This window comes from Manacus candei, unplaced genomic scaffold, assembly GCF_025592945.1.
Source record: "Manacus candei isolate 608988 ecotype Guabito, Panama unplaced genomic scaffold, ASM2559294v1 h1tg000044l, whole genome shotgun sequence".
Lineage (NCBI taxonomy): Eukaryota > Metazoa > Chordata > Aves > Passeriformes > Pipridae > Manacus > Manacus candei.
Window position 1 is genome coordinate 2,907,642 of NW_026138092.1, and position 255,336 is coordinate 3,162,977.

Consider the following 255,336-nt stretch of genomic DNA (forward strand, 5'->3'; position numbering starts at 1 on the left):
AGGGAGCCTGTTCCAGTGCCTAAACCTCCCTGGCCACAACTTCAGGCCATTCCCTTGGGTCCTGTCACTAATTACCCTTGAATTAGTAATTAGCCAGTTGAAAAGATATTTTTTTTCTTATCCAAATTTCTGCTCCCATTTAAAAGTTTTTACTTTGAAAAAAAATCAATCGGAAGATAATGCCACATAAAAGATAAAGTATATTAAAATCTAAATGTTCAAACCAAATGTTAAAACCAAACCTACAGCAAACCAAACAATAAATGCTTTGCTTTTTTTTTTTTTCAGAAGTGTACTAAATTCCCCTAAACTGTAAAAGAAAACATTTGTTGACTACTTAGCTGACTGATGGCCAAAAAAGGCCAAACTATTTGTAAGTATTCCCCTATTAGCAGCAACGTGAAGATGCATTTTGAAAACCTCAGGTAAACTCCCTGCTTGTTTTATACACATGAGTAGTTGATTAAAATAGGGCTGCTTGAATGAATAAGCAATTAGGATCTGATTACATTCAGGTAAACTGTAGTAGGTTTTATCTTAAAGAATTAATAAATGATTCTCAGCTGATGTCTTAACTGCTCTCAGAAGGTGAATCACCAAGGTCCCTCACTACACAGCCAAGTACCGAGATTCTTTCTTCAGTATCACAGATTTTTAACAGATTTTGACCAAGTAATTTCTTTGCAGAATCATCTTTAACGCAGTGGTCACAGTTCCTTACTCATATAATAAAACTAATGTAAACATGCATTTAGTTTATGCTAAAGACAGCTTCATGTAAATAAGGGAAGTGATGTTCATTTACTCTCGTGTGAATGAAGCCTGCCGCTACCTTTCTAAAGTGGATCTGCTCTTAGTGCAAATCCAGGCAGAGAGCAACATTTTACTTTGTGACAACTGCACTCTAATGGTGTTCTCCATTATGTGTACATTTAGCTGCTCTTAGAGCTGTATTTTTCTTAGCTAGCCTTTGTGATATTGTTTCATGCAGCATGCAAGCACTCCTCAAGGAGCTTTGGGACGAAGCACATATTTTACAACAGTTTTACAGTGAATTGGCAAGTGTTAATTATCTGAAAAACTTTCTCAGGCTTAAAAAAACACCTTGCACATGAACACAACCGAGGCAGAATCCTGATGCTCATTTGGGAGAAACAGTTCATGAAGAAACTTCCATGTAAGTCTGTCCAGCCCAACCACACATCCATGGGCAGCACTTTCATAGCAGTTTTCTATTAACCCAAAGACCTTCTAAATACAAGTTCAGTTTGACTGATGTTCTCCCTTTCAGCTCCTCTTCCCTCAAGGGAGCTATAGGATTTCCCAGGCTGCCCTGTACAATATGTGTGGAACATTCTCCCTAGTTCTGTACATCCTGCATTCTTCAAATCCTGCATTACAATTATTCTATTAGCTTTCCATATATCCAGCCATCCATCTGAACTGAAAAGATGCATATGCAGATGGTGAGAGATTTAGACCACTGGCTTTTGCTACTACAACTCCTTATCCATCCCTGGCCCTTTCCCCTTTTGATTTCATCCCATGCTATATTAGCTTACAACTAATCTTTAACTCCAGAGACAATGAGAAGCCACTTCAAATTATTTGCCTATTATAGCATTGCCTGTAGTTTTCAGACATTTTGGGTATGTCTCCTGCAAGGCATTATACAAATAAATTGAAAATGGGAATATTCATCTCAACAGCTTACAAGAAAGTCACACAAGAAAGGGAGTAGGAAAATACTATGGTTCTCCTTTTCCAAACAGGAAGGTGAGGCATCAAATCATGCAAGAAGTCTGGGACAAAGCCTGTATTTAAATATAGATGTTTATCCAGGATCATAAGCGTGGCCCCAGCCTTTTTCTGACAACCACCATGAATACTTAGAGTACTAAAGTAAACAGCGAAAGCTGAGCTATATTAAAAAATAAAACCAGAAAGCTGCATTTAGAGTAGAAAACACAAGGGGCAACAGAGATGATATCCTGGCATCATGTACCAACAGGAACAAGAAACCAACAGTCAGGAGGAGGAACAGTGGTGAAGAGATTTCCTCCCCATTCTAAGAGCTGCAGCTGCTGATGACAGAATATATATGCGATGAACATATAAAATATAGATTTATATATACAAATATACAATAGGAAATAGTCAGTATACAAATACTTACATGTAAAAATAGCTTTTTACTTTCCCCTTTTCATGATTTACAAAAGCATACAAAGTTTCCTGTTGGTTAATGTTTAAGTAGTGTGAGTAAACCCTGTGTGACATGTTCCACACGTAATTCCTTCAAGTGTTCACAGTATTGGCTATTACAGTGTTGAATCTGACATTCCAGATGTTCAAATATTCATAGGACACTTTCTAAACTTAAAGCATTAGTTTAAATAAAGTTTAAATAAAACTCACATGTGTAGTTGAATTATGGTCATATTACAACTGAGTTTGCTGCAATTGAAAACTTTCCATGACAGTAAGCTTGGAAATACATATTTAAACTAGAGATGAGTATATTTTAAAATTCTTGAACTGCCTCTTGATGTGCAGCTAATGCTGTGAGGTGGGGAGTTCTTTCAACTTCATCTGAAGCAATGCAAGCTGAGACAACTCAGTATTACAAATTATCCTCAGTAGGAAAGCGAATGCACAGAACAATTCGCCATCAGATCCAGACATGCTGTCACTTTCTTCAAATACCCAACAGACAGGAATAAATGACAGGTACCATTGTTTTTGTGTTAAGAATAAATGATCTGTAGCATTCTTCATCAGGAAAGTGCTTTAAATTAAATTAAATTAGTCCTCACACCTCCCTTGTGAGGTAGATAGACACTATCCCTGTTTTTAAAGCTGGAGAAACTGGAGATCTAAAATAAATTATGATGGCTGCATGGGAAATACTGTCAAAATACTATTATTTGGATGTTGGAGCAACTCAAAGGCATAACTAGAGTAAATGGAGATATTCATGAGACAACTTTTCACTCATGGGTTTGGATACTGACAGCAGACTTGGTACAACAGCCAAAGGTTCACCATGGGCTGCAAAACACAGTCTTTTCTGAGTGCCATGCTGCTGGAGCTAAACAGTGGGACAACGGCTTCAAAAAGTACAAACTGCATTGCTCCAGGTGGTACAGCCTGACCAGGGTGGAAGGAAGCTGCATTTCAGAACTTATGAATTAATCAGGAGCCTTGAGCAAGCAGCATCTTCTCATGCAAGAGTTGTGAACAGTTCAAGAACCATGTTTAGCTCATCTCTAATTTTACCATATATGCAAGTGCTCACATGTATCAATGTATTCAGCTGGTTTTTTGTTGTTTTTTTTTTTTTTAATTTACTCACTTATGGACCTTGGAGGTCTATATTTTTCCTCATATATCTCTTGTTGAAAATTTCTGCTAATACTAGAAAGGAAACTAGTGCTGCAGTACTGCCAATGAGCTATAAATACTAATTTTACACATCTGAGATGATGGACAAGTTTCAAAGGATCACCATGTTCTCTGTGTACACCTGTATATACAGGAAATCTCCTCTGTATTTAACTGCTCCTGCCTTGAAGTAAAATCCAGTTAAAGTATAAAGTGCATAGTGTGGAGTAAAACCCTAAGAAGTAAAAAACAATGTGTCTACCTTCCACAGATGATTAATTTTGCTTAGCAGCTGAACCATCACCCTCTTTGCCTTCTGGTTTTTAGTTTAGTGTTACCCAGGCTGAGAAAGGCCAGCCAGATGTAAGCAAAACTACTGTAAACTGAGACATTTTTGTAGTATCCTGTTAAGAGAGAGTTAAGAAAACCAGTATCAAGACACTGTCCAGTTGGGATGTGTAAATATTATTGTTTGCTTCTTGGCCCATTTAGCAAATACTTTCTTCTCTGTGATAAACCTATGGCCTCCATATGGAGCGTTTTCATGGAGAAAGTATTCCTCACACTCATCTCTTCCTGGCTCGTAATAGTGGTAGGGAACTTTACGAAAGCCTTCTGACCTAGGGGAAAAAAAAAAAAGATATACTTAAATATTATTTTCAAGAAATACATAAATATACACTGCACCTGAATACAGGATACAAACATCCTGGATTGTATCAGCAGTAGTGTGGCTAACAGGACTAGGGAAGTGATGGTCTCCCTGCACTCAGCGCTGGTGAGACCACACCTGGAATCCTGTGTTCAGTTCTGGGCCCCTCACCACAAGAAAGACATCGAGGTGCTGGAGCTTGGCCAGAGAAGGGCAATGGAGCTCGGGCAGAGTCTGGAGCATCAGTCCAATGAGGAGTGGCTGAGGGAGCTGGGGTTCTCAGCCTGGAGAAAAGGAGGCTCAGAAGTGACCTTATCACTTCCTACAACTACCTGACAGGAGACTGTAGCAAGGTGGAGGTCGGGCTCTTCTCCCAAGTAACAAGACAAGAGGAAATGGCCTCATGGTTAGACTGGATATTTGGAAAAATTTCTTCATGCAAAAGGTTGTCAAGTGCTGAAAGAGGCTTCCCAGGGAAGTGGTTGGCTCCCCATATGTGGAGGTACTTAAAAGACATGTAGATGTGGCACTTGGGACATGGTTTAGTGCTGGACGTGGCAGAGCTGGGTTAACAACTGGACTCCATGATCTTAAAGGTCTCTTCCAGCCTAAATGATTCTGTGAATTATCTGAAATCCTTCCCATGCATCAGCACTTGAGCTCCTTTGCTAAACTGCGTAAGGGCTTTCATTACATCATGATTTCTATGAATTTTCCTATGGAAAATGTAACTCAGTGTGTCTCTCAGCATGCACTGATCTCAACAGTCAGTAAGAAGCTGATGGGCTGGCTCTCATGGGTACTGCATATTTTGTTTAACCTGGAAGAACTCAGCCCACAAGTCTCCATCCCTAAGCAAAGTCTTCTCACTGGATAGTCCCAACTGTTGAAACTGGTTCTCCAACTGGCTGCATAATCCATTGTAAGTAGGTAATGCAGTTAGAATTTCAGCTTTAAGGAAAGCCATCCTTCCCCACTGCCAACGGACTTAAGTGCTATCATGCTGTTGACTGGTTTTACATCAGGACTGTGCAATGCCAGCCTGGCTTGGCTCTGGGGACAACCCCAGTCCTGCCACCCCTCATCTCGGGGTGCCTACTGCATTTTCATAAACAAAGAACAACATATGTTCACTCCATCTGGATGACTCCATCAGTGAGATCTGCGAGTTCTAAAAAGCCAATCTCTAATGTTAAGATATCCTAATTAAACAGCTGTGACTCAAATTCCATAGTTTGTTTGTTTGTTTGTTTGTTTGTTTGTTTTAGGGTCTGCCAGGAATGAGTCTTCCACCAGAGTAACACAGCTTGTGGAGTGAGGATCTGCACAAAGACTCGACTTGAGGAGCTGAGGACCCACTGGACTGGTTACATGCCAGACTTGAACCAGTTTGGGTACAGAAGAGATGTGTACATACTAGTATCACCCATTATTCCTGCTTTACTGAATAAATGAGGAATAGTTTCATTTTATATTTTTCTACCATACACTGTAGATGAAAGTGTTTAACGTGGACTTCTAAAAATTGTGTTTAGAGTTACACTTCTGACGATGTGATTAATCCATTGTCACTGTAAGGTCACTAACGGGAGCTGGCTGGAATTTATGTCACTTTATGGTGATAAAGCTCACAGGACTTGTTTTATTATCTAATTAGAAACCTCTACTACTCAAAACAAGCCATATATAACCTAGAAAGTTCAAGTAGGTTGCTCAATGGTGGTGAAATGTAATTTCAGGTAACTATCCTGGGCTAATCAGTTTTTTTCACTTCCAGGTGTATTTGGTATTCAGAAAATAATATATTAGTTTTGCCTCTATAGGTTTGTTTTAGCAAGGGAAGCAAGTGCATTTTTATCAGAAGAGTATGAGCATACTTTGTTTCCAGCTAATTCAGAAACTGTGAAAGATCTTTGATTAAAAATAGTTCCTCGTGACATCTGATGTTAGATTTTGTAAATGTTTTTATTTTATCAACAGCAAATGCCATATCAGGAGTGAATATGCTGACAATAGTGTCACATCAATGGAAAACACTGGGAAATGACTGCCTGATCCATTTTTTGGATTTATGATATTAAAATCAATTGTGAAATTTTGACAAGACATCAGAATTGTAGATGCATGAAAATAATTTCCTGTGATCTTACTTGCAGTAGGTGTCATTTATCATCCCATAGACGTGAATTCCATAGCAGGCATCCATAGCCAAAATTAAGGTAAACCAACCCGTACTGAGATATGAACCTGACTGGACTCTGTAAAAATACAACATACACAAAACAAATTGCAATGAGAAATTATCAACACTTTATCAAAGCAATATAATCTATTGCCTGGGACAAAAGGCATTAAGCAATTTGACAATCTGTCAAAACCATACAATTACTTTGAATTATTTATAGATATGCTCTCATTCTTCCCAGTCTGGGGCCTCAAGCTACTGTCCACAGAAAAAATACCACGTTAAATATCCGGAGTCAAATGATGCATCTCCCATAAGACAAAAAAATAATTTATTTTCACATCTGAAAGACAGTAATTAGTAGGGTTTGTAAAATGAGATAAAGTTCACCAAAATGCAAACTTACTGTCAGAATTTGTGTTGTGTGGATGTGGGTATGCACCATCCTCTTCTGCAAGCAAAATCTTCATCTGCAGTGGGCTATCCTCAACTTGACAATTCACACAGCAATGAAACTTTCATGGGTATTTTGATAGAAAACCATCTAATACAAGGTTTTGCAAAACAAAATTCTGTGCATACCCCCTTACATAATTTTCTGTTGTCATTCTTTGAGATAGCATAGCAGAGAGCAAAACACAAGAGGATAGTGCCCAGATTGATAGTCTTGGCTCAAATAACTCTTTATGTTAAATCAGTCCAAAAGTATTACCTGCATGAGTGAGAAAAATTACATGTGTAAGGTTTTGGCTCACAGATTGGCTGTGTGAGCACTGTTAATCACAACACAAATCCTGTTTGCTCTACTCAAGCAAATGTTACCAATTACTGGGAGTCAAAGAGTCACCCATACAACCTGGGCATGCAAGATTCACTGCTTTAAAACCTCATGAACAGTAAGAACACACCTAGCTCTCACTGCTTACAACTTGGTTAAAGCCCAGCTTTGTGCATGTATTGCTTTCAGTTTGACTCAAATCAACGGACATAATTAGCTTAAAATTATAAAAAACTTGCCCAATTTCCAAAGAAAGATATCATCTTAATAGAGTACCATCTTAATAGAGCTGAGTGTGAGGGAGAGGAGGGGATGTATCAGCTTTCTGCCACAACTATAAGCCCTCAGCCTTTGGGTATGGCAGGGAGCAGTCTGTTCTGCATCGTAAATTAAAGTAGCCTAAGGTTTGCACGCCATTAAGTTTTGCTGCCAAAGAACTCCGAGGCAGACCCATGTGCTAATCAGTTATTCCCACCAACAAAATCTTCTGAAAACATTTCCATCTTGGGGGAGGAATAAAACTTTGATGTAGGGGGAAAAAGAAAATCCTGTAGCAACTTATCCAGCCTATAAACCCCAACGTTCCTGTGAGAAAGACGAACCAACCTCAGGTGCTTCTTCCTGGTTCAGAGCAAGAACATGCTATGGTCTCCTGCCTCCCAGGTAAATATGCCAGTCAATGGCTTTTGGCTCAGATTCTGTGTTACTTCCTTGCTCAAGTTGAACTAAAGACTAATTAAGATGATGGGTGAAAAAGTAGTTGTACAACCTTTATGATGACGTTTACCTGGCACATACAGGTCTGAGATTCAAATCCCATCTCTGATGAATACCTTTTAATATTGATAGTAGAAAAACTCCTAGAGCCTTACACTCTTAAAGAATCTCCAGTATGCTTCAGTTTAAATAAACCTCAGTTTTTAAAGTGAAAAACCATTACCTCAACTCCCAGAGCTGAGTACCCTGAAAGGAGTTAAAATATTCTTTTCCTTGCTCATGTCTGTTATCCTACATCAGTGAGCTGGTGTGAACTTCTATCCCTACCTTTCCCAAAACGTCCTTTTGCTCTGGGAACCACTTAAGTATGTTTAGCTGCTTTTGTAAAGGACCATACTGGAAACAATAAATAAAGAGTTAACTTAAACTGAAGAGTGACAAGTGGGAACCAAAGGCAGGGTGTCAAATCCCCATGTTTCCTTAAGTGGATACCAACTATAATTGTGCTTCTTTACTTGACAGCTTTATATCCATGAAACTGTACATCTGTTTATCTGCCCCATTAGGATCTTCATGTTTTTAACCAGAATGTTCTGCTACTGTCCAGCAAAGAGAATTCCCAACCCAATCCATGTTATATCAGAGTAACATTCTGCCATGATAAAAGGCTGCACTGCTTCTAACTTGCTTTCTGCTCTTGCACCAGGAAAGCCTTGAGCTTTTAAAGCCTTTTAGAATCATAATAACCATTTATAAGAACACGATGAAGATCAGGACCCTTCCAATAACGGAGGTTTATTGGAGAGCACTGTATTGACAGTAGCATCTGAAATTTGCTATACTCAGGAGGAAAAAGGAATTTTAAAAAAGAATTAATCAATATTTCACGTCCTGTTTTAACACCATCGGACCTTAGTCCTCTCATCTATATACTGCACTGGCAGGATAAATAAAAACAGCAGAGTGAGTTCCCCGGTACCTTTCCTGGGAGATGAAGTACATGACAGAATACAGATTATATACTTTAAAACAAAGCACTTACATTCATCCCATTTTTTCCTCTGAAGACACACAGGGATACAAGGGAATATACTTGAGCAGTGGGGATTCTGGATGATTTGGTAACACCTTAGAATTCAATCTGATACCATAAACATACTTTCAAAAGTCTAATGAAAGCAGTATTAGAAATGTGAAAACAATTTTAGCTGTCCCTAAAAAGCCATAAATCTCTGAATACCTTTTAAAATATCATCCCATAAAACTGTAGTGCAAAGCAATGTCTCAGCCTTTGCTATTATGCTAACACTGTGCATTCAATTTCTCTCTCTACAGGAGAGTTTTACATGCTTTTTGGCCAGGGATTTTTGAGACTCGTTAGAAAACACTTCCTCTTGTTACTGTAATTGCATTCAAATTTCAAATTTTACACACTGAAAAGAAAAAAAAATCCTCCATTTATGTGTAGCATAAGGCTGTATCACTGTACAAATCTGAGGGAAGGATGACATTAATCCCAAAACAGGGAAAACAGGATTTGGTTAAACATCATCTCTAGAACTACAACAGGCAGATCTATTGTGATATATGTGTGTGCAACAAATCCAAAATGGTTTCCTATTGCTCACTGTGACTTTTTTTTTTAATAGTCTAAAATTAATGGGGCACCAAATCCAGGCAGGAAATTGTCTCAACAGCTCAGGAGAAAATAATGCACTATTTTTCAGGAAATGCATTTTAAAAGATGGCTTTGCTTTCAAGACATGATTTACAGCTGGGTGCAGCAATAAAAAGGCAATGCTCACAAAAAGTTAGTTTGTTTATCTTAAAAATGAAAGCTTATTTAGCATACTTCCTACTTTATTAGGATTCTTAAAGAAATGTCAATTATTGGTTGTAATTCACTCTGCTAAATACCATCCAGCATTTCAGAAAAGTACATAGGCATACGCTTAACATTAAACACATGAAAAGACCAGTGGAATCAACTTAGTGAAGATGCTTGAAACGAAGTATATGCTTGCTTATCTTGCTCTTAGTGAAGGTTTAAATGCTTAAAATGTCATTATTTAATCCTAGAATATAAAAGTAAGCTCCAAGATTAACTTGAAACTTGAAAGTTTCAAGTCTCAAAACACAGAATTTGCATTTTTAGTAATGCCTTCCATAAACTACAGCAGAAAGAACTGACTGCAGTTTCTCACAACATGTTAAAAAAAGAGAGTTGCCTTCTATATTTTAGAAGAAAAGGGTAAAACGCACGTTTAGGATGGGTAGAATCGTAATGTGTGACACATAAAGCTTTAATTAAAAATTAATTTTAAACAGAAGCAGTTAGACAGGGCTCTTCAGCTTTAAATTTCCAATACTCCACAAAAAGCAGAAGAAATTGATATAAAGGACATGGAACAGAGAATGCCCCATAAAAACATTGGCAACCGAAATTCATCTCCTTTGACATCTATAACCATGCTTTGATTTAGGCTAAATGAAGGAAAAACTGGTTCCTTCTGTCATCAGAGGCAAATGGAGGAACATAAAATATTTTCTCAGTGATCAAGGCCAGGTGAGTTCAAATCAGGTAAAAATTTTGTTGTCACTCGTGTTTGGATTTCACCAGGAAGTTCTGACCTGATTACTCCGGGAACTTCTTTTCTTTGTTCAGTTGTTCCAGGATTTTTTATGTGCACAATCAATTTTAGCTCTATGGTTCAATGGACTGTAATTTCCAGTGGGGACTTCAGTGGTAAAAGAATAAAAATGAAAAAAAAAAAAGTTTGTGAAGGCAGAAAAGATCTGTAGACAAGTAAATGCGTGTCAATCTGTTTGCAGAAAAGAATTTAGATATCTATTTTTTAATTCTTTTGGGAGAAACTAGAGATCACAGAAGGTCAATTAAGACTGTTAATTAAGATAAAAACCAAGAAATTTAGTACTTCAAAAAGCTATTAATTAACAGAGAGCTCACCAAAAGCATTAGACAGACACTTTTCCTTTTTCACTTAATTTCAAAATATTGCAGTAAAGTAAAATTCAACAACGACAGATTGAAATGACAAAATTCTTCAGGCCAATTAATTGACAAAAAAATTTATCTTTTCATAAAGGCTGCTTATAGACCCTAATCCTCAGATGACTCTCTTACCAAACTACTGAATCAGCAGCAGCTTTATTTGCAGCAGCTTGTCAGGCCTCTTGATTAATAAATAAGTATATATAAGAGTATTGGTCTAAACAAACTAAGATACCTGAGAAAGCATCTCTGAGTACAGCTGCTGAACAACTCTTCTGCTTTGCCAAATTAAACATCCACATTCCCCAAGTCTCAGTTTTGGTCTATGCCTTCCTCTTCAAATCAGAAGTAGATTTGTAGATGACAGATTAGAATGAGCTGACAGACAAAGGCACCACCATGAAGAGAAGAGCAAGGCTCTCACTGCTCCTTTGAGGAGCACACGCACTTCTCTTGCCAGAGAGCTGTTTTTTGAGAGGAGAAAAGGAAGTACATTTGGTAGAGAGGAAGGGTAAGACTCTAAATGCTGAAGAATATTGGCACTAGTCTAGATTTATTTCTGTTTTCTCTAAGACTCAGTGCTTTGTTGCTAATTATTTCATTACATACTTTCTGCAGAAAAAAAAACAGCACAAGAACAGCAATGAAAATGCAAGCACAGAGAATTGATTTCACCTGGTAAAAATGGTTGCTATTTCTGCCTTATAAAGATACCTGTTAGGCAGCTGTTTATCATAATTATTTTCCCTCCTTTGTATGTGTGTGTATGTGTGTGTGTACACGCATGGGCTTGCTTTGCATTCCACAATGATGCAGGACATCTAATAATAAACAGCCGTGCCCCTCTAGCACTGAGCAGCCTGTCTCACACATTCAAAAGCCCCCATCGTGCTTCAGGTCATTTCTGAAGAGTGAAACATTTATAAATGGACAGATGTTTTATTATCCATCCTCTCCAGTTTTTTATGGAAAGCTTAAAACAAGTGGAATGCATTATGAACAGCACAGACCACATTCCAGATTCAGACAGACTGTGCCCGGCAAGATGTACCTGGGCATGGAGCAGTGATGCACTCCTGCCAGCCCAGACTCAGGGTACATCAACCCTACTGTGAATCCTGAAAATAAACTGCAGTTGGGTGGCATACTGTTCAATTAATCTCCAGAAATATTGGCTTTCTGGTTATATTAATGCTGCATCAATGGAACACAGGGGACAAGAGTTCATTTCAGTCCATTGAATTTGCTACAAACCCGCAGTAAAGGCCACAGGCCAGCCCGTGACAACCTCCATTCACAATCAGATTTAAAAAGAAATGTAACAAGTAATAAATCCCATGTCAAAATGGCACGGAAAACAAGACAGGAAGGACATTGAATAATCACAAAAGGGAGCACAGAAATGATGGCTTTGTATTTAACTGCATCTAATTAAAAAACCACTGAAACTATTTGACTTACTATTAACAATTTTTGGTAAGACAGGCAAAAGCAACATTAGAAATAAGGAATAACCTGTTACTACAAGTACTGAAAGATCTGTGGCATCTGCTTGGGTATTTAATTTATGCACATAGTTCCAATCTTTGTGTTGTGTACATTTTTTTTAAATTACTTTTTTCCTCCCTTTTCAAAATAAGCATGGAAACCTGAAACCAAGGGGGGGGGGGGGGGAAGGCAGCAGCTTAAAAAAAAAATTGACTTCTTCTGCCCAGGCTTCTGTAGCTTCCTTATTTCTGATTCCTCGACCTGACTTTGATGCATCTCAGCTCTGTTGTGAACTCAGGCAACCAGAGAAGGAAGTTATTTCACCCTGGCAGAGAGAGCTCCTTCAGCCTGTGCTGCTGAGCACAGAGAAGAAAAGGGGAATTCCTGGTTATCAAGGGGGATCACAGAGATCCAGCTTGCTGCAAAGCCCACAGAAGAGAAACAAGAAGAAAGAATTATAATTGTAAACTCCGCCCTCCAGCCTATATATTGCACTTGTATCATTTTGAGGTGATTCTCATGCAGGAAAACCTGTGCTAATCTTTTCAAGATGAATGGCATTCCCTGTAGAGAACATGAGTTGGCAGCTAAATTTCTTACAGCTTCTACAGGTCACACTGACTCTTCAGATACAAATTGTGGTCCTGGTGCAAACTGTTTACGGAGCAGTAAATCCCAGTTCCAATCTTTTTTTCTTCCCCACTCTCTTCCCTATTCTTATTCTTTCCAGAAATACATATTCTCTTGATTTCCCTTGAATCAAGAGTTCCTTATTTCCCTTTCTTAGGTACAAACTGTGGTCTGATATTATGTGCACTCAAGTTATTAGAAAAAGATGCCTTTTGTGAGTGCCCAGGTTGCATTTGCTCCCTGGGATCTGAGGTCAAGTAGTTTATGCACGATTACAAACAACCTCGACCCACTGCAGGTGCACCATGCAGAAAGAGAAGTGTGTGGTTCCACACATTTCCATTTGCACTGCACTTTGTTGATGGGCAAATGAGTGTTTAAATCAGAAGAGGATCCAGGGGAGTCTCGACCACTACAACCATGCAGTTACGCTTGGAGCGAAGGAAAACTAAATTCCCATCAGCATATCTGAGGGCTAAGCTGTTGGCATCTTTGCACAGCCATTTTCTCCTCAAAAATCACCTCAGTAAAATTCACTCCACACTTAGGAAGACTGAAATTATCACTAAATGCAACTCTTCTGGTCTGCATCCTGCACAGCACTCGCTCCACAACACAATTCCTTCTGCTTGCAGTGGTTGAAGCAAATGGAAGGTAATGCCAAAATTTCCCTGGGCACTACTCGAGCCTGCAAGTTAGTTGTGGCACCATGATGTACCCCTATCCCACTGTTCCCCACTTCCCATTGGACTAGGCTAGGCCAAGGACTTTCTGCAATCCCTAGTGGCTGTGACAAAGGGAGTGACACCTGAAACCTTGGCACAGGTTTCAGGGCTGGTGCCACGGTCTCCTGTAGGGCAGCTTTATGTGCTCTGGCCTTCCCCAGTAGCTGCATCCAGTTTGCTGAGTGCTGGTTCAATATTTTCACACAATAGGAAAGGGAGTAGAAAAGGATTTAGATTTTCATCCTTTGTAGCCAAAAGTAAATCAAAACTAAAAACTGTGCCAAGTGGAAGAAAAAAAACCCAAAAGACGACAGTGCCTTTTTCCTGCATCGACATTTAAAACAATATTTGCTGTCTTGGGTCTGCACATTTTTCTGCAGGGAGGACATAAACTAAACAGAGCTGCAGTTAATCCAGGATCCCCGAAGAGATTTAATTAAGGAGGCTTTCCCACCCTTTTCTTCTTGTATTAAAGGGCACTCACTACTCCTAGCTGCATATTTTAGTGAAATGTATTGTAGGTGAATACAAAAGAAATTTCTTGATTAGCTCTTACCTTCTCAATACAAGATGCTGAAGGCAGTCCATATAACCTTGTCTGAAAGCAGCTTCAATTTTTCATAAAAACATTTTCTATTAGATTGGGTCTTTTTTATGTTTAAATCCAAAAATATGACACCACTTTGTAAAGGTGCACATTGTATGTCTGTGACATTGCAGTGTGAGCAGAGGCTTTTAAAAGGATATTTTGGTTTATTGCTATGGCAAAAATGAAAGAACACCTAGCACAAGATTGTACCCTAAGTCTGTTTATTGAAGTGGGAAGAACACTGCACCAGATACTCAGCTGACAGAAATCACACTGATGCACAGCAGCTGATACCCTTTTAAATTTTCCACATTCTGCAGTCTTTGTGGTAGCTCAAGCAACACCTCTTTGATGTCACCACGGAAGGGAGTGCGATGTTACATTGTTCTCCCCACATTTCCCATTTATCTGAGAACTTTGCTTTTCACCAGGATGGATGTCCATCAAAAAAAAAAAAAAAAAAAAGGTTATGGAGGGCCAGAATATTAATGGGAAGTATCATTTCTGAACAGAAGATATTCACTGGAAAAAGAGAACTCAAGCTCTACAGATACAGCCTTCATCAGTGCATCCTCCTCTATCAACAACTTGTCTCACCCCAACTATGGTATTCACCAAAGTGTTGACAGGTATCCTAAAACTAACTCCTAATTTGTTGCTAAATTCCTGATTTTTTACATTACAGCAGCACTGTGAATCCTCAGTCTGCAGGCACTACACACCCACACCTGACAGCCCTTGACCCAAAGAGCTTAACTGTCAAAGAACCAACAGAAACAGATTCCTTGGCGAATGTACATATCCTTATCCCCAACACCACATCGCATTATAAAGCCACATTCTCTGAAATTGCATCTGGAGCCACAGTGCTCTTCTCTCCAATGACTATTTGCACTAACCAAAAGTTCATTTTAGAGTACAGAACATCAATATTTTTAGCAAAAATGAAATCGTAAATCCAGACAAATTATTCTGATATGGAAAAAGGAGGTAAAAATAGAACTTGTGTGGGTCTGAATTTTAATTCAATTGCAAGAGGCCATAATGTAACCCATCAGTCAAGCTTTGAAGATGAACTGCTAATTAACACAGATGTTGCATTCTCTTTTACTACTGTAGCTTTCTCCAGACTAACTTTTCCTTAAAGTATAAAAGGAACAAAATATTTCTTTTTGTTTTCTTTTTTTTTTTAACGTACATTTTAATGAAACACACACACATATAGGTATCATATTTCTGTTTAGTATCAATATTAGAGTCTTGCTTACTCTCTATATTCCATCCAAGTGGATCTAAATTTGCACTGCTTTCTTAATTAGCTAACCTCTGTCCAACTACCAAGGGAGAAGCAAATAATCCCAGCCTCTGAACAGTTCCTTCAACACTGGACAATTTCAGAATATTTTATTCCAGTATTCATTGGAATATTGCAGGAGGGTAATAGTACAAGTGGAAACTTTGAGAAAAATTACCATACTTATTAGAATGGCAGTGAAATGCTCTAAAAGAGAATTTTTATGGCTTCTTTGCTATCAACTGAAGTAGCAAATAAGTTAATTTTCTGAGTCTTTCACAATCCAGCTCTTTGACAATAGTAAATAGTAAACTCAAAAATTATCTGACTAATCATCTACCCAGCTCACCGTCAGTGTAAGCTACTGCCTGGTTACCAAAAGTGGTGAAGAACTCAGTTAGCATCAAGGATATGGTTCCAGTGAACCCAAGTTACCAGAACACATTCATGAATGCTCTGATTTCTCTTCCACATATTATATTGCTCTTAGTGACATCATCTTTTCGGTGATCCCCTGTATCAATCTAGTTAAGACTTGGCTTTGTTGCCACTGAATTCTGCAGGCAGGTTACTCCTTAGAAGGCCACACACCAGGCAGTGTCCATCAGAGGAGGCTGTTGCTGCTCCCCTGGCACCAAAGTTCAGGATTTCACAGTTAACTGAATTTTTCTCCACAAGATTTGCATAAGAAACATTAAACCAAGCTAATTGATTAAAACTAGAAGCTACAACCCATTTGCTACAATGTAGGTGGCTCAAGGCTCCTGTAAAATTCAGAACTGGCAAAGATTTGTTCCATAGTTGCCTTACAGAGAACCTCAGGTTACACTAGTAGCTACACAGCTGCAAGGAATACCAGATTAAAAATTAAGAGTTAAATCACACACAATAGCAGAGATAGCATCACAATTGGGTTTAAAAAACAACATCATTCTTTACAATGCTTTTTCTTTGCCTCTTCATGCTATTTGCCTGATAAGCCCTTGCCAACAAAGACATTTTACTAATTACAATTAGTTATACAAAGTGTGGGACAACTGAAATGATTTATCAATTTTTTTTCCTCACAAAATAAATGTTATTTTGAATTCCAAATATACATGGAGAAAAATAAAATAGAAGGCACAGATGGCATGTTTAATCCAGACATGTATGAATGTGAATATTCTTATAGGGACACTCAATCCATTTAAAACTTTAATCTTACAGTAGTTGTCTAGAAAAATCAGCACAGAGTAGGTTTTATGCAATTAAATTAATTTTCCCCTGAGCAGAGACATTTAAGGTACAAAGCCAAGAACTGAGCTGTTCTCAAAAAAATTTAGAAATAAGAGGATCTTCCAACAATTTTTTTTTAATGTCTCCAGGCCTACAAATAAAAGTATGCACATTTGTCATGTAATATTAATATGGCACTGTGTTTGCATTTGATATAATCTATTATCTACATGCAATCTGAACACATAAAATACAAAGCTCTGTCAAATATCTTTCTGTGTTAACTATCAATCTGTGGTAAACACCACTTCATACTCAGGCTCGGAAATAACAAAGGAATCTTTTCGCTTAAGTTCTTTGGAAACTCTTCCTAAGATTTTCTATGAGACCCTCCTTTGTCCTCCACCTTGCAACATCATGAATGCTCCTCTAGTCATACTAAGAATGTGCTTATCCTGTGAATATTCTCAGTGTTCAAGTGTATTCCCATGAAGGATGTGCAGCACTGAGAGTCTGAGCAGAACACAGCACGTGATCCCTCATGGGGACTCTCTCCTAAGTCTGTATCTTGAATTCCTTTGAAGTTCCAAAAAAATAACTAAACTGGTTGAAAAATGAAGAGCTGATCCAGCTTGATGCCTTCTCCCAGTCCTTTTTACATGCCCCATCACTCGAGCACTTAGATACAAACCTTCTGTAATACAGACAACGAATCTGTACAAGTAAACAGGCTCACATGCAATAGCCATCCTCACGAAGCAGCAGGTTTGCTCCCTGCTCTCTGCAGCACCTTTTGTCATTACACTAGCCATTTTGTCCTCAGTTTTGTCGAGAGAAGGCATAGCACTTAGGCAAAATACATTTCTTCTCTTTTTTTCTGGTCTGCGAGTCAGCATTATCTGATTAGGTCTGCTTCCCACGGCTTGTTCAGCCTTGCTTATCAGACACACTGGAAAATATTTCCAATAATAAGCCACCAGAAATCTGCCTTCATATCTGGTGTCAGGCTACATATAACAGAAATCTTTTCATTTTAGTTTTAAAGTATTGCTTCATTCAACAAGCCGACTGCTGGCTGACACACAATCTAACCTAAAGGCTATGGATCAGCAGGTAAATGCAGAAATTCTATTAGTTTTCAGACCTGAGGTTTACGCCTTTCATTTCAAATGAAATCAAAATCCTACACATGAATAGGTAAAGCACAGAGTAAAGATCCTTTCTGAAAACCATCCATTACATACTACATGAGTGCAAGGAAGAAAGCAGTTTCTGCATCTTGTAGATACTGCATTTCTTGTGCTCAATGACTCTGGCAAGGATGGTAAATAGCAGACATAAAAGAGATCCATTTTGAGGAAAAATTAAAACCATGACGAACATTATATTAGGCAATGTGAAATCCTGCAAAGGTACAAAGACAGGCATATTCAGATATGTTTGGTATTAACAAAACCTCTCCAAGCTTGTATAAATTGGACTTCCTTACCTACATCCAATTTTAAAAGTCAGAAGCAAACTTGTCTATGGCTTTAAAGGTTTTGGAAATCCTCATTTAGGACCAGAGGAAGGAAATAGTGCAAAAGTGCATATTACAAAATATCCAGAATGTTTATGGGAATATTTCTTCTTCCAAACTGAAAGAAACACCATCGACAAAGAAAGATTTCATTCCTTTCCTCTTTCTATAAGTGTTCGTACACTTTATATGTAATCATAGTTCCTATCCAGATTTATATACAAAAACAAGAGATTTATGAATGATTGACACCTGATTTTGTTTTACTGTTTGCTCTAAAGAGATGTGTTCACTGGAAGTTCTCAGAGCACAGGCATCAGCATTTTGATGCAGTATACAGACTGAATCCCCAAATTATTAGCAGTGAGTATAATTCACTTATGGTGTGGTTTTCCTTCATAACAGTGGATGACAACTGTCTTTGAACAAGAAAATTAATTGTGATTACCTAATCACACTAATAATGTTTTGGGGTTTTTTTGCTGTATGCCTCATTCTGTGCAATCAGTTCAGAAAATTGTTCCATGGCTTTGCTATTTATTCAGGAAAAAATACAGAATAAAAACGTGACTTTTTGTTCTTTGAAAACTTAGCTGTAACATTTGTCTTTGGAGTATGGCATTAAACAGTAAGGAAGCTTGCTGGGCTCCCCCTTTCTCATTATATAAACCTACTCACATCTTTCATTTGCACTTTGTGTTTATTTGTATGTAATCCACATTTTCCTCTGGCAATAGGTTTGATAGCCTTTTGTTTCATTCTGTGCTGATCCTATCTTATAGCTTGATGAGCACAAGTGAGTCAGTATTCTCTGTCATAGCTCTCAGCTATTATAATATACAGCTAATATAACATATCTCATGTATAGATATCCCATATATTTTCTCCAAGAGAGGTAGAATTGTAGGTGTTCCACAAATATAAAGAAATGTTATATCAACTGGTTTAGAGTGAAAGCAAACAGAAACCTCAAGATGCAATGTCCAGCTCCAGTTCTCGGTTAAGTTCAATAAGTCAATTAAATCACAGCTTATAAAGGAATTTAAAAAAAAAAAAAAGCCATGATAATTCTGTTTTATCGCATAGATGATAACAGAAATTCTGCTTTATCTTGTCCTTTTGACAGGCATATGCCAGCACTTCTCCTGATTCTGCATAACTATTTTTGACAAGGAAACAGTGCTCTGTACACTTCAATCAAAGGCTGACCTAACTGGTGCTTCAAAATTAACATTCAATTGGGATTTAATAAAGCAGGGCTGCAGAAGGCTAATATAAAACATGAAATACAATATCTGAGCTGGCACCATTGCTTACGTAGTACCTTTCATCACCAAAGGTTCTTGGTAGATTACATACACACTGACAAATGGAGCCACTTGTACCTGGCATTGATAAAGGACAATTTAGGATGAGGATGAAGAACCATGTATCAACCGAACTCCCCAATAATAGGGGAGATGCCTGCTCGGTGCTGGCAAGAGAGGAATACTGATACAGAGCAGTCTCCTAATGCATTCTTGAATTACCTTGGAAATTTCTCACCTAGGTATTGACCGGATCTGACTACATTTAACTTGTTTGATCTGATGAGATCAGGTTGTGTGGCTGCACGCTTGTGATAAGAAGCCAGCGTTAGAAATAAATCGTCGATATCATAAAAGCAAAGCAAGAAAACCCACAACCCTAAATCATTCATATGGAAATTATTCAATATAAACAGGTAGTTCCTTCTTGAACTGCTCATATAATATTCTATATCCATCTATCATTATGAAAACCACATGCATACACAGATTATTACCATATGAAACAACGAAGACATCTTACATCTCCTCACAGGTTTACCAGCATTGCTCAGGGCTTTGTTATTTGAGACTAATGCCATTATCCTTTATCTTCATGCTGTGTAGTATCACCCTCCATTGTGCAGTATTCATTATTACACACTTTGTCATGCACTGCCTCTGCAGATGTATACAATACACATGTATAACTGATTTACAGATACCACAGGCACACACACTGCAATCAGAACTACCACGGGTATTCCTCACACTTACCAGGAAAAGCAGTAAAGTTACTTCTTATACCCTAGAGGATCATTCTTTGTAAATGTTGAATGATTTTAGTGGTGACACTATGACTTTGTTTTCCTTCAATTTGTTCGTAAGAGGATGTAAGAAATAAAAATTTACTGGTAGGGGGTAGGAATATAAATTAAACTATTTTATAGATCACAGCAATTGTTCGAGAGCTTGAGAACAACAATACAGGTGAAAGAAGAAGAAATATCTTCAATTGAGATCATTCAAGTTTGCCATTTACTTGAACAAGCATAACCACAGAGCTGTTCTTCAAACAGGGAGCTGTCACTTCTCTCATCTTGAGTGAAGCTTTGCTCTTTTTTACCTTTGTATTTTTATTTGGTTTCTCTGAGTGCAGGCAAAGGATTAGTTTGAAATGATGCTTTTTTATCCATACTGTGGAACGAGTTGCCCACCCCTAATTTGCATAATACAATGTAGACTAGGCAGACTCTGTAACATTTAAACAGAGTTTACAGAGGCTGTAAGAAGCAACTGGAGTGGAAGTATTTTGTACAAAGCAGTGTTTGAAAAGATGCTAGATATTATCTTCCTCAGCCCTCAAATACCACAGTAAATGAAGACATAAGTCAAACCTCATTTCTCCCAGCAATGTTTTTAAAACTCTCTTTCCCACAGATTTCTGGAGTTTCCCTTTAAGAACAGAGTCTGGGATGAGGGCATTACAAATATAAAATTATCTCCTCTTGATAACTTATTTCACTAGTGCATAAATCATACGAAATGCGATTCTGTATGGCATGAATGCATGAAAATTAACCTTGGGGAAAACACACTGCAATCCAGAGCTAAAATATACATTGGCAACATGTTCCTTTTTAAGCAGTTTAATACTGCAAGTAAATGAGCCCTCACAGAGTTAGTTATTCAAGGTATGTAGGGAAGGGACAAACATTACCAACAAGCAGAAAAGCTAAAACTGGGGTGGGCAAATCCAGGTCCAGGCAGCTCAGCTCAATCTCCACTGAGCTCAGGTACCACCCTCACTCGTGCCCGGCAGCCTGACCTGAACAGAGCTGTGTGGCACAGGATGTCACTGCTCCAGCTCTTTGTCACCACCACACAACTGGAGGTGGCTGATCCCCTGGTTCTGACAGCACATGGAGCAGGTCTCCAACCTGCTGAGAGCAAAATAACCAGACCAAACCAAACCATGGACATTGGAAGCACAACAGGCAGGCATTGCACTGCAGTTAGCAAGTGGCTGTGTCTCCAAGTGGTGCAGCCAGGAATGTGTACGTTGACCTTCCAGAAATGTGCATTCATGAGCCCTGGAAAAGCAGCTTCCTAGAATTTTTTCTGTTAATAGGAAAGTGGGAAAAATAAATGTACCCGAGGAGAGCAAAATATCTGACCTTTACATTAAGGACAAGTAAATAGCTTCAAAAAGGCCTTTGAAGACAACTATTGGAACCATATCTTTTTCAAGCTTGGATTGAAGCATGGCTAATAGTCACATACAAAAATCATTGTTGTAATGGTAATTTCTGTGCCACTCCAGGAGCCTGAGTAGCAGACTCAGCTATGATTAAATATCATTCAATTCACCTCTTTGTATCTTTTACCTGGCACCACAAAGTTATTTACCTGAATAGTGGTTATGAACCCCCACAATTCAAACAGGCAACAGAATATTGCCAATTTGAGACAAGAGCACTAGTAAAGCACTCCTCCCTAAGCAAATAACACTGGGAGCTTTTCAGTACTTTGCCTTAGGTGCTTAATTTTGTTCAAAAATAATCATGAGAAGAGGTAGAAAATATATTTGACAAAGTGGTTAGGTGGAGGCTCACATTAAGATGAATTTTCATTCAATAGCAGCAGGCACATTCTAGAAAATCATATATTTTTTCTTTCCTCCTCTTTGAAAAAGAAAAGTTTTGGTCCAAATTAATTTTTACCAAAATTCCATAAAAACAAAGGTGTAAAATTTTATGTTCTTTGTGATCTCTTTTGGTTTTTGGTCTGACTTTCCACTCTACTGTGCTTATATCCAGATGACTTTGTAGATAGAGGGCCTCGACTGCCCAAGAAATAAGAATCTGAATTTGCATAAAGTCATCCTGAATTATTAAGTTCCTTCACATTTTGGAGTGCTCCAAAATAAACAGCAATCTTCTGGGTTTTGTTCAAAGTACTCCCTGAAAGCACAACTAATTTGACAAAGATAAATCTAACTCTCAGTCCACTCTCAGTCCACTGCACCGACAATGCACTGGACACAGGACAACGGGAAGACAACAGTGCTTGGCAAATACAACCTACACACAAAAGCTGGGGCACATCCTACATGGCACACACAGGCACTGGCAACACAAATACCTATAGAATTTGTCTTTGCAGTTCTTCCATGTCTCCCTTACAGGTGGGCAACGTACCAGTAATATGCAAATGTGATGGAAAAGCAAATCAAGGTCCATCTAAAAAGTGAAAATTTCTGTCTGCTTCTGCTCCTGAATCTCAAGCAGATTTGATAAGCCTGATGTCTCCCTGTTAGGAAAAACATACCTCAAAAATTATCATAAACAATTAAGGGGGGTGTATGCTTAGTTTTTGTACGCAAAGAAAATCCTTCATCCCAGCCTGAATGGTTGGAGAACTTTTCAAAGCACAGAATTTCAGACAAAATTAAATCCCAGTAAATCCTCTTTCGCTTTGCAGACTGTCCTCTCACTGAACACAGGTTTGAAATATGGGGAAAGCTGATTTCCCAGAGTGCCACCCTTCACTGGCTCAAATTCTCACAGAGGTCTGTTTTCTCAGCCAACTCTGCATATTCCTCCCACTAACAAGTACAACTGTACTACAAAACAGACAATAAAAGGACTGCCTCACATGGAATCCAGGCTCCTACAAGCAGAGAATAGAAAAGAGATATTCCTCAACCACACATCCCCAAATGGTGCAAAATTCCTGTCAATAAATTGACCTGATGTTCCCGAGGGTTTTGCTTTTCTTGTTCTCCATCTTTTACAAAATGTTCTTTTCAATAAAGTTTGAATAGATTTTCAAACATGTAAATGAACAGCTCTGGAAGGGGCAAGCAATCAACTTTGAAGGCAAAAAAAATAACCATTTTTCATTACAGAATTTATATATAATTCAGAAACAATATCCTAATTTTAACCTATATGGCACCCACAAATGAGCTTGAGCCTCAGCTGAAGTAGCAATATCTTGCTGAAAGAAAAAGAGTACTGATAGCCTTTTCCTAAATTCTAACAAAAGAAGAGAATTATTTAGAAGAAAAACAATGCAAGTATTGCAAATATTGAAAATACTTCTTTGGTATGAAGCAGAAATTATTTTATAGCTTTCCTGTGAGGAACTCTGAACCCCATTTTCTTTTCCTGCAAAGAGAAGTAAAAATATTCTGAAAACCTATAACTATTATGCTCTAAAATATGTATTAGGCACAGAGAGAAACTCTCCTAAGAAAAAAATCTATTTGTGAAACTGCACATCATTACCCTTCTGGTTTCTTCTGGAACAGAAATTAGTATTACAGTGATTAAAAGGATGAAACCCAGCAATTAATTAATTCATTTGTAAGGGCAGAGGAATAAAATCCCAGATGTATTCCCAAAGGGTTTGCTGAGCCATTTTACACCTTCTGAGTCATCTGCCAAGAAAAGGTCACTTGAACTAATCCATGCCTATACCTTGGCATCTCCATTGAAACATGTCATCTCTCCACTGTGGAGGTATTACTTGTTGCCTATGACACTAAGTCTCAGAAACAGGCTGGACTTGATCCTGAATGGAGGTGTGACTGATGTGTCTTTCATAAGGCAAAAAAATCTATACACTGGGTGTCTCGAGAGACTAATAGTCCAACTTCCTTTGGAGTATTTTCCTCTTCTGTCTGACTCTCAAAGCACTTCTTTTCCTGATACAATAACTACAGGATGGAAGAAGAATCATCAATAAAAATTCAACATCAAACATCTAACTTTGTGGGACAAAACTCAAAGGACAGTCAAATGTGTTTGCATATGTTCATTCTCCTGAAAACCAAGACCTAAACATTCACTGCTAGTTGTGAATTCATCTTCTCTAACTGTGAAACCACAGTTTCCCTGGTTGGTCTCCCAGGCTTTTCCCACACAAAGCCATCTCTTCATAAATTGGGAATCCCAAAATCTCACAGTGAATGCCTGGCAGCAAACAAACAAATGAAACAACACATCACAGAATAAAAGCAGCCATAAAAAAATCCTCATGTATAAAAATTAGCTGTCAGATAGCTGACAACTCCATTCTGTCTTCCTGTAGCTTGTAATACCCAGGAAACAACCCCTTCGCATTTATCACTATTTACCAATACTACTCTCTCAGGTCTCAGAGCTTGGACCAGCTACAATTGCCACCCACTCCATATTCATGGAATTCATCTCCTTCTCATGCCATCTGTTCTTTGTCCTGGACTAATCATGATGTATAGGGCAATATGACTGCTCCCTGCTCTGAGCAGGGAGCACTGCTCCCAACATCTCACCACGGGTTTCAGCAGAATCACAACTGGGAGGCTGTGTGTGTCTCCTCCAAATGCTTAGTGTAAAACCACTGGAGCAGAGAGGCAAGTTTCAGGACCAGTATTACTTCAGATGCTTTATCGCTCCCTGTTAAATGTTGGAGGATAGATTCTTACCACTGCTATGCTTCAAAGCCACATTTGGTGCAAACACATCTAGTTGGTAATGGCCTCTGATGGACAACACAAGATCACGTTTTGAATTTGGACTTTGAAAGGATTCTAAGATCTACCTCTGAAAATTAGGCTTTGATTGGTCTATTTGGGAGTCAGTAAGTGTTATCAGTGATAACAAACCTATTTAGAGTCTTAAAGAAATCTGACAGGTGCCAGACATGGAAATTGTAATTTTCCTCTGTGAGTCTGGCTCCATTACACATATGCTCAGATCCCATTTTTTTTTAAGCCAAAGTCCTGTTTAAAAAATAATTTTACATGTTTTAAGACACCTGTAGTCATTTATTCAGAATTTTTCCTTTTTATTTCAGTCAGATATTAATAGAACAGCAAAGAAAAATCTTCCTGTGGTTTAAAAAACCACATTTTTCTCCATATCTGTCTTTGCTTACATGTGAGGGGGGAAAAGGCTCTGATAATCTACAGTACAAGCAAGAAATGTGACAAGGGAAAACTTATCTTAAAATGCTTTCCCATTTTACTTCAGGTGAAGCAGGCAGTTAATATGCTAGAGGCTGCTTTCTGGAACAGCAAAGAGAAGCAGCATGCTAAATATCACATACAGAGCCTGCCTCATAACACAGCAGCTTAGTACCTATTGGAAAATCTATGACAACTTGAGACGGATAGACAGAAGTAAAAGTTTAACCACTTTTAAAGTCAAAATTAAATACCAGTGAGACTATTTCTTACTATCTGCCCAATATTAAGAACATCAAATCACTTGAAAAACTACAGTGAGGGTAATATATGCAGCAAACCACACAAGACTTTACCCTTGCAAACAAAGTTCGCGAGCACTTTTTCTCACAGGAAAAGCACCGAAGTTTGAATTTGTATGATAAGTAAATATTCCCACTTTCCTGCTGGTTTGGAAGAGAGGTTAATAGAGGTGAAACATTCAACCAACAGCTCTAACACACACATTTTTCTGTGCAGGAAATCGTTATTATTCCTGCCTCATGATTTTATCAGCCCAGATGTAAGATCTGCAAAAATGGAGAAAAGTTTACAAATGAAAAAGTTACTTTGAAAGGAAAATAGAATTATATATTTGTGTTTCTGGTCAGGAAGTAAGCTAGGGTAGTAATGTCACTGAATAAGCAGAGAACAAGTCATCACCTCTCTCTTTACTGTGGCCAAAGCTGAGATTTGCAGATCTCATCCACTGAGACTTGGATCTTCAGACCTATCAAGGGTGGTAAGATTCAATTCAAGCAGTAGTAACATTTAAGTGGACTCTATTTCTGTTCAGCTTGAATTAACAGTCTGAAAGATTTATTACTTACATTGTTCAAGGCTCTGAACAAATCTGAATTAACTTCAGCGGTTTATTTTCATAAGACAGAGGTAGTTGGTACATAAATACAATCTGAACTTTACCAGTGACTCCGGTGGGTTTGATACACATGAGACAAAAACTTCTGTGGAACTTGAGAATGTTAGCACCCGATTTCCTTAATTCACTTTAATACCAAATGTATGGAGTATTGTAGTTCAAAAAAACCCTTTGATGTTAATAGCACCAGTGATAAAATATGGGTCTAATCAAAATGACTCAGTATTGCACATTAAACCCTGCAGTACCCAATTACTCATTGCTGTTTCTGGTGAAAAATGCGATATTCAAGGGTATAACCTAACCTGCAGCCATAAATAACACATATATTAAAAAGAACAGGTTGATGGCAGGGCTTATAAATGCTGTTCTTTTACTGTGTGATCTTAACTTTGAATCCTTTGGTAGCAGGAGCAGTACAGGAGTTACGTGGTACAGTTGTATTCAAAGGCAATTAGGTCCACGGACTTAGCAAAATCATGGTTGTGCTTGTCAGAACACAACATTAATAAGATTGGGCTTGTTATGGGGATGTTCTTCCTTTAAAAAAAAAAAACCCTAACATGTTTTGAACTTGTCATTTTGATTTGTCAGAGAGTCCCTTCTTGATTTTCCTTGTAAAACCTTACAAGGAACAGCAAAAAACTGGTTAGGGATGTCTTGTCCAGGAAAAGGCTTTATCTCACTGTTCATCCAGTTTGCTAAATGAGCAATCTGTAATGCTTGTATTCAATCAGGCCAAAGCTGAAATTCATTTTGAAGCTTGTATTTCAGGGCATTTTTTGTCTTGAACCTATTGAGCTCATTGTATGCAAACACAAAGCTGTCATAGAAAGGGAAAACAACTAAAAAAAAAAGAGAAAGAAGACAAAAAACCCCCCTGTCACGTGTTTTGGGTTACTTTTTCCCCCTTTCAGTTCAAACAAGTGTCTGTTTTGTGCTGCTGAGATTGGTACAACACCCTCATCCATTTCAAATGAGAGACTGCTTTATGAACTCATGGAAAACTGTTATTTTATACAGCAACTTGCAGATTTGATCCTCTGACAAGCAGCGCTCATTAAAAGAGCATCAGCTGGCTCAAGCAGTAGTCTTGGTCATTATTGAAGTAAGTCAGAGCCTTGGGGATTTTAACACCATTTGTTCAACAAACAGTCTCATTCTGCCCAGTCGTAAAAAAAATTTCCAATTTAAAAATAAATCTTTTGTAATGGGCTCAAGGAAATGTATGGTATGGGAGGACTGAGAAGTTATCTATTATACAGGCATTCTGCTCACATCCAGGATGATTCTGCCTTGATAAACGAACAGTGACACTATTGGCAAACCTGGGATTTGAAGTAATGGTTCATTAATGCAACTGCACACTAAGTAATGTACTTGGGTGTCAGCATTCTGCTGGGTTTTCTTCCTCATTGTAATGCTCTTTTTCCTTCTGGATATGCTTAAAAAATATCCTGGCACTCCTGTCGATATATTAGTTTGAAAAATGTCACCATGGGCCTGGAACTGTGGTGTGTATATGTAACTGTGCATTGACACATACGTTGGCTTGATGCATTCTGGTGATGCGAGTTCAGTCTCCTGTAGAGATCCAAATTATGATACGATTGCACTGAGCTTACAGACTTCTCTCATGCTGGGATGGAGATGGTGTGAGGAACTAAATTCACAAAACAGAGCGACGTGCTTGTACTGCAGGGTTTGAATGGCTCTTCCAGCTGCACACAGGGCACATCTTGCTTTTATTTGGAGGAGTGCAGAGATGAGACATGACTGAGCTGGGGATGTGGGGTATTCAGTTCTTCCCTCTCACTAACATAATCCTTCTCCTTCTGATCGGAGCTTCTACCATTCCTTCCTTCTTTCTTCTTTCCTTCAACACATATTCAACAGTTCCCACATCTGCCTGTCACAGACCAAAGTTCTCATGCAATGGTTTGTATAGTCCATGCTCTGCTCCAACAGGGTGAGTGCTCAAAGGCCCTGGCAAGAATATTTTGACGTATCATTTAGGATTTAGGATCTATTTGAATAAAACAATTGGAATTGGTACTGTTAGTATGGCAAGGTTTTAGAGTGCACACAAATTAGCGAAGGCTTCAATATCAAGAGGAATGACATCCAAAAGAGACAATCTTAATTCCTTCCATCTGTAACCCATAGACAACAGAAAGTTGATTAAGCCATCTTTGTGTGATCAGAGGGGAAAAACACATTTTCAGCACAATTATGTACCATCAAGTTTAACTATTATCATATTTGTCAGCCAGAATTGATAGCCTTTAAATGGTTTACATAAATTCATTGTGTGAAGAACTCAGAAAAGGTGTGTGTAATTGTTTCAAAGATGTTTCATTAGTTTTTAATTTGTAGGCTGATGGGACTGGTGCGCAATAAAGGGACCTCATGCTTCCTGCCCCAGGAAATTCTTGGAAATTAGATATTTCAACTCAGTGGGATTCACATTGCAATGTATTTTAAATTACAAGAACCGAGTCTTTTGCTTGCTTCTGTCCATCTGTGTTAGAATCTTTGATTTACTCCTATACACAGAATGTATAGATTGCTTCTTATCTACATAGCTTTAGTGCAGCTTACACAGAAAAATCAGGAAGGAAATCTCAAAGGCAATTATGTTGGAATTAAACAGCTGCAAGGAATCATCAAATGCATTCTGGCCAGACCCAGGGGGAGCATCTGAAATATTTTGGGTTTATGTGAAAACTTGCCTCACATGGACTTTCTGAAGGAAGACACAGGTCTCTGTTCAGGACTCTGTGAAATTTTACAGAATTGCTTAGTTTTCCCCAGTCCTATGAAGACATTACTGACAGTCAGCAGAGCTCTCCTTTGCTAGTGTCTACCGATTGTGATCCCCTTCCCCTGCCCCCACAGGTAGGGAATGTGAACAAATATCCACTGTAGTTAATGGGATCATCTTAAATCCTTCAGAAGTGACTATGCCACTCCATTAACACACTGGGGACTTGCTGTAGCAGAGGCTGGAGTGTGTTTCAGTTGCAAACTTATCTCAATTGCTGCACTATTTCTTAAGGCACCATGTACCAGTGCATCTGTGTACAGACGAGGCTGAATGCACCAAACCAATCAAGATGACCCACTGTTCAAGCTGCTAAGCATCCCAAGGAGCATTCCTAACTAATTCCACCACCAGGCTAGGATCATGCTGTATATTTGACATCTCTTTCCAGTCTTTCCAGTTTGCCCAGGGGAACCTCCATTCTCATCATTTTGGCTTTTGACCTGCAGCACCTTCGGAATAGAAACACTTAGCAGGCTGCAAACATTGAGGGTGCACTTGAAAACTTCTTGTTCCAAGCCCATATATCTGATACTGAAGGTGCCCGTTGGCACATTCCAAGCAGGAGCAATTTTAAAAACTAAACTAAACATACTATTATTGATCTGATTCTGTCTGCTGTGCAAGGTGCAGCCCTTCCCCCTGAGGTACCTATGCAGTTCCACAGCTGAGGGCCACTGAATGAGAGCACAAGTTGATTGATTTCCTATTTGTGTCCAACAGCACTTTAGTGGCAATAGATATTATTTAATGGCACTGATTACATTATAATGACATTACAAAAAAAATCTGAACCAAAAACAACAACAACCACCTCTCCCCTAACCAGTAGCATTGTTCTAGCTCTGAAGCAAGCACACTGTCTGGTTGTATTGCAGGGTCACATCTTGATTAAGCAGAGTGTCAAGAGTATTGATAGCATCTTTTCAGTATTCTGGGGAGCAGCCATCAACAAAACCCTAACAGAGTACAATGACTTCTACTCTCTTTTTATTAATCATGAAAATATATTTACCATTGGAGCAGAAATGCATTGTACAGAAGCATCAGTCCTCTTTGCTCACATCCACACTGCAACCCCCTTTCATTTCACAGGAACTGATGTCTAAAACGGAAGTCAGTTCACATGAATCTTCCTGTTGCAAACAATTACTGTTACCAGAAATCTTCAAGGAAAATCAAAACAAAGCTCAAAGGCAAATAAAAATGACAAGTTCAAACCAAAAGCTCATTAAAGCTTAAAGATAAAAAAAAAAGACTTATTTATTTTACCAACTCCAACTTAATAAAAAAGAGATTCTGACAAGCACAGTCCTGTTATATATAGAGATGCCCGAGTCCATCCTGATTGTTTTATATGAGATGGTGTCAGGAAACTACCCTTTCAATAGTATTAAATGGGAAACATATCAAGTGTATTTACTTTAAAATCAAATGCAGGTGAACATGACACTAATTTCTGTTTCTGTGGTAAAATACCTCTCTCCTTTCTGGGCTGCAGCTGTCCATTTGTTTGCAGATTGTTTGACTTGTCCAGAGGATGCAGAATGTGGACAGAATCTCAAATTGCCAGGGCAGAGCAGAGGGGAGAGATTTTCTGTAGATCAGCAGTATGTGGTGTGGGTCAGATAGGCAAGTTTGCCTGCTCACAAAAACCATGCAAATAAAAATAGTTCCCCTCATAATACAGAGAAAAATCTTTCTGGAAAGAATTCACTGCAACCACTCACTGCCTGATCTCTGAGTTACTTGTTTTACCAATCCCAAGAGGTGTAACTCATCTCCTGGGATACTTCGAACTGCTCATGACTTGCTCGGGTATGCAGCTCCCCATGGGAGGTAGTCAGCATCTCATGTGATTTGGCCCTTTAACATACAGAGGCAAAAGAAGAAGGGGAAAACTAAAATACTTGCATGGTTCATGTCCATGAAAGCAAGAACACTGCAAGAGGCGAGCACTGAGGTGAGGCTCTTACCTAGAAAGGGAAAAATGTTCTATTTCCTATGTCAATCCCATGGCAAATATTTGCAAGGACTAAGCAAGCACACTTAATTGGCTACTCTTTTTGTAAGCAGAAGCCACAGAAGATGTTTATCTTCAAATCTGATTTCATACCTTAGCTGTCACAGAGGAAATTAAACATTCAGCAAGTCACTTTCTCTGTCAAATGTGGAGACAGTTGGCAAACGAGGCCATAAAGCCAGAGATTAATTATCAGTTGTATGAATTGTTGCTGTTTTCCTCTGTCAATTACGTCACTGTTAATCATGGAGCAAAACTCCTGAGAGTTTTGCATCACCCCTCCCTGCCGTTTTCACAAATAAAAAGTAAACAAATGTAACCAGAGGTCAGTCTAAGCTGTCTCGATTCACTGGCAGGAAAAAGTTCTGAGTGTTGCAGAACATCTTTCCTTCAAGATTAACTTAAAAGTTTTACCTTCACGAGATGATTTAAAACTAGCAGATCAAGACATGTCATGATTTATGAATTCGAACAGTATTTATGCACATATTTACATCTGCTAAAAGATTTTCTGGTTACTATTCTTAGGCATTTCTTGCCCTTTTGGGCTCAGAGTTGCTTACATTAGTTTACTTAAGATTTGTTATAAATGGTCTGGAGCAAAGAATGAAATAAAACAAAAGAATGGAAGGAATTTATACAAGGTAGGTCAGTCTCCTTAGTCATAATTATTGAGCTAAGCATTTCTCCATGTGAGGCCACCCTGGACTGGGTTTTCAGCAGAAGGACTATCTATACTAGATAAAAGCTAAATTTCATAAAAAGGTAGAAATATTATTTACAATTAAAAAAAGGTAATATATCCCCCTACTTTGGGCAGCCTGCAGCATATCAGTACTCCTCTAGCACTCTAGAAAAGACAAGCATCCCCGTTTCCTCCACAGTTTTTTTTTAGAAAATGTGTTATTACAGTTGAATTCATTAAATAAGCCTAGATATCAACATTAGCCCATATTCACAGTCACAGTTTCCTGGAGGAGACTAGATGAAAAGAATATTGTGAAGATGTCATTAAGGTGGATTGGTGGATAGGTGAGGAATGAAATCTTTCCAAATATTAGTGTAGGACACTATAGAAGCACAGTTGAGTAAGTTGCCTCGGAGTGCAAGGATGGTCAAATCCAATTCCCATATGAGTTAAGGAGTCTTATTCCACCAACTTTGACACATGGGACTAAAAACACCACAAGAAGATAGAGAAGGACACTATTCACACCTGCATCAGTTCATTCCTCCCTACAGATAGTTATGGTCATACTGTAATTAGCACAATGTCTATGAATACTCATAAAAGGACTCTGCAAGAGTAGAGTTATTCTCACTTCTTCCTCACAGGACCATAAAAATCTTTACAGAGGTATTTTCTTCCTTTCATTTGACACTAAGAAATACTAAGTTAAAAAACCTGCTCTGGATCAAATGAGAACTCTTGCTGACAGAACAAAAGAAAGACCTCAATAATTTTGATTTCAAACACAGGACAGTTCTATGTACTACACTTCACTTTAAAAATCATTAAGACCGAGCATTAACTAAGAAAAAACCATATGAAAAATTGTATTTAATTACTTGACAAAAATTATCTTTAAATGGGAAGTTGGTTATGGTTTGCACTTGGCACTGCTCAGAGATACAGCATGGGAAGAAGAGAGGAGTCTTCACACAGTTCTGTGTCAGAACAAGCCATTTGTATAATTTGAATAATTTCAATTGTCTAAGATAACAGTCTCAGTCTTAAGTCTTATACTGGAAAGACTGGCAATGTGTGAGATAAACAAGACATGCTGAGATAAAGAATAAAAACTAGCAATTATTGAGGGGGTATCATTAGAGTTTGCAAGACATAAAACTGATTAAGGGCAGCACCATCCATCTTTTCTGCATCGTAGGGCCTGCCTGGTGTAAGATGTCTCTTGTTTCTTGCCAGGAATATTTTATTTCCAAACAGTTCATAAAATCATGGAAACATAAAATATGCTGAGTTAGAAGGGAGCCACCGGGGTCATTTAGTTCAACTCCTGGCCCTATGAAGGACACCCCAAGAGTCATACCACGAGCCTGAGAGAGTTGTCCAAATGCTTCTTGAACTCAGGAAAACTTGGTGCCGTGACCACTCCCCTGGGGAGCCCGTTCCAGTGCCTACCCACCCTCTGGGTGAAAAATTTATAGACACATGCATCTCAAAGGCCATAATTCATTTAATTCTTCCCTAGAATTACTAATAACTAAAAAAAAAATTAATGGGTGATAGTGTGTTTGGAATAAAGAGGCTGTACTTCAGGCTGGGAGGGATATCCTGACATCTGGCCACTCCTGTGAAGTGCATTTCTCCAGTTTGGTGTGGCAGAAGGTGTGTGTCATTCAGGCTACAACCAAATGAAGAGTGGAGTATTCCTGTGCATACTGTTATGACTGTAAAAATAATTAATTGCTCATTAACCTACAAAGGATTATCTTGAACCAATACAATTCTGCTAGTTGGACTTGAGCCATTTGATTACTTACTACTTCTGTTTACAGGGAATTGGGGACTACTGCTACTCACTCTATCAGTCATTATGAGAAAATTACTTTTTCCAATCAAGCTATTATGGTTACATGGTTTTAACTTTTCTACTTAGTGATTGTATGAATTACAACAACATTAACATAAAGAGAATACATTTTCTTGGTCTTATTTTAACAATTGGTCAGCTTTCAGGTTTGGCCATGGGGCTCTTAAAATTAACTGCAGCATGAAAATAGATGCCAAGGCATTTCATAAAAAAACCAAAGGAAATACACAGTAATATCAAGTAATAAAGCTGAATTATTGCAGTGGTAAATTAATATAATATACAATCTGAAAGCAATACCTGTCTGGTTACATTCCTGACAGGCTTATGCAAGGCAAATCTTTGGTCCATGGTGGAGAAAGGTACACTGATTATTCCATTTTATGTCAAATTCTCAACTAGATCCATGCAAATATTTGAAAACTGTGTCTGCAATAAGCTGATTGGTTCAGCATCTAATTTTTATATAAAAAAAAGATGGAAAAAAAAAGCAAACAACATAGAAGTGAGAATTTTATGGGATTGCAAGCTTACTCAGCCATCACTAGGATGCCTGAAAGGCCAAGCTTATCTTGGAACAGATTAATTAAATAGCTGTGACTCCTAGATCTCTATTTTTAAATAATGACTTGCATAAATCTCTGAAGACAAGAATTTAACACTGCTACATTACACACAACCATGGATGCAAGATACTACTATCACTGGAAATTGAAGTTTGCAGGAAACTCAGGTAATGTTTTTTGCATGAAGAGTAAGAAAATTAACCTTGACACCTACATAATTCCACTTGGGCTCACCTCGATTTCTGATAAAACACTACAGCAAATTGCACCCTCATACTTCTTACACAACCATGGAGTTAGTAATATTAGATCTGGCAAGGTGCCTGTGTTTTAGCTGGAATTAATACTTGTGAAAAGGGAAACGTTTGGGAAGTGCTGCAGCAAGCAATGGCTGCTGCATTTGTTCCAAGGCTACGTTACAAACATTCACACATGGATACTTATACCTTCAATGAAGGTAAGCAGAACTATTTTGCCATTTTTCAGATTGTTTTTGTTTGCTTGTGCTTATTACCATGGGGCTCACAACTCTCTCTCATTCTGAGCAGATGCACTGGAGTAGGTTTAACTACCTGCAGGTTTCAGATAAGAGTTGTTCCTTTTTCCAACTCAGGTTTGAATTCCCTCAATTCATGTAAAATTTCTGTCTGCAGTCATGGTAAAGACAAAGTGCAGGATGAAAGCAGTAGCTGCCTGCAGAGTAATCCTCGATAACTGCATACCACAGGATATTGTCATCAGCTGGAACTGCATTCGGGATTCAGGTGTCATTCATAAACGTGATTTTTAACAGAATGATAGTCAATAGAATTGCCATAACATTGCAGTGGGGAGAGGAAGGAGACGTGAAACACTCCAGAGCTGATCTATGCTGCAACATTAAGTGAATTACCAACACTTTCCTGTAGGTTTGTCTCAAGGAATACAAAAATAACTCAGCTTTGAAACATCCCAGTAGTTATTTAATAGGCGCAAAAGATCAACAGATAATGACAGTGTATTTTGGTAATTACAGTGGGTATGATTTATGGTGTATTTTAATTACCACAGAGAGCCTAGCATGAAGGATGAACACTTAAAAGTCAAGATAAATATATGAATACATAGCCTATAAAAATAAATTTATTAAGTAACACGTACTTCAATGGTATTTGCAAGGAACTGCAAAGCTACATAAGAACAGTCCTTTTCCATTTCTTATGTAAAGGGCCACTGAGGTACAAGACCATCTCTCATTATTTGCCAGCTTCAGTAAGACAAGTTATGTTCCCCATCATGAGCATATACCTTTAAGAAGTCCAAAGGAAAACAAAACACCTAGTGCTTCAGTTTAAAGAGGTGACATCAAATGCTATTTTCTTAGCATTATTTCAGCCTTATGCTAATGAATTCCAACACTGTTGAGGTGAGCCTCCCCTCAATTATGCAAACTTTGGTTTCCAGTATAGAGGTCATTATGTGACACACAAAATTTGTACAGGTAATGAGGTTATTCACATTCTATTACAGTGCACGAGAATCGAAAACCAAAAGTGAAATTAACTTGCTTTCTCGTTTTTTTTTGTCTTCCAAGATTTGGGCTAATAACGCAGTGGCGTGGTACGACGGGACACGAACATTTCAGAGCACAGCGTCGTACCAATATCACATGGTGGGGAGCATTGCATTAACGCTCCGCTCCCGAGCCCTAGGAAATGAATTTCATATGTCATGCAGCGTGATGTTTACCAGTTCATTACAAGGACCTGGCCTGCTGCTTCCCTGGGAAACTGTGAAAATGGAAATGTCACACCTATCTGCATTCCGGAGCTTCCCGGGTGTCACCGCACGCGCTGTCTAAACACAAGTCTGTGCTCTGCTGTCAGTCCAATGGCTCAGCTCCAACCCTACCTGAACTGCCCGTGGGGGGCATCAGGGGACCCTACCTGCTGGTAGCTCGAGGTATGAAAGAGATGTGGCACTTTGTTCCCTAAAGAAAGAGGAAAAACTACACTCAGCACGACCCATATCCCACAGGAGCTTCTAGAAGTTTTTGAAATACGAGCAAGGAAATGTGGCAGAGGATGGCTGGTGTGGGAAACTGAAACTACCTTGTGCATTAGAAAGGGATTTGAATTGGTGAGAAGAGGATTTCAAATTGGGAAGCTGCTTTAGTTCGAGGTGGTGCAGAATGCATCTTCAAGGATGAATTTGATATATGCATGGATAAGGACATCCACATGCAGGTATCTCAGCTTAAACTGCCTCTGCTCCTGCTCACTATGTTTTTGGATTTTTTTATACTAAAAAATAACCTCATAAACTGTGTGTATAACATACAGTCCTGGTGCCTTTAAAACACATCTTACACTAGCTACCAGAGTTGCTGGATTAAGATTAAAAAAAAGTTTGCTTTTTTCCCTTCCCCAACTGTTCTTTAGGAATCTGATGAAATCTAAAAAGCCAAGGAGAGATAATAACTCTACTTCAGAGTGACATTCCAGCCCGGACAAGGCAAACTGGCCAGCACTCTAATTTTGCGGAATATTAACAGTGATGTAGAACACTCAGTTCCCAGCAGAAAGAGAAGAGCTGTGGTCAGGCCAGCTTATATGACATGAGGTGACTTTCTGGGAGCGATGAGGATGTGCAGGAACAAAAAGGCAGGGCCAGAATATGATTTCCATTTCATGGGAATTATTGACAGTCCAAAATTCAATTTCACTGCAAACTAATAAATATAATTTCCAAAGCAGAACTCTACAAGCTGTGTCATTGGCCATTTCTTAATCCTTAAATTTCAACTTAAAAATGAGGTTTTGATTTATTATTTTTCCAGCAGCAATCTCTGTTATGCACTATTTTGAGTGTATTGCAAACATGACCTATAAGAATCATGCTATATTCAGAAAACTGACATGGTTGCTTAATGCTCAGTGTTCTTCTGCTTTTCTGAATTAAGGATACACTTGTGTAGCACAAAGCAGTGCAATGCAAAATATAGATGTTTAACTTTAGCTAGAGGAGTGAAGGGCAAACAAGCTCCATGTCTCCTGTCTGCACAGTAATAAAACAATGCAAGAAATGTCTATCCAAATGGCCTGACCTTCTAAAGTAATGACTACCCAGGAGCTACCAGTGAAGTTGCTGTACCTCAGAATTAATTTAAACTAAAGCTCTTTATTAAATGGGAAGATTTTCACAAGGAAAACATGCAGTTGTGGGAACAGAAATCCCAGGTCCACCTTGGGAAATCTCATCACTGTCAAACTTGGGAGTGAACAGCTAACTTTTGGTACCTAAGTGTGTAAATCTTAGTTTTATTTTCAATGTGTTTTAAACACAATGGCTGACAATTGAAAAGTAATTATGATTTTGTGGTGACACTTAGTATCTGTTTTGGGCAATGCTAAAGTCCTAAAGATGCTAAAGAACTCTTAACCTAGCATTTATTCTCTCCCCAGTTCTCCCTCTTTTACTCTTGCAGCAGATCTGTGGCCTTGCCAGTACGTGCAGAAACCATCATGACACAATCCTGTTACATAAAGTGTTCTTTAAAAATTAGTTCTTCCAAAACAGTATCTTTTGTGACTTTCTGGGAGTCAGAAGGGGAAGGATCCCATCATGTCTAAACGCACCTTCCAGAGTTTCTCAGCTTTTGAGAGATAATAGCTGTTCTCTGACTCCTTTGTGTGAAACGCCTACATATTTATGTTGAGATCCAGGGTCTGAGGTTGAAGCATTATTACAAAAGCAGCAAAGTAGCAACAAGTTCTAAATGCAATTTTCTGTGAGACAGAAGTACATTCTGTCCCACGTTCACATTCAGTGATCTTTACATGCTGAACGCAATACCATTATCACATCCATTTGAAATCTTTTTCTGCTATGGCACAAAAGAAATCATTTTAATCACACAGCCAACTTAGTCTTGCAAGTCATTAGGAGATCAAAGTTTCCCCAGGAGCTGAAAGGGCTGCATCAGGAGAGATGGGGATGTGAAGGAGATGTATTGTTTGGCTGCAGGACAAATCCTGTACTGCACACACTGCAGACTGGCAGAGTGTCCAGCTCTGCTCACGGGATCAGTTCAACCTGGAGGAATTACTCTGGATCCAGGAAAAGGAACTTCTTGTTAAGACTGTGCCTGTTGTTTAGCATCTTGCCAGTGGTGCTGAATGTGCCACCAGTGAGTACTTGAAGCCTGCAGCAACAGTGTATGGATGAGGATACAAAATTAGTTGTCTCACTTGACTACGTTCTTTACCTTTACTTGGCCCAGGCAGGGAATAGGAGGATTCTACCAGTTGTATTTGAAAGAAAGCTTCAGTTTCCATTAGGAAATAATGTCTGAGATTGCCAAACCTGTTTAACCAAGTGCAGGTGCAGCTGAAATTTGGAAATGAGAGAATGTTCTGTAATTGTATCCAGCACTGAGGGTGGGTCTTCCAGGGAAACCTCTGCCTGTGCTCCTTTTTCTAGGGTGGGAAGCAGCAGTGACATTCTCATCGCTCTCATCCCTGAGGACTCTCAGAAGGGATAGGATCTCTGTCCAGCACAGAGAAGCAAACACAGGTTCACTGGGACAAGATCCTGGTACAAACATGCTCTGCTGTAAAAAGTAACTTGGATCAATGTGGCCTTTTGTACTGTCAAATACCAGCAATACTGCATTGCACCATTTTCTCTGGGTGATCCAACACAGGCCAGATACTATTTCAGTACTACCAGTGGTAAAACTAAAGCTAATGGGCCATACTGGTATTGTGGAGGGCGATGAAATAGTGGGCACAGGGAGGTCCCATAATGCATGTCTTCACAGCTGCTGGACCTAAATGATCCTTTCCCTGAATCCATGAGACTGGGAGGTGCAAAACTCATCCATTCAGAAATTAGGGTACCTTCCTCATCACAGAACTAAGTTATTTATTTTCTGTTTGGTGACTTCTTGGCTGCCCTCCATCTAAGATACTTCCCATTCCCATCCTGTACCTAGAGCTAAATCTTCAGCCTTTAAATCTTTTAATTACAGACCTTTAACATGTGGTTAGTAGCTCCTGAGCCTAAAAAATTCTTAGTTCAAACTATACCCCAAATTTTCCTAACCATTCACTTTCCCATTCAAATATATATAAACCTATATATGTAATCTGAAGCATTTCTTCTGTAAATGACTGTGATGTCATTTCCAGGATCTTCATTACAATTAAAAAAGCTTTAATTTATTCCACCATATCAGAAGGGAAAGACACTGGACTCCAAACATGCATCCTCCTTTTTGAAGATCGTGTTTGTGGGACAGTTTCAGCATGAGATTATTAAGAGTGCAATCTTGAGACCTCTGAGATGAACTCTTTCCCATCAATTCTGAATTCTACTCCACTAGTGGCATTAACATGCAAAAAATCTGCTGGAACATGCAATTTTTATCACAACTATTAATGAAATGCAACATCATAAACAATAAAGCTTAATTAGTAACTAAAGTGTCTATGGCAATTAAACAAGAAGGAAGTGTTCTGGAACACAGCAGGATGGATTATACTTTGAGTCATTTACATTGCAAATGGATTTTAAAGTTGTTATTGACGGAAGTTTGGGGGAAATTAAGATTTTTAGAAAATAAGACACTGACTCTGACACTCAAATGTGTAACTTGGCTTAAAAGAACTTGGTAACTGCAGGTGGAATTAATGGAGGCAACCAGTAATGTGAAGTGCACTGAAGAAACATTAAAAAAAAGCTTAAGAGAACTTAGTGCAATGACATGACTCATTAGTGTCAGGCCAAAATAGCACTTAAAATGAAAGAATACCTGTTCAGTTATACAGTAAGGAAAAATTGTTTGTGCTTGATTATTTAAAACTGAACACAGCTGCTTACTATACTATACAGTCATAACTCAAGCTGGAACACTGCAATCACTTAAGATACAGAGCAAAGGTCCTATTTCAAGGCAGTTTGTGAATAACTTAAGCGGACAAGTGGTGGAACACTGTCCACTTGTTTCAACTCACAGTTCATTCCCCCCTGAATTATTCAACCTACGACAGCAAAGCTGGACAGTCGTCAGGAGAAGGCTGGGTAAGAACAGAAATAAAGAAGAAAAGAGCCAGGCATCTGAGATTTGAGACCAAGATTTCTCATCTGCCACAGGAAGGTAAAGCATTGGTGTTCGCTGTTTATCAGAAAAAGTCAGTGAAGGCTACACGGGGAAAGAATCATCACTGGCTCATTCACTGGGAAAGTGAGGTTTCAGTTTTGCACAGGCTGCTCTGAAAGCAAGGGAATCCTCCTGGGTTTGCAAAAGGACAGGTCACCTCCAGACCAGGCTTGTCCTCAAGCACTGTGTCACCCAGTCTGCACCAAGGCTCACTGTGATGCCCTGGGCATGCTGAAACATTGCTGGGCTTGGGAACGAGACTGTGACTGTGCAAACTGCACCAGAGAGCCTCACAGAGACGTCCACGAGGATATATTCAGGAAGAGGCAAGTTAGGGTTCTTTACCTGCAGGGTACAGGAATTTGAATTGTTCCCACTGACAGTAGCTATAATATGTCCAGTTGAAGATTCATTTTAATGACAGAAAGAATGGAAAAACAATAGCATTTGATTCCTTCATTTCACAGGCTTCCATGAACTTGAAGTGTTTTACTTTTCAGGCCAATCTAAATATGAAAACACTGTCTGCCATCTCTAATTTGCCTTCAGGGCCCCTTCAGGGTTTTTTCTCTTGTTTTTTCATGTCTCCTTCTCTATCCCATGCTCAGCATATCAATCTTAGTGAAATTAAAAAAAAACAACAAACAACAAAATTCTGGGCTTTGGTGCTGTGTTAGAATTTCAGCTGGTTTCATAAAAATCCTTGGCACTATCCACTTCTCCTTAAGGGAAAAGGTGAGTAAACAGAGCAAAAGGCATTTGTGAATAGCTTCATAAATAAAATCCCTTGACACGCCTGCTCCTCTCTCATCCCTCTTTGTTTGCATATTTACAAACATCCTAGCATCAAAAGAAAGGATTTTCAAAAGCACTCAGGAGATTGTTTACTTTGCTGCTAGGGCAACAGGAGGTAAAAGTGTCCCTTTACGTAGTGGGAGTCCTGTAAGTCTTTGCTGACAGTAAACCCATCTCCAGGGTTTTTCTTCCTGGAATGTTTGTGGAATAAGCACCATAAGGAGCTGGTATCTCAGCCACGGGGTTGTCTGCTCTACAGGATAGTTTCTCCCTGGAATGTCTGCTGCTCTCCAGTGAGCCACAAAGGGGTTGTTACCGTCACACAGCCTTGACAGGTGACAAACTTCTCTCTCTTTTGCTCCTCAGTACTATAAGGAGGCACTGCCAGTACCTTTCTTCTGTTCTGAGGTACAGTGGACAAAGGGAACAGCCACACGTACTTCTAAGAGTGCTTTGCACTCCAATGCTCATGTCTGCAAAACATGAAAGCCACGCAAAAGCACAAAAACAGGGAAGGCAAAAACCCCCGAATGTGTTATTTAAGGGTTTGAAGTTTTTGCTTTATGCTCTTCTAATAGCTCTGAAATGAAATGCCACTGTCTCCTTTCAACTGCGTGCAGAAAATCCGACCTTGCAAGCGCTGGCTGCTCCCATCCTGCTGCTGAGCGCTTCTCCTACTGCTTTGGAACTCTGGCACTCAATGCATGTTCTTTATACCTGTGGGACCAATCTCAACGTTTATATTTTTACTATTGCAAGGTGAAAGAAAAAAAGACGCTCTCAGAGTTTGTATTATTGAAGTGTGGAGTAGCAACAGAGCTGAGTTTTAGAGCAAAACTTAGAAACCGGAGGGCACAAACAAATGTCTGCATACCAAGTGGCTGGGAGGTTGTTTTTCTGGAACTCAAACTTTAGTCAAATGACATGACGTGACATGACATATGGAAATGGTTACTTCAGGACTGGCTTATTAGTACTCTCAAGACCTCTGATTCACCTACCATTTTAAATGCAAAAACTTCCACAAGTTTTGTAAATGTTAAACAAAATAATGCCATGTACACAACTGTATGGGCAGGTTTTCAGACAGCTTGAGAAAAAAAGTACTATGGGTTTGTTGCCGCAAAAAAGCACCTTTTTTACCTCTGTGAATGTCAACTTTCATGGGTGGTGATGAATTCTGTCACTCAGAGACCAGTGTGTGCTTATTCAGCCCTACACTTATGAGGAAAGACAGCAACGTATGCGACCTAAACCAAGAAATGTTCACATTTTCCAAAGGGTCTTGAATCTTTAAAATGAGCCAAATCTAAATCCTAACTCTGAAAAATATTTACCTTTGACACATTTGTTAAGGGATAGGCTTAGATCATGGATCTAGAGTCTGAATTTTTTGTTCCCTGATACCTGTGTTTCTTCCCTTGCATATCAGTGCAACAAACAGGGAATAAAAGCTGCCTTCTAATTATAGCACAAGACACAGCATGGGGAGAGAGGATATTCACACAGCTTAATTGAGACACTTTTCCCCAGGCTTTCTACGGCCACCAAAGAGAGACAGCTTCACAAGGCAACTCAGAGCCCCTAAGTTGACCTCTGTGGTTAATCCTCTCCTTCTTGGATGACTCTCAGAAGGACTCCAACGTCTGGGAAAAGAGGCTTTCTCCCCAGTAAATACAGAGAAATCAAGAAAGCCAAGTGTACTAATGCAAGTTTCTGAGTAAGATTTTGAATCTCTTCAGTTCTGTTTTTCATTATTCCACAAGACTCTCTGCCTGACAAAATAAATAAATAAATAATTTTTTTAAAAAATCAGGTGCCTCAGTTTTCTCATCTGCAAAATGGGAGAGCTGGTTCCCCTTTCACCAGCTCCAGGGTGTGAGCCTAATGTTGAAGCCTGTAAAGCACCATGGCTGTGCAATGGGAGTACAAAAGGCAGAAGAGACAAGATGTGATGCTTTACATCCCAGCACACCAGATTCTGTCTTTAACAGCAGATCTCCACAAACAACATAACTAGAAGTAAGGCAGCACTACCAGTCTTTAATTGCTGGGTACAAAAACTGGAATATGAAGAGAGATCCTGATAAAAATGCTGTGCATTGTATCGAGAGGCAGTTTTCCCAACAGTACTGCTTATCCTGGATGTAGTGTACCTATTTCAAAATGTTTTATGATTTTAAAGCATCATAAAGGTCAAAGTTTAATAACTGTGCTGTATAATTCCCTCTGCCTTTTGCTCTACTTCTAGTGTTATTAACTTATCCACAGTCTAGACATTATATGCAGTGCAGCAGCTGGAGCAATGCTCTGCCAAACTGACAGGATCAGCTTCTCAAGGGATGTAAAGGGTAATTCACCCTCCAACTACACCGAATCCTCTTTGGACCATAACCTGCTAGGTAACAGAAGTTGCCACAGCATATGAGATGTGAAATGTGGCAAACATTTCTAACTGAAAACACACAGCTGAGTGCAAGAGGAAGGTGTATTTCAGAAAATGAACGAGATGGTTCCACACGTATAAACAGCAGTTCTAACTCGTGTTACACAGCTCCGAAGAATAAAAAGCTTGCTTTTGCTTCCACTGGAAGTACATTCAGGCTCTAAATTGATTAGGGTGGCCACTTTCCTTGTATTACTGTGAGAGCAAAACAAAGCACAAGTAACCGTGTCACTATGGAGGAATCCACATTTTCACAGCATCAAAACAATCAGTCCCCCAAATTCAATTAAAATAACAATTTACGCAATTAGCTTAGTCTTTTTTCCTAGCTCTGTATTTTCTCAGCTGCATCCATGAGGAGACTGATCTAAAACACACTCAAGACAACAAATAACTACTGCTGGCTTCAATGGTTTTAGATCAGCACCTGCTTAAACCAACCTGGACAGCCTTTTGCTCTATAAATTGATCACAAATATTTAGTAATAAAAAGCCCAGCATTTTTAAGTCATTATGTAACAAAAGTAATTTTTCATATAGGACAGAGAAACTTGTGTCTGGGCCACAACTGGGAGAACAATAATAGGAATTTTTGCACATTCCAAATGAAAACTCTGCTCCTTCAAAAACTCATACATGAAATACAGAAATTTACTTTCTGCAAACGTTTATACCAGATGTGATTACTTGACTGTTTGCAGAGTTAATGTGAGAGTGGGAAGTAAATTAATTTAAAAATTAAAATGAATATTTATAGACATTTTTAGTTCACATTATTCATCCAGCTTTTTTTAATCCAGAGGTCAAGGAACAAACGTGCATGGAGAAAAGAACATGATACCAGTTTCCTTTCTTTTGCCTCAGTCTTTTTACTTTCTGGGCATAGTCTGTTACTCCCCAGTTCTGGCAACCAGAACATCTCTGACAAAAAAAAGAAAAAAAAAATCTTCATTTTGCTCATCCCAGGACACAAATGGGGGAAAAAAGTGGTATTTCTTAGCTGTAGAAACACTGCACTTAGGATAACCTCCCTCCCTGTGCTTGAGCCTATCTTCAGAATTAGTATTAATGCCGTGACACCATGCAACAGACATATGGAAGTGTTATTTGTTTCTCATTTACCAAACAGATAAGAATATGGAAATAGTTTCAGTCCATTTGTTTGATGAGCTTCCTAAGCCAGTAATAAACAAATCAATACAATTAGTTTTGGCTCATCATCATTAGAAACCTTCACTACTGGGATACAATTTAATTATACCTCTTGTTCCACAGCAAAGAAAAGCCTTTGAAAATGGACTGCTTTGCCAACGATCGAACCAGGAGGGAGGAGCAAGAGGATACATCAGTGATGGAGGAGTTATTATCTAAGCAGGGTGTACAACATATAAAGCATATTGTGCAATACAATTTCCCTGATTGCAAGTCTAAAATATTCCTGCCATTAAGTGCTTATGAGCAATCCAATGTGAAATCCAGCTGTAAAATGACTGTGTATATGACATGCTTCATGTGAATGTTGCAATTAATATGGCATGCATCAATCACTCTTGGACTTGATTACAAACTGCACTAATCCTAATTGATTAATTAAGCTGCAAAGTTACATACAGTAATGTAGGTTAAAAAATCCTCACCATATGTGTGCTAATGTCCCAAAATACATTTTCATTGTGAAGATTAATGCTGCTACTTTGCTCTCAGCTGCGCATCTAGGGTCTAACAAGTAGGGCTGCACTAAACATGGATATTGCCCAAAGTAGAGATTATTCAGTACAGGAAAGCAGCAAGCTATAACAGCAGGAAGGGAAAGAAACCTTCACAGTCCAACTCTCCAGATACTTCTGTAAGGAAAGGGCTGAAATCTGGGCTTGACTTTGCTGTCGAACTCCTGAACCACAATTCTGCTGTGGCAAGGCCTGCTACAGAAGAGTCCTCACCTTGGGAAGGATAAGCTCAAGTTTTAGGTGCACTGAATGCACACTGAGAGTGGCAACTCTCCAACACCTCCAGTCAATGCCCCAAGGCTTTAAATGGTATTTGGACTCCATGTCTTTGCACCACATTGCAGTCGCTCTTCTCTAAACCAGGTCTGACAGGCTTGAAAGTGAAGATCACCCCAGAGAGGAGGCACTTGGGTCAGAACTGTGCCAACAAACGTGGGGAGGGGGGCCCAGACAACCTGCAGCTGGAGATGAAAGAACTACATAAGAATAAATCCTCCAGCAACCTCCCCACTGCATCACCTTATCAAAGGCCAGGTTTACCAAGCTTTTATTTGCCATGGTTTCAATCCTCCAGGGAAAATATCTTTGTGAAATCTAAGGTGACTTGATGCATAAATAATGCAATTGGGATCACTCAAAAACCATTACATTCACCACACATCCAGTGCAAAGCTCACTATTGTATTTATAACAATACATCTTTGGATGACACATTTTAGATTGACTTGTAGGAACTTTCTACACAATCAATAAATGTTATCTCCAAATTAATTGCTTGGATATTTAAGAGCACATTTCTGCTCAGTACCCAGCACCAGGCACTGGCAATCAATGCACTCTCCTGTTTATTATCCTAATTTTCATCTTATTTTTGAGTGACAATAAAAGGAAAAAATACCATGTTTTTAAAATACAGGAACTGCTGCATGTATACTTTGAAAAACTGGGGTATATTTTAGGTTTCTACATGAAGACTTAAGGTGTCAACTTCAGACAGCCTTTTTGAGGTATCTTGCTGTTAACAGACACATAAAAATTACAGTAAGTTGCTTTAGCTGAAATTCAAGTAAGCTTCATAAATGACAACAGGAGCCACTGAGATGTAGTCTTTAAAGTATGTGACACTGGTTTTCAGTTTCAACTGGTCTCCAGTGTTATCAGAAAGGACCAATTCATCCTGGAAGGTAGGTATGAAAGGAAAATTACCCCAAGGTTCCCCAGTAATGCCAGAGTGGCAATGCCAATTCAGTATCTCAGCAGTACAGTCCCAGAGTAAGCATCTGAAGATTTCCAGAAAATAATAGGATTTTTTTTAAAGCCTCTTATACAGGCCTCTATATTTTGCTTGGCAAAGTCTGTGAAAAATAATATGGTGTATTTCATGTTTGGTTATGGTTACTTTTGTCTTCAGGATGTGATGCAGTAATGTATTTTTGACTGCATACATGTATGCATTTGCCCTTCCTAAGGTTTAACACTTTAGCTTCTCTTTCATCAGGTGCCTGGATCATAATCCAAGAGGTAATGGTTTAGTATCACTTAAACTGTCATCTGTGTACACAGCTTTCAAACACAGCCGAGCTGATAAAAAGGAAAGAAGCCACTGCTGGTGAAATATATTGATGGCTCAGCACTGGAACAAATTTATCAGTCCCTTCTATAATGTATTATCACTGGTAACTGGTGTGGCAGAGTGGAGGGGGCACTGTCTTGAGGAGCTATTTAAAGTCCATTTTTTTCCAAGGGAGTTTTCCCCATTTGGATTGAAATGTTCTGCTTTGCTGTAGTGTCTTTGTAACACCTTCCTCAGCCTTTACAGGACACGACGCTGGCTGCAAGCCAATAAAGCAAATCCTACAAGAGGCTGCAGTTAAGATGAAAGGGATGTGAGCTTGGGGGAGGAAATGCAAATTTATTTGCATAGTCATGCCTGAAGAGCAAGGGGAGCTGAACCTTTGCATCTGAGCTGAACCTTCAAGGATCTCTCAACAGGCTCGTGCCTGCCTCACTCATTGCCTCTGCCGAGAGTCCAGGGGAAAAGCCAGTAGTAACCTTGACTGAAATGACTCTACAGTGAAAAAAGGAAAGTTAATCAAATCTGGGCTGTTACATTAAAAGCTTAGCAAAACCATTTTCCAGGATGTCTTATCCTCTACAGCACTTCACACAAACACAGAAAACTTCATCCAAATGTGTCTTTTATTCTAATGGCAAGACCCTAGGGCTATGAGGTTACAAAGTTTTATTGTAAATTCTCCAATATCTACCATTTTTTGAGCCCTGCTTTGTGGGATCAGTTGACTAGATGGGAGGTGCCACTTTTGCTGTAACCAAAAAGATTTCCTAGCCATCATGATTTCAGAGAACAGTCAGAAAGCAAACTCTGAAAGCCGAAGATCACAAATTAATAGAATTCTGGTTTTATCCTTCTTAAATCTCACCATTGTGGAAAGCTCAGCTGCAGCCTGGGACACCTGGGTATGATGGCATTAAGACACCTCAAACAAGCTTCTTTTCCTGGCCAAGAATCTACACAGGAACTCAGAGGAGAAGGTCCCCAGCACGTGTCAGTGCAGATGCAATGATGAGCTCATGTGCAATTTCCAGAGACATCTTCTTGCAGCATCTGGTGGGTTTTTTCCCCCCCAACAGTACTGACTGCACCAAATAGCCAAAGTTCAAAAAGCAAGAAAACCAACACACTGTGGGACTTCAAGGTAAGACAGCTGACTGAAGCTGTGACCTTGTGGGCCAGTGAAAAAATGTCAGGCTTGTTACTACAAGTCTAGAAAAGCCTTCAGAAAGGAAAACACAAGTGCATTTCTATCAGTGGGCACCCATTCGAAGGACTGCACATATTTTGCACTTTTATCTCAACATTTGATTATGTACATGCAAAAAAAAAAAAAATTGATTCCGTCATCAAGAGGGCAGTTTTGTTGTTTTATTGTTTCCTTTAAAACAGATGCTAGCTGCAAACAGTGCAAAAAACAGGCTAAAAGCTTTCAATGCACAAAAGATTACCCGTGCTTTTTTTATGGTGTGACTGACAGCTCTTCACTGATGAGCCATTCAGATCCGTGGCTACAATGCCCATTAGGATCTTGTGGTGAATTCTACTACCTGATTGTTCTAACATTCCTAAGAGGATAAAGCAGTGTGGCCACAATCTCTATTTCTAGAATGCAGCTACAATAATAGGCCCAGAACTCGAGCAACCATTTAGCAATATTCAAGTACTGTAAAATACCATAGCTGTGAAATCTAACTGTCATAACTTTGAGACCCCTCAAAATTGCTCTGCTTTCCAAGATTTAGTTAAGCCTATCTGGGAAATTTATGCCAAGGGGACTCATACACATTCATCTGCAGGTGCTTGTTCAAAGGACAAGTCTCGTGATTTCTTCCATTTTAATTGAACCCAGGATGTTGAAAGCATACTGTAAAACTCCTTTTCCAGTATCATAATTTCCTCCAGAACTGAGGTTTGAGTGGTTGATTGTTATGGAAATGAGTGAAAAATGTCAAGAGATTCTGAATTTCAAGTGTTTTGCTTCTGATATCAGATCAGACTGTATTGTAATATGTAATTAATGGTGTATCTGTCTGGTCTACTCAATTAGATTGCTTTTATAAACTGAAATAAATATTTCTTGTATGTATACACCCAGATGGCTAACTTGCATTAGATGTATGACCCATAGTTTTGAATATCTTTATATGCAGTTAAAATCTCAAGTATATTGTTCCATCACCATAGTTTCTTGAATTTAATATGATATTAATTCAGCAAGTCATTTAAAAAGTATTTGAGATGAGATAAAACAAACAGTAAGAATATCACCTAATCTAAAAAATCCAGTAACAAGGGAAAGCTGTGGTTTTATAATCTTGCCTCAGAAGAGTCTTTCACATAATCACTCAAAATTTTAATTTCTCTGCACAGAATGAAATTCCAAATGGTTTTTGACAGTCATAACTCTTATGCAAACCTATTTCATTTTAGTAGCTGAACATCAATTCATACTATAATGAAAAGCAAATCTTCAAAGTTCTCTCTCTCTCTCTCTTCCCTTAGCATTTAATACAAATAGATGACACAACGTGACCGCTATCACAACATCTCTCCTTGCAGATTATTTTCTTAGTTAGCTTCATGCATTTAATCAATGATACTATGATACTAAAATCACTTTGCTGCCTTTTTTCAATTTATCAAGACCCTCCCTCTGACTTTCAGTCAGCATGTAAGTTAGATATTACTGTTTGAATGTGGATTGATTTGAGGGCAGTAGTTATACATAAAATAGCATATATTGTATTTAAATTTAGTGATCTAATTTAGGCAGAAGAACTGTTGAGTACATGTATCACAGATGGTGCAGCAGTTTATGTTTCAATAGGTCTCCTGTTAAAATCTGTAAACTTCACTCAAGAAGCCCAGTAAAACATTTTGTATATATAGACTGATTCCTAATTGTATGCTGACATTTGTAATAGTGCAGCAATCCCATGGATCTTTCTATTTTGTTTGGCAAAGTGCTCTTTGCTGTATCATTCATCCTCTTTCCCTCTGGAGATATATAAAGGTTTAACTGGAGCTCCGGGATACCCTGCACATGGTCAGAGAGTTCTCAACAGCCAGCCAGTCTCTTTGTTATTCCTTCAGTCTCTGGGCTTATGAAAAGGGTGGTTAATTCAGTGAGCAGCACTCTCACCTCTGTCCCAGTGCTGCTAGTCCTGATTCCTCCTGCACTGTTCTAAGTCTGCAATAACTTCAGTGACATCATCAGTAAAACTGGTCTTTGTGGTAGGAAAATGAAGCTCTTTATCTTTCTGAGAGTAAGTGTTCTATTTTACTGTAAAGTAAGTGCTTTTTCTGTATTGAAGCTATTAAAAATGTCAGAGTGCATTTTGCAAGGCCAGAGTCATTTTACTTTTATGATCAAATTCCAGTTTGAATAATTACAAGAGCCAGTTAAAATATGTTTTCAACTAAAAGGGGCAACATTTTCATGAAAATGTTTTCCTTCCATGCTGCATTTTCCCCACTGTGTCAAATGCACATTTGTTCTTTCCTTTCACACTTAAATATCTATATGCTCTTTAGCAGCCATTGCATTTCATCCTGGAGGTGACTGTATTTCACAGTGGATAAAAGAGACTCTTTTATAAATAGTAAAGTTAATTATTTCATCTTATTTCTTCATTTCCACCAAGATTAGCTGTTATAAATAAATACATTTACAGTCATCAAATACTACTGCCTAATTTCCCACTAGATTCATTCTCTGCATTTCTTTTTCATAAAATCAGACTCAGCTTTTTTATACAAAGAGGGCACATGATTTTTAATTCCACTAGGATTATGTCTTTGGGTCAAAGCATAATTGCCTACAATAAATAGAAGCATAAAAGAGTGACTTGGAAATGGAGAGACAATATGCTGGACCCGTGTAAAAGACATCTGGTGCCCCAATTCACTGATAGCAATGCTGAAGGGCATTTGTTTTCCCCTGCTATGTGAAAATTCAATTTCCTTTGAACTAGGGGGAAATCATATTTCTATCGATTAAAGGGAAAGAAAAAAAGCAGACAGATACCAAATTTTGTGGGCATCACACAGAGCATCTCTGGCCTTGCATATGGTATACTACTGCTTTAACTAAAATATTGTTGGTCTTAATTTCTTTAGACAGTGGTCAGATCCAGGGAGCCAAACATGCATCTGTGGGAAGACCAACAGAGAAACAATTCCAAACCTTTACATTTAGTTAGCCTCAGGCTCCAAATATTATTCAGTAGAGCAGCTTGGCAGGAAAGGTATATAATGTTTTGTAAGGTAAGAAAGGGTCTCCATTCCCCACCCTGGCACCAGATGGAACTAATGAACTACGATTAAAGTAACATTTGCTTCGTTCACAGATGAACTGACAGACTGAAAACTACAGGGGATGGATGCTCAGTATTGTTCTGGAAAGGAGGGGCAAAGAGAGCTTTTAAAATCCTAATAGTTGTGTGCTAAGTAACCTCTGCACCCTTTTTCATCAGCCCTAAATTCTCGTGAGCTGCTGTAGCCACCTGCCAGTCCCTAAAACATCACCAAGAAACTCTTCTCAATGTCAGCCTCCTTTGCAGTGGCTCCCAGACACACATCTGGTACTGACTGTAGGTGCTTTGCACAATTGACTTTCTGATCCCTCAGGGTTATTCACATGAGAGCAGTAAATGCCCTTTCAATCAGCTGTAGAGCAGCTGTGAACAGCTGGAACAATGAAAGACAGCCTGCCAGAGCTGGATCCCCTCCATTCAACTATCCTACCACTGTGGCAACACCTGAAGCTCCTTAAAGCATGGGAAGGTGATGGAGATTCAAGTATTCCCAAGCACTGTGGGGCAGCTGCCACTCACTTGGCTGCTACAACCCAGCAATGGCTCTGCTGAGGGGATGGGGATGAGGGGCCCAAGGCAGCGATGCCACAAGGAATTACTGCCTTTCCTGAGGCCCCAGCCTGGCCAGTGGGCACACTCTTGTTAACAGCAGCAGGAAACACTTGGAATAGTAATAGTAATATCCAGAACTAAAATCTGCTCACGATCAATGGGAAAGTTAATTCGCTCCCGGCCGGCAGATGCCACAAAAGGTTAGTCCCAGAGACACAGGTCTGAACAGGCACTGTAAATAAAATCGAGCATCAGCTTAAGGTGTCTTAGTCCTTTGCAAAAGGAGTTTATTTTCTATCACTCCCTCCAGTGGATTCACTGCTCTGCCCTTTATCCCACATCCCACGGGGAAAACAGGTAACAACGCTGTGTTAGGCAGAGTCACACAAGAGTCTATAGGAAAGTCTTACCCAGCTACAGCTCTGTAAGTCCTAGAGGGTAAGATTACAAGGTCAGGAGAGAACTTGCTATACAGAAAGCAAGCTCTGTCCTCACTGGTGTTGCCAAATTACCAACCTATTGGTGTTCCAGAGGCTTAGAATGTGAGTTCCTGAACACACACGCACCTCCCAGTGAAGATACTTCAGTCTACCTGTTAGTAAGAAAAGGCATTCCTCCAAACACAATTAGCTTTTCCCCCTTCTCTTAAAGAAGAAAATGTAAATTTTGAAAAAAGTAGTCTGTGTCCAAACAATGCCCTAAGAACTGGGAAGACCAAATGTTAATGTGCCAGTGGGAGGAACAAATTTCACAAGAAAGGCAGCCAACTAAAACTGCCAACCATACTCACATACTTAAGCCAACAGTGCTGTTGTCTTGACTGTTCCATCTGAGTTTAGTCACCACAGAAATTTAACAAAACAATTTCAGCCATTTCTATACTTAATTTTTGCACTGGAAGGATTCCAGATAACTTTGGACAGTAATCTCACTGCAGTGAGAGATGTCAAGACTTTTCTGTATCCAAGTGAACTCTAATACACCTAGGATGGTTGTAGGACTTCTGTAAAACAATTAAAAGCTTTGCAATATTGTTCACTATAACCACATCCATGGAAAAATACTTCACAGTTACTACTCCTACATTTGCTATCTGGCCAATCTTCTACCTTTTGTTTGGTACCTGTGACACTCACCTTTCCATGTCACCTTTCTTTCCTCTGACCCAGAATGGAATCAAGTTTCAGACCCAGTTTTTTGTTGCCAGAAACAAGTAATTCTTAAGAACCAGGATGGGAATCAGACTGAAAAGAATACAATAGAGCAGTTGAACTTTCTGCTGTGCTAAGAACAAACCACCTCTGTCATGCCTTTACCAAAACCTCGAACTAAGTACAACACCATGCTAAATAACTGCACAAACCTGCTAGAAGATATAACACACAACCACTATTTACCTCACCTTCTTTTGCTAATCAAGAGCTAAGGTGTCGAGGTCAGTCATCTAGACTGTCTTTAGTCGATAAAGAAGGGGTAGAAAATTTGCTTCACCTACCTTTGGATAACTCTTTCAGAAAAATACTTTTCAAAGACACTTCCTGACAACTGCCTGAAGTCTCTAAACCAAATGAGGTATGCTCCACACTGCCAAAGTCTACCTGCATTACATCTCAGCCTTATGTCATTTCAATGAACTGCATATTTATGTTTAATATGTTAAGAATACAAATTCAGTTAACTATGTTTAATGCAAGCCTCTGGTTTTCACTGGGTTGAAAGCTCTTGCCTGCAGTAGCTATCACCTTTTACATCAACATTCTGTGTCAAGAAGCTGCACCCTATGACATTAAGAGTCTAAAAGTTTTATGACAGTATTCTGTAGCGTTAAAATCAAAGAACCCAAATCAATGCTACAGATCACAAGAATGCATCACTGGGAGTTCCTCACCATTAAAAAAACATGTCTTATGATCTATGTTGTAAATACATACCCAATCAATTTTTAAAACATATTTTACTCTGAGTGCATAGTGATGGTAATGGGAATGGCAAGAATGTCACTGAGATATTCCTGCCCAAATGTCTCCCCGGAGTGGAAGATGTTTTATTGAACTGATATGTGAAACTATCAAGGCAGTCGTTACAAATACAGACACACACAGTTTGTTAGTTACAGCCAGACTCATTTGTAGAACTGATGACTAAATTTATTGCCACTAATAATGTTAAAAACTGATTCTGTAAGGCCAGTACTTCTATAATCCATAAGAGTACAGATCACATGATGAGATTCAACTTATCTTCATATAAGCTTCTGTACAGTGGCTTATAAATACATTTTCCTCTGATAGATAAGGTAATGCTTCAGCAGAATCCTAACTTTTTCCTGAAAATTTATTCAAACAATAATGAAAATCAGGCTGTTATATTAGCCTTGATATTACATGGGTGATTACAGGTGATTTTTTTAGAATCAGACAAGAACACAGAAAAGAAAACCCAGCCCATAAGCCAGTCTGAATGAAAGCAAACCATAGCATTTTGAATTCTCCTGCTCTGTTCCCATGCACAGGAATGTAAGAAACGAAAACATCTGTGAAGTAGGGTGGGAAAGGCTGCTGATCCAACTGCTTAGCATTCAAAGGGCATGAAACAAAGAAGTGAAAAGGGTCTAAACTTTCAGCTTGCATCTGTAGCCCACTTGGTACTGCTCAGTGCTAGGCTGATACAACTTAAACTACAACATTTCAAGGTAATGCAGAGTTCAATTGTATTTTAAGTAGTGAGGGCTCCTCTAGGAATTAGAAGAATCAATTACTGCAGATCAAGCACATCAGACATAACTTTTGTGTGAACCTTTAATTTGAAACCAATAGGTTTTGTCCTCAGTAGAAAAGCATTCACTTTGTAACTTTGACTTTAAACAGTATTTTCTCAGGAAGTTTTTCACTGAGATTCTCTATCACATTGCTATCATACCCTCTCCTTTCAATTCACTGCTTCTGCACATTAGAGTCTGAGTCATGCCTTGGAGTCTTTCACTTTTGAAGCAATGACTGAACTGTAGATATTGCTATTGCAGATTTCTTAAAAATGTTTAAAAAAATTACTAAACAATAAACCTCTACATTGCTTAATTATTCCAGTTTTTCATCCCAGAGACAGCCCAGGGCAAATCTAGATTAGACAACCTCATAGTTTCACTAGTCCATGGCAGGGTTTCGTGCACACAATAAAAATCCAATTTAAATGAGTTGGACCAGCAGTCTTTGCTCAGGAGAGAGGCCAAGGCCTGGGACAGCAGTGTTACAGCAAACTCACAGAACTGGAGAGGTTTCACCAGGTTCTGGTGTATGACATTAGTCCATCACTTTTATGGGCACTGAAATTATTTAGGCTATTTACACATAAGCTAAAATTTTCAGAGGAGGAAGGACAGAAGTTGCTGAAGCACATTGGGAATCTAATCTCCATTTACAGGGACAGAAAGCCACTATTATTAGATGGCCAACTGCATGCAAGATGAATTGTTGTCTGTAGTTGCAGACAGCAGGAACTGTTCATATCATAAATTTATCACACCTCCCAAAGTTCACTCTGAGATAGCCTGGAAAGGAACGAATGGGTGGAGAGACCAAGTTATTAGAAACAATGTTCTCTGCTTAAACCACAATATCTAGATATTAAAGGAATAGTTCTGCTGTGATATTACATTACTTTTAGACATAGAGAGAATATACTGCAAAACCTCAGCCTTCAGTATACGCCCAGCACGTTCCTCTTTTATTTATTACTACAAGCATTTTATAATACTAAGATACCTGCAACACCAGCAATGATGCAGAACTTCATAATCATGTTCAGGAAAAAAAGTGGAAGAGATTTAGATGAATGTTACCAGAAAAATTCTGCTTCTTCAACTCATGCAAACATCCTACAGTCGTGTTCCCAATTCTGCTTCCCAGGTAATTCATGGGAATTCCAGATACTTCAGTAGAAAAAAGAAAATTCAAGAGGCCTAAATTACTCAAGGAACTCTTCCATTTTCAGATGTAATACAGGCTATTTGTTCAAGGAGCTGCTTTGGAAAATGTTTTTCCTTATATTTGTGCCATGTCCACTGATTATAAATAGTAGTTACTGACAATCAAGAAACATGAGCAGGAATAAAACACTGGCAAAACTTAGCTGCCAGCTCTCAAATTTCCTAGAATTAATTGAAACATCTTCCTCTCTTAGAAGAGAGCTCCTGATGCAGCAATCCCATGTAGCAATCCCATCTGTGAACAAATGTGCAACACAATGTCTGACCTCTTGACTGTGGTGGGGGCTGAGCACGTTGAAAAACAGATTAACGATCTGCTGTTCAGACCAGGCTTGGATTTACAGGGATTTGGTGGCTGTGAGAAGAGGGGAAGAAGGTGGTAATGGCTGGCAGAGGAAGCTGTAACACTGTTCAATTCACAGTGCAGGTGAAGGAAAAGCTGCAGCACACAGCAAGCATGGTTTTTTTCCACCTTTCCTGAAATGCAAGTCTGCATCAGGTTCTAGTAATGCCACCTGTAAGGCTCCTAAGCTTACAGTTTACTATGCTGAGCAAGAAGAGTAGCAGCATGCTGTGGACTATTTGCATCTGGTTTTCTTCAGCTAATTTCTTTCCTCTCATGCTATAAGATCACTCATAGCAGCTCAGAAATGTCTAATGAAAAGAGAAGTAGTGCATCTGATTCCAGTCATGCTGTTCTAAGGGAACTAATCGGAGTCGTCATTACCTTAAACACTTCCATTCAGAGTGGGTTTTACGAAGAGCTCAAGAAAAGTAAATGCTGTTTCAAATAGGTAACTCTATATATTAAATCAAATAAATGAATGATAAAGTGCTGGCACTTTTTGGCTGTAATCCTGTTATTGCTTAGAGCCATTTCTAATGCAAATGAAGAATGATGTAGCAGAGCTATTTAGCAATTTTCTTTGATGGGCAATGCTGACTGCTGGGAAGTGGTAAGAAAGCAACTGCTTGAATATGGAGTGCTCCAACATGTCTTGTAATATTCCTTCCCAAATCTAATGATCACCCCTCCCTCCTGCAAAGTGCTATATTTAAACAAGGCTCTGCTGAGTAATACAAGCCTATCTTTGCACAGAGGCCAAGACACAAGAGCTGAGTGGAGTCATACAGGATTTTAGGAAACATGCAATTTCTAGTGAATTCTTTTAAGAAATTCCACTTCTGTCTGCCTATAAAAATCCCAGGTGAGCATGAACTTGCACAGGTAAGAATACACACTTATGCCTTCTGAATGTCAGGGTAGCATGTCAGGGACAATTTGGGAACCCTGACTGAAGGATATCTTCATAGCTCTGCCTCAGCCTTGCAGGATGACACCTGTGTGCAACTTGACAAATGACTCCCTGCATGAATTTTACAATCAGGAAAACTGGGAAACTAAAGTTGGTTTAATGTCCTGCAGTGCTTTAATATCTGTGGATTATATGCATTATGAAATGCTAAATAATATTAATGAAATCTAACCAGTGAAAGAACACTGATTTCAATCTTGGAAGGATGAGCTTGAGAACTGTCCCTCTATTTAATAAAACACTACATAGGGCCAGTAGGAGGTTGTCATCAAGTAAGAGTACACATACAAAATGTGGTAAATTATATGTCTACTGTAAATTCAAGCACAGAAAACTTTTTCAGAGACTGCAAACTATCTGGACAACGTGAAATTGTGCATAAACATCAGCTTAAAAATGTAATAGCATGTTCACTCTTCAGGATATATTTGGGGAATGAATAAGCCACATCTAACCCCAATTTCTTGGGCTTCTTTGATGTCTGTGCCTCAAAAATGTGAGATATGGCACTGACTGGAAAGCCCAAGCCACCAAGATGTGACACTGCTGGCTGCAGCCCAGATTCCAGATGTTCAGACCCAGTAACACAACTTCAGAAGGGGCAAAGTGCTACAGAGAGGTAGCAAGAAAGAAAGACCAGGCTCCCCCCATCTGCACAAGCCATCCCCAACATGGAGAAGAGCCAGCAGTTTCCCAGAGTAGGTGTATTCCTTCACAGAGAGTCCACTTAAGGACACTCAGAGAGACCCAAATGTAGCACAGGTTGCTACACACTTAGGGGGAGGAAAGCTATTTGTACTGGTGTGTCCTAGGTAAAAGTGAGACATTCTGAAGGGAACAGAAACATCAATAAACCCACTTCCACTAGGATAACAGGTCTGGAAAACTTGGCAGATCTTACTGAAGAAAATGGCCAGGAAAAAAAAAAAAGAAACAACAACTCAGAAAGAAGTTTTCCAGTCAGATTGAGCAGGTTTGAAGGATGCTAAGCAGCATTATTACAAGAGTATTTCACTAGGTTTTTGCTCAGACTTTTCCCTCTGAAGAATGACTTCGGAAATGGAGAAGCAGGGCTTGCTGAGATCCATATGTTGCGCTGAGAAGAGATGTAACTCTGAGCATTTTCCGCAAGACTGGGCAGGGCAATCTGTCCTCAAAGGGCATATTTACAGGAAATCATCAAAGATAAATTTGTGGTTTCCATGTTCCTGATTGGGGCAGATGATTGCTACTCCAGGTCCTCAGGTTTCCTGCTGTTTTCAATACTTTGCACTTTAAACTGTCTTACAAATGACTTTGGTCTTTTTTTTTTTTATTTATTAAAAAACACTTCCATCCATTTAACTAGTTGATGCTTTCACAGTCCTTTGAAGTTGTAAAGTACTGCAAATTTAGAAACTGTTCTTAATAATCGTTTGGACAAATGGATCCAGAAAATTGCATATTGATGGAAGGAGTTTATGTTCTTTGCAGTCAAATATTTCCTCACTCGTTTCATGCAAAATTGCTTGGCCAAACAGATTTTCCCAAGGCTCTCTCAATAATGAATGTAACTTTCCTTTGTTTCTGGCTCTTCTCCGAACCCATCAGGAAAGGGTAAAGCATAATGACATAGGTCTGTTGCCTCCTGTAACCCTCTGGGACTGTTTTCTCTAATGCGATTGTTTGAAAATCAGCAGTTTTCTGCCAGGAAATAAAATAAGCCATTTTCCTTCCAAGCAACACTGAAAAACTCTGAACGCCACGGAGCCTGCTCACTCATGCAACATTAATTTTTAAAAGAATCAATTTTGTAATCTTTCAATTATGGTTTATTATAATGATAATAATCACTGTGAAATAAGGTTTTTTTTCCACTGCCAGTGCTGGTGGTTGTCATCAAACCACTTTCAGCAATGCTGAAAACACCTGGACTAATAAACCAGGCATTATTTATTTATGCTTTAGTTTTACTTATTTAGAAATGTATTAAACATCAATTCCCCTAGCAGTTGGTGATGTTACAAAAACTAAAAGCTAACATATTATATCTGTAGCACATAAAGACCTAAAAATCACTGCCAGGCTGGTTATCTTGTACTGTTATAATTGAAAAGCGCTTACAAAAAAACCAGACAAAAACACATGGACCTCACACACACCTCACATCTCCAGAGCTACATACCTGTGTGACAGGGAACATGCATTGTTCATACAGCAGGTCATGCCAGGGCTTAACATTTAACAGCAGGAGCACAACGGGTTTATATTATGCTCACATTTTACAATAAAAAGTTTACAGAAAAATCACTTGGTTTCTGATCAAAATCTGAGCTCCCTGCTGTTTTAATTCCTGTAACCAACAATCATCAATAAATAATCATGCACAGCTTCTACGTCCCACTGTGGTATTTTGTTTTTGTTTTAAGAACTGGATGTACTGAGTTGAGATCTGCAATTCCAGACCAGACTTTTAGGTGTTCTGCTCCAGGATTCAAGTGAATGAGGAAGCACAAGGGCAAGGGCAAGGGCACAGAGGGGAGAGCTGTTCTTCATCAGATAACTTGCAGGTTTGTGAGCTGTTTTAAAAGACGCTGTGCTGAAAACAGGATGTGTGTTGGAGGCAATATGTTTCACAATAAAAGGATAAAAGGCTGAAAGAAGAAAGTTATATAGATGACATAGTCACAATGAGACAGGAAATAAAGGGGGAAAAAATATCCAAAAATATCAGTAAAAAATGTCAGAGAAGGAAAAAAATATTTGAAGGAAAGCAAGAAACATGTAAAATGCAAACAAGTATCCCATTGGAAAGAATGTGGCCAGCAGGTCAAGAGAGGGGATCCTCCCCCTCTACTTGGCCCTAGCAAGGCCACATCCAGAGCACAGTGTCCAGTTCTGGGCTCCTCAGTATAAGAAAGACAAGGAACTACTGGAGAGGGTCCACAAAGATGGTGAGGGGTCTGGAGCACTTCTCTTATGAGGAGAGACTGTGGGAGCTGGGCCAGTTTAGTCTGGAAAAGAGAAGACTGAGAGGGGATCTCATTAATGCATATAAATATCTCAAAGGTGGGTGTCAAGGGGATGGTGCCAGAAGCTTTTCAGTGGTGCTCAGTGACAGGACAAGGAGCAATGGCCATAAACTAAAACACAAGAAGTTTCACCTCAGCATGAGTGGAAGAACTTCTTTACATCAAGGGTGGCAGAGCACAGGAACAGCTGCCCAGGGTGGATGTGGAGCCTCCCTCTCTAGAGACCTTCAAAACCCATCCAGACAAGTTCCTGTGTCACCTGCTCCAGGTGCCCCTGCCTTGGCAGGGGGGTTGGACTGGATGATCTCCAGTGGTCCCTTCCAAACCTAACAATTCTGTGACTCTGTGATTAAAGAGAAGCACAAATGAGGAAGAGTTTGTGACCAAAGCACAGTGACAACATTACAGCCTCTGATTTGAGTTAGCTAATCCAAATGGGAGAGTCTGAGATAGGTGTAAGAGAAGGTAAAAAAGTTGAAATGCTTCCAGAATTGCTTGGGGCCAGGCCTCAAGACTCACAGACAGTGTATGCTTTTGTACTGAGCTTTCCTGGAACCCAAAGAAACACTTGGACAGTAACCAGGCTCTGAACAACCTAAAACCATGTACATTGTGGCTCACAAACTCAACCCATCACTTAGGTCACTGGAACAGAAAATTAAACCCCACCTTTGCAAATACACAAGACCTGTCACCTCAAAGGAGACAATCCAGCACCTGGATGCACCAACCAACTCAGCTGGTCTCCAGCTTCACTCTCTTCTACAGCACCCCCACGCCCTGAGCCTGGAGATGCCTCAGCCTTCCCATCAGCTACGGGCAAGAGCAGTTGGGAATGTGGTGGGAAGTCTACAGTCTCCTCCCCTCGAGAGGAAAAGCTGCTCTACCTGCTTGGTGAGGAGGTCAGACTGCCGTGGTGTCCTGGCAGTGGTGAGGCTGTGCCTGTGGCTCTCCTCACCACCTTGACCTCCCAGCCTGGAGCACTGCCTGGCTGTCCAGGGACAGGACACTGGGCAGTGGAGGAATGGCAGAAGGCCAAGTCATTCATTCATTCATTGAATAAAGAAGTCAAGTAATTTGTTTCTGAAATGCAGGCAATTAACATAAACTAATTAAATATCACACTATTAGACCAAAGACATTTTCTATTGATATCATTTGGTGTAATACCTAGAAAAATCAATGCAATTACATTTTTAATGCCTAATTCATTCGCAACTGCTTAATTCATATCTCTTAATTCTGTTCTGGAGTGAAACGGATTAGATTATATAATTCCCACTTCCAAGAGTTTGACATTTAAAGGTAACATTCAACCAAATCATGTTTAGAAAATATGCAAAGTATTAAAAACTGGAGAACAATCTTACTGGATCTTTAAAAATCAGTGTAGTCGGATCTGGATATAAAACCATGAAAATGTCTCAATTCTAATTACTGTTCCTGCCATTAAGATAATTTGGGAGCTCTATCTATGCATTCCTGAACTAAACACTTTTAACTTAGAGTTCATACATCCCACCATACAAAAGGAGACATTTCTTTGTCAAAGCACTGTTTTTCTATTTGTTCTTGCATGTTCCACCTCTGGATACAATAGAAAAGGAATTTTCTCCTGTGCCTGACAATGCTGCTGGCTTGTAGACAACACTAACACAAAATTGCCACAGATGATAGATAATGTATACATTTGACATTTCTCATTCCTATAAAGAGAGACAGTATCCTACTGACTGACTCAGTGTCAAGCTGCCTTCATTCTTCTAACATTTCAAACCTGAGAAATCTAAATTTATTTTAAAATTTTTGTTCAATGCAGCCGTGTTGCAAATTTGACTTGCTCTGAAAACTTAATTTCAAAAATGTTCTTTGTGAAGACTGCATGTACCATTTGATAAAAAGGAACTTGTAACCAATGGTTTTAAAACAGTCATATTTTGAAGCAGACAGAGAGTGGATACAAACTGTACTGAAGCATGCCAATCTACAATTCTGTGCAAAATGTTCTCTTTACAGGAAGTGCAAAAGGACTGTAAAATGTAGTTAGACATAACCTTTCCTTTTCACTAGCTATTAACTTTATTCAAAGATAAACTAAAGCATAATGAGTCTTTTCATTATCATGTAATTATTATTTTAATGGTTACATTACAAGCAACAGAATACTATACATACTTCCACCTCTCATATTAGTGGGCAATTATTTTGAAACTTTATATTAAAATCTACCCACAAAGACTGATGTATTAATGCCACCGTTTTAGTATAATGATGACCATGGTTTTGAAATCAGTATGAAAGCCTCAGGGAAAAATGTAAAGTATTAACGAAGAAAATATTTATAATATATGCCACTCTCAGGCCTGGTACACAGACCTGAGAAAAAGTTTAAGGAAAACATCTGGAGCTGCTCTAGCTACTGCTATCCTGTAACTGGCCAAATTTATATGACACCAGTGGTTATTATTTAAAAAAAAAAAAAGGGAAACTTTCAAGGGATACAAAATTAAAAACTTGGAAGGGAAACTGGAATAAGCCTTCCTTCAATATATCGTCTTCAAGTACCATCCTAAACCATATCCAGTAACAGTGCCTGAAATACTCTTATTTCCCACCAATAAGCACTGAACTGGCTTTAGTTACTCATCCATTCTTTGCCCACCTTCTAACCAAGCAAACCAGTGTAGCTTGGCAGGAAGTGATTAGACAGATCTAAGCAGTACATGAAGCTTGAAGATATCCTGGGGACATCCAATATAAAGTTAAATGAAGTTTCATATCCTCAAGGCACTCCACGAACAAGACTCAAAATACCCCTAGGGGTGAGAAGGCCCCGGGATGTCATTGCAACTGAGAATCCCTGGCACAATCTGTACAGTGAGGCTGAAATCCAACTCTGTCAAATACTGTGCTTTCTTGGCAGAGGAGGTGAAGGCAATTTAAGACCCTGAAATAAGCCCCAAGGAGTTAAGGACCACTGCTTTCTTCTACTCCAAATACAAAACATATTTCAGCAGTGTCATCACTTATATAAAATCAGAGCAGCATAGAGAGAGAGAGAGAGCAAAAACCCACAGCCACTAAGCTCAGGCAAAGACACAATTCTCTCTTGATAAAAGAAAAAGCAACACATGACAAACACCAATCACATTTCTTAATGGACTAGAGGAAGGTGGGGAAAGAGTGCTAAAAGGGATGGACACACAGTAGGAAAACAAATAATACTTGAAAAAATTGAAACTGAAATTCTTCTTTTAGAGGAATACTGCTTTGCAGATACTCTTCAGACTATTTTCTTTTCCTAATATTTTGGTTGATAGTAAAATTTCAAGGGACTACCGCTAATTTCACGTAGAAGGAAATGTTAGAACATCACCATGTTTGGCTGGAAATAGGTTATAAAGCAGCAGAAATTTGTTCCATTTTGCAGTTCCAGACCACTCCACCCCAAAATTAGCACTGTGTGAAGCTGAAATGCCTTCATGGTGAACGTACAGCATCCAAAAAGCCCTATGGGCATGAATTTCTGCACAGCAATAGCTTCTGCTTTCCCCCAGCGTCCTTTTCTCAGGGAAGGCAAGTTGTAAAAAGGGGATGAATATTCTCTGCCTCACAAAGGCATTTTGAGGCTTAAGTGATAACTGCCATATTTTCAGAAGTACTCTCATGGAAAATGTTTGGAACACTCTTTGGAGACAGGAGAACTAGCAACTCTAATGAATTTTCTTCACAAAAAATTCTGAAACAACATATGGAGAGCAAACTGAACACAGAGCACATATTTCTGACATTTATCTTTGTTTTTATTGTTAAGATAAAAGCATGCTGTTTGTTTTTCAGAATTTCATCTGTTGTCACTTTCTTTCCTTTCTCTGACTTCTTCTACGCTAGTGACATCATCTGCAGCAATTTTCAAATCTTTGCAGCAAATCCTGTGCTTTGAATGTTTTAATGAGTCATGTAGAGAATGTTATTATCCAGGGAGTTTGTCTCCTTTTTGTAATCAGTAGGACCAGAGCAGAGAGGATATGTGTGCTGGGATGACTTACTTTTGAAAACAAAAACAGAGAAAAAGAAGTCTCCAAAGATCAGGATGGGGTACTAACAACAAACCTGCAAAGAACAAACACGGGCAGTAAGAAACCTTTTCTTCTATTGCAATTTGCATGTTTACTGAATACTAACTGCTCAGGTTATGAGATGAGTGGTGCCTCTGGTTCACAGTCCCAACTGCACTGAATGCTACCACAATCAGGAATTGCTTACAAAGTCTTGAAAATAGAACAGCTGAATCTTTGAACACCTGCGTGAAAAAAGTATTCCCCTTCACACCCAAACTAAGCCCCACGCTGGTAATATCTGAGATGTCACACAAACTGTTGGAAGACATAAGATTCAAAATTCATAATAAATCCCCACTGCTACAGTTATGTTTTTCCAGACTGTTACAACTTCCAAAACCCGCTGAAGATGTGAATCTCAGAGAAAAATTGTACATGCTGCTCTTGTGCATGTTACTCTCTAAATGCATGGCTGCCTCACAGTGAAGAGCTCAGAGAACCTGAGTGTCACAGGAGCTGCACAGGACGTAGTCAAGGATTGTTTTCTAAAGGCAGGTTGTAGCACATCCCAACAGCACACCATTTCCTCCAGGAGGTACAGCTGTGAATCTTGAGTTACCTTCAAAGACATGTGCTATAAATCCACATGCACACACACATAGAGAGAGAGATAGATAGATAGATAGATAGATAGATAGATTTGTACAGTTTTGCTGTTCTGAAATTGCAGCCTGAATTCTTTACGTGGGATCCATGACAACAGACACAAAAAAACCCCAATGTATAACATCTGCTTTGTCTTCACATGGGTAATAATAGATATTAAAGATGTGCACAAGCAAGCACCTACAGCGAGTTCCAAATTAACTCAGTGAGTCAGAAAGTTCACTGTCCCCTCCCCGTTTTTCTCACATCTATGTCTGTGAGGTCTCACATAGGCTTGATTAATGGAAAATTAAATTTTCCTTTCTGAATTTGTTTACTAATTTTTCTACAGTTTAAGGCACTTTCAAACAGTTATTCTTTTGCTGTGTTGCCTACCTGTAAAAAGCTTTGAGAAGACAATCTTTGCTAAGTATCACTCAGTAAGATAGTCGAGACTAGTTCTCATACACCTTTTCTTATAAAAGCATTTTCTCATAAGTTTGACTAACTAGCAGCTGGACAGATGTGTAGGAACTCATCTCTATCTGAAGCAAGAAATCACTGTAGTGGTTTATTCCCTGAAGTCTCCTAAAGTTGCTATCCTCACTTGAGCAGCAACTCTATATCACAAACCTCCTGGTGCATCTAATGCAGTTTGAATGTAGTACTGTCTTTTACTAAACACTGTAAATACAGTTCAGTGCAGTTCAGGGAGCTTCCATTAGAAACCCCACAGTTACCAGTAACCAACAGGTATCGTACTAAAGCAATAGCAACATTATATTTATTTTCTAATCTATTTAATATATCTCACAAAAGCACTGCCGTGTCACAACTGGTAGTAAATATAAACTTCAATGGTAATCACTCTGTGGTCTTCAAGACAACTGTTTCAGCTGGTAGCAAGGTAGAGTTAAAAAAAATAGATTAATTTCTTGATTTAAAAAAAAGATTAGTTATATTCCTTCAAAATTTTAAGCTCCTTTAGGAAAATCAAGGTCTGTTTTACACACTGTGATCTGAAAAATCAAAAACGTTGAACTACAGTAGATGATCCAGTAAAGGTCCTACAAACACCAAAGGCTTCATTCAAAATCTGTGCTTCTGCTAATTTTTCCCTCTAAGACTTTTGCCTTTGCAACCATGAAATATCCTCAGCAGCAGCAGCAAAACTGGAAGCACTGCAGTACACAGTGGGAGTCACTGACTGACATCACCCTTTCAAAAGGTGTATGTTCATGGGATGCGACAAAATTCGAAGCAGAATCCCATCTACACAGTGCCAGTGCTCCTTCTGAGAGATATCAGCCACGCTCTCAATCATGAAAGCTGCAGAATATTTAAAGGACAGGATGAAAAAGCTGTGCATGTAATTAGGACCGTGCCAAACATTGTATAAAGATTTAACATATGGCTTGTCAGGAGCAGAAAACAGATTCAGGGTCACTTAAAGAATACATGATAAATTAAAAGCAATAGACGTTGGATAAATTCAAAGATCATGTGAAAATGCTCAATGATAGAGTATGGCCTGATTATATATTTCTTGTCTTAAATCATTAAGTGAAAAGAAATAATTCTATGGGTAAAGTCAGCAATCACCACAGAATCAATAGGTCTCTAAGCCCACACCAATCTATATGCAGCCACAGTTTTATTACAAAATAATAGCTAATATTGATATTTTTTAATAAAGTTTCACTTTACTATGTAATTAGTGTAATGTAGTAGGAGCTGTATTTCTTAACAGAAGTGCTGTGCTTTGTACAGCATTTGCTGGCCTGTTAATAAAGAAGAGACTTCTTCTATTGAGTTCCATCTGCCTAATAGAGAAAAATGTTCATCTTAATTAGGAAAATCTTCATAAAGAATATAAATGCAGTTACTAATGGGCTGCAGGGAATCAATGTAGGACGCTCAGGAACAACTGGTGTTTTACCAGGAAATGGAAGAGTGAATATAAACCCCAAAAGAGTTGTTGGCCGTCTGGTGATTGACCACAAATAGCAATAGATGTTGGGCTTTTAAGTGTTTTATAATGAAAAATCTATTTATTTCATTAAGGTTTCATGCTTTAGACCCTTGTTTTTTCAGGTAATAAAGCAGTCTGTGACAATGAAACTATTTAAACCCTCTATGAATTAAGATCGACAAATTCATTAGCATTTTTTGAAGGAATTACTTTATAAAAAGAAAGAATGGAAGTGCCAAGCAATGGTTCAAGAAAGATCCATTATCAAGTACCTGAAAAATGGTCCCTATATGAAACACATATTTTTTGGTTTGCTGTGATGCTCAAGGACAGTTGAGAATATTTTGCTGACTTTATTGGTGCAGCAGTAGATACCACATCACCATGATAAAGACTATAGCAAAATGTAAACTACAATTCATTTTTGTCCTTAAAAATATTTCAACGGGCATTATACATTTCCTCTGTCAGTCTGAAGTTTCCTTCCAAGAGTTCTGTCATTTAAAACCAACGATATTCCTTAGTTCTTCTACTCATCTCCCAGAAATTCTATTTTCTTTTCTGAAAAAGTACATTAATACAAAGCACTGATGGGATGTACTTCCCAAGTGCCACAATCTAACTCTGAGCCAGGCTCAGTGTCAATGTTCACAGCTTCCCAATTAAAAACTGCTTTCTGCAAATTTTAACTAACACTAGCCAAGATTTCATATTTCCTCTGAATAGTTTTGATAGGGAAACCAATATGTATAAGTAAGTGAGTGCACAAGTGAAAATATCATTACTATAATATTTCATTTAAGCCAACAAGCAGAAAGATGGCATAAAACTCTGATGTTCTGGATACTGACAGCTTTACTACCTCAATTCACAGAGAATATCACCAAACAATAGAAGTTGCAGCTACTTGAGCCTCAGAGAATGTAATTTCATTTATTCATTTTACTGACATTTTTGCTAGACTATAGCTTCATGTAGATTAGTCAGACACATGAAAAACCACATATTAGCTAAGGTGAAACTGTGATGACTGCAGTTGTCTTCACAGTGTCAATCCAAAGTTTAGATTAATATAATTTGCTAGCTCTAAATGACAGAGATAAAATATAGATCTCGTATATCACCAAAGCACTAAATAATTAGTGAGCAGATCTGAGTAAAATAGCAGGTTGAGCACACCCCCAAATTTTGAATCTTGACACAGAAGTCAGCGATCAGAATGATCCATCTTTCTGTTTGAATGATAAAACAGCTTCCTCACAACCTAACACAACCCAGCACCATCTGGCATGAACAGAGGAAACTAAGAACAATCTGAAGAGAAGCACAAAAGCAATTTAGTTTCTTCAGAATTGTCCATGATATTTACAAAAGTCTTTCAGAAACAGCCATTTGACTGCAAATGTGGCTCGGAGAACCTGCCTCTTGTAGGCAAGTGTGTGTAGCCAATAATCTCAAAAAAACCATTGTTGAATTGAACTGAATTGTTTGGGTATGGGATGGGTGTTGTCAGAGTTAAGAGTGTGTGGGGAAAGTCAGCTGTCTACCAAACTGGCTGGTTTTCAGAACATTATCTCACATCTCCTAACAGGAACTTTAGGAGCTCAGAACACATCTCCTCAGCAGAGCTCAGCAAGCTGATGCCTTAAGGTCCATCTGGTTTTTTTCTGGTTTTCTAATTTTTATAAGCTTAATAAGTAGTTATATAGTAGAAGTAGATTTAGAAGCAGCAGCATTTATTCCTTTACCCTTAGCATAGTAACTACACACATTTCCCAACCTTATCACCCCATTCCATGCTCCCCATATCAATTATCCCCTGAATTCCAGTAGAAATGTTTAGTCTCTTGTCAAGGTAGGCCTATTTTGTTTAGAGAACACTTGTACCTTGGCCTAAACTGCAAAAGTACAGTCAAGAACTGGGTGAATATATGCCCCCTGTACTCTGAAGAAGATTGTGATTGATGAAAAGGGGGTCTTGAAAAGCCCCTGGCCCCAATTCCCAAGGGGTGGGATGGGGGTGGATCAGGGTAAAAGCCACAGGGTGGAAACATCTGGGATTGGACAGGCGATATCATAAACTGTGACATCTGTGCAAAGGGACATGTAATCTTTATGCCCAGGCACAAATAAAAACCCTTTCCTTATCTCACCGCCAAAACTAATTTGCCTCAGAGTTTTTTTCTCCCTGAATTTTCTTTAGGCAACAAAGCTCTTTTTTGCTAGTTACCTACAAGAAGAGTGACTACAAACACCAAGTTGAGCTGTGCTTTGAGCAGTAACAGAACACTCGGTACTGGCTGGGTTTTTGGGGCTCAGTGTCCTCCACATGCAGCAGGGCAGGAGTGGTCTGATCTCACAGTCAGCCCCGAGAGGGGACGTGGAGCTGAGCCACCAGAGGCCCTGCTCGGAGGCACAGGGCTGAGTGGTCAGCCTGAGACGTCTGTAGTATAAACACAAATGGAGTCTGCAGTCCAGATAACATTAGACTGCTTCACTGATATGAGCACAGATTTATTTTAGCATTGCTTTTTGAAAGTGACTTTTAACGCAGACTGTTTTCTAAATGATCCTTAAAAGAAACTCCTTTCCTTCTCATCACCTTCACCTAAGGCAATAACATCCAGTAGCATTGATCTATTTGCTGCTAGTTTTCATTAATTTTACCCTCCCTAAGGGTGGTGCAGCTTTGGTGCCAGCTAATTAAAACCTATTTAGGGATGCTCAGTGCACTTTATCAGACCAGAATTAGCTTTGCTGCTTTAATGAAGACTACAGTTTTCTCTGTTATTACCAATTAAATGTTATTATACCATATTGAATTATATTTGTAATGCATGGCAAAGATATAGATGGCTTTAGAACCACTTATCTCAATTGAGGTACATACAAAGGTGCCACATTTAGGAATTATCTAATATTTCTTGAAATCCTTTCACTTGAGTCAATATATATAATACAACAAAACATTTGTGAAGAACTGGAAGAAGCTGCCAGCTTTATGCTCCCTCTAGGGAAGTACCAAGTAAAATGCATTAATGAAAAATTTTGAATGTCTGGTAATGAATATTATTTATGTACAACAATTATTCAAAGTGGATGAGCATTCACCACCTTGAACTCAAAAGCTTCACTAACAAAGACTCTCAGAAAGAACATGTGTCCCCCACATTTCTAATGTGCATGCAAGGTTAACTATCCAGCATGGATAGCCCATATCAGAGGGTATTTTGTACTGCTGTAGAATTAAAAAAATGCTTCGTAACAAAATACACAACCTTGTTTGTTGGAAGTTATTTAGAGGCAATTCTTGTTTCTTCCATGCATCAGCAATAAACCATTGGTCAATACCAAAGCTGTGGGATTGTGAACCTGCACCCAGTGAAGTCAGGAATAAACTTCCCTCTGCAGGACCAGAGCTTTTCTGCAGTAGAGAAGCGACCGCAGCACATACCTGTCAGCTGCTTCTCACAACACCCTTTAAAAAGTTCAGCACTACAAGGATGAAACTACTGAGAAGTCCCACTCATTACCTAAAAAGATTGCACTTCAAAGAGTAGAAACAGAAAGCTCATTAAAGCTCGACAGACTAGAAATCTGTTGCAATCTCAATATGCCTTAGTACTATACACTGTATTTAAAGACAGTATTTTAGGATTAAACTAAAATAGATGTGGTTGCAATCCACTCAGTACATTTTAAAATATGAGTTGAAATTGGCTTCCTTCCAGAATTTTTGCTGGGAACATGCTGAAACAGACCTCTGTTCAATCTAATATTCCAAACAAAGGTTGGTGTTTCTCTGAGGAGCCAAAGGAATATTTGGCTGAGGAACCTGAGTTTGCCTCAGCATCACAATAGCCTGGCACAACGCACAAAACTATTTTCATCGCCCACAAATCTCTTGTGTTCTCCATTTACTGCTGCCACAAATGCCACATCCGTCTAATAACCTCATGACCCTCCCTAGAAACAGCAGACAGGTCCTGCAAATTGAAGATGTTACAGAAAATGAAACAGTTTCCAAACTGAGGTCCCCAATTAGCAGGGAACCGCAGGATGTTTTCTTGAGATACAGAAGGTGTTGGCTGGTGACACACCAATCATTTCCCTTGTTTCTGGCTGACGAGAGAACTAAATGATGTTAAAGACATCACTAAGTATTTGATGTGGAAAAGCAGGACTAAAAATGAAAGTTGCAGTAGATACAAGGATTTTATCTGGTTGCCACTGTGAGAACTGGTGGGTTTTTCACAGTGTCAAAGGGATGCACACTCCATGTGATGTGGGCCATGAGGCAGGCTCTTAAAAATTTACCACTGTTCACAAGGTGAAGCTTAAGGAGAAAGGACACGGGCCACTTTGACTTTAGGCTGCTTAAGAACTAAGTTATAAGCACTGGGAGAAGCGAAGTTCAATCTGCTTTTGACATGAAAAGAAGCATTTGTATTGTGTTAATTGCGTAACTATAAAGCCTGAGATGTGTTAATTTGTTGAAGAGGAGTGGATTAGGCTGGAGATGAGGATACTTTGACATTGAATGATGAGATTTTTTTCAAAGGAAAAATAGGAGATTTTTGTCAAGGGCTGGTCTCACAATAAGGATTTTGATAAAGTATTGTAAAGTCGCTGTGACCTGACTGACTCATAAATATAAACAAATTTATTTTTAGCAGTGTAGTAATGTGCCCATGATCATATTTATCTTGATTAATATGTAAACAGGACGACTTGGATTATTAAAGGTCAATTTTGAAGAATGGATCTTGTGTATTTCCTCTATTAGCCTCTTCATCAGTTTGTTCAATTAAACTAAAGAAGCCATGATAACCTTGACAACTTTATGACATATATATGAGCTCCCTCTGACTCCAGAATCACAGCAGTAACACGTGCACATGGTGAAGAAGATGAGGGGCAGGATCTTCCCTATGTTTCAAAGTTTAAAAAATAGGAAAAATCAACTGTAACCAAATTTCGACAGTTTAATAACAAAGTGAAACAAGTTTGAGAGAACAAGTTCTTCTACTTTAAAAGGCGTCAAAAGTTCAGATTGCATTTAACTGTTTGTGAATATCTATATTTTTAATTTGGTCAGAATAGCTGCAGTCCTTTACAACCTCAAATTCATGATGCGCAAATTCAAAAATAAATATTAAGACACAGCAGTGATCTGAAAACTCCTTCCCAGTTAACTCAAGTGAGTGTGTGTGACAGGTGTTCTTCCCTGTCAAAACACAGATAATCTGAATTTTTGCAGCTCGGTTGCAAACTCCTGCTCTTTGTGGTCTTAATTCCACAAATCCAATTTCTACCTTGACCATGCCAGCCAATACAGGGGCCCTCACACTTCCATCCCTTACAGCCTCCACTTGAGCAGCGTAAATGCAAATTCTTGGACATGGAAAATAGAATTTCAGTATAATTCTGGTAAAAACCTAAATCTATTACAGTATCACTGATAATCCATTTTCACCAAGAAAGAGAAATAATGCATGACCCCGAGGTCGGCGTTTGAAGAAAAGCTACAGCGACTCTCAACTGAGAAGAAAATACAATATCCAGAATTATCCCAAGGTTGCGTATTTGGAAATGCTGTTTGTGTCGGATTATCCTCTTCAAATAAAATGTCAACTTAATCAATAGTAAATTGAGCTGAAAACAACGCACAGCTTTGAAAACGTTTCAGGAAGATATCCAATATTTTTGGGACTCAAGCCAACAGAAATGGAACGAACAGAAGGTAGCGTAGGTGGGGTAAATGGGGCCTAGCTGCTGCCTCATCAAGTGCTTATAACAGTCAAAACCATATAACAATCCATTAAAAATGTATCTGGGGACTCACTTAGTAGCTGGCATCCGGCATGGCCTTTTCTCATGTATCTTTTGTCAAACGCTGTAACTGTTCTTCACACTGAGGACTTACCGGTCTTTCCCTGTCTCCCTCTTGAACACCGCGTCGCAGTAACTCATGCGCTTTTCCGTCGTCACGTAGATTTTGGCACTGGGGTAGCTGTCAACAGTTTTCTTCAGCATGTTGTACACGATGCCATTCCCATCCTTCCTCATGTTTCGAAAAGGTCCCCAGATCACATAAACGGTGCTGTTGGTTTCTTTGAAAAAGTACTCGGGGTTCTTGAGCAGGAGAGGCACGCTCGTGTGAGAGACCACTCTGATGGTTGTCCTTTTCCCAACATCTTCCTCGTAGCCCTTTGTGGGAGCGTTGTTCATTCTCCATATGCAGGAGGACTTGTCTATCTCAGTCCCCACCTTCTGGCCAGCCATCTGTCCCGAGTTTGAAACAATGGCACAGAGGTTACAGTCAAGCTGTAGAGGCTGGAAGACAGGAAACAAAAATACATGGCAAGTTTTTCTCTGTGAAACATGAAGACTGAAAATTCAGTTAACAGAAAGGCAGGTACAGTACAACAAATTGATAGCAACGCTCCTCTTTCAAAAAAAAAACAAAAACAAACGCCAAACCCACAATCCCCATGTGGTAGAGCTGCTAGAAAACTCTACCACTACAAAGCTCTGAATGCAAACCTTTCTAGTGAAATAGGCAGATCCAATCTTTGCCTTTGTTCTCCACCTTGAAAAGTCAACTATACAAATAATCATTCCTTTTTCCCTCTAAATGTTACTCTTTCCACTAAAAAACCCGAGGAAATAAAGGAGCAGCAGAAAACAATACTCAGATCAATGTCTTGTCTTTTAACAAGGTGTTGTCAACAATAGGGAAAAAAAGACTGAAAAAGTAATGCTGGAAATTTAACTGTACACTGACTGTGTTTCCGTGTCTGAATGAATAGTTCCAAAATTTGTGACAGAAGTCAAAAGATTTACATGTATATCTAAAAAGCAATCTTGCATTATGGAAATCCTGCAGTTGGAAAGGACATGTAGACAGAGAAATACGCTGCTCTCTCCAGAGTGTGGTTATGACCCATGAAAAATGAGAGGCAGATGGACCGGTGACACATGAACTAGGAACTTAATCCTCGGAAAACTGAAGTCAAAGACAGTATTTCCTGACCATGTTCTAGGGTGCTATTTCTCCAGAATAAATTGAAAATAGGAAAAAATTATCTAATAGAGATATAGGGACTTATCTGATGTTCCATTTGTCAAAGTATAAAGAGTAATTTTTTTTTTTTAGTTCTTTGATACCAGCAGGCTAAAAGGAAATGCCCTGTATTTAAATTGGATTGTATGAAAAGTTCAGTCAGAAATCTAAATCAAATGAAAACTAAATCCATCAAAAAAACCCACAGAAGATCATTCAGGCCAGAGGTCACCTACAATTTTTTGTATGGTCACAGACTTGATCCTCTGTCATACTCGCAGCTGGGAGCCAGTGAATTCAGTTTAATACTTTTTAGGAATAATTCCCTTCACGTTCTTCGAACATTTAGTCTGACAGAATCCTGCGTGCTTTTCTGATCAGACTTGTGGTTATTTCTCTTCACAATCACACCTCATTTAGCTGATGTGGATGAATATCCTGGCTACATTTGACCGCCATAACCTTAGGACGTGGTTGCTGACAAAACATCAAATTCTTTGATAAGGGGACGTAATATAAGGACAGGAGATAAACATCTGAAGTGACTCAAACTGTAACAGTTAAAATATCTTCGGGTGACAAATATTGTACTGAACTAAGATGCATCCTGCAAGACTTCTGCAATAAACCTCACAATTTCAAAGCTTTGATTTCCTTATTGTAATTGATTCGATTTCTCCATGTGAATGCTTCATGAAAACATTCTTTCCTCATTTCATCAACAGCTAAAGATTCCTGATAGCATGCAAAAGGATTGGCAATGTTTCCTTTACAGAACACCATGCAGGTTTTTTTAGCTGTTGTAGTTTTAGAGGGCTGTCCTGCACAGTTCTCTGACAGCAGGGATGAAATCCCAGGAGATGCAGCTGAACACAAGAGTCTTTCTGTTTACTGCTTAGTTACAGACATTCTCTCTAAGATACATTATGAGGACATGGCTGGGTGACCTAAACAAATCCATGAGCATAACTCATATCCTAACATGAAGTGAATTGGTAAAGTCCCAGTAGATTAATTTATAGGTTTCAGGGTGAACTTTCAAACTAACAAATGCTGAATATGAAACTGTTAGATAGGAGAAGCCAATTTGGTCAAGAATCCAGTTCCATTCAAATTTGTCTCAATCTCAGCGCTGGTTTGCTTTTTTTTTTCCAGAAAAATTCTTCCTTCTCCATTACAATGGAGCTGCTCTCTTAAATTTGGAATTATTCGATTTTCTGACCTTAGTTAGAAATGCACTGCACATTTTCTATTCACTGAGTCTAACTGTTCTGCTCGAATAAACTGAGTACACTCACTCCTGCAATTGTCTCCCCTGGTTTTCTAGCTCTTTTGTTGTGATTCATTTATCTTGTTCCAATTTATAAAGTGCTTTCATAATACTGAATGCCTGCACTAGGTCAACATACAGTCTGTTCTTCTTCAACAGAGGCAGAGGCTTACCCCCTTCCAGCCCTATCTCAGAATAAATATCTTTTACAATGTAGAGAGATTTTACATGTCCCAATATGCATATTTCCCAACAGATCCCAGAGAGAGTTAGGAGACTGACTGGCACCCGTGACAGACATTCCACTGACTCCAGAATCACTCACTGACTTCATCATCTTTTTGCATCATCTTCCTCAACATATGAGAAAACACACAACGATATTCTTTCACTGAACTCCTTGTGGACACAGGCCAGCAGCTGGTGGCATTGGTTTGAGTCTCATGGACAAAAGGGGCAGTTCCACTAATCCACAAAAATCCACATACAATAACTTTCTCATTTTCCTCATTTAACACGACATTCCTGTTTGTTACTACAACCCAGCTCAGTTATGGCTGTCATATCACCTTTAAGACTCAAAAACTTCTCAAATGTAGCTACTCTGTCAGGTGGCTCCCCCAGGAGCCATTCAGGCACAGGAATTTTGGTGCCTGAGGGGCTGGATAGGTGAAGTCCCTGGGTAGATGCTGGTGCTGCTTCTGTTACTGAACTAGGACACAGTTGACAGCTCCCTATGATCCTTGAGGAGCTGGAGTGATGTGCTGTTGTTCCCCCTCACCTCATACTCCGGAGTTCTACATACCTCAGACCCTTTTCCCATATGTAAATTTTTGGCAGCCAGGTTGCCCATGATAGCCCTAATCTGCATGAAAAACTACCACTTTTCAATTTAACTTGCTGTATTGTTTGCATTAATGATGAACAGAAGCAGAGAGACAATTCTTACACAGAATGCAGAGAGAAGGAAACTGGAAAAATAGAGAAAATGTGCCTTCTTGGTGATCTGTTCTGCAATTAACAGCAACTGTTTAGAGGTGTCTGCATCACAAACACCAGGGCAGCAATTAAACACTAACTCAGCAGCAGCCTTATCAGATAAACCAAAAATGGGTCTGGCAGACAGTCCAGGCTGCCCTCTCATCTGTAGAGATGGTTTGGCAGCAACAGGATTGATACAGATTGGCAGGACCCCATGGAAACCTGTGCTGTTCTGTTTATGGTCTCTGGGCCGAGAATGTCAATTCAGGGCTTAACTTTCACAAGATCTTTATTCGCTTGCATCACAGATATATGAGTTAAAGAAAAAAAAAACATAGGAAACCATTCACCTTTTGCTCTCTTTTCATGTACTTAGACATTATTTCACCTCTACACACCACAGAGCTATTATTGCTGCTAAAAAATTATACATTTTGTTGCTGACCAGGAGGATGTAGATAGAAGTCCTCGGTAGAGCAGCTGGGCATGATTCTGACAAATTGTCCCATCTTTTGCCTGAATGAGACATTGTAACTGTTGAGGAAAGCTTACATTTTAATCAGTAAAGAAAATGAAATGTCTGACCTTTCCATTTCCTGTGCAAGCTTTTAGACAATAGAAAAGATAATTAAAACTGTGAATTAGAACTTACAAAACAGTGCCATTTTTCTAGCAAAGAGAAATAGCTGTGTAATAAAGGTCACTTATCAAATAGTTCTAGTTATTAAATCTTTGCATTTAGTAATGAAGTGGCTTCACAGAATCAAAGGTCAAATCATTAAATAACAAAATCAGCCAGAATTAGAAAAGGTCACAAGCAAATCTAACTTAAGTAGGTCACAAAACATGATTCTCTTCTACGTAGGATTTCAATATTTGGAAAATTGCTTACTTGCCCAGTTTGAAACAACTCCCCCACCATTTCAAATGTCTCCACCAAGAGATCGAAATTCCAGCTACAGGACCATTTGTTCGGGCGGGTTTCCCCATGGCACAGATCCTGGATCACCAAGTTTCTCCACCACAGACCTGCAGGTCTGCTGAAATCCCACGCTGAAGCCCCTCAGGCCAGGTCTCTCAACCACTTGGCCAAGACTTCACCCAAGTCAGTGGAGTTCAATAAAACAATGTCCTGACAGACCAGCTCCAGTCTCAGCAGAGACTGTCAGATTTACTCTTCAGCTGGACCAAATCCAGCTCAGGACCTATGCAGATGGAGTTCCACCAATAAAAGCTTAATTTCTCCTGTGACTTCTTAGCACTGTAGGCCAGTGGCGCACCAGAGAGCTCACTCCAACCACCAACTCTGTTTCATTCTGAATCCCACAACTAATTACACAGAGAGTTAGGAAACTCAGACTAAACTTTCCCAATTGTTACTTTAACAATATCATTGTAATTTTGTAAATTGGACGCAATGCCCATTCACTACATAATGAGGCAATTATTAGCAGCTTGCCACATATTAATTTGCTCCTTTAATGTTGAAACAAATGAGATCTTTTCTTATAATCATCCTATTTGAGTGAATTCTAACAAAGCCGATTGAACAAAGCTCCAGAGAGACTTTCTTTATTTCAGTGCCATTTATTCTTCCACTCTTCTTGGATGTCTTTGGAGTTTTAGAGGATACAACATTTATAATGATGTCAATAGGGAATAGATTTTGCCTTTATTCTTCTTGATGTTCTTCTGAGGTCTTTGAAATGAAAGGTACAAGAGAGGCATTAACCGTCTGGCGTTGTTTTTATTGCTTTTCTCTACTTTACAAGCAAAAAATGTATTTTAATTTTTCCTGTGTTTCAGTGATTAAACAAGCTGGTTTTATCTACACTTACTCACTTTCTTCAGACCCCTGACTGGGAGAAAAGACTTGCCAGGTTTCTCCAACACAAAATTCAGCACATTTAAAGAAAAGAAAGATAGTGCTTGTATGTTCACCCAGCAAGAGCTATCAATTTAATATGGCACTGTATATAAATCACCTTATATTACTAACATCAAGCAGTAAAAATAAAAATGATAAAAAACCACAGTTTTATGACCCTGAGTTTGTGGTTGTTCCCCTTTCCCTTCTATGGTAGTATTGTGGGGGTTTTTATCTTCAGCGGTTGATTTTGGTCCTAGCCCTCAGCTTCACATCCCAGCAAACATCTCTGTCTTCATAAAATTTAATGTTAAGATTTCATAAAGATTTTAACATTTTGACATTATTTTGAAATAAGCACTACATCAACATGCATCCCATTTCCAAATAAATAGAATATGATGTGTCTCTTCATAAGACTGTTCCTGAGACTCAAGCGCTTGGGATATTTTATTTAGATGAATGTCACTGATATGTACATGACTGCTGGCAGGAAGTTTTTATTTAAACTGAATGAATTGGAAGGGAATGCATAGAAGGCACTTAATGGGACTAATCCTACAGTAAGAGACTGAATAAATAACCATGGTTGAAATTCTTTCTATATACACTGATTCAGTTGTTACAGAACTGCTGTTTCATTTGCAGCTCCTTAAAGGGGCTGTACCAGCCTTTTGCTTGAGCAAGTATCTTATGGATTCCTGATGTCAGTGCTGAAGAGAAAGAAGAACAAAGAAAGCTCAGACTTTGGGCAGAGGTTGAAACTTGCATGCCAGAGTCGCCTACCCCATGTAAACTTTCAAGCAGCAAGTGTATTTTTAAAACAGTTTAGTTCTCCTTCTCATGGAAAGGAAAAAAAAAACAACCCAAACGCCACAAACTCAAACCTTCCAAACACGAATCACAGTGCAAAGTGATGCAGTGTCATCTTTCTCACTCTTAAGACAGCTCCAGACAACTCCATGCCAGCTCCCACCTCTTTCCAGATACAGCAGAGCAAATGCTCACTGCTACTGGGGACAGTACAGGCAGCTTTGAAATAAAGCAAGAATCAAGTACACCTCATGCTATTGAGAGCTGAAAAATGAATGCCTCAAATATAAGTGAGAAAACTCTGAGTAGAAACAGAGTCAAATATATAACCTATAAAGAACAAGCTCTTTTTATGTATTTTCTTCTATTCTAATATAAGGCAAAAATCAAAAAGTTAAAGATAACACCCCTCATGACAATCCCATAAAACAAAATTTGAGTAAAACTAGTTCCACCTTCATCAAAATATTTTAATTTTCTATTTTTCAAAAATAACATTTAAATAATTTTCTAAAATGGAATTAAAATGCTCCTTCAATTGAACACTTTTCTGTATTATGAAAAGGTGAAAGAATGATAGTTCACATTAACAGAACAGTTCCTTTCATTTTTTCAGTCTTCCTAACTTCCAGCTGAAACTTTACAAAACCTGACAACTCTCAAATGAGCCTACACCAGTATTTTCTTCTGGAATAATAAACTGTGGAAAGACTCCTGATAGTCCTATTGGTAAAAAAAAAAAAAAAGACTTAAAAATAGAAAGGTGGCAGGGAGTAAATTAAGAACATGAGAAGTTGCTCTGTCTCTACATGGAGGGTTAACGGAGGAAGGGAGCTGCCAAATTCAGTGCTTCAAGTACAACAGAAGGACCCAGGCAAGGCAGAGCACTGGAGGAGGGATGGTCAACAGGGACTTTGGGCACTGAGAGAGCGGCAGGTGAAGAAAGTTTTGCCCTAAGGCATTTCCTGTCCTGTGTGTGCCCTTTCAGTCAATAGAAGATGCTCTTATTAACAGGAATATGTCACTAAAGGAGGAAGAAATTAACTGAAACAGGATACCAAAAGAGAAGAGAGGGATAGAAAACACTTCAGAAAACCTATGAAAAGGTAGAATCCAGCTTAGTGTTTAAAAGACACACATGTAAGGGGAAGGAGGAGTTGAGAAAAAGTGAAATACTGATATATAGCCAGGAAGATAAACCAAGAGGTTTGGGAAAGAAATCTAGCAAAAGAGAAGAACCAAAACACCTAAACATGCTTGTTAAGTTATAACTGTTGTGAAGAAAGCTTCATCAGACATGTTAATCAGATAACTCAGGATTAGGTAGAGGGAATAGCTTTTTTCATTGACACTGCAACTGCCCAAGCAGAAGACAGATGCAAATGGATACTTCATTCCTGGATTTAATACTATAGTTTGTAGGTAACTGGAAACCCTGACATCTGTGGGCACAGAGATGTCTACAGTTTCAGATCCACTGAATATTCTTTGGCACATAAAAGCAGAGTATTCTTTGGCATATAAAAAAAACCCAGCATAAAAATACAAGTACACCCAGGAACATATGTGGAAATGCTCACATCAAACACTGTTGAGGATTGAATTGTTATGGAAGAGGAGACAAACCCCATCATGCACACCCCATACAGCAAGGTCACAAGGTAGGAACTAAAACAGCATTCACTCTGAAAAACAGTCTGTGAAAAAATTAATTTCACAGCTGTTCAAAATGGGAAACCAAACTAACTACACTAGTTCTAGAGTATTCCTAATTTCATCCCAGAGGTTTAGTTGACGACCATAAATAACCAGAGTGTTTGTGACACTCCATCTATTACCCATTTACAAATATACAGGCTTTAAATATCATGACTGTGTAATAGTTCAAAAGCTGGGAATTCTTCCAACCAAATACTGCTTGCTGAATGCTCAATCCAATAAATCATTTATCTTGACATCCACCACATTGCTCACTTGCCCTCGTTACCACATGATGACTCTTGAATTCTGAGCACAAAAGTTACTGGAAAAACAAAATATAAACCAGACACTGTCCATCAAACATCATACACAACTCAGAGCACAACACAATCACCTGATTGTGGCATCCCTTCTAGCATTCCATTGCAAAACTGTATTTGCAAGAGTATATTTACTACCAGCAAAACACATCCCTTGATTCAGCAAGTTATCAGTATCATAATGTTTAGTTTTACTTTATCTTCTGAAATTCTATGTTTATACTGCATTTCTTTTCTGGTTTTTGCATTTGGCAATAAGATAAAAATAGTTTCTTCTCTATACAGTCATATTTGCTCGGCAAACAATACGAAACGCAAGGAGGTAAAATGTCACTTACAACTCAAGGAGACATAAAAGGGAGGAATGTCCTGTTAACACATGGGCTGAATCTCAGTACAAAAGGGCAAAACCAATTTCTTACATCCAATAACGTGTGTGGCAGCAGAGCAGAGGTAACATGCAACACGTAATCCTTCCTTACAGAGTGGACTTCAGAGTGACATCCTTGAAAGCAACCAAGGCCAAAAGGCCTCTCTCCACAAAAACTGCTTTTAATTTGCAAGTAATAATAAGCATCTGTGCAAAAAAAATTAACAAGAATTCTCACTATGAAGCTGCCTACCATAAGACTATTTCTAAAGAATTCTCTGTCACGTACGCAAAACATCGATTACTCCAACCACTGACTTTAATTTGTATTTATTATAGATACCCACAGATGGCGGTAAAGTATATAATGCATACAGCAGATTTGTTCCAAGTTTGCTTTCTCTAATAACCTCCTATTATCAGCACTCACCATTAATCATGGATCATTATCTAGGAACTTATTGGCTGAATCACAGATGCAGGAATGCCTGTTAGGCCTCTAATCTAAAAACATTTGAAAAAAATTGGACTCACAAATAAATTAAGGGACTTCTAATATGAAGTGCATGTCTTATTTCAGGTCAATTTATTTGGGATTTTAAATGGAGAAATTACATTAAGTTAAGTAGCAAAAACTGTCAGAAAAACTACCTTATTTATCCCCCCCTCTCTTTTTTCCCATGAAAATCCACCTAACAGGCTGGAAGCTTAACCTCTAATTTATTTCAGTTCCATGCTGTCTAGACCTATTATTTAATTTTGTCTCTCTTGGTGGTCTATCTGTCAAATTATTTGTATGCATGGAAGGAAAGTGATAAGCTAAAATGCTAATTATCCATTTTTCTGAAATTAAAAAAAAAATAATATCCATGCCAGGAATAACAATAAGGTTTATTACAATAGCATTAAAAACAGTGGCATTTTTCATTTGACAAAATAAGCCTTAAGAAGCTTTCTAAGTCCGGTGTTTTTAATTGCAGGATGCCTTATGTAAAAGAGAATACATACTTGCTTCTGGACACGTTCATTTATTTTCCCCTCATTGGTATCTTGGGAATATTTGCTCTACCATTTTATGACTGTATAAATGCTTAAACTCTTCTGTAAAAATGTCATTTCAGGTTAAAACTTCACTTACAAGGCCCTAGTCCAAAAATTGAATTGTTTTAAATACCTTTTATTTCAGGATCATAAAATCATTTTTTGTTCCAGAAAGACACAAGGTTAAATCGTAATTTTTTTAGATATCTGAAATTTCAAATGCTATGGCACTGGGTGCTAGGACAGAAATTTAAACTGGATTGGAGAGTTCTGCTTAAATAATTAGGGAGATTTATTTTACGGTCTCTTAAGTCACTAATGAAAGCTGTTGGAGTAGAGCTGCATATTTCAAGACTTTGAAGTTAAAGGTCTGTTTCAAAAGTAAAAATTGCTGTACATATACTCCCTTCTGATTGCTTTTACATCATATTCTTGGTGCATATGTCCACTAACCATATTTTAAGGAGTGCAGATTTCATGCAGACACCAGTTTGTACCACGGACTAACAATACCTGTAATAACTCGGTAAGCACCCTCAAGTGGAAACTACCGGGGTGAAATGATTTGTAAATAATTCAAAGATCATTCTGTATCAGTTTTTCTTAATCATGGAGCTTGACAGAGCAGCTTCTGCTACTGCCACATCCCACACCAGCCCCACTTCCCCTTCACTTCAAAACCTGGGCTGAAGAAAAGCCCCTGAGCACAGCGGCTTCTGCCAAATCTCACTGAAGTCAGCAGGGTCTTGTGCAGGACTGTGCATCTTCATCACAGAGCTCAGAACTAGACCAAGGCCTGAGGTGCTGAATAACACACACATACAAATGAGGTGGTAAGTTATGAGGTGAAACACGCCAGAAGCAATTGCAAAACAAAATCTTATTAAAAGATGAAAATAATAAACCCAATCAATCTTTTTCTCCGCTATAATCTGGCCTGACAATGACAGAGCTGTAAGATATAAACAACATTACCTCCAAAATGTTTACTTATAATCATACAGCTCTTCTACCTATAATTTAAATTTTTAAAAGAGAAATTCATTTTCATACATCTTTAAGAGAAAAATACCACTGTAAGGTACCTGACTTTCTTGGGAAATGTATGGCACATTGATTGCCTCCATTACAGTTAAAAGTAAAACTCCCACTGACATCACCAGAGACTTCAGAGAGACTTCACCTAATGTCTTGAATTTTGTGAAAAGAAATTTGGATTTACAGTTCATAGATGGACAAGTCTTCTGTCTGTAAACACACTCAGCACACCAGTAAGAGAAACACCAAGGAAGTTTCTCATGCCACATGTCAAACTTGGGGTGAGAATCTGTGCAGGGTTGGTCTTAACAACACATACTCTACACCAAAGAATAAATTTAGACATGGGACCATAAAATGAAACAGCTCAAAAAAAATATTCTTTGCAATTACAAGATCATGGTGCTGCTCCTTTCCCTGGGCAGGAGCAGAGGCCCTTCACCTTCAGCCTGTGAAAAGGATGCAGGATATTTTCTTGATGTAAGCTATCTACTCACACAGCCAGAATATAGTGTTTCTTCTTTGCATGTGAGCACAAATACTGATGTTCTGTGCTATATGGACTTTCCTGGTTACTACTAAAACTGTTTCCCACCTCAAGTCTGTTTCTGGGACGGAAACCTAGGGGGCCATGTCAGCTTCCTGTTATTGCTGGCATCAAATGGGTTAAACCAGATCCTACATTTCCACCTGCTTGTGAGTGCAGAGTTTGTGTGGGGTTTTTTGGTTTGTTTTGATTTTTTAAATTGTTGACTTTAATGTAGCTTGTGATTCCAAGGACTGTAATGACAGCAGGATCTTTGAAACTTGAAAAGCAATCTTAAAGGTCAACACCTAAGCTCATCAGTGGCTCTGTAACTCACACTGATCCAGCAGTGACTACCACGGTTCTGACAAAACAGGTTCTTGGGGGCAGCAACAAGGGAGGGAAAATCAGTGCCCTCTGACAGCATCTGCCTGCTGACAGCTGTGCCTTCCTGGCACGATGAATATGGCAAAATACACGTCAGCTGATGGCCTAGAAAGGGAAGAGATAATGGAAGGCTGATAACTGCCTTCTACAGCAAACAGGCTGTGCCTCTCCCTTCCTCCTCCTTCTGGAACAACGCTGCTCCAGGCTCTGCTGCACCTCAAGCTATCAGCAGTTCACAACCACACACTGGGAACCAGATAGGCTAAGTTCCACTTCACTATCACACAGATCTGAGGGACTAGAGTATGCAGCTAAGTCAAAAAAAAATTCCACTGAAGTCAAATAATTATAAAATACTAATCCAAAGGAAATGCCCAGGTTGCAGCTTATGCTGAGGGAAAAGCCAAGAGGACAGCAATGAACCTTGGCTCACATAGAAACAACATTTCTTCATTTCTATAGACAGTATAGGTTGGAAAACTTTTCCACAGTCACATTAGTTCTACATTCTCTTGCCTGCTTAGTGACTTTAAAAAAAGCGCATCTATGTACACATGTACTAACAAAACTAAAAGCAGCGAAAGAGAGATGGAGGGTTTAGATGATGTATTAACTTAATTCTGAGAAAATATTTACAAAGCAAATGTGAAAGTTTTGGCATCTCTCTCTCTGAGTCATACAACTGCAGAATTATAGATGCAGTCTGAAGAAGAGTGTGTGTGTGTGTGTGCGCGTGTTCAGCTACCCCACCATGCACAGTGTCAGACAGTCACGGTGTTCTGGTGGCTAAAAAAGACCAAGGCAGGTGAGCTGAGGAAAAGATAATGATGGGCTACAGATATCCCATTAAAATAATCTCCTTTTTCAAGGAATGCACCTTTGTAACCGAGGGCAATTAAGCTTTGGAACAGGTACCCAAAAGATTCTGTAGTCTCTATCCCTAGAGATTTTCAAAGCTTGAAGAGGCACAGACCTGACCTAACCTTGATGTTAATCTTATTTATAGATGATGTTGGACAAGATGGTCTCCAGAGGTTATTTCCAAAATACTTTTTTCAGTAATTCTACATCTCTACTACTTAGAGAACTAAAAGGAAATTACGTGAATTTTAGTGAAAAAAACAGCACACATTTTTAATAGTGAGGACTATTCAACATGGTGGGGAACCCCCCAAAATAAAAGAACCCAAAACCACAACAAAATATTGAAAATTGAATAATTAGCGAAAAATTACTCTCTTTTTTTTTTCTTGTCTGTTCTTGGTTCTTTCTACTGCCTGCCACACAAAAAGTCACAGAAAATACAGGAGGAGAGAGAAACGTTCCTAAAATGAAAACAGGATAAGATTCGATCTGCATGTCATATGATAATCCTGCACAGAACCTACACCTAATAAATCTTATTCCAGATAAAACATTATTAGGCATGGTTACGAGACTGGAATCCAGAATAACCTGAGACCATCATCACAGGTTCATTCCAGGCAGTGTGACACCAGGTATGGGCAGGCAACAGAGTACAATTTCCCTCCTGGCACGTGTGAACTAACTCCAGGACTGCTGGACTGAGTGTATCAAACAGTTCAGGCTCATTCCTTCGTAGGATATTTGTAGACATTAGGAATTTCAGTTGAGTCCTCCTCATAGGTCTTCTTTCTAAGGCTGTTAGCAGTGAATACAAGATGATAAATAGTAAATTGTGCCTGCAGACCAATGCTGCGAGTTCTTGTTATTTTTAGCTCTACTAACTAGTAGTGGTGCCTTCACCAGCACAGGAACGTGGCTGAGATGCAGAAGTGGCAGTTCTAATGGACTCTGGGGCTGGACAAGAGATAAAAAGAAAGAAAAAAACCCACTGATCCAGCATGAATAGGCCACCGAGCAGTAAACTGTGGCTTCACAGGCTGAGACAGAGGAGAGGGAGAAGGAGAAGAGGTATGTTGCAAGAAATCAAACATTCAGTGCATTCCAGAAAAACGGGAAAAACTGCCATACAATCAGACCTCCACAGCTCCAATTGTAATACAGCAGAATTATTGTGGCTACGAAATGCAGGATGCTGAAAATCAATTCTGAAAAAGCGTATCATAAGTGAACGCCGTATTTATCCCCTCCCCTTGGAATAACCCCACTGCAGCAGCAAAACAATTGCTGGTTCTGCCACAAGACCCTCGCAAAAATCCTGCAGACCCTGTTTTTCAAAAGAGCAATAATTAAAAAATAAAGTCCTGTGGTGCTTTTCCTCTCTCTGCCCTGTTTATGAATTCACAGCACAGCGTGAAGGTTATTAAAATCCCATATGTGAGAACCACACACGGCACAAGGAGATATGAATTGGCATTCCACAGAGATAATGCTATCTAATGGGCAAAACAAGAGCATGGCTTCCTTCCTCTGCAGAGTACATTTGGAAAGGGCAAAGCATCTGGCTGCTGCTCCTGGATAGCTGACCAGACACAAGCCATTTCTGCTTCTTACCTGTTGATTAAGAAGTTCAGTGTGAAGAGCATGGCTGTTATCTTGCCAAGCCTTGATGTTCGCAGGACACCCTTCTGCCCACAAACCATTTGATGTGGGGTGGATTAATCACTGTTTGGGTGACCCAGACACAGGGACTATTAAACACATTGCTGTTTACTTCCTCATAAACACATTTCAAATAAAAATGTAATTAACTGTGGAGATAACCAATGCACCCCACAAATTAATTCCAGAGTCCTGCCTATCTGATAATATAATTATTTTCCAAAATTATTCATTTATTTTCCATTTTATTGTTGAAACAAAACAGTTAATGCTGTGCTTTATTGTAATGTCAAAACTGTTTTGATCCCACACAGCACAGAGGTTATTTTGAACATTATCAGCAGCTGGAAAAACTTCAAGAAAAAAACCAAAATAACTGTTTGAAAAAGGGTTTATGAAAAAAAACAAAACAAAACAAAACCAACAAAGTATAGACATGCACCAAAAATTTTCCCTAGTTTTGAAATACTCTGAAACCAAGAGAAAGCACTCCATGGTTCTAAAATCATTGAGTCAAATTTAATGCCTAAAACATACTTGACTTAAGAACAATGACTAAAGGTTTGTAAGGCTGTTTCTCTGTCTTGCCTGTGTGATCAATCAGCCAGCAGCAGTGAGACCACAGGTGTCTGATGTAGTCATCACTAATGCCAGAGGTGAAAAGCACTCCAAGACAGGAGAGGCAGGATTTGCCTTGAAGCAACACGAGACAAACCCATCTTCTGGCAGGATTAAAATCCATGTGCTTGCTTGGTACTCTGCTATATTGCTGAGGAAGGGTTTCCTTCTCGTTTGTGCCTCTGATCACACACTGCTGTTCAGTAACCCCCACCCCAGCGATCATTGCTGAAATTCAGGACTTGTATGAGAGCTGTGAAGTTTGCACGCAGATCTGAATTTTCTCTTATTTCAGGACTCAAGATTCTCATTTATACCAAATTATACACTCTTTCAGCTGCACCTTCCAATCTTGTCACTATGTGATAGGCCCCATCACAATATTACACTATCCATTTCAGCTGTTGGATACTACTTACACGCTGGATACTACTTACATCAACTGTCAGAAATTATAACCTCTATCAGTATTTTAGAGAGGCAAAGGATGGAAGACAGCGAAAAGAAATTAAGTTTCATAACTAAAACAAAAAATCCTTTCCCTCTAATGACTCCTGCCTTGCAAACTGTCTGTCTTCATGCATGAGACAATTCGACTTGGGATTTGCTCCCTGACTAGGCTTAGCTACATACTTTGGAACAGGAGCTCCACAGTGAGAAATACATAAAACATAACAATAAATTTCTGCAGCGTGCCATGCCAAATAGAGATGGTTATCCCTCCAATCACCCTCACTGCTAAAGCTACAGTCAGGTATTTAATACTGTTCCATAAGCAAGAGCTCTTTGGCTTGCATTCAGCATGTGAATATCAGACTACTGGCTAAATATTTCAAGGCCTCTGTCAGTAGCCAGTTCCTTCTGGGTTTGGGAGGGTTTTTTGCTTGTTTGTTTTTTGTTTCTGGGTTTAGGTTTTGGTTTTTTGGTTGGTTTTTTTTTTTTTTTTTGGGGGGGGAGTTAGTTTTGTGTTGGTTTGGTTTGTTTTTGTGCTTTTGTTTATTTGTTGGTTTGGGGTTTGTTTGTTTTGTTCCAAAGAATGGAGAATAACATATGCCAGGCAAGAGCTAGCTAACATTTTGGCTCACACTGGAATGCCAAGATGAGCCTTGATCTCATGAGCATTGCCTCATCATCCCACATATGCTGATCTACTTATGGCCAAATCTTTTACCAAGAAAGTTAGGTAACCTTTAGGTGACAAATCAAAGAATGTAAACCCTTCCCATCCCCACTATTTAACACACATTCAACCTTCGACTTGCAAGGTGTCTTCCTTTTTAGACTGAAATATTTCTTTGGTAGTTGAAGTTGCATAGAATGCCTATGATAGGATCTTCCTGTGACACCAATCCAAAACCTCCATCCCACTGACATCCAGGAATGAGATTGTTGAAACAAAAAATTGAATCCAGCAGATTAGATCAGAGAAGAGCTGTCAGAGATCCTTTGGGATCTTATTTCTGCCTTTCTGACACCAAGCAAGAATTGACCATTTGTCCTTAGTTCTTATTTCCTATCACATTATCAGCTAATCTGCAGGATAAACTTCTCCATCATGCTGAGATGTTTCATCTTCTTCAGAAAATCTTTAGAATTCTTAAATGAAAAAATTTTTGATTGTGGTGAATATTTATTTTAAATTAATTTTAATTTGTTGGTTTGCTTTAAAAGCCTACTTTCCTTGGAGGGTGGGGTTTTTTTTGATTGAAAAGATTATGACTGTTCTGAGCCTCTGATGCAGGTACTGATTTGTACTTAGAGCACTGTCCAAAGTGTAACTCCTGCCATGCACACACAGGAGACCTGCTGACATTGGAGCTCAGGAACACAGCACCATAGGCATTTCCAAGCCTTACAGAAGTATTCAAGGTGCAAAGTAGATTCCTTGCCATATCACGTGATAAAAGAGACATCTGGTTTGACCTTGCTGCCAAAGGAAAACGTGGTTGCACCTGTAAATATGTCAACTCGAATTTCACTCTTGCTGCATTTTTAATGTGGACATCAGAACTTCCCTGCTCAACACAGAAACTTATGTACACACACCTTTAGGGCATACTTCTTTATTTCATTGCTTTTACTATTCTCAACTTCTAACAGTCTGCATGTCTTTCTTACCACAGAGTATTCTGTGTTTCTCCAGTGACAACTCATTGGCTACCCCCCATACAGGGCAATTCAGAACCCAAATTTCAGGGCTTTGTATTCTTACAAGGTAGTCAGGAACACAGAGCTAAATCTTCAACTGTCTTGAAGGAAGAAGCATAGATGGGAAACCAACTACTCCTAATCCTGGTTGCAGCTGGAGAATGGTTTGGTTTCACCTAGAAATTCAAACAGCTCCAGAGAAGCTTAATTTCTGAAGATTTCTGGTAGAAAAACCAATTAGTGACAGCTGTCTGGAATGCCTGGCCCAGTAATATACCTGCAGTGCATCTATTCCATAGGGTTGCCAAATTTTATTGCCTGAACATGAGGTAAAAGGCCTGGTAAGAGGCCAGATTCATGAAGGAATGATTTGTGGGTTTGAAAAGGTACAGCTATAGTGTAATTGTATTGTACAACAACAGTTGCTGCACTTTGGAGGAGGCGGAAGGTTAGGTCACCTTATAAAACAGTGCAAACAACCCTTTTTAAAGAAATAAATGAAGAAACATGTTCTTCAGGGTCGGGGAGATTTTCTGTGTGCAGTTCAGGTCTGAGTTCAGCTCTGAGGATACTCTGTCTCTCCACAATACTTTTGGGTGATCCAATGGCAAGTCACGTCAGTTTAAGGTTCTGATGCTGCAAAATACTTAAGGTGAGCTATTCTTTTTCTTAGACTACTGGATTATTTTTGCTTTAATCACAAGCTCACAGAGTTTTGATCTATGCTAAAAATAAAAGCCCACACTTTTATCTTTTTCACTGCCACTACTGTTGCAAAACAGGAAGGAAATAATTCCATTTTACTTTTACCTTAGCTCCTCAAAAGAAGCCTTGCAGCATCTCTACCAAATCAGAACAAAACAAAACAAAACAAAAAACCAAACCAAACCAAACCAAACCAAACAAAAAAAAAAAAAAAAAAAAAAAACAACAACAAAAAAAAAAAAAAAAAAAAAAAAAAAAAAAAAAAAAACAAAAGAGAGAGAGGAGAAAACCTGACTTCTGTTTTCCTGACCTTGGGAAATAAAAATTCACGAGAGCTTCCCTTCATCTTCCCACTTCATTTCTGCCAAGTCACAGAACAAAATAAATATCCAACAGAGAAAAAAAAAATCTTCTATCAGTCTTTTGAATACTTTTGGGACAGAAATCACTTAGAAGTGATGTGTCAGGGCACCTTGTCTGCTTCTTTCTCTCCCTTTCTCAGTCTAAGGACGGTATTGAAAAAGCAAAAGCACTTATAAGTGCTGTTTGGGGCATAAAATCCCCTGCCATCCATCTCTCAGTTGGACAAATTTTGAAAAGAAAAGCACTTAGAAGTCTCTTTTTGTCTCCATCTACATTATTCCTTCTCTCAGATGTGTTTTGAAATAAAAATAGAAATGAAATGCTATTTTCACTGTTTTGAAGTTCAAATCAGGCATGTCTCCTCTAATTTCTGCCTTTTGCATTTGCTCTGTAACCAATATCAGTTTTGGTGTATACTGTCTTCCATTTCTCTCTCTTTTTAATCTCAACATCCCCCTCCCAATTCAAGTAATGAGATTATGATGCTATAATCTTATTCTGAGCATGACCTTTGATTTCTATGGATTTCTATTCCAACAAAGATACATCTGTTCTGCTGGCCAGATGTCAGCAACATAAATGTTTAGCTAATTTAATTGATTAATTAACTTTCTAAAGTGGGGCAGCCTTCACTGACAATGGCAGCCACAAGTCCCAAATGTGTGTTCAGTGGCACCAAAATCAGCAATACAGTTTTTAGTAACTAAAAAAGCAAACATAATCCTGAGACACACATAAAGGGTTTTGAAATGATCTTTTCACTCTATTCAGCAGCACTGATAGTAAATTCAGTTTGGGCATTTGACTTGAGCACAGATTTGGATCAGCTGCTGAAAGGCCAGAAAAAGCAAAAAGAATAATCCATGCCCTAGAAAACTTACCCAGTAATGGAAGAACTGGGTTAGTGCAGAGAAGAGAAGAGAAAATGGAGGAGATGCGATAAATGTTTCCAAATATGTAAAACATGCTGCAAAGGATTCTCCACGTCTGTTCTACATGAGCAGGGTGGTAGCAAGATAGATTTGGGTTAGACTTTAAGCAGCTTTCTCTGTGAAAACATAGCTATAAACAATCTTGCCAGGGGCACAATTACAAACTTGCCAACTCCCAAAGTCCTTTCTTATCCTGTTTTCTGTGATTCTCTGAATTTGAGTAGATTGATGTACACACAGTGCTTCCCAGCTCAGCCTTCTTGGGTGACACTAAGGAAAGAATGGGATGCTCTGTACTGCACAGGAATAGCCTCCAGCTCAGCACTGTGCTCCACTCCACATGGAAAAGTAGATATCCAGGTATCCTTCACCAAAAAGGTAGCTGGGCAGATGTGTGTGCACGTGTGGAACTCATGTACTAGCAAAGCAACCTGCAAACTGACAAACTAGACAGAGAAATCAGTAAAACGAGAACAAATTGGATTATCCATAATGCAGTAGCAGTAATAATAATGACTTCCAACATTTTAGGAAGTCAAGAACATTTTTCTGATTATTAACAGTTGTTTTAAAACAGTGTCATCTGCTTCTGATTTTCAAGTTTGAGCTACAGCAAAATAAAACTGAAATGCAGGTATTCACTAGTCTTTTAAGATTTATGCTGAAATTCTGCTTAAATTCAGTGGAAGAACTGCAGTCAACCTTTCTTTCCTGTAGAACTATTCAAATGTTACCCAAAGCATTTCTAGCAACCCCCTGCTTCTTGACAACAGTAGATATGAAGCTGTCTTTGAGTAAAAGCTGTATTTCTTCTTAGTTTATGATAGCTCTAGACTTGTCATCCCTTTTTTTTTTTCCCCAGTAGGAAGAATAAGAGTAATTGTGGAATAAAGTACCACTCACCGTGAGTGAGGATGTCAAATTCTTTTCTATTGTAAGCTCTGTCAAATGATAAGCAATTAGAAGCTGCTTTTAAGGTCGCTTAAATAAATAATATTTTGTATGAGTTACTTTTAAAAAAGTTGCCTGATGTACATATCACAAGTGATATGTCTACACTGACTGCAGGTTTAATGTGTATTTCAAGAGTAAGAATTTCTATCTGCGCAAAAGAATGTTGTTTTTAAAGTCAATCTGAGGGTGTGCATTTTCTCATGTTTCTGATCAGCTCTTCACTGACACTTTTCCAAAATCTTTGCCATATTGTTAGCATCATCTTCATATAGAGCTGCCAGTGGAAAATGAATCAGATGCCACAAATTACTCAAGGGCAATGAAGCCCTGAAGGAACCTTCTGCAGAAAGTTTCTGCATACAGAAGCTAAGCCTGCAGTTTTCTCAAGTTCCTTGGTGGGATTCTCCTGTGAAGGCGAACATATGTTTGTTTACTTCAGAGGCAGCATATACATTCTATGGTAAAGAAATGTTATTTTGTGACTACAAACTTTGACAATGTAGTCAATAAAAATGTACTTATGAATGTTTTAAACTACTGCGAGGTGAATGAGCCTACCGGCCTAGGAAAAAACCCACAGATTAAATTTGCATTTCACGTGTTGTTTAGTTCCAAGCTCTTGCAAGTTTACATGCTAACCAAGTAACTGTATCACTTGTAAAAACAGATATGGGGTTCTAATGGCAATAACCCTTGATACAACATAAGTGTGTTGTGTGGAATCTCTGATGCCCCCTGCATCACAGAGGTACTATGAATCACTGATATTCAGTATATCACCAAACAAACCCCAAGACTAGTGGAAATGCACATGCAGAGATTCTGCTGCAGTAGATTCCCACATCCATCATTACAGCTGAACTTGTCCAGAGAACTACAGACTGGCCTCAACATTTGCAAATGAGTTAAAGCCCTGAAAACTCTCTCTGACAGAGATCTGTCTGTCTACAACATTTCCTGTGTGGGAAGTAAATCCTGCAATCACACTGAGCTCACTGGAAACAGAACCACGTTCACAGCTACACACAAGGGCTCTGCTACAATGGGAAGAAAAGGTTATAAGACAAAACAACAAGTACAGGCTTGAGAAAGATTTTAAGTGCTGATGTGCTTCAATTATTGGCAGCGGGATGTGAAAATCAGATTGCCAGTTTTTTTCTGTGTGATATCTTTGACTTTACACTTGCAAATATGAAATGTAATAGCACAACAAGGTCACTCTACTCTGCACAATGATGTTGAGATTTTCTCTAAGATGCAACCCTTAGACTGCTATTTATTTACTTATTGCTTCAGCAGGATTACTCCTATGCCCAGAATTTATAACACAGTTAACTGAAAAAAAGAAAAAAATCCAAAACTCACACCCAACTTTGTATGAGTCTGCTTATGCACACACAGGAAAAGGAACAGAGTACTTCATTCTCCTTTAATACTAACATAAACCTGAAGTCCTGGGTAAGCTATTTATGCCAGTGGCAGAAATAAGAAATCTGTGCTTTGAATTGTAAACCACTACAGAGAGATCTAAATAGGAAGGTAAGAGACTGCAGAAGTTTCAGCTGAAAACCTGCTGTGCTGAAGGAAGATACTGCTTCTGGTTTACAAAGGCACTTTTTACTTTTATCCTTGTTGCTGAGCACAAAAATACCTGTTCTCCAAAAGCATGATACAGGAAAAATGGTTCTAAATACAGATATCCTTTAAACCAAGATGGACTTTTTAAAAAGACCTCCATTATAAACAGGTGGTATTGTTAAAGGGGTATGCAAGGGTACAGACAAAGGGTAATGAAACAATCCGCATGAAGAAGCAATAAACAGCACAGAGTGGAAAATGTTGAGTCTGTCTGTGGGTTCATTTTCAAATTTAGGAGTCTGAACTTTGGCAGCCATATCCATTTCTGAATTGGTGGAGTTGCCATTGGGGTTACTTCTGATATCAAGTTATCAAGAAATATAAGTTATCAAAGAAACAAAAGTTGTCAAAGAAACATAAATTTTTCTAGTCTTGGAGCAAATGCATAACAAATGGCATATAACTCACACTCCCTTGGACTCTAAGCCTAATAGTTGTCACCTTAAGTAGCACTTCCTTCTGAATAGGCCTCTCACAATCAATAGCATTATTCCTGCAGTGAGCTATTGCTTACGTTCACCAAATCCCAAAGTATTGCAGTTTGAGGAAACATTCCTTTTCGTGCAGTTTTATTTGTGCTGTGTAACATTTGCTCTCTCCAATGGGGAAAGTCCCCAGACAGATGCAGGGAGGAAGAAATGGGAACAGAAGTTTAACAAGGCAGAAGGCAGGCACGGACGGCAGAGCCCATAAGGAGCCAAAGTCTAAAAGAAAGTTAGCAAATGTACCTTGTGGATCCTGGCTCAGGGGAGCAAATCTGAATTGACAGCATTTAATGGCAAGACAAAGACTTTGTCCTGTTCAAAGATCTGGTATAAATACCTGACTGGGGTGGGTGAGAGCTAAGAAGGTGGAAGGAAATTCTTCCCAGTGGTACCCAGTGACATGCAAAGATATAACTGGCATGAACAGAAACACAGGAAATTCCATTCAAACATACAAACCCCTTTTCTATTGTGAAGGTGGCTGAACACTGGAACAGGTTGCCCAGAGATGCTGTGGAGATATTCAAAGGCAACTGGAGAGAGCCTTGAGCAGTCTGCTCTAGCTGACTCTGCTTTGGGAATGAAGGTTGCTCTAGATGATCTCCAGAGTACTCAAACCCACAGGCAAATATAATGATCAACCCTAGCTGAGCTCTGCTCACAGGAAAGATCAGTCAGGAGGGCTTTTCTTTTTTTTTTTTTTTTTTAAAAAAAAGGAAGACCATGTGTAAAAAACCTTGCTTGAAATCCTCTCACCGTTCAGCAAAGAAAAAGATGTAAGGCTAGACATATTTCTTCTGGATCTCAAAAACTGATTTGATACTGCTTCATCTAACAGATTGATTCCTAAAGTGGGAAAGCATGGCATTGAGAAAGACGGAAAACAGAGCTGGTTGTAAATCTTTCCACAGACAAGGAAGCAAGGATGTCTATAAAAAGAACATTTCAAGGTTTTACTGTAGAGTATGTGTAGTGCCATATGTGTACCTACTAGAACCACTTAAGCTTTTTTATACCATTTGTTGCCATTACAAAGAAAATGAATCAGGGCATCTAACAAAAGTCAAACATAAAAATAGAAAAGGATAGTAAAAATTTTCTGCTAAGGAGAAATAAATGAACTGCAACCCTCTATTCTAGCCAGTGGGCCTTCCTCAGACATAATGGGGTAACTTCCAGTCTAACATGTAGTTTCTGTCAATGATGGGCAATATCTGTCTTAGATATGCAAATAGCACATAGATTTAAAAAAAACAAGCCTTCACCATTTTCATCTCTGCAAACTGTATCTTATTGGTTTTTATTGCTTGCATAAAACAAGTATTAAGCTGTGTCTGCACAGAAAGTTGAAGAGGAAGACTCAGGTCCATGAGAGCTGATCTCAGTTGGCTGCTTTTAAATACCAAACTGCTGAAAGCGGAAATCACAGTTTTGGGACAAAATATCAGCAAGCTCTATGCAATCACTACACGAGACTGGTATACAGTGCCAGAACACAAACAGTATCATCTTCTTCATATCCACAGTGCAGGTAATTACACCAAATTGCACCAAAACAGGAAAGAATGAAGGATAACAGTTCATATGGGTCGACTTCCATTATTTTGCTTGGTTGGTACATTTTATTGGGGATTTTTTTGTTAAATTTACAATGTATAAGTATCAGCCTAACCCAGGAATCAAAATTTGTAAATACCACACATATCCGGGTTCATTTTGAAAAATTAAACCCATGTTTTACAAAGGGCTCAGAAAGAACAGTATGGAAAGAACAGTAAGGAAGGAATGAACAGTACAACACCTAGAAGAAGGAAAGGATTTGACGGTTATAATAAATTAAACAATAAGCCACCTGTACAGTATATTTTCAATTGACATCACTTTGTGAAACCATCACACAGTAGGACCATGTTAGAAATACTTTAGTGAGCATCCTGCTATTGGAAAGAAGGAAGCTTACTGTGGATGAAAAGTACAGCAGGAAATCAACCCAAATCATGGATTTCTGTGGTAGAAGCAAACTGTTTAAAAAAAAAAAAGAAAAAAGAAAAAAGAATGAAAGAGAATTTAGGGAATCCTCATGCAGTATAAATGTCTCCTGGCTTCACTGCCTTCAGTGTACATGCATTGACTATCTCCCTTTAAAATTTTATCTATTACAAATTGGAGGTAATTCAGCCAATACAGAATTTAGCACGTGCTTAAATGCTTTGGGATCCAGTCCAAAACACATGAAAAATCAATGTCTTTATCTGGTTTTGGATGAGGCCCCTGTTGAATATATCTGGGGCTAAGCATGAGCTGAAGTGTTTTGATAAACAAGTATGAGAACGAAAGAAGGAGCTCACAGAGGTAATTTCTGTCTGTATAAGCACTTAAATGCTACTAGTCTATCTGAGATAGTAAGTTTTAAACAATGTAAGGTGAAAGCACTTGGACACTTCAAAAACAGCTTCTTGAAGAAGCCCAAATGTAGCAGCAGCTGATATTATGAGTTCTGGACAAGTTGCATGTCCTTTGGTTTGACCTGACATCCTTCTCTGTTATCATCTGACTATCTATGTTCTCTGTGTTTCTGATTTTAATTCACATGAACAGGGTGACAGAAAAAGGTGACTCTACAACTCCTTAACTAGAAAAGTGAAAAAATGGGTCATGAAATTCAGATTTTGAGCTCAAAATAACAAAGGTTCTGAAAAACTTCTGTGGTTTACATATATGCCAAGACTGTCAGAGCCTGTACTAAACCTGTCTTAAAAAAAAAATTCCAAAAGACTTCACAATATGAGGCTATGCTATAATATAATTAATTGCCAAATTATTTCCATACAGGTTCTAAAAGAGAGAGGTTTATAAGAATAGAAAGTTTTGTAAAAGTCTGGTAAAATTGATATGAAAACTGCAATAAAAGAGTCAATATAATTTCAGAGTTAGTCATCTCTTTCTGACACAACTTCAGGTATTTTGTGAAAGGCTTTCACAGCCTTAGAATTAATAAATGCTAAACAATCAAAAGAAAAAGATGCAAGTAAAGACAATACCACTGGAAAACTGAAATAAATATTAAGCACTAAGTGCAAGTAAAAGGTTACTTGCAGCTTATTTTCTGACGTAAAAACAAAGTTATACTATGCCATGACTGTACTAAAATTCATTTCCTCAAAGAGGAAAAAAAAAAATCCCCTAATTCCTGTGAATCAATGTTTAATTATAGCCCATCTCAATCTAAGTCCAAGAACTGGTTCTGGAAAACGTACAAATAGTGCTTTAAAGATGATCTCTGCATGACTTGATACATAATGCAGACACCTCCATTCATGGTTTCTTGTCACCATGATGTCAGGTAAAATCCTAGGAAAGGGAAAGAAACTAATTGAGTTATGAGTATCTAGAGAGGGCAAGACAAAAAAAGGATGAGCTTTTCTGCTTTCTGATTCTGTATCTATCACCTGGGTTTGCATTTTGATGCTATTACTAGCACTGATGATCACCAACACCACCAGTGGTCCCTTTCCACAAGGCCCTTGCTCAACCCTTGGCCAGACTGGTATTCAAGTGAGGGCCTATTTCACAATATTGGAGTTCTACTTCCAGTAGACCACTTACAGAGCAATTGTAGTGGCACAGCTCAGGAGAGCAGCACCACTGAAGCACTGAAATAATTTATTTGCATGCACAACACAAAAAGTCTCAATAAAACTTATCTCCTTTCCTGTCCCTCCTCCTTCTTTCCCAGTCTCTCAGTTTTTCCACTTTTATGTTTCTTGTTCTTCACTGGTATTCCAAAAAGCTCCAAATCATGCAGCCAGTTAATTCCAACTAAAAAGCTGAACTTCAGAACTGAAGTATTAGCTGCAGATAATAAGTCTCCAAAAGAAGAAATGAGTGAAATAAAATTATTGTTTTAAATGAGGGCCATAACCAAAGACCGCTCACACTCAAGGGAGAAGAGTCTTAGAAACACATTCTCATTAAAAGATGTTTCATCCACACCATCAGTCATGTAGAAGAACTAGAAATAATGTAATACAGTGAGTAAGAAAAGAGACTGCACCAAGAACATAACTAACTTCTGAAAAATAATTAAGCAAAGAAGCCAAATTCATCACCACTGATGTAAACCCTTCAGAGCTCTGACAGCCTGCAGTTTCCTGCTCTGCAGCACGATATCCAAGGTTCACTGCAAACCCCTGTTTATCCAACTGCATTTCTCAGTAGTTCTACCCAATTAACAGTTTGGCAATGAAGGAGGCAATGGGGGAGCGTATATATGTAAATACACCAAAAATATGCTAGGGAACATTAAATGTGTAAAATCAAGCATTGAAAATTTAGGGAAGTGTCAGAATTAGGGTTGCTGCACAGCCCTAATTGGCCAACCTTGTGTGCATGCATTATGATACTGTCTTTAATTACCCGACCACCTACTATTTTTTCCACTGGACCCCTGCCTGCACTGACTGACATAATGAGCAGCTACTCAATGCCTTTGTTTTCTTGTTATTAGTCAATGTGTCCCCATGCCTCATTTATTGGGCACTATTCACACCCTGCTCTGAGACTTATTAATTCCTGCCTGGGATGCCATTCAGTACCTAGAATAGCTCCTCACTTCTCAAATACCATTGTATTAGCCCTCTTCAACAGAAGGGGTCTGAGAAATTTAGGTGAAAGTTATAAATTAAATTAAGAAGTATTTACTCACTGACACAGAGAACCTGGAGCAATTAGAATTCTTTGGTAATTTGTATATTCAAATAATTCTCATTGACTTGAGCTATCTCTGTGAAAGATCAGTGCTTCATAAATCAGACCCAAGGGTCTCAAACTAAGCATTCAGAAAGTAAACACACAATTAGTAAAAACATGGCTTGATTAGATTGGAATCACATGGAAGTTCTGCAACAGAGGTAAGAATAGAATTCAGCAGCTAGCATTAATGCTGAACTGTCACAGCCTTGCCTTCCATTCCTGTAGTGTGAATCCCTCACAGCTTTTCATTTCCTCAGTGAATAAGGCAGCAGTCCTAGCAACTTCTTTATGCATTTCCACCTGGCACCAGAAATGGTCAAATCTGGACAATGAATGAGGCTGAAGTTATCCTGTTATGCACACTACGGATACGTCACAGAGGTCTGAATCAAAAGTGGACAAGTGATTTTATTTATGGTGAACCTTGACTCTGCAACCTTACTAGTACTATGTCAGCTTCAAAGGTACATAAGCATATAAAAAAGCCAAGAAATCTGTCCACAGCATGAGAGTGACAGCTGTGCTGTCCACGGCAGGGTTAGAACCTTCCTGTCCCTCCACACGGATTTCAGTCAGTTGAACTAACATAGCAGTAATGGTGGCAGCAGAACACCCACTTTCTACTTCAGTAGCCACAGTATTTTTCTCTTTTAATTATAACTTCATGATTTTTATTGGAAAAATCTTTTTCTAACTAGCTCTAGGGAAAATAATATATTTCACCCTGACCAACTAATACGTCATTAAGAAATAAAATATTAATACTAAAGAAGCATCCAAAATTTGGAGTCTAACAGATGGCCATGTTCCAAAATTCATTATGTAAACTAATTAAGTGGTATTTATCAAGTCTATGTTCTAAATTGCTTTTTGTGCCTTCCACCCACCAGTTAGTTCTCCTTTTGGCAACAGAAATTATTCCCTGGACATACAGGCCCACTGCCCCACAAGAATAGTGAAAGTCTGGAGTCTTGGACTCGGGAGGCCTGAGCTGTGGTCTGCCCTGCTACTGACCTGCTTTATGTCTCGGGTAAATGACAACCTCAAGGTCTCCCTTTCCTAATCTGCAAAATGGGATTGATACCTGATATCAAAAAGAACTGCTCTGCCATATCAGCGTTACTGAAAGAAAAACCTCTCAACCCCAAACCTCTCCACATGTAAAACTGTTTGTGAAAGTAAGGTATTTAGCAGGGTCCATTTAGTTAGAGAACTATCACACATCCTGCAAAAGCTCTATTTGCTCCCTGAGCACGAGGATCACTGGAACTACACCTCCAACCCTCCAGGTGTCACCCGGCAGGGACTCAGTGACAGACAGGCAGGTCAACTCCAGGGAAGCACAGCAGTGGAAATCTGAGGCACTGGCACACACTCCATCCATCAAATTTAAAATTAATTAACATTTCTTTTTGCAAAGTCTTCTTAACTTGATGTGGATTTAGCTACCAGTCAGCTCTAGACACTGTGCAAGTAAATACAAGGTTCCTATAACAGCATGATGGATAATGCCTTTCTCAGGTGCTCACTTTCTGTGCACAGCAGGTGCTGAGAAATTAGAACTGAAAATTTAAAACATTAAAATCTAAAAATCTATGCCAATATATGCTCTAGAGGAATGATTTCAACTCAGTATTCAAAAGTATAAAGAGGCCATCTCGCTGCTAGTAAAACATAATTAGCAGAGTGACATAGCTTTTACTTATTAATTATATATCTTTTGTACCAACACTACAGGAACTGCAGCAAAAAAAAAAAATTATAATCAGCAAAAATCTTTTCTGATGACAGTTTTTTTTTTCCTCCTATTAGCTCTGCAAAAGATATTAATCCTGAAAGAATGATACTTCCTTTCAGTTTTGCCAAGCAGTGTGCATAAATAAAAACGTTAACTGCCAGGACATCATTTTCAGTATGCTTGTCTTACTTCAGATGTGTGTTTTCTGTTTGGAGCACAGCTGTTCATATTTCCCAACATGAGCTTCAGTGCTGTAAATATCTTCTCTGTTGAGGGCTACATTCCCAAACTACTGCACAGGGGCCACATGCACAAATTGTGTTAGTGCTAACGCAAGCTGTGTGCATGCAAATCCATACACAGCACTTAGAAAATGCAGACCAAGGACCTTGACCCCACCACTTTGCCACTGAACCAGAATTGCTCTATTTAAAGCTGTGACGGTGACATAAATCAGGTTTTTTTCAAAAGGCTTTTATCCAGCTAAAAGAACTCATTCTGGGATAAAATTTAAATAGATCACGCTGCATTAATGAAGTAAATCACTCCCAGAAACCTGGAAAAGAAAATAATTTGGAAACTGAAGGTAAGATTGTCTGGGGTCCAGTGCTGCATTTTTTCATCAGTAGAAGTCTGTGTTGTGTTTAGCTCAATTTCTTTACTTCTGGATTCCAAAAACAAGTCCTTTGCCTGTCAGCACAACACGGCTGGCAGCACTATTGCCTGTGCACTAGAAGGTCAGGGATGCACATCTCTGACTGAGACATGGGCTTGTGTCCAATGCTGACACCGCAGCTGAGCGTTTGGGGGATGCCATCACACAGTCAGAGCTGCCTGCATTCAGATGAGCCACTAAATCAAGGTCATTTCTGCCATCAGTGGGGACCACCTGGGTGAAAGGTAACAATCCCACGGCCATTTTCACAGCAGCAGGACAACATAAGCACAATAGTCTTAACAATATTTGCTCCTAACAAATAGCATCGGGTATCTGAGACTCTTTGGAAGCAATTGTTAAGCAAAATAACAGAAATCCATGGGACTATTCAAACCATGTCAATAGTATTTTCCTCCTTACTCTGCAAAGCCTTCTCTTGTTTAGGAGATAGGGTAGCCCACTTCTAAGCACAATGAGAATACAGAGTTCAAATGCATATAAATACATTTTGTACAGAGGTAGCATTTTTAGAAATGTGGATTCATGAGTTTCCAGTTTCCTGATGGAAAATCTGCAGTAATTACCAAATTAGGTATCATTCAGTCAGTCCTCTGCTTTAGGAAGATGGAGAAAATGCGTGAAACATGAGCATGGGAAATAAAAGCTATTTCTGCACCATTTTCCTCTGAGCCCAGCAGTCAGGTTGATTCTAGGGCTGGTGACTAAAGTGGTGGTTGGTGGCCATCTCCATGCTTTGTGACTACAGGGACAGAATCTGATGAACAGACACGGGCATTTTTTATCTCATGCAGGATCAACCTATATTGTAAGATCAAGAGCAGAAAGAAGGAATGGTACAACTACTGATGGATGTAAGGCTGTTGCTCTGAAGGCAGTGAAATATCCCATGTTTTAATAAGAGCTAGAACAATACAGAGATAATGTAACAGAGTGGCAGGGAAGCGAGGTGGGAACTTGGGCAGTCACACTACTACAGCCAAGGATTTCACCTATTCTTCATGGACTATAAACATGCAAGAAGAAGATTTCTCTTTTTTGTTGTTTTGTTTTTAAACCAGACGCTGTCTGAAACAAAGATGAGGTAATCGCAAGCCTATAAAGAAACCTTTGGGTACAATAAGAGATTTGATTAAAAAAAATTAACAACAAAAAAAAAAAGGAATCTGAATTGATTGCAGGCAAGAAATCATAAAATATGTTTTTCTTTCCAAGGAAGCCCTCACAAGGAAACTGAGAGGACTTGCAGCATTTCAGGTATTAATAAAAAAGAGCTCCTCATTGTGTTAATTTAAGAAATCTTAGGGAAGTCTAAAGAAAGGAAATATGTCGCTTTATTGTTGCTTTATTCATTCAGAATGAAGGAACATCAGATAAAAGCCAAATTGGACTACAGTTTTATTTGACCACAGCTGAAAATGAGAAGCAAAGCCTAATATATACATAGTAGATAGTGAAATAAAATTAAGCATACAAATAAAATTGCTGCTTCTATAAAAATAAGAAATACGCATATACTTAACATCCATCATGGGAAAAATTCCAGTGAAGTTACAATTAGATTTTGAGAGTAATTTCAGCAGCAACCTATTTCATTCCTATACCACTGTAATGATTTCATCAGTAACAAATTCTCTAGATAGTATCACACAGGAAAGTTTAAGGATGGCACCATTAAATAGCATCCATAATTGTTACAATCAACTGCATATTACACAAAAGGGTGCATTTGCAGATGACTGTTAAATGTACCAATTTGCCAGATTAGCATTTTGCTGAAAGTAACACTGAGCCTTCAAGAACCTATTACCTATGGTCCAAAGCTCATGTCAAGTCCCTTTTCTGCTGCAAAATGAAACTGGGCATTCTTTCACACTAGAATTTATATTAGAGCCACAAACACTCCTGATTACCATAAACTGTTCAGTTATGATGGGGCAAAACAGGGGGGTTTTAAATGCCACTGAGCATAGGGCTGGGTAAGCTAATAAGCTGAATATATGCAGATGTTTCCTCACCTTGTTTCAGTCTCCTCTGCTCTTAAACTACTGCAGGGAGCTGTGACCTGTGACAGAATTTGGGCTGTGAACCTCACAAAACACCAGATGTATTTAACAGGAAGGGAGTCTTGCAGACTCACACAGAGGTTCCACAAAGCATGAGAACCTGAGGTTTTGCTTGAAGTGATACTGGGAGTAAATCTACACATGCAATCTAGAAGCATATCTGCCCTCCCAAATCACCTCAATCATTAAATTACAGAGTTACCTCTGTGTAGAACACTTTTTAAAGATTATCCTATCTCAAATACAAAACAGTAACAGAAATCTTGGACATCCTTAGGTAGACAAATACTTCATTGCATCCAGAAATAACTAATGGTTGAAGAGAGAGAGAGAGAGAGAGAGAGAGAGAGAGACTCATATTGGAAAGAAATGAAAATGAATCCTCTAGCAATTTAAAAATCCCAACAGATTTTAAGATGCATTATACAATAATACCTACTCACATCTAACATAGAAATAAATGCCTGTTAGTGATATGTAGTAGCTAAAATTGTATTTATGTTTGTAAAGATCTTGCTAGACAAACTAAATTTTTCAAAGAAAAATGACATGCTTAGAGAGTGAAAGGAAATTACTAGAGGCATTTTTGCATTTAGTAAAGACTGATAAAAAGACTGATTTTCGGGAATTCAGAATACAGCTTCCTAGATAGTTGGACAATTAACCTGAATGTACAAAAACTAGAAATGTGTATATAAAGCAGGGGGTTTGAACATAAAACGAACCCCTAATTTCTTAATAGATCCATTCTGTTAATCCATTATGAAAACTCTTCCTCTAATGAACAAGGACATTTAAACTGCAAGAACGCTACTGCACAGTGGGAAAAAACGATGGCTAAAAATCCTATTTTCAAGAATAACTCAAACCACTGTGAGATTTCTCACAGGGACTGAAACAAAGAAAAATCCCAACAAACCACAAACCAATGAAAAAAAAATCACTTTGCCTTTTAGTTCTAAACAGTTTTAACTGGCCTCATCTTTTCCTTGTTAAATCTGACTTATCTTTCCAAACAATTTTCAAGAGAAAATAAATGGTATTTGCAGTAAGAGTGTAAAAGCATGAGGAAAGTAACAAGCTGGGCACATCTTGGGAAACAAGGAAGTGATTCATTTCATCTCATGAACAAAGATCCAAGCCATGTCAGGAAAAAGAAATCCAAGGTAATTTGATGTCTAGAAGCAGAGGTCACATTTTATGTCATCTCCTCTCTTCCATTAGAGCTGAATCCCGTACTGACTTCTAGGAAGCTGAGGCAGCAAGAAGTGAGGAGAAAGTGGGTTCTTGCTGTGGATGAATTAGGAAAAATAAGGAAGGGTTTTGCTTGATAACATGGTGATTAAGGTGAAACTGCAACTGTCTGTGTACACTGGAAGAAAAAAGAGAATAAGAAGTGGAAATATTTTAGGATGTTTAAAGAAGAGGCAAATGAAGAGGTATAAACAGCTGTAATATTTCCCGTATCTCAGTCTGAGGATATACTCAAGTGGTGAACAATTAGTCTGCTACATGATCTTCTGAGGGATGTGGGTAAAGGCCTGAGAATTGTAACTATAAAACCAGGGAGATTAAAACCTGAGTTAATGTGGAATATGGGTCAATCATGTACTAGCAGGGAGATGAGTAGCCAATTGGTTTTCTTCAGATCTAGATTTTATTTTTTGTATATGTCACTACTTAGCACACACTGAAAGTACCAGAAAAATACATGCATTATTCATGCTATTTGTGGTAGACGTGCACTGTAGTTTCAGTGAACAGGACTGGAAGTAATACCAGAGGAAATAGAGGCCTTAAAGGAAGACTCTAATCTCAGAAAACTCAAGAGTGTCACTGTAATTTTTTTTTAAGGGTTCTGTTATGGTAATAGTTATGTTTGCAGAAAATTATTTCTGCGCTATTCAGATAAACGACCTCACAGAGGGCCATTTCTTCCCCAGGAAATGAAGAGTGGATAACACCCACCAGAATGGGAGCAAGCCATTTAAGAGCAAGTGGAGGGAGCTCCACAGTGCTGGTTCCTATGTGATTATCAACAGGCTCTACACAGCAAATGATTTAGATTTCACGACAGAATTTACCTTACGTTGCGGCCAGCAGAGGTGGCAACTCATTTCAAACAGGAAACAATATCACCCCCATCCATTGCTTGAAAATGACATCTCATCTACAATTATCTGTCAGCTTTGCCTTCTCATTTTCAGCTATCATCAGCCTCCATACCTACAAAAGTCCATTTCTCCTTGATGCTTGTGCTCAGCTCCAAAATAATTTATTAGGAGTTACACATGCTTATCAAAGACAGACAGAATTCATGCAGAAATTAATGGCATCTATTGAAGTTGCTATATATCATTATACAATACATGCCAACACTGCTGCCACAGTACCTCGATTCCCTCATCCTTTGTCAATCAGAATAAAGCATTAGTGCAGTGCAAAGATTGGTTTTGCTGTTGTTCTGACAATAAAGTTCTGGCCGTATTACAATGGCAATAAGTGATAATCTATCCGGGATAGTAGATTCCCAATCATTTTATGACAAGCAATCATCCTCATTTTACTTTTTGAACATGGCCAGAAGCAACTTGATCAAAAAATGTTACTTGCTCTTTATAAACATGGCTGCTTTACAAACATGGTGATCCTGAAGCAGTGAAGAGTACTTTGGGCCATGTCAGCAGCAGGACAGAAACTGAGGCTAGCTCATAAAAGTTCCAGCCTGTTCCTCTGCCCACACTCTTCTGAGTAAAAGATCAACACCAATCATCATTATCTGCCTTACAAAAATGTTATCAGCTCCATCAGTTGTCACTGATACTGGTGATGATGACAAGGCACATTCAACACCAAGGACCAACTGGAGCAGAAATAAGTAGGATAGCTCCAGAGAGAACTCATCACCACAGAGGATCCCAGAGGACAATCCCTCTACCTCCAAAGCACTCTCCTGTGGGACACCTTGAAGGTCTGTCATGGAGTTGGTTAATGAAGAAGCACCATCTGCTATGTGTTAGAGAAAATTGTATTTTTCTGGCTTCTAAGAGCTGGTTTAGCTCTGGAAACACTGAAAAGTGCCTGTACTCAGCCTTTGGGAAACACCCACATGGCTTCAAATAAACTTTTTTGGGGCTCACTCATTTGAAAAAGAAGTTATGCTTGGAAAGACATCAGAAAGAAACTTTAAAAAGTACATGAGTTCTGACCTGAGACACAATTTTGCCACAGGTTCTTCTGGTTTGAAGTCTATTTCCAGATGCTTTTACAAAGCCTGCCACCAGAAGACTGGGTCAATATAATGATTCATCTTGGGCCACACCTTGATTCCATTAGGAATCAAGCCTTGTGCAGAACACAGCAATAACCTGGCTTAAGAGCAGTTTCTTATCCTGTAAATCTCCAATCTATGCCTTCAAAGCTGTTCTAAGTAGCAGAATATTTGGGGGGAAGAGGTAATCAATCTCATGATCTAGTGAAAGAAATTTTGGGCAGTTAAGGGCAAGCCAAATCAGAGAGGAAGCTTAAGAAAAATCAGCAGTTTTGGACAAGGCGGATTGGCTCTAAAAAGGAAGAGCTGACAGGAAACAGGACAGACATAACAAAACTTTTACATGCTAGAAATAAGATGACATGAGAAACTGTATTTTAAGCTGGAAAATGTTGATAAATTAATAAAATTAATTACACAATTAATTAAGAGACACCTGAGAACGAAACTGTCATTCACTGATCAATTCCATAAGATACTGTAATGTGATCAAATATACGGTTATTGTTCTTACCTAAGGGCCCAACTTTATCCTTCACCTTGGTACTTAATTTCCATTGTAGGATGTTTGCCAGTGCTGACCTCAGCTTTCAGTGTACTGCCCTGGAACTAGTTTGGGGTGATCCCTGTGCATACAGTCAGGCATCTCAGAGGAGTCTGAAGGCATCTGAAGGAAAGCTTAGAAATATACTTTTTCAACTTGATGCTCTCTAGAAATTGTATTTTTTTCTTTACCAACATGAATCCTAGGCAACAGCATCGAAAAAGGCAGAAGGGAGGGAGGGTGGTAGCATCACTGAACTAGAACTAGGGAAATCAACCCAAACCAACCTGCACTTTGGCTGGTGTAATATTAATACAAGACCCTTAAGGGCTCTTTGCAGTCTCCAACTAGAGCAAAGCAGGTTCTGTCCCCTGGAGAAATATTGATCTAAGACTGGTGTCATTGTCATCAATTTAAAATCCAAAGCTCTGGGTCCTGACTACAAGAAACTCTTAAAGACAAATTCAAGAAGCTGTACTTCAAAAAATGATGCCATTACTTGCAGAAAAGGGGACTTGACTGGTATGAGCAGGGTAAAGGCAGTAATGCTCATCCCTGGGGTTGGAGATAAAAATGGAGGACGAATTGTTGTTATTAAGAGGACAACCCCAAAATCACTCTAGTAATTTCTCTGCACTTGTTTTGGGCTTTTCATTTGGCACTGTATTTATTCATCGAATGGGCATGACAACTGCTTTTCTAAGTGAGAGGAAACAACAGATTACTGTAATCTCTGACTAGCTGAATATGGAAAATACATCAATTGGAGAGAGGGAAAAATAAAGATGGAAGAAAGAAGTATTGCAAATAACACAGAACTTTATTTTTCTCTCTCCCGCCCGTACCCAGACTGAATTGGTTTTCATTTTAGGGTGCAGCCCCATGGCCACAATTTACCATGAACTTTTTGGTGGCAGTATCATTTACTGGTTCAGAGGTAATTCACAAACAATTTATGATGAGTAGACAAAATTTACAGCTACACCCACAGAAAATGTAGCTCCTTGTAACAGATACTGTAAATCTACAAAGTAGAGGTCTAAGATGCACACACTGCCAGCACAGTAATGCCAGTAAGGGGTATGAGATTTTTGATATGACAGTCATACAGGCCCTCTTACAGAGCAAAAACCACATATTTGGTAGAATGGACTAATGTAGTCAGTCAGACAAGAGAGACTACCTCAAGAAAAGCAATTATTGCTGGTACAATCTGCATCTGCTCTAAGAGGGTCTCTAAGCTCATTTCTCTGTGCAGCACTTACACCAGTCCACCTGTTCCAGCCCGGTCTGAGAGCAGATAGTGCAGATTAACAGCTCAAATACGCATTTAAAGTTCACAGTTTAATCTACCAAAAAGCCTAAGAGAAAAGGCTCATGTGGTAGAAACTTTCCCCCCCACTCAGAGAACAATAAAAAAGACAAAACTGTGCAGTCAATCCACAGAGCCTCGCAGCAGAACCCGGAGCTGCCAAACGCAGGCTATGACAGATGGCCACGGGAGCAAACTTGGAAAGCAGAGGCTTTCAAGGAAGATGGCTGTGGCTTTGAAGCTAACTAGTAATTGGCATGACTGTCAGTGTGAGGAGTCTGTCCCTCGAGCGAGTTCCAGCTCTGTGTTTACATGTGCACCCACGCGCGTCCATGTGACTGCGCGTGTGTGGCTGGAGCGCTGCTTCCCTGCAGGGAACTATTAATAGCCTTGGGTCAGCTCAGTGCTGTGCATTTCTGCCAGAACAGCTCTGCTGGGCAAGAGCTCAAAGAGCTGAACTCGCTGATTGCCACAGCCAGCAGAAAGGCCTCGCACAGAAACAATTATAGGAGCAAAATTCCATTTTCACCGGCTCTTTTTACTCTGTGGTGTATTTTACAGACCGGTGCAAAGTGTACCTTAGCTGCCATCATCACATCCAAAAGTAGCAACACCTTGCTGCAAAGGATACCTTGAGTCTCTGTGAGAAAAGGACTCCAGGTATAAGCTCAGGAGGGTGTCACTGGGCTTCTTTTGATGAAGGCATCTTAATTTTTAAACAGCAATAGTGGGAAGATATGTAAATGAGAGGGCACTGGTCTCCCAGTGAATGAACTGGAACACCAAGAAAACACCCTGCCTGCCACTAATACAAATCAGCCCATCCTTTATTTGGCAACTATTATTGACTAAAGCTGAAATCATGTCATGGTAACAGAATTCTCACTCTCATCTGCTCGTTACAAGAGTGAGCCCATCTTTCCTATCTCCCTCAGTGGATTGGTATCATTCAAATGCCATTGCACCAAACTTCTCTGTTCTTTTCTTTACCAGTCCACAGAATACTCAATTCACTTTTTCTGGTCCATCTGCCATTTAACTAAAACAAAATTTTACTAGCTAACTGCAACACTCAGCTTTTTCTCTGTTTTCCAGGTGGTCTCCAGGCAATTTTCCAGGTGGTGTGCCTCTCATTTGGAGAGGCATTGTTCACACTCCTCACATGGAAAACACAACAAGCACCTTCTCTAGGGAGACTAACACTAGCTGATGTAAACCTGCCTTTCAGTAGCAGTAAAAAAATCCTCAAGAAGGTGAGAAATCTCTGCAAATTACCTATAACCAAGGTAGATGGCAAATCTTTGATACCAGGCACCTCTTGCAATATAACCTATAAGCTCCATTCAGCAGATCAATCCAGCCCATGACTGCATCGCAGACATTTATTTCTACCAACACAGATTCTTTAGGGATTGAGTTTTGATGGCACAGCTCACTGGCTGATAGTAATCTCTGCTCAAGTTCCTTAGTCTTTTTTTTTTTTTTTTTAAAAAAAAAAAAGGCAGAGCTGCCACACAGGCAGCACTGCTTGACTCATCACATTGAGGCTCTGTGTGGAGCAGATTTAATTCCTCTGTATAGAATACTCGATATATTTATCCTGGCACTTGACTTTTTCCTTGTGAGATACCAGCAGAGTTGGGGTAGCTTTAAAAACCTAAGCTAATTCCATATATACAGAGGGAAAATGGCTGAGCTGGCAGGATTTACTCCACTGAGGACACACATCATCTGTGCTGCCTTCCCTCCTGTAGGTTCATAACAGCCTGAGTGGTTTCAAGTGGACCTTGTAGCTTATTCTAAACACTCTCTCTTCTTCCAGGCAAAAAGGGGGCTGGAAAGAGGAAGAGAGCAGTGGGGACTCTGGTGATAATTTGTTTATTGAGATCTATTTCTATAATATAAGATATGCTCCTGGAGTTGTTCATTTGGTGGTTAAAGTCTTTGGCAGGAATTTTTTTTCCAAGTGGGTGCCTATGGCTCCCAGAGCCAGGAATGGGAGCTCTGGTACAGTTGGCAAACACAGAGGGGTGGGGGGACAGGAACCAACCACCCACCACATGGATGTCTCTCAGAATGTGATTGTCATTTAAAATGTTATTTAACCAATCCTTCTGCAATACCTACAAGGAGAGCTGCTCCTGAAAACTAAAAAAGCAGAAGCGGAAAAATATCCAGAAGAATATACGGCATGTTTAGTTGTCCTTTCATTATTATTACTGTTATTACATGATTTCTAAGGCTGAAATGATGTAACTGTGCAACTGATATAAAACTGTGTCTCAGAAGAGACATAAATGATAAATCACTATGAAACAAATGACCTTTTCTTAACAAAATATCCTATGAATTCTTAAGCTGTAACAACGAATGGGATCCCAAAGGAAAAGACAGGATAGAAGTCATCCATGTGTCAGAAATTAAATACTAAAGCAACTTTCTGTCACAGTGAATTCATGTAGCTTTTTAGCCTCTCTAGGACCCAGTTTTTCCCAACAAGAGTATGAAAACAGCACCTCTGGAGTCAGTTGAACACACAGTGCAAGTTCACAGTCTGGCACCTTCTGTTCTGACATGAAGCCCAGAGCTATTCTCCAAGTTTCTCTTCACAGTAAGTGTTGTTCTAACCTATTACTAACAGAGGTAAAAACTTAAACCTTCCCAGGATGGTTGTAGCTTTACATATTTTTAGTATGTCACATAAAAATTTCAGTCTTTTTGAAATTTTTTCTTACTTCCCATATCTGGAAAGAAACTAATATTAAAACATTCATCACATTCTTCACTTTCCTTATGCATTGTTTAAGTTAATTGTTCAAGTTTTGTAAGAATGTGCTCTCTCATGGTTGATATGGATCCATCCTATGATTACTTCCAACATGTTGACAACTATGCTTTTGCTAATGTTGAAATGGTATCTACCTCATCTTACAGTCAGAGAGCACATCACATTTCTGCATGTTATGTTAGTTTTCCTCTAAACTTCAAGTGCTGTCATTTTTAAATGCATTTTATTCTGATGGAAAAAAATAATAAAAAGGACTGCACAAATGTGTATAAGGCCTGCAGCCTTCTCCTATTTGTATTCATATCTGGGACATTTCACTTGTGGAAAACTCCATTCATTTCAGCCAAGTTCTACCACAGAACTTCTGGCAAAAAGGAAGAAAAAGGAACCAGATTTAGGTGGTCCATTCAAACATATATGTGGCTGTGTGTGCCACAAGTGGTGAGAAATTAATGCTTGTATACAGGTCTGTTCAGGTTATGGGACAAAATGGTATGTGATCATATGATCCAAATTTATTTCTTCAACATTAATACAGTGTGTTGATGAGTTTTTCAGTTAGGACAGGGGTTTAAAAAATCTGAACTGCTACAATGCATGTTCCTTTTATCTCATGCTCATCACTGTGCTGTGAGATTCTTCGATGTTCATGACACAAGGGCTCTTTGCTCCCTCAGAATTCATTTCAGATGAAGCCATTAGATCTCACAGCTGCAGTTTAATGTAGGGATTTTAGGTCATCTCAGAACTTACCCTTTTCCAAGAATGGTTTTAATCTTTGTTCGGCACTTGAATATACTTCTTATAATTATGTTTCAAGTGATATTGCAGCTATATTTCAGATTTTACGTATGTAGGAAAATGCTATATTATTTTAATACTGATGGTAGAATAAAAATCTATTCAATATTCACCTTTCAGGAAGCACAATCAAATATCCAAGAACACTATTAGACTTGCCTAGCATAAAGTTTCAAACTGCTAATGGATTTTAAATTGATGTCATAATGCTGCAATTTAAATACATGATGTTCATTAATTTTGCCAGAACTCTTTGTAGAGTAGGAGTGGTATGAAAGAAGGAGGAAGGTTATATTTTCTCTCCCTGCTTCTTTTTATCTCCTTGCCCATTTCTGATACACAAAAAGAATCATTACATCAGCTTGCGGTGTGGGGTGAATTTTACTCAAATGGCAATAGGTTTCAATCAGGTAACCACTGTGGAGTTGTATCAAATTAATATTTTCTATGGAAAAAAACCCACCAGGAATAGGATAAAAGTAACTAACACATGATGGGCATGACGTTTCCTAAAGGTGGATTTCATGGGACCTATCACCAAAAATCCATGGGCACAAAGTGGAGGAAATAAGGGACAGAAAGGTCATCTTGCTCATACACCACCTTTTCACTGAAAGGTCAAAATTCCTGTACTGAGCAAGAGAGTAATACTGCAAAACAGGCAGTCATAGTCTCCCACAAATCTCAAGGAAAAGAGATCACATCGTGGAGGGCTGCTGTGGGATCCTCTTCTGCTGAGGGGAGTGAGGACAGGTCCTGGATGCAAACTTTCTAGGTGAAGAATCATCTATTCCAGAAATACCTCAAAAGTGAAACTAGGATTTGTCTAGACATAATGGCCCAGTATAGTACAACACTTCATATCTATTTATATTTCAAATATAGTATGTTTACTGTACATAAAGTCAGTTTTTCCAAAGCTGTTGCTATAGTTACAAATCAAGGAAACCATAGCAACAGCCCTGTATTATGTACAGCCTTAATTATGTCTCTCTTTGCATTTTATATTAAATACTCCCATACAATCTTGTTATAGGAACCTTGGATTTTTTTCAGACTTTTTAATAATAAAAATTCCCCAATATTATACTGTCAAATCAAACATGAAACACCCTTGAAATATGTCTTTATAGCATTATTCTGATCATATCTAATAACAGCCACATCACTATTTTTTACTTGAGATAAACACCATTTACAAACGATTGATCGCTTTAGTTTTAACTGCCAATTAACTGATTTTCCATCATTTCATAAAGTTTTTCAAGTCTCATCCCATTCAGCCTTACCCCAAAAGAAACTAGCTCCTCCTAACTTCGACTTTTTTTCCTACAGAATAAACTTTTGGGTTTTTTCTTTCCTTTGGTTTGGTTTTCCTTTTTCTTCAGAAAGTAAGTATGCAACAGAGGGACAGGAAGGGCAGAGTAGCAGTTCATCTAGATTTTCTAACTTCCCTGTCTCATCAGATGACTGACTGGGTTGGTGGTACATTACCCTATTTACTCTGGTTGTTGACTTGTATATGTAATATTTAAATACAATCACAAGTTGGGATTACAGAGCCCTGGCATGCTGCTTCCAGCCAGACCTCAGACTGCAGCCTGAGAGGAACAGGCAAAGGAGAACAGAGAACAAACATGAAGAAAAGAAGAAGGCTGTTGGACATGGTTGAGGAACAGGAGGAAGTGCTACCACACAGCAGAAGACACACAGGACCCAGAGGGGTGACAGGATTCAAAGGACACTCCAGGAGAATATGAACACATTCAACAGGTGGAGAAGGATTTTGCCATTAAAAGAGAAAAGAAAATGCCAAAATTCATGTCCTTAAAAGCCTTCTCTCCTTATCTTTCCTTCCATCACTTTATTTTCTGATAATTTATTACTGTATCATTTTCTCACCATTTGGTCCTTGCCCACTGATGGGATGGCATTTGTCCCATTTTGCAAAAAACTTGGCCACATTTGTTTGGGGCATTAGCTGCACTCATGGAGTGGACCTTCTGTTACCTTACATACTATAGAAGCACAAAACCCCTAAAAAATATCACGTAATTCTATGAAATGAGCAGACATTCAATGCATTTGACACAATAAAGAAATGAGAAACCTGTGTTTTTAATCTCTATGAACAATTGATACTTGCTAGCCATTTTAATACAAATAATGCACAAATGCTTATTCTACAAAGCAATCTGTGTTTCAAAAACCATAGTCTGAGAAAGCCATGAGTGTGTGTTAGGAACATGAGCTCTGTACAGGGGCAGCACAACAAAACTTCCCTCGCACGGGGAATAATTAAGTCAGAAGTCAGTGCATTCACAATAAGCAAGCCATGTTCAGCTTCTTCATTATCATTTTAATTAGCAAATATTTAATGTAATCTGCAAATACAAGAGGGAAAACAATTAAAATTACCAAGTTTAAGGAGTCCTTCATGACCTAAGCTAAATTGAGACAAATGTCTTACTAATCGATACCGGTCACCAACTTTCAGGACATTCATTTCCATTTACTGTTAGAACTTCCAAGCGTGTTATCATATTTAAGAATGAATTAAGGCTCTCACAAGCTACTTCTAACCTCTGATGAAGGCAATGGTGGATAAAAATGGATTAGCATGCTCCTCTCCTCTCCAGTTATCAGTTCAGACCGATAGGGATCAAGTGACCGTGGCAGCTCTGCCTCATTCAGATTCCATGTGTGCACTGTGGCAATACCCCAGGGACATGCAGAACACACTGCCCTCTCATTTCTACAGGGATGAAGATGCTGGATGAAGCTTTAGCCCTTCTGAACTCAACAGCACCTCCCATTCCTTTCCCTGGGACTACATTTCACACCCAGACAGTTTTCCTTTCAGGTGCTTGTCCGTTCTTCTTGGTAGATAATGTACTTTGGCCTCCAAAATACTCAGTGCTGCATCTCACATGGACAACAAATAAAAGCTACAGAAGTTTAAAAGAAGCTGCCTCCTAAAAACTATACCTCCCTCTCATTCTGATTTTCATATTTAATCCACTAAAGGTAGAATAAGGACTAATTTGCCCAATACACCTATAGGACTAAATATCATGAAGTGGTAAAGTATTTTCATTCTCTATAAAAGCTGTTGTGTGAATGAATTTCATTCATTAATAACTGCAATTTTATAAAGAAAAATAAACAGCAGTAAGTAGAAGTCTGACAGTATTTCTCATGACTGATCAGAAATAACTTTTAGAAAGAGGTTGCTCTTTTATGTTACCTTATTTTGCAAGTTTCCACCTGTTATAAATATTACACAGAGAGAGGAAGAGCCTGAGCAAAATGCACCACCATCACCAAAACCCAGTGGCATTAGATATTTTGACAACTAAGACAGTTTAAAGCAGTTGTCCCTGTAAAACCTAATTTCATCACACAGGTATTTTTAACACAGAGCAAGTATTTTGCAAAGCAGATACAGGTCAATGCATTTTGAAGTACAGAATGGAAATAGATACCTGGCTTTGAAATAGCTACCATGTGTTAGTGCAGAAAAATCCAGTAAACTTCTAGCTTTATACATTTTCTACACTCACATATGTTCATTTCACAAATCCCTCCCTTTTCCTCTTCCATGCCCATACAAACACAAATAAACTACTTCTTCCTTGGGAATCCCAGGCAAAATTACAACAAACACAAGAAAAGCTCCTTTTGAGTTACATGGATTGAAATTGAAATTAATCTGAAAAATGTTTTTGCTTGTTTAAATATCAGTTTTCACTGCAACCAAGTGTGACTTTGAGGCCAGCTCACTGCTCTCTCCACTGCAGACACGACAGAAATTTTAAAAAATTTCATTTAAGTGGTAGCACACTTCTAAAATAACCACTATGCTCAGAAACACTGCTGGCTTCAGTTTTCACACTGGGCAGGCAGGTAGAAAAGCATTATATGAGATCAGAGAAAAAAGAAATCTACTGGTCCATTTTGCTGTGCTCTTGATACCAGGTCTTACCTCTTGTGTTTTTACGTTTATATATCCATAGTGAGTTCTCAGAGGATGCCTTTGACCATTAGAAAATGGGATCCACTTGACACTGGTTTGTCCAAAGCAGTTTAGGATCAAAGGGAAAGTTACTTCATTTGTGAGACGGACGATGATCAGGCAGAGGAAAGCTGCAACGAAACTCACAGCAACAATGGACTTCCTCTGCAATGAAAAGAAGAAAGGAAATAAATTATTAAAATTAAGAGTCAGTTTTAATAAAAAAATACATCTCTTCTATTGTAGGATGAAGGAAAAACACTTGAGAAAGCTTTATGTGAAATTATTCCTCTGGTAGTCACCTTGCTGCAGGAGCACAAGGAGACAGGTGACTGGACCATTTTATTTCAATAAATTTGCATTTCAGAGGGTTTTGAGAGTTTATTTTAGAACTGGTTGGAAATGAGTCTGTTTTGCTCACCAAAAAAAAGAGGTTTTTTTAAGTTCCGAAAAACGTATATCAACTTTAAATTTTATTTGTATTTGGAATTAAGATTTTACGTAAACATCCACACCAAAGTCCCCATTCCAAATCATCAGTGCTCTAGACATGACAAATACACACAAGGGGAAAATACCACCTACAGCACCAGCACACAAAGTTTATTGGGAAGACTACGATCATTGATTGTACTTATTATGCATTAATTTTAAATCATTCTGTGCAACAGAACTCACACTCTAACTTTAAATATTTTAGAATAAACAGTTGGCGAAGTCAGCACCACATTCTGCCTCCTTCCAGGTTCATGAATTTACAAAGTGGGGCATTATTATCTCGGACAAGATGAGCTCCATTGTTAATAAAGTAACAGACCCAAAGCCTGTATCTATTTAGCCTTTGCCTTCTACCTCTAACCTATCCACTTGGTTGGACCGGTGAATGTAACCACAGAAAGATCACAACTTCTTCCTTGGGTAACTGCCCAGTCTTCAGGAAAAGAACTCGTAAGAACTAGGATGTTCTCCTAATTTTTAGTTATTTTTTAAAATACTGCGGTCATTTACTTCTAGACAAATTACTTAAGAACAAAACATGTTAGTTGGCATGTGTAAAGATTCTAGATACGGCACTCCATGACAAAGATTATTTTTACATTTTCCCTGAGGGAATGAAACAATTTTCATTTACAGGTGTTTTTACTGTACTTTAATTACATTCCAGGTTTACCTAATTTGCCACAGTTTAATTACCCTACTGAATGTAATTCTATCCCTGTATACAGTAAAATATACAGAAAATAGAGGGGGAAGTAATTATTTGCCTAAGGGTCTATGTAAGTGTATAATAACACTCAATGCTGGGTGACAGAATCTGATCACCCAATGCCCACCTACAAATATCAGACTAAGCAGCACAGTGCACATTTAAGACCACTTTTTTTACATGACAGCAGACGAACTCTGACCGCAACCACGTAAGATGAATGTGTTCTTTGCCTGGAGGTTCATTTGACAGTCTGCAGACACTAAAATTCAAAATGCTGCACAGAAGAAATGACGATATTTACACAGAGGTCATATTGGGAAAGACACAGACAAAGTTTCACAGAACATGAGCACACAAGGCCTGTAGGCACTGCTGCCATGCTTTGCTTCTGTTTCTGGACACAGACAACAGTGAGAATCATAGAATCATAGAATGGACCATGTTGGAAAAGCCCTCCAAAATCATCAAGTTCAACCCTTGATCCAGCCCTGCCGTGGCTCCCAGCCCATGGCACTGATGCCACATCCAGTCTCGTCTTAAACACCTCCAGGGATGGAGAATCCACCACTTCCCTGGGCAGCCCATTCCAATGTTCGATCGCTCTCTGTAAAAAATTTCTTCCTGATATCCAACCTAAACCTCCCCTGGCACAGCTTTAGCCCGAGCCCTCTTGTCCTACTGCTGATTCCTGGGAGCAGAGCCCGACTCCCACCTGGCTCCCCCCTCCTGTCAGGGAGTTGCAGAGAGTGAGGAGGTCTCCCCTGAGCCTCCTCTTCTCCAGGCTGAACAGCCCCAGCTCCCTCAGCCTCTCCTCACAGCACTTGTGCTCCAGTCCCTTCCCCAGCCTCGTTGCTCTTCTCTGGACCTGCTCCAGCCCTTCCATGTCCTTCCTGAGCTGAGGGCCCAGAACTGGACACAGCACTCCAGGGGTGGCCTCACCAGTGCTGAGTCCAGGGGAAGAATCACTTCCCTGCTCCTGCTGCCACACTGTTCCTGAGCCAGGCCAGGATGTCATTGGCCTTCTTGGCCACCTGGGCACACTCTGGCTCATGTTCGGAATGATAAAGAACACACAGCAAATTTGAAGGGATGTTACTGTATTCCCCCATACAAGAGTTAACAAAATAGTCCATTACAGGGGTCAACTGCACGGCTCTTATGGTTCGATGTACTGGGAGGCTACAATTTATAGGATAAAAGCAATGAGAGACTGGGATGAAAAACTTGGGTGAACGAGGTCACTGCGAGGAGAAAAGGAAGAGGAGAATGAAGAAGTATTGTGGCAACGTGATTCAGTGAGGAACCTCAGCCAGCTAATGGCTGTGCAAAATGTAAAATTAAACCCAGCAAATCTTCAGAGGGCAGCGCAGCAGCCACAACCCAATCGCAGCTTCCAGAATTCATGGAAGCCGCTGCACTTTTCATCATCTGCATTATAACAGATTTACATTAACTTGCAATAAACTGGTTGGGGAGCACTTCTGTGTCACTTCTCTTTGTACCAGATGGAGTCAGAAACATTTAGCTATATATCAGAGCCTTGTAAGTGCTAAGAGCAGCCAAGATGTGCAGCGCAAGTGATAATCATAAAGCAATGAGAAGAAGCACGGATTAGTCATATTATTTATTGCAAATCAGAATTAAAATATTGCAAATATTTAAAGAGGGATCTAGAGTCTCATTCCACTACATGAGCATGTTTCAATCAAAACATCCACAGCAGGAAGCAGGATTACTGCCCTGCATGATGCTACTACCTCATTTCCACATATCCCATCTTCCTGGTTTATTGAATGCCACCTTTTACTTCTTTTATTTTGTGCAGATCTGTTCTAAACTTGAAAACATTGCAATCATCTTTATGTGCTTCTCAGAGGGAGCTGTTCTAAATAGCCTTTGCCCTGAGAAGAATTCAGATTGTGTAGCTATATTTCCTGGCCTTCATTAGGATGCCACTTGATTTTTATATTTCCTCTCTTTAAATACACTGTACTACCAGATGAAAGAAAAAAATGTGGCCTTCTTTTGTTTTGGTTTTTTTTTTTTATGTAAGAAAATATTGTTTGAAAAGGAAAACGGCAGAGAATTTTCTTTGTGTGTTGCTCAGCCAGAAAGAATCTGCACTAACGAGAACATTCCAATGAGAGAAACGAATTTTTACAAAAGAAAGGAATTTCGGCATCTGTTAAAATTGTTTTGGAAAAATAAAAAATCTTGCCATATGCAAACACAATGATTATTTATCAACTTGTAAAAAGGAAGTTTGTGTTAAGTATTGAGTTCCCCTATAATTTTTGTTGAAGGCATGAGATCCAACAATATGCATTTTAAGTAGGAAAGATTACTGCAAATTGGCATTTCAGTGGCTCTATAAATTTCACTGTAAAAATATTGAAAAACACAAAAGCGCATACTTTTCATAATTTTAGCCTTCCTAAGCATCAAGTAGGGCAGTCTGCTCAGTGGTCAAGAGTCACTTCTAAAAGTAATCTGTTTCCCTTAAGTTCTTCTCTCTTTTATCTACTCATTTAAAAAAGAAAACAAACCATTCAAAACAAACAAACCAAAGAACAACACACAAAACCAAAACCAGGTGCTATCTGTCTTTAAGTGTTTCTTTTAAAATTTTCTTTTCTGTAGATGAAGGGATTTCATTATTGGTCCTCTGATAAAATTTAGCATTTGAGACTCCAGGAATTCTGCACGACATTAGGATATGACAAAGAAGTATGAAGCTGTATACAGCGATGAATAACAAACTGTAATTTGTCTCAAAATTTGTCCACATCAACATTTTAAATACTTACACATTGTACCATTTGGGAGAGCTAAACCAACACTCATTAGCGAGTCTGCACAGAAACAAGCCTTATTCCTTCTTAATTTTCAGTTCTCATGAATGCAAACAGTCTCTTAACAAAAGAACTGTTTCTCTAACATGGAAATACATAAAGCTCAATCAATCTTTATATTTTTCCGGCTAATTTAATGTAGATATTTTGATATTGACAACATTTACATAAAAAATACATATTCAGTTATAAACATCTCCTAAACATATTCAGTGAGGAGTGCACAATAAGACATATGTTAAAGAGTTTCTTAGCTGGATGACTTGCATGGTATATTAGCTTTTGTAACATTTTATTTCACTTGCTATAGCACATGACAAGCCTAGATGACGGCAGCAAGAAAAAAATTACCATTCTTATGGATACAGGATCCCGCAGCAGAAGAGTGAAGGAGTTGTGTTAATTAGACTAAGTACTAGCTCATTCATGGTTTAAAAAAAAAGAAAAAAAGGTGGTAGAAGTGGACACACAAGATCAGAGTACATGTACTGCAACACCTGGGACCTCGCTGGGCCAAAGGCACACACTGGAACTAAACAGTTTCTTTTAACTCCTTTTACTCAATCCTCACAATAACATCATCTCAGTTTTGGTTTCAGTCATTTCTCATGCACCAAGCTCATTCTGTCTAGCATGTATATCAAAATCAATAAGCAGTAGGAATGACTCACACTTCTAAGGCTTCAATTTATATCTATGTTGTTAAAATAAGAACTGAAAAATAAAACCAGGAAGTTTCATATTAGTAGGCTGGTTAGGATTTAATTAAAAACCTCATGAAAATAAAACAATAACAGTACTTTTATGGGTATAAATACATATATTTGGCAACATGGTCCCTAATATTATTGATAACCTTCATATCATCTAGTTTTGGCTATTTACCAATGCAAGGGTGATTCATTAGCTTCAGTTTGGCAGGAACTTGACAGTCTGAACAAGTTTTAGTCATTTTTCTTTCATAATCTGTTAAGAAGCGTGAGATGACAAGATCATTTTTTTAATAGTTCAATAATGCCTGATAGAAAATACGATACAAACACTTTTTTGTTGTTGTATACAGATGTCTAGGAGGAAGGGAGGAAGGAAATATTTTCAGCATAAGATAGTTTCTTAAGTTGTAAATTTTACTCAGATCTGTCTACTTTCTAGCCCAACACCACACCCTGCCACTTGGAATGTATTATGTGGCAGTGACTGTCAAACCACTCCACAAGTAGGAACAAATGCCCATCCTAGTGAGTTTAACAGTAAAAACCCATTTCACAGATGCATAAACTGAGGCTGAAAGCAACTTCTCCAAGATCACAAAGAACTCAACAGAAGCTTTTATCCTAGAACTATGGTTTTTCACAGGTTTATTGTTTCTATTACCGCTGCCTGAATCTGTTAAATGACAAAGCTGAATACAATATTATGAAAGATTCAAGGAAAGAACCCTTGGAGCCAGGGAAGTTCCATGCCTCAAACAGTAATTGCAAATGAACCTTTTTTTTCAGAAATTGATTTTTTTACGGTATTCATTCTTTCTGTTATTTTTATAGACACGTGGCAACACCGCGCTCAGAAGGACAAATCAAAGGTAAAGACTTACACGAGGGCTCTGCGTCTCTTAGATGACACAATGTGCAGTAATATTGTATTATTTTCACAATACCTACCTTTACGAGCACACTGAATAACTCAATCACTCTTTTAATATCTCAGCACATTATACTACTTTTATTGTAGGGCTGATGCAGGGTTTTGGGTTTTAACTCAATATAATACCAATTGGAAACAGTGATGGCTACACTTACTGAATTTGTTTCATTTCGTAGGCCACTATATGTAAAAAATAGTTTTATTTAATTTTCTCTTTTATAGTCTTGAGCATCCCCTTCAAATGCTGCTTTCTATTACAACAGAGCATAAAATGAAATTCTTTCAGCACTCCAGTTCAGTGTATCTTACTGATTTCACTGGTATTGGAAATAAATACGCCTTCCAGCTATTTCTTTTGTCCTGGAACTCCCTTTAACAGGGCTCCTGGAGGGATACGGAGGCAGGGGTCCTAGAAGTTTTCAAAGAGGGAGTAAGACTATATAGCAAAGATTCTTCTAGAAACAGCCCTGTGTCAAACATCATTTGCATAAAATCGGTAGCTGAAGATTTACTTTCTTCTCCTCCAGAAGTGAAAGTTAACCTGAGTATGTTCAAAGGCTCCACAGGAGATGGCTGTCAGCGTTTCTATCTCAGGAGAAGAGAACAAAGCAGGTAGGGGTGATATTAGAAGATCTGGTTCAGGTTCAAAACCCAGTAAAATTAAGATTGAAGCAAAATTCCTTTTTTTTTTCTGGAAAAGGACATCTTTGCTAAACTGGAATATAAGCAGCCAGGAAGCCGAGCAGTAAGAGCAAAAATAAAGTTCAGTGAGGAAGAAGGCAAGTAATGCAGCATACCTAAAAATAGATAGATGGGCTACAATGAAAGAAACATGAGTTTTATCCTGAAAAGTGTTTCTTCTAAGAATCTACCCTGAACTAGGACTGTATTTGAGGACTACGATGTTTGAGCAGGCATGAATAGAAGACACATTACTTGCATGCCTTCTCTGCAGGGGCTCTGGCCTTTTTTATAGCTAAGGCAGCTGAAGGGTTCTCAACACAGTTTGTTGTACTTCTTTTACTGCTGTCATTTGTTGAAAACTTATTACATAACTCAGTTTTCACCACGATTCACAAGGCAGTGGTGGTGGGTCTACGTTCGCAGCAGCTCAACGTAGCGTTTTGCACAGCAAAAGAAAACTTATTCAAACATGTTTTTCATTAAAGCCAAAAATCTGCAGATTGTGCTCGGGCTTACTGGGGTAAGAGCTGAGCAATGAACAAAAACAGGAATCGGCAGAGTAGTGTCCAAATAATTGCTGTGGCAGCAGCAGTCTGTATTTAAAGCCTTATACAGGAGATAATCCTCCTATATGTAAACTATTACTAGTCTCAGGTAACTGCATAACTTTATTACATAGAGTATTCTCATCAGAAACAGCACACATATTTAGGTAATAATACGAAATTATGTAAAATGAAGAACTTCCAAGTTTCAAGGAGTAACTGCTGAAGTATTTTGAAGGCCTCCCATATGCTATTGTGCATAAGAAGTTACTACATTTGAAAAGCCCCAGTGATTCTGAGCCCTTCAAACTGCAAAGCATTGCCAGATTTCAGGAATTATTCTGCATCACTATTCCCTCTTGCCCTAAACTCGAAGCCTGATAAGAAGGAGCATTTATTTGGCTGGAGATATTCTTATCCCTTCAGGCTTTCCAGCACTTTGAGTTCTCCATATCCTACACAGTGACTGTTTCTGCTATTCATTTCATGCTCACTCAAAGCTGAATTTGTACGTACTTCAGGAATCTACTTCTGGTCTAGGGTTCCCCATGCAAACAGCCTCTACTCAACAAGGCACAAACACATCAGCAGCACAGCTCCAGTCTTCACAAACCACAGAGTCACAGCACCACCAAGGCAATCTCAACTTCTGAGCAAGGCATGCCTTTGGCCAGTCTGCTACTTCATTTTATACTGCAGTTGAAAGCTGTCCAGCAATTTTAAAAGATCCCCATGGCAGAAAGGCACACTTTAAATAAGTTTGTTGATTTTCCATTCTGTAAGATCTGTTAAGAATATTTAATCTAAAACTGCAGTTACTGATTCACTGATGTCCTTCACAAACAGGGTGAACTTCATCAGCAGCTGTAGATGCATATTATACAAACACTGCTGTAGTCTCTACATGATGAAGTAGTATTAAAAAGGAAAAAAAAAAAAAGAAGGCTCTGCAGTACAGCTCTCAAATGGTGATTTTTTTTTTTTTCTTTCCTGGTGCTGGATTATTGCCCAGCTCTTCTTATCAATACCTTGGCAAGGTTTCAGACACACACACAGCCCGACGTCCGCTTCCCTATAATAGAACTGCTGGTACAAGAATTTGTGATCTTTCAACCTGGCAGTTGGTTGTTACTACTTATTGAAGTAGTACCTGATTGTAGCTATTTTTCACCTGCTGAGAAAAAGTTCAAAGGAAAAAAAACACCCTTATGTGAGTATTAACTCTTATCCTGCCAGGTAGAGCTCACTTAGATGATGTCTCTCTCTCCTCTACAGAAATGGATAAAGATTCATGACTGGCAACATCCTAAGACTGAATCTCTAATTGAGGGGGTTTCACAAGCATTCTTGTAGACACTCTATAGCTGCCAACATTTTCGTGAAAAATTCCTTTCAAAAAGTTGATTCTTCCAACCAGAAATTGACTTAAAAATGCATAAACCAGTAGAAAAGCAACAACAAAAGAAGCTCCACAAATGCATCAAGAAAGATTCTTACAAGACAATAAAATACCAGCAGACCTCTGGTCTGCAGATCACCATATTTTTAAAAAGATGTAATTATTACAAGCCTATTGCATTGCTTTGCTATTTCAAATGAAATACCAGAAATACTCAATTTCTTGTTTCAAAAACTCACAGGAAAGAGAATGTGACAGCTTCTAAAGCAAAAGTGAGATAAATTCAATTTCTGCTCATGGCAGCAAAGCCATTAATGTGTCCGGTACACAACAGGAGGAATGGATGTTAATCACATACCTGCGTGTTTAGTAAATACTACACTGGGATGTAACCTCTGGAAGTACTAACTTCCAGATAAGAAAGAAAATAATAATCAGACAAATAAAATTAAACACATGACAGCAGCCTAAGGGCAGAAGAAATGAAAGTAAATAAAATGTCACAACAACCCCACATTCTCAGGCTGTACATCTGTGAAGAAAATGCCTTTTGCTGGAAACCTTCGCTTGCCTGCAGCTCACTTCTGCCTGCAGGGGAAAGTTTATGCCACAGAGCAAAAAACTGCATAACCAGAAATTCCCACAAATGACGTGTAATTGCCTACCACCATCTGGACAAACCCAAACTTTCTGCATTGAATTCTCTTCTGTCAAGATCCCTGACTGCCAGGCTGGACTTGAAGGGAACAAACACTGACACCGTGCCGCAGTTTCCCTCTGAAGGCCATTCGACACTGCAGGACTAAAGAGATCTTGGCCAGTCTGTTACTTGGCAGGAATCTTGCTCTGGCTCTTCTCACCAGCTTCATCCCACACTATTCTTTGGGAGGACTGCACTTTTGGAAAGTTGCTCTGGATGCTCTCTGCCAGTGTGTGCAGCTCACCTGCTGTTTACAAGCACGGAAAGGAAAACAGAAGCAGGTGGTCACTACTGATTTTAGTCTTGTGTTAGGCACCCTCTGACAACCAGTGCACCCTAACACAGTGCAGATCAATGCCTTTTACTCCAGAGGCAGGGATGCAAACACTGTTTGGTGTGAGGAGCCTCTTTCAAGGTCTGCCTGAATGGTTGGCTTTGCTCTTAAATATAAAAAGATACAAATCTCCCTCATGGTCACCAGGCAAAGGTCCAAGTTCAGAGAGAAGAAAGACAAGTTTTTACAAACTGGTCTTCCTAAACAAAAAGGAGGGCCACTGTCAATTAGAAAAAAGTTGTTCTCAAGCAGAGATTATGCACTTCAGCCAGGCTGCAGGAGATCTTTTGTAGTTTCTTTCTTTTCTTTTTTTTTTCTTTTACACTTAACCAAGAGACTCTCCAACACAGCTGTAGGAATGTTGTCCTGGGTTGGCAGGAGACAAGAGCAGCCTCCATGGATGGCCTTTTACACAAAGCAAGTAAATCTGGCTCTAAATCATTTTGGCAATTTGTCTGTTTTCCACCAGACATGGAAATCTCCCTGTTTACTTCAGATAAACCTGTTCTAGCCTACTTCATCCATACATAGCTGCCACATACGTCATCAGAAAAGCAAAATGTATTATTCAATGCCTCCAAGCATTGTCTGTTTCTGGCACATTGAGTAACATTTCAATAGGCTTAATCATTTATAGCCAATAAAAAGCAAATTACAGAGAAGTCTAGGCTGAGACCAGCTATTTTGTAACGGGGATTTTAAATTTTCTGCCATATAGCTGGGAGCAGCCTACTTTTAGCGTGGAAAAAACACTTTCCCAGCTTAATTCTTGTTTCTTTCTGTACGCTGCTTTCTTTATTGGAAGCTTAGAAATAGGGGCTTTGGGGAAGGGAAATAAAAAAATAAAGGAGGACACCAGCATGGCAGCATCACCTCTGAAGAGATCTTCAAAGCCAAGATTCAGATGTAGACCTTAAACTATTTCTGTGGCTTACAACCCTTCAGGGAGGCAAATTTTTGAGCAGATGGAGGCGTGTGAAGGATGTGGGATTTGCTGGGATGGTCATATTCAGGGTTCACTCTTCCTAACAAGTCCACCTTCCAGCCCAAGAGCAATGTGCCATCTGCAGGAGATACACTGAACAGGGTGGGGGTTTGGGGGTGTGTTTGTATGAAGGCACGCAGAGCCCAGCAAGGCACTCTTGTGGTAAACATTCACAGTCATATTATTATCACAGCACTACAGAACAGAGCTGTTCATCCAGGATGCAGATCAAGTATGTTAAGCACTGCATGCTCATAGCAGCACATCCAACCATTTTATGATCCCAAAGCAAAACAGAAGGCAGGCCTACATTTTAAATCTTATTCGTAGGAGGGGCTGCACTGAGCAGTGCAGTGTCTGTACCAACAGAGAGGGACAAATGGCCTGTAAATTTTTGGCAGAGACTTTTCTTTCAAGTACTGGCATGAGCTGACCCCGCTTTACTCACGTCTGCTCATACAATCACAGGAAAGTGTTGTGAACCAGCAGGAACTTAAATGAAATTTCTTGCCTGTTCAGTACAATTGTATTGCTTCTACAGGTAGGAGTCTGTTCATTATTCACCCTTGGATAACATGTGCAAGAGGTTATCAGAAGTTGCCACAAGGGAGACTCTCCAGATAGAAAAGAATATGCAGCATTATAGCTACAAAACATAATGACTGCTCACACAAACTGCTCAAGCAGCTGATGACATATCCCTCAGTTGACTAGGGAGCTCCTTAAATCAGGGCACTGAAACTCAATAAAAGCACTGATCAAGGTAGTGGCCTCAATTTAATTATGAGCTTTATTGATCATGTCTTCTCTTTATAAAAAGAAGAAAAAAAAAAAAGAAGTGGGGCAGGGTAGGGGGGAGGTATCCACAAAGCACTGAGCTCATGGAAAGGCCTGGTGGGAATCTGCAGAACAGACTCCTTGGCTGTTCTGACAAATCCACAGTGGAAAAACTCTTCCTTTTGTGCTGGCCTCTCTCTTCTAGGAATTAGGAAAATAATTTTCTGTGAACTACTTTTCATCAGAAAGAAACAAAATACCATTTCACCTTTACAACAAAATCCATGATCCGAAAGCTATTTTGTGAATGCATACAGTCGAATGGGACACCTGCAGTGGAACAGCACCCAAAAGCCACAATCAGGACTGAATTTCCATTGTGATAAAAGCTGTAAATTCTTTGGATTCATTATTTCTGCAGAGCATCTCAATAGGAGCTAGAGGAAACCATAAAAAATTGATAGTTTTCCAAAAGAAATTCTTCCAAGCAGTAAAGTTTAATCTCTCACTGATCTGTTTTCCTGATAGAACAGTAGAGGGACAGTAACATATATATCCTACCCAAACACACATTCTATCATCATACCATGCTCCTCTCACGCTGGGTGAGCTAACTGAATTGAACTTGACCTTCAAAGCCCTTGGAATGCAACAAAATATCTCTGTTTTCTGACATTTATGGGTGGCTTTTCTGCATGGCTGCTTTTACTGCCTAGAAAATGATGGTGAAAGCTGTGTGTACAAACCTACTACAAACACTGACAAATCACATGAAAGGAAGACAGATTTATTCAGTGTAGATTACTCCAGAGTAAACCTAATCAAATTCAAGATTTACATTTTTAAAGCAGATAAAAAATTCATAGAGTTAGCATTTCAATACAATAGATATATATTACAGCATTATTTTAATCTGCAAGTGTAATTGAACTGATTTGGATTTTCTGTGCTTTTATTTTTGCTTAAAAAAGCTTTATGTGTTTCATAATGAAAATGCATCATTGAATGAGCATATGCATAAGAAAATTCCTACGAAAAATTCACACAGAAGATTATCAATCTCTGTCTAATAAGGTTCAGATGAAAACACATTTGGACATGAATCTATATTAAAAACTAAAAGTGCTAGATATGGAATTGCAAATATATCCTATCTGTGGCTTTCTTAAACTTAAAAGAAACCACTCTTAGCTACTCTATCAGAGCTGATCCAGAACACTTTGATGGAAGAAATGTGACACACTTGTTAACCTAGCACAGTTTTCCATCCTTTAGTCCATCAAATATAGAGAGTTTGTCACATGTCAGAAATTATTCCAAACCTCTGGTTCCCTTCATACATATTTTACTGATTTGCATGCAAGAAACAAGCAAAAGTAGCATAAAACCCCAAAACATTCAAATTGAGCTTAATTTTTTTTGTTTAAAACATAACAAAGACATAATCTCCTCTCCAGGTACTTGGTTCTATGCCAGCATATCTAGCTACCTGCACCAAACAAAACCAACTGTGGAATTCTGGTCCTCCTTCATACGAAGATAACCATAACTGATTTAAAGGAGAGCAAGAGAAAGCCAAAAACACAATTAAATGTGAACAGGAACAGTAAGAAAAATATAAATATAATTTCTTAAATTATTATTCCTTCCCAGAGCCTTTGTGTATCAGTTCCTCTATTTGCAAACTCAGGATCCCTCAACTTTTACTTGAGTCAAGTCTGGTGTCACCAAACCCAGCCTGTTAATGCTCTTGTTGATGTGTGTGGGACCAAATACTGCATCTTTGTACCTGACAGCCATCAAGAAACTTCCTTAGGTGCCAGATGTGCAAGTCTCGAGCTGGATACGAAAACCAAGTTCTCACCCTCAGTTTTGCTGCTGGTGCAGGGAAGCTGCCAGAGACAGCAGTGAGATTAAATAATGCACCCAAGACCCTTTAGAAGGGCCAGGCAAAGCTGAGTTTTCCTTAAATTCATTTAGAACCAGAATCATACTCAGTCATTACTAAAAATAGATCCTCGATGCTCCAACATTTATGATATTCAAAAAGTGTGTATAACGGGTGTGGGAATGTTACTCTTACTGTTTCATCTGTTTTTGGTATTTTCCACTATTTTTCTCAAAGGTTTTCATTTTTAGGTAGTAGTTATCAGTTTTTATCTCTACTCCAGTGCTGCTTAAACAGCAGTTACAAGAAGGAATCTGCACAGGACAGAACACCCCACTGTCCTGTGCCCACATTACCAACCATCCTTCATTGTGCCCACATTCTCTGTCAGAATATTTGAGTCTGCAGTAGTTTGTACAGTCATTAAAAGTTATGACAGTTTAGGACCTGTTCTAGCCACCATGAGTCATAAAAAATTATCCCAGTGCTCTGAAAAAAAGCAGCCTAAGATTTTCTCAGTGATCCTTGAAGTCTTCCAGCCATAAATCTCAACAAATAATGCTGTTTGTTTAAAATTAACACCACTATACAGATTAATGAGACAAGTTGTCCACCAGTCAGGGGAGGAACACAAAGATGCATCCTAACTTATTTCATTTCCAGGTTTATTCATTTTAAGTGTTATATAATGTGACATTCACACATTACTGAAGAAGTTAAAGGAACAAAATGCACATCACTAATCAGCTGATCGTTTATCATTTGATTTTAGATGCCAAAATTAATGATGCCCTTCCTTTTTCATTAGATTTTTTTTTTTGGTAGTTTTTTCATTAAATCCAAAATGGAATATGTGAGCAATCAGAATATTTATCTGCAATTTCCTTGCTTCTGCACATGTAACTAATCCCACAGTGCTGGAAAATAGATTTAATTGGTTTAAACCTTAGGTCTGTTGGGGCTCCCACAACTTTATGGCTAGAAAATCCAACTTCAGATATTAATGTTCCAAGACATTAAATCCTGATATTTTAAATTTCTCATTCTTAGTTATTCAGCATTCACCACAAATGTCACTGGTCAAGTTTCAGCTGGTCTTACTGCATTTCCTTTTGTCTGAATGCTATTACCTCACTGAGTACCACAACATCTAATTTTACACCCTCTGACCATTCTTAGATACTCTAATCCTCTAAAAAGTCACACAATACTCCCTATTTTGCTGTTCTGGATAGTGCCTCTCCTTCAGCAACTTCTTACTACTAAACAATACTGTTTTCAAATTCTCCTCTGCTATTTACCTTAAGGAATTGACCTCTTTAACTCTTTAATTCCCTCCCCTTTTTTTGTTTTGCAGTTATGCCCCAACTTCCCACGTAAGTCAAACTTTAGTTGTCAGTTTGTCCTTTCATAACTGTTTTTGAGACTCTTGTACTTAACTATTCTTCATTGTCTAGCTGACTAATTCCATCCTAAATTCTCTCTGAGAACATCATCTTTCATCTCACATTAATTTTTCTTTTTATCCTATTAAGTAGACTTTCTCTTTCTGGAAATAGAGTCACTCTCCCCCTGCAGAGCAGTACCTGTGCCTCTTTTTCCTGTAGCTGTTTGTCTTTTGTTTTTCTGCTGTGATACCACTCCTGTGGTTGCTGTACTGGTCATGTGCTGCTGTATTTCAGCCCTGTTAATATTTTTAAGCCTTTGTTACCGAGATCCAGATGTTTTGATTGCTGCTGCATTAAGAAAAAGAAAGCACTGTTCCACTTAGACCCCTCAAAATGCCCTCTGTGACAAGAAGTACAGTTGGAAGTGTGTAACACTACAGTGAAACAATGTGCTTTGGGGTTTTGCTGGAGGCATCACCTTTTCATACATACATTTACTTAGAAAGTATTAACCTGAATGAAAGGTCACTAGATTAGAAGCAGTTTTCCAAACAACAGACTAGATTTGACGGATCTAATTGGTCCTATCCTTTCTCAGAAACTGACCTTTGATGTATCTTCTTCAAACTAGATTTAGCAAGCAAACTGAACCAAATTCTTCTTCTGTCTTCCAACAAGCAGGTCCTCCATTGTCCTGATACACAAGTTTCTCAACCTCTGCTCTTCTGCTTCCAGGTCACCTTCCCTGACCGTAGTTATTAAACTCAGTCTTTCAAAAGGGATCTCACCAGTGTGCATCTATCAGCTATAACAATTTCCTGAATTAAGATATTTCATGGTTCCATTTTATTTAGACTCCCTACCCTTTTTTTGAGTGATCAGCATACTCACTATGAGTCATTTGCCTCCAGCTGATGAGCTGCCAGTTCATCAAGCACGTGGCTGTTTGATCCTTTGTTTTTCTAGGGCTTATCTAATTGTGGGGTTTTTTGGGTTTGTTTTTTTTTTCATGTTGCAGAACATTTATAGAGTCTTCTGTTACTTGAGATATGGTATAAACTGTAGGAGACAAACAACCCCCCAAAAGCTTCAACAAAACAACTCTCAGAAATACTCAAGTCTCAGTAATGCCAAGCAGGACAGAAGAGGCTGCAGCGGCAGGAATTATAGGAGCTGTTGGGCTTAGGGTCAGATTTTTGGAAAGCACTCTCCCCTTTCTAACAGAGAAGTACAGAAATGGGTCTTGAAAACAGCATCTCAATCTATTTTTAAGTCTTTAGATACTACTTCAAAAACAGTTGGCAATGGCCAGCCTTAATTACTTAGGAAGTATCTCAAGGAAACACACCGTGCACAGGCTGTACCACGACAGAAAACCTGCCACAGTCTGGTCACTTTACATAGGAATATTCACTATGTTTTTTAACAGAGTTAGGAGAAATTTTGACACTAAATGATTCAGCCTCTCAAATTTTGACCAAGATTGTACCAATTAGGTCATATGTTGTCCACTGAAGGGTAAAAGTGTACGAAGCATTAGAGGGTGAAGTAAACTACTAGGGTTACAAACATTTTATTTCACCCTTCTGCCTTTTTACACTAGAGCTGTCATGCCCTAAAAGCCTCATATTGTCACCTCGAAGAGACAGCAGCTGACACATCCCTTTTAAGTGAAAGGAAAAAGAGATTTTGTGATAGCATAAAACTAGGGATGATAAAATCAGTTTGAATAAGTACAGAAAGATATTTGCTGCTCGTCTTTCACTTCTGTCTCTTCTTGTTGTCATTGGATGCACAAAGAAATGGAGAGCTAATGCAGTTTCTCTCGTACACCCAAAGTGTCTCCCCTTTGGTGATCCAAAGAATACTGAAATTTATAGGAAAGCTCTGCACTGGTTTAAGTTCTCAGAGTTTTCTCTGTCTTCCCTGACCACAGGGTAGATTGTCTATGTGATATTTATACAAAGAAAAATCATGGATAAGTTACTGGACTATTTTACTGCACAGAGACCTAAGAGGAAGCGGAATCAGAGAGGTTTTGATAAATGAACTATGCAGCAAAAACCCCCAAACCCAGCAATTAAACAACCAGTTGTGGTACACAAGCTCTGTTAGAGAATCAAATCCGCACCATGAAGAAATTAAAGACCTTAAAAGACCCCCCCCCCTTTGCCACCTGCAGCAAAAGCAAGTCACAGCAGGCAGCACTGCTGACTCAGGGAAAATGTTGTTATTCTATTGTATAGGGGTAAATGGTTTGCTCAATAAGCTGAACTAAAAGCTCATTAAAAATGGCATCAGAGGGAAAGAAATGATACAATAATAGTCCACTAAGGCAGAAATTCAAAATGCAAAGCAGTTCAAAATTTGTCAATTACTCTAACTGTGTAAGAATCAAACCAGGTAAGGTAATGACATTACTAAGAAAGCAAAATTTGATTTTTTTTTTTTAATTATGCTGTTGTCTAATAATGAATAATTTAGGTTTTATTCACTCCTCCTATGCAGCACATTACAACAGCACTGGAATGAGATTTTAAAAAATTACTATTTCATCAAAGGTTTTTAACACCCATCTATGATTTAATTTGATCACCTAATTTGATCTATAATGATATTAATAGATAGAAAAATCCATAGTAGAGTCCATTATTGTTGAACTTTATCATCTTTTTTGAAAGTACAATAGTAAAATTATCTATTAATTAGATTAATTTCAAGGAAGTGTAAATCATCCTGACCCATGATACTTGCTTGCAAAGCTATTGTGAGAGAATAATTAATAGGCAATAGTCCAGGAATATTATTCTGAGCAGATGCGAACCTTGAACTTCCAGTCACTAGACTTAAATTCTAACTAGGAATACATCATCTCATGGAAACTCCAACACCCTGGAGGGCTGCAAGAAGGAAGAGAAGAAAAAAAAAAATCAAACTAGACCGCTGTTGCTATATATAGTCTGTATTATTGCTTAACATGACCACAATTTAGAAGTGGATGTAAGTAAAAATTTCTTAATTTTAGAAGTTCAAGGTGAAAAGGACTGTACCACTCAAACAATGGAGTCTCATTTAAAGAACATATCTTACAAGTCATTTAATTTGTAACCTATTCTGCCCGAAAACTATATGGCCTTGGGCAAATATTTAACCCTAAGAAGTAGCTAGCAGTAAATACATACACTAAGGAAGATTAATACAATACTTAAGCATAGATGTGCTATTTTTCCTCACTTTTTCATCACGTCAAATCAATTTCTACAGATTCTGGATTAGATCTCTTCCAAACATATATCTGATGGTCCTAGGTTTAAAAATTTAACTGTAAGGTCTTCATGGCAGCAATAGCTTCCACTAAACAATGAATGGGAAGTAATCAAGATTAGAATCTTGTATTCACATGTAAATTTTCAACAGATATTAGTCCCTGTGTTTTCTGATGAGCTGTATTTCACACTGCACTATCTATTTAATAACTGTAGAATGTTCTTCAGTGTGATGGATGGAGCTCTTATCTGTAAAACCTCTTTAGAAAATATTGAGAGGTTACCAAAATGTTCTATTTCAAGAACTGAGGAGAGGACAGAATTGTTTTCCCGCACTCACAGACTCCCAGGAACACCCTGTAAGCATGGTTGGATGGAATGTGCTGCTCTGGTTCCATGTGATGATTCCTGTAGTGTGTTTTTTAACACCTAAGCTTTTAACACAGACATAATGCAGAACAAAAGCAGATCACTGAGCCAAAAGACCTAAAACCATGTATCCCAAGATTTCAGGAAAGATCAAACTGACTAGAGGTATAGTTATAATATTATGACCAAACAAGGAAAGGGTGGAACAAAGGGAAAGAATTTTCTTCCCATTCCTCGAATCCCTAGGTGAAGTCCTATGTAGTACACACTGAGTAACAGAACATGATGAATGCCATTGCTGCTTCAGCTGTAATTTTATGACATCTTATAGCACCAAGCAAGAACACTGTTTCTTGGAGAAATTCTGTGTGTTTCTGACAGACTATTTAGCAGATGCTAAATGTGCTGAATTCAAATGCAGTGTGTGCACCAGAGGGTCAGAGGAAGAAGGACCTCACAGTACGGCCCTTGATCCCCAGTCAGAAGTATTTGGTGTGACATTCAGTAAGGCCTGGAGTTCTTTCAGAACAAAGTTTCGAGAATGAATTCCACCAATAACAGCACCTGTACTTCTGCCATCTCTCGGGGAAATCTAGCAAAGCAAAATTGATTTTCTTTTTTTTATTAGCGAGGCTATTAAGCATGAGGCACCAAGAGATGAATAGAGAGCAAGCCACATAAAGAGACAGAGGCACCTGAAAACGCCTTTTATTTGTTGCACAATTGCTTTTTTGAAAAGAAATACCTGCATGGGTGCAAGATCAGCCTCTGTCCAGGCTCGACTGGCAACACACACAGTGACTCCAGGAGCCTGCATGCATGCAGGAATCTGCTCCTGGATTTGTCAAAAGAGCTAGAAAATTTCTGCTAACTTCTGAGAGACATCTGAGCTCACTAGAGACTGTTCCAGTAAAAGTCATACATTGCTGATAGCCCACTTTGACTTTTCAGTATAAAGGAATTTGAAACTGGGGCTTGCAGATGAGGTTAAGAAACTCATTATCCACACCTCCTCCTTTCCATTCTTTTATTTTACACTCATGTCCTCACTGCTCTTTGTTTGATTTTTCTCCTGCTTTGATCATCCAGAGCTGACCATACGGATTTGTTCCCTAGGTCATTTTTCAACAGAAGCATAAGTGGTAGGAGAGCTGGAAACCAGACCTAAAAGGCATTGGATAGCAGCACACTGCTGCTGTAAAACAACTGGCCTTATTCTGATCTTGTATCTTCCTGATGCACTGTTTCATGGCTGATCTTTTATAGATAGCGTGATAAAAATATTGTAGGCATAATGTTCCATTTTCTGGGAGTAGAACAGTTTGGCACACAGTAATAAAGAGAACAAAGGAGGACACTCCCCACCCCCCAACACACGTGCACAGTTTACAATGAATTTATGGTCCTGTGAGAGTGGAATGAATTCCTACAAGCAGAATTAATAGGATACCTTATTCTTTAACATCTGAAGGAGGCAGAAGTAAAAGCAAAGTGAAACTTAAAGAGTCTTTTATTTCAAACAAAAGGAGGATATTTAAACAGGGGAGTCTCATGGGAAAGATTTCATATCACTACAAACAGTGCATTTGTCCAGATTATAACAGCAATGATAGCATTACTAATGGAAGCAAGACACCCCCTCAGTTTTCGTGGGGATTGTAAATTAAAGAAACAAGTACCAGGCCTGAGATACCAATGTATGCCTGTGCATGTGAGTGCCCACATACACCATTCACCCTTTGCAGTTCCTTAATTGTAATGTCAGATCAAAGATAGGGTACAGATGGATGATTTCTCGTATGCATCTGGCTGTGGACGTTCTGTTTGTCATTGGGCCTCAGTGAGAGCACAGAGCAATATTACTCTCATTAGTCCCTGGAGGTTTCTGCAGTTTATGATCAAACAGAGATGAGTTTTCCATCTTCCCGCTGCTTGTATATCATTTAGCATTACAAGATGTTCCATGAATAATGGGAATAATGAAACTACGTCCTCTAAGGCACTCTCCTCAGGCCAGAGACTGCACACACTGTAGTTATTAACAAATTATATATGCATTGATTAACTGGCAGCTGCTGCCAAGCAGAGTACGAATGACAGCTGAGCTTCGCCTGTCTTTCCTTTGCCTGGGACCTTGCTTTGGATCCTCCTCTTCTAAATGGTCACTAATGTTCACAAAACTTTTAGGAATGTAAGTAGCTCTGAGATGATCAGGAACTGATCAGGAACTGCAGAAGATATTTGGAGAAGAGGACTGGACAGACAGATGAACAGGTACATAAGCATCACGGCTGCACAAACTTAAATAGTGACTGTTCTTCCAGTTAATTTCCTTGTGGTTTTGCACATCAGAATTTTAAAATAAATGATAAGCAAACAGAGACCAAACCACTTTTAAAGTATGGATTTTTCTTATTTATCTACAAACTTGAGGACAAGAAAGAATATCACCTGTTCTTTACAAGCATTTATTGACAAGTTTTCATTTCATAGGAACAGTAAGATGGGTTCCAACTTTGAGTGTCAATTAATTTTTTGTAGCACGTAAATACAATGTAGCAACAAAGGTCCGTGGAGAATTACTTAATAAAGTAGGCTGAAATACTCCAATTCTGGATCCTGCTGGCTTTGGTAAATTCTCCAGCAAATCCAGGACCATGCAGGGATTCATAGTTGTAACTATAATGAGCAGCATGGCCAGCAAAACATTTTAAAGCATCTAAGATAGAATTTAATCTTTCCAAGCCAAAAAGGATTTTTCTTGAATTGTTGCCAAAAATGAGTTCATGTTACACAATTATAATTCCATTTGTTGGAAGCATATAAGCATTAACTAGTTCATCAAGTTAGATGAAAACTAAGATCTTCGGGCAGTAAACATCTTTGGTGTAAGAACTCACTGCTGAAAATATGCTAACACTGGGAGTTTTGGGGTGGTGGGATTTTTTGGTGGTGGTGATGGTTTTGCACAGAGGAGGGTTTTTTTTTCATTATAAGCTTAATGTGACTTATCTGTCTGCTCTCCCTTCTTTCTGCCTGTAGCAACTTAGGCGTGCATTTGCAAATTTTGACAAAATCACGAGGAGTGCTAGGCTGGTCTCTTATTTCAGAGGGAGCTGAATTCCCAAGAGAATGACACAGCAGCACTCACAGTCGAGGTCAGACAGGCACAACTCAGCTATTCAACATTTCACTTGACATTTTGCAGCCTGGCCAGCACATGCACGTGGCTCCAGACTTGACAGATCGTTTGCCATCCTGCATGCTCAGAGTGCAGAAAGAGAGAGCAGGTGAGCAGGAGTGCACAGGGAAGATAAAGGGCACCTGAGATCGCCACTCATGGAGAAAAACTTGCTTACTCAAGTATCAGCAATATTGTAAAGACACTCTAAAACTCACTCAGTAGCTAATCAGATGTGACCAGCTGAAGTCAGAAGAGCCCTGCGTGCCATTATACATGTATACCTCAAATTTACTTGCAGAAGATGCAACCAAACTGGAAAATGCAAATATCTGTTAAATCACATAAGAAAATAGTTCCACAACCACACTGCACTGACAGAGCCTGATTTTCTCTTCATACACACCAGCTCATACAATGTACCACAATTCACATCAATTGAACTATTCCTGCTTTTCATCACTTTGGAAAGAATTCAGTTTAAGAAAAAATTAAGTATTTTTAATCCCATGAACTTAATGAGACTTACTAAATGCTTTAGTAAGTCACTGATCTTTACTGGACTGTGGGTTTTTTTACATCAATGGTAAAACTTACAAACTGGTAAGTAGACAAAAATATATTGTTAGACAATCATGCTACTTTGGCATCTCACTATAGATGAAGAGCAAAATATACTACATGAGGTTTGGGTGCATGGGAAGCTTATACAAAAATCCAGAGATGAGGTGGAAGCAAACAAAATAAAAAGAAAAATAGTCCTGAAACTTGTGGAACTACAACACATGTGGATAGAACTATACAGCTTCTATTCCCAGGGATGCAATTAATACATGCTCCAGGCAGCAGTGTGATTACAATGAATTGGTGCAATGAAATGGTCTGAGAATGGAAGCTGATCCAGTTCAAACAAGTGAGAAATGAGGATGCTACAATGTCGAATATTTAGTTAACAGAAGAAAAACAGAGAAGATCCACTGGAGACAACTGTTCTGCATTCCCAGACATTGGTGAGCTGGCCTGAGAAACACTTCTGTTGTTAAACTCGATTTAAAGAAAGGAAAAGAGATAGAGGAATGCAAGGATCTGATATTGTTCAATTAACATTTTGGTTCAAAATTTTAACTTGGAAAAAGCCCATTTAACGTGTAGGAAAAGCATCTGCTCCTGATTGGTTTGGGAGGTTCCAGAAATGCTGTCTGATTATAGCTCAGCCCAGAAGATTGAGAAAGCTGTCTTGAAGGATTACAACCTACAGACTTACATTTCAGAGCTGTACAACTGCTGGAGGGCATCGCTGAGTGAAAGCATTTTCTGAGGGTGTTCTACAGAATGGGCATCTCAAGTGTTTTACAGCAAACCTGCCTTCTTGGACAGCAGTAAATCAAGCACCCAAGCATATTAGGAGGGAAAAGAGGAGAGTAATATATTATATAATTTTTCTCTATTTTGTCCTGTGAATACACTCTTCTGATAGTGTAGAGTGCAGAGGTCTGTTTGATAAAGCAATTTGATTGACAACACATCCTCTGTGCCATTCCTCTGAAGAATCCACATGAGTATCACAGATGGTGAGATAACGTGCTGTAATTTTCCCAGCAAAGAACAGTGAATCAGGCTTTCAGCCTACATATCAGTCAATAATTTCCAGTAAAAATCACTAAAGGAGAATTTTTCTTTTTAATAGAGAAAGAATTTTGCACTTGCGCTTCTTTAAATTTGATTATCCTGGCATCCATGTCTGTGCTGTGATGCTGGAATGTATTCTACAATCAGCATGTTGAATATTTCTGCCCCGGTGATTCTGAGTGCACATGTAGGTTAACGTCAGATTTTGACAGTGATAAAGAACTGAAAATATGGGAAAGCAAAAGGGGGAAAATCAGGCATAAATAATACTGAAATACAACTGACTTAACTGAGGCGCCTGGAATTCTACAGCACTGAGGGTCTGGTCAAGTAATCACTCTGTGCTATCTTTACATTATACTGTTCTAGCTGGGTAATGCAGCATTCTTGTGTCCTGCTACTCAGAGCCTAACTAGAATAATAGGACTCAATTACATTTACAATTGATTCATGGGGTGAGGCATCTAAATCTACAAATAAGCAAACTGTATTTCACTACACTGAAGGATCAGATATATTTGGGAAGTGGGGATATCAAGCACAGCATTTCTATGATCCAAGCTACTCAACTGCAGTTATCCCTTAATGTTTTGAAGAGTTTTTACCAAATACAGTGACCACAGAATGGACAAGCAGAGAGAAGACCAACAATTTGCAGGTGCACTGTGAAATGTAAGGATATAGAGGAATGTCTCATAATATCTAATTAGAAACACTGACAATAACAGGCCTACAAAACATGTACCACAGTGGATTTCAGACAGCCTTCTACAAACTGAATAAATAAACCTTCTGCTTTAAGAAGATTTTATTCCTATTTCTCTAATAGGCAGCCCTTCCTTTTTCATCAATAATATCCAATGTAATACAAGGTTATATCAAGATAACCTATTTCCAGTGACTCTTCTGTCAACAAGTGAAATCATTGTCTAGCCACTGACTCAAGAATCAGCACACCTGGGTTCTAACATATCCCTGGATTTCAGTACTTACTGCAGTGATGGAATGCTGAACCACCCTGGATAGCTCATCTGTGTTTGTTATTTGGATGGTAAATAAGAAAAATAACCTGGTCCTTATCCTAGAATCACAGAATCAACCAGGTTGGAAAAGACCTCCGAGATCATCAAGTCCAACCCTTGATCCAACCCCGCTGTGGTTCCCAGACCATGGCACTGATGCCACATCCAATCTCATCTGAACTCAAATACTGGAATAACTTTCCTCCCATGAATCTTACAATTTTCCTGAACAGCACAGAACGTGGAGGCTGCCCGCCAGTGTTTTTCTTGCAAGTGTATCTTCTACTGCCTCTTCAGGTTTGCCACATGCTTCCTCTTCACACAGGACCCTGAAAGCATTTCCACTGGCAGCATTCTTGGAATATGCACCAAACTAGCTGCTTATCTGCAAACCTCCTTCCTCTGCCGTTGTGTCAGTGATCTGCACGAAAAGCCTGCTTTGATTCCAGTTCACACCTTTCATTTTACTGGCATTTAGTTCCATTCTCAATGGCTTGCCTCTGGAGAGTTCTTTCCCTTGGGAAGAAATGCTGCAGCTTCATTGATCGGCCCATGCTCTGTGTACAGCAATTTCACAGGAGTAGACTATATTGCTTGAACTCTGTGGCACAATTTCCATTGTTCTGCAACAGCTCTGAGGCTCTCAAAATGATCTCATCATCTACACAATTACCTGTTTAAAAGGCTAGGCTGCTCCTCGAGTGCTGTCATTCAGTAATCCCACCTGCACTAGATGGAACAGCGTCCTTGTTTCAAGTCTAGATCATATTTTGAGTCTTGAAAAACAAACAGTGATTCAACTCGAGCTCCAACTAAATCACCAAGGCATCTTTTTAGTCCTTGTTACTTTTGATTGTAGCTGATAAAATGCCAGTTACAGATTTTTCCCAGTAATACTGCCTGGGAATTTGCTTCTACATTGGCAAGTTCAATATAGTTTCTACTATGACAAACTCCAGCACAGAATCCTATTCAAATTAGGATTAATATTTCCTATGCAAATCTCACTTTCAATTTATGAACCAAATTTTAAAAAATGTGTTCTTTGTATAAGAAATTGTCAATCTATAATTTTAAAGTCCTTAAAGATTCTATTCCCAGGAATGGGAATATCCCATCTTTCACAGAAACCTGGTATTTAATTTCCTTCCCACTTTCCTGCAGTTTTATTTCAAACACCTTTTTCCTAACACTGTTCCTGAACTGTCTGTTTTTTCTTTGTCACTTTAGCAGTCTTCTGCAAAACACACATTTTTACACTCTAACAGTATCCAGTCTCCTCTCTTCTATCACTGAAAAAGAACTTTATTTCTTAAACCTTTCTATAGACAAACAGTGTTTTGCTGTGAAGTATCTAGAATTTGTCCCGTCGCTTTTCTGCCATTATAATTCTTCAGATAGAAAAGAACTCCTTCCCTTGCCAAATGAAAGCCATTAGTCCTTTTACAACCATAGCACTTGCAAAACTGAATCTTCCAAGGCAGTTGCAGTCAGCTATGGCCTATAGGTAGATTCTTGGAAAGGTCAGATCTTCACTTTTAGCCCTTTCTGCCTGTTGTTTTTGCTTTGTGGTACATTGTGTTACAAGGGTTACATTCCAGTGCCAGGAAAGAAATACATTTAGGATAGTATCTAAAATACCCAAACAGCAATAATAACTGTTTGCAAAGGAATGTTAAAGGTAAATGGCTCTCTATTTCAACAGAAATGACACTTACTAAGTTCACATTATCTAAATAAGCCACACACAGTGGGCCAATCCCAATATTTATGTTGTTTCACTCATAGCAAATTTCAATGACAGAAAACAATAATTAACACTTCTGGAAAATTTGTCAGCTGTGCTTTGAACCCTTTCAGCAAATGAGAAGTTCAGAGCCTTTTTAGAAAGTCATGAACCAAGAGCTGAACTTTGACCTCTGGACATAGAATCACAGAATGGTTTGGGTTGGAAGGGACCTTAAAGATCATTTTGTTCCAATCCCCATGTTTTTTACATGCTCTCATAAAAAGAAAATACTCATTACAGTTGAGTGTTTTTTGTTTGTAAGACAAAATATTTCCCATAAGAGTTAACAAACAAAATGCTCTGGTACACTTGCAGCCCATCTATTTAAGTCCTGCACAAAAGCACAGAGGCTCACCCGTGTGGTGAAAGGAAAAAGACCTTACATCCCCTGAGAAGGGCACTGACTACTCTTGGACACTGGGGAAGGGATGCCTGGCTTCCACATTGCTGTGGCTGCCTGTCTCCTGATCTACTTTGTGATGGTGTTTTCTAAATCCTAGCCATCAGTTTTATTCCTACAGATATAAAGAGGTTCTTAAGAAATGCAGTTATCAAAAAGACAGAAACTGTGCTACCAAAATCTGCCTGTGTGAGTAGGGAACACAGCCCATCATGCAAGCTCAAGCTTTTCCCAGGTTACTCATTAGGAACACAAAATAATTCTATTTCGTGTTTCTACACAGATGCTCCAGACTTTGAGCCTGGTTCTTGTTGCTGACAATAATGGCTGACAGGTAGAGGGAGGTTATAGTGGCCCCATTAGAAAGGAAATCCAAAAGAACACAGAGTTAAAGGTTTCACAGTTCACCAACTCTGTCACTGCTTGATGTTTCAGCTTTTGAATTCTTGTCTTTGCATCTTCCTTTTAACGTTTTTATACAGCTTTCTAGCTGGACTATCTGTGAAAGCAGCTGTGTTATTTGGTGGATAAAAATCTAATAAATGAGCTGCCTCTTTAGAACAATTAAAAATAAATGCAACAAATGTGTAGTTCTACTCTTAGCTATTGATTTCAAATCCCAAAGGACTTTCACTATTCTATTATCATTTACATGATAACTTTGGGTAGAAATTGTTCAGTGAAATGCACAGACATTCACCTGGGACCTGACCCTGGTAAGGTTCCATCCTCCTGCATTTTCAATTTGCCTTCAAGTTGAGTATTCGTTTTTAAACTGCACCAAAGCGTACATACGGCTCATGATAAAATTCTCAAGAGGAGGCCCGCTAGTTTTAGGAACAACAGTGGAAAGAGCAGTGTGAAAAGAAATCTCAGCAAGGCTCTGCCTGACTGAAGCTTCTTCTGCATTCAATATTTGAATTTTCTGCATTATTTATTGCCACCATCAAGAGTTTAATCCTTAAGGCATCATTCTGCATGCAGTTTCCTTATAAGCACATGAAACCCTGGGTAGCTTAATTCCAATACAGTTATATAAGTTTTTAACTTCATCTCCAAATATAATGTGAATTTCATCTGAGAAATGAACTTTAGTGGGGAGACCAAATTTTTTTATATTGTTTTCAAGAGCTCTGTGAAACAATCTTTTACTTGAAGGCTACACTACAGACAAGTGCCATCTTGTGAACTGCAAGCAGGATCAAGAAAATATCTCCAAACCCAAACTTTTACCTATCAGAATCAAATTTCAACCCGCACTTCTAAATTTTTCTTTCCAAATATTCTAAGAACACCTGCCCAACCCCCACTCCTTTTCCCCAAACTCCAGGCAGATTAACCTACAATTGTGGCCAGTTGTAAGGTACCCTGAGGTAACTTACTGCTCTGGGTGCATCAAACCTGATAGCTTAGGACGTGACAAATCTCACAAGAGAAAACTCCGCAAGCATCACTTCTATTATTCATTCCTTACTGTCACCCTGAGTGCTCTCAGAAGAGTTCTCCAAATGTCACCTTCCCACTAACTTTCACATAGCTACATACATGTAGGTAGAAATGCTGTTTCAAGTAGATCCCAGTGTAAGTGTTCCGTTTCCAGAGACACAGAAAATGCATTAGTTTCTTCCGAAGGGAAAAAAAAATATGGAAAAGAAGAAAAAACAATTAAAAAAAAAAAAAAAAGGTGAAAACCTACAAGTTGTGTCCACAGAGTTGGTACCTCCTTCTATGTTATCCTCAAAACTAAAAGTAGGTAGAATGAATTACTTTTAACATTGCTAGAACACTAAAAAGCTTCCTCCAAGGGTCACTGAAGTACACAGGAAGGCATTGCTTCTTTCTGAAGCAATTCTGACCTTGCATTGGCCATGATTGCCTGCTCAGTTTGCCTGTAATAGTGATTCAGTGGTTATTTCTGAGATTTCTATTCAAAATTAATGTCTGAGAAATAGCAACACATTCTGAAAATATCTATATTCTTGCACATGAGGAAATATATATATTCTTTATTAAAAGTAGTTTTTATTTCTACTTGAGAAATTTTAGCCATTTAACTGAGAGAAAGAAACAAGATAAAATAAGCAGTTGTCAAGTGGAATACTATACATCAAGCAAGGAACTGTTAAACTGAACTCCTGGTAAGCACCACCTGATAAATCAGCACAGACAAGAATTCACTGTTTGCCCCAGATGGGAAGAAAAAGCTTTGAATTTTGTACAAGTGAAAGAAAGTAACTGCAATGTTTAAGTGTTTCCTGAAACCATCCTCAGATTTCTTAAGGGGAAAGAGAGAAAGCCTTCTAAGATTAAAGGATAAAATGCTGATAACATCTCAGCTGAACCCATTTTAGCATCTGATCCAAAACACAGTAAGTAAAGGCATGATGAGCTTCCACAGGGCACTGAGCTGCTGTTCCCACAGGCAATCACCAGTAACACTGCTGACAGTGAGCAAGGAGTGGCTGGGAAGGAGGCAGGACATACCTGGAAAGTGCACTGCCAATATGTGCATTTAGTTTTTTACTGTATAATACCCATTTGGACATATGGAGTCTTAAGAATTCCAACATTACAAGCATTTTAAGTGGACTTCTGGGTTTCTTGTGCTAGCCTATTAAATCAGTGTCTGTCTTTCAATCTGAGATCCCTTGAAGTCAATGGGTTTATTCTGCCTGAGTAAAATGGTCCCCATTCTTCACCGATTTTATCTTTGTCTTCAAAGAAAAGCTTAGATTCTATCTGGAAAGTTAAAAAATGCTTCCCACAACCAAAACCTTTATGAACCTTTTTAATTCTGCTCCATTCCAGTCTTAGTGGTGCGTGTATGTCTGTGTTTATATTACAATCTGTATGTTGAAATGAGGGAAAATAAGGCAATGTAGGTAGGTTAAGGAATCCACATAAGGGTGGGTGACTGAGCACACCAGACTCAGCACACGAACCACAAGATGCATTACAATTTATTAGTTTAACCTTTTGTAGCCTTGGCTTCAAAACAGTCTTGTAAAGATAATGCAAACCCCTCTGATTTTTCTCAAATAGTTTCTTATTAGAAAAAAACAAACCACTTTTTTCCTTAGAGCATAAAAGAAATGTACTTCTTAGAGTTTGCTTTTCATTAGAAATCAGGAGTAGCACCAACTTTTCTGCAAATTACCTTTGGAGGCCACATCTGGTTAGTTTAATTCTTTAAAGATTGCCTTGCTCCATCTCCTTGGCTCTTTTTTCTCTGTCATACATTGGCTCATTTTATATCTGACAGTTCTTTTATTACCGGATTTCATTTTGAATCCGATTTCCCCCCTGTCTCATTACTTCTGTCTTGCTCTCTGTTTGTTCCCTTTTTCCTTTTCCTGTCTGACAATTCTCTTATTAGTGCATTTGGCTTTGCTTTTGTTTCGTGCTTTCTGGGTTTATTCTCCTGTGTCTTATTTTTGCTTTTCTACTTATTTTTCTCCTGTCAAGGCCTCCTTTTCTTTCTGCCTATTCTCTCCAAAGGTATATACTTAGCTTTTGTTTAAGGTTATCAGATTTCAGCATGTTGTGGAGTTAGTTTATTGTTAGATATTGCCACGTAGAAGGAACCAGGTTTAAATCTTAGTCCCTTCGGCTATTTGGTCTACGAGCACAGCCACTAACCTAAGTATTACCTTACTTATATGGCCACTAGCTCTGCTTCTCAGCTACTACAACATGCCTTAGACCTAAAATTACTGGGTTAAGAGCAAGCACAGTGCTTTAAAGCTCATTACTTTCTCCCAGCATTCTCCAAAAGCCACAAGGTTCCCTCCAGTTAGTACAGAGAAAAGGTGACACACAAGCTCTGCTCCCTGCAGGTTGTCCCAGCACGATCTCTCCAGTAAATGAACACTCTCCTGATGCACCTTAACAGGCACAGCCAATGCTACTTGCATTTCCTGGAGTCTCAGCTCCTCCCCAGGGAATCATCTGTGTGTGCACACCATGCAAGACATTTCAGAGGGAAAACCAGAGCTTTGGTGTGCTCCACTGGGGATAAGGTGGGAATGCTGCTATCAGTGATCTTCATCCAGTTGGACTCCTAATTCTTTAAAGAATTCCCTGTACCACCAGGATTCCATGTGTTCTAGGAGCCAGCAAGCACCCACTGGAGCACAGGGACCATTTACAAGCAGTCAGGCCCTGAGTGAATGCCAGGGGACCTCAGGTTTTTTGCCAGTTGCAAAAAAACACATGCTACTTTCAAACTAAAACTATATGACTGTGCTTTCTTTTTTTCCCCAGCATCTCAAAAATTGGAATACTCAAAGGACAAATAATAAATTCCCCAAAGTAAACCTGCACACCATAGAAATTAGAGGAACTCTGTAGACCACCCTGTTAGTCCCGATCTCCAAACTGAGACTGGCAAGGAACACCAATATTTGCCTCTGCACTGCAATTATTAGCAGTTTCATGTTTCGGATGCCATAACCTGAAGGAAGACCAAGAAAGCACTGCTGGAACAGGGGACTGATCTGAAAGGAGATGTTTGGCCTACACTGATACTTCGATAGGATGTTTATTTCTATAGGAGTAGAAAAAACAATTGGGTGAACTTGCTGCCACTGACTGCAAGGAGGAGGGAGAATATTTTCTCACTGCCCCTTCATATTGTTGTTCAGGTGTTTTTTCAAATTAAAAGGGAAGCATTGCAGTCATAAATTTTCTCCACCATGTTTATGGATGGAGAATTTCTGCTTCCAAAGGCACCAAGGAAAGGAGCTTTACTAGATTTCTGGGTGAGAGCTCAAACTGATTTATTATTTGTCAAGAGACACATTAAATAAACTTGGCCTTTTTTGCTGTCATCAGCTGTCTGAAAGACAAGCTACAAGCATTAGAGTTTCTTTTAATGCCACAGCACTTAGGTTAGAGAAACCATAATTGAAGCATCTTATATTTGGAAGGAAAGTGTGATCTGAGGGATGAATATTGCTTGCTTGGGCTGTTTGTTCCTCAGTGGGGGACAAGTATTTCCTGTGTATGTTTCCACTGGAGGTGAACAAAGTTGTAAATTGTCTTTGGTAAATCAAAAATTGGTGAATGACGAGGAGCATGAAGTGTCATGTCATTTTCACAACCTATAAAGAGGATCTCTATAAGGTGGCTCAGCATTTCTTTAAAGGTCATTACTGCCCAAGTGCAAGATACTTTCACAATGCAGCCTCTCTATTGCCACAAAAGCAATTTTCATGTCTGGGTTTTTTTTTTGTCACAGAACTTTCTCACAGTTACTGGTTCTGCAGTCTTAAAAATCAACAGCAGTACTCTATACAAACAGCAGTGCAGACTAGAAAGGCAATGATTTCTTTTTAAGCTTCTGAAAACTAAAAAAAAAGCAAATGTTGTGCCATGCACGGTGGGCTAGGCACACTGGCACCCTGTTCCAACTGCCAGTGAAAGCTAAGAAAGCAAAAGCATATAATGCATACAATTATATGGGGCAGTGCAACATAAAATGTATTTGCTGTATTTAAATCTCATGGACATACAAAAACTGTGGCTGTGTGAACCAGATACCAACCCCTCCTCACTGTGCACAAATTCTGTATTCTTGACCAGTACCAGATTCTCAGATTCACCAAACTGATGATGAAAAAGAAAATAAAGCAAATACTCAAAAACATACTGCTGGTGGGGCAGGTTTGTTTTTTTTTTCCCCTCTTTAAACAGATGCATCTGCATGAATTTCTCCAGACTAAATGGTATTAATCTCATTACCAGAGTAAGTCCCACAGCAAAGATGATTCCTCTGCTCTGCTGATAAGGAAGGCCATCTCCATTCCTGCAAGCCATCCTCTTCTCCACATCACTTAGTTTCCCATCCAGTGATTTAAATAGAAATGGGACTAGACTGCACACCCTTGATACACGAGTCCCACTAACATTTCAATAACTGTTCACCATTACACATAAAAGCTCTTATTAGTGGTCTTTGAGTGCTGCTGAATCTGACATAGCACTAAACTGCAGCAAGCAGGCTGGGATTAGAAATTTCAAAACCATTTAGATGCCTTAAAGATGCATTGTTGTAATCTGCCTTTGGGAATGATCTGCCCTCATAGCAAAACCTAGCATGTTGGCAATGTACTCCAACTCCCACAGGCTCTCCTGCAACCTAGTTATAGCTACTATAAGCCCTGTTTCAGCATTTTTCCACTGTTTATGCTAGATTTAATCACTATAAGCACCCCATGCACCCTTCCCAGAACAACCAGAGTCAGGTATTTTTGTAGACACATGCTACTTTCAAACTAAAACTATATGACTGTGCTTTCTTTTTTTTCCCCAGCATCTCAAAAATTGGAACACTCAAAGGACAAATAATAAATTCCCCAAAGTAAACCTGCACACCATAGAAATTAGAGGAACTCTGTAGACCACCCTGTAACTCTAATGTGCCTGTTAGTCCCGTTCTCCAAACTGAGACTGGCAAGGAACACCAATATTTGCCTCTGCACTGCAATTAGTAGCAGAATCCAAACAATCCCAAATGAAAGATGTGTGAGGCATCCTGGGTCCTCAGTTTCTCATCTTTTGTGGCTTGAATTCAGACCAAAGCAGTGACTGTTTAGAATCTGAATGCTGATCTGAGTCAGGAACTGCTCCTAAGTTTCCACCTGGAGCCCATCTAAACCATGTTCAGAGTAACTGCACATGCCAGAACCATCATGGACCCCGTACACTTCTGCCAAAACTTCACTGCAATTTAATTTGGCCCAGAGTCTGAAATTACTTAATTCAAACATCATCTTGTTATAAATTTGCTGGGAACTATCCCTGAGTTGTTTATCAGCAGGACAACAAAAATTTTTAACACAGTTTATATTTTCCAAGGCCAAGAATTTCTGGCTTTATAGTAACACTATTGTCTGATAAATAAATAGTAAAAAGGAGGGTAAAAATCTATCATGCAGGATAATATCACTTTCATTAATACTCAGATTATATCTACCTAGCAAAGAGAGAGCAAGGCAGGCTCCTGAACCACTTAACACTTCAACTGTTCAGAGAAACCCTTGGATATTGTTGGTAGATAAAAGATAAATTGTGAAATGAATACCCTTTCATTTCTCTTTCACGTAGTTCACATGACTTAAGAGTAAATTATCTCAAATGCATCCCTTATTGAAAAAGTAAGGATATGTTTCCACACCCTTCAAGACTGAGTTTACATTCCTTCCTTTCCGTGTTTGTCAGAGATGCACATAGTGCCAGTATTTTCCCCTCTGTATCCTGTTCTCAAGAAAAGCCTATGATACACAGAAAGAAAGTACAAAACAAGGACAATATTTGGGCCAAATCTGCATCTTGATTTTTCACCATCCACTCAATCCTATTTTCTCCCAAGTCCCAAAATATTTAGATCCAAGTGTCAAGGTAATGCACATGAACAAAACAGTTCAAGCAAAAAGAAAACGACCTGTGGGTAAAACACAGTATTAAAATGTATTTCAGACCATCCTTCAGGACAGCTCTCCCTCATTAAGGCTTGAATTTGCCAGCAAAAACAGCATCCAGCAAGTAAACAAACTCCACTATTTCAGAAGCCAAAGACCAACTCGCTGCCAACTCCGTCGCCTTGTAACTCCCAACCAGGAACTCCCATGACTGAAATACTTTGTTAATTGACAGTGAGTATTTTTCTAGTATAGAAGTACTTCATCTACACAAATGAAGTGAGCACGGCAGGCTGACTCTGATGATGTCCCCCTGAAATGAGCTGACGCAGGGAGGTGTCCCCTCCAACTTCACAGCACTGTTTTTCATCACTGTTGTTTTAAAAGCTGCTCCAAAACTTCACTGGTTTGAAAATAAATACTAAAAGGCAAACTGCAGAGGAAGTGGGAAAGGCTATATTGTTCCCATAAAGCAAGATAAATTGAAGAAAACACTATCCTCTGACACTTTCTGATTTTATTACTAATTTCAGACAAAACTCTCAGCCTTTTGTGGAAGATAAATTCTGAGCAATTGGTTCTAATTGTTTCAAAACCAACCACTGAATTTTGTACAAAACACAGGACAATTGCCAGTGAAGTTTATGCCTCACCCCTAATAAGGCTGCTTTATGAGCTGTCATATTCTGCAAATTTCATTTAAAAGCAAGCTCTGCCTCTAAACTCTTTAACAATTAGATGAAATGTTTTGCTACAATTTCACTGGAATTCAATTGAGACGAGACTTCAAGTGAAAGAAAACTTTGAAATGCCACTTGATTTATACCCATCCTTATATTGCTTAAAACACCCAAGACCACTTCCAGCAAAAAAATTCAATTGCTGCAAAAACTCAATGGGCCTTAACATTTCATATTCCACAGAGCCAAACACGGACAGACAAACTGCAGGTTGATGTTGTTTAGAGCACTGTAGGACACCAAAAGAGCACTCCAGGGTAGAAAGCTCCCTGCTGCTAATGGTCTGTGTTTGAGCTGTGACACACACATAACACATACAGGGTGAGAGCTCCTGGGGGCAAAGTCATGCCACAAACGAAGCAGCCCCTTCAGGAGGGGGAGGCACAGATTCACTGGTAGTGCCTGTTGTGAATTTGCACACGTACAGGCAAATAAAAGGTAAAAAGCAAACTAGGCTGAAAGTTAGCCTGAGGAACAAAGAAGCTGACATATGAATTTAGGATACCATCAGAAAACAGAGAAGGAAATACATGCATGCAGTGGGGAGAAGGAAGGGATGCCCAAAAAGGACAACAATTACTTGCCAGTTGGTGAACAGAACCATAGAATTGTTAAGGTTGGAAAGGATCTTTAGGATCATCAGGTTCAACCATCAACCTAACACTGCCAAATTCACCACTAAACCATGCCCCAAGTGCCACATCCACGTGTCTTTTAACCACCTTCAGAGATGGCGACTCCACCACTTCCCTGGGCAGCCTGTTCCAGTGCCTGACAACCATGTCAGGGAAGAAATTTTTCCACATATCCAATCTAAACCTCCCCTGGTGCAACTTGAGGCCATTTCCTCTTAATACTTGCATGAAACAAATAGGAATTGATTGAGTCTCCACTAACACGTGAGATTGAGCTGAAGGGCCACTAGAAGTGGTGAGCAGCATTTTGATATTTTTCCAGCATCTTCTCTCTCATTTGTTATTTTTAGCCTGCTGTTCTAACTCATCAGGGATATCTATAAAGTGCCTGTCTATTCACCAAATTCAAAAGTCAGATTTCCTTCCAAGTTAAAATCTTCTGAGGGTATACTCAAAAGTTACCTACACTCACATGCACACAGACTAGCCAGGTACCCAGGGCTCCTGGAGCTCAGGATCTATCATAGCACTGACTTGAGAAAGCCCTGCTCCTAAGGAAAACAACTAGACAACACCAAGGAAAAAAGTCAAAGGTATGGCAATGAGATGCTATTTTCTAAAGGCAATGAGGAAGCAGCCAGAAAACCAAGAGATATTGTGAGGTGGAAGGAGGGAAGGAAGCATACCAGGACATAAGATTCTCATCCTGAGGCTTGTATGAATTCCACTACTGATGGAATTACTTTTTACTCATTAAGAAACTCACTTCAGATAATCTATTAGTGTCTGATCTTGTTGCTTTCAGAACAGAGAGATTCATTAGGAGGGTTAGACAGCGATATGTCCACAAGGCAAATGAGTCAATGTGAAGGTGTTTCAATGTCTGCATCAGGTCACAAGGAAAGTGCTCAGACTCCTGTCACTGGTGCAATATCTGTTCCACACTGGTCACCATAAAGCAAGTTCTGGTGGCACCATGTGCATACAGCCAGAGAGTCCAGGGCTTATCATGGGCCAGCACAACTCAGAGGAGACCACTAGGGTATTTTACATAAATACATTACCTATTATCAGAAACCAAAATGCTTCAATGGAGAAAGATTTTTGTTTACAGCAACCATGAGACATGATAGCAAATTAACTGTATCATGTTTCTGATAATCCTTTTCGACAGAATTCATTAGCCAACTCAGGAGTCCTGCAGCTGATTTTCATTAGGATGAGAAATTTATGATAGAAACAAGTACCTCAAGCAATTCTGTCCGAAAACACAGAAACCACAACAAAGAAGCAAAGAAAACCAACAACCCCTCCAATCAACCAAAAATATCCCAAACCCAAACAACCCAAAAAACCCCAAGCACCCGGATTTGCTTTGAATGCAACACAAATTAAAGTGAAAGGAGATATTTTCTTTACTCACACAGTATGAAACTTCTTTCTAGCTGACATTTAGTCCAGAAGGATTTTTTGGCTTTTCCTCTGAACTTGACTGCCAAGGATTTTGTGACTACACTCGATGCTTTAAACACAGCCCCTCTCACTGCTCCAGTACTCCATCTACCTTCTCTTGCCTATATATCCAAAGCTTCATAAAATCACATGCAATGAAACCTTCTGCCCACATGCACCCCGTGCTTGCTCATGTTTGAAGTGGAAGCTGCTATCACTCTACCATCTGTTCCGTAAAAGAGCATCTCTGTTTCAGAACGGTATTCCCAGATGAAGGGCAACTACTGCCTCCCCATTGGCAGCAACAGTTTTAGTCCAATTCAGAACAATATCTATTAGCAAAAATACAGGGTGAAAATACTGCATTCCAAACTAAAAAGAAAAAAAAAAATCTTTATTTAAAGTAGCCTGGAGAGCAACCCAAAAGGCTCTGAAGAACCTAAGGAGAGATGGTAACATTACACGAGTGTGTGTGTCTGCCCTGTTTAAAACCCTTTAAATGGAACCTTTTTGGTGCTAAAGAAAAGCAATAACATGAAAATGTTTATGGCAAAAGGCCAGCTTAAAATGTCCTTGGATCAAAGGCCATCCAAGGCCACCTGTCCTTGCCTTTTTAAACATAAATCTCCATTGTTCATTCATTTCCTTTCAAAGCATAACTGAAAGTACAACCTAGTTATGAAAATCTGGGAATAAATTTAAGAAAATGTTTGAATTTTGAGTGTCTGATCCTACAACTTCAGTTCTATATCAAACAATCATTTTAAAAAGCTCTTTTTTTTTTTTCCCCAGGCAAAACTGCTCTTCAGTGCAGCGTTGTGGAGTGTCACACCCACATTTTTTCTCTCATGTTCAGGCCAATATCTCTGTTTAGTCTCAGTGGCTTTACTCTGTGACAACATTATGGATTCCTAGCACTGTGAGTTTCTATTCTTTGGTCCCTACCTACAGACACTGGATTTTAAAAATGTTAATTGAAAAAATTTTAAGATTTTTATTGATCATTGTTAAGATCAAGCTTCCAAAACCTGCACAACCTACCTGTGCTTGATATAGCCTGTTAAATATTTTATTTTATTTGTGTTTTTATTAGGTGAATTCAGCCCTCTGGGGCATTTTTACAAAGGATGCTTTTGAAATGTAAATGTGATTGATTTGATATTACAGCTTATATTATTCTTACTTGCACAGTGCCTTTGGGAACAAGAGAATGGAGCTCTTGTTTTTACTGATGAAAATGTCTATGGTAGGTATTTTCTTCTTTTCTACACACAAACACAAAAAGCCTACCAATTTCTAAAACAAAAAGAAAGAAACAGCCAGCAATCTTCTTATGTTTGTGCTAACTAACTTTTAGTGCTTCGCCCATTTTCTGAACTGTTTCGGGTAACAAAGCCAATCAATTTGATACTGCTGCTTAAGATGCAAGTTAAAATTTACACATGGTGCAGTTCCACCTTTAATACAGTGAACAGTGCAAACTGCACCACTAATGAGAAGTGCAAACAGCAGGAGAGGTGGTGGAGAACGTGCTGCTGTGTTTGCCATCGCAAGGCAAAGGTGGAAAGGCATAAGAAAAGTTTGAAACACCCTCTTATCATTTACTCCTGTAGCGAGAATGATTTGACCATTTTTAAAAAGTAGTTAAATAGATGGCAAATCCTTTATGTAACATGAAGTCCTCTAAGAAGAATGTATTCTGGAAGAATATTCAGACATCTGGAAATGATGGGCCATTTGAAACCCATGTTTTCCACTCTCCCCTGTCCCCAGGGGATTGGAATGGACACAGCAAATACATTTCACAGTTCTGCCACGAAATTTCCTTCTTGTTTCAAAGGAAGGATATTTTTATGGCTTCTGCAACCTATCAAATCCCAGCAATTTAGCAGAAATACTTCTGACTGTAATAAACAACGGAAACTGTTTCAAAATAGTGATGTACTGTCTGGGGAGATATTAAAACTAAAGCGAGTAACTACAAAGCGATCTGCATTTCACACACACAGTATTAAAATACACCCCTAAGAACAAAATGCATTTGGGTAAAATTTAAGCAATATTAAGCATGGAGTTTTTCCAGTGAATTGGTAAAGCTCAGAAGATGTAACTAATTAGAACAGAAGGCTGCAACAGTTAGACTCTTTCAGAAAGAATAGTTAAGGTAACGTTGCCATATGGTTCTGAAAACTCATTTAATGCAATCCAAATAGAAGAACATGTGCATATACCCCTGTGAGTTGCCCAAGCATTAATACTGCCTTTTAACTCAGCCATTTAGTGCAGGCACAACTGCTACTGAGCCACATGACTTCAGACAGTAAAGGTGAAATTAAATTGTGAAAATATTACAAAAGCTGTGAAAACAGCATAAACCAAAACAAATTAAATATTCACCTATGTGTTACATGACATATGATGTTCCCTTCTGCTGAAACAGAAGCAATGTACAGCAACAAACTTTTTAACTTCAGACAAGCAACTGTATCCTTGCACAAACCCACACACTGGTTTAAGGACAGTGCAGTCACGCTGCGGATCCTGAGGTAAAGGACTTAATCTATATCATATCTAAATTGCAAAGCTGCACGTTCAAAATACAGAAAGAGCCACAGCTATAAATCACTTGTAGAAAAGCCCTCATGGTTGACAGTATCAGGTGCCATCTGTTCCTATTCAAGTGTGCTCCCTGGAAAAAAATCAAGAAGAAAAAAATAAGAGTTTGAGAACGAAGTTGGCGTGACATTCACGGATCTAAGAAAGAGTTAGAACTGAGAAACTAACATTTAAGACCTTGACCAACAAAACTTGGCTGACATTCACTTCTGTGAAACCGCAAACTCGTTTTTACTAATGAAGAAGCAGCATTGTTGGAAGTTAGTCTTGCCTTTAACTGGGATGTTGCACTACTGATACTGATCCAAAAATAGCAGAAGCAGAACTTTGGCTCTTCCTCTGTCAAACTTTGAGAGAGTCCGGACCTCATTAAAATACCAAGGCTTAATTCACCACCTAACATACAAATTGTTCATCCTACTACCCTGAAAAAAAAAATGTATGCAGCAATGAGTAGTCTGAAAACCTTATTCTCTGCTATTCTCTCTTCTGCTGGAGCTATTCTTACCTACTGTGTCAAGATCTGTCATCATTATAAGATCTTTGACTGCTAGTTATTTTTACCATTGTACATAGTATGTTTTGGGCATCAAATGATACACAAAATAATTTCTTTTATTGAATCCAGAGTAAGAATGGAAGACTATTTCTGTTATTGTTCAATGAATAAAACTGTCTCAGATCCATAATCCCGGGCTCATCCCTTAGGAGGCAGAATATAATAAATATAAATAAATATTTTTATTTATAATAATTTTTATTTATAATAAAAATAAATAAATATAATCCCCTGGGAGGTTTCAGTAAAAATGGAACTGTGCTCCAGTTCTGTAACTGGTAGTTTCCTCTCACAAGCTCTGTGTTGACACAGACACCACACACATATTCTGCTCATGCCAGTGGTGATAGGAGAATGGCCCTGTATTCCTACCCCTTCCAGTTCCTCAATCTTAATCACCTGGGGGCTGAAGACACTCCCTTAATTGTGTATATTTTACAAGCAGTCAATGCAAAATTAATTACTATCTCCTTCCAGTCCTCCAAAAGACATTTTAAAGGATTTACAGACGTATACATTTTTAAGAAGTGCCCTCCATTGATCTATGTGTGCTGCTTTCTGTTCTCTTCAATCTGAGTCTTGAAAACAAGGTACCTTTTCTGCATCCCAGTGCCTAAATGTATTCATTGACATTTAGCAATATGTTTTACTACTCTGGCCTTTCAGGATGTTGTATTGCAACTGCCTGGTCACCCCATAGTTTCCCCACGGGTCAACAACACTTCTAAGGAGGGAATAAGCAAAATGCTGCTTGAGCTGATGGTATCACTCCCTTATTGCGAAGCCTTTGAATTAAAGGTTGTGAATAACAGTAACAACACAAGGCAGCTCCTTGCTTTTGGTGTCAGACCCCTTCAGAAACTCCCTTAGGGCTCCCAGTGAGGCCACACTCACAACAATGGGCCACAGGAAAAAACTGCACTGCCATTGCTTTTAAGGAGACAACAAGAGTTTGCAGAAGGTTAATTCGCAAAATAATGTGGCTGTAAACAAGATTTTTTGAAAGCCGCAGCACTTGTTAAGAGGAAATTTCTGTGGTACAGAATGCAACAGGAAAACTGCAAAGAGCATTAGCTTAAGAATCATTCTTTTGTGTCACTTCCCCAATTGGTAACATTTAGCCAGTGTGGAAAACAGCTGTTTAAAAACCTGTATTTAAATGTGTAAGATGGATATTCAGATATTTTCATAATCCTCAGCACTGAAGATTCTCACTAGTAAAGCTTTGCATCATTGAGCAGTCTTCATAGAGAACAACATGAATAATATACATTAATTTATGATTTATTTATCTTTACCCCAACTGCTTCAGAGACTACATTCTTACATATTGAAATCCAGCCACCTCTGGAACAGAGAAATTAGCCATTCAGTGCCCCAAACCAGCACACTTTGGGGAAAAAGCAGACCAAAAAGGTGCCAGAACAAACATTATCTGAAAAAAAGGTGTCATAGAGATGTCAGTTCTGTAAAGAGAAAGATATAAACGTCTCATGTGACAGCCTGCAGTTTTATAGGAACAGATGCAACAAAGATACCTCACGAGGGCACACAAGTTAGAGCAAGGGACAGACTTCTTCATTCGAGGCAGATAGTTTATATATAGGAATCAAAGCTTTCTTCCTTGAAATCAGCAAAACTCCTCCTGGTTTCTATGCATTTTCCTTCCCATAGCTACGTTTCAATAGGGGAAACCTTAAGGAAAGGTGAACAAAAAGCTGCTTCTGTGAGGAAAATGCCTCTTTTGAAAACAATTATTAAAGACCCTTCTTTGTTCTTGTGCCCTTTTCATTCCCACTCCACAGAAGACATCAAAATCTGTTTTTCATCTTCTCAGATCAGCACTGCCTCTTGTTACAACCATACCAAAGCTGACTGATCAGCTTTGATTTTTCGGTCAGCTATTTTCCATTTGCAGTCTCTGTTCTGGCAAATGCTCCAGACAAAACAGCTGAACATCAGCTACCTAAACACACGTGCCCACCACCATTTCAAAGCCTTGCTCTCCTGCTGGCTGCCCAAGAAGGCTGTGTCATGCCCACCAGTGTGCATGTCCTCCTGTCCCAGAACACGGGAAATGCCATCAGACACCTGGATTGCAGCAGGTGAAGCAACTGAATCCCAGTGTTCAGTACAGACCTTCCCAAACCAGAAATATTTTAGCAGTCTGATAAGATCTATTCCAAATTCAGCACCTGGGTCAGGGCAGAGGAAGAAGAACCTCAGAGCTTTAGATACTTTTATACACACAATTTAATTCCACTATTGTGTTAAAGGGCAGATTCCCCAAAGGCCACATCAAGCTTATGGATTTAAGATCCGTGTATTCTATAAATTCACTGTATAGTTCAGTTTACGTATTAGTCACTGCTATTTTGTAACAGTAGACTGTTATAATAATAGTATTTCATGTTGCTTCACAGTTAGGGAAGATGGAATAATCATTTGGGAATCCACAGGGAGCCAGTGAAACCAAGTAAATGTTTTGCTATTCAAATTGTGGTGTGAAAGCAAAATTTTTCATCAAAACTGCTGGTATAGGTTTTTCAAAACCTCTTTAAATACCTTTCCTACAGACTCTGTCGTAATACACAGTAATGTTTTTTCCTGACTCCCAAACATGAAATTAATCACTGAATTACCTAATTATTTCTCAGACCTTTATGATTCTTAGAATATTCTTTCTACATGATTTGACTGTTTGTTTTATAAGTGATTGCAAGAAAATACTTTCAAATATGCATTACTTAAGAAATCAGCTTTGGTAAGAATAACAAATGATTGCTATCTGTTAGCAGAAGAACTCTGTAAGAAGTTACAATAGTTTGACTGCATGTTGAAGTGAAGTTTGGATTACAATATTCAGAGGCAGGCAGAATAATACTGGGTGAATTAAAAAGGAAGGGAACACTAAATGTCTGGGAAGAAATCAGTGAATGTCTTAATTTCCTGCTCAGAAGTAAGGTCAGCAGCTCCTTAAAATTTGAATAAATGTTTACAATAAACACCAAGTTACAAAACTGTCACATGTATTTTAAGACCAAAAAACTCCAACAGATTCTTCCAGAAGGGAAATGTCTTAAATCATATTTCAAAATATTTCAAACCCTCTGTTGTTTCAGACCAGGGAGACCCTGGTGCTTTGTGCTACTGGTTTTGGTGCAATTGATTTACTTCCACAGAAATCATTCATCTATCAGCAGGGAAAACATAAATGTCAAAGCAACTATAATATATGTGCACCAATAAAGTCATCTGTTATGCCTTCTTTTCTTTTTTTTCCTTTTTTTTTTTTTTTGTTTGTTAGACCCAGCAAATAGAAAAGGCTTTATTAACCTTCAGTAGAATTAAATGTGGGTTTGTTAAACAAAGGATCAGTGGGTGATTTCCACCCAGGAGTCCTTCAGAAGGGACAATGAGCCCAAGTTGCAGACCAGTAACCAAAAACTGCCAATGCCAGTCTGTCCTTGGCAGTATCCTTTAAAACTTCCTTGCCTCAGTTTCTTAATGTGGGATCATAAATAACAGTGTCATAACACTGATGATCTCTGAGGCCAACTTATTCTTGTGGCTAATGCTGCCAGTAAATTTAACTATAAATTCAAAAGAAATCATATGTGTGAAAAAACACACATATCTTGTGTGAACAGATGAAAAAAGAAGCACAAGTCACTCACTTCCTCCATGTCTTCTAGCAGCTCTCAAATCACTTTATTCAACTTATTCAACCATCTCTGATCCACGTTCCCCTTTAGCTAGTCTGACTAGGTTAAAATAAATAAACAACCAAAAAACTCCCAACAAAATGCTACACACCACATAAAGACAACTCTGCTAAAAAAATAAAAATAAAAATATCAATAATAATAATAACTGAAAAAACAAACAAACAAAAAACCCCAAACAAAGTAAAAAAGAACATGCTGCAACTAGTGTAGCTCTGTATGACGAGTTCCTCAAAGGAACTACGAATATAGTTTCTGCTCTGGAATACCATACATGTGGTACAACACACTATGGTTGTGTAGGACTAATGAAGTATCTGGGAGATTTTTTTTTTTTTCCTTTTGTTGTCCCATAGTAAACCCCACAAATGCCAGCAGGAATAGTCTGTGTTATGGACCTCTTTATTGCTGACAAAATAAAAAAGGTCCGAGTTACTGTGATGTTCAACTTCCTTCATCCCTCCAAAGCCTGCCTTAAACACCTTCCAAATGACTAAACAAGCAGGTAAAGTGAAAACAGCAAAGACAGACAACAGCAAAATAGGGATTCTTCCTTTAAAACATCCAGAACAAGAATTTCAATTTTGTATCTAATGTCTACACATTGTGGCTTACAGAAACATTAAAAATGTATAAACAGAATGTGCAATAGCTTGAAGACCCAGAGACCAACACATCTGTTGAAACCAAATGGAAAGTATCTAAAAAATTAAAGAGGTTGCGGGAATTATTTGGTTTATTCTTTTGCATCGCACCCAACCATTATGTGTTCTTCTCTTCTAATTCAGTCCTCTAAGCTCTCAGAGATTAATAAACACAAGTGTCCAGCCATAATGTCTGTTTTTATCAGTCTTTGATCAAGCCTAACTGCAACAAATTGGGAAGATTCTTTAAGTAGTAATTAGTAATTAGTAGTAATTATGGAAGAGCAACAAAATACTTGCACAACGTATGTATCTCAGACCAAAGCTACCAGCAGTAGTGAGGGAGGATAGTACTAAACTGCTTTTGAAGACCTCAAAATATATGAGCATGAATTGTCTCAGCTAAGTCCCAGGATAAGAGAGGATACAACATGCTAAAAGTCACACTAAAATAATATTTTTGAAGATTAAGGTGTTCTTCATCTAGTATTTTCCATCTATTGTAAAGAGGATGGACATGAGGCTAGCAAGAAAATAAGGCTGAGTATAACCACAAAGGCAATATAGAAGGGGAATGTCTTCAGTAAAGTGGATTGCCTTTAATTTGGATTAATGACATGCATAACACTACTGTCCTGCCCTCTCAGGGAAAAAAAAAACCAAAAAAAAACCAGAGCAAAACCAAAACCCAAGCCCAACATACATTGCAAACCACATTTTACTGTTTGCATGGGCTGCATTTTGAGGTTGTCAATACACTGAAAGAAAGTACGAGATAATTAATGAGATACAGCAAACCAATGAGAAAGGGGTATTTTTCTTCTGTGTCTCGTTCTACTTCATTAGCCAGCAGGAGTAAAGTCTTGGAGCGTGCAACTGAGCAATTTGTCTGTTGTCTCAGATACATCCCAAACATATTTGATAAGCTGGAGGAGAAAAAAAAAAATATCTCTCCTTGACTTCCTTATTATTAATCCTCATCTGAGAAGTCATGCAGCTTTTATCTATCTGTACCTGAACAGCCAACAAAAGTGAGAAAAGTAGATGTCTATGTCCTTTGGTGATACAATCCCTTCTTTTCATTATTAAAAAGGAGAGATTTTTGTTTGGTTTTGGTTTTGTTGTTGTTTTTTTTTTTTAAATCTAGAATCAGGGTCATGAATCAAGGAAAAGATAGCCAGTCTTTTCTCTAGCACATTACCATTTCCCAACTAAGACAGACACTACCACTTCATAAAAGAGCAGATCATTAATTTCACTACCACCAGAAAGGCTCATTCTAGAGAGATCTATTTTTACTTTTTCAATACCATTAAAATATGTCTACAGCCAATCCTTATTCAGAGCTAAAGGCAGTTTTTAAATTACCAGTTATGATGTTAATTCTTTGCTAACAAGATTTGTGATTTATATAGCAAGCACAGTTTAATACAACTATAATTTGCTCTCCTGCTGCTAATTGATGAAAAAGCACTACATACTTTTTTTAAACTTTGAAGAAAATTTAAGCATCGTTTTCTAGTGCAATATTGACCTTTATTGTACACAAACTGGTTGAAATAATAAAGTTATTATGATCTACAAACCAGTTCTAGGATTACCTCTAGCTTCCATACCCTGAATACCTGTTACATACCACCAATGAATTAATATAATCTCTTTGTTTGCAATGGGAATAGTAGTGGAGGAAAACGGAAGGATAATAAAATGTACAACCAGAATAATGTGAGTTGGAACACAATTTTCAACTTTGTTACGTGTAATTTTGAAAAAAATGAAACTGCTATACAGGCACATATAATAATTATAAAATAAGTCTTATTTAAAAAAAAAACAACACTGACATTTCCTTTTAGTTAGGTTACAGAGTTTTCCAATTCCCCTTAAAGCACTGCTTTTTATTTTAGCTAGCAGAAATTCTGGTAAAGGTAGCCAATGTTTGTTCCCTGACATTTCTGCTGAGAAGAAAAACAAGGATTTGCTCATCTTGCTCTCTGAATCCACGGTACATGTGTGAGAAATAATCAGTAGATCTTGGCTGATACTGCAGAATATTTCTGCAAACAGTCACTGCAGTTGTAATACTTGGGCCCACAGTAGGGGGGTCATCCTTGACTCTTCCCTCTCAAGAAGGAAAGCTTCAATGTCCTGAAGCTACTTTCTATATAATATTTCCAAAGCACATTCTTGTGCTGTGTGCACATCAGTACAAACTAATTCGGGCCTCTACTATTTCAGTTTTGATGACTTTTCCTTCACGCAGCTGCTAAAAATTTATTCATTTCGGATGCCCCCAAAGAGCTGCTGCCAAATTTATCTTCTCTTTTCCCCAAAGCTTTTAATTTACTTCCATCCAAGTGAAAAAGAAGCTACTGTTAGACCCTGCAGAACTCAGCTTTGTCCTCTCCTTGCAATGCTCACCCCAGCTTTTCCTTTGGAAACCCCCTGGCAGGTGACTCCCTCTATTACCACCTTCAGTTCATCTGAACATCTCTCCATTGTCTTCAAGACTCCACACAGCTTTCAGTCCTGCAAAGCCTTGTCTGATAGAAATCAAATGAAACATCTTCCTTTTCTTTCCAGTACTCCCCATTCTGCCTTTACACAGAGGTCAAATACCAAAAAATATCACCCTCTAATGACCGTGCCCCCACCAGCAAAAATTAGGATGAAACAGAGCATTGCAGCTTCCAATTGTAGTAAGATGATTACAACTACACTTACCCTCCCTTTGGCTCTTCTGCTGTCAGAATTTCAGAGACTGTCTTTATTCACAGAAATTTTAACCAAAAAAACTCCCAAAATGGCAGTTCTCAAGGTTGCATACAACGGTTTTTGTACAGCCCCAAGTCTGCCTTTGCCTGCATGCACTGGAATGTGACAGCATCTGACTTCTGACAACATGAACAAGATGCAGATCAAACCTGAAAATAGTGTCTTCAATATTAAATGCTTGGACAGGACCAAGTGATTCAGTCCAGGGAGTATTATTTAGTAGGCATAAAGTGACTTTTATTTTTTCTCTATCAACCAAAAACCAAAGCCAACCAAACCCAACCAACCAACCAACCAAAAAAAAACCTATAAAACAACCAGCTCCTCCTCTTTGGAAAATATTTTTCATAGGAGCACAATGTTTATACAAATTTTGGAGAATTTTTCTAAGACTTTACAGCTTAAATCCATTTTTTAACAGACTTATGCATATTAAGTTTGTTGTTAAGCTTCCTGAAGCAAATACTGCTCTCCTTGCTCTTTATTTGAAGACTAATAGTTTCTTATCCTTAATTATCTTCTTAAGGTTCTAAGGTTTTTACCACCACTTCAGTTTAGATGGACAATGATATTAGTAGAGAGCTTCACCTTATAAGTCAGAACATTACAATATCATCTTTAAAATACAATACGTCATGTAGTACATGTAGTGGGAGAAATCTAGAATTATGACTGACATTTACATGCTTGCACCTAAGTCTAAATTTTGCAGCCACAATAAATAATGCTTTTTAGCTATGACATCTTTATAAAACACAGCTATTTACTTAAAAAGCTTAGGTTAAAGCAAGTATCTTCAGTGAGAAAGAAGACAATTCCAGTTTATTTCTAACCCACTACTGAAGGTATTATTTAAAATTAGGGGGATACCTATCTAAAAGGGCACAAAGTCATGATACCTGGATCACTCATAGAATTCTGAAGAGACTTTTTGTATAAACAGGTTCAGGCCAAAGAAGATTCCTAGAGTTAGTGACAAGTGTAATTCTAACACAGAAACTAATGTATATGCTCCAGGGAACCACGGAGTTTAGACAAACTTGAGTTAAGGGAAAGTGCTCTCTTAAGATCAAAAAGAGGAACAACGAAACTGAATTTGCTTGATTAAAACAAATTTGATGTATTTCCAGAAGGAGAAAAAAAAAAACTTCATCTCTGATCAATTGAGATTCTTTGAGGATACTGCCAAGATGAAAATTACAGCATAATTCACCCAATTCTTTTTAACAAAAAAAGGAAACACATCTCTGAGGTGAGCTCTAAGGTGAGAGCTTAATTACAAGGATAGGAAATTATTTTTAGAAATGACTAACTAAAATTGCAAGAAAAGCCAAAGGTTACGAAGTAAGCTTTTAGTAAAAACAACATCTCTTCTGTTCCCATTTCTGCCTATGACCACAAGTGGAGGAGGACCCATACAGACTCTGCCCTCTCAGTGGGAAACAACGGGAATCAGGCAGCAGGACTTCTCTTCCTTTTCTCCTGGACTCTTTTTGGAAGGAAGGAGAGACTTATACAAGGTAGTAGCAAGAGGACTTTTCTCTTTTTCTTCTTGGACTCTTGTTGAAGAAAAAGGAGAAATTTAATCTAATGTAAATATATTATTTCATAGTAGAGGTGATAGCTAAGTTGTTACTTATATGTACATATATGTAAATAAACCTTTGTAAATACTTTCCCCTTCCCCCAATACTGAGTAGTTGTGTTTTGTCTGAAAACTCTCACACAACCAGAGTCTATCAACACCGACGGTGCTAAATCCCTCCCAGCTCTCCACATGAGGTGAGGAGGATATCAAGTCCATGCCATCACTTTACCCTCTCACACTAAGACAAATTGAGGGAGGGGAGGCTTAAACTTAGAAATTAGATTTCTGAAGGTTTCAAACCACCACAGGTTTAGTATAGAAAGGCAGAGATGCAGTGTGCTCTCCCCCCCCCCGGCTGCACTATGATCAGGGTCTCTGCACATGGAACACAGCCTTGGCACCACATCCTCCAGACAAAGCTGTCTGTTGTTTCTTGCCCTCATTCAACTGGGCACGAGGATCTTTAAAGAACAGCTTCTGTAATCCATAGGGTCACCTCAGCCTTCAACCTCAGGAAGAGCTGAATCTGAAATTTGTGAGAGCTCTGGGTGGAGCACAGAGAAGGCACAGAGCCTGGGAACTACTGAAAACAGGGAACAGGCAACAGGGCAAGGACAGGACCCTGCCTGGGACCCTGTGGACACAGACACCAGAACAGCCTCCAACTTCACACTCAGGTGAATTGCTGGGGAAACCTTGGACCTTCCTGGAGATTAGCATATGCACAACATGATCCAGCAGTTCTGTGGAATTAGGATCAATATTTTCGAGTTGGGATATCAGTATTAGATCGATAAGTGAAAGAGCAGAAGAAGATTTCACTTCTAAAATACTCAATGGTCATAAATAAGTGAGCACTGCAAATTATACCAAATGCAAAAGTAGGCAGATCATTCAAGAGCAGGTTCAAGGTTAACAGATAGTAAAGGAGTTCAATAAGCTTCAACTAATACATCTTACAGCAAAAGGAGAGGAAATTCTAAAATTCTTGCAAAATCTGTCCATCAACAGATAATAAAGAGGCAGGAATGTATCTCCAGCATCTCAAAGTCAATGAGGGTGTATGCTGGGGATTACAAGGGAGTGCTGCAGCTATTGGAACAGACTGATGGGCTACAAAGACAATTGATCTAACCAAGCAATGTATTTATGCTCTTTCAAAAAATGAATCTGTTGATACTACTGAGTGCAGAGAAGAAAGTGCTCAAGTACAGGGCAGGAGGGGAAACCACTCAATGTGCAGCTGCAACAATAAAGCTGAGTGTGAACCAAGATGGGCATCACTACCATCAATTCTGCAGTTCAATTAAGTTTTTCATTCACAAGTCTCTGAGGATTATACAAATGTTCGTTAATTAGGTAACCAATCTGTCCAACTCATTTCAGATGAGTTAACTAAAAAAACAACACCCCCCCCAAACCCTCAAAAAACTCACACAAACAAAACCTGCCAAACCCAACAGAAAAGATAATAATTTCCCAAGCTTGCTGTTTTATGACTATACTGCTACCCAAGCGGTGATTTTATGGCGTATTTACATGTGAGGCAACATCTAGAAAGCTCTGCATTATAAAAGTGCTTGTTGAGATGGGAAAACACAAATAGAAAAGCAAAAAAGCTCAAGTTAGACTCCTTGGCTCCATCCCCATTTATTATCCTCCAGTGAACTTGGTGAAAGAAAGGAATTAGCTCCTTCAGATACCTGATATCAGAAGATAGGAATACTGAATCTCCCTCCTGCACCCACACATAAAGAAAAAACCGATCATGAAAATGGACCAGAGTCCTGCCCCTGAGCAGACAGACATGAAAAGAATTTAGTTAGAAATTGGAAACCCTTCTGATCATAATGAAAAATTGCAGTGAAGCCAGACAGAGAGAACTCGAATAGGAGCAGTCACATTATCATCTGTAATGGGCAACCAGGCTACAGCCACAGGCTACAAACAGCATTTGGATTTTTCAGCATACACTAGGAGGACCTATACAGAATTCTAGAAGTGTTTTCAATCCACAATTTCCATCATATACCAACAAAGCATGATAATGGATTTGGAGAAAAAGCAGATTGTTCAGTTGCCAAGCTGTGTGAAATGGCCAAGTCCTGCTATTAGAAAATCTTAAAAAGATAAACTAAAGTGCAATTGATTAATAAGGGGAAATACAAATATAGGAAACATATAAGAATGCTCAGGAACTCTATTAATACAGATACATGCAAAACTAGTGAGCAAGATCACATCCAAACAGAGATGATGTGTGGTACAGGCTTAGAGGCCATTCATCCAATACTTCAGAAAGTAAAAAAGCAAGCAAAAAACAAATGCACAAGTAGAAAACACAGATGAACTTAACACAAAGGTGAGTGGGAATCAGGAAGAAAAATACCCAAGGTAGTAAAGCAATGGTTAGTATTAAGGGTCATTTGCACTAACTGTGGTAAAGGAAATAACGCACCATTTTGAAGCAGGGAGCAACAGGGATCAGTGGCTGGAAGATAACATTTTGCATGAATAAAATTAATGCAGTGCCTTGTTTGCAAAGCAAAGACAATACTAGGTATAGAGAAAGAGACACAAGTACACAAATTTTAAACAGTTAAATGCAATATGAACCTTTTTGTCCATGTACTACACTATGCAAATTTCCTCAGAACTACCCAAGAAAATAATGCAAAGCTACTGTCAGACAAACTGAATTAAACAGTGATGTAACTGAAGTACATAGATTATAATTATATACAAACCCACCAAAGAATAAATACACAGAGGGAAGTTTCAGGAAGTACAGACAACAAAATCACTGCCTTCAGTTAAAACAAGTGGATGGGTGCTCCTAGCAATGCTAAAACAAGCAAAGTGTTCTTATGAGAGATGCAGCTCGTGCAAAACAAAGATGCAGCCTGACTACATCTCCTTCAACTCGATACAGCCATCAGAGGTAGCATGAAGCTTATTACAACCATCCCACCTTGAAGCACTGTGTGAATGAAAAGGCAATCACATAATGTGAGGCCAGCGAGACGGGGCTTGAAGGATCATTCCTATAAAGAGGACAGTCAATACCTTGTGTGTGAAGGTCACTATCACCAGAATTAAAACACACACCTGATTGAAAAGAAATGTCTTGCAGTAGTGTTTGCATGTGAAAAGTTTGGTCCAAGGACAGGAAACCACTCTAGTGAAAACATCATAAATCACCAGAGAGCTGCTTAAAAAAAAAATTTAAAAATTGATGACAAGGAAAAAAGACTGATATATACATAACTTCCCATCCAGTACAACCTTGCAGCATCAAAATATAGTGGTTCAACAGCAATATTAACTCTTCAGCTTGACAGACTCAGCTGAAACAGTTTTATACCCATATCAGCTTCAGACTTGTTAATAAATAAATAAGTAAGTAAATAAATAAATAAATAAATGTTGGGTCACTAGAAGTTCCTAACATGAACTGTGAAAGAGTCACACATTCAAAATCAGATAGGTTTTCTGCCATTAAAGCACCAATTGCTTTCGCCTTTCCTTGACCTGCACTTGTTATATAAATATACAGACAAATTTTTAAAAGGTTAATTCACACAAAACGAATGGCGCATTTTTTTCAGCACTGCCTCTTCCAGGGGAAACAGAAGAGTAGGACACGTTCCCAAGAAGGACAGTATGACTGGGTTCATGGAACGGGACAGGGATCCATCTCCAGACAGGGCTCAGTGGAAAAGGTCTTGCCTGTCAGGGTGTCACCCCCGTGGGCTGTGCCACCACCCCTGTCCCTGCAGCAGGAGCCTCACATGTGCAGCTCCACCCTCTGCTGTTGGCAGGAGTCAGTGATAACAGCTTACTACTGCCAGAGGAACTTCTCTCTCCCCTGAATCACACAGATGATGCTTTTGTGTGCCTGAGGTCCCATTCCAGTCCCTGCTGACTCAGGTGTCTTTTCTTTAAGCAGCTACAGTTTATTACTCATCAGCTGGGACAGTTCTGTTCACATTTCTGGCTAACTATTAAAGCACACTAATACAGAAGATTTACAAGAAAATGGACTTCAATGCCTTGGATAAAACCAGTATTAATCATCCTCTGTGCATTTGTAAATGTAGTGGAGAAACCAAGAAGTCTGGCTGCGTCCCAAGAATGTGCTCATAGCACTAGAGCTATCCAGTGTAAAATATAATTTTCTAAATACCAGATTAAATAAATACTTCATCCCACAAGTGGAGAAATCTAGAGTCTTTTCCAAAGCTCTTTTGTAATATTAAATATCATTTTTTGTGCAAGAAACCTTGAATCTGGGAAAGTCAGGTAAAGGAAAAGAATCCCCTTGCCACACATCCAAAATGAACCCAAACAAACTAATCTAAAGAGAAGCATGAGTTTTAAGCAGAGTAGATTCCAACAAGTCCTTCAGATCCTGCTTATGGCACAACTGCAAGGGATGACTAGGTCTGAGAGCTTTAACATAGCAGAACTTTGAACTATCATGTTTCCTATCCCTTTAATATTATTACAGTGTTAAAAGATCCTCCTCCTTTGGAAGCAACTTGGTTCTTATCCATTCAAAATAGATTCTGCAGGATAGAAGAAAGAAAAGCCCAACTTCAGAAGCAATTTGAAATGAGTAAGACATGGTCTTCTATTTGAAAAAGTTAAATAGCTTTTTCCAAACTCTTTGGTTGCTAATTTATCCCTCTGTTGGCAGATATTTTTGGTTAAGTTGCTGGAAGAGTTGTTCTGCTTTACAGTTGGGGGAAAAAAATCAATAATTCTTTGAAGAAATCTCAGTCTGGAGAAACCACAGGCAAAACATTAACTTTGTCCTTCGAATCAATATAAGGATTGGGCAAAAAGGGACCATTTGAGAGAGACTAATCCTGATTTCATCTACCTGAACTGAACTCTGCAACTGAGAGTCAAACTTGTAAACTGTTACATTCTTTCTGCATAGCAAGGGATACATCCTTTCTGCCCTCTCATGCAGTTTGACCTCTGTGTCATACACAACCATGTCTCACCCAAATAACCTGCATCAAGTTGAAAGACTTGAGTTATATATTTCAATTTAGCAATGAAATACTAAGTTACTACTGTAACTACAGAACAGAAAAAGCCAAAGCACCAATATGACACAAAACCTTTGCAATGGTCAGGACCTAATGAGCAGAGAAAAGCCCAGATAGTTCCAGAAGCCAAAACCACACCTCTGCAGCACAAAGCTGAAACACTCCCAGAGTTCCTGCCAGGCTAAGCCAGAGGAAAAACCTGAATGATCACAGGTCTGCAAGCAAATCACTGCTGAGAGAGGCAAGGGAATTCTCTGCACCAGCTTCCTGGAGATTACGCTGACCTGACCTACTTCTTATCCAGATGTCAGCTACGACCTGGTTTTGATGCTCCCAAGGAACCCTGATTTCACCAAAGTCAAAATACATAAGGGGAACAGGCAGAGCGCAGAAAAAGAATTCATTCCTGGCAGGCAGTTAGCAGAAACCCTGATGTATGCAATATAATCATCATATTAATGCAGAACCCTATGTAATAAAAGTTAATTTCTTTCAGGGTTCAGTGAAGGAAAGAAACAGGTCAAGGAACCTTTAATTGCACACCTCCAGTACAAACAGATTAAAGAACATCCCCCAGAAATGGAGTAAAATAGATATCTCGAGAGAAGCAGACAATTTCTCCTTAAATACTCACAGTGATACAAGGCCATTGTCTCCTAAGGCACTGTTCCAACTCTCCATCCCTTGAGTGCCGTGAAAACTAACAAGAGTCACTAATGACATGTCTCCTACAAAGGGCAGGCCTGTTGATATTATAACTAGACTTATTAGCAGCATTTGTTCCTGTTCAGTAGATCCTGCAACACCCCTGAGTAGTGGTGATCAGTGACACGCAGATAGTTCTGTTCAGACTTGGCTGCAATTCTTGCTTTCAGTTGGTGAAAGTGAATCCATTCTCTCACTTTGCTGGGTTTATGCACATATAACTTGCTTCTCCCCACGCTGATTTTAAGGCTTCAGGGCAGGAAATACTTCTTTTATGACTTTTATTTGTTCTACATGAATTCATAAGTATTCTTATAAAGTGCAAGTGAGATTAATACATAAGCACATTATCTAGTAAACTATGTGAGTCCTGGCAAACTCTGAGCAACCCAGCTGAAAGGTGGCAGCTCTGACAAGTATCAAACACATATGACACAACTTTCCCAAAGTCGTGTCTCATTTAATTTTCCATCTCTGCTTCTCTACTTTTATTCTGCCACTAAGTTGCCTCACTTCAACTCCCACTCCCAAATCCTCTAGCTTGTTCTCCTCCTCTCTCAGATTCAACCAAAAGGCCACCTACCTAACTCATGTAGCGGGCTCACAGCCTTATATTGCTTTTCATGGTTCTGCTGCATCACTTATCACTTGATCTCTGCAAGGATGAACAGTGCCAAAAGCACAGCTGTGAAGCAACTAAAGTGAGAAAACAGGGGACACACACACACACATAAAAGAAAACAGGTAAAAGAAAGAAGAAAAAAAAAGGAAAATAGCCCCTGTTTTTATGCAAAACATAAGGCAGCTAAACTCAGCAGTGTGACGTAAAATAGTACTGACATCTGCACTTTCAGAGCGTGTGGTCTAATCTCTGCTGGAATCCCTAGTGCTTAATCTGTCAGTCACCACACACAGATTTAGTATTTACTGCCAGGTATTAACCTGCAACTGTTTCAAGCATAAAAATCATCAAGACTGGACAATACAGCTAAGAAAAACATGAGTTTTTTTATCAACTCTCTTCACAGAGATGTCCTACCTTGTTTTAATTAATAAAAAAACCCCATCCTACCGACTAAGAATTTAATCTTAAACTAAGTATTTTGCCAGTATGACCACAGAAATATCTCTGAACCAGACTAAAATGTGAGGATAAATTCTCATTAAGAAAAAAAGCCAATCGCACAGTGGCAGATTAGACTAAATTTCCTTTACTTTAAGTGGCAGAGAACTGTGGCAGGGAAATTTCTGGGAAGGTTTTTCCCCTCTGGACCACACCATCTTCTCCAGTCCCAAAGAGCCTTGAATTTTTACCCCTGGGGTTCCTTTGATTAATCTGGATGCAGATCATGAGTTTTAACAAGAGAGAGCTCCTCAGCCATGTCAGGCAGGTTTCCACTCACCCCAAGTATTAAAAAAGCAAAGGTTTTTCTTTCCTTCCTACTGTTCTTTTCCTTTTAGAAAGTGGAAGAGTTAATTAAAACAGATGGCTGTACAAAAGAGAAAATGGAGAAAGATATTTTTTCCTTTAGGAAGGGCAGGAAACTAATCTGAAACAAATGTAAATAATTACCTTCAGTCTCTAGTTCCTACAAGTAAGATCCAAACTGCACACAGTTCAAAGGGTTTCTTTACATTACTGTTACTAGTGTCATGCAAATATTGGGCCAGATGCCCCGTTGCTCAACTGCACTAATGAAGCATCTACTATACTGAGAATGTGCTGCACTAAGCAGAGCCTGTGGGAGCCCACTGGCAAGAAGACAAGATGAAGAGAGCAACACTTTGGTAAAAATACTGGCAGCCCATGATTGTGTGATTGACAGAGAGAAAAACTCTCAGGTCTCTCACTACAGTTGAATCTCCTGATTTCCAGGATGACTTTCCTTAATATTGTCCTGGACTTTCCTTAATATTGTCCTGGACTTTCCTTAATATTGTCCTGGACTATTCATAGTATATTTTGAAAATGCTACATTGTCTACACTATACTGGCATTTCAGGACAAGGGTTTTGGAGCTTCCATAGAGTAACTCGTAAAAGTAACTTTATTTTATGGCTGCATCCCTCATTAGACAATTTCTCATTAATTGCAATTGGTCATGAAATTTCTTCTCCCTTCATTCATTTTTCAAGGCAGAGATCACAAAGAATTACATGCTATAATATGGCAGTTCCTTCACTGGCTAAGGGAGTGTCTTATGTATTTTATTCTACTAAAGTCAAAAGTCTTCTCTGCCTTCTCATTTCAAAAGGTATAATCAGAAAACAAGCATTTTTCAGCCAGTTCTTGGCAGAGCTCCTTTAAACACTACAAAGTCATTCTGCTTGCCAACTCATCTACCAAATACGTTCCTTTGAATTGGAATGACCCTCACTGCAGTAAATTTCAAAATGTAAATGTAGTTGATGGACTACCCGTATTTGCCAAACTAAGAGCTATACATTTATGAACACTTATTTCTGTTCAAGTAAGAAAAGGATGCAAGACTATGTGTTTATTTTCATTGACGATCACGTTTCTGTCTGATGGAAGGCTAAAAGCTTAATAAAAAGCCTCCTTGAAGTTAAGGTCACTGGAATCAGATACTTAGAACTCAAGGTTTAATTTACCATATGAAGGTTACTGAAGAAAATCATCAGAGACGACTTTGCACAATATGAGTAATGCACAAAGACCAGCATACAAATTGAAGCAACAGGTTTCTATATAGGGTGGTTGAAACATTTAGAATGTCAACAGAGGATCAATTTAACTGTCCAGCATCCAAACAACTGTAAAGAGTAACCCTGAGCAAGACTGATGCTAATTGTGAGCTACCACAGAACGTCAGCACTGGACTCAGGCAAACTGATCCTTATTACCACCAGAGAAATAAGTGGGAGTGCTGGTACTGGCTGAGGAAATACCTTCCTTGTGCTAGGCTGGTATTTAAAAGTAAATGCATTTTAAAAAAATATAAAACACAAATCAAATGCCTGTGTAACAACCACAGGCACGAGTTCACTAAACACTGTACTCAAAGGTTTCCTTCAAACACCCCTCACTTTCAAATCAAATTTAGAAGTTACTTGTTTAATTCTGCTCTGAAAATATTCCAAAATCATTATCAACTGTATGCAAGCCTCATTTTCACAAAGTCAGGCTAGTGCTGTACATAACCAGTGGACTTTTGCCTGGAATAGCAAAGATAAATAACAATGCTGTGCTTCAAGATGTCCCAGGACTTAGTTACAAATTAAATAATACATCACCTTCTTCAAGGAGAAATCACGTAACTAGAACTCCATGAAATGTTTGATCTAGCTACAGACTAACTGCAGACAGACATGTCTACAGTGTTATTGTTATTGACAAAACTTCCACAAAAGGGACACAACCTAATAAACAAGAAGGATCAATTATTTCTGCACTACATTCGTTACCATCTCGGTTCTCCAAGCCCTCTAAGTAATTTCCTCAGGAGTAATTCAAAGCAATGGCAAAGAGTCCTTGGAAAAGTGTTTGACTTTATCTGACTTCTGGAAACTTCTGTGAGCAAAGATCTGGCATTTATCAGTATATTCTGCAGTCGGTACAGGACATGCTTACATTAAGTACCAGTTTCTTTTCTTGGCGATACTTCTACGATAACATTTTTTTTTTGATGACATGGGGTCATTTCAGCATCCCAGGAGAACAGCATCCCCTTCTCCCCCACATCCTCCCCATTCTTACATCCCCAGAAGCTGGATCCAGCAGGAACACAGCGCATGCATCGAGGGTAGGGAACAAGAGGTCCCAGGTTCAACTGCTTCAGACACCACTGTGCCTGCCTGTGTGTGTGGATGCATTACCTCACTGAGTGCTCCTTCAAAAGGAAAGCACTGATAAAGTAAAATAAACACCAGCAGTATGTCATTGAGTACTTGTCTTCACAAAGCTATCTGATCCCTCATATATAAAATTCTGACATTTTGCCACAGCAAGTACTGGTTACTCTAAGCACTTCATTAGAAATGTGAAGATATTTGAAAAAATTTCATTTCCAAATCCTTTATTTCACAGTTGCCAATTCAGATCACAGTTCTTTTAAAGATTATTTTTTTTATCAGTGCACTAACTTTACGCCTTTTTTTAAACAAACAAAATCTAAAAGCTGCCCAGACACCATTTCTTTACTGGCTCTCTCAGAAGACATTAAGACAGGCAAAATTTTCTGGTTTATTTGCAGTTGAATGTAATTTCACACTCCTCAAATTACAAGTTTAGATCCTATCAGTAATCCAGTAAATATGTTCAACTTCTCAAAATTTACCACAAAAAAATCTTTCCATAGAACCAAACCAATAAGTAACAAAGTATCTTTGCCAAATTTTACCCAGCTTAAACCACCATTCTACCCACACTGACATATAAATGAAATAATTGATCATCTTCCTAACAGTGTCCAAGATTTATATTGATTGTGCCATTTAAAGAGAGAAAAAAAATGCCATCTCAATCCTTACAGTGAACATAAAGAAAGAGTAATTACAGAACTACTGGATGGAAAACAATCACAGTATTTTAGTTAAAGAAGCTGAGAATAAGTAGTATAATGTACTCATCTGTTGTCTGTCATAATGAAGGCAGTAATTTGTTCCAATACCATTTAAGTATCTTAAATCATTTGGAATGCATGGTAAACTTCACAACAGTATTGCAAACATTTAAAAAGCTATAATTTTGTTAGGAATATGAGTTCAGGATTGGGATGGCAACAAAAGGGTGTGATTAAAGTGAGACACTTCACTTACAAAATTTCCAGGAGGGGTCCAGGGGCAGGAGAGGGGAGGATGTTTCCTTGGAAACTAGTCTACATGTATAGTTGCACTGTTTAATATGGATTAGATGGCACAGTTACTACAAAGCAAATATAATTATTATTCTTTAAACTGAACAAATCTAGAATACAAACATTTACAATCTCTAAGAAACATAAAAGGATGCTCAATAGGAAGGCTCAAAGAGCAAGAGTGCACAACCAGAGCAGGAGAGAACAGTCACCAGTGTCCAGGTTGGGAAACTAATAACAAGAATAAATTCCATGTGTGTCCTCCTGTGTGATGAATGACTGCCACAAGCACAGTTCAATCTCTCCTTTGCTTGGTCTCCCCTACAGTCATAATTAGTAGAATGTGTTTCAGTTGGCAGAGGACTTGGAAACAGGCTGCCTTTTCAGGAAAGCAAATTTAAAGCCATTTCTGTGAACAAATATGTCTCTCGTAAGGGCCACACAAGATATTCACAAAGAAGCAAAAACTGTGAGGGGGAAAGAAATGTCTATAAATATTGGTCAATCATCATGTTTTAAGTGGACACATTTGAGCCCCCCAGAAACATCTGCTCCTGACCTAGAACACACTTCTGAATGCCTCTGATTTTATGATTATTGGAGGTCTCTAATGTCACTGCAGAAGTCACTTGCCCTGCAGACACCCATGCACATGGTTAAGTCTTTGAATATGCACTCAAACATAACCTCCACAAAGAACAAGAGTGGAAATCAGCTGAAACTAAAGGCTATGGCTAAAGGCAAAAAAATCTCATACAGTTTACACTGAAGTCAACCATTAAAAATTTAAAAAGTCTGCACAGTTCTCATCATTTCACCTGCACTGTTGAATTACAGGAACCAACAGAAGAAGTTAGGAGAAAGAGAATATTTAAATCACTGTGGGTTTTTTAAGCACTTGAAGCTATTACACATTTGTGAAATAAAATGATAGAAAGATAAAGCTGTTTGGTTTTTAAGTCAGAGGCAGATCAAAGTTGCCTTGAGTTGCAAGTCTGTTTAAATCAGGTTTTGATACGATAAATTAAATTTTCAGACATGGAACACAAAAACCAACAGAAAAATTGATCCACAAAACCAGATCTGGTACATGAAACGTTCCCTGATTATGAGCCACCTAAATAGTTGTCAGCTCTCCTAACAACTCCATGTTAAAAGTCATGGACTTGTGACAGAACAAAACCACCACCATCACATTAAATCCAAGTTACAGGACTACATGCAATTAGTGCCTGTCATTCCCTTTAAGACATAGTTATTTAGTATAAGGCATTCGATAAGGAAACACTGAATAAGTACTACAAATAAATAAGTGGTAAGAGTTTGTTCACATTTTAAAGTGAATTTATATTTCCTTGTGGGATGGGATTTTTTGATTTCACTGATCAGCAAAGTAGTGTATTTTTGTGCACTATATTTATAGTGCCAAATCTCATTAGATTGTGAAATTCAAAACCAGCCTCTTCTTATGTAAGAAACTCCATGAAAGAACATAAGCAGTATACCTCATTATTTGAAAAATATTCTCAATAGTTCAAGAAAATGTGAAGTTTCCTATCACAAGTAAAAAAAAAAAAAAAAAAAAAAAAAGAAAAACAAGACCAAGGACCAAATTACCACCTTTATTAAAAAGATGTGTCGAGAGAATAATAAATTACTAATTTACAATCAGCTATCTGTAATCACAGGATTTTTCAGTAGGTATTTAAATATACTTTTAAAAATTACTAGCTTTTAAGCATATTAAATACTAAAATCTAAATATCACCAGGTAAATGTTACAGACTTGCACAATACCTGGCATCATTTAAAACAGCTGTCTGGGAGTAGGGGTACATCAATATGAAAACTATTTTAAGCACAATCTAGATAGGGTTATTGTCCAGTTTATTTATTACTGTTACTATGATATATGGTATTGTGATGATTGTCCCAGTCACAATGGAGTATGACAATGGAGTGCCAAACTACTGAAGAAAAACAGAATTTATGGTAACTACACATTTCTCATTCTAGTAGTGACCTAGGACAAAGTCTTACCAGAGGATAATTCTTGCAAAACACAGTACTGCTGATGTCAAAATCCAATACAAAAATTTCCAGTGATTTAAACAACATAGTTTTAGATGGCATTGAGTAAAGAGCTCTAAATCAACTGAACACTCCTCTGAAATATCTGTCATTTAAAGAACAAGATCACAAAGAGGAGGGAAGCCCCCAAGATTTATCAAAGGTAAATGAGTTTCAGATAGCTTCAATACTGTTTGTGATAGAAAGATACCACCGAGATGGAGATGTCATATATAAAAACAGAGTTATTATTCATATTTGCTATGTCTCTGAATTTAATGCTCAGTCCTCCAATGCAGAGTTGCCACTTTCCCTCTTGAATGGAGACTAGAAAGGATAAAAAATGAACCTGCACTGAACATGTGCCTTTCCAGTTCCTTTGACGTGCCCATGCCCACTGGTTAAATCCTCTACCACCAAGGCAACAGCTGACATCTCTGCTGCTGGAACAGCAGCTGCACTTAAACAGCAATTTATTCCCTAAATAGATCATCTACTTATCTCTCAGGATAATTAGCAAAATTCAAGAATTTCAAAATTTTAAAAATAAAGTCACAAAATTTTAAAAATAAAGTCACAAATCTGGTAAGCCTGAGTAAGACATTAGTTGCTCACAATGACATAGTAAATTAGTAGAAAAACAGTATTTCTGGCAATAAATGGCAAAGCTCTTCAAAAGGACCATATAAGCTCAACTTTCCTCTCTTCTTTTTTCTTAGAGCATTTCTGTTTTCTGAGAACAAAGTGGAGAAGGTAAAACAAAGGTCACTAGAGAAGTATATAATCCATTACCAATGGTCATACTTAAGCTTCTATATTTTAAAAATACATAGATATAAAAAGAAAAAAATCAAACCTAATAAATTTTCTGTCTTAGGTTTCAAAAATTCTAAAATTATTTCTTACTATTTTGGTTTAGCATCTTACCACACACCTCTTAATGTGTCTCAGTCTGCAATTAAGTTGTTCTGCTGACTGAAATGTGGTAGTAGTAAAACTGTGCAAGTAGTATACTAAATTAAAGCGTTATTAAAAATAAAGGTAACGAAAGCAGCATAATTTATAGGTACACACTGAACAGAGAGTAACCTACTACCTGCAAAAAACCCAAACAAACCAACTAATCTGTCAGTCAATAGTAATCAATCAGGTCTGCTCTCTGGGGTTTTTGGTACTGTCAAAAGCACTTAGGAATAACTCCAGTGATGAAGTCAGAGAAAACCCTACCAACTCGTCTGTCTAGTGAACACATCTCAAGTAGCAGCAACCAAAATCTTGCACAGACAGTTTATTTTGAGTTCAAAAAGCACATAAAAGTACTAGTCAAACAATGGACAGAGAAGAACAGCAAATAGAACAACAATCACTCGATGACATTCCTTGTACCTTACTAACTCCTGATGACATGCACAGGTTTTTCTGGCTGCTGGAAGCAGGACATCCAGAACCAGAAGACCCCTAAATAAAGCCTAAGAGAGATGGAAAACATACTTTTTGTTTGTTTGTAACTTTATGTTTTCTTAAGATATCTTGTCTCTAGATACTTAAAAATTAATTAAAAAAAATTCATGTAAAATTTTACTTTTGTGGGTACTTTCTGATGTCATCTCCCCTCCTACTCCCCATTTCATCATCCCATATCCATTTGGGAAAACACATACAGGCTCATGAGTTATTTCACTGTCATTAAATCTCCAGGTTTCAATGCAAAGTCAGCTTTCAGCAAACACATTCCCTGAAGTGAGCTACAATGGCAGGGAGCTCCAGATATGCAGAGAAATCCCTGTTCTTCCAATCTTTCTCTGTAAGTGAGACAGGTTCCTCACTGGTGCCAGGGAATACAAAATGCTCCTCCTTATGATACCTGGAGTAATATTTGAGGTTGTGCCTTTGCTTATGCCTCTGCCTCTCTCCACTGTTCTTACTCCAGCAAACCTCCCACTGGAGGCAATTAGAATTTTGCTTGAGTAAGCACTGCAGGGTAGGGCCTTGTTGGCATTAAATAAGTCATCATTTTTAATTGGCATTTTAAGTTCTGTCAAACTACAGACCATACCTCACACTGCTTTAGTAAATGTTTGCACAGGGTAACAATTTGGATCATGTTAATATTCACAAGTGATCCAAACATACACTGTACAAATACTGAGGTTAGGCAAGTTACTTCAGGACAAAAGGTATCTAGATCTATTCTTCTTAAATTAGTATGTATTTTAAAAGTCGTAAGACAGCCTAAAGTTATTTATCTTAGGGCATGCACATATTTCTTTTAGATCATTTGGTCCAGTGCCAGCAAGTATTGTATATACTGAAGACCTTATAAAGGCTTGCTTTATCAGTAAATTCATCCTAAGCCTCTTTTTAAGTGTAACATTATTCATCCTGAAAAGGTTGTAACAGCATTCTCACCACTTTCCATGATTACACTAGCTGCTATCAAAACACCCCAAAAGATCTCATTATTGGGATCTTCTCACCAACATCACTCCTCCTCCCCCTTCAAAAGGGGTATTCAAACAATTTGGCTCCTTGTGTTATCTCTGTTACACACTCAGGATGTCTATTCTTTGAGGTTCTCAGGACCAGAATTTGCATGACCCTCAACAGATGTTGCAGAACAGAAGGTCAGACTTTTTTCATTTATTTTTTTTTTTTTAGGATCCTAAAACACTTAGCATAGTATCACTCTGGATATGTATAATTCTGGATACGTGAAGGACAAATATCACACTGATGAACAGCCTACCTTGCCATTTCTACTCACACGTGCTTCTGTGGAAATACATAGAGGACCCCAAGTTAATCCAGCATTCCTAGTTTTTCCCCCACTTTCTTCAAACAAAGAGACACAGAGATTTGAGTGAGTTTTCCAACACATATTTCAATTCAGAAAGTGCCTTTTTTCCCCCCCTTTTGAGCCTTTTGCAAGCCTGAAACATACTTCTTCCTTTCCCCCCCAAAGGAATTCCCCATTTCTTGAAGCACCCATTTATTTCAAACATCCTCATGCTCAATTCCTGATGCATCTTCAGGATTAATGACAGCCAAAACACAGAAAATATTGAGCCTGTGTAAGATTAAGTCATGCTTTCCGAGAATGGGTAGCCAGAAACTTAAAGGAACACGTGAGCTTATGCATATACAATGCTCATGTACAGGCAGAAGAAAACGTGAAGGGAAAACACTTTTAGAACCAAATCAATAGGATTGTTTCTGTAGCCTTCTAAAGTTAAAAGGCAAAGTACAATCAGTCCCTTAGTAAAACTGAATTTGACACCTCTCTTCTATTGAGATCAGGAATAATCATCTTGCAAACCTGCACTTTGAAGCATCAGTGTCAACCTGTCTGGAATGCAATTTAGATTTTTCAGTAACATGAAGTGCCTACTCTTCCATAGTCATTAGTAGCTGGAATAAACAGTGTGACAGTATTATAAGTGAAGGACCTGACAGTTTGCAACACTAATCCAATATTTTGCCAGTAACTCCAGAGCTATATGAGAGGGGTAAAAGAAACACATCTCCTTAATCAGAACCCTTTATTTATGTTTTTTTTTTTAATTTTTGTACTGATGGTTTGAAAGTCTTTTTGTGGGACCAACTTGATTTCTGGTGAACAGTTAGAAAACACACAGTGAAGTTAAGAATCACAAACACTTCTGCCCATGTTTAATGTTCTTATAATAAAAAAGATGAGCTAATATAGGTTAGTAGCTATTTCTTAGAGATTAATCTAAAACCAACGAGAGAAAAAAATGTTTCTTTTGAAATGGAAACAGTCTGGGATCTCTCCTTCCCTCTAGTGGCCACTGGAGCTCAGACACAGGATTCAAAAGTGTATGTGAACTGCATCCTTTCATTTGATATATGTAACTAGACTGAGCTCTGCCGTGATGTTGCATTTTAAGTGGAACTCCCTGAAGAAATCAATGGGGAATTCTGCTTAAAAAACAGTGGCATATTATGGTCTACAGTTGCCTAAGGAAGATTTCTTCCCTGCAGGGACAAAAATGAAGGTCATTCTCTAGGAAGAGAGAGCACAAGGGCTGGACTTAAAGCAATTTAAAATTACATTAACATTTTGATTGTTTCTCATATGTTGTGCTTGCCTGGGCCTCAGATCAGAAAATATAAAGATTTAGGAAATGTGAATCAAAAGAGAACTGGTGCAATTCATGGTGAAAAGCAGGTAATGTAAAACAAAGAGGAAAAGGTAAGCTGCTTTTTAACAAACCCACTTCGATCTGACAGATCAAGAAGTTGGAAAACCTTCAAGCTCCTTCTTCTCAGGAAAAAAAAAAAATCTATATTTTGTGCTTACTGCTGTGTTCAAAACTCCACTGAAAAGGAGTCTAAGTAAAGAATAGAGCAGCAACATGTGAATATAACACCTAATTACTTAGGTTAAGGAAAGAAGATGATCAGGTACTACAGACATTTCAATCATGAACTCAAATCTACCCCATCAGGACGAAAGGAAACTTTAAGGAGTACAATATATTCAGAAAAGAGTAATTCAAACTTTTAATGCTAGTTTCCAGGTTAACTACAAGCACTGAGGGAAAAAACAAAACAAACCACCACGAAACAAAATCCTGGATTTTACAGTTCCTGTTCACAATGGATTAATGATTAAAGATAAATAAAATGATCAATTTACACTGTGAAGGAGTGGCATGTACTGAAAGTATAAAGATACTATTAAACTGACAGCAAATGGTAGAAAGTCAGTTCTGATATCCCTATTTTAGAACAAACAGAAAAAACTGGATTTCTATGACAGGAGCACATGTAACCAATTGTGAAATTTGCTTATGAAGGAAACACAAGACTGGATTTATCAGACCGGCAGTTTGATTTAAGAGCATGAAAATAGCAAAACTGAAACATACGTCTATTAAAGATCCAAACAGCAATTTGGAATTTCAAGTGCCTCTGTTTGCCTTGGGGAAAAGGAAAAGAAAAAAAAAGTAAACATCATGTAGCATCTCCATACAGAAGCATCTGCAAAATACTTTTGTTCTACTGCAAGCTTGTAAAATACTAGTTAAAATATCATTCTCACTTCTGAGCATCAGACATCAAAAAAAGGGAAGTGAAATGGGGAATCCAGAGAATGATCAGACCAGAGATTTTTAAAAAAAAAAAAAATGAGGAAACGCTAGGGTAAATACTTCGATTAATTCAAAGGAGAGATGACAATGTGATATGCTTCAAATACATAAAAGTACAAGTAGTAAAGGGATTAAGTTTCAGCAAGACCGATAAGGACAACATTTTCAGACTGTAATGAAATACAGCAGTTCAGCCTGCAAGGTCTGGCTTACTGAAGGTGTTAAGAACTAGTTAGACAATCACCGGCCCAAAGGACCAACAGAGCTGATCCTGCCTTCGGGCAAGATCACAGGGCTGATCACAGAGGTCCTTTCCAGACCTGTAAGCCTATGAACAGGTGAAGAACAAGGCCAGTCACTGAATCTGAAAGACAGAAGATAAGCAAGACAAGTGAGTTAACAGCAAGTACTCTTCAACACATTAGTTTACCAGGCCACAGAACTCATTACCAGGGAAAAATAGAGGTTGAATGTTAAATGCCTTATTAAAAGCAATCATTCGTTTTTATAGACACTGAAAAATATCCTCAAACTTACCAGGACTGTGCAGCTACAACACTAGTATTGTGATTATTTATGGCTGTTTAGATGTTAATTTTGCAAAACAAATAACAGTTCACCACGAAGGTAAGCGAGGATGAGACTGATTGCCTCCACAATCTCCTGTCCTGAAAGACAGGGCACTAATCTTCATGCCCAGACATTAAGAGAAAAATATTGCCTGTCTCAATACTCACAAGAGGCCCAGAAGAATATTGTATCACACAGCTAATGCATTAACATCTGTGTAACTGTGGTTTGTGCTCTGCAAAGCAAGTGTTTTCCCTTTAAAAACAGTGTAGGTAGGAGGTAACAAACTCATGGGAAAGGGTTTGCACTTCCAGAGAATTGGAAGAACTGGCTCCCATAAGCTCAAAAAACCCCCAGAACTAGATTTAACACATTTGTCTTCCCAGAAAGTTGGTGTTCTCTCACCAACATTTAACATGTCTTACCATGGAAGCTGATAAGAAATAGGTGAATACTAATTGACCTACACAGCCTTTCAGCTTCAGGTTTGCATTCTAAACAGGCTACTGAGCATTCAAATGGCATCATACCTAAGTGACAACAGAGGACACAAGCTCAGCAAGAAATGGAATTTCCACCTTTCACAAATGGATCACCACACTTCATTATTGCCAAGTTTTCACAAACAGGCCAGATCTTCTGCCCTGTTCTGACTGTACCCAAGACAGTGATCTTGGCTGAACACACTTCTTCAATGTGCAAAACAAAACCAACAATAACAACAAAAATAAATGACTCCCACAATAACAAACAAACAAAAATCCTTACAGAACGACTCCCCTGCTGTGATTTTCTGTGGTGATTCTGGTTTCTCAGTGTGTTTCTTTTTCTACATTAGCCTAAAAGCAGATGCTTTTCTCCAGGTACTAGAATGTAATAATACTTTCCCAATACAAGGATTTGCTTTGAGAGAAAACAAAAACTGGATCCTATTTCTGACTGGCATTACTCGAATATAACATCTTAAGTAAGAGTGATCACCCACTATTTACATCACTATTTTCAAAATCTGCATGGTTGTACTGTTCAGACTCTCTGCCAATACACTTTTCATCAAGTGGATTTAGTGGTTAAAAGTTGTAATACAAATAGTTATTTGTAATGATCGTTGCGAGGGTAAACACAGAAGGGAGACACCACTTTCAAAGGCTCTGAGACTGAACCTTAGTAAAGCACGGCAGCTTTGAAAACGGCATATTAAAATACACACATGTGGAAAAGGTCCTAATAGAGCCTAATATTTCTTTCAAAATTCCAGGAGCGCCCTCTTGTGTGAGAACTGTCAGACACCTCGCCTTGTGCAATCGTGAAACACGACGGTGTTTTAAAAGTCTGCAACAACATAATTACATTCACTCTTATCACCTCGTACCTTTGCCTATTTCTGACAGGCAATTTTTTTTTTCCCCCAACCTGTTTCACTGGATTTCTGTTCTCATGGACACATGAGCAGCCAAAGTCAAAGCCGAATCAGTGCAAAATAATCTATTCCTTATCTTGTCTCATAAATACAGTTTCCTCCAGTGTTTCCCTGCTCAGCTCTGCAGGAGTGATACTTCCTCCAGGCTGCAGCACTGGCACATACCAGACCCTAACAAAAATAATAAGAAAATATCAGCCAACACTTTCAAGCTGATAGGAGAAAACTGAAAAAATGTAATTAGAACTGTGAGCGGCAAGTGAGCAGGGGGACTCAGCTTGCTTTTCACTGCCCATCTTCAAATCAGACAGTCTGCAATTGGAAATTTCCAGAAAATAATGGCCTATTTACACTGGAACCTCGGTAGGAAAAGCATCATTTGGCACAGAGGAAGATGAAAACTGAAAGGCATCTCAGACACTTGCCCGGAGGTAACACATTGAGTAATGCCACAGATTGCAAATTGGCAGGTGCTCATTAAAAGCCCCAAACCTGAGCAGCCAGAGCAAAGCCAGGTTTCCTGAGAGAAATGCACGTGTTGCCTGTTAAAGCTGCCATCGTTACCTAAAGCAGAGCAGCCTAAGAGCTACTGAGCAAGGGTGGGTGAGAGCAGATAGGGAGGGAGGCAGGCAGATGGAAAGACCCGAAGTGAAGGTAGAAAGATAAAAGAAGAAAGGGAGAGGAAAGGAGTTTACAAGCTGAATCCACATACAACATGAAACCCTCATCACTTGCCTTACCCATTCCTTTAATTTTGTGCTTGCCTTCCCCCAGCAATTAAACTGAACGTCCTTGACAGCCTGTCTTCTTTAGCAGTACAGAACTGAAACTAGATGTCAGCTTCAGCCCTTTATGGTCCCCACAGTATTTTAATTTTCTAAATTGGAGATTTATGGAAATGCTGACATTCATCTCTCAGTTAAAATGCTATCATGTTGCTTATAAACACAGATTTTTTTTCTCCTTTTAGCTAGAAGGTTGACAAGAAAGGCTTAGCTGCTTTCTAATCATTATCCTGCACGTGATGGGCTGTGAATTTTGTGAGCTTTATCATCTTAATGCTTACATCTCTAAAAGCATCTGGTCACAGACATGGTTTTGCTCTCTGTATTCTTTAAACAACATCCGTAATAATTAGCAACTGTGAGCAGCCTGATTATCATATGAATGGAGAAACAATTGAAAATGCAGCCAAATTAGGACCCAGCAAACATTTAAGTCTTCCAAATCACTGAATCTTTAGCAACAGATGTCATTCAAAAGTCTACCTGCCACCATACCATTAGATTAAATACTATTAACAGTAGGCTCTAAATTGCAACACAAGACTCCAGGTTTGATTGAAGACACTTCATGGTACTGACAACATCCTTCCCTTTGCAGATACTTAATAAGGGGACCTAAAGTCAGGTTAGCGTGCTTCCAGCACTCTTATTTATAGTTATTCTTAATAATAAATGCTTTTTGTCTCTCGTTCATATCTTCTCAGATATCAAAAAGTAAATCTTGAAATAATTATTCTGCACATATGTTGACAAAACTACTAAAAAAAAAAACCTTGATGTGATTGAGACTCTATTAGAAATGTTACCATCCATCAAAAGTGAAAGAGGAGCGAGTGATGAACAATCACTCCTCATACCCTAAAGAAAAATCTTAAGACACACTGACTAGAATGCTAAGCTGTCCTACTGAAATGGCAACCACCTTTATTTCTGCCTCGTGCTTCAAGGGGTTTCTCCAGGACAAAGCTTTTACAAAGGCAAAACTGGTCATAAAAACAAATATGAAACATCAGTATTTCTGACTCTGCACTAATTCTCCTCAACGGAATTAAATGGGATGTCATGCTGCAGAGCACTGGTAAAGGGTTAAGAAAGGCTAGAAGAATATTCAAGTTCTGTGATCGCTGACATTCATCTTTGTAAAAGGGCAATGAAACCAGACCAAGAAACAAAATTACTGCAGCCACCCTTTCATGCAAAAGGCTAACCAGGAAAATGAGATATAAGACAACTGTAACTCAGTGTGGGCTCTCCCACATCAGATTGAACATGCAGAATAATGATCAGCTACAGCCAACAGGGACTGGATCTAATGAAAGGTAATGCACAACTACCCCAGAATGCTGGGATATGGGCGTGTCTGTCACCAGTGGGATTCCCAGAGAGAAAATACTACAGGTAAACAGCAAGGCATGTTAAGAGCTATTGATAATAAAAGGTGTTATTTATTTTACAAGTGTCTCCATATGCCAGACCAGCTCACTGCCTTTCCAGAGCCCTACTTTAATAACACAAAACTTCATTAAATCTTCCAATAACCGCTGGCCATAAGCCAAGACACTAAGACATTCCTCTCATCCCACAAAGGAATGAATCCTAGTGGAACATATATGTGTGCAATTGTTAACCCTCAATAGTCTTTCCCCTGTACCCACATCCTCAGTGTTGTAAGTAAGCCAGAAGTGGGCTGGAATCAATCCAAATATTTACCTACCTTTCTCTCATACACATATCATTCCCTTTGTTACTATAGATTCTCTTCCAGACCATGGAAATATTTACATTTAGCATTCCCTATGTGAACACTGAGAGGCAGATAACAGCATATGTAAATTATTTCTGACAGAAAAGTGAAACTTCAGTTTTTATTGCTGAATTTATCGTCTTGCTTTTTTTTCCAATCCATTTACCAAACTGTAAATCATGCCCTCAGAACTCTCAGACTTTATTTGCAGAAGTATTTAGTCATCTGAGAGCCACAGCAATATTTTGATATACCTCTACAATGCCTTCCTGCTTCTGCTTCCAGCGTGGGACAAAAGACAAGGGGAAAAAAAGAACAAAGGAAGAGCAAAACCCCCTCCCCACCCCCCCCAAAAAAAAAAATTCCCCTCACAGATTCAGCAACAGAAAATGGAGGGGGGGAAGTAAAGAAAATAAGAGAAAAAACCAAAACTCAACACATAACACTTAAGGACTGTCTCCAAATCCACAATGATATTCTTCCAGGACTTCAGGGACTGACAGGCAGCACACTGAGAGCAGCACCCACCACTATTTTCCTCTAACAGTTTTAAAGCCCAGCAGCATCACTGTCACCTGTTAACATCCCAATTGCCTGAAGAACAATTTCCCTGGCTTTGGGAAGGCACAGAGCTGTCATATCTCTTGTAGGTCTGCTGCCTCAGCAAATCCAGTTTGCACTTTTATTTGTTTCTTCTCTAAGCAAAATCCAGGCTGGATCACCTCCCCAGGAATGAAAACTGCAGTTAAAAAAACATTTGAATTTGTTTCTCCTGAAAATACTCTGAACAAGGAGCTAAGAAACAGTTTTCACTTCAGAAAAAGGAGAGAATTTAAGGCTTTAGTAGACAGCAGCTTAGATCATCCCAGCAATCAATCCCAACCAGCAAAATCTAGGTCAGTGAAACTGTGTGGAAGTCAGAGGGCTTCAAAGAACGAAACATTCAGTTGTTAAGAATTACGGAAAAAGCTTAAGATTTGGTTAGGACAAAGGCCACAGTAAAGCTGCCAAGTGGAAATACAAGAGTTATCAGGAAAATAACCTTCCAAATCCTACATGCAGCAAACTACTTTGAGAATTTGTCTTGAAACGACAAAAAAAAAAAAAAAAAAAAAAGACTTGGCAGGGAAAATTAAAAAAAAAAAAATGCTGCCATCTTGGAGCTGTAAGTAAATACTCACTGCAGTGATCACAGGCTTCACCAAAACCACCTCTGACATAATATCAAGATTAATAGAATTAGATACAGTATTTTACAGTGTTATGAACTTTCCACTAGGACAGAAAATAGCTGCTATTACAGACAGGTCTCCCCTGGCCTTACAAACATCTAGAAGCAATGTGAGACTCAGAAGTTAAGACACATTACAATAAATGAAGGTAATATGCATTACTTAATTTTCCTTCCTGCTTCAGCAGAAATGTAAAACCTTCCAATTCCATTTCACACCAAGGATTACAGACCACTCTGTGGAGCTGCTCTGAACAGGCTCTGCTCAACTTCTCTGAACACAAAGCTCCAGCTGACCTACAAATCCACATGGATATTGTATATTCCACACTGATCACACCTTCAGAAATCAGAGCTGCAATGTAGGACTGTCGACAGACATCAAGCTACTGGAATTTTGTTAGTGCTCTGAGTACCTTTAAGGATTCCCTTTAAGGTAATTGAAAATCCCAATTATTCAGAAGTGTCCTAACTGTTTCCTACAGCCCTTTAACAATTCTTAAGCACAACATGGAAACAATGCCATGCCCACCATGCCCCACCTCCCCATTAAACCTACAAGTTACAGTTAATTGCTTATGTGTGCTTGGAGTGGGGAGAGGGCACCCTCCTACAGCTATTTAAGTTTTTCTGCTGGAAAAACAGTACCTCAAAACCCTCTCCCTGCAAGAGGAACAAAGAAAAGCTCTGAGTTCCAAGCCCAACGTGTACAAAGGCTCCTGGATTCTCAGCACAGAGTTTGTTCTGCTCACCATGTGAAAGCAAAACAACGGAGCCCCTTGTTCTCCTTGTGTTTCTGTAGAGCAGAAAACACAATCCTGATGACCATTCCTCACCAGAAAGCCTGGGACACCTCCAGAACTCCTCCTAAAGAGATCTGCAGTGCAAAGCTCTGGGGCAGGTTTTCTTGAACCCTCATTTCATGTGGTACAGAGAAAAGCTTTGCTGCAGGCAAGAAGTGAAGAATCTAGGTCACACTTTGCAATGAAAAGCTTAGACATTTAGGTGATAGAAAGACTTTGATGTGTTCCATCTATTTTAAACCATGTCATTCCATATGGACTTGTATGAAAAATATCCTCAACCTGCTCACAAGCAAGAGGTAAAGAGGCAATTACTTTACACTGATATTCTGCTGTTCTCTCAAAACTTCTCAGACACTTGTTTGGGGTTTGGGGTTTTATCTTGGTAATGGTGTTTGGGGTTTATTTTCCAGGTTTTGTGGGTTTTTTTTCCGCTCATCATTGTCTTCCAGTAAGGACAGAAGATAAAAATTTTGAAAACAAGAAAGGTCAAGTCACTTGAGCCCATCCACAGAAATGGGAATTGGAGGATGCCACTCCTTGCTCTAGAGTTACATTTTAATAAACCTAAACTTGCCATGGCATTAAAATAAATGCACAGCTATATAATGTTATCAAATTGGAATGGAGAATGTTTTTTGTGGACAAGGTAGCTTCAAAATGCATATAGATGGATCTGTTAACTACAGACCTTCTTCATCATCTCGAAGACACTACCATCATTCTTGTTTCTGGACTGTATTTTTCATCCACAAAACATTTCTACCAGGGACACGATCTAATACTAGTGGGTATAGTAATAAAAAGGGATTTCACAGCAGAGTTTGATTTTCCTTATATGTCCAATAATGTCTATGCACTGTCTAGAAAGCTTAAGCTTTTACAATACTTGGAAAAAGAGCAGAAAGTCACACTTTAAGGGGTGATACAATATAAATGTATTTTCTAGACAATAGGAGGCTATGAACCACTGCTTGCAAGTAATAGATATTGATGTTTATCTCTTTATTTATTATGCCCAGTACTGAAGCATTTATATCTATTAGATGCCACAATTTCATCTTCCTAACCAAAATGGGACTTGAAAAGACAGCTTGAAGGTTACAGACACTACTTGCAAAAGTATTCAACAGAAAAATAGCTTTTAAAATATTCTCTAATATTTAAACTGCCTTTGCTGTGTCCTACTATTTACTACAAGGTCTTCTTAAAGCAGACACACATGCAAATAGTTTAACATCAGCATTATCAAAAGTACTAATAATTAAAAATAAACCAAAAACATCAGCAGCAGCAAAATTACTTAAGGAATACTCTTATATGTTTAAAAAAAGCTGGCTCGATTCTTATGATAAAAGAAAATACTCTTCTTTAAACAGTGTATTTTTTTTTAAAGGAGAAAAGTAAATACAAGCCCATTGTCTCACATTTAAGAAAACAACCTGAATAAGGATTAAAATGCAGGAATTCCCACCTCCCAGCCTAAGAATCAGCACACAGGTTACTAATGCAGCAACAAACTTCCCGTCTCTAATGGTCACATTTGTGGTTTTAAAGTGCAACAACCTCTTGAATCATAACAGATCTACGTAATCTCTAGAGGTGTTGTCCAGCTGAGTGCCACCTGGAATGCTACAGCACTATTTTCCACACTCAAAGTTTCCAAACAACTGTTGTTCACCGAGAGCTGAGCTTCTCTTCAGGTAATGGGAGACTTCTCTGGAGCGCACTGAGAAACTATGCTGAGTATCTTCCTTCCCCGGGTAGCAGGGGAAATAGTATTTGGAGTGGTAAGGAGAGGCTAAAGAGGGATAGTTTATCACTGCCCATTTCAAGAACAGAAATAGGGTGCCTCACATGAATTTAAAGGTGCTTCCTGTCCATATGGTTTGTTAAGGCTGTGGCAGTCCTTGCCACAGGACACAGTAAAACTCTGGGTTCATGAGAAGACTGCACAAGCTCACAAAATAAGTTCATTAATGGTTAAGGAGCAAACAGAAACCACTGCTGGCTCAGAAGCCTGCCCTCCCAAACTGTTGGGAGCTGGAAGAAAGCAGGGCAAGAGCTGTCTGATGCTTACTTTGGTTTTTTATTCCTGCCAAATAGGCCTTTGGTCTCACCTTTCACAGCCAGGCTTATATGTGCATTATTGTAATTTCCATCATTATTACAATGATATTCTAAAATCCTCGTGAGGATCAGGCTGGATGAGTACAGGACTGGAGCTGCTTAGGACATTGGTGGTAGCCCTAAAGGACCTGCATGGAAGTGGGAACACAGATCTGCACATCTCACTGCTCAGAGCACCCCACACAGCAGCTCTTAAATGCTCAGTCATATCTACAAGCACCTGTTTAAACTATCTCCTTCAAAATAAACACCACTCCAGGTAAGATACTTGAAAAGCAACTCAGAGGCCTTGCAAGCCTTAAAAATAACACACAGGCTCCTACGACCTAAATTCTCATCAATATCAAAAGAAATAGAAATCAGGCACCAAGTATATTTCTTATTGTGTGCCCAAATGCTTTAAATTGCCTTTCAAAAAATGAGACTGAGTCCCAGAAATCCTGCCAACTTTTTTCAAATACCGAGCATGACACGCTTTTGAAATGTTACCCTTTGGGTCAACATGATGCCATCTCAATATTTTGTGCCCAGCCTTATCAGTCCTGGCAGGGCCCCGGCTTCACAGCTTGAAAATCTGCGCAGAGAAAAACATCTGGCAGCAGTCTGAATGTGGCTGCTCTTCAGCTGCCTGATTAACAGCACACGCTGGGTTCGGATACCCACTGTCTCAGACACCTCCTTATGACTCTCACCAGGCTCCCTGGGGAAGGACAGTGATAAATCACAAAAAAATTCCCCATATTCATAGAGCAGTCTCTGGAACTGATTAGCATTTTTGGTCAATATTCTTAATTTCTAAGGGTCAGAACCTGGATTCCAGTTCTTCTGACCCAAATACACGTGTGACTGGCAGAAGCAGGTTCACAAAGAAGGGAAAAAAAAAAAAAAAAAACTTGTTCCCCCCGCTCTCCCCACAACTCCTTCCATCCATGCTCTGGTATCAAGACTGTCTGGTAAAAACGGCTGACAGATTACTGGAGAAAAAAAGCCAAACAACAAAACTCAGAGATTTCAGTTGCTATGAAATGTGTCCTACCTACACCACTCAGAACCATCTTCTGGGCCATTCCATAGCAGATGAGAAGCTGCTATGACACAGATAAACATCTACTGGAGACTGGAAAGAGAGGAACAATGCAGATTTTACTATTACAGTGTGTGCAATGGTACCCAAGAGCTGTCACAAGAAGGATATCACCATGGTACTGTGTGGTCTCTGATCTTAGGAATTAAAGAGCCTTTCCTCCAGTTCATCACCAACCTTGTTAATTCCCACATTGTAAAAAAAAAAAAGCAGGATTCTGGTTTTGACAGAAACATGGCAAGTAACAGACAAACCAGATCCAAGGAAAAGAGCAGGGTGGCTGGAAAGTCAAACAGAAAGTGAGAACAGCTGCAAGACAGACAGGTCTGTAGCAAATGGGATTCTTACTGTAATATCTGTCCATGCCACACCATCTTAAAAAGGGCAGGAGCATAAAACGAGGATCAGAGGCTTCTGAGATGGATGCAAAGAAATGTATATAAGGCAAGGTGAAATCTAACCCAAATAACGTCAGTGCCTTGAGAAGAATGGTGTACACACAGTCGTGCTCACACTGCTGATAAGCTGACAAATCTCCTGATATATTAGGCACAAATATTTTTCCATGCAATATCAGACATGCATCACTTCTTATCCCACTGAGCTCACTTCCTTTCCTGCTAGCAAGAGGATTGAGTTAAGATCCAATCCAGTCAATGAGCTTCTTTCCACTGACTTCTGTGAGCTCTGGGCTCAAGCCCTCACTTGTCATGGCCAACACATGTTTTGCAGTATTTGTCTTGTCACTGTCCAAAGAGGAAATTATTTCAGTGTTTTGTATATCCATTTGCTGAATCAGAAAGAAAGCAGATTTTGCTAACAGCAGTAGGAAATAACTGGGAGGAGAAGAGACAGAATTAATTTTGGACCTTAACAAGCAAAATTACTGAGCTATTCAGTCAGTAATTGACACACTAAAATATAATAAGGAGTCCTAAAGACTCTGAATGCACTGGAGTCACCTACACAGCCCCTACATTCCAGTGGGAAGGGCAGGGGAAAGGGAGTTGGGACAGAACAAGCCAGCCTTGCACATGTACAAGCAGACTCAGTATCAAACTGTCTGTAAAGCTGGGCATTTTGTTTTAGTGTACAAAGAGTTGAACAGGATGTCATGGCTTAATTAAAATTATGACTAATACAAACGACAACAGGTCTAATAATTTCCTGCATGTTTACAATGATAGGATCATAGTACAGTTATTCAGACCCTTCAATTCTAGTTTAAAACAGTGTATTTCTCCTCCATGCTTGAGGTAACTCATTAACTTAGAAGAAGAATCCAGTCTTTTACAATGTTATTGTACTTGAAGCATTTTTCTGTATAAAGATTTCAGGATGACGCAGTCTAGTGATTAGTTTGACAAAGGGAGCAGAAAATTTGTACTATCAACACTGTACAGCAACTACTTACTTGTGGGAAACACAAAAAAGAAAGAAAACTGAAAGGAGAGCAAAATTTACAGAAAAAGATCCTACGAACGCACAGTGATTAGTTAATGCAGTTATAAGGGTGTTTGTTTGGTTTTGGAGCATTGTAAGAAACCACAGGACAGAGGCAAAAATCTCAAATAACTCATCACTCAGCCTAAATTTATGGGCTGCAGACCACTTTTTGAGCACCAAATGGTGTGCAGAAATGGCTTAATCCTGCCCACCTGTGCTCTGCATTCAAACATAACCTGCTAGTACAAGCATCTTCATTTTTATCTGAAGGAGTGAACAACGTCCTGCACTTCCATGACCTTTCTCAGTAATGATAACAGGGCAATACATGATGCTTCCAACACTATCACTGTCTGCTGCCTCTGCTTCCAAGGCACAGTTATAGAAAAAATGTTTTTCATGTTTACTCTTATTTCTTCTGTCATGCACATGGTATAGCACCTTACATTTACAATTTTGTGTGCTCTCTCCAAATATAATCCTTGAGAAAACATTTTGACATTTGTTTCTGTTTCCATACTACAGCTCCAAATTCATTATCATCATATATTGTTTAGGAACACAAAACAAAACAACAACAACTAAACAACCAGGGGAACAATCCCCATGAAGCTGCACTTTCTGAAGGTACTTACAGCTAAGCTTTTAAATTATAAATTATTCATGTGTGATATACACCATTTTGCAGAACAGCCATCAAAAATAAAGTGTCATTTCTTTTCTATCTTGTAGGCTGCATATAAATATCCATACTCAGCTCTGCGTTCCCATATCCTTGCCTCAGACAAAAGCATTTCAGTGGGTTTTAGGATGTCAGCAAAAATACTTTTTGCATCCAAGGTAGGCTTTAAAAGTTCTGTTTCAGATGCCAGCCCCACATACAAAATCCCATCCACAGAGCTCTAATCAGCCTCCACAGTGAGATGAGGGCACACTGGCAGGGCGATGGGACCAACTGGCTGAGGACCAAAGTAGTTTGAGGGTCAGCCAAGGAATATAAAAATTAAATATGTTAATTCATGACATTGCTGGAAAAGAAAACAAAAAGACATGAGTGTTAGAATGGGATAAGGACCTTGGCCCAAAGCAGGGACCACACAGCTCCCAGTCCCACTTTTTCTGTGGGTTTCTGACTGCCTGTAGGTAGTGTTTCTGCTCCAAGTTCTTATCTCCTTCACCAGTGTGACTCTGCCAGATAAACCAGTTCTTGTGGATATTCACAGCCCAGCTGCCAGTAATATTAGCCACAACCATGAGGACCAGCTTGAATATGAGAATATGCCCTATTTATTCTTTCTCTGACTGAAGACTGCTTCAGTCACTGAAGCAGAGAAACTGTCTTCTTTGCTGACAGGTATGCTATATAAAAAAAGAAAAGGGAATGATTGTCAGAGAAAGGAAACAACCCATCTCCAAATATCAGTCTTAAAAAATATTCATCAACCCATCTTCAGCTGAAAAATAAGGCAGGATAACTTTCAAAATGTCATAGTGCCACATGCATTGTTCTCCTAGATGGATGGTTCCTGTGAAGCAGGTTTTGCTGTCATCTTTTCCATATGCAATGTTGAATTCATTGTTGCTTCCTAGGAAAACAAGACTATAGTATATGGGACAAATCCCCACAAACTGCTTTTACCAGTAAGTGTGAACTACAGAAAGCACCAGACTCTACAGCCTGAATGTAATGTTTTAAACGTAATTTCCAATGACTTCTAAGGAAGTGCAAAAAACAAGTATTTTCTGATGATGTTTTAGTAACTTATAAACGCTGTTCACACCAAGTGTTAGCAATACCAAGCCCTACTAGCGATGCATTCATTTTAAGAGACAGAACATAGCTTACTAAACTGGTTTACATACATTCAATAAATCTTTTATAATGAACTGTGAAACCCTTAGGAAAAAATAAATACAATTAATTAAGTTCATTTGGTAAGTGCAGCTATTGACTAGCTATTTAATAAAGCACTCATAACAGACCATATGAAGCATTTGTTTATAGCACCACATGCTTACCATTCACCACTGAAATGGGCAACCTTTAATAAAACCCCACTAAATTTAATTCTAAAGATTATTGACCTGTTCCAGTTGTTAAATACATCATTCATAACACATTTAATGAAACATTTATTCCGAGTTATGGAGCCCTCAAAACAAACACATTTTCACAGCAGTTGAAATAGCAACAGTCCTCTCTGTAGTAACTACTTCAGAGCTCATGATGAATGTATTAACAATTTATAGGCTACCCTGACTGCCAGACAGAAAGCAGCAGAGAGGACATTCGCTTGGATATCTAGCAGAGCTGAACAGCAGGGGCAGAGAAACACCACAGGAGCACTGGACCCTTGGGGACTTCCCTGCTTTCTTTGGTCCTGGAAGGATCCTCTAAAACACGGGGCTGGTTCTTACAGGTCTTTGAAATTTTGCAACTACCTTAGGACCTGCTATCTGCAGTTTCATTTGCAGATTTTCAAAGCCTACCTTCTGTTTCTACAATGTATTTATGCCTTAGCAGTGAGTAGTGTTTTGGACTCAGTGTGAAAAAGGCAGTTTGTGCAGTACTTTTTATACGACACAGTTAAACAGTCAACATCCCAGCACTTTCAAACAGCTTAAAAAGAGAGAAATAAATATTTTCTCCATCAAGTAAGCCAGTATTAGTCACCTTCTTTCTGTTTTGTTAAATTATGATTTGCATATAGTAACTTGGTTCTTCATTACTCAACTGTCAGACACATCCCCAAATAAGACACACAGGTGTGACCACCGTGACATTTCCTGACTGATGACACCCACCCACCTTGGCCTTGGGACACAGCTTTGTCACCACGTCTGATCTCAGTTAAGCTTTTTTCCTTGGAAGTACTGTGCAGAGCGTTAGCTTGTTACTTTGCAGCCTCAGTAAGAGCAGAAGCCCTGCAGAATTCAATTCTGTTTGTTCTTACTCCAGTGAAGCTTTGAACTTCCAAAGAAGTTCATGAACTTGTGCCACTTTACCCAGAAGTCTGGTTACTGGTAGCAGATAAAAATAAGTGAAGCAATAATCTTCTACATTTTTATGGAGCTCTGAGCTGCATCTCTTCTACCATGGAAATGTGTTCTGACTTACAGAAGCATGCAAGCCTGTTGTCAACACCTTTATAGAGTGACTCAGTACTGCTCAAAATACTTGCCATATTTATTTCTCTGTCCCAGCATGATTCTCTCCCTGTTCTTTTCCTACTGCAAAAAAATTTTTTTCACTCTGTCCTCTGGAGAACACAGTTTGCTTCAAAAGCAACAAAATAACATAAAATGACTTCAAACTCCTGAATGGCTAATAAAATGCTTAAAATGCTTACAGCAAACACAATTCCCTATGTCAGGACTGCCAGTAGTATCATTACTGAAACTAAAGAATCCTTCATGTATCTGCCCTGAAAGTTATTGCTACAGTAAGACAATCCTGAGGATCCAACAAATTTGAATAGATCAGAGAAAAAAGTTATTTGTTTGGGGTTTTTTTAACTTACAGTACTGCTCTGTTAAGTGAGATCCTTTCTTCTGGCAGTACAGGTCAAGCTTCACAGAAAGCAGGCTAATTAATCCCATTTGAGTACAGTCAGAGCTGACCTTGCACAAGTTTCCTAGAAATATGCAAAAGCCTGAACAAGAGAAACTCAAATTAAGAGACTAAAACTTCAAACTCCTGTAGAGGATTAGAAATTTCTGTTGTTAAATCATTTGTAGTGAAAAAATATCTTGCTCCATTAGAAAACAAACATGTAAATAAAGTATCTGCAGTCTCCTATTCTCTTAGATCTTAAATTTAACTAGACGGCTCAGAAAGCAGCAGGTTATTCAAGAAGACCCTTCTGGGATACTGTCCTTGACAGCCAAGTTAGACTTGCACTTAATACTACCACTTGGCAAACTGCACCAAACCATTGTTTTGCTTAGACAAAAACCAAACAGGAGACAATAAACTGGATTTAAGACAAGACATTATTCTGACTTATGTCCAGTCTGCCTTTTTTTTTTTTTTAAGTAATTATTCCTTAAAATACCAGAGAGTGCTGAAGGAGACAACAGTATTGTTCAATCGAGGTGTCAGTACGGGCAATAGTTTCACATGTCCTTTAACTTATATCCTTTACTAAAAGGAGATACTGAAAGATTCTGGAGAGAGGAAAAAACAGCACAAAAATCTCTGGCTACAGTTCCAGAGGAGAGAACCTAACAGGGAGTTTTGCCTTAAGCCAGAGTGGAAAAAATTTTGATCCACTTAGCACAGAACAGCAACTAAACCAACAAACTGACAGAAAGAAATGTTTATTTGCAGCTTCTGTAAGGTGGAATGCAGACCCTTCAGTTGGAAAATCTGGAATATTTTGTTGCTCTTGAATATCTGAACTGCTAAAAATGAGGCTTTATTCTAGCCAAGTGGCCTCCAGTCTATCAAACTCGGAAAGTATTAAAAATATTGTGTCCATATCAGACAATGTCCAAGGAATAAAAATTTAGGAACTGGGGAAAGTATTGAAAAGCCAGAAGCTAAATCCAGAAAGACAGAGGATATAGGGACACAGTCAGAAGTGACATTTGCCCTTATCATCTGTCCACCAGAATGTGGATGTGCATGCAAACACATGCATTCTAAGCCAGTCTTACAAACAGCAATCTATTTAAAATAGTGAATATTTGCCACTGAATGTGGGCCTGCAAAACACTATTCCCTGTAATAAAATTGATTCTGCAGCTGTGGGGTGCTTGTAATAAATTCTAGAACTTGTGTGTTTGTTTTCTGTCTTTGAGTAAAAGCAAAAATAAGTAATTTACCTGCAGAGTCAGAGGGATGCAAAGCATACAACTCCCCCCATTTACATGGTTTGACTGAGAATATGGACTAAGTTTAGCCCTGTATCCAAAAAAATGAAACATGGCCACATCTTAGCCAGAGGATGGTCATTTGAACCTTTCCAGATGACAAATAAGAACTGCAAGCAGGAGAGCCAAAGCATTGAAGCAAAGAATTGTGACCACAACATTAGAATTAATTCACTTTTCAGACACCACTGGATTGGTCTTTGTTTCCTACAAACATTCTACAACTTTACCAGTAAGCATTTCAGTAGACAGTTGATTTTAACCTATGGTGAACAAGCGGTGAATAGGGGGGAAAAAAAAAAAAAAAGAAGCTTGCCAATACATTTGTATCGTATTCCTCAAGAAAAATGTAAGATGAGAACACAACAAAGCATTTCTCTAACTTCTCTGAAACCTGTAAGACTAGGTTTGGGCACATCTAGCAGTCATTGTTCATGAAAAACATTGTATATTCTACCATTCCAGTAAAAACAATGCTGTGAAATTCAAATAGCACAAGTCTTGCCATGCACAGCCTGGGTTAGCAGAACTCAAAGTTCCCTTTGAGTTCTACAACCTTTGAAAATCAAGGAAAGGTGTGGATTTCAGCAGAAACAGACAGCTGGAATAAATCACTCCTATTTATCATACTCAGATCTATTAAAGGCATATATATTGAGCATTCTCTCACTTAAGCTTAACACCAGAAAAACCCCTACAGAATTTCCATACCAATAGTAAGCTGTAAGCCTCATTGCAGGTAGCCTCTCTTGCATAATAACATAAAGCTTAACTTTCTTGGTGAAAATTGAATAACCCTGGATATAGGTTTTAAATAGGGCCCTTCGGGAAAAACAAGGCAGGATGAGTCAATGAACTGCAGAAAGAAAAGCTGAAAAGAGATAGGACTGAGTTGGCACTTGCTCTCTCACAAACCATCAAATTACTAGAAGCTTCTCAGCTTAGCTAGATTTTCCTCTCTCATGCAGAAAGAGTTACACTTCACCACTTCAGAAAATTCTCAACTGAGTGCATTATGCATGAACAAATTAAATTTAGGCTCTAGGACAAAAAAAAAAAACAAACACCCGTGTCACATTAAAGTCTTCTGCCAAATACAACCCTTTAAGCATTCTTAAGAGTATTGCAAACCATAATTCCTTTCAAGAGAAGCTTGCACTTAATTGTAGGGCCTTAGAAAAGGATCAAGAATGTCACACTCACGACAGCCAGTCAGTAATTTACTCGTGCCCTAAGCCAGTTGGTGAATGGCTCCTCTACTTCATGACTGAAGGGCCACTGTTTCCAGCTCTTCAATCTACCCCTCTACACATAAATTAAACTTCCAATGTTTTTACCTTCTGGAGGTAACACTATGCTATGTCAGTAAAATTAATGAAAGAACTCAAAATTCTTAGCCTGCCCTCGGGTGAGGATGATTCTGTTAACACAGCCATTAGACATGTTTCAATAAACCTGCTACATATGGTACACTACAATTAACATTACAAATAGCAGCAGCAGCACTGAAGAAAGCATAAAATCTCGTAATAATCGACACTGGGAGACCTCTAGAGATCACCTTGTCAAACCCTCTGCCTAAAGTAGGCTTAATTTCAAAGTCACATCAGATTGCTCAGGGCCTTGCCGTGTTGAGTCTTGAGTATTCCAAAGCTGTTTATGCCAGGCCCCTGTGCCAGTAATATTCAAGTCTTACTGCATACTTCTCCTTATATCCAATGGGAATTTTCCTCGTTGCAGCTCGTGACTCTTCCCACTATGGTCCTCTGAAAAAAACCTGCCTCCATCTTCTCTAATCCTAGATTGCTAGAAGCTACTCCCTAGGTCTTTGCTTTTCCAGGTTAGGCAAAACCAGTTCCCTCGTGACTCATAAGACTTTTATTTTCTAACAACTAGGACATTAGTGGGTGGTTATCTGTCTCCCACTATCCTTTGCAAATGAGAAACATCAGACTTTGGGATTTTTCCACTTCTAATTTTAGTTCCTATAGAAAGAAAGCACACACCCCCCAACTTCCCATAGACACACTTGCTATTTGTTCTAGGGAATGAGGACAGAGGACAAACTCGCCTAGCATCCAACAAAGTCTGTTCCATCTGCTGTGCCACACTTCAGAATTATTCTTGGCCCGTGGCAGAAAAAGAACAGGGGCAAGCCCTGATCTCCACTGGGTACCTACATTTACCAGGGAAGAGACAAGCTCTAAAAATCCATAAAGTAGTTAAAGACCTCTCTTTTGAAAAGAGGCCTTAATTAAGCCAGATGACAGGCTGTCATTACAAGAAATGCCTTCGGGCACCTCATTTATTCAGCCAGCCCAGGTGCCATCCGTTGTGGAGAGGCAGCAACACCCCCATGGCCCCGCTCCCCTGGCAAAGGAACCGCAGGCACACACAGCCTGGGAGGCAATCCCTTCACACCACACAACCAGCCCTCCCACAGCTGGCTTTCACGGAGCAATGTTTCTCTCAGCAGAACAAGAAACAGAAGTAAAAAAAAAAAAAAAAAAAAGGTGTTTGGATCTGTATTTTGTCAACCAGCACACATAGAACAAACACTGTTGTAACAGAGACAGGAGAAGCCAACTTTTCCTTCCTCTCACAGGGAAAAGACTTCAGAAACCCCTGGTGATGCAGCCTATTGCATGATGCATACAAAACCCCACCTGTGCCGTGAGTTACCAACAGTCTAAGATACAAATTAACCCCAAGAAAACATTCAAAGTGCAGTCCCTCTTACAGTTCTGCAGCAAATCTCGCTCTACTTGCCCACACTTGCTTAGTGCTTCAGTAGCAAGAACGAAACTAAAACAGAAAAAAGCCCAGACTACCACTGTTATTTCTTTCTAATGGTAGACAACTTTCAGTCTGCACATAGCTAATCTCATTTCACCACTTCAGTACTGGAAAAGCCTATTTCCCCATCCATATGCAGCCAGGGACTGCCCCTGCTTTCGTCTCAGTTCCTACCACCCCGCTCAGCCCATCAGCCCAATTCAGAGGATGGTTGTCTTTCACAGCTCTCACTCCTATATTTTTTCCCCCATCGTGGGTGTGGGGAGAAAAGGATGTACTCACACCTAGCTACTTTGGAGTTCGACAGAGCAGTTGAGATATTCAACATCTTTTTTGTTGTTGTTGTTTTTTACTTAGAATCATTGTGCAGGTAGAAAGAAATTATCAGTTCTGAAGATCTAAAAAATAAGAAAACAAAATTTCAGATTTATGTTTCATGTTCTCCTGGTTGCATCCATTCTGCAAAGAAATCAAAACGTGCTGTAAAAGCTAACCTTATCTTACCTGGGTTTTTTTAATGCAACTTTCATATTCAGTCTCTGATGCAAGAGCAATCCATATGTTTTCCTTTTTATTGCACAAGTAAGCCTGATTTAAGCTCCTAATGTAAAACCAACTGAACATTTGAAATCCACAGGAATATGACAGTACAAAGATACAAGAAAACTTCTGACTTCTCAGGTAACATTCCTAAATACAATGTAGTTTTATTTCAGAATCATTAATGTATTTTTTTCCTATAATTTCCAGCCGAGAGCTTGCCACAGCTGATGATTAAGTTACCATCAAAAAACTTTCAGGGATAGCCCAGGCTAATTCCCAGTTCTATTGCACTTGTTTGATAAGACACACACAGCATTTCTGAGATTTCATTTCTGACAGGCAGAGTGTAATAAATTAGGAAACAGAAGTGACATCCCTTATCAAACCTTAACCCAACTGTCTATTTTTAGACCTGATCCCCAGACTCAGATTTCAGAAGACACTTTCATATAAGTTTATTTAACTAACAGTAATACTTATCTATTTGCAGGCTAGCAATTCAAAGCATTCATTGCCTTAATCTGCTTTGAATTAGTCCTTTGCATCTGCTATTATACTTCAAAGAAATTACTTCAATTAAGTTTAATTACTTCTTTCCACAGCTTTGGAAAGAAGCCCTTATTATATATCATTACCTTTCCTCATGGACTGCACGACAAATAGATGACTAATAGAAGTACAAAACCAAGGAAACTATTAAGCAAGTATATTACATATACATAACAATACTGTACATGTATAACACTAATTAAGTTATTATCACAGTCTGCAATCATATAAATGGAATATTAGGAAGGAACTTTTCACAGAAAAAAAATCAGCAAAACCTGACTCGTTCTTTCAAGTCTTTAATACCTTTCTTACTGAATTTATAAGTAGTTTTAAACTCCTGAAAGGAAACAAGCTTATTAAAGCACTAAAATAATTTATGCTTTTTACTCAAGAGTATATTAAAGAACATCATCCAGACAGCGAGTTGGTTACCAATTACATTCCTCTGCACTCTGCTTGTCTAGCAGCTACAGAAGTATGCAAAATAGCTCTTGTCTTTCCAGTCATCTGGAATACCATACCCATGATTCAATACAGATCCTATAATTTCACTTTTTTTTCCCAGCTGCAGATGGTAGGAAAGATGAAGTCAAGCAATGGTAGTGCTACGAAAGTAAAGCAATTCTTCCCATTTCATTTGGATGAGAGGTCACAAGTGTTGACTTGAAAAACAAAGCATAACTCGTTTATATAAGATGATTAATGACTATTTTGAACCAAAACAATCCTGTGCCCACTAAATGGAAATATTAGATCAACGTTAACATAACATTTTTGGTCCAAGCAATGAGATAACCTTTAGAAGTCCCTTCCAACCCAAACCATTCTATGATTTGATGAAAACAGCAGTTTTCTTGTTGTTAATCATAAAATACTGATAAAAGTTGTTACTTTTATTGTTACTGGCTAAAGTGCATGGCTATTTTCAGAACTCTTTAGTGACTGAAGAAACACATGACTAGTCATCACACATCTCAGGGTGCTAGAGACCTAGACCTTGAAGACTGAACAACAATTTCAAAACTCATTTTCATTTGGGATAAGAAAATAAATGTTTCCTCACATTAAATAATTTTTGAATCAATTGAATGTTCAGGAGTTTGTTACATTTTATTTCCACCCAGACGCTCCCTGAGTAGACCTCCCACTGATGAGTTTTCCACTTTCCTTCTTTCAAGAACGTTCATTTCCAAAAACGGATGACATTTTTCCATGGATTGCTTTGGAGCACTTTCATGCCATGCTTCACAAGACAATTTACAAACACATCAACAGTAGCTTAGTGGTGCCATTAGCAAAGCCATGACAAGCCATGGTACCTCGCCTTGAGGCCCAGAAGCAAATCCAACTCTCTGGCCTTTTTCAGGAGGGGCTTAGGACTTCCCTTTGCGAGCAAGATCGGGCAAACAGACCAAAAACAAACTTAAAAAAAGCAACACCGTCAAACTGCATTTTCTTTTCAGTGTCACTGATAACGCTTCCCTGCAGATGTTGAGGCTAAAACCAAACTACAATCCATTTCCACATATCTGTGACCTCCACAATATCTGCCTTTCGGGGGACGCGCTTTTCGCTGTACAATTGTTCCGCGCTGCAGAGGCCTCAGGCAGATTTGAAGCTGATGATCTGAGGTAAAAGGCAAAACAGAGGAGCTCCAGCAGCCCTTGCAGTTTGCATTCAGAACAAGTACACCCAAGTCAGCTTCTGCCCCTGGAATCAATGAGTGGTGAGCAGTAATAAGGCCTCACGCAAGATTTCAGTGGGCAGAAAAGCACAGCTGATCTCCCTGTTACTTCATTAAGTGCCATCAACTGTAACATTAGTTTTAGCAAATACTGAAAGCTGAATTTTCAAAAATGCTCATTTTTCAACCCTCACCTGAAATACCACACCAAGTCACAGATGAGGCAACCGAGTCCCCATATTTAGGATTCTCAGGAGGAAGTGTGGTTACAGTGGGGGAATCTTCTATGACATTTCCAGGTCCTCAGCTCTCCATTTTCACCCCAAGTGACCTGGTAAAACCACTAAGATACCTTAATTGGTTTAATGAAATATGAGTGGGCAAATGGCAGCAAACACAAAGTAAAAACACAGCATAAACTGCATTTCATAATAAGGGTTGTGAACTGCAGAGACAGAATTCCAGGCGCCTGTAACAGCTACAGATTATTTTGTGCTGGCTGGGAGAATATGGACCCTGAAGTAAGGATGCCATTCAAGAAGTGTTCCCAAAAGGTGCCATTTTTTTTTCTCTTGTTTGGAATGTTCAGTGTCTTTTCCCACTTCCCTTCTCAAGAAAAACATTTAGTAGGCTAAAACTCATTCTTTTCTGTAAAACATTTTTATGCCCTGTGGAAGAAAATGAAGAAGAGACAGAAAAGTGATAGAGAGGCACAGAGACAGCTGCCTGAAATTCTCTCAGTAATAATATGGAAAAAAAAGTTACAAAAGTTTTTCTTTTGGCAAAATTTCCATACCCTAATTACCAAAGATATGTCTTCAACTAGTTTTTTCCCCACATTACACAGCTCCCAAGGATCCCACAGAATGAGTCAGTCTCATTCTCCATTCCATTTTTTAAAATGCTACTTTTGTCTCCACATGAGAAGCACTAATAGAAAGCTCTCTTCTGTTAACAGCTTGTTTTTACCTGACTAGCTTGTCACAGTTGAATGCAAACACAGGAAAATTACAAAAGATCACCCGACATACAGTAACTTGTACACAACTTACCCACTTGGCAGGGAGGACTGAGCTAGAAAAGTTTAGTAAAACTACAAGGAATTTTAATAATCAGATAAGCCCCAGTGAGACACATGTAACCTGGAATTGAAATATTTATTTCCCTGACAAATCAAAACAAACAAAGTCATATAGGAATTTTATTCTAGTTTAACTGCATCCCACAGTAGAACACAGCACATGAAAACATGAAAGCTTTCTAGCCTTTCTCAATTAATTCAAAAGATAAAGTGAGTTCCAGTTATGAAGAAGAGCCGGATCATGGCAATTTTGAGGAGTACATACGTAAAACAAAAGCACATAATTTCATAATCTAATGTAAAATAATGCAATAATAATTATTCAAAATACACCAAGCAGTACCATACTGGCCTCAATGACAGCAGTAGTAATACCACTATTTAATATGTATATTAAAGAGTTAATAGATACACATTGTTATTTCTTAAATGTAATGTCATCTTATCATTCCAAGAAAATAATTCTGTTTCAATCTGGCTAAACAATAGATTTAGAGGAAACTAAAAGCGGATGACTAACCAAAGGTTGTGAAACTTTCCAGAGAAAAGAAATTCATTGGCATTTGGTTTCTGGCTTTTCCTATTTAGAATTAAATCACCAAGTCTCATGTTGTTACACACTCAGGAGGACATTCCCTTTGCCAACCCCTGGCAAACTTTTCCTAGCAGTGAGATTAGATATAATTTCAAGGCAAAGAATTTGAGAAAGAGACATAAAATACCCAATCTTTCACCAAACCGACATGCAAGGAACACATTGTCAGAAGAGACAGGAACTATAAATAATTCATTCTGCATATCTTCTGTACAAAGTGCTGCTCCCATGAAATAAACATGTTTTTCTGATTACTTCCAACTGCTCCACACCTGCCATCTTACCTGCCTAGGCTGGCATTCCACTGCCTATTGTTAATGCAAATTGCTGAATAATGTATCTTTGCTAAGAAGCTGCTGCTTCATTTAATTATTAGCAAACGTGGTGCTCCCATGTTAATTTTAAAGTGTCACATGCTATGCAGGTAGACAAGAACTGCTTAAAAGGACTGCTTTTAGATAACACAAGCCACTGCTCCTGAATAGCAAGATCTCATGTCCTAAACCCTTTCATTTCAGTTCCTGCCTCACCTTTGTTCTTCTCAATAGTAAAGATGAAAAAAAAATACCCAGCATGGTATTTTATCCACTTCCAAATACAGAAACCAAAAATTGTCACGTTTTTCAGGTGCTTCTGCTAGAATGATCAGAAGCAAAATAACTGTTAATATTTTAAATACAAATCCCATTTATATACATTTTCTACTGATAACATAATTGTAGTTGGTTAACTGATTAAAAAAAAAAACAAACACCAACCTGTGCATCTCCTGGAAAGTAAATGATTGTGCCAGTATAAGGATATCTTACTTGATATAACTTGTGACACTACTCTCAGAAGCATCTATTTAACCATGCAAAGGCAATATTTGTATAACCACAGGGTGTTCCTGAAGGGACAAGGGAGAGTACAGAGAATAGTAAGCTCGATATTTGCCATTTTCTGAGCTGACATACAGCAATTCACACCTCATCCAGCCACGTTTTATTGTGTCCTCAGACGCAGGAACACAACGTGCATTACAGTCACATTGTCCCTTTATGGTCCGTGTTCCCATTCTGTAGAAACCAATGAAGCCACTAGAAAAGCAGTGGCCTTTCTCACCTCAGCAATCCACGGGTGATTTACAAGAACCAGCACACAAAACGCAGTGGATGCAGGGTTTTTTTGCAACAGCAAATTCATCCCATGTGAGTATTTGATGCTGACAACAGCAGGGCAACTGCTCGCTCAGCTTTAAGAGATGACACAGCTCAAGGCAGAGTTTTGCCTTATTTATTGGGAATACATCCAATAAACAGAGCTGCCTTTACCCACCTTGTTCACAGATCCCCACAAAGATCAATTCTTCCTAGCTCCTGGACAGAGATCTCAGAGAGAGGTGTCAAACACTAGCAAGACAAAGTACACCTCCACCTCTTCTTTCTTATGTATGTGCACACTTCCAGCCTTCTGCGCTATGAGTCAGACCATGGATGGAGAGCAGCTGATAGGCAGAAGAAAGTATTGGGAAAGTGGCATGGGTAACGACCACAAAATAAATTATTTAATACCTGAAAATAAAACTAAAAATCTAAAACAAATTTACAATCAATAGTTTGATTTTTCTTTCACAAAACAGCTCTTTCTTTTATGGTAGAAGCTGCCCTGGGGAGGAGATTGGTCCAAAAATTGAATTCAGCCAACAGCCACCAAAAAGATATTCAATTTCCATTTCATGTGTGAGCATTTGACTTTTTCCTTTCCTGAAAAATACACAGAAAACTTTTTTTTTCCCCTTTAAGCAACACCCCACCCCCAAAAAATTCCTCTTGAAAAAAAAAAAAAAAAATCAATCTGCTGCTTAGATACTGCTTGCCTGGGAAGAGGTGAAAGAACAAACCCTGGACAGATCACCACGTCAAGTGCTACATTCTGGAAGGCACGTAGATACTAGTGGAATGAAACACAGCAAAGGAACGGAAAAAAAATGCTAAAAGCTCTGCCTTTTTAAATTAAATGCACAGATGTTGTGATAGTTGTGATTAAAACCTAAAAAGTGAGAACTTTTAAGCTGCATTTCAGACTCCCTTAAATTAATCATGAATGTTTGGCTATTATCAAAAAACAAGATATGATTTTCTTTTGGCTGCCACCTCACTAGAAATAAGTAAGAGCACATCTATCCTAAACCTCGAGGGTTTTGACACATTACGTCAAAGTACAGGAATTTGCTGCTTCCTGAGGTGGTTTCTGTCATACTATGACGTGCCAAGTTATCTGGCATTCGTGACTTCAACATGAAAATTGAAAAAAAATGAACAAGATCTAAACCACCGAAGCTCACGCACAGGTCTGCAAAGAGGTTGAATCTTGGATATGTGATTCCACGACCTGTGATAATCATGGAATCACAGAATGGGTTGGGTTGGAAAGGCCTTAAAGACCACCTAGTTCCAAATCCCCCTGCCATGGACAGGGACATCTGCCCAGGCTGCTCAAACAGCACACAAGGACAGTGAATCCCCAGGAAGAGGGAGGAAGCCTTAAACATCTGGATGACAGATGCTTCACTGCTTAAAGATGAACTGCAAGGCAAAAACCTTCCCCCCGTCACTGCTTTATCACACAGTTACTTAAATATATGAGACACTTCATAATTTCATGCTGGTTTTGTGGGTTTAGTTTTCACACCTCTAAGTCAGACACAAAACCCCCAGTTTTAAACCAACTGAAGCATTCTTACACTGGAGATTTCCTTGGTTTAGCTACATGGGCATCAAAATTGAATTCAGGCAACCAAAGCAAATCCTCTTGTAGAGGACTAGGACTAGACTGACTAGAGTGCTGTCCCTTTCTGGGAGAGGGCTAATATATTATCCTTGAAGTATAATTAGCTTAAGGTCATTGCAAGCGAGAGTGGTTTTACACTTCTTAGAATTTAATTTTCCTTAAGTTTTGAAGAAGCCAACATACTTAAAAAAATCACATGACGAAATTCCATGCACCACACTCCATAAAACCTTGCATAGTAATTAAGCACCACTGGACCACAATACAGCAAATCCTAGCCCTGCACATTGCCAGGTTCATTAATCAGCTTCATTTACTTTGGAGCGATTTAGAGGTGAACAATGTAGAGCAACAACAACAACAACAAAAGGTATTTAAAATAGAAATATCCAGTGGAGAAGGAGCATTAGAAAGAATTAAAAATAGAGTTTCACCAGTTCTCTTTGGGGAGGGGGAAGAGAATGGGAAAAATTACCCATAGCACATAAGGATGGAATGATCCACAAGAAACCTGGTTACTACCAGAAATCCCATTTCTTCTCTGTAACCCCTCATTGCATCCACCTGTTACTTTCCAGCTCATTTGCGAATACCTCATAAGGGGCACCTTTGCATATTTACACCTTCCCTCTCTAGAGATATAACCATGTTCTCCTAGGAATGATTCCAGTCACAACAGAAGCACTGCAGCCCACAGAACTGTTGATGGCCAGGTTAAGACAGGCTCAGAAGAGAGCTCACTTTACAGCAAACCTGCAGCAAATTCAGCCAGTGCTGGGAAATGAACCACCAGAGCTGCATCCTCCCACGAGGAGGAAAGGTCACCTTTGTTCCCTTCCCTAGGATCTCTCCATCTCTTGTCATGTCAGAGGACAAAGCACAGCATGAGAATCAAACAGGATCCAAGTACAACTCTCAGCACAGGAAAGCGGATGGATGCCATGCATAAACACTGCTGCAGTCAATTTAACAGTCAAGGCAGAATGTGAATTATCTTGGACCTGATTCAAGCAGGATATAGAGGTCATCTCCATGGAAGAGTCTGCATCCTGCAAATCCCTGGTAGTGAATGGAGTTATGGTGAGACTCACTGCCTACTCTGCACACAGAGCACGCTGAAACAGGGAATGTGCTTTTGATGATGTAGAAATTTGGAAGGAAACATTTACAATCTTTGTCATGTACAAGTCAAATTAATAACTAAATATCCAGGATTACAAGTGTCCAAACACGAGGATCAGATGCTTTCAGATCTTCTGCTTCTCCCCTTTGAACAGCCACTTGCCAGGGTGGAAAATTTAATGTAATGAGATCAGCTTTGCTATTTTAGTCTCAAAAGTGCAGATGGAGCATATGCCTGTAGATAGGAATGTTATCTGTATTACTGCAGTGTCTGAAGACCCCAATCAGACATAGGCCACTGAACACTCAGAGAAAACTCTCGAAGACAATTCTTGCCAAAAGCAGTTCACCATGTGAGCTAAGGGGAAAATGCAACCTGTGACTTTAATTAAACCAGTGGAGATAACCACGGAGAGGAAACAAGCAAAAGGATCATAGATGAACACACAGTCATGGTCAACTTTGACAGCATCCTCCAGAAAAGAGTTACAAGCATGTTCTTGAAGGGTTTCGCTTATTTGTAACCTGTAAGTTATGTTTTGCAAAGCAGTTCTTTCAATCTTTAAATTACACTTAAAAAATACTAAAGAAGCTGCGGATTTGAGCTGGTCACTTGCTTACTTTGAGAGAATTCTCAATCAGCTGTAGTAATAAGAACATTGCACCACATTATACAAATACTATTTAGACCACAGAGTTTCACTGAAGGTTTCAACTCACTTGTGATCTCTGCTGGCACAAGGTCACATCCAGCCTCCAGGCATATGAAAACTCTGTTGTTCACTGCACAGTAAGTACACAGCACATAAACCAGAAGAAAACTAGTCGTCCCTGGACATGATTTTTTTTTTTTTATTATATTCTACCACTTTAAGCCTGCACAGTTAAAAATTGTACTATGATGACAACATAATCGACCTCCATCATCTTCTCTTAAAAAGAGGACTTTGGAAATAGAGTAAGACATAATCCCCTGCGCAGTTCAGCACGTGCAAACTAAGTTACCTGTTCTATTTGCTTTAAAATATCACGGTCCATTCCTCAGTGGGGGATATCAACATTGTACAGAATCCCATTATCATTCATGCTGTGTTTTTTGTAAGATGACAGGTACTTTGAAATATCATTTTTTCAATTATGCAAAAAGTGGAGTTTGAAGTAATTTACTGAGTAACATCTGTCATCGTTTTCAAGAGTCAGTGGCTGATACAGCAGAACTTAGGGACTGATATCGTTAGGGATAATAGTGACTGCATAACTAGTAATCACTGCTAATCTAGTAATTGGCAAGGTGACATGCAGCTACCATAGTAACAAGCATAAGATCAACTGTTTGCTTCCAAGAAATGCCTACACTTCACTCAGCTATTCTGCCACACTTTTTAAATTCATGACAGAGAAAATAAAAAACACATCAGGCATTTTGGAACTTGCTTCTGATTCAAAGAAATCCTTAAACAATATATATATATATATATATTGTATTAGGGTTTGTATTAGGGCTGGGGAAATGCCAGGGGATTTTTTCCCCCCATGCATGTCCGCTGAGAAAAGAAACACAACAGCTTTTTATACAGTGAGTTTCAAAATTATCTACACTCTTTATGAAGTCTGCCTTATCTAAATAGACATTTGGTTGCCTGCCTCCTATTCTTACTATTATAGAGTAGTTACATAAAGTTTTATCATTTCAAAGAGCTTAGGTTCCCCCCACCCCTCCTTCTATCTCCCTTGCAATGTTAAGTGCTAAAAGTCTTTCCCGCTTTCCTGACAGTCCTTTTGTTTGTGCAAGCTAGCTTTATCTTAATTGTCCACAATTTTAGGCAGCAACCTTCTTTCAGGTAGTTACAATTTGCAGAGTCACACTAACATAGCCAAACTTTTATTTTATTTTGTCTTGTCTTTATTTCACCTCTTTCTCTGCTTTTCTTTTACAGAGCAGAGAATTCCTCAGAAGAAGAGTTTCACTGGTTTTGCCAAGAAGGTCCCATTTCTGAATAGGAAGCAAAGTTTCTGGAGCCATGATCAGGGACAGCTCTTAGGCAGGGAGAGTGCACAACAAACACCAGAGGGACAGTAGGTACCCTAGGAAGAATCAACCTCCCAGGCATTTCTGCACAAGCTGCACAGATTATTTCATTTCATGCAGTGGTCACACTAAAAGGAAATCTTGATATCTAAAGGTCACACACCTCTTCTAATATGCTCTTAACCACTCTAAGTTACTCCAGTAAATTCTTAAGAGCCACCTCTGTACTTCTCACTTTACAGACACCTCTATCCAATCTCATTTACACTAAACTCTCATTCACACAGAACTCCAACATTCAACCAGTCTCAATATCTTTGGCAGGGGGTTAAAAATCGAGGAACAGAAGAGGGAAAGCCATGAGGCAGAGCCACAGAGACACTCAGGGCTGAAGTGGCAAGGACACCCAGTTGTTCTGGCTTCCCATCCAATGTGCCAACACCTAGTTCAAATTTATACCTATAGATATTTATTCTTGATTTTTTTTTCCTGTTTCCACACAAACTACTGACTGAATAAACAGGAGAGCCAGGACAAACCTAAGGGAAAGGAGGAGGGTGTTGTTGACAGGTATATGTTTTCATGCAAGAATTAGCCTGGTGTAACAAGAAAATATATTTACTATTCTGAATTTCCTTGTTAGGGAAAAAGCTTGAGGAGTACCTGCAGACATTACATTAAAAACTTAAACACCATTAAGTATCTTAACTTAGACATTTAAATTACTCCTATGGGATGCCTGTCTGAGAAAATCCAGCCCGCCTTATGGCAAAGCTAATCTTCTCATCGTATCTGTTTCACTTTTTATCCTTGCACCTGCCTGCATTAACAAGATTAAGAATTAACCTGGAAGAGGGCTGTCTGTCAAGGAATACCAATTAATCTATTGATTTAATCATCAGAATAACCCAAATGGAGCTTCAGGCCTGGGCAAAGTGAAGATGTTTACTGTATTGTAATTCAAACTCTAAGGCATGTTTGTGGCAGGCTGTGTCACCAGACTGTGCAGAGGAAACAACTGGGAGGGGGGAAAAAGAGACACTGGAGTTTTCTTTTAAAAGAACATTCTTATTTAACTGTTACAGCCAGAGGGAAGATTTTACACGTGATCTCTCCATACAGTAAAAAAAGGTTGGAAATTTTGGATTATTTGCAGATCCAAGCTAAGTCATTCGGGGAGCGTTTAAAAAGGAGGGCACACACTCATCTTTGTGAAACCAGGCTCCGTTCACAGAGCTTCATCCCAAGTCACAACTCTCAGTTACATTACTGCTGTCTGATTAAAGGAGTTTGTTACTGTCTATCTCCAAGCAGAACACGCTAGTTCATGGAAGTTTCTGCACTTGCAGCAGACTTTGCCTTTTTTATTAATATAAGCTGCCACAGCACACATGCTCAAGACAGAAAACTCAAAAAACATCCATGTGCCACTGACCCGCTAATTGGGAATGAATGAATGAAAAGGGGAAAACGGCGCAGCAAAATAAGAAGTTGTTCAGGATTGGGTTCATGGAGACGCAGGAACACTTATTATCTGGAAACTGTTTTGAAGCTTTGCAACTTATCCCACTTTGTTGATACGCTGAAGGCAACTGCTGTGAGAGGCCATCCCAAAGTTTGGGATAATCGACTCTTTGCTAGAAGATAAGACTGCAAATAACAAAGAACTCACAGATAGTTTCATTCACCAAAAAAAACCAAACCAAACCAAAACAAAAACAAACCCCAAAGCCCAAATGTACTCAAAACATCCCCAGAGAGCAGCAGCAAGGCAGGCAGCGAATGGATCAAGCCGGGCACAGGAGAGCGACTCCCGGCAAGTGACAGCCCCGCAAGGGAACAAACGCCGTGTGTTCCCAACTGACCGCACTTCCGCCTCCTCCCCTTCCATTCAACACTCCCTGCTAGGGATGCTCCCTCCATGTACATGACGTGCGGGTTGCAAATACTTTTGTCTCGGTGTGGAAAAGCAGGCTGGAGAAAGCGTGTGATCCCACGGTAAGTTCACGCTTATATTTGCTGGCACGGAGGGGGAAAACCCCCTATCAAATAGGCTGCTCGATTAGAAAAATGCAGGTAAAGATTGAGTATAATTGTGTGGAGCATGTGGATCTTGAGTAGATTCAGCAGGGGAGTGTGTGCTTAAGGAGCAACTGGGACAGCTGTGTACATCTGCAACCTTTGCTTTAAAAGCAGTAAATGCTGCAAGGTTAGAAAAAGAAAGTAACTTCCCCATTTTGCCCTTTGTACTGGAAGTCTGTTGCCCAAAGGCTATTGTTCCTGAAGGAATTCAGCGTAGACAAAGTCAGCTGAGATAAACCAGAGCCCCTCTCCCCCCTCCTATTATTCAGTACACACTTCCCTCCCCACTAGCTCACAGTTCTGACAATGCAGGGAAAGAGGAAAAGAATGGCAGAGGGAAGCAGAGCACAGCTGTAAGTTGCAGAATCTCTCCATATTCATTTGCCAAACAAAGCCAGTATTCAAAAAGACAACGAAGATGCAATAGGATCGCACCGAATCCATGCCTCTGAGCAGCGAGGGGCTCTCTAACAATGCATTCAAGCAACAGATAGAGATTTACCTTCAAAATGCAGGCCATGTTCTTTCTCTATCCCTCCTACCACAGAGCAGCAGGATCCTACTTTGTGAGCAGCAGTTCCAGTGTCAGGCAAAGGGCTGGTAGAGCTGCAGAACCGCTAGAGCCCACATTCCTGTAGATCCAAAGAGAGGTACCACGCATCCAGGATCCGTTAGTCATATTAGTCTTTTTATGCCCCGTTTGTTCCACCCATCAGCTCCTACCACTGGCTGGGAGCCAGCCCAGCACCTCCCCTCCGTCACATGACGGAGTTTGATTCATGGCTCCAGCGTGTATTTTCGTAAGCTCCAGGACGCTCTCGCGCAGCGCTGTACGTGCGAGTGGCTGTCGGTACCTTGCAGATGTTTTTGCAATGGCTGCAAATCAAGCTGTGTGTTTATAATTAATCCCTCTGCAGCTCTCTAAATGTCCTGGGAAGGCAGTTGCTGCCAGTTGGGCAGGAAAGTCCAAAGTCTCTCTCTGTTATTAGGGCTCTAAAAATCCTTATCCTGCTTGTTAGAGTGCAGTAATGTTTTATGTTCAGCCCTTTTCGCTGTATAGCAGCCTTCCCTTTGTCTGAACTGCTGCCCTATGAGAAATAATCATTATCTGCAACCAACACGAATACCCCACCAGAGGTGCTTGTGTTGTGCTGTGCACACCTTTCTGTGTAAAGGACTGGCATCCATCACAGCAAATACAAAGCATAGGTTAGTTTGTGAGGATTTTTACATGTGCAAGTTGATAAAGACTCTCTGAACTTTTTTTTGGACTTTTCTTGTGCTGCAGTGGGACTAAGTGCAGATTAATAAATTCAACTGTTGAAGAAATCTTTCACTTTACATAATCTCACCAATCTCCCCTTACATACTCTATGTATCGTAGAGGTTTCACTTCATATTTGTCACTTCTCTAGCTGTCTCTTTCTCCCCCTTTTTCTCAGTGCCTCTCATTACTACATCTTAGAACCCTTTGCATTTTTTTGTACTTGGCACCTTCCCTGTATTCCTTTTGTGCCACATTGCTTCACTCCTGCTGCTTTAATACACACCAGAGCTCTCCCTCTCCCTTAATAAATTCCTTGTAGTGGGAATGTTCATCCCCTCTGCAGCAACTCAGGGTTCTGTTTACATGCAGCCAATACACTCCGTTCACATTATGAAACCTCTTACCATGGAGCTCCTCAATATGTGGAGGCCAGAAGGGGTTAGTGCTGCTCTGCACATTTAATAACCACCACTCTTCCCTGCCTGGCAAGCCTCTCCTATCCAGGTGCAATCCCTCAAGTCAGTAGGTAGGTTGAAACTAAAAGAACTACCTGTGCTCATTTCTGTGCGGGGGTAAATCATCCCCAAGAGCAGAACAGAAAGGGGACTGGGGAGGATTTCTGCAGCTCACACTCCTTGGCTGCCTTCCTGTGCGTTTCCAAAGAAGAGGTCACAGTCTGTTTGGCCTTTGCACCACACCTCCAGAGTGCTGTAATTATATATACACAGGTCCTGTAAACTTCTCAGCACCTCTCACCGCTGGAAGTCCACCTCTTTGCTCAGTTATGGCCACAAGCCAAAGCTGTTTGAGGTGAAAATTGTGGTGGTGTTGGGGAGACTAATGAAAAAAAACTTAATTGAGGTTTCTAAGATGACTAACATAAGGAAATATTTAAACCACAAATTCATGGAAGAAGGTTGTAAGGGGGGGGGACCTTTTTTTTATTGGAAGCTACTACCAACCGGTGTTACATCATGCTGGATAGCACTTTATGCCTCTCTAAGTACTAGTTATTCATAAGGAGTTCAGTAACAAAGCTCTAGTTTTTAATAAATAAGATAAATTATTCATTTTTTTTCTTGATTAAAAAAAATAATTGTTTATTTTTCTCTCCAGTGGTCAAGAACCTAGTTTTTTCTGGGACTGAGAATATTCCTTTCAGCTGTGTGAGAAGTTTTCATCTGAGACAAATGAAAAATATTCCATCCCCTTCCCACTCCCCATTTTACCAACTCTGTCAAGAACAAGAGGAATGAGACTTGGAGAGAAACTGTCCCAAAAAGGTCAACCATTTCAACATGTCCAAAGCATTGAGCGATTTCCAGTGAATTATATTCCTTAAGGAAAGGCAGAGATGTGGGTAGGTGTCCTGTTTTAAGCATCTCTGAAGTGCTTTGATTCTAAACATCACATCAGACAAAATGTGGTGACCTTTAACTTTTAGACCTTTTGTAAATGGCATTTATCTTAAAGATACTTCATTATTACTTCACACCAGCAACAACCATCCTTGCCTCCCTCCCTCTGTGACTCATCACAGTCCAAACACTTCATATTCACCTGTCTGCTGAGATACTTGCATGATGCCTTTTTAAGGGCATAAAAAAAAAAAAGTAATTTCTTAGATTGCACGACAGGTAACTACAGGCCCTCTAAATTTTCTTAGTTTAGTGAAAGACAGTCAAATAGATTTTCTGGAATGTTAAGAGTGTTCTAAGTGGCCATGAGGGTCCCACACTTCTGTTGGCCATTCCCAGCCAACAGGGATCCCTGGAGCAGCAGCAGCTGTTTCAGAAAATGTTCTGCTGGTGATGGTGAGCCTTGTGAAACACTGTATTTGTTCTCTGCAAATGCAGGTGAAACTTGGGTTTTTTTTCTTCCACCAGTTAATTTAGAGAAAAACCTAAAGCCCTGCCTTTCAGACAGATACACTTTTCTTTCAGGAGGCATATGAGATTTCTCTTTATTTTCTCCCAGGGACAAGAACTGAAGGTGTGACTCTAGCTGAGGTCACCACAAACAGCAACAGCTGTCCAGCCTTAGGCTGAGCAAATTCCACCTCAGAGAAACCACACAAGGAAGTGCATCCACCAAATGATAAGAGCAAACAGCCACTGTAAGCACATCTTTTCCATGAGCCTCATGAAGTGATTTACCTGAACTTATAATGCTCTTGAAATCAGCTTTAGGTCAAACATAGCTCATGCAAATTTCAGCCTGCAACTTTCTGTCCAAAATTAACACAGTTGTTGTTGCCTGGTAGGGATGTTAAAGACGGTATGAATCTGCCTTTCAAATCTGAGTCATTGTGACAAACCACACAAAGTCACTGCTTCTAGTTCTGAGGACAAAGACCTTGCATATTTGCCATCTAGTTCAAACCTTTCCAAAACATTCTTATGGAGATGCTACCTTGGGGAAAATATGGTTGGGCATATTTGTTGTTTGGGCAGCAACCCCTTTCAATTCTAGGTCTTAAAAACTAGTTCTGTCATGATAAATAAATCCTTTGTGGAGAAGGCTGATTAAGCCTTAATTTGCAAAGATTAATGCAGCCACACAATACCAGCATTCAAGAGTTTTTTTTCAGTCCTGCCAATGGGGGTAGTTCTGCTGGGCTGGGCTGTGCCATAAATATTGCTCAACTGGTTTGTTTGGTGAATGGACACCATATCACTGATGAAGCTGCACTTTCACCTGTGATAAGAACGGCAAAGCCAAACTCTCACAAATAGGTAGCAGACTTAAATATTAAGTTAATTTGTTAGTCCCACACTCTGTATTTTAAAAGTGCACACTTAGAGAAAGTCTGAAAGCTGTCGTCTTCTCGCTAATCATTGAAATGAGACACTGCTTCATATAGTGAAAACATGCCAAAAAGGAAGAATCTGTTTTAACATTTGCTGCTACTATGAAGTTTTATCAGACAGGGATGACACCAGATGGCATTTCTCACCCTTCAGGTGCAACCTGAGTCAGTGGCAGAGTAACAGATCTCCTCCATTGTTATCCAGACATCTCCTCTTCCCACCCTTCTGTATCAATTTTTCCTTACCTCCTGTAACTCACCACTAGAGGTAATATAAGCTACTCAGCCCAATGTCATGACGGAGGTAGAAGATGAGATGATAAAAAGACAGCAGGTTGCGATTTAAATGGGAAATCTTATCAGGTGATCTATCCAAATGTTACATGGAATTTTAATTTAAAGCTCATAATGATCCTGACTTTTCAGGAAAGAAAAAAGGTTGGAGTGCTTCATTTCAGAGGTGAACTCCTGTCACATCCTGGAGCCCAGAAGCTGAGGAGAACACGTGGGACTTGATACAACCTGATTTTTACTGTTACATTTCAGAAAATCCTTACAGCTTAAAACAAGCATGCCACATACACAGTAGTGAAAAAGCCAGCATATATTGCCCTGCCCAGCTTCCTGCCCAGCACTATTCATCTGCACCTTACTCAGCTGCAGGACAACCACCATGCATTAAAAGAACCACAAGCAAACTAACAAACAAGCTTTATTCATGGAATACTTCTGCATATTTTACTGTCAGGAGACAAGGATTGCTGGGCACCATTAGTGCCATTAGAAATTCAGCTCATCACCTCACTATTATTCAGTGTCATGGTAACAATTGAGCACAGCCACACAGCACTTGCAGACCTTGCATGTTCTGGAGTTTCCCCAGACCCTTCCTAATGCACACGTACAAACACACTCAAATCCAGGCCTCCCACCTTTCGTTCAACTAAACATACTCTAAAAAAAAATAATAATAAAATCAAATGTTGGCCACACACGACCATTTTAGGAAAAAAAAAATTCCCTTTATTCTCCAACGCAAGGCAAATCTTTGAAAAAGTAAATGTTGTGCTATTTTATATCTACAGGATATAAAGGATATCATGTATCACATCCATAATATTTAACTTGTACTCAAAGCACACAATGCTGTCAACAAATATTTATGATTTAAAAGAAAATAAAAAATCCACAATATTTTTAAATGCCTGAATGCTCAGAGATAAATGTCTGTAGAAGTCCCTGGAAGCAGCAAAAAGCAAAGCCCTACAAATTGGGAATCCTTTCAGACTGTTGTGATTTTATTTTGAATGCTGCTCATCTGAGAAATTCAGGTTTCTGTTTTCAAAGATGCTTATTAATCAATGATCATTTTACACTGAAATACAGATTGTGGGGCTTTTATATTAAGAAAAAAACCTGTATGTCACCTGTTATTTGTAATTTTTAAAAAATTAAATACAAATGTTTTAACAGAAAAAATGGATTTTTTTTTAATGTAGGAAAAAAACCCCAGAAACCATGCTTAGAGAAGAACATTGTCTGTCCCAGGCAGCTTTCCTCTAATTAAAACCAACTAAGCAGCTCTGAAGAGTGCTGTGTCTGCTTATGGCACCAGATGTTTTGCCTGCATAAAAATAGTAAGATAAACAAACGTATAACTTGCTGTAGTCTTCAGGAGAAGAAAACCCACCAGTAATATTCTGAAGGGCATTCAAAAGCTAAATGGTGTGTTTGAAAATGCACTGTCATTCGAAGGTAACTTTGCTGACTAGAGAATATGGTTGGTTCATAGGTATTTCTTGTAAGTTCTGCAGTCCAGGGTGTGTTTGGTTTTTCCACTATTGAGTTTTTACATTCTTTGCTCAGTTACCACTGCCTTACACTCCCACTGTTTTTATGACATATAACTAACATCACAGAAACATTAACGCTGTTTCACACTGAGACACGTCCGTGTCAGTTTATCCTCTGACGGGATTTTATCCTGGAGAATACAGGCTGTTCACATCAAAGGAGCTCAGGGAAAGGAACCAGGACAACATCAATCAGCCTATTGAAGGCCCTAAATTGGAGGAGAAAATTTAAATCCAGCATTTCAGCTTAGGAGAATACCTACTCCTGAACTAAAGAAGCAGAGATGTTCCCTACCGTGCTGCCTCCAAAGATCCAGCCAGCTCCTGTTCTTATGGGCTGAGCTCCATCATTGTCCAAACTGCTTCTCTTTTACAAAAAACCACCCATCCTTATCCCTTCCCAAGGCTTTATCTGGTGTTTCTTTGCACTTGAAAGGGAAACCTTAAAAGCACAGCAGTAAAGACAAATTTATTTCATTCAGGAGAGAATTAATTGGCAGGGGAGGAAGGGTGGATTTTTTTTTTTGACGACCCTCAAGTAACATATCTAGAGGGTCTGACAGTGCTGGCACTGTCAGGTCTGAGCCCCCTTGTTCAACATCCTGCTACACATCACACCATCAGAAAGCTCTGAATCCCAAAGCCCTGTCTTGGTCTTGGATGAAGAAATTGTCCTCCATGGCAAATAAGTAAGTAAATAAATAAATATTTATTCTGGGAATAGGATGGGAACTCGAGAATCCTGTTTTTACCAGGGAGGGGCAAGGTTGTGAAGAACATGAACCCATCTCTATTTCACAGGCTGGAAAATAGGGGAAAGACAGCCCCTGGCACTCACCTACTCAGTGTCCCATAAATTATCCTTTTAGGAACTGTGTAGACCCCATCACTGTCAGCACCCTCTGAGGGTTCCTGGAGACTTTCCCCTGCTCTGGCTGGCAGAAAGAGGGCTCTGAGCAGCAGCCACTGCTCTGCCATGAACAGAAAGCCAGAAGAATGTGCCATGGCACCAGGGACAAGAGATTCTCTGGAGGGAACAGCATGTCAGCCAGGATAGACCAGGAGAGAGGCTGCACATGGCTGGGGTACAGAAAAATAAGATCCTTGAATGCAGATTTGGCCTATGGTCCAGAACTTTCTAATTAAAACCAGCACAACAGCAGAAAAAAAGAATTTTTTTTCTTATCTCAGTCTCAGGTTTTAGAGTTCTTTGCAGCTACAGGCTCTTGTCAGAAAACCAGACACGTGTAACCAGAAATGCATCCAATTCTACAACAATTTATCACCTGCATGGGCTCTACCAAACTGAGAAGCATGCAAAGGATATAAACTAGCACCAAGTATAACTTGTGGTCTTGTTTCATTGAGAGTTATGAATTAGTATTATTTTAGCAAGCTATGAATGGATCTGTAACATGATTACAGTAATTTTAGGAATACAAAAGTGTTACATGGGGTTTTTTTTCTGCCTTGGATATATTTTATGCAGTTATGGCCCCAACGTTTAGACATGCAGAAAAAAAATTCATATATATATATATATACTACAAAATTAACAGAGGTGTCATATGGAGAGATTCACAGGAGATAGTGAGAAAGTCTCTAGAACCCACCTATTCCTGTTTTTAAACCTCATTCTGTACTTGATTCCTGAGTTATGAAACCAGTCGAACGGTACTGAAATCCAACTCTACTCCTTCCATTAAAATTCTCTCAATGAAATTCTGTTCTTGGCATATTCAAAGCCTTACCTAGCCACAGCACGAGAAACAATAAAAGCTGATTACAGATCTGGAATCAGGAGCTTTACTCTTCTGAGTCCAAATAACCTGCTACCCTACTGCCCTGTTAAATCCACACTCTCCTTGGAGCCATCACTCTGTGTCCTAATGTCAACAGACTTTGTTCCGCTGGATACAAAGAGAAGAAAATATCTACCTTGTTATTAAAATTACTTATACCCATGAAAGTTGCCAGTAGCAAAACTTTGCTGTGCTTTGAAGAGCCCATCTCAAACTGTGAACACATGTGCTCAAGAAAAATACCGTTACATCTTCTGAAACATGACAGCTATCACACAAATTTTTAACAAGATCTACTCCCTGCAGTGCTTTGAATTAACAATTTTACAAGTTTGTAACTCACAACAGTCTTGCCTCTGACAGTTTTCTACACTGCTGTGTAATAGTGAACTAGAAGATAAAAAGATGCAGTTGTAAAGGGATTTAAGGTGTTCAGTGAGTTAGAGAACTTGTGATTATTGCTTTATTGGAACAACCATTAACCTTGAAATTAAAGTGGTAGCATGGAACACAAGACTAAAGAAATGCAGGAATTCAGCCTGGATATACAGATCTCAGAATTTTTAAATTACATGATCAGACCATTCTTTCCCCAAAGGAAGTTTTGAAGTTGTGGGCTGTTGTTTGCTTTGTTTTGTTTTTTCAACTGGGGTGGGATTTGTTTGGGCTTTTTGTTTTGGTTTGCTGTTTTTTGTTTGTTTGGTTTTTTTTTCATTTGTCCTCCCTCTTTTAGTTCAAAAGATGCAACTTCCAAAAGATGAGTGTGAATCAGCATTACATGAATATGCTGTTTCCTACAGGATCACTGCTTCATTTTCTGGAAAAAATGATACAGTGAATGAGAAATGGTTTTAAGGAAAAACTGCAGAAGTCTGATGATTCAAGTCACTGAAAACAGCTGTGAAGAAAAGGATTCTGAACTTGTCTCTAACAGAAATCCACTGCAATGCTCTCTGATTTAATAGCTGGGCACTAGTATTATTTTCCCTCATTTTCTGGACTCACAATTTGAAACCATAAGGGCTTATTCACCAATGCACTGGGTACCTGCAGCTGCAGTCAAAGGTAATAGGATGTCTATTTTGAAAATATTAATTAATAGATAATGCTAAGTACTCTAAAGTCAAAAAAAAAAAAAAAAGAAACCTTAGGTAGCCTATAATGGACAGCAGCAAAAAGAACACTTTATTTTTCCTGTGACTCACTTTCTTTCCTATAAAACAGTAATAATTTTTAATGTGGATGTGTCACATTACAGTGAACGGCATAAGGGTGCCCATTAGGAAATTAGGCAACCTGTCTTCAGGAAATGCTTTCGACTGTCGTGAAGTAACATGTGGCACAGAGCCACACTTGGGCATGGTGGAGCAGAAGAATATTAAATAGCTGTTCTCCACCTGCATCTGGACAGCCTGTACACATAAACAGGTCAGAAGTACTAGAACAAAAAGCATGTTATTAATCACGTAATTTAAAACTATGTTTAGGAGACAACGTGACCAATAATTATTATTTATTTATTATTTAAGATCTTAATTAAGACTGCAGAGGTAATCACTGTGGCATTTTAAAATTTGAATGCTTAGGTTTCTTATTTAATATTATTTTTATTTCTGTATAACAGAAGTCAGAGGCACAGATTCCACCTCCTGCCATTACTGGTAGCCCTGTTGTGGGCCACTGTAAAGTTTTCTAACTTCCAGGACCATCCAGGACTCCACTCCTCAGAAACCCAACTCAGACAGAAGCAGCCACTTCTAGACCTAGAGTACAAGACACACCCTTTCCCTGCTGGGTGGTAGAGCAAAGAAAGGCAAACTCCAATCTAGTTAATCCTGACTGCTGGATCCATCAGCTCTGCCACTGAACAGGATACAACTGGAGTTGTCCCTACCACTGGATCCTTTCCCAGCTAGAAACTAGAGAAAGAATGTATGCCATTGCTATGCTAATTTTGAGAAGAGAAAAACCCCAAACCACCTAAAAGCTCTGTGTTATTTTAAGAGTCCAAATAACTTCAGAAGTCTCAGAGTAAATCCATTTAATGGTCCAAATAAAGTCCATACAGTGGTCCTTCGACCATTAGGAAAGTGATGTGTTTGTTAATTTTGATGTTTTATGACTTCTAGTGACCCTGATATTTTGTTTAAAGTCATTTTTGAATTTTCAAAAAGTCATAAAGCCCTCTGTTAACAGTTTCTCCAAACTGACTGTTTACCATTATAGTGGTAAAACACAAAGATTTGGTGGTCTGATTATTTTTAAAAAGGCCTTTTTCTAAGCAGTTCAATCCTGCTAAGCAGTTCAATCACTCTAAGCCAGTAAGGGACTTTATTGACACAGTAGTCTTTGGTGGAAAATACCAGATTTTGCAAAGTTTTCACTGGAAGTAAGTTCCGTACTTCCAGGATAAATTTATTAATATTGCCAGATAGATACAGCCTACAGCCCAGTAGCAGAGGAATTAGAACTTGGAGCCAGCCACATTTGAGAACATCTAAGTGAAATACATTCATAATGCAGATTTTTCAAATTTATGTGCATGACAAGTTAAAGAGCTGCTTTCCTGCCCCTATATTTTCAAGATGGTTATCAGCATAACATTTTTCTGTGTCTGTTCTTATTATAGAGAGTGTAGCCATCAGCTTGCAAATCATGTAACACCCTATTTCTTTTGCAGCAAAGGTGCAAGTAATGTTGCTTGTCAACACCAAGGAGAGGATAAAATAAGTATAGGGAGGTATATTTTACCAAGAAAACATTTTGGAAAGAAAATCATTTTAGTCATCCTCAGGTGGGTAACAGTCATTTCATTTTATTTTTCCCCCAGAGATTTATTACTAAAATTAGTGTTAATCTCAATAAAACTACAGTATTTCTCCTAATCCACCATAAAATATCAAAGTTAAAAATAGCTTATGATTTATCATGCACACCATAATACAGTTTTATAACATTTTTAGTATTTTCAAAGCCTTCTAGGATTTTCCTTATCAAGATGTGACATAATTCTTCCCATAGCTCAGTTGTCTTGTTATAGTGCTGCAGTACATGATAAAGAAAATACTTTATAGTTGGAGATAAACTTACTGTGTCTGGCTTTCCATTTTAATAAAATTTACAACAGCGTTTGTAGAAACTGCAGTGTCAGATTTCATCAACTTTGAAAAAAATATATACTAGTAGCTAAGATTGACTTTATGCCCATTTAGATGTTTTGTATAGCAGTCATGGAAGCAGACTGCCAGGATAAGATAAATTAGGGATTTTAAGGACTGGTTCAATTTAAATTCAGGAGCCCACAGGCAAACAGGATGGCTGCTAACACCAGAAAGTGTCAGAGTACATGGACTGCCTGGATTTTTTTGTGTGATGCTAAATGCAGCACTCATCTAAAAACACAGGGTTCCTCCATTTTATTAATCTAAAATAAAATTATCTCTTGCAGTTAAAGGCTCCTAAAGTAGAAGTACGTAGCTCTGGAGTTGGGGTAGAGGGAGATGTTATTATATTGGACTAATCCTATCCTTTAATTCCCTTCATGAAGTATAATTCCCAAAGTGGATGCTACAGGAGAAATGACCAGATCCACTGGACTTTGTCCAAGACCATATTTATGTCCTTCTTGGTATAAATCACAATCCTTTGAGAGTTTTCCTTAGAAGGAAGATTCACTTCAGGTGAAGTCATGAACAGCTGAGAGGGAAGTGGTTCAGAAGTGCCAGGAGGGACAGCTTTTTAAGTCATAGCTCTGTCATAGGGTTTGTATCCTCAGACAATTTGCTTTGCAAGTTAACATTTATGTTCCTTCTCCTGATAAGAATAAAGAGAACTGCACACTGCTCTGGTCCTGTAAAACTTAGTCTAATATATTAGCAACCAGTAAAGAGTTCTCCCTTTGGAAAAATCAAGAAGGAGAACAGCCTTTGCAGTCCCACTCTCCTTCTGTGAACCATGCATTTTGCTGTTGCTGTAGTCTAAGGGCTGCTGCATTAGTAAGGTTTCAGTCAGGACTAAAGGTCTTGAAATAATTAATACAAGGTGGGGAGATAAAGAAAAACAGCAGTCAGACAGAAAATTACCCCTATTGCAACTTAGAGAGCATTTCCTTCCTTCCTTCCTTCCCCTGGTTACTATTTTTAAACCCCACAAAGTGAAGCATCAGCAATTCCTCCAAGGTGACAGCAGCTTTTTATTGGAGGGGTAAAGGCACGAGGCCTCTGGCTGGCACAGTTAAACAGACTGGCATCAGGGCTGGGTAAAGAGCTGGCAGATTTGTGTTCAAGTCTGTTTCCACAAACAGAAATGGGGACTGTTTCTCTAAAGTGAAAATCTGTTCTTTTAACAGAGATTCCCAAACAGAAGCCCCAGCTAAGTGAGAGCAAAGTTATGAATTTTCAAAGCAGTATCTTAAACCCACTGGAGATTTTAGTGACATTTACATTTCTGCAGCGTGCCCAGTTTATTTCTATCTGGGTTTCAGAAGAAGGCCATTATTTGCATCGCTGGAAGCTTTGCTTTTGCACACTCAAAATACACACAGTTACACAAAGTAAGTTTGCTGGAGGGGCAGGAGAATTTAGGTTTGAATATATTTCAGACAGTAGCTCTGCTTTGAACAAAGCTTTTGGAGTTGTATCGTGCTATTCTGTCTCTCCTTGAGAATAGCTGCAGAGAGATATGTGGGATTCTCCCCAGTCCCTCATCTGTCCCCTCCTGCTCTCCTTCATCCCTAATCCCTCTCTCCAAACCAGCTCAGAGCAGTAGCAAGAATGCTGACCACAGCCAAACTAGAATAGCATTAGAGATTGCTCCTGTAGTGTCATATTCATGTACTCAGATAAGTAAGTGCTGGAAAATGATAATTTTCATACAACAAGGGGAGATGGGTAGTTAGAGCAAATTATATCAGATAGGGAGCAAGCAACAATCAACAAAAGCCAACATTTCTGCTTTAGTGTTGTCTTGCTACAGTTCAAACAAAATAGTGAATAAACTTCCGAAAGCCTAAACAAAACCAGATCAGGACTTCGCAAGTCTGAGAGGAAGAACCTGAGAGAGAGAGAAGACTAAGAGACAAGGCTGTTAACATTTGTATCTCACCATTACACAGATGGAAATTTAAAGTACTAAATATTTTAATTTATTTTCTATTTTAATTTATTTTCTATATTAATTTATTTTCTATTTCCAGGAGGAATTTGCTCAAGTATTTAGCACACAATTGCAGCTTGTTTCTAAAACTACACAAGAATTTTCAACAGTGTGTGAGAATCACTGAAAAATATTCTCAAACAAAACAGGAATCTACTTGCAGGAACAGTCTAAATCCATGTATTACAAGATTAGTCAGAAAGTTTCCTGATTGTGGCTGAAATGCAAGTAAACACTATTATGATTTAGTCCACTGAGAAATAAAACACCAAGAACTGCTTAGGAAGTTGCTGAACATACTATAAAGTGATGTGACTACTCAGAGAAATCAGAATCTGCTCTCAAACAGGAACTTATGACACTAAATTTTGTGGCTGATTACACTGAATATGGGGAAACTAAAAAAAGAAAACAAACCAAACAAAGCAAACAAACAAAACCCACAAAACCAAAAAACAGCAAACAAAACATTCCCAAAAAAACCAAAACACACAAACAAACAAAAACGCAAAAAAAACCCCAACAAAAAACCCCACCTACACACAAAAGAACAAAAAACCCTGAAAAACAAACAAACAAAAAACCAAACAAAACCAAAAAACCCACATCCCAACCCACATCTCTTTGAGCCCAGGTTTATAGCTGCTCTTTCAGTTCTCACTTCAGCCTGAAGTGTCACTATTAGAACACCTTATTGCAAAAGCAAATTATTTACACACTAAAAAAAAATAAGCCCCACTAGGTGGTCATGTCACCCACCCCTCACACAGTAATTTTTAGTGAGGTAAATGACAAATGAATCCAGCAGTTTGGACTGCTAGAACAGAATTCTCTCGTAAGAAAAAGTTATTTAACCATCTTCTAAGGCAAACCTGTGCTGTTGCCTGTCACTTGTGACTTGACTGTTCAAGATGTGGCTGAAAAGCAGCACTGACTGGGCTGCAAACTGGTTCCCTGCACAGCATCATAAAGCAGTTCAAGCAATGGTGGCTACTGCTGTCACAGACATCAAAGTGCATTTTGTGTAAGGGCCAGTAGTTTCACTAAGTATATAGTTGGCAGGATTGCTTGTTACCAAAAGCTCTTAATTATAGTGTCATCAGGAGAGCCACTTGTCTTCAGCAGCAAATACCCCCATTAACAGATTATATTCTACTTCAGCCTCAAGTGTACTCTAGTTTTCATGCAGTACTCTTCTTTGGGATTATCCATGATACCCGAACGTAACAGGACCCTTGTTTCTTGCACACAGTAACACCAACAATTAGCTATAAATAGAACTACTAATTTTAAAGAAAAACCGAGGTATTTTCCAAAACAAACAAACAACCCCCCAAAACAAACAAACAAAAAACAACAAACAAAAAAAAACCCCACATGGGAAAACCTGCAGCTGATCCAAACCATCTCTACTTCTTATTACACCAAAAAATGCACCTCAGGTGATGCCATCCCCAAGAGCTCAGTTGTTTGGGTGGCATTTGTGCTGTACTGTGTGGTTCAGTAACCTCAGCACTGAAATATGGAAATCTGCCCATGGACAGTGCTTGGAGCAAACTCTCCTCTGTCTTCAAACGCTGCCAGAAGGGAACTGTTCCTTTATGCATGCAAAAGCAGAAATTTAGAATTAATTTTTTTAATTGAAAACAACAGGTATGTATTAAGAGTCCTGTTCCAGGCCAGTGGTCATAAAAGAGGTGCTGGAAAGCCCCTGGAAATTAATGTAAGGAACAGAGAACAGCAGAAGGGAAAGATACCCTGCACCATGTACCAAGTTTGGCACATTTGAACAGGAGAACAGGAAGACCTCTGTGGAAAACAAAAATAAAATTAAAAGCTCAATTTTCTATCCAGAAGTTATATTTACTGTAAATTGCTCTGTTTAATCACAGAGACAGTAGAGTGGCAACTGTGTGTAACTGCCTTCCAATACATACAAGATGAACCAACTTCATTACAGGGTTTTACAGGAAAAAATTTTCCTCTGTTACAGTTTGAATTAGGCTAAAAACTCTTTTGTCTTCAAGATTAATTTTCAGGGAGATCAAATTTTGGCTTATGTATTTAAGAGAACAATAAAGACACTGTAACACACACACAGCTAAAATCTCATCTGTCATCTGGAAAGAGCCAGGAAAAGAATTGTAAAATAAAAATGAAGTGGCATTACAATGGGTTTTTGATCTGTTATGAAATAGTTGGGGCACAGTGCAGGGATTTCTGACCAGAGGCTGACCAGGCTGCAATGTCTGTGTGGTGCAACACAGTACCCAGAGGACACACTAAACAAAGCTCTAAAAGCACAACATCTGCATTTACACAACACTGCAACCAGTATTGTTCTGCAGACACTAAGAGAACTACAGAAGACAAGATGCTATAAACCTTTTATTCTTTTTAATTGAAAATATCTTGGCATTTGAAATACAGATGAGAACCACGTAACAGAAATATTTCTATCTGCATGTCACAACAAGCCAGAAGGGTTTTCTTTCTCTGCCTTGGACTGGCAAATTTCACATCAGACATTCCTACATGGGCACTGCAACCCAGGAGAAGAGAAAGGTCCAAAAGAGTTGAGCTTCTTAAATGAGCTACAACATAATTAGTGTGGGTACATGTGCCCGAGTTTGCACCACACATGTATGTCTGTGGGTGTATGTATATGAAGTCCTCATGTCATTGGCTTCTTTTCTGTGGCTGTGAACACATTTGAAATTCCTCACATTAGCCCTCAAAATTATCTTATGGTATTTGTCTCACAGACTTCAATGTCTTAGTTACCCAATGAAGTGAGAATTTATACAGTGAACACTCAGGTTGGTTTGTTTTGGGAAGTAAGAGAGAACAAACCTGCCCAAAAGTATAATAAACAGAACTTTTAGTTGAAGAGCACTCTAGCAATAACAGAGTACAAGAGCAACACTACAGTCTGGCATTAACGACACCCAAGGCAGATTGTTTGTGATGGGGTTGTGCTGTGCTTTTAAACAGAGTGCTCAAACCCAAATTCCTACAGCCATGGCCTTCCTCCTGGGGGTTCAAAGGCACACCACTGCCATTGAAAACAAAACATAGTACATTTTGGTCAAGATTTCAGCAAAGGTAATGAAACATGAAATAACATTGCAGGATAAACTTGTTAGCATCAAGCCCTCCAATTCTCACTGAAGGCTCTGGCTCGGTAGTGTGCATGCAGCAGCATTCAGGGAATGTACACTTCAAAGTGACAAATTCAAAAGGCACCCAAGCACATACACTGACCTCCATTCCCCTTCATGGTATTTGGTTGGGTACAACAGCTCACTACAGTTCTTAAATGCTATTCAGAACTACCCACAGTGCAATTCATGACTTGTACTTAACAGTGACTCTCCAGGTGAGAAGATTGAATTACTTTTCCGAGTCAGAGCTTTCTGACTTGCCCTCTGTAACCTTGTTGCTCTCCTTTCCTTTCCCCTGGTCTCAAGTGCAGCATTCTGATAGCACAGAACACCTGAACTCAGCCCAATTTAACCCAACATTATGTATTTTTAGATTTTCCAATAGTTCCACAAATCTAGATAATAAATTGAATCAGGCATTGCATTTGTGCTCCTGGGCTACCCATGGCCCAACTGATTTATTTTTATTTTAAAAAACCATGAAATGAAGCTAAAAAATTGTTGACATTCAATGGTATGGACCACATCATGTTATATAGTTAGAATATCACAAAGCAAAAACTGTTTAGGATGCACTGGGGTGAGCAGGATCACTGGGCCTGTCTTGTCTTACTTTCAAATTAGTCTCAAGAGGAAGAATAAAGGAATAATAGATATTGGGCATCCTAGAGCATGTTGGATATGGACCAAAAGCCAACCTAGTATTTCTTGTTGGAATGAAGTAATAAAGTGGGCTTGTCTGTCTGAATTTCCCAGTAGAAACAGATGATGTTTTCCACTAAAGTATTCAGAGTTATTAGGAGATAAACCACAGAAAAAAGCATGTCCTTAAGATAAATAAGCTTTCAATGGTCAGAGTCATGCTTCAAGTTGGATCCTTCAGTTTCTGAAGAATGACTGCCTTTTCTGCAGAACTGTGGGATACAAATCATGGCAATACTATTGCCTGTGACCAGCCAAACATGATGCAAGATGAGCAGGAAGGAGGAACCACCCCTTTATAATGCTCTAGTCTGGCTCCTCACACTAGGGAGACATTCATATTGTCTCCATATGTTTTCCATTTAATTTTGCAAAATTCCACTAAGTTGATCTATTGTGCAATTTGGACTTCATACCCAATATCACTCACAGTCCTGCTGTGGTAGCAGTTCATAACGTACATATAGGTAATCCCTTGGAGAAGAGGGAATTACCTCATTGGAACTGTTGTTCTTTGGAACTAATTATCTTTTTGTCATCCTCCTGGGAAGGATTTTGAGAAAAATACCCTCTCTCTGTTTCCCCCATTGCTGTTCCTCACACACCCAGAGGAGTGAAACTTTGAATCAGTTCAAGATTCCTGTCGCCTCAAGGAACAGATCAGAAACAGGCTGTCACTGATGAGCATTTTCAGATCCATGATTTGTGTCTTCCCTTGCTTGCCAGGGACCCTCCACGTGATTGCTCTCTGGAGCTATGAGTTCACAGGTGACCCTTACAAGCTGACAAAAGCAAAACAAACCAAAAAAAGCCTTGGAGCCATTCTGGATTGACTCCATTTATAGTATACTCCCTGCAGGAAAAGAATAGCCATGCAGGCTTATATAACTAATTGAGTTAATTCCAGATTTCCTTTCCCCAAGCTTAACGCTCAGAACCGCATAGGGAGGTTTTCACAGAATTTATTTCTTTGGAAAGATGACTGCCTTCACCTATTATAGCTCTTACACTTCTCAGTAATCAAGTGAACCTCACCCAAAAGCAAAGCCTCAGACAGAATCCTAACACTTTCTCTTCTCCTACTACTAAATTTCATGATATTTTATATCAGTTACTTGTTTCCCTGTTATTATGAGAGGTTGAGCAGCCTTGAATTGACTGATGTTAGTCTCCTGAATGAAGGTGGAAGGGGACAGTTATTATTGCATAAATCAACATGCCTCTGTTGTACTTACTCCCCTCACCCTCAGCTGAAACAAAGCCTTTAGCTTGCTAAAAAACTTCATAAGCCATGTCTGTGGAGATCCCATACCAGAACTTGCTATAGTCACACTCTGACAAGGGTAGATACTCATAACCCTTTTTGTAAAAATTTGTTTCATTAAAAACATGGGAAAAGAGAGATATTGCTGCCTACTCCCTGCACAATGGCCAGCTCCAGCACCTCTGCTAGGGAAAAGGATTCAGACCTTTAAAGAGAGCACGTGAACAACCCTTGCCTTAGGGTACTCTTACATGTGGGCATTCTCCATCCCACATGCTGAACTTGGCCATGTCTGGCAGGGATACCAGTGGAGACCAGTGAAGGTAACCATCCGTTGGTGAGGGTTCCCTGAGGCCAATATGTTTATAACAGCTACTGCCAACTTGATTTGACTTCTACCTTAACACCTTCTTTTTAGCTTAGGACTATCCATCACTAAAGCAATTTATAGAGTACTTCACACCCAGGATTACAAACAATTGCATTGCATTCCATATGGAAGTACACCTGTAACATCTGCCTGTATAGTGAAGTCTCTCACCTTAAAAATCAAACAAGGCTGACTCCTGACTGCCCCTATTAAACAGTTTCTTCTTCCTTGTACAGTCTAGGAAATTTTTTATTTTTGTGAAACCCTTTCTCAGTCTTGTCATAAAATAACATACATTTAACTCTCAAGGTTCTTCACCCTAGGAGTCTCAAAGTGTTATTTTTTTCACATGTACTAGAACACAAATATTTGTACAAATAAGTCTACAAACTGTGCTGTCACTGCATACATGGCTAAGTCTTACCTAAATATACTAATGTGAACACAGACAGCTAAAATTCTCCTGCACAAATTTAATGGTACAATGCTGATCATCACTCTGGTGCTGGAAAGTAATAAAAATAGCTTGCATCAGAATAAGCAAAGGAATAGCAGAAACCAAAATTCACACCCTCTTCACATCTACTGTGCTTCTTTGTACCACATTAAGGTGGGCAGGTGTTTCTGCAGACTTCTTTGAATTAACAAGCAAGGTTGAGGATTACCTGCTTTACTCTGAAAAGCTAAACTAGGATGGGTGTAAAAGTCACCCACACACATCAGGGAGGCTTAAAATGTTGTTCTTCTCCTCCAATTGCTTCCAATAGGACCTTTTACTGTTGGCTCCAGCTGGCAAAGCAATGCATGTTGCGTACAGGTCACTTAATATTTGAGAAACACTCAAACACCAAGGTAATCACTGCCAAGCAAGACCCTGGGGGAAAAAAAACCCAACCCAAACCCCACAATTACACTGCTGCCCGTCTCCCATGATGGGACCCTCCTGCCACTGCTGCAGGCCACAGACCAACCTGTTTCAACCAGTATCTGAATAAGTTTCTTGGCCGTACATAAAAAGGACTTACAAACTTGACCGCCTTTTCCAGCCTAAAGGTGGTCATGCTAAAGCCTCATGAAGGGTGCACCTGCCCCCCAGATGCAGAGCACAGCCAGTCAGAGCACCTGTGTTGACTCATAACTTCAAACACACTTTGCAGTGAGATCCAAGGGGAGTCTGAACCCTCTATTTGTAGGAAAAACATCAAACATACCATAAAGACCCAAGATTAGCTTACCAAGTGCACAATATTTCCATGCTGTATAAGATTGTCCTGGCTTTGCCAGCCAGTACAATGCTCTCTACCCACTGTTAGCCATCCCTGGATGTTCTCATGCAGCAATACTCTTTCTGCAGTTACAAGTTCTCGAAACCCAGCACACTCTCACATGATGCATCTGTTTCTCTAGCTAATCAGCAAAAATAGTGCTTAAATTATGCCTAGGCCTGCAGTGAATCAAGAATTTAGATTTTCTACTCCATTTCATGATTTAGGGAGCCCTCCAGAATAGAAAATACATCTTAATATTGATATTTTCTGCACCATTTTTGGCAGGGTACAGGCATTCTGTGCTTCACAGTGCTGATAACTGTATTCTGTGAAATATATTTGTAAAATCTCTTGAGAAAGGTAAAAGGCAAGAGAAATCCTGAACAACTAGTCATTGGCCTTTCATTCTCTTTAGAAGTGCTGGTCCCCTTGAGAACATATTTTTCCCTTTTAAAACATCCTTCCAGCATCCTACTCAGAATGTATTACAAGGATTATTCTGTGTCAGATGAAGTGCAGTAAAATACTGTTATGTGAGACAAAGGTTCTTGCTGAAACAAATAGAAAACAGATTTGCTGTTTCTTTATATTAATGTAGTAAATCACAGAATCAAACTGATACAAGCTATCACTTTGGCTGTTTGGAAAAGTGCCAGCACATCAGGAGTACTGTCTTCCTGAGGACACACAATAGCAGATGATACACTGTAAGACTAAGGCTACGCAAATAATTGATATTGCAGTTTGCTTGGGGAACACAAAAACTCATTTTGGATTAGTCCAAAATATTCTCAGTTCTCGGGGGAGAAAACAAACAAACAAAAACCCGCTCGAGTCAGAAGGAATTTCATACTTGACGTTTTTAACCTTCTGAAATGTGCCTTCAAAAGATGCTAACAGAGAAAACCCTCTAAATGTTTATTGCACATTCTGCAAGAGAGTCATTAATACCATTTTTCAGGCAGACTTTGAAATGGTCACTGTTTAAAGAGGAAAAAAACTAGAAACACGTCAATCCTTATGCATATATAATATTAAGTTTCCATTACAATGACTTATTAATGGAAGAAAATTTGCTGGATGGATTTTATGCCTACTGCAGAGAATACACCACCACAGTCTGTATACTTGTAGTCCCTCTGAAGAAAACTGGAACTAAACTGTGATTTTTTTTCTGGAACTCTGACAATACGTTTGGCAGAATACCTTAACCCATTCATATCTGCACCATATCGTTCTAAAAAATAGCATTTCATTCAGAGGAAAAATTACAATCCTTCCATCTAAGACCTGTCCATTTGTATTTCTTTGTCTTCTGGGCTGTTGTGCACATAGTAATGATTTTTTTTTGTTCTATTGGTTTTGTGTACATGGATCAAAACTTAAAACAACAAAAACTATAAAGTGTCAATTATATCTGTCATCCATAGCAAGACAGGATAGTCCCAGGCCAAATGATGGGCTTTGACTGCTGTTTCCATCACAATCCCTTACATGTTCTAATCTATATTGAGCCCTAAAGGTTTTTAAGCATCCATAAAACAAACAGAGATGTATTATTTTCCACAGTCTTTAAAAGTTTTCTCTACTACTCATACTTGGCAGTTCCCCATGGATTTCATTTTACCTTTAAATAACAAACACAATGTTACCTAACGTGCTGCCTCTAAAAACTCATTCAGCAGCACTTTCTTCACAATCCATATTTAAATCTTAGCATTTCAGTAGTACTCTACATCTTCAAAGCAAGCATGGTAAAAATAGTTAAGCTAATCCTCAAAACACCTCAAGGTCCACATTAACTCAATGATTTAAAACAAAGAGAAAGGGTTTCTAATACAAAGGACAAAATTACTCTAAAGAAAAGAAAGGAATACAGCACACATTCACTGTCCTGAACATGCAGACATCATGGCCTGCTTGAGAGACAGCAAAGCACACACGGGCAAAGATATTCTGAAATGTGTTAATATTAGAAAGCCAACACTGCACACGCAATGTTTAGAGAAAAAACCACTACTACTAACACCACATCAACCCAGCTTCATTTGAGAACCAACCTTAGTGAGCACATCCTACTCCTTCCACACTTCCTCAGCTTGCTCTTGCTTCCCAACTTGCTCCCTCCTCAGTGCAAACCCTGAGTGAAAAGCTGTCGGATTAGATGGCAGCTCCCTCACCTGGGTTACAGCTGATGAGCCACAGAGATCCACCTGCTTGAAAAGCGTTTACTAGCAAATAAACTGCCCCACCCTTTCCTGGGGAATCATAGTCAGAGCTTCTGCTTTGCAGCTGTTTTGCCAAAGCCAATGTATTTCTCATGTTCTGCCCGTTCACTTATTTAGTAATTATTGGAGGTTTACAAATCCTGTAACAGCTGTACACACTTAAGCATTTTAAGGACCAGGTTTTCAGAGGTATTTAGGCATCTCACTTATTTACTACAACCAGAATCAGACAACAATCTCTGTGGCTCTGGGCCTTAATTCTGTGCAAACCATTGTCTCCCAGCTCCAGTTAGAATTAATCTGGGGATTTGGCATAAACAGTTGTGTCACTTTCTCCAGTCAGGCTCTTCTTTCCTTTCCTTCACAGGCTCTCTTTGTATGTATTGGCTTCTTCTTTCCTTTATTAGATTTACATATTTCAAATCAATCCCCATTTGTGGGTTACTGCGGGGCCCCCATTCAGTATCACATTTCACATTTGATTTAAAGTAGATGCTATAAAACCAAGGTGGACAATTGGAATCTAATTTAGGTAATCAAACTCTGCTGAAATTGCCATCAGCTGAGCACTTTCCTAATAGAGACCATGAGAAACTCTTACTTCAAATTCAAGTTCAGAAACTGTACAAGTTTAGCAAAGACAATTTTGCTGCGCGTAGCAAGGCCACCACCTCCCTCCCTCACATGTCACTCTGGAAAGCCACAGGATGTTACAGGACCTTCAACCACACAGAAGGAAAATACCCTCTAGAAAGGAGTAATTTAGGAGAGATTAACCAAGTGTCCTCATTTCCTGCTGCAGAGAGAAAGCATCAGGTGCTGCTCAGGGCTGGCACATCTGGGGTTGTGTTTGCAGTGTTGAATTCTGCTCTTAACCACAAAGCCACCCACAATAGCTCGCTGCAGAGTCAGTCATACACCAAAGTAGTCTCTAACTTACTCTATTTTGATCAATTCAGTAGCCAAAATGTAAGTGGAAAAGTTGACATAATCACCTTTTTCTTGCCCTTCCTGCCAGTTTTACCTGCTGTGTAAGAGAATCTCTCCCAAATTCTTTCACACAAACTGTTTCCCAGATCTGCAGAGCTGAAAACTTGACTGCAAAAGGGAAAGATGTGGGTGGCAAAAGGCACAGATGTTTTTCCTGGGGAAGCGTAATTAATTGTTTTTGTAGCACATTATCGACATTAAATGCTTACGAAGTGCCAAGTTATTTTATCGTTACTACCACAAGCAGTCAAGGAAAAGAAGAAATAGCACAGCCACTGTACCTGATGCATTGATTTTAGATTGAGACTTGAGTGTTCTGTGGCTTTTTCTTTCAATAGGCAATCACAGACCACATAACACTATAAAGGAAAGCCCTTTCAGTGCAAATAAAGGATTTTTGGGGGGATTAAGAGGGAGCAGAAATGTAGCACTTTTTTTCTAATATGTTTCTATGATGTAGGGACCTCAACCCACCTTTTATGTATTCACGTGAGTCCATGCTGGTTTTATTCCATTCTGAAATTATCTTGGTTCCTTTAGAAGGCACTGCTCCCAGGTGAGATAGATAAATACAAAGGATAAGGTGGCAATTAAACCTTGCTTGTTTTCCTCCAGCTTCTACACACAGTTTGTCCTTACTGGCAGTCCCAGATAGAGAACTGCAGTGCCATCTCTCTCTCTGAGCAGTGTTTGCAACATCATTTAACCTACCTTGGCCGCGGGACAAAGTTGTTGTGAGGATGAATTATGTTAGTGTATGCTAAGCAGGTGGTCATTGCAGCTCCTGTGCATCCCAGCATCTCTTTTCTACAGCTACAGACAGTTGCCATTTCACTGTGGTCTCCCAGTTTCAGTAACACCTTATTGAAAGGATGTGAAATCCCATTAGTTGTATGTGATTGAAATACTGCAGTTCCTTACCATGCCAAAACAACTGACTCCTGCAGAAACAATGGAGCTGGATTACAAAGGAATATAGGTGAGACAGGCAGACAAATATGCTTAGCTGGCATACCTCGTGAGCAGCCTTTGCTGATGAGAACCTTAGGCAGGCTGGGAATGCACTGGAATATTCTTGCCTTTTGTGCTCTTAATTGACAACTTCCCTGAAAGCGCAGAGGAGGGAGAATTTTTGCCATGCCGGTTCTACCATTAGGTGTACAGGTTGCACCAAAAGAAAGAATCTGTTGGGCAGCTGGTTTAATGCTATATTAAAAAGATCTCTCCAGAGACCAGCAAGTTGGTCTGTTCTGGGTCAATTTTGGTGAAATCTCTTGTGTGTCCCAGAAGGATGTTGTGGTAAGCTGTACTGACTATTATTTCTCCTCATGCTGAATTCACAGCATTCAAAAAATCCTCCATAAAGTTATTATTCCGGAGGGCCCTTCTGCTCTCATCAGCATCATCTTTGGACATTTGGTAAGATCCGTTTTATCCCTTAGTACGTGTTGCTGCAATAAATTTCTATTGAATGAATTTCCAGTGAATTTCCAGGATATGCTTGTTCCTCTAGGAACAAGCACAGACAGCTGCAGCCAGCACCCAGTTGCCAGTCTGAGTAGAGGCATAAGTTCTGTGTTTTATATGGCAAAGAAGGGATTTCTTAAAACAAGTTGGTAGCTTTCCTGTGAATCTTGCATATCTGGCTCAGGAAGCGTAGACCTAGAGATGGTGAGGTTAAATAAGCTGAAAACAATGTGACCACAGAACTGCAGAGACACTGTTGATGTGTTAGGTCTATCCACTGCAAAATGTCATTGACTTTTGTTCATATAAGAAGTAACAAATTAAAGCCAATATGATTTAGAAAGTGTCTTTGTCAGCCTTAGGTTACAGGTCATATGTGGTGATGATTTGCCTAGCAGGACAAATCAGGAAAATAATGTTAGGAAAACGTAGGATGAAGATTACAACTCCAATTAGTCCTCTGAATTAAAATTCAGTAAACCTGTACTAGTGATGCACTAGTGAGCAGTGCATCACACAAACAGAGTTTAAACCAAAATGTTTTTCTTCTTCTGTGTTTTGTCTAGTTTGCCTTTACCCTCCAGGTCACTAACTTAGGGGTTAACAGGGGAGAAACGGGAAGAAAAGGGTAAAACACACAGGAACTCAAAGCCGGGATATCCTTTCCCTTTGTTTCTCACACGACAAAGATTTTTCCCATACAAACTCATGAACTCCAGTAGGAAGTTAACTGTGATTCAGTGACCTAAGAAAGTTCAAAGCTCCTAAAGCAGCAGATCAGCTCGAGCAAGCCAGTGCTTACAAAGAACACAGGCTACCAGTTACACACTTGGAGAATAATTTACAGTAGTGCTGAGCACTCACAATGCCAACTGAAGCCAAGTGGAATGGTGGGAGATCAGCACATCAGAAGATCAGGCTCTTTGATTCAAAGATTATCCTGAGGCATAGAAAGCCTACCAGTGGGATGAAAGTGTGGAAGACAATGACTGTCAGTAAGAGTCAAGCATTGGGAAAACATGTTGAAGCCAACAAAATAATCTGCTGTCACTCCTGCTCTCACAAAATAGTCTGTGTCTCACTCCTCAGAAAGGCATAAAACTCATCACTGTTAAGAATTCAGGAGTGAGAAATATTTGTGGAGAGGAAAAAAGTGGTAAGTGTGCAGAGATGGGTTTCAGATGTGGGTTTTTAAGGTGACTGCTGAACAGACTCTTGATGAGTGTACCTAAGGGAAGGTTATTATGTTCTCCAAGTGGTAGAATCCATCTCTGCAAACGGATGGTGCAGGAATTCTTCTATTCCTGCAGAAGATAAAGCACAAGCAGATACTCACATACACAGCCCTGTAACTGTCTGCCCAGCTGTTCAGCAATTTCCAAATCTGCATAAGTATAATAAATCATATTTTACTACAAAATATATTCTCTCTAGTACTCATAAATATGACAGTTTATAGCAGAGTCTTTATTCAAGAGTATTGAATGCCCTCATTTAGTAATTGCCTCACCCACTGACAGCTGTAGCTCTATCAAGGTGATCCTAGTGATATTCATTATGAAATGCATGCAGTATTAAAACACCAAATTCTTGCTAAATACTGAAGAAATGTCACCATCTACTCTTTCTCCTTTCCAACTGAAAAGGAAGTGTGAATAAAACTTGGTACTTTTGGTAACCACAAAGCAGAAATTGCATAAATGTATATTGAACACCAGTGAAATGTTACAAGCGCTTTGAGTTTGTAAATCAGCACATTCCCAGTTGTGTCAAACTGGCTCACGACTGGATCAACACTCTCCACAAACATGCAGGAAGGAAGCAGTGTGTTTCAGACTATTTTGTCAGGCTGAAGAGATTCAATGCTGAGCCTCTTTTTAACTTTTCCTTTCCCCTTCCTCATCCTCGAGCCCAGGTAACAGTAGACATTGCCCTTGGCTCTGCCCGGCTGCTGTTTCTCTATTGTGATCATTTTTTTAGTCTGAGTGAACTGGAGCACAACCTGTGTGCAGCAGTAACAAGATGCCTCATTCTCTTGGGTGTAGAACAAGAAACTGGGAGACACAACTACTTTGTAGCTCATATAATGTTTTTAATAAGAGAAGTGGAAGCATACACATCTGGAAAGTGGGATGCAACCAGAGCCTGTAAGAATCACTGGAAATCCAAGTGAAACTCTTCTTTTCTTTTTTTTTTTCCAGTGTGACCCACACCATAAACCTTTCAAGCAGTAAACTCCCAATGCCTCCTGAGTGCAGTTGCCTTCTTGAGGGCAGTGTCCTGCAGAGGGAGAAAAAGCACAAGTTAATACAGCCTCAAATCCCTTTAGATAAGTAGAGGCTTTCATCTTGCTAGAGGAGGCAATGTATTTAACCTGGGAGAACAACTCCAAGATAGTCTTCCCCTTGGAGACTGGACACAGAGAAAAACAAGGAAATTGCAAAAGGTAAATAGGATATTCAGAAGCGACTCAGAGGAAAGCAAGTGGAAAGGAGATGCCATTTTCAATGTCTTTGGGAAAGATAATCTTTCATGATTTCCTAGTCACGGAATGCAAAATACTGTGATAAATAAGTTGCTAGTATGCTAAAGCCCCAATTAAGTAGTTTATCTCATCACACCAATGTCTAGTCAAGTGTCATACCCGGCAGTAAAACATTTTGAAAAAACAACATTTGTGGTTCTTCGTAGAGAGGGGATAAATATAAATGTATATAATTGCTTTACTGTGTTATGCATTAATGCTGGTTATCAGTTGTTACCACAGCAATTGAGAAATTTGTGGATATATTATTTTAAGTTACCCCTGCTGCAGCATGCAGATGCCTTGAGTTTTGCCTGTATTTATGCAATTAAGTGGCATTTAAGTTTCCACTGCCAGAGGTGATTTCTGTGGTAATGTGTTGTGAGCCTCTGCAGAACAGGCTTTCAAGACTACAGATCTTTAGTGTAAACTCACAAGATAGGAGCACTTAAAATAAAGGCAGGCTGAATGTCTGTCTCTTCCTTTCTTTTTTCCTGTGGCTGGCTGAGTAAGTTTTCCTGAACAGAAAGCAATCTTGCTATGAATGTAATTGCTACTGTGTTTAGTGGGCTCTAACTTCCAAGTGTCTCTCTGTATTTTTGCTGGCTATAACTTTTTTATTGTTTGCCAAGAGCTGTTAGTGAAAACTGAAAGAAACAAATATATTCTGGAGGTCTCATTCATATATAAATCATCTATATCTATATATAATCTATATTTATATCTATCTATCCCGATACCTACATCTATATCTATCTATATATATCAATATCTATCTATACCTATATGTAGATATATAGACAGATAAATACATAGATATATAAACACATAGATAGATAGATAGACAGATAACTTTTATGTGCTTTAAAACAGAAGGACGCAGCTCGGACTCGGAAGCTCCGAGTCCTCGCACCGAAGGAAAGCAGGACCCAGGGGCAGCTGCCCCAGCCACCACCCGCCCGCCCACTCGCAGGACCCCCCCACCTCCACACCACCCCCCAACTTCAGCCGCTCTCACCGCGGCGTCTTCCCGCGCCGGCGCTGCCGTCCCGCGCGACGCCTCTTCCGCTCTCTTCTCCGACGGCTTCTGCCAGGGCGGGAGGAGGCAGGTGGGCCCGAGAAACACCAGCTCCTCCGTACCGAGGCAACCCGCACCCCACGCCCCCGGAGGCACATCTCCAAGCCCCTCCCCGCCCACCCACAGGCCCCCCCACTTCCCCCCACAAAACTCTCCAAGCTTCACTCGGACTCACCACCGCGACGCGCGGCGCAGTCCCCCCCGGGCTGCGGGGAGCCGGGCCCTCTGGGCAAAGGCAGCTGGGCAGGCGAAGCAGCGGCCAAAGAGGCTGCCGCCCTGCTTACAGGGGGCTCCCGGCCGCTGCCTGGACCACAAAGGGCCTGGGACACCAGGGCACTGGCCCCGACTTACAGGGGGGCCCTGGGCCCAAAGGCCTACGGAGGCTCCTTCTCTCCGCTTCGGGGGGCACCTGACCCGCTCCCCGCTAACGGGGCGGTCGCCCCGCACAGGCTGCCAGCTGAGGGAGCGCAAAGGCTCCCAGACCCGGACCCTGCTTACAGGCGGGTCCACGCCCAGGGAGCCACGGAGCTCGGCCTTCCCCCACGGCATCAAGTACCTGACTCAAGGGCCAGGCACCGGGGCTCGTGGCCTAAGGCCCTGAGCTGGGCCCCGAGGGCAGGGAGGGCACACGCCCAGCCCCACGCCCGTGAGAGGCCGGGGGACCCCGCGGGACACCCGCCTGATTACAGGGGGTCCCTCCAACCGCCCGCCGAGCAGGGGGGACGCACAAAGCCCCACTTAGGGGGCCGCCCCCCCCGAGGCCCGGCACTCCCAACAACGGCCTCGCGGCCTAAGGCCGCCGGGGACAGGGCCCCAGCCCCGAGGACGGGGGGAGGCCCACGCTGGCACATCGCCAGCGGGACGGGCGGCCCCCGGTGCCCGCGACGCCACCGACGGGCTTCGCTCCGTCCTCGGGAACAGGGGGCGAGCCCGAGGCTCTCCTCTCCTGCTCGGCGGCGGGGCTGGCTCCCCACGGGTTGGTGCACAGAGCCCCTCTTTCCCTCCTGGGAAGTCTAAGCTACGCTGCCTACATCTCTACGGGGCCTACAGGAGGGGCCAGCTCGCTCGCTCACTCACTCACACCGACGGGACAAGACACAAAGGGGGAACGTCCCAGAAGAGGGAGCAAGCTCTGTGCGCCGAGCCGTGGGGAGCCGGCCCTGCCGCCGGGCAGGAGAGGAGAGCCTCGGGCTTGCCCCTTGATCCCGAGGACGGAGCGAAGCCCGTTAGTGGCCCCGGGCTGCGCACGGGCCAGAAGGGCCTCAGCGCGCTGAGGGGCAAGGGACACAGGCTGTGACACGCCCCGACTACGGGGGGTCACTCTGGCCAGGGGCCGCCAGCAGGCACCAAAGGTGCCAAGGGAAAAAGCCCTGCCCTGCTTACAGGGCGGGCGGGCTGGGGGTCGGGAGAGCTCCGTTTCCCCCCTCGGGCGCGGAGGCGGGCACTCTCGCCCTCCTTACAGGGCGGTTGCCCCTCTCTCCGGGCAGCCACAGGAGCGCGATGGCAAAAGGCCAACGCCAAGCGAAGCAAAGGACCCAGCCCTGCTTACAGGGAGGTCCGCCCAGCGCCAAGCCGGCCGGCGCAGCCGCAAGCTGCCCGCCGGACTTTTAGGGATCCCTGCCCCGGGGATGCCAGGGAGGGGCCTTTGCCCAGAGGGCCTTTCTCCCGCCCCCTCTTGACCGCGAAGCCGACGCTCTTCTTCCTGGCTCTTGCCTCGCCGTCCCGCTCCACGGCTCTGCTTTCTTCTCGCAGGGCTCCTGCCAAGGCAGGAGGACGCAGCTCGGACTCGGAAGCTCCGAGTCCTCGCACCGAAGGAAAGCAGGACCCAGGGGCAGCTGCCCCAGCCACCACCCGCCCGCCCACTCGCAGGACCCCCCCACCTCCACACCACCCCCCAACTTCAGCCGCTCTCACCGCGGCGTCTTCCCGCGCCGGCGCTGCCGTCCCGCGCGACGCCTCTTCCGCTCTCTTCTCCGACGGCTTCTGCCAGGGCGGGAGGAGGCAGGTGGGCCCGAGAAACACCAGCTCCTCCGTACCGAGGCAACCCGCACCCCACGCCCCCGGAGGCACATCTCCAAGCCCCTCCCCGCCCACCCACAGGCCCCCCCACTTCCCCCCACAAAACTCTCCAAGCTTCACTCGGACTCACCACCGCGACGCGCGGCGCAGTCCCCCCCGGGCTGCGGGGAGCCGGGCCCTCTGGGCAAAGGCAGCTGGGCAGGCGAAGCAGCGGCCAAAGAGGCTGCCGCCCTGCTTACAGGGGGCTCCCGGCCGCTGCCTGGACCACAAAGGGCCTGGGACACCAGGGCACTGGCCCCGACTTACAGGGGGGCCCTGGGCCCAAAGGCCTACGGAGGCTCCTTCTCTCCGCTTCGGGGGGCACCTGACCCGCTCCCCGCTAACGGGGCGGTCGCCCCGCACAGGCTGCCAGCTGAGGGAGCGCAAAGGCTCCCAGACCCGGACCCTGCTTACAGGCGGGTCCACGCCCAGGGAGCCACGGAGCTCGGCCTTCCCCCACGGCATCAAGTACCTGACTCAAGGGCCAGGCACCGGGGCTCGTGGCCTAAGGCCCTGAGCTGGGCCCCGAGGGCAGGGAGGGCACACGCCCAGCCCCACGCCCGTGAGAGGCCGGGGGACCCCGCGGGACACCCGCCTGATTACAGGGGGTCCCTCCAACCGCCCGCCGAGCAGGGGGGACGCACAAAGCCCCACTTAGGGGGCCGCCCCCCCCGAGGCCCGGCACTCCCAACAACGGCCTCGCGGCCTAAGGCCGCCGGGGACAGGGCCCCAGCCCCGAGGACGGGGGGAGGCCCACGCTGGCACATCGCCAGCGGGACGGGCGGCCCCCGGTGCCCGCGACGCCACCGACGGGCTTCGCTCCGTCCTCGGGAACAGGGGGCGAGCCCGAGGCTCTCCTCTCCTGCTCGGCGGCGGGGCTGGCTCCCCACGGGTTGGTGCACAGAGCCCCTCTTTCCCTCCTGGGAAGTCTAAGCTACGCTGCCTACATCTCTACGGGGCCTACAGGAGGGGCCAGCTCGCTCGCTCACTCACTCACACCGACGGGACAAGACACAAAGGGGGAACGTCCCAGAAGAGGGAGCAAGCTCTGTGCGCCGAGCCGTGGGGAGCCGGCCCTGCCGCCGGGCAGGAGAGGAGAGCCTCGGGCTTGCCCCTTGATCCCGAGGACGGAGCGAAGCCCGTTAGTGGCCCCGGGCTGCGCACGGGCCAGAAGGGCCTCAGCGCGCTGAGGGGCAAGGGACACAGGCTGTGACACGCCCCGACTACGGGGGGTCACTCTGGCCAGGGGCCGCCAGCAGGCACCAAAGGTGCCAAGGGAAAAAGCCCTGCCCTGCTTACAGGGCGGGCGGGCTGGGGGTCGGGAGAGCTCCGTTTCCCCCCTCGGGCGCGGAGGCGGGCACTCTCGCCCTCCTTACAGGGCGGTTGCCCCTCTCTCCGGGCAGCCACAGGAGCGCGATGGCAAAAGGCCAACGCCAAGCGAAGCAAAGGACCCAGCCCTGCTTACAGGGAGGTCCGCCCAGCGCCAAGCCGGCCGGCGCAGCCGCAAGCTGCCCGCCGGACTTTTAGGGATCCCTGCCCCGGGGATGCCAGGGAGGGGCCTTTGCCCAGAGGGCCTTTCTCCCGCCCCCTCTTGACCGCGAAGCCGACGCTCTTCTTCCTGGCTCTTGCCTCGCCGTCCCGCTCCACGGCTCTGCTTTCTTCTCGCAGGGCTCCTGCCAAGGCAGGAGGACGCAGCTCGGACTCGGAAGCTCCGAGTCCTCGCACCGAAGGAAAGCAGGACCCAGGGGCAGCTGCCCCAGCCACCACCCGCCCGCCCACTCGCAGGACCCCCCCACCTCCACACCACCCCCCAACTTCAGCCGCTCTCACCGCGGCGTCTTCCCGCGCCGGCGCTGCCGTCCCGCGCGACGCCTCTTCCGCTCTCTTCTCCGACGGCTTCTGCCAGGGCGGGAGGAGGCAGGTGGGCCCGAGAAACACCAGCTCCTCCGTACCGAGGCAACCCGCACCCCACGCCCCCGGAGGCACATCTCCAAGCCCCTCCCCGCCCACCCACAGGCCCCCCCACTTCCCCCCACAAAACTCTCCAAGCTTCACTCGGACTCACCACCGCGACGCGCGGCGCAGTCCCCCCCGGGCTGCAGGGAGCCGGGCCCTCTGGGCAAAGGCAGCTGGGCAGGCGAAGCAGCGGCCAAAGAGGCTGCCGCCCTGCTTACAGGGGGCTCCCGGCCGCTGCCTGGACCACAAAGGGCCTGGGACACCAGGGCACTGGCCCCGACTTACAGGGGGGCCCTGGGCCCAAAGGCCTACGGAGGCTCCTTCTCTCCGCTTCGGGGGGCACCTGACCCGCTCCCCGCTAACGGGGCGGTCGCCCCGCACAGGCTGCCAGCTGAGGGAGCGCAAAGGCTCCCAGACCCGGACCCTGCTTACAGGCGGGTCCACGCCCAGGGAGCCACGGAGCTCGGCCTTCCCCCACGGCATCAAGTACCTGACTCAAGGGCCAGGCACCGGGGCTCGTGGCCTAAGGCCCTGAGCTGGGCCCCGAGGGCAGGGAGGGCACACGCCCAGCCCCACGCCCGTGAGAGGCCGGGGGACCCCGCGGGACACCCGCCTGATTACAGGGGGTCCCTCCAACCGCCCGCCGAGCAGGGGGGACGCACAAAGCCCCACTTAGGGGGCCGCCCCCCCCGAGGCCCGGCACTCCCAACAACGGCCTCGCGGCCTAAGGCCGCCGGGGACAGGGCCCCAGCCCCGAGGACGGGGGGAGGCCCACGCTGGCACATCGCCAGCGGGACGGGCGGCCCCCGGTGCCCGCGACGCCACCGACGGGCTTCGCTCCGTCCTCGGGAACAGGGGGCGAGCCCGAGGCTCTCCTCTCCTGCTCGGCGGCGGGGCTGGCTCCCCACGGGTTGGTGCACAGAGCCCCTCTTTCCCTCCTGGGAAGTCTAAGCTACGCTGCCTACATCTCTACGGGGCCTACAGGAGGGGCCAGCTCGCTCGCTCACTCACTCACACCGACGGGACAAGACACAAAGGGGGAACGTCCCAGAAGAGGGAGCAAGCTCTGTGCGCCGAGCCGTGGGGAGCCGGCCCTGCCGCCGGGCAGGAGAGGAGAGCCTCGGGCTTGCCCCTTGATCCCGAGGACGGAGCGAAGCCCGTTAGTGGCCCCGGGCTGCGCACGGGCCAGAAGGGCCTCAGCGCGCTGAGGGGCAAGGGACACAGGCTGTGACACGCCCCGACTACGGGGGGTCACTCTGGCCAGGGGCCGCCAGCAGGCACCAAAGGTGCCAAGGGAAAAAGCCCTGCCCTGCTTACAGGGCGGGCGGGCTGGGGGTCGGGAGAGCTCCGTTTCCCCCCTCGGGCGCGGAGGCGGGCACTCTCGCCCTCCTTACAGGGCGGTTGCCCCTCTCTCCGGGCAGCCACAGGAGCGCGATGGCAAAAGGCCAACGCCAAGCGAAGCAAAGGACCCAGCCCTGCTTACAGGGAGGTCCGCCCAGCGCCAAGCCGGCCGGCGCAGCCGCAAGCTGCCCGCCGGACTTTTAGGGATCCCTGCCCCGGGGATGCCAGGGAGGGGCCTTTGCCCAGAGGGCCTTTCTCCCGCCCCCTCTTGACCGCGAAGCCGACGCTCTTCTTCCTGGCTCTTGCCTCGCCGTCCCGCTCCACGGCTCTGCTTTCTTCTCGCAGGGCTCCTGCCAAGGCAGGAGGACGCAGCTCGGACTCGGAAGCTCCGAGTCCTCGCACCGAAGGAAAGCAGGACCCAGGGGCAGCTGCCCCAGCCACCACCCGCCCGCCCACTCGCAGGACCCCCCCACCTCCACACCACCCCCCAACTTCAGCCGCTCTCACCGCGGCGTCTTCCCGCGCCGGCGCTGCCGTCCCGCGCGACGCCTCTTCCGCTCTCTTCTCCGACGGCTTCTGCCAGGGCGGGAGGAGGCAGGTGGGCCCGAGAAACACCAGCTCCTCCGTACCGAGGCAACCCGCACCCCACGCCCCCGGAGGCACATCTCCAAGCCCCTCCCCGCCCACCCACAGGCCCCCCCACTTCCCCCCACAAAACTCTCCAAGCTTCACTCGGACTCACCACCGCGACGCGCGGCGCAGTCCCCCCCGGGCTGCGGGGAGCCGGGCCCTCTGGGCAAAGGCAGCTGGGCAGGCGAAGCAGCGGCCAAAGAGGCTGCCGCCCTGCTTACAGGGGGCTCCCGGCCGCTGCCTGGACCACAAAGGGCCTGGGACACCAGGGCACTGGCCCCGACTTACAGGGGGGCCCTGGGCCCAAAGGCCTACGGAGGCTCCTTCTCTCCGCTTCGGGGGGCACCTGACCCGCTCCCCGCTAACGGGGCGGTCGCCCCGCACAGGCTGCCAGCTGAGGGAGCGCAAAGGCTCCCAGACCCGGACCCTGCTTACAGGCGGGTCCACGCCCAGGGAGCCACGGAGCTCGGCCTTCCCCCACGGCATCAAGTACCTGACTCAAGGGCCAGGCACCGGGGCTCGTGGCCTAAGGCCCTGAGCTGGGCCCCGAGGGCAGGGAGGGCACACGCCCAGCCCCACGCCCGTGAGAGGCCGGGGGACCCCGCGGGACACCCGCCTGATTACAGGGGGTCCCTCCAACCGCCCGCCGAGCAGGGGGGACGCACAAAGCCCCACTTAGGGGGCCGCCCCCCCCGAGGCCCGGCACTCCCAACAACGGCCTCGCGGCCTAAGGCCGCCGGGGACAGGGCCCCAGCCCCGAGGACGGGGGGAGGCCCACGCTGGCACATCGCCAGCGGGACGGGCGGCCCCCGGTGCCCGCGACGCCACCGACGGGCTTCGCTCCGTCCTCGGGAACAGGGGGCGAGCCCGAGGCTCTCCTCTCCTGCTCGGCGGCGGGGCTGGCTCCCCACGGGTTGGTGCACAGAGCCCCTCTTTCCCTCCTGGGAAGTCTAAGCTACGCTGCCTACATCTCTACGGGGCCTACAGGAGGGGCCAGCTCGCTCGCTCACTCACTCACACCGACGGGACAAGACACAAAGGGGGAACGTCCCAGAAGAGGGAGCAAGCTCTGTGCGCCGAGCCGTGGGGAGCCGGCCCTGCCGCCGGGCAGGAGAGGAGAGCCTCGGGCTTGCCCCTTGATCCCGAGGACGGAGCGAAGCCCGTTAGTGGCCCCGGGCTGCGCACGGGCCAGAAGGGCCTCAGCGCGCTGAGGGGCAAGGGACACAGGCTGTGACACGCCCCGACTACGGGGGGTCACTCTGGCCAGGGGCCGCCAGCAGGCACCAAAGGTGCCAAGGGAAAAAGCCCTGCCCTGCTTACAGGGCGGGCGGGCTGGGGGTCGGGAGAGCTCCGTTTCCCCCCTCGGGCGCGGAGGCGGGCACTCTCGCCCTCCTTACAGGGCGGTTGCCCCTCTCTCCGGGCAGCCACAGGAGCGCGATGGCAAAAGGCCAACGCCAAGCGAAGCAAAGGACCCAGCCCTGCTTACAGGGAGGTCCGCCCAGCGCCAAGCCGGCCGGCGCAGCCGCAAGCTGCCCGCCGGACTTTTAGGGATCCCTGCCCCGGGGATGCCAGGGAGGGGCCTTTGCCCAGAGGGCCTTTCTCCCGCCCCCTCTTGACCGCGAAGCCGACGCTCTTCTTCCTGGCTCTTGCCTCGCCGTCCCGCTCCACGGCTCTGCTTTCTTCTCGCAGGGCTCCTGCCAAGGCAGGAGGACGCAGCTCGGACTCGGAAGCTCCGAGTCCTCGCACCGAAGGAAAGCAGGACCCAGGGGCAGCTGCCCCAGCCACCACCCGCCCGCCCACTCGCAGGACCCCCCCACCTCCACACCACCCCCCAACTTCAGCCGCTCTCACCGCGGCGTCTTCCCGCGCCGGCGCTGCCGTCCCGCGCGACGCCTCTTCCGCTCTCTTCTCCGACGGCTTCTGCCAGGGCGGGAGGAGGCAGGTGGGCCCGAGAAACACCAGCTCCTCCGTACCGAGGCAACCCGCACCCCACGCCCCCGGAGGCACATCTCCAAGCCCCTCCCCGCCCACCCACAGGCCCCCCCACTTCCCCCCACAAAACTCTCCAAGCTTCACTCGGACTCACCACCGCGACGCGCGGCGCAGTCCCCCCCGGGCTGCGGGGAGCCGGGCCCTCTGGGCAAAGGCAGCTGGGCAGGCGAAGCAGCGGCCAAAGAGGCTGCCGCCCTGCTTACAGGGGGCTCCCGGCCGCTGCCTGGACCACAAAGGGCCTGGGACACCAGGGCACTGGCCCCGACTTACAGGGGGGCCCTGGGCCCAAAGGCCTACGGAGGCTCCTTCTCTCCGCTTCGGGGGGCACCTGACCCGCTCCCCGCTAACGGGGCGGTCGCCCCGCACAGGCTGCCAGCTGAGGGAGCGCAAAGGCTCCCAGACCCGGACCCTGCTTACAGGCGGGTCCACGCCCAGGGAGCCACGGAGCTCGGCCTTCCCCCACGGCATCAAGTACCTGACTCAAGGGCCAGGCACCGGGGCTCGTGGCCTAAGGCCCTGAGCTGGGCCCCGAGGGCAGGGAGGGCACACGCCCAGCCCCACGCCCGTGAGAGGCCGGGGGACCCCGCGGGACACCCGCCTGATTACAGGGGGTCCCTCCAACCGCCCGCCGAGCAGGGGGGACGCACAAAGCCCCACTTAGGGGGCCGCCCCCCCCGAGGCCCGGCACTCCCAACAACGGCCTCGCGGCCTAAGGCCGCCGGGGACAGGGCCCCAGCCCCGAGGACGGGGGGAGGCCCACGCTGGCACATCGCCAGCGGGACGGGCGGCCCCCGGTGCCCGCGACGCCACCGACGGGCTTCGCTCCGTCCTCGGGAACAGGGGGCGAGCCCGAGGCTCTCCTCTCCTGCTCGGCGGCGGGGCTGGCTCCCCACGGGTTGGTGCACAGAGCCCCTCTTTCCCTCCTGGGAAGTCTAAGCTACGCTGCCTACATCTCTACGGGGCCTACAGGAGGGGCCAGCTCGCTCGCTCACTCACTCACACCGACGGGACAAGACACAAAGGGGGAACGTCCCAGAAGAGGGAGCAAGCTCTGTGCGCCGAGCCGTGGGGAGCCGGCCCTGCCGCCGGGCAGGAGAGGAGAGCCTCGGGCTTGCCCCTTGATCCCGAGGACGGAGCGAAGCCCGTTAGTGGCCCCGGGCTGCGCACGGGCCAGAAGGGCCTCAGCGCGCTGAGGGGCAAGGGACACAGGCTGTGACACGCCCCGACTACGGGGGGTCACTCTGGCCAGGGGCCGCCAGCAGGCACCAAAGGTGCCAAGGGAAAAAGCCCTGCCCTGCTTACAGGGCGGGCGGGCTGGGGGTCGGGAGAGCTCCGTTTCCCCCCTCGGGCGCGGAGGCGGGCACTCTCGCCCTCCTTACAGGGCGGTTGCCCCTCTCTCCGGGCAGCCACAGGAGCGCGATGGCAAAAGGCCAACGCCAAGCGAAGCAAAGGACCCAGCCCTGCTTACAGGGAGGTCCGCCCAGCGCCAAGCCGGCCGGCGCAGCCGCAAGCTGCCCGCCGGACTTTTAGGGATCCCTGCCCCGGGGATGCCAGGGAGGGGCCTTTGCCCAGAGGGCCTTTCTCCCGCCCCCTCTTGACCGCGAAGCCGACGCTCTTCTTCCTGGCTCTTGCCTCGCCGTCCCGCTCCACGGCTCTGCTTTCTTCTCGCAGGGCTCCTGCCAAGGCAGGAGGACGCAGCTCGGACTCGGAAGCTCCGAGTCCTCGCACCGAAGGAAAGCAGGACCCAGGGGCAGCTGCCCCAGCCACCACCCGCCCGCCCACTCGCAGGACCCCCCCACCTCCACACCACCCCCCAACTTCAGCCGCTCTCACCGCGGCGTCTTCCCGCGCCGGCGCTGCCGTCCCGCGCGACGCCTCTTCCGCTCTCTTCTCCGACGGCTTCTGCCAGGGCGGGAGGAGGCAGGTGGGCCCGAGAAACACCAGCTCCTCCGTACCGAGGCAACCCGCACCCCACGCCCCCGGAGGCACATCTCCAAGCCCCTCCCCGCCCACCCACAGGCCCCCCCACTTCCCCCCACAAAACTCTCCAAGCTTCACTCGGACTCACCACCGCGACGCGCGGCGCAGTCCCCCCCGGGCTGCGGGGAGCCGGGCCCTCTGGGCAAAGGCAGCTGGGCAGGCGAAGCAGCGGCCAAAGAGGCTGCCGCCCTGCTTACAGGGGGCTCCCGGCCGCTGCCTGGACCACAAAGGGCCTGGGACACCAGGGCACTGGCCCCGACTTACAGGGGGGCCCTGGGCCCAAAGGCCTACGGAGGCTCCTTCTCTCCGCTTCGGGGGGCACCTGACCCGCTCCCCGCTAACGGGGCGGTCGCCCCGCACAGGCTGCCAGCTGAGGGAGCGCAAAGGCTCCCAGACCCGGACCCTGCTTACAGGCGGGTCCACGCCCAGGGAGCCACGGAGCTCGGCCTTCCCCCACGGCATCAAGTACCTGACTCAAGGGCCAGGCACCGGGGCTCGTGGCCTAAGGCCCTGAGCTGGGCCCCGAGGGCAGGGAGGGCACACGCCCAGCCCCACGCCCGTGAGAGGCCGGGGGACCCCGCGGGACACCCGCCTGATTACAGGGGGTCCCTCCAACCGCCCGCCGAGCAGGGGGGACGCACAAAGCCCCACTTAGGGGGCCGCCCCCCCCGAGGCCCGGCACTCCCAACAACGGCCTCGCGGCCTAAGGCCGCCGGGGACAGGGCCCCAGCCCCGAGGACGGGGGGAGGCCCACGCTGGCACATCGCCAGCGGGACGGGCGGCCCCCGGTGCCCGCGACGCCACCGACGGGCTTCGCTCCGTCCTCGGGAACAGGGGGCGAGCCCGAGGCTCTCCTCTCCTGCTCGGCGGCGGGGCTGGCTCCCCACGGGTTGGTGCACAGAGCCCCTCTTTCCCTCCTGGGAAGTCTAAGCTACGCTGCCTACATCTCTACGGGGCCTACAGGAGGGGCCAGCTCGCTCGCTCACTCACTCACACCGACGGGACAAGACACAAAGGGGGAACGTCCCAGAAGAGGGAGCAAGCTCTGTGCGCCGAGCCGTGGGGAGCCGGCCCTGCCGCCGGGCAGGAGAGGAGAGCCTCGGGCTCGCCCCTTGATCCCGAGGACGGAGCGAAGCCCGTTAGTGGCCCCGGGCTGCGCACGGGCCAGAAGGGCCTCAGCGCGCTGAGGGGCAAGGGACACAGGCTGTGACACGCCCCGACTACGGGGGGTCACTCTGGCCAGGGGCCGCCAGCAGGCACCAAAGGTGCCAAGGGAAAAAGCCCTGCCCTGCTTACAGGGCGGGCGGGCTGGGGGTCGGGAGAGCTCCGTTTCCCCCCTCGGGCACGGAGGCGGGCACTCTCGCCCTCCTTACAGGGCGGTTGCCCCTCTCTCCGGGCAGCCACAGGAGCGCGATGGCAAAAGGCCAACGCCAAGCGAAGCAAAGGACCCAGCCCTGCTTACAGGGAGGTCCGCCCAGCGCCAAGCCGGCCGGCGCAGCCGCAAGCTGCCCGCCGGACTTTTAGGGATCCCTGCCCCGGGGATGCCAGGGAGGGGCCTTTGCCCAGAGGGCCTTTCTCCCGCCCCCTCTTGACCGCGAAGCCGACGCTCTTCTTCCTGGCTCTTGCCTCGCCGTCCCGCTCCACGGCTCTGCTTTCTTCTCGCAGGGCTCCTGCCAAGGCAGGAGGACGCAGCTCGGACTCGGAAGCTCCGAGTCCTCGCACCGAAGGAAAGCAGGACCCAGGGGCAGCTGCCCCAGCCACCACCCGCCCGCCCACTCGCAGGACCCCCCCACCTCCACACCACCCCCCAACTTCAGCCGCTCTCACCGCGGCGTCTTCCCGCGCCGGCGCTGCCGTCCCGCGCGACGCCTCTTCCGCTCTCTTCTCCGACGGCTTCTGCCAGGGCGGGAGGAGGCAGGTGGGCCCGAGAAACACCAGCTCCTCCGTACCGAGGCAACCCGCACCCCACGCCCCCGGAGGCACATCTCCAAGCCCCTCCCCGCCCACCCACAGGCCCCCCCACTTCCCCCCACAAAACTCTCCAAGCTTCACTCGGACTCACCACCGCGACGCGCGGCGCAGTCCCCCCCGGGCTGCGGGGAGCCGGGCCCTCTGGGCAAAGGCAGCTGGGCAGGCGAAGCAGCGGCCAAAGAGGCTGCCGCCCTGCTTACAGGGGGCTCCCGGCCGCTGCCTGGACCACAAAGGGCCTGGGACACCAGGGCACTGGCCCCGACTTACAGGGGGGCCCTGGGCCCAAAGGCCTACGGAGGCTCCTTCTCTCCGCTTCGGGGGGCACCTGACCCGCTCCCCGCTAACGGGGCGGTCGCCCCGCACAGGCTGCCAGCTGAGGGAGCGCAAAGGCTCCCAGACCCGGACCCTGCTTACAGGCGGGTCCACGCCCAGGGAGCCACGGAGCTCGGCCTTCCCCCACGGCATCAAGTACCTGACTCAAGGGCCAGGCACCGGGGCTCGTGGCCTAAGGCCCTGAGCTGGGCCCCGAGGGCAGGGAGGGCACACGCCCAGCCCCACGCCCGTGAGAGGCCGGGGGACCCCGCGGGACACCCGCCTGATTACAGGGGGTCCCTCCAACCGCCCGCCGAGCAGGGGGGACGCACAAAGCCCCACTTAGGGGGCCGCCCCCCCCGAGGCCCGGCACTCCCAACAACGGCCTCGCGGCCTAAGGCCGCCGGGGACAGGGCCCCAGCCCCGAGGACGGGGGGAGGCCCACGCTGGCACATCGCCAGCGGGACGGGCGGCCCCCGGTGCCCGCGACGCCACCGACGGGCTTCGCTCCGTCCTCGGGAACAGGGGGCGAGCCCGAGGCTCTCCTCTCCTGCTCGGCGGCGGGGCTGGCTCCCCACGGGTTGGTGCACAGAGCCCCTCTTTCCCTCCTGGGAAGTCTAAGCTACGCTGCCTACATCTCTACGGGGCCTACAGGAGGGGCCAGCTCGCTCGCTCACTCACTCACACCGACGGGACAAGACACAAAGGGGGAACGTCCCAGAAGAGGGAGCAAGCTCTGTGCGCCGAGCCGTGGGGAGCCGGCCCTGCCGCCGGGCAGGAGAGGAGAGCCTCGGGCTTGCCCCTTGATCCCGAGGACGGAGCGAAGCCCGTTAGTGGCCCCGGGCTGCGCACGGGCCAGAAGGGCCTCAGCGCGCTGAGGGGCAAGGGACACAGGCTGTGACACGCCCCGACTACGGGGGGTCACTCTGGCCAGGGGCCGCCAGCAGGCACCAAAGGTGCCAAGGGAAAAAGCCCTGCCCTGCTTACAGGGCGGGCGGGCTGGGGGTCGGGAGAGCTCCGTTTCCCCCCTCGGGCGCGGAGGCGGGCACTCTCGCCCTCCTTACAGGGCGGTTGCCCCTCTCTCCGGGCAGCCACAGGAGCGCGATGGCAAAAGGCCAACGCCAAGCGAAGCAAAGGACCCAGCCCTGCTTACAGGGAGGTCCGCCCAGCGCCAAGCCGGCCGGCGCAGCCGCAAGCTGCCCGCCGGACTTTTAGGGATCCCTGCCCCGGGGATGCCAGGGGGGCGGGAGAAAGG

At 40.7% G+C, this 255,336-nt stretch overlaps 3 protein-coding genes and 1 long non-coding RNA gene across 6 annotated transcripts; 1 reads left to right on the top strand and 3 right to left on the bottom strand.

Moving 5' to 3' along the window:
• Nucleotides 1-267: 267 nt before the first annotated feature.
• Nucleotides 268-215,001, bottom strand: ST6GALNAC3 (ST6 N-acetylgalactosaminide alpha-2,6-sialyltransferase 3). 2 transcript variants are annotated; one of them, XM_051796105.1, is made up of 5 exons: nucleotides 214,404-215,001; nucleotides 116,545-116,739; nucleotides 72,789-73,198; nucleotides 6,187-6,294; nucleotides 268-4,004 (listed from the first exon to the last, which is right to left on the bottom strand). In XM_051796105.1, exons 1-5 carry the CDS (start codon nucleotides 214,419-214,421, stop codon nucleotides 3,818-3,820), a joined length of 918 nt encoding a protein of 305 aa, XP_051652065.1. In that variant the 5' UTR covers nucleotides 214,422-215,001; the 3' UTR covers nucleotides 268-3,817. The 2 variants fall into 2 exon arrangements, with proteins under 2 accessions (XP_051652065.1, XP_051652066.1); XM_051796106.1 differs by lacking the exons at nucleotides 268-4,004; nucleotides 6,187-6,294 and adding an exon at nucleotides 63,766-64,297 and having other exon boundaries at nucleotides 214,404-215,000.
• LOC127474797 (uncharacterized) lies at nucleotides 213,488-219,463 on the top strand. Its single transcript, XR_007905982.1, has 3 exons — nucleotides 213,488-213,817; nucleotides 216,285-216,528; nucleotides 218,404-219,463. It is a non-coding gene; the product is annotated as an uncharacterized LOC127474797 (long non-coding RNA).
• A 23,562-nt stretch (nucleotides 219,464-243,025) lies between these two features.
• LOC127474806 (elastin-like) lies at nucleotides 243,026-252,562 on the bottom strand. Its single transcript, XM_051796114.1, has 6 exons — nucleotides 252,491-252,562; nucleotides 251,287-251,720; nucleotides 250,934-251,007; nucleotides 249,913-250,016; nucleotides 249,369-249,746; nucleotides 243,026-243,445 (listed from the first exon to the last, which is right to left on the bottom strand). The coding sequence occupies exons 1-6, from the start codon at nucleotides 252,560-252,562 to the stop codon at nucleotides 243,221-243,223; spliced, it is 1,287 nt and encodes a 428-aa protein (XP_051652074.1). The 3' UTR covers nucleotides 243,026-243,220.
• On the bottom strand, nucleotides 245,000-248,742 carry LOC127474762 (uncharacterized). 2 transcript variants are annotated; one of them, XM_051795986.1, is made up of 2 exons: nucleotides 247,939-248,742; nucleotides 245,000-245,572 (listed from the first exon to the last, which is right to left on the bottom strand). In XM_051795986.1, exons 1-2 carry the CDS (start codon nucleotides 248,310-248,312, stop codon nucleotides 245,272-245,274), a joined length of 675 nt encoding a protein of 224 aa, XP_051651946.1. In that variant the 5' UTR covers nucleotides 248,313-248,742; the 3' UTR covers nucleotides 245,000-245,271. The 2 variants fall into 2 exon arrangements, with proteins under 2 accessions (XP_051651946.1, XP_051651945.1); XM_051795985.1 differs by lacking the exon at nucleotides 245,000-245,572 and adding an exon at nucleotides 246,974-247,546 and having other exon boundaries at nucleotides 247,939-248,741.
• Nucleotides 252,563-255,336: the final 2,774 nt, after the last annotated feature.

Excerpts from the sequence above, each read along its gene's own strand:
- LOC127474762 (XM_051795986.1), bottom strand. The coding sequence starts at position 248,312 with ATGCCGTGGGGGAAGGCCGAGCTCCGTGGCTCCCTGGGCGTGGACCCG. Across the intron at positions 245,573-247,938 it reads CTGCGCCGCGCGTCGCGGTG|GAGCCCTGCGAGAAGAAAGC; the intron begins GTGAGTCCGAGT and ends CTGCCTTGGCAG.
- LOC127474806 (XM_051796114.1), bottom strand. The coding sequence starts at position 252,562 with ATGTGCCAGCGTGGGCCTCCCCCCGTCCTCGGGGCTGGGGCCCTGTCC. Across the intron at positions 250,017-250,933 it reads TCCGTCCTCGGGATCAAGGG|CAGGGCGGCAGCCTCTTTGG; the intron begins GCAAGCCCGAGG and ends GCCCCCTGTAAG. Across the intron at positions 243,446-249,368 it reads CGGGGCAGGGATCCCTAAAA|TCCGGCGGGCAGCTTGCGGC; the intron begins GTCCGGCGGGCA and ends GATCCCTAAAAG.
- ST6GALNAC3 (XM_051796105.1), bottom strand. Across the intron at positions 6,295-72,788 it reads AGGGAGACAGGGAAAGACCG|AGTCCAGTCAGGTTCATATC; the intron begins GTAAGTCCTCAG and ends GTATTTTTACAG. Across the intron at positions 4,005-6,186 it reads ATAAATGACACCTACTGCAA|GTCAGAAGGCTTTCGTAAAG; the intron begins GTAAGATCACAG and ends TTTTTCCCCTAG.